The sequence below is a fragment of the Macaca fascicularis genome, chromosome 3 (genome assembly GCF_037993035.2).
Source record: "Macaca fascicularis isolate 582-1 chromosome 3, T2T-MFA8v1.1".
Taxonomy (NCBI): Eukaryota; Metazoa; Chordata; class Mammalia; order Primates; family Cercopithecidae; genus Macaca; species Macaca fascicularis.
Genome location: NC_088377.1, coordinates 45,805,086 through 46,088,750, shown reverse-complemented (window position 1 = coordinate 46,088,750; position 283,665 = coordinate 45,805,086). Strand labels below are relative to the sequence as shown.

General features: G+C 49.1%; 6 protein-coding genes, 1 long non-coding RNA gene and 1 pseudogene across 30 annotated transcripts; 3 read left to right on the top strand and 5 right to left on the bottom strand.

The window, feature by feature from the left end:
* Positions 1-41,392: 41,392 nt before the first annotated feature.
* On the bottom strand, positions 41,393-43,170 carry FAM220A (family with sequence similarity 220 member A). The gene has a single exon (XM_074034432.1). It carries the CDS (start codon positions 43,132-43,134, stop codon positions 42,355-42,357), a length of 780 nt encoding a protein of 259 aa, XP_073890533.1. The 5' UTR covers positions 43,135-43,170; the 3' UTR covers positions 41,393-42,354.
* Positions 41,393-61,486, bottom strand: SMIM10L3 (small integral membrane protein 10 like 3). 3 transcript variants are annotated; one of them, XM_045387902.3, is made up of 3 exons: positions 61,091-61,486; positions 44,845-44,977; positions 41,393-43,215 (listed from the first exon to the last, which is right to left on the bottom strand). In XM_045387902.3, exons 1-2 carry the CDS (start codon positions 61,274-61,276, stop codon positions 44,876-44,878), a joined length of 288 nt encoding a protein of 95 aa, XP_045243837.1. In that variant the 5' UTR covers positions 61,277-61,486; the 3' UTR covers positions 41,393-43,215; positions 44,845-44,875. The 3 variants fall into 3 exon arrangements, 2 of the variants coding, with proteins under 2 accessions (XP_045243837.1, XP_045243838.1); XR_012432211.1 differs by lacking the exon at positions 44,845-44,977 and having other exon boundaries at positions 60,498-61,486; XM_045387903.2 differs by lacking the exon at positions 44,845-44,977.
* A 19,324-nt stretch (positions 61,487-80,810) lies between these two features.
* On the top strand, positions 80,811-82,514 carry LOC102124290 (small ribosomal subunit protein uS2-like; annotated as a pseudogene).
* Positions 82,515-93,603: 11,089 nt separating this feature from the next.
* Positions 93,604-124,738, top strand: RAC1 (Rac family small GTPase 1). Of its 2 annotated transcripts, XM_065541656.2 has the most exons (7): positions 93,604-93,845; positions 106,370-106,441; positions 112,620-112,737; positions 119,731-119,787; positions 121,204-121,266; positions 122,666-122,825; positions 123,116-124,738. In XM_065541656.2, exons 1-7 carry the CDS (start codon positions 93,811-93,813, stop codon positions 123,244-123,246), a joined length of 636 nt encoding a protein of 211 aa, XP_065397728.1. In that variant the 5' UTR covers positions 93,604-93,810; the 3' UTR covers positions 123,247-124,738. The 2 variants fall into 2 exon arrangements, with proteins under 2 accessions (XP_065397728.1, XP_045243836.1); XM_045387901.3 differs by lacking the exon at positions 119,731-119,787.
* Positions 124,739-124,948: 210 nt separating this feature from the next.
* On the top strand, positions 124,949-137,645 carry LOC141409825 (uncharacterized). Its single transcript, XR_012432207.1, has 3 exons — positions 124,949-125,069; positions 126,382-126,482; positions 137,519-137,645. It is a non-coding gene; the product is annotated as an uncharacterized lncRNA (long non-coding RNA).
* Positions 129,939-172,050, bottom strand: DAGLB (diacylglycerol lipase beta). Of its 4 annotated transcripts, none has more exons than XM_045387883.3 (15): positions 171,853-172,050; positions 170,392-170,543; positions 159,474-159,645; positions 157,865-158,123; positions 155,945-156,067; positions 153,542-153,669; positions 148,446-148,572; positions 147,208-147,291; positions 143,281-143,358; positions 138,754-138,834; positions 138,541-138,668; positions 133,739-133,807; positions 133,584-133,656; positions 130,889-131,136; positions 129,939-130,799 (listed from the first exon to the last, which is right to left on the bottom strand). In XM_045387883.3, exons 1-15 carry the CDS (start codon positions 171,945-171,947, stop codon positions 130,601-130,603), a joined length of 2,016 nt encoding a protein of 671 aa, XP_045243818.2. In that variant the 5' UTR covers positions 171,948-172,050; the 3' UTR covers positions 129,939-130,600. The 4 variants fall into 4 exon arrangements, with proteins under 4 accessions (XP_045243818.2, XP_073890513.1, XP_045243819.2 ...); XM_074034412.1 differs by having other exon boundaries at positions 157,897-158,123; XM_045387884.3 differs by lacking the exons at positions 153,542-153,669; positions 157,865-158,123.
* A 12,943-nt stretch (positions 172,051-184,993) lies between these two features.
* Positions 184,994-210,812, bottom strand: KDELR2 (KDEL endoplasmic reticulum protein retention receptor 2). 2 transcript variants are annotated; one of them, XM_045387900.3, is made up of 5 exons: positions 210,621-210,812; positions 200,478-200,578; positions 194,057-194,215; positions 190,799-191,051; positions 184,994-187,083 (listed from the first exon to the last, which is right to left on the bottom strand). In XM_045387900.3, the coding sequence occupies exons 1-5, from the start codon at positions 210,709-210,711 to the stop codon at positions 187,049-187,051; spliced, it is 639 nt and encodes a 212-aa protein (XP_045243835.1). In that variant the 5' UTR covers positions 210,712-210,812; the 3' UTR covers positions 184,994-187,048. The 2 variants fall into 2 exon arrangements, with proteins under 2 accessions (XP_045243835.1, XP_005549136.3); XM_005549079.5 differs by lacking the exon at positions 190,799-191,051.
* An 11,440-nt stretch (positions 210,813-222,252) lies between these two features.
* GRID2IP (Grid2 interacting protein) lies at positions 222,253-265,542 on the bottom strand. Of its 17 annotated transcripts, none has more exons than XM_065541650.2 (21): positions 265,492-265,542; positions 254,635-254,883; positions 254,337-254,422; positions 248,977-249,046; positions 248,518-248,612; positions 247,670-247,856; positions 239,539-239,693; positions 236,087-236,218; positions 235,766-235,863; positions 235,438-235,555; positions 233,814-234,169; positions 232,839-233,255; positions 230,666-230,753; positions 229,627-229,716; positions 228,311-228,507; positions 227,830-227,985; positions 227,609-227,695; positions 226,816-226,945; positions 226,611-226,729; positions 222,903-223,067; positions 222,253-222,660 (listed from the first exon to the last, which is right to left on the bottom strand). In XM_065541650.2, the coding sequence occupies exons 1-21, from the start codon at positions 265,503-265,505 to the stop codon at positions 222,589-222,591; spliced, it is 3,081 nt and encodes a 1,026-aa protein (XP_065397722.1). In that variant the 5' UTR covers positions 265,506-265,542; the 3' UTR covers positions 222,253-222,588. The 17 variants fall into 17 exon arrangements, with proteins under 17 accessions (XP_065397722.1, XP_073890506.1, XP_073890504.1 ...); XM_074034405.1 differs by having other exon boundaries at positions 236,087-236,215; XM_074034403.1 differs by having other exon boundaries at positions 247,670-247,853.
* Between the last annotated feature and the right edge of the window lie 18,123 nt (positions 265,543-283,665).

Genomic DNA, 283,665 nt, shown 5'->3' with positions numbered 1-283,665 from the left:
TCACTTGAGTCCAGGAGTTCAAGACTAGCCTGGGCAACATGGAAAGACTCCATCTCTGCAATAATAATATTTTTTTTTTTTTTTTTGAGACAGAGTCTCGCTCTGTCGCCAAGGCTGAAGTGCAGTGGCTGGATCTCGGCTCACTGCAAGCTCCACCTCCCGGGTTCCGGCCATTCTCCTGCCTCAGCCTCCCGAGTAGCTGGGACTACAGGCGCCCGCCACCTCGCCCAGCTAGTTTTTTTTTTGTATTTTTTAGTAGAGACGGGGTTTCACCGTGTTAGCCAGGATGGTCTCGATCTCCTGACCTCGTGATCCGCCTGTCTCGGCCTCCCAAAGTGCTGGGATTACAGGCTTGAGCCACCGCGCCCGGCCAATAATAATATTTTTAAAAACCTAACCTGATATGGTGGCACATGCCAGTAGTCCTAGCTATTTTGGAGGTCAAGGTGAGAGGATCACTTGAGGCCAGGAGTTGGAAGCTGCAGTGAGCTATGATCTATGATCACACCACTGCACTCTAGCCTGGGCAACAGAGTGAGACCCTGTCTCAAAAAAAAAAAAAAAAAAAGCTGGGAGCTGGGCATAGTGGCTCACACCTATAATCCCAGCACTTTGGGAGGCTGAGTTGGGCAGATCACTTGAGGCCAGGAGTTCAAGACCAGCCTGGTCAACATGGTGAAACCCCATCTCTACTAAAAATACAAAAATTAGCCAGGTGTAGTGGCGGGTGCCTATCATCTCAGCTACTTGGGAGGCTGAGGCAGGAGAATTGCTTGAACTTGGGAGGCAGAGGTTGCAATGAGTCAAGATCACAGTACCGCACTCCAGTGGGTGACTGAGCAAGACTCTGTCTCGAAAATAAATAAATAAATAAACAAACAAACAAATAAAAAGGTTCTATGGAGAGGACATGATTAGTAGCTTGATTTGATTTCAATTGCTGGAGGATGTTCCCATCCCACCACATAGGTCTGAGTTTCTGTGGATTCTAAGGCTCATGTTACTTCCTCACATTGTACTCTGTGCACCTCAGCAAGAATTATTCATTTAGGGGTGAAATTTAATAACACATACATTTATTCCAGACATTGCATTTGCCTATCCCCGAGTATCAAAACAAAGTGTCTCCTAGAAAACCCAAGACAAGGAGTGAAGATGAGGCTGTGACTCTCAGGTCAAGAAACACCACGAAAGACTGAAGACGTGGAAAGATGATGAAGTGTGATATCAACCCTCCTCTGATGTTAACCACCAAACCACCAGCCCCCTGAATGTGGCGGGCATCATAGTGCACAGGACCAAGTTGGTAAATGTTGCTTGCAGCCAGGTGCAGTGGCTCACGCCTATAATCCCAGCACTTTGGGAGACTGAGGCAGGTGAATCACCTGAAGTCAGGAGTTCAAGACCAGCCTCGCTAAGAGGGTGAAACCCCATCTCTACTAAAAATACAAAAATTAGCCAGGTGTGGTGGTGCACACCTATAGTCCTAGTTATTCAGGAGGCTGAAGCAGGAGGATTGCTTGAGCCCAGAAGCCGGAGGCTATAGTGAGCTATGATGGCCCCACTGCACTCCAGCCTGGGCGACAGGGCAAGACCCTGTCTCAATAGTAAACAAACAAAATAGGCCGGGAACAGTAGTTCATGCCTATAATCCCTGTATTTTGGGAGGCCAAGGCAGGTGGGTCACTTGAGGTCAGGATTTCCAGACCAGCCTGGCCAACATGGTGAAACCCCGTCTCTACTAACAATACAAAAATTAGCAGGAGTGGTGGTGTGCACCAGTAATCCCAGCTACTCAGGAGGCCGAGGCAGGAGAATCGCACGAACTCAGGAGGCAGAGGTTGCAGTGAGCCGAGCTCACACCACTGCACTCCAGCCTGGGCAACACAGCAAGACTCCATCTCAAAAAAAGAAACAGAAAATGTTGCTTGTGACTTTTCCTCTGCCAGAAACACACCTTCCTGCTTTCTTTCCCTGGTCAACTCAACATGTCCCCTCCTCTGGGGAGCCCTCTCTGAACCACTATGTTTTTTTTTTTTTTTTTGAGATGGAGTCTCACTCTGTTACCCAGGCTGGAGTGCAGTGGCACGATCTTGGCTCACTGCAGGCTCCCCCTCCCGGGTTCATGCCATTCTCCTGCCTCAGCCTCCCCAGTAGCTGGGACTACAGGCGCCCGCCACCACGTCTGGCTAATTTTTTGTATTTTTAGTAGAGACAGGGTTTCACCATGTTAGCCAGGATGGTCTCGATCTCCTGACCTCGTGATCTGCCCGCCTTAGCCTCCCAAAGTGTTGGCACTACGGGCGTGACTAAAGGCATAGATTTCTGTTCCAAAGAAAGGGGAGAGGCCGGGCGCGGTGGCTCAAGCCTGTAATCCCAGCACTTTGGGAGGCCGAGACGGGCGGATCACGAGGTCAGGAGATCGAGACCATCCTGGCTAACACAGTGAAACCCCGTCTCTACTAAAAAATACAAAAAACTAGCCGGGCGAGGTGGCGGGCGCCTGTAGTCCCAGCTACTCGGGAGGCTGAGGCAGGAGAATGGCGCAAACCCGGGAGGCGGAGCTTGCAGTGAGCTGAGATCCAGCCACTGCACTCCAGCCTGGGCGACAGAGCCAGACTCCGTCTCAAAAAAAAAAAAAAAAAAAAAAAAGAAAGGGGAGAAGGGTTACGTTCAACCTACATTTCCTCCAAAGTCCCTCCCAGCTCATACAATTGTGTGAAATGTCAAGTTAAAAGAATTAAAGGAGGCAGACGTGGTGGCTTACACCTGAATCCCAGCACTTCGCAAGGCTGAGGTGGGAGAATCACTTAATCTCAGCAGTTTGAGACCAGCCCGGGCAACATAGTGAAACCCTGCCTCTACTAAAAATAAAAATTAAAAAAATCAGCCATGTGTGGTGGTGGGCACCTGTAGTCCCAGTTACTTGGGAGGCTGAGGTGAGAGGATGTCTTGATCCCAGGATGTTGAGGCTGAAGTGAGCTATGATTGTGCCACTACACTCCAGCCTGGGTAACAGAGAGAGACCCTGTCTCAGAAAAAAAAAAAAAAATTTAAGGGCCATTATCAGATCCCAAAAGCTGGCCCTCAGTCAACATTCCATCATGTGAATTGCAGAGGGAAACAGCAGTGGAGGTTATCAAAACTGATTATGAACAAACCACGTGACAGAGAATCAGAGAAGATCCACCCATCTTCAAGTTATGGTTCCTGGCTGGGCACTGTGGTTCACGCCTGAAATCCCAGCATGTTGCAGGAGCTGTTGCAGGAGCTGAGGCAGGAGGATTGCTTGAGCCCAGGAGTTCAAGACCACCCTGGGCAACATACTGATATTCTCACCTCTATCTCTAAAAAATACAAAAATTAGCTGGGCATGGTGGTGCGTGCCTGTAGTCCCAGCTACTTTGGAGGCTGAGGTAAGAGAATCACTTGAGTTCAGGAGTTCAAAACTACAGTTTGATCACACCACCGCACCCCAGCTTTTGTTTTTAAGAGTGAGATTCTCTTTTTTTTTTTTTTAACTTTATTAAAGTTCTGGGGTACATGTGCAGGACGTGGCAGGTTTGTTACACAGGTAAACATGCTCTATCTCTTAAAAAAAAAAAAAAAAAGGCTGGGCATGGTGGCTCACGCCTGTAATCCCACCACTTTAGGAAGCCAACACGAGCAGATCACCTGAGGTCAGGAGTTCAAGACCAGCCTCACCAACATGAAGAAATCCGTCTCTATTAAAAATACAAAATTAGCTGGACGTGGTGGTGCACGTTTGTAATCCCAGCTACTCAGGAGGCTGAGGCAGGGGAATCACTTGAACCCGGGAGGTGGAGGTTGCAATGAGCTGAGATCGTGCCATTGCACTCCAGCCTGAGAGACAGAGTGAAACTCCGTCTCAAAAAAATAAAATAAATTTTTAAAAACTGGGCCCGATGAGTCACTCCTGTAATCCCAGCACTTGGGAGGTCAAGGTGGGAGGATCACTTGAGCCCAGGAGTTCGAGACCAGCGTGGGTAACATCGTGAGACCCTGTCTCTACAAAAAAAAAATCTTTAATTAGCTGAACGTGGCTAAGCTAATTTTTCTTTTCTTTTTTTTTTTTTTTTTGAGACGGAGTCTCGCTCTGTCGCCCAGACTGGAGTGCAGTGGCGCGATCTCGGCTCACTGCAAGCTCCGCCTCCCGGGTTCACGCCATTCTCCTGCCTCAGCCTCCCGAGTAGCTGGGACTACAGGCGCCCGCCACCACGCCCGGCTAATTTCTTTTTGTATTTTTAGTAGAGACGGGGTGCTTTTTGTATTTTTAGTAGAGACGGGGTTTCACCGTGTTAGCCAGGATGGTCTCGATCTCCTGACCTCGTATCCGCCCGCCTCGGCCTCCCAAAGTGCTGGGATTACAGGCTTGAGCCACCGCGCCCGGCCTTTTTTTTTTTTTTTTTTTTTTTTTTTTTTTTTTTAAGATGGAGTCTGGCTCTGTCGCCCAGGCTGGAGTGCAGTGGCGCAATCTCAGCTCACTGCAAGCTCCGCCTCCCGGGTTCACGCCATTCTCCTACTTCAGCCTCCCGAGTAGCTGGGACTACAGGCGCCTGCCACCACGCCTGGCTAAGTTTTTGTATTTTTAGCAGAGACAGGGTTTCACTGTGTTAGCCAGGATGGTCTCGATTTCCTGACTTCGTGATCCGCCCACCTCGGCCTCCGAAAGTGCTGGGATTACAGGCATGAGCCACCGCGCTTGGCCTGCTAAGCTAATTTTTAAAAAATTAAGATCACAGCTCACTGTGGCAACTCCTGGCCTCACGTGATCCCCTCACCTCGACCTCCCCAATTGGTAGGACTACAGGCATGTGCCGCCATATCAGACTAGTTTTTTTTTTTTTTTTTTAATTATTAAATGGTATGCACCTGTAGTCCCAGCTACTCGGGAGGCTGAGGCAGGAGAATGGCGTGAACCCGGGAGGCGGAGCTTGCAGTGAGCCGAGATCGCGCCACTGCACTCCAGCCTGGGCGACAGAGCGAAGACTCCGTCTCAAAAAAAAAAAAAAAAAAAAAAAAAAAGAGGGAGAGAGAGAGAGATATGATCCGTATGAGAGGATGTGGAGACCTCATATGTTGATGAAGAGATTGTAAAATGGGGCAGTTGCTATGGAACACGGTCTGGCAGTTCCTCAAAAAGTTAAACATAGATTTACCATATGACCCAGCAATTCCACTCCTAGGTACGTACCCAAAAGAACTGAGATCAGGTGCTCAGATGAACACACATACACGCAAGTTTAAAGCAGCATTATTCACAATAGTCAAAAGGTGGAAACTTCGCAAATGCCCATATATGGACAAATAGATAAACAAATTGCAGTATACGAACCATAGAATATTTCTCAGCCATAGAAAGGAAAGAAGTACTGACACGTGCAACCAGACACATAAAGCTTGAAAACATTCTGCTGAGTGAAAGAAGCCAGAGGCAGAAAGCCACACATTATACAATTCCACTTACATAAAATATCTATAATAGGGCCAGGTGCGGTGGCTCGTGCCTGTAATCCCAGCACTTTGGGAAGCCGAGGCGGGCAGATCACTTGAGGTCAGAGATTTGAGACCAGCCTAAACAACATAGTGAAACCCTGTCTCTACTAAAAATACAGAAATTAGCCGGGCATGGTGGCGCGTGCCTATAATCCCACCTACTCCGGAGGCTGAGGCAGGAGAATTGCTTGAACCCGAGAGGGGGAGGTTGCAATGAGCCGAGATTGCACCACTGTACTCCAGCCTGGGCAACAGAGTGAGACTCTATCTCAAAAGATAAAATAAAATAAAATAAAATAGGCTGGGCATGGTGGCTCACGCCTGTAATCCCAGCACTTTGGGAGGCCGAGGCAGGTAGATCATCTGAGATCAGGAGTTCGAGACCAGCCTGGCCAACATGGTGAAAACCCGTCTCTACTAAAAATACAAAAAAATTAGCCAGGTGTGGTGGTGGGTACCTGTAATCTCTGCTATTTGGGAGGCTGAGGCAGGAGAATTGTTTGAACCTGGGAAGTGGAGGTTGCAGTGAGCCAAGATCATGCCATTGTACTCCAGCCTGGGTGACAGAGTGAGACTCTGTCTAAAATAAAATAAAATAAAATCTATAATAGATGACTCCATAGAGATAGGAAGCACTCTGGTGGTAGCCAGGGGCTAGAGGGAGGAAGAATGAAGAGTAACTGTTTAATGGGTACAAGATCTCCTTTAGAGGTAATGAAAATGTTTTGGAACTAGATAGAGGTGATGGTTGCACAACACTGTGAATGCACTAAATTGCCACTGAATTGCTCACTTTAGAATGGTTTATTTTATTTTTGAGACAGGGTCTTACTCTGTCACACAGGCTAGAGTGCAGTGGTGTGATCACAGCTCACTGCAGCCTCGACTTCCTGGGCTCAGGCAATCCTCCTGCCTCAGCCTCAGCCTCCTAAGTAGCTGAGACCACAAACACATGCCACCATGCCCAGCTAATTTTTTTTACTATTTGTAGAGAAGGGGTCTCACTATGTTGCCCAGGCTGGTCTTGAACTTCTAAGTTCAAGAGATCCTCTCATCTCAGCCTTCCAAAGATTACAGGTATGAGCTACTGTAGATTACAGTATGTGAGATTACAGGTATGAGCTACTGTACCCAGCCCAAACCAGCCAATTTTATGTGAATTTTCACTTCAATTTAAAATGTGTATATGGTCCCCAATCTAAGTGCTCTCAGAATGAAGAGAAGGTTACTCTAACTCATCTGCTGTGTGACCTAAGATAAGATGGTTGACCTCTCTGGACCTCGGCCTTTTGGTTTATTAATGAAGACAATAATATCTGCCATACAGAGTTGTTATTAGGATTATAGATCATTTACATTATGTGTGTGGCACATATGTTAGCTATTATGAAAACAGCTAATATTAGCTAAGTAGCTAATAACATATATTAGCCATGCTGGGCATGGTGACTCAGGCCTGTAATCCCAGCATTTTAGGAGGCCAAGGTGGGAGGATCACTTGAGCCCAGGAGTTCAAGATCAGCCTAGGTAACATAGTGAGACCCTGTCTCTCCAAAAAAAAAAAAAAAATAGCCCAGCATGGTGGTGCATGCCTGTGGTCCCAGCTACATGGGAGACTCAGGAGGGAGGAAATTGCTTGAGCCTGGGTGGTTGAGGCTGCAGTGAGCTGTGATTGCAACACGCTTGGGCGACAGAGCAGTGAGACCCTGTCTCAAAAAAAAAAGAAGAGAGCTGTCTCTATATGGTGACTTCTCAAAGACACACAGATAGGAACATTTTAGTACTGCAATACCGAGCCAGTGTCCATGATGCCATTTTCAAATCAACACAATCAGTGGTCCAGGTGGTAGGAATATACTTCTCCCTCCTTGAGAATCCATGTAAAAGGAAAAGGAGCAAATGTTTTTACTTGTATTTGGCTTACGCTACTATCAAAAATGGAATCTGGCTAGGGTCCATGGCTCACGCCTGTAATCCCAACACTTTGGGAGGCCAAGACGGGAGGATCGCATGAGGCTAAGAGTTCGAGACCAACATGGGCAACATAGGGAGACCCCTTGTCTACAAAAAGAAAAATTGGCCGGGCGCAGTGGCTCAAGCCTGTAATCCCAGCACTTTGGGAGGCCAAGACGGGCGGATCACGAGGTCAGGAGATGGAGACCATCCTGGCTAACATGGTGAAACCCCATCTCTACTCAAAAAATACAAAAAACTAGCCGGGCAAGGTGGCGGGTGCCTGTAGTCCCAGCTACTCGGGAGGCTGAGGCAGGAGAATGGTGTAAACCCGGGGGGTGGAGCTTGCAGTGAGCTGAGATCCGGCCACTGCACTCCAGCCTGGGCGACAGAGCCAGACTCCGTCTAAAAAAAAAAAAGAAAAATTATGCCCGGCCAATTATAATCCCAGCTACTCGAGAGGCTAAGGCAGGAGAATCACCTGGGGGACAGGGGACAGAGGTTGCAGTGAGTCGAGATTTCGCCATTGCACTCCAGCCTGTACGAAAGATCGAAACTCCATCTCAAAAAAAAAAAAATGAAAGAAAGGAAAAGAAAAAGAAAAATTAGTTAGGCGTGGTAGCACACTCCTGTAGTCCCAGCTACTCGGGAGGCTAAGGCATGAGGATTGCTTGAGCCCAGGAGTTTGACACTAGCCTGGGAAACAAAGGGAAATTTAATCTCTATAAAATATATAAAAACTACCCAGGCATGGTCGGGCACAGTGGCTCACGCCTGTAATCCCAGCACTTTGGGAGCCAAGGCGGGCAGATCACAAGGTCAGGAGATGGGGACCATCCTGGCTAATGCGGTGAAACCCCGTCTCTACTAAAAATACAAAAAAATTAGCCGGGTGTGGTGGCGGGCGCCTGTAGTCCCAGCTACTCCAGAGGCTGAGGCAGGAGAATGGGGTGAACCCGGGAGGTGGAGCTTGCACCCAGGCATGGTGGCATATGCCAGCGGTCTCAGCTACTGGGAAGGCTGAGATGAGAGGATCACTTGAGTCTGGGAGGTCAAGGCTGAAGTGAGCTATGATTACATAACTGCACTCCAGCCTGGGCGACAGAGAATGACCCTGTCATAAAAAAAAAAAAAAAAAAAAAGCCGGGCGTGGTGGCTCACGCCTGTAATCCCAGCACTTTGGAAGGCTGAGACGGGTGAATCGCCTGAGGCCGGGAGTTTGCGACCAGCCTGACCAACATGGCGAAACCCCGTCTCTACTGAAAACACAAAATTAGCAGGGCATGGTGGTGCATTCCTGTCATCCCAGCTATTTGGGAGGCTGAGGAAAAACAACAACAACAAAACAAAAGAAAAAAAGCAGGATAAAAGAATGTATATAGGGGCCAGGTGCTATGGCTCACGCGTGTAAGACCAATACCGTGGGAGGCCAATGCAGGAGGATAGCTTGAGCCCAGGAGTTCAAGACCAGCCTGGGCAACAAAGTGAGACCCTGTCTCTACAAAAAATTTTAAGTTAGCCAGGCATGGTGGTGCACACCTGTGGTCCCAGCTACATAAGAAGCTGAGGCAAGAGGATCCCTTGAGCCCAGGAGATTGAGGGTGCAGTGAGCCATGATCGTGCCACCACACTCCAGCCTGGGTGACAGAGTGAGACCCGGTCTCAGAAAATAATAATAATAATAATAATAATACAAGATAATAATAAAAAGAAAAGGATTAAATGTACAATATTCCCAACAAAACCGACCGAAATAATAACATTGGTTACCGTTTGGTAAAATGACTTTAATTTTCCTGCCTCTATTTTCCTGAACTTTATATATATATTGCTATGTGGACATACATTATAGTAGTCAAAAAAATAAACTTTAGTTTTTAATTGCAGCCTAGTTGAACAAAGGAAGAATTGAAGTTTCCACTGTAGCCTTTCGCCATAGCTGAAGCATGCATATTGAAAACTAAAACACAATGCTTTTAAATATAGCAACCTCCTTTAGCGATCTTTTCAGAGATGAGAAATTGTTCTCTGAAACAATTTTTAAAAAACAGCATTTACAGTCTGGGCAACATGGCAAAACCCCATCTCTACTAAAAATACAAATATTAGCCAGGCATGGCGGCACATGCCCGTAGTCCCAGCTATTCAGGAGGCTGAGGCAGGAGAATGGCTTGAACCCAGGAGGCAGAGGTTGCAGTGAGCCAAGATCGCGCCACTGCACTCCAACCTGGGCAACGGAGTGAGCTCCCGTCTCAAAAAAAAAAAAAAAAAAAAGGAAAACCCGCATTTAAGAAAATATTTAAAATAAAGCTCATGCATGTTTATAGCATCCTGATTTGTCATCGTGTTTTGTTTTAGCCTGCTCTTACTCTCTTTAATTCCACCTCGAATCTGGAAGACAAAGACAGGGTGTAGCTAAAATTTCGCCTTTGTTAATAATTTAGTTTACGAATGTTATAAATACAACTGGTTTGTAAGGGAGAAAGCAGACGCTTGGCAAAAACTGAACGTCTCTTAAGATGGGCTTAATTAAAACAAAATACTCTAAATAAAAGACCTCATCAGCACACATGAAAATTTTAGAAGCTGAATATGACAAAGTAGGTTTAAAGACATTAAGAATATTTAAAGCAAACATTCTTCTGTTTAAAGAGTTCCAAAATATGTCCGGGAGTACACAAAACATCAAGATCACAGAACAAAGACTCTGTGCTTGAAATTGTTAAATGCACCTTAAAAAGAACAAGAAATATGACTGTAATCTGGGTGAGATTAGACAAAACCAGGAAGGTGATAAAATAACAGAAGGAAGTACCTTTCAACATAAGAATTTTCAGCTTTATTCAAGAGAACTTAGCTCTAAAAAAAAAATAAAAAATAAATAAAAGTGACAGTGGCAAGGAGCCACATTGGAGGCAAAACTTAATGGTTAAAAGACAATTTAAGAAGTTATTTCCAGCCAGGCGCAGTGACTCACGCCAGTAATCCCAGAACTTTGGGAGGCCAAGGCAGGCGGATCACCTGAGGTCAGGAGTTCGAAACCAGCCTGGCCAACCTGGAGAAACCCCGTCTCTACTAAAAATACAAAAATTAGGCTGGCATGGTGGCTCACGCCTGTAATCCCAACACTTTGGGAGGCCGAGGAGGGTGGATCACAAGGTCAGGAGATCGAGACCATCCTGGCTAACACAGCGAAAGCCCGTCTCTACTAAAAATACAAAAAATTAGCCGGGCGCGGTGGCGGGGGCCTGTAGTCCCAGCTATTCAGGAGGCTGAGGCAGGAGAATCGCTTGAACCTGGGAGGTGGAGGTTGCAGTGAGCGGAGATCATGCCACTGCACTCCAGCCTGGGCAACAGAGCAAGACTCCATCCCCAAAAAAAATAATAATAATAGCGAGGCGCGGTGGCTCAAGCCTGTAATCCCAGCACTTTGGGAGGCCGAGACGGGCGGATCACGAGGTCAGGAGATCGAGACCATCCTGGCTAACACGGTGAAACCCCGTCTCTACTAAAAAAATACAAAAAACTAGCTGGGCGAGGTGGCGGGTGCCTGTAGTCCCAGCTACTCGGGAGGCTGAGGCAGGAGAATGGCGTGAACCCGGGAGGCGGAGCTTGCAGTGAGCTGAGATCCGGCCACTGCACTCCAGCCTGGGGGACAGAGCGAGACTCCGTCTCAAAAAAATATATATATATAATAATAATAATAATAATAATTAAATAAAGTTTTAAAAAATAAATAAAAATGTAATGCTTGCTTTTTGGCAAATACATTTTAAAGGTTGTTGCTCTTCAGAGGCTGTTTTTAACTGACCATTTGGAATATGAAACTCCAAGAGGAGCCTCTATAAATCGCATCTATTTCAGAAATTCAAATGGGAGAACTTGTTCTTTGTTACTTACATGATATGTGGCTAAGATCACTTTGCAAAATGTAGTAAAACTTCATATTAAACTGAACAAATAAAGAAAGCCTTTTCTAAGTGGGAAACTGGAAATAAATTCTTTTTTTTTTTTTTTTTTTGAGACAGAATCTGGTTCTATTGCCCAGGCTGGAGTACAGTGGTGCGATCTCGGCTCACTGCAAACTCTACCTCCCAGGTTCAAGCAATTCTCCTGCCTCAGCCTCCCGAGTAACTGGGATTACAGGCGCCCGCCACCATGCCTGGCTAATTTTTTTGTTTTTGTTTTTGTTTTTTTTTTGAGATGGAGTCTTGCTCTGTGGCCTAGGCTAGAGTGCAATGGCGCTATCTCTGCTCACCGCAAGCTTTGCCTCCCAGGTTCACGCCATTCTCCTGCCTCAGCCTCCCGAGTAGCTGGGATTACAGGCACGTGCCACCCAGATAATTTTTGTATTTTTAGTAGAAACGGGGTTTCACCATATTGCCCAGGCTGGTCTTGAACTCCTGACCTCAGATGATCCACCCATCTTGGTGTCCCAAAGTGCTGGGATTACAGGCGTGAGCCATGGTGCCCCGCCACATTTTTATTTTTTTTTTAGAGACAGGGTCTCACTCTGTCACCCAGGCTGGAGTGCAGTGGCACGATCACGGCTCACTGCATCCTCGACCTCCTGGGCTCAAACAATCCTCTCATCTCAGCCTCTTGAGTAGCTGGGGCTACAGGCACATGCCACCTTGCCTGGCTATTCCTTTTTTTTTTTTTTTTTTTGAGACAGAGTCTCACTCTGTTGCCCAGGCTGGAGTGCAGTGGTTCAATCTCAGCTCACTGAAACCTCTGGCTCCCAGGCTCAAGTGATTCTCCTACCTCAGCCTCCTAAGTAGCTGGAATTACAGGTGCCTTCCACCATGCCCGGCTAATTTTTGTATTTTTAGTAGAGCCAAGGTTTTGCCATGTTGGCCAGGCTGGTCTCAAACTGACTTCAGGTGATCCACCCACCTCGGCCTCCCAAAGTGCTGGGATTACACGTGTGAGCCACAGCAGCTGGTCTTTTTTTTTTGAGATGGAGTTTTGTTCTTGTTGCCCAGGCTGGAGTGCAATGGCAAGATCTCGGTTCACAGCAACCTCTGCCTCCCGGGTTCAAGAGATTCTCCTGCCTCAGCCTCTCAAGTAGCCAAGATTACAGGCATGCACCACTACACCCAGTTGATTTTGTATTTTTACTAGAAACGGGGTTTCTCCATCTTGGTCAGGCTGGTCTTGAACTCCCGACTTCAGGTGATCCACCCACCTCAGTCTTTCAAAGTGCTGGGATTACAGGTGTGAGTCACCATGCCTGGCCTATTTTTTTTTTTTTTTTTAAGTAGAGACAAGGTCTCGCTATGCTGTCCAGCCTGGTCTTGAACTTCAACCTCAAGTGATCCTCCTATCTCAGCCTCCCAAAATTCTGGGATTACAGGCGTGAACTAACAAACCTGGCTGCCAAATTTTTAAGAAGCAAATGTTGCAATTAAATATATCATTTTTAATCTTTATATCTGGAATTCTCAGTGCCTGAAAGAGTTCATGTATGATTTTTCCTAGATGGGTAGACTCCAAATATTTATGTTTCCCAAGTAAACATCTTACTTTTCTGCTTCCAAATACATCAAACACTCTTGAGTATTATCAAATTCTTTACCCTTTTTTTCCAGGGAGGATCTGGGGGGTGTGCTGGGATAAAATGAGGTAAAATATTTCATTACAATGACTTCCATTTCCCTAAATGTTGGTTTTTATTTTGTTTTGTTTTGTTTTGTTAGACAGAGTCTTGCTCTTGTCCCCCAGGCTGGAGTGCAATGGCGCGATCTCGGCTCACTGCAACCTCTGTCTTCTGGGTTCAAGCGATTCTCCTGCCTCAGCCTCCTGAGTAGTAGGGATTACAGGCACATGCCACCACACAAGGGATTACAGGCAAATGCCACCACACAAGGGATTACAGGCACATGCCAAAATTACAGGCTAATTTTGTTTGTTTGTTTGTTTGTTTTGGAGACAGCGTCTCTCTGTGTCACCCAGGCTGGAGTGCAATGGCGCAATCTGGGCTCACTGCAAGCTCCGACTCCTGGGTTCACACCATTCTCCTGCCTCAGCCTCCTGAGTAGCTGAGACTATAGGCATCTGCCACCACGCCTGGCTAATTTTTTGTATTTTTAGTAGAGACAGGGTTTCACCATGTTAGTCAGGATGGTCTGGATCTCCTGACCTCATGATCTGCCCACCTCGACCTCCCAAAGTGCTGGGATTACAGGTGTGAGGCACCGCACCCAGCCACACAGCTAATTTTCGTATTTTTAGTAGAGACGGGGTTTTGCCCTGTTGGCGAGGCTGGTCTCAAACTCCTGACCTCAAATGAGACCTGATGGTTTAATAAAGGGGCATTCCCCTGCACATACCCTCTTGGCCTACTGCCATGTAAGATGTGCCTTTGCTCCTCCTTCGCCTTCCACCGTGATTGTGAGACTTCCCCGGGCATGTGAAATTGTGAGTCCATTAAACCTCTTTTTCTTTATAAATTACCCAGTCTTGGGTATATCTTTATTAACAGTGTAAGAATGAACTACAGGCATATTCACAAGAACCAAAAGGTGGAACCAACCCAAGTACCCATCACGGATGAATGAATTAACAAAATGTGGTCCATCCATACAATGGAATATTATTCAACCTTAACAGGGCAGAAATTCTGACACCTGCTGCAACACGGACAAGCCTGGAAGACAAAGGACAAATACTAGATGCCACTGATGTGAGTCACCTCATATATGCTTTATATGATTCCACTTATATGAGGTCACTAGAGTAGTCAAATTCACAGACACGGAAAGTAGAATGGTAGATGCCAGGCTCTGGGGGAGGGGGAATGGGGAATGAGGGTTTAATGAGGTCAGAGTTACTGTTTTGCGAGGTGAAAAAATGTTCTCGGCCGGGCGTGGTCGCTCACGCCTGTAATCCCAGCACTTTGGGAGGCCGAGATGGGCGGATCACAAGGTCAGGAGATCGAGACCATCCTGGCTAACACGGTGAAACCCCGTCTCTACTAAAAAATACAAAAAAAGAAAACTAGCAGGGTGAGGTGGCTGGCGCCTGTAGTTCCAGCTACTCGGGAGTCTGAGACAGGAGAATGGCGTGAACCCGGGAGAAGGAGCTTGCAGTGAGCTGAGATTGGGCCACTGCACTCCAGCCTGGGCGACAGAGCGAGACTCCGTCTCAAAAAAAAAAAAAAAATGTTCTCGACAGTAGTGATGGTTGCACCATGTGAATGTATGTAATGAAACTGAACTGGTTCCTTAAAAAATGGTTACAATGGGAAATTTTACATGATGTATATGATAAAAATTGTTTAAAGACAATAAAGGCTGAGATCTTTTACCACAGCTCTTATCATATTAAAAAAAAATTTTTTTTAATGATAATCTGAGCAAGATTACCATTTTAGCCCGGGCAGTCAGAATCCTTTTCATACTTTTATTCACACTCAATTAAAAAGAGGGTTTTAAAACCTGCTTTTTTTTTTTTTTTTTTTTTTTTGAGACAGAGTCTCACTCTGTTGCCAAGGCTAGAGTGCAGTGGTGCGATCTCGGTTCACTGCAAGCTCCGCCTCCCGGGTTCATGCCATTCTCCTGCCTCAGCCTCCTGGGTAGCTGGGATTACAGGCGCCCGCCACCACGCCCGGCTAATTTTTTGTATTTTTAGTAGAGATGGGGTTTCACTGCGTTAGCTAGGATAGTCTCCATCTCCTGACCTCATGATCCGCCCACTCGGCCTCCTAAAGTGCTGGGATTACAGGCGTGAGCCACCGCGCCCGGCCAAAACCTGCTCTTTAGAGATGGAATTGTGTTCTAAATCATTGTGCCATTGTGAATAATATTTAAGCAAAGAGGATTATGTAATTCATATGCTTCTGCTATCCAGAATGAAGGAAGAATATTCTAGATATTCAAAAGCAATGCCTTCCATGGCTGAAATATTTATCCCAACTTTTTTATTGTAAATATGTGTAAATTGGGAAATCATACTACTGTGCTAATTCGACAAATATACTAACCTTAAATAACTTTTTTTTTTTTTTTTTTTTAAAGAAGGTGACTAGGAGCAAAGATACAAAGGCAGGGAGGCAGCTAGTTGGGAGGCTGGGATGCGAGGATCACCTGAGCCTGGGAAGGCTGAGGCTGCAGTGAGCTGTGTGATCACACCACTGCACTCCAGCCTGGGCACAGAGCAACACCTTGTCTTAAAAAAAAAAAAAAAAAAAAAAAAAAAGGCAGGGAGGAAGTGGGCCATGTGGGCTTCTGGGGAAAAATAGCCCAAAAAGGTGCTGCAGGGCAAAGCTTTCAGCAGGCAGCGCTCCACTGGGCTTCCAGAAAGGTCCAGAGGCTAGTGTGGCCGGAGTCAGAAGGGAGGCAGGAGAGGTCAGAGAACAGGGCATGGAGGAGGCAGGGGCCAGGGGCCATTGTTAGGACTTTGATTTTCAATCTGAGTCAGAAGGGCAGCCATGAGCTTTTGTGCAGAACATCAGATCAGTTTCAAGAAAGTAGCAGAGACAGACTTCTGTTCCCAGGATTTAAGGTAGCTTGAAACCTGAAGTTGTTCTTCCCTGCTGTTTAATTTACACCAGCAACAGGAGACTCCTAGAATTAAACTAGGGGTTAGGAAGTTACAGGCCATTAAGAAAACTTTATGTGGGGCAGGGCATGGTGGCTCATATCTGTAATCTCAGCATTTTGGGAGGCCAAGGCAGGTGGATCACTTGAGCTCAGGAGTTCAAGACCAACCTGGGGAACAGAGTGAGATTTCATCTCAAAAAAAAACAAAAGAAAAAGAAAGAAAGAAAGAATGAAAGAAAGAAAGAAAGAAAGAAAGAGAACTTTATGAAAACGTAGTAAGTCATTAGTCCACATTACTAATTTCTCAGTTAAAAGCATGAGCTCTGTTAAACTTGGAAGTTGTCTTGGCTGCTGCTGCTTTTTTTTTTTTTTTTTTTTTTTGTCTTTTTCGTTTCTTCCTTTTTTTGGAGAATGGGGTCTTGCAATATTGCCCAGGCAGGTCTCGAACTCCAACTCTTGAGCTTAAGCTATCCTCCTGCCTCTGCCTCCCTGAGAACTGGGATTACAGGCGTGAGCCACCGCCCCCGGCCTTTTTTTTTTTTTTTTTTTAAATAGGGATGGGATCTTGCTATGTTGCCAGGGCTAGTCTCAAACTCCTGGGCTCAAGCGATCCTCCTGCCTCAGCCTCCCAAAATGCTGGGATTACAGGTTAGAGCCTCTGAGAACCCATACAATAGAATATTAATCAGCCTTTAAAAGGAAGGAAATTCTGGGACCTGCTAAAACATGGATGAAGCGGGAGGACATTATGCTAAGTGAAATGTGTGAACTTGAAAGAGCCAATCCTTCAAGACGGATCCCAAGTGGTTACTTGGGCCAAAATTCAAATAGAGGCAAATGTACATGTACCTACTATAAGTCAGGCACATACTCTGAGTTCCCTGAAAACCCACACCTCTGTCTAACTTTGAGACTTTCGGAACTCATCTGAACCAACCAATCAGAGCTCACCTGTCTCAACCAATCAGGGCTCATCTGCATCAACAAATCGGTACCCAGCTGCATCAACCAATCAGAGATGAGCAAGTTTGAATCCTTCATTTGCATAATGGACCTGATTGAGAATGTCTGTGGGAACTTTTGCTATAAAAGTTGAGCCTTGGCCGGGCGCGGTGGCTCAAGCCTGTAATCCCAGCACTTTGGGAGGCCGAGACGGGCGGATCACGAGGTCAGGAGATCGAGACCATCCTGGCTAACACAGAGAAACCCCGTCTCTACTAAAAAATACAAAAACATAGCCGGGCGAGGTGGCGGGCGCCTGTAGTCCCAGCTACTCGGGAGGCTGAGGCAGGAGAATGGCGTAAACCCGGGAGGCGGAGCTTGCGGTGAGCTGATATCCGGCCACTGCACTCCAGCCTGGGCGACAGCGCGAGACTCCATCTCAAAAAAAAAAAAAAAAAAAAAAAGTTGAGCCTTGGCCAGTTACAGTGGCTCAGTCCCTAATCCCCCACTTGGGAAGGCTGAAGCAGGAGGATCATTTGAGCCCGGGAGTTCAAGGCTGCAGTGAGCTAACTGTCACTGAACTCCACCCTGGGCGACAGAGTGAGACTCCGTCTCAAAAAAAAAAAAAAAAAAAAACAAACCACAAACAACTGAGCCCTCCTTTTGTTCTCTGGATGACACCTTTGTTTTACACCAAGGCTACATTGCCCCAGTTTGCAAACTGTTCAATGGAATAAAGTCTCTTTTCTCCAAATTCCTTTTGAGGAAATTTTTGTTCACATTTGCCTGTCACAGAAAAGACAAATACTGTGTGATTCCATTTGTATGAGGTCCCTGGAGTAGTCAAATTCATAGAAATAGAAAGTAGAATGGTGGTTACCAGGAGTCAAGAAGAGAAAGAATGGTGAATTGTTTTTGGTTTTGTTTTTTGAGATGGAGTCTCACTCTGTCGCCCAGGCTGGAGTGCAGTGGTGTGATCTCAGCTCACTGCACCCTCTGCCTCCTGGGTTCAACTGGTTTCTCCTGCCTCAGCCTCCCCAGTAGCTAGGATTACAGGTGCATGCCACCACGCCTGGTGATTTTTTTTTTTGTATTTTAGGTAGAGACGGGGTTTCACCATGTTGGACAGGCTGGTCTGGAACTCCTGATCTCAGGTGATCTGCCCACCTCAGCCTCCCAAAGTGCTGGGAATGCAGGAGTGAGCCACCACGCCCGGCCTGAATTGTTCAATGGATACAGAGTTCCGTTTTGCAAGATGAATAAATTCTGGAGATTGGTTGCACCACAATGTGAATATACTTAACTCCACTGAACTGTACACATAAAAATGTTTTAAGACAATAAATTTCATGCTATGTATTTTTCCTTACAATTAAAAGAAAATATATGGGAGCTGATGTACATTTCCTCAGGACTTAGAAAACATATTTTCATCAACATTTTTAAAACCTTTCTTCCATTTTAACATCCATATATTTTATGATGTTCTTTGGAATTTTATTGAATTATTTTCAATGTATCTTTCAATTTGTTATGTCAAAAATAAAGTTCCGGCCAGCCATGGGGTGGCTCATGCCTGTAATCCAGCACTTTGGGAGGCCAAGGCAGGTGGATCACCTGAGATCAAGAGTTGAAGACCAGCCTGATTACCATGGTGAAACCTCGTCTCTACTAAAAATACAAAAAATTAGCCAGGCATAGTGGGAGGCACCTGTAATCCCACCTACTCAGGAGGCTGAGGCAGGAGAATTGCTTGAACCCGGGAGGTGGAGGTTGCAGTGAGCTGAGATCACGCCATAGAACTCCGCCTGGGTGACAGAGCTAGACTCTCCCTCAAAAATAAACAAATAAATAAATAAATAAAATAATTAAAGTTCTATCGTGTGATCTGATGAATTTATTTTATTTTATTTTATTTGAGACAAAGTCTCTCTCTGTTGCCCAGGATGGAGTGCAGGGGTGCAATCTCGACTCATTGCAACCTCTGCCTCCCAGGTTCAAGCGATTCTACTGCCTCAGCCACCCGAGTAACTGTGGCTACAGGCGTGTGCACCACGCCCAGCCAATTTTTTGTATTTTTAGTAGAGACAGAGTTTCACCATGTTGGCCAGGCTGATCTTGAACCCCTGACCTCAAGTGATCCTCCTGCCTCGGTCTCCCAAAGTGCTGAGATTACAGGCGTGAGCCACTGGGCCTGGCCCAATCTGATAAATTTATTAGATAATTCAAGACATCTGTGTATGCCACTGTTTCACAAAGTGCAGTCCATAAACTACACCTGGGGTGCGTGAATAGGCACTGGGGACCCTAGGAGAATCTGCATCTTTGCAGATTGGGGAATTACACTTGGCCATCTGTACTTCTGTTAAGTTTTCCCAGTGATTTTTATGACCAGCCGAGTTTGAGAGCTACTGATACAGTTTATACAACTGAAGTTAGGGAACGCTCCAAATAAAACAAACATTTTGCATGGTTTGGAATAAAACACTAGGGAGACGACAAAAGTGACAATGACCTTATGTAATTTTCTGTTGTTAAAAGAGCATGAAGTCTTCCAAATATCAAATACAAAAATGAATCCTACGAGGATAATGGTCCCCAAGGGGTGATAATTTACAAACGCTAGATCTAGGAACTTCAGCGAACTTAATTTGTATTCGTTTGATTTCATGCTTAACAACCGCTCTGGCACATAAAGAAGAAAATGTTGTAAGTTGTCAGGGCATTTCAGTTATTACATCTGCCATTATTCCATCAGTTCCAAGGGCCAATTGGGCCCATTAGTCTGCCAGAAACATCCCATGTCCATGCACAGAGGAATGGATAAACATTATGGTATGTCCATACAATGGAATATCACTCAGCCATGAAAAGGAGTGAAGCACTGATTCATGCTACAACACTGATGAGCTTCAAACACGTTATGCTAAGTGAAAGAAGCCAGACACAAAAGGGTCACATGTTGTATGATTTTATTTATATGCAATATTCAAAATAAGAAAAGCCATAGAAGCTAGGTGGAGTGGCGCACACCTGTAGTCCCAGCACTTTGAGAGGCCGAAGCAGGAGGATCTCTTGAGCCTAGGAGGTTGAGGCTGCAGTGAGCTGTGATTGCACCACTTCAGTCCAGCCTGAGGAGCAGTGAGACCTCATCTCAAAAGAAAATAAAAGAAATCCAGGGGCCGGGCGCGGTGGCTCAAGCCTGTAATCCCAGCACTTTGGGAGGCCGAGACGGGCGGATCACGAGGTCAGGAGATCGAGACCATCCTGGCTGACACGGTGAAACCCCGTCTCTACTAAAAAATACAAAAAACTAGCCGGGCGAGGTGGCGGGCGCCTGTAATCCCAGCTACTCGGGAGGCTGAGGCAGGAGAATGGCGTGAACCCAGGAGGCGGAGCTTGCAGTGAGCTGAGATCCGGCCACTGCACTCCAGCCTGGGCGGCAGAGCTAGACTCCGTCTCAAAAAAAAAAAAAAAAAAAAAGAAATCCATATTCCCTAGCAAGCAGACTCAGAAAAAAATAAAAATGAAATAAAAAGGAAAGAAATCCATAGAAAAATAATATAGATTGGTGGTTGCCAGTTAGGGGGTGGGTGAAATGGGGAGCAATTGCTTAATGGGTACAAGTTTCCTTTTGGGGTGATGTTTTGGAACTAGAGAGAGGTAGTTTTGCAAAAAGTAAATGCCACTGGAATTGTTTACTTTAAAATGGTAAATCTGTCCAGATGTGGTGGCTCATGCCTGCAATCCCAACACTTTGGGAGACTGAGGTTGAAAGATTGCTTGAGCTCAGGAGTTCAAGTCCAGACTGGGCAACAGAGCAAGACCCTGTCTCTACAAAAAAAATAATAGTAATTACCTGGGCATAATGGCATGAAACTGTAGTCCCAGGTACCTGGGAGGCTGAGGCAGGAGGATTGCTTGAGCGCCATTCAAGTTACAGTGAGCTATGATCGCACCACTGCACTCCAGTCTGGGTGACAAAGCAAGACCCTGTCTCAAAACAAAACAACAACAAAAAAAACAGGCCGGGCGCAGTGGCTCACGTCTGCAATCCCAGCATTTTGGGAGACTGAGGCAGGAGGATCACTTGAACCCAGGAGGTGAAGGTTTCAGTGAGCCCAGGCCTCGCCATTTCACTCTAGCCTAGGCAACAGGAGTAAAACCCTGTCTAAAAAAAAAAAAAAAAAAAAGGCATACAAGCATGTGAGATTAGCAACCATGAGGCTGAAAATTAGCTTTGTTTTGTTGCTTTGAGTTTTTGTTTTGGTTTTTTGTTTTTCTGGGACGGAGTCTCGCTCTGTCGCCCAGGCTGGAGTGCAGTGGTGCCATCTTGGCTCACTGCAAGCTCTGCCTCCCGGGCTCACACCCATTCTCCTGCCTCAGCCTCCTGTGGGGTTTTTTTTTTTTTTTGAAGAGATGAGGGGCAGTTGTCTCTGTATGTTGCCCAGGTTGGTCTCGAACTCCTGACTTCAAGCAATCCTCCTGTCTTGGTCTCCCAAAGTGCTGGGTTCCAGGTCTGTGCCACAGTGCCCAGCAAAAATCAGTTTTTAATGTTAATTTTTACCAGACTGCTAGCTAGAAAAAAAAGTACTGGCCGGGCGCGGTGGCTCAAGCCTGTAATCCCAGCACTTTGGGAGGCCGAGACGGGCGGATCACGAGGTCAGGAGATCAAGACCATCCTGGCTAATATGGTGAAACCCCGTCTCTACTAAAAAATACAAAAAACTAGCCGGGCGAGGTGGTGGGCGCCTGTAGTCCCAGCTACTCGGGAGGCTAAGGCAGGAGAATGGCGTAAACCCGGGAGGCGGAGCTTGCGGTGAGCTGAGATCCGGCCACTGCACTCCAGCCTGGGCGACAAAGCGAGACTCCGTCTCAAAAAAAAAAAAAAAAAAAAAAAAAAAAAAGAAAAAAAAGTACTAACCATGGTGCTGAGGGCCCCAGATCACCATAAATGGGCCTACAGAAGATCACTGCATTTATTTTATTTATTTATTTTTTTTTTTTTTTTTTTTTTTTTTTTTTTTTTTTTTTTTTTTTGAGACGGAGTCTCGCTCTGTCGCCCAGGCTGGAGTGCAGTGGCCGGATCTCGGCTCACTGCAAGCTTTTGGGAAGGGCGGATCACGAGGTCAGGAGATCGAGACCATCCTGGCTAACACGGTGAAACCCCGTCTCTACTAAAAAATACAAAAAACTAGCCGGGCGAGGTGGCGGGCCGTGATCCGGCCTCCCAAAGTGCTGGGATTACAGGCTTGAGCCACCGCGCCCAGCCTATTTTTTTTTTTTTTTTGAGACAGAGTCTCGCTCTGTCGCCGAGGCTAGAGTGCAGTGGAGCAATCTCGGCTCACTGCAAGCTCCACCTCCTGGGTCACGCCATTCTCCTGCCTCAGCCTCCCGAGTAGCTGGGACTACAGGTGCCTGCCACCATGCCGGGCTAATTTTTTTTTGTATTTTTAGTAGAGACGGGGTTTCACCGTGTTTGCCAGGATGTTCTCGATCTCCTGACCTCGTGATCCGCCACCTCGGCCTCCCAAAGTGCTGGGATTACAGGTGTGAGCCACCGCGTCCAGCCAGTTCTCCTGCCTCGGTCTCCTGGATAGCTGAGATTACAGGTACATGCTACCACACCTCGACTAAATTTTGTATTTTTAGTAGAGACAGGGTTTTGCCATGTTGGCCAGGCTGGTCTTGAACTCCCGACCTCAAGTGATCCTCTCACCTCAGCCTCCCAAAGTGCTAAGATTATAGGCGTGAGCCACCGCACCCGGCCAGATCACTGCATTTATGTGGATGGTAACTTTTAGGCCTGCTATGAGACCTGACAACTACTTAAAATGCCACTTGAGTTCCTTTATTTATTTTTAAAATGTATTTATTTATTTATTTATATTTTTGTATTTGTTTTTGAGGCAGGGCTTCACCCTGCCACGCAGGCTGGAGTGCAGTGGTGTGATCACGGCTCACTGCAGCCTTGACCTCAAACCATGGCTCACTGCAGCCTTGACCTTCTGGGCTCAAGCCATCCTCCTGCCCCAGCCTGCCAAAGTGCTGGGATCACAGGTGTGAGCCATGGTGCCAGGCCAACGTTATTTTATAAAGAAGGCCACTGAGGGTCAGAAAGGTTAAGTCCCTTTCCAGGGTCATAAGCAGGAAGTGGTGGGGGTGGGCTTCAAACCCTGGGCTAAGTCTAAATGATTCCCAAGACCTCCTACTGAAGCATCACATTGGCTAATCAGGTGTATGTGTATAAACAGCTTTCACTGCGGTAAAATACATATAACACAATATTTACCATCCTAATCCCCTTTTCTTTTCTGTCTTTTTTTTTTTTTTTGAGATGGAGTTTCACTCTGCCACCCAGGCTGGAGTGCAGTGGTGCAATCTCGGCTCACTGGAACCTCTGCCTCCAGGGTTCAAGCGATTCTCCCACCTTAGCCTCTCTAGTAGATGGGATTACAGGCACGCGTCAACACGCCCAGCTAATTTTCTGTATGCTTAGTACAGACGGGGTTTCACCATGTTCTCCAGGCTGGTCTCGAACTTCTGGCCTCAAGTGATCCGCCCACCTAGGCCTCCCAAAGTGCTGGGATTACAGGCGTGAGATCCTGCACCGGGCCCGTCTTAACCCTTTTTAAGTGCACAGTTCAGTGGCATTAAGCACATTGACGTTGTTGTGCAATCATCACCACCATCAATCTCCAGGACTTTTTCATCTTCCCAAACAGAAACTGTGTCCCCGCTAAACACACTCCCCTCTCCCCATCTCCTAGCCCCTGGCAGCCATCATTCTACTTACTGTCTGTCCAGAGTTGTCTCTTCTAGGAACCTCCTATAAGTGGAATCAAACAATATTTGTCCTTTTATGCCTGGCTTATTTCATTGTGCATGTTTTGAAGGGTGGGTTTATTTTCTAAGTAAAAAAGCAGCTTCGGGCCGGGCGCGGTGGCTCAAGCCTGTAATCCCAGCACTTTAGGAGGCCGAGACGGGCGGATCACGAGGTCAGGAGATCGAGACCATCCTGGTTAACACAGTGAAACCCCTTCTCTACTAAAAAATACAAAAAAATAGCCGGGCGAGGTGGCGGGCGCCTGTTCGGGAGGCTGAGGCAGGAGAATGGCGGAAACCCGGGAGGCGGAGCTTGCAGTGAGCTGAGATCCGACCACTGCACTCCAGCCCGGGCGGCAGAGCAAGACTCCGTCTCAAAAAAAAAAAAAAAAGCAGCTTCATGCACTTCCCAAAAGGAAATACTCTGTTTACTTTGAAGACAAATCCTAACTCTGGACCCATGGCCGCTGGGGTTGAGGGAGGTTGACACTGCCCCCCTGAAACAGTGGGGAGAGCCCTGCGGCCAGATTATTCCCAAAGACACAGAACTGAATCAAACCCACTAAGCGACCAGCAGATGTACAGAGCTGACTCAAAACAGAGGACTATTGCTTTTTTTTTTTCCTTTTTTCTCCTTTTTTCTTTTTTTTTTTTTTTTTTGAGATGGAGTCTCGGTCTGTCGCCAGACTGGAGTGCAGTGGCGCAATCTCAGCTCACTGCAACCTCCGCCTCCCGGGTTCAAGCGATTCTCCTGCCTCAGACTCCTGAGTAGCTGGGATTACAGGCGCCTGCCACCACGCTCAGCTAATTAATGTATTTTTAGTAGAGATGGCGTTTCACCATGTTGGCCAGGCTGGTCTCAAACTCCTGACCTAGTGATTTGTCTGCCTCGGCCTCCCAAAGTGCTGGGATTACAGGCGTGAGCCACTGCACCTGGCCATCTATTTCTTTTTTTTTTTTTTTTTTTTTTTTGAGACGGAGTCTTGCTCTGTCACCCAGGCTGGAGTGCAGTGGCGCCATCTTGGTTCACTGCAAGCTCCGCCTCCTGGGTTCATGCCATTCTCCGGCCTCAGCCTCCCCAGTAGCTGGGACTACAGGCGCCCGCCACCACGCCAGGCTAATTTTTTTTTTATATTGTTAGTAGATGGGGTTTCACCATGTTAGCCAGGATGGTCTCAATCTCATGACCTCGTGATCCGCCCATCTTGGCCTCCCAAAGTGCAGGGATTACAGGCGTGAGCCACTGCGCCCAGCCCCGGCCGACTGTTTCCTAATTTAATTTAAATTTTGGGCAACACAGTTTTGGGTCAGATATATGCTATTTGTCATCAATGAATATAAGTTTTCCAGTTAACAAAGACAAATCTTGGTTCCAGTAAGGAATTCACTATTCATAGACATCCATAGCAGTCTTCTCTTTTTCTTCCTTTCTTCTCTCACCCTAAGAGGTTCCCTGAACAGCAACGTATCTCCTGTATTTAACAGATTTGAGCTATTTAACAAGTGGCTATTTTTGCTAATCTTTTGGATTAGTCTTTATGACTGCCAGAGAAACACCGCCTTAAAAAGGAAATGTTTCTGCCTTAGAACTTCTACTGAGTTGAAAATAGTCATGATCGGTTAAAAAAATAATAATGCTGCGTAAGTACCCAAACGATTTGTCTCAAAACTGTTCCAGAGGACTAAAAATAACATATAACAAAACTGAGGCAAGGCCCAGTATAAGAAGCCAGACCCAGCCGGGTGCAGTGGCTCACACCTGTAATCCCCGGAATTTGGGAGGCTGAGGCAGGAGGGTCTCTTGAGCTCAGGAGTTCAAGACCAGCCTGGGCAACATCGTGAAACCCTGTCTCTACAAAAAGCACAAAAAATTAGCCAGGTGTGGTGCCATGCGCCTGTAATCCCAGCTACTCAAGAGGCTGAGGTAGGAGAACTGCTTGAGCCTGGGAGGCAGAAGTTGCAGTGGGCCAAAATCGACCCTGCCTCAAAAAATAAATAAATAAAATAAAACAAAATAAGCCAGAGCCAACAGATTCTCAGCTCTTGGCTTAGTTTGCTCTGGAGCCAGGATCAAAGCTGATGCAGAGACTTATTCCTATCGTTGCCAAAGTGCAACAGAGCTTTTTATAGCCTTGGGTAGCAAAGTGCTAAGATACATGATGTCAATGTCAGGAAGTCTCGCCCAGGTAGTGTTTTCAGCTGGAGGAGGGGGACAATTCTTTTTTTTTTTTTTTTTTTTGAGATGCAGTCTTGCTCTGTTGCCAGGCTGGAGTGCAGTGGCACCATCTTGGCTCACTGTAACCTCTGCCTCCTGGGTTCACGCCATTCTCCTGCCTCAGCCTCCTGAATAGCTGGGATTATAGGCACGCGCCACCACACCCGGCTAATTTTTGTATTTTTAGTAGAGACGGGGTTTCACCGTGTTGGCCAGGATGGTCTTGATCTCTCAACCTCATGATCTGCCCACCTCGGCCTCCCAGAGTGCTGGGATTACTGGCGTGATCCACTGCACCCAGCCCTCAATACACCCACTTAAGAGCAAACCCAATTAATGTGGATTTTCCCCGTTTGTCATCTTAAGTAACCGGGGCTGTGCCTACACTCGAATTTATAATAAAACTAGGCGTGCTGGTGCATGCCTGTGGTCCCAAGTACTCGGGAGACTGAGGCAGGAAGATCCCTTGAGCCTGGGAGGTCAAGCCTTCAGTGAGCTGTGATTGCACCACTGCACTCCAGCCTGGGTGACAGATGGAGACCCTGTCTAAAAAATAAATAATATTTTATTTATTTTTAATAAATAAAAAATATTTTGTATGTTTAATAAATAAAATGTTTATGTATTAATACATAATATTTTAGATATTAAAATACTGCTTTATTTATTATAAAATATAATGAATTTTATTTTATTATAAAATATAATAAATTTTATTTTATATAATATATAAAATATAATAAATTTTATTTCATATAATATATAAAATATAATAAATTTTATTTTATATAATATATAAAATATAATAATTTACTTTATTTGTTATAAAATAAATAAATAATATTTTGGTTATTTTTTAGAGACAGGGTCTCATCTGTCACCCAGGCTGGAGTGCAGTGGTGCGATTTTGGCTCACTGCAACCTCCGACTCCCTGGTTCAAGCAATTCTCCTGCCTCAGCCTCCCTAGTAGCTGGGACTACAGGCACTGCCACCACGTCTGGCTAATTTTTTGTATTTTTAGTGGAGACGGGGTTTCACCCTGTTAGCCAGGATGGTCTCCATCTCCTGACCTCATGATCCGCCCACCTCGGCCTCCCAAATTGCTGGGATTACAGGCATGAGCCACCGTGCCCTGCCACATCCGGCTAATTTTTATATTTTCCGTGGAGACGGGGTCTCGCCATGTTGGAGGGCATCATTATTAATATTCAAGCATGCTTTGTTTATAAAGCAGAAACACCCAAGAGCGTCCAAATCCAGCCACTCTAACCTCTTTCACTGCATAGTGTGGAAGAGCATGCTGTGATTCCAAATGGAAGAAAATCACCTTAAAATGAAGGCGTTGAAGTTCTGTTGTGAAGTAGGACGAGGAAGGAGTACCCTTTCCAGCTCATCTCCAGGGGACCTCACAGGCCTGGCAGGAAAACAGCCATTTCCTGCCCATGACTGTAAGATGCATTATGTCACTTGGGGAATAAGTTCCAAATCCTATTTTTGGGAAAAGAGGTAACGTTGGAGGCAATAAGGGGGAGGCCAAGTCCAGCCTGGAGCTGGAAGGAGCCCAGAGACTCCTCAGGAAGCCTGCCGTTCCAGGGAGACAGACGCTTGCAAGACCTGCCTCCATTCCTCGAGCGGTTCCGCTCTCCAGTTTTGAGGCCCCCAGTGGCTCTAGAGGGAGAGGGGGCGGTACAGGATGTTCTCATGAATCACCCCTTGTTCGATGAACTGTCCCGTTATCAGAGCCAAGGTTAGGCTTTAAACCTGAGTATGTATTTCCTCTGGAGCGTGCTAAAGGGTAAGTACACTCTCCTGCAAGTCACACGCTCAGGCTACAGTGTAACAGAAATTGAAGTTTGTCTTTGTTTTCTTTTGTTTTTTGAGACAGGACTCACTCTGTCACCCAAGCTGAAGTGTAGTGGCACGAACGCGGCTCATTATACAGCATGAACTTCGCCGGTTCATGCAGTCCTCCCACCTCAGCTTCCCAAAGTGCTGGGATTACAGGCATGAACCACCGTGCCCAGGCAAAAGTGAAGTTTTTCTTATCTTTCCTTTTTTTCTTTTTTTGAAACAGTTTCCCTCTTGTTGCCCAGGCTGGAGTGCAATGGAGCAATCTCGGCTCATTGCAACCTCCACCTCCCGGGTTCAAGCGATTCTCCTGCCTCAGCCTCCCGAGCAGCTGGGATTACAGGCGCCCACCACCATGCTGGGCTAATTTTTGTATTTTTAGTAGAGACAGAGTTTCACCATGTTCGCAAGGGTGATTTCGAACTCCTGACCTCAGGTGATCCGCCTGCTTCGGCCTCCCAAAGTGTTGGGATGACAGGCGTGAGCCACTGCACCTGACTGAAAAGGAAGTTTTTCAAAAAGTTCGAGACAATGAGACACTGAAACCAATTGCTATTGCACAATAAAGTACTTAAAATGCAAAAGATGGCCGGGCACGGTGGCTCAAGCCTGTAATCCCAGCACTTTGGGAGGCCAAGATGGGCAGATCACAAGGTCAGGAGATCGAGACCATCCTGGCTAACACGGTGAAACCCCGTCTCTACTAAAAAATACAAAAAACTGGCCGGGCGCGGTGGCTCAAGCCTGTGATCCCAGCACTTTGGGAGGCCGAGACGGGCGAATCACGAGGTCAGGAGATCGAGACCATCCTGGCTAACCCGGTGAAACCCCGTCTCTACTGAAAAATACAAAAAACTAGCCGGGCGTGGTGGCGGCGCCTGTAGTCCCAGCTACTCGGGAGGCTGAGGCAGGAGAATGGCGTAAACCCGGGAGGCGGAGCTTGCAGTGAGCTGAGATCCGGCCACTGCACTCCAGCCTGGATGACAGAGCCAGACTCCGTCTCAAAAAAAAAAAAAAAAATGGGGAGAGGGTGGAAGGGAAATGAGGGCTGAAAAATTACCTATTGGGTACGACGTTCATTATTTGGGTGACGAGTGTACTAGAATTGCAAACTTCATCATTATGTAATATATCTAGGTAACAATCCTACACGTGTAACCCCCAGCACATCTAAAATAATAGTAAGTGCGGGCGTAGCGGATCACGCCTATAATCTCAGCACTTTGGGAGGCCGAGGCAGGCAGATCACTTGAGGCCAGGAGTTTGACACCAGCCTGGCCAACATGGCAAAACCCCATCTCTACTAAAAAACACAAAAAATTAGCTAGACGTGGTGGCGGGTGCCATAATCCCAGCTACTCGGGAGGCTGAGGCGGGAGAATCGCCTGAACCCGGGAGGTGGAGGTTGCAGTGAGCCAAGATCGCACCACTGCACGCCAGCCTGGGCGACAGAGCAAGACTCCGTCTCAAAAAATAAATAAATTAATTAATTAATAATAATAAAAGACAGTGGGGCTGGGTGCGGAGGCTCACGCCTGTAATCCCAGTACTTTGGGAGGCCAAGGCAGGTGGATCACGAGGTCAGGAGATCGAGACCATCCTGCCCAACATGGTGAAACCCCGTCTCTACTGAAAATACAAAAATTAGCCGGGTGTGGTGGTGCACATCTGTAGTCCTAGCTACTCGGGAGGCTGAGGCAGGAGAATCACTTGAACCCAGGAGGCGGAGGTTGCAGTGAGTAGAGATCACACCACTGCACTCCAGCCTAGGTGACAAGAGCAAAAACTCCGTCTCAAAATAATAATAATAATAATAATAATAATAAAACACAGTAAGCTGAGTGTGATGGTTCATGCCTGTAATCCCAGCACTTTGGGAAGCCAAGGTGAGAGGATCACTTGAGGCCACCCAAGAGGTTGAAACCAGCCTGGGCGACATGGTGAGACACTCCCGTCTCTACCAAAAAAATTAAAAACTAGCCAGGCATAGTGGCACATACCTGTAGTTCCAGCTACTCAGGAGGCTGAGGCAGGAGGATCACTTGAGCTCAGGGGTTTGAGGCTGCAATAAGCAATGTTGGTGCCACTGCACTCCGACCTGGGTGACGGAGTGAGATCCTGTTTCAAAAACAAGCAAGCAACTCCGGCTCTGCCATTTCTGAGCTGTGACCTCACCTCCATGTCTTCAGCAGGAAAATGAAAACGACTGCTTTTCAGGACTGTTCCGAAGATGAGATAATATTACACCCAGCAGCTTCACCACCTGTTCGCACCTAGAGGTGGGAGCTCAATGAATAGCTGCTATTAGCTGTTAAGATCATCAGTTGCCTGATTGCAGATGAAATATTCTTAGGAATTATGCCACTATTGTCAGTTTCTCCCTTAATAAAATATATTAGAATAGTGAATATGGGAAAGAACTATGTGCATAAAGATAGGAGCTTTTACAACAAAAAATATGATTTTATAATAAACTTATACCTGGCCAGTGGATCACGCCTGTAATCCCAGCTCTTTGAGAGGCCGACACCAGAGGATTCCTTGAGGTCAGGAGTTCAAGACCAGTCTATCCAACATGGTGAAACCCCATCTCTACTGAAAATACAAAAATTAGCCGGGCGCAGTGGTTCACGCCTGTTATTCCAGCACTTTGGGAGGCTGAGGTGGGCAGATCACGAGGTCAAGAGATTGAGACCATCCTGGCCAACATGGCAAAACCCTGTCTGTACTAAAAATACAAAAAATTAGCTGGGTGTGGTGGCAGGTGCCTGTAATCCCAGCCACTTGGGAGGCTGAGACAGGAGAAACGCATGAACCCAGGGGGCAGAGGTTGCGGTGAGCCAAGATCACTCCACTGCACTCCAGCCTGGGTGACAGAGCGAGACTCCGTCTCAAAAAAATTAAATAAATAAAAGAAAAGAAAGAGCAATCATTCATTGATGTTATAGAATAATACAATAGCAGCTCTCAATCTTTTAGTAGATTCCTACATTTTAAGGACATTTCACTACAAGCCACAAAAGAAATTTAAAGTTGTGATTTCTATAGTAAAAACATTGACTTTTTTTTTTCTTAAGATAGGGTCTCGCTCTGCCTTGCAGGTTGGAGTGCAGTGGCATGATCATGGCTCATTGCAGCCTTAGCCTCCCAGGTTCAAGCAATTCTCTCACTTTGGCCTCCCAAGGTGCTGGGATTACCGGCGTGAGCCACCACGCTCAGCCATAATTGACTTGTTCTGTGTGACAGATTTCCCCATAAGGTTCTTTAAGAAGAGGCTTTCATGCAAAGGAATGGGCTGAGGAGGAACCCGCTGAGGAACCCGCTGTGCAGTGGCAGGATCTCAGCTCACTGCAAGCTCTACCTCCCAGGTTTACGCCATTCTCCTGCCTCAGCCTCCCGAGTAGCTGGGACTACAGGCGCCCACCACCTCACCCGGCTAGTTTTTTTTGTATTTTGTAGTAGAGAGAGGGTTTCACCATGTTAGCCAGGATGGTCTCGATCTCCTGACCTTGTGATCCGCCCATCTCGGCCTCCCAAAGTGCTGGGATTACAGGCTTGAGCCACCGCACCTGGCCTACTCTTTTAAATTTGTATCTTATTTTATGTCATTTTTTTTTTCTGGTAGACATGGGGTCTCACTGTGTTGCCCAGGCTGATCTGGAACACCTGGCCTCAAGTAGTCCTCCCACCATGTCCTCCCAAAGTGTTGGGGTTACAGGCGTGAGCCACCACACCTGGCCCTAAAATTACTGTTTGTGTTGATGCAGTGTGAAAATGTGGTTTCTTACTGAAAGCCATGCACCAAAATAAAAAATAAACAAAAAAACACATTTTACTTTTCTGTCACGTTTATCTTCTTACTTTAAGCACCACCTATGGGTATTTATTTATTTATTTATTTTGAGACGGAGTCTTGCTCTGTTACCCAGGCTGGAGTACGGTAGCGTGATCTCGGCTCACTGCACGCCCTGCCTCCCGGGTTCACACCATTCTCCTGCCTCAGCCTCCTGAGTAGCTGGGACTACAGGTGCCCGCCACCACGCCTGGCTAATTTTTTTGTATTTTTAGAAAAGACGGAGTTTCACTGTGTTAGCCAGGATGGTCTTGATCTCCTGACCTCATGATCCGCCGGGCTCGGCCTCTCAAAGTGCTGGGATTATAGGCTTGAGCCACCGCATCCAGCCAGCTCCACCTGTGGGTATTGAAATAAAGAACTGCAGCTGGGCCAGGTGCAGTGGCTCACGCCTGAAATCCCAGCACTTTGGGAGGCCGAGTCAGGCGGATCACTTGAGGTCAGGAGTTCGAGACCAGCCTAGCCAACATGGTGAAACCCCCCCCCCCATCTCTACTAAAAATACAAAAATTAGCTGGGCGTGGTGGTGGGCACTTGTAATCGCAGCTACTCGGGAGGCTGAGGTAGGAGAATTTTGCTTGAACCTGGCAGGCGGAGGTTGCAGTGAGCCGAGATCGTGCCATTGCACTCCAGCCTGGGCAACAAGAGCGAAACTCCATCTCAAAATAAATTAAATGAACAAAGAAAAAGAGCTGCAGCTGCGTCGGGCACAGTGGCTCACACCTGTAATCCCAGCACTTTGGGATGCCAAGGTGGAAGGATTGCTTGAGCCTATTAGTTGGGGACCACTCTGGACAACATAGTGAGAACTTATCTCTACAAAAAATTTTAAATTTAAAAAAGGAAGTAATTACGATCTTGTTGTAAGGTTTGATACATTACACACACTTGCATTAACAACCCATACTGAACTAAGTGTGATGTTTTTATGTAAATTTTTGCTTAAGAATTCGGATGAACAAAATAACCATAAAAACATCCCGAACAGCACACTCCCTGGGTGAACACATGGCTCCCTCTTGTGGTCAACGCAAACCTCACGGGCACAGCCCAGGGGCTTTCTTCCCAACCTCACCCACTCCCCCAAATTATTATGCAGCTACATAAATTACCATGAGATTCACGAAACACCGTCTATCCCACAGCAGCGCTCCACGCAGTGCGGCTTGCTTCAGCCTTTCACCTTCAGAGGGCGGTGAGAATTTCCCATTGTAGCTTAAAATGTGCCCAGAATAAAGGCCACTTAAACTGATTATTTGGCATCTTCCAATGACACATGACCTCATCTGCCAACTTAAACGCAATATATATATAATATAATATAATATCTAATATATTTTATATATAATATTATATATGCCTGTATCGCTTCAAAAATAAGCATTATTAGGCTGGGTGAGGTGGCTCACACCTGTAATCCCAGCACTTTGAGAGGCCAAGGCGGGGAATCACTTGACATCAGGAGTTCAAGACCGACCTGGTCAACATGGTGAAACCCCATCTCTACTAAAAATACAAAAAAATGAGCCAGGCGTGGTGGCGCATGCCTATCATCCCAGCTACTCGGGAGGCTAAGGCAGGAGAATCGCTTGAACCCAGGAGGCAGAGGTTGCAGTGAGCTGAGATCATGCCACTGCATTCCAGCCTGGGCGACAAGAGTGAAACTCTATCTCATAAATAAATAAATAAGTTAATAATAATTAAAAGAGATGGGGGGTCTCCCTATGTTGCTCTGGCTGGTCTCGAACTCCTGGCCTCAAGCAATCCTCCCGCCTCAGCCTCCCAAAATGCTGGGACTACAGGCATAAGCCGCCCTCCCCAGCCAGGAGAAGTTGATTTTAATGGAAATTCCAAATTTTTAAACATTTTTAAATTCACGTATTTGCCAAACCTTGCTTTTACACCGTGGTGTAGGAAATGTGAACATTTATTTAACAATGAACCTGCCTGCCGGGCGCCTGTAGTCCCAGCTACTCGGGAGGCTGAGGCAGGAGAATGGCGTGAACCCGGGAGGCGGAGCTTGCAGTGAGCTGAGATCCGGCCACTGCACTCCAGCCTGGGCGACAGAGCGAGACTCCGTCTCAAATAAATAAATAAATAAATAAATAAATAAATAAATAAAACAATGAACCTGCCTGCAACTTAACCTACTCCTCCCACTTTCCCAAAGGCACCACAACACAAAGCCAAAAAGCACTGTTCTCCTACAACCACATTCTCAATTTCTAGATGAATTAAACATGGAACAAAGCACCTGCATTTAAAATCAACCAAACTCCCCTATTTTCTCAGCTCACCCTCACATAATGGGTTTTCCTGAACAAGTATGAGTCATTATCAAGTCTTGGAAGGTGGGAGTGTGAAAAGAAATAGTGCTTTCTGGGCCGGGCGCGGTGGCTCACGCCTGTAATCCCAGCACTTTGGGAGGCCGAGACGGGCGGATCACGAGGTCAGGAGATCGAGACCATCCTGGCTAACACGGTGAAACCCCGTCTCTACTAAAAAATACAAAAAAACTAGCCGGGCGAGGTGGCGGGCGCCTGTAGTCCCAGCTACTCCGGAGGCTGAGCCAGGAGAATGGCGTGAACCCGGGAGGCGGAGCTTGCAGTGAGCTGAGATCCGGCCACTGCACTCCAGCCTGGGTGACAGAGCGAGACTCCGTCTCAAAAAAAAAAAAAAAAAAGAATAGTGGCTCACACCTGTAATCCCAGCACTTTGGGAGGCTGAGGCAGGCAGATTGCTTGAGCTCAGGAGTTGGAGACCAGCCTGGGCAACACAGTGAAACCCCATTCCTACGAAAAATTAAAAAGTTACTGGGGTGTGGTGGTGCATATCTGTAGTCCCAGCTACTCAGGAGGCTGAAGTAGGAGGATCACTTGAACTCAGGAGCTATGAGTGCACCACTGCACTCCAACCTGGGCAATGGAGCAAGACCTTTTCTGAAAAACAGAAACAGGGCCAGGTGCAGTGGCTTGTGCCTGTAATCCCAGCACTTTGGGAGGCTGAGGCCGGCAGATCACGAGGTCAGGAGTTCAAGACCAGCCTGACCAACACAGTGAAATCCCGTCTCTACTAAAAATACAAAAATTAGCCGGGCATGGTGGCTAGCACCTGTAATCCGAGCTACTCAGGAGGCTGAGGCAGGAGAATCGCTTGAACCTGGGAGGCGGAGTTTGCAGTGAGCCAAGATCGTGCCACCGCACTCCAGCCTGGGTGACAGAGCAAGACTCCCTGTAAAAAAATAAAAAAATAAAAAAATAAAAAAAAAAAAAAAAAACACAGAAAACCCAAGAAACCGTGCTTTTCCTACATGGACTCGTAAGTCTGTACCTATGTTCTGGGTATGATATCCCCCTTAGGTGTCCTACAAAGACCTAGATGTTTCCAGGCATCTGAGACCTCCACTGAAAAGAGGCAGCTATGCAATTTACCAGGAGCATAGATATCTTTCTCCAAGTCACTGAAAATAAGCCGCAGTGGAGTGCTGGTAAATCGAAGTATAAGATAAGATAAGCCAGCCGGGCACAATGGTTCAGATCTGTAATCCCAGCACTTTGGGAAGCTAAGGTGGGTGGACCACCTGAGATCAGGAGTTCAAGACCAGCCTGGCCAACATGGTGAAACCCTGTCTCTACTAAAAATACAAAAATTAGCCAGGCATGGTGGCGGGCATCTGTAGTCCCAGCTACTCAGGAGGCTGAAGCAGGAAAATCGCTTGAACCCAGGATGCAGAGGTTGCGGTGAGCTGGGATCACGCCACTACACTCCAGCCTGGGCGACAGATCGAGACTCTGTCTCAAAAAACAAACGAACAAAAAAAACAGAGCCTACTTAGTAATCTTCAAATTACTGATTTTTTTTTTTTTTCTTAGAGCAGAATCAGAACTCTTTATGGGGTTTTTGGGGGTGTTTTTGAGATAGGGTCTCTCCTTGCCACCCAGACAGGAGTGCAGTGGTGTAATCACAGTTCAATGCAGCCTCAATCTCCCAGGCCCAAGTGATCCTCCCTCAATCTCCTGAGTAGCCAGAACTACAGATGCACACCACCACACCCAGCTAATTTTTTGTGTTTTTGTAGAGATGGTCTTGCTAGGTTGCCCAGGCTGGCCTAGAACTCCTGAGCTCAAGTAATCCACCTGCCTCTGTCTCCCAAAGTGCTGGGATTCCAGGTGTGAGTCAGTTATGCACTGCCCAGAATCAGAACTCTTAGGAGGCAAACAAGGAAAAAGAAAACAGGTTAAGTTCACTGCCTTAAAAAAAAAACTAAAAGCAAGCCAGGCGCAGTGGCACTCATGCCTGTAATCTCAGCACTTTAGGAGGCTGAGGCAGCAGCAACCTGGGCAAAAAAATACTATATATATATACACATTCGGGTGAGGTGGCTCATGCCTCTAATCCCAGCACTTTGGGAGACCAAGACAGGCAGATCACTTGAGGTCAGGAATTCCAGACCAGATTGGTCAACATGGCAAAACCCCGTCTCTACTAAAAATACAAAAATTGGCCGGGCGCGGTGGCTCAAGCCTGTAATCCCAGCACTTTGGGAGGCCGAGACGGGCGGATCACGAGGTCAGGAGATCGAGACCATCCTGGCTAACATGGTGAAACCCCGTCTCTACTAAAAAATACAAAAAACTAGCCGGGCGAGGTGGCAGGCGCCTGTAGTCCCAGCTACTGGGGAGGCTGAGGCAGGAGAATGGCGTAAACCCGGGAGGCGGAGCTTGCAGTGAGCCGAGATCGCGCCACTGCACTCCAGCCTGGGTGACAGAGCCAGACTCCGTCTCAAAAAATAAATAAATAAAATAAAATAAAATACAAAAATTAACTGGGCATGGTGGGGCATCTATAATCCCAGCTACTCAGGAGGCTGAGGCATGAGAATTGCATGAACCCGAGAGGCAGAGGTTGCAGTGAGCTGAGATCGTGACACTGCACTCCAGTCTGGGTGATAGAGCGAGACCCTGTCTAAAATAAAATAAAACAAAACAAAATGCAATAAAATAAGAAAGCATCACACTCAAGGACTTCTCAGACACAACAGTCCACCTGGAACATGCCCTCCGAACTCAACCAAAACACTTTGTTAAAAGTCTTGATATACCTCGATAAAGCAAGACTACTGATTGCAGGAAAAAAAAAAAAAAAATTATCCTATGAAGTTTACCATTCCTAAGCAAGCACCTTTGAAAATCTTTTCCAAATGTTTCTCATACAGACTACAGCACTCAATGACTGGTTTGTAGGGCTTAAAGGGCAAATGAAAGTAGTCAGATTTTTTTTTTTTTTTTTTTTTTTTTTTTTGAGACAGGGTCTTGCTCTTTTGCCCAGGCTAGAGTGCAATGGCGCGATCTCGGCTCACTGCAACCTCCGCCTCGCAAGTTCAAGCGATTCTCCTGCCTCAGCCTCCTGAGTAACGGGGATTACAGTCATGCGCCACCATGCCCAGCTAATTTTTGTATTTTTTAGTAGAGATAGGGTTTCACCATGTTGGTCAGGCTGGTCTCAAATCCCTGACCTCAGGTGATCCACCCGCCTTGGCCTCCCAAAGTGCTGGGATTACAGGCGTGAGCCACCGTGCCTGGTCCCCAGAGTTTCACTTTTGTTGCCCAGGCTGGGGTACAATGGCCCAATCTCAGCTCACTGCAACCTCCGCCTCCTCAGTTCAAGCAATTCTCATGCCTCAGCCTCCCGAGTGGCTGGGATTACAGGTGTGCACCACCACACCTGGCTAATTTTGCATTTTTAGTAGAGACGGGGTATCACTGGTCTCAAACTCCTGACTTCAGGTGATCCACCCACCTCGGCCTCCCAAAGTCCTGGGATTACAGGCATGCACCACTGCGCCCAGCCGTCAGATGTTTTTTAAATTTATCTGATTAATGAAGGTTTTTAAATTTTTATTATTTTTTAGTTTCCTGAGACTGAGTCTCTGTCACCAGGCTGGAGTGCAGTGGTGTGATCATAGCTCACTGCAGCCTCAAGCTCCTGGGCTCAAGAGATCCTCCTGCCTCAGCTGTCTGTGTAGCTGGGACGATTGACATGTGCCACCATGCCCAGCTAATTTTTAAATTTTTTGTAGAAGTGGGGTTCTCGCTATGTTGTCCAGGCTGGTCTCCAACTCCTGGACTCAAGCAGTCCTCCTCTCCCAAAGTCCTGGGATTACAGGCATGAGCCACCAAGCCCAGCCATCAAGTTTTGATAAACATAAAATGTTTGGAGAAAAGAGAGAGAACATTCTGGAAACAAAGGAGAGCCAAGTAGGAGCAGCCATTAAACTCATTTAATAAGAATCAAATCTTACTTAGGCTTCTCATTTTTGAATTTGTATGTTGAATATATTATCCATTGAACAGGGTGTGTTTCAAAACTTCTACCTCTCACTGGCAGTTTCCATCTCTGACTTCATACATACTGTTCAGGTAAATGTATTACAATTTTTTTCAGCCAGGCTCGGTGGCTCATACCTGTAATCCCAGCATTTTGGGAGGCCGAGGCGGGCAGATCACAAGGTCACGAGATCGAGACCATCCTGGCTAACATGGTGAAACCCCATCTCTACTAAAAATACAAAAATTAGCTGGGAGTGGCGGCATACACCTGTAATCCCAGCTACTTGGGAGGCTGAGGCAAGATAATTGCTTGAACCCAAAAGGCAGAGACTGCAGTGAGCCGAGATCATACCATGTGTGCACTCCAGCCTGGGCAACAGAGCAAGATTCTGTCTCAAAAAAAAAAAAGAAAGAAAGAAACAAAGAAAAAGAAAAATGCATGTAAAGTGCAGGATTTTTTTGTTTCGTTTTTGAGACAGAGTTTCACTCTTCTTGCCCAGGCTGGAGAGCAATGGCGTGATCTCGGCTCACTGCAACTTCTGCCTCCTGGGTTCAAGTGATTCTCTTGCCTCAGCCTCCCCAAGTAGCTGGAATTACAGGCGCCCACCATCACGCCCTGGCTAATTTTTGTATTTTTATTAGACACATGGTTTCGCCATGTTGGTCAGGCTGGTCTCGAACTCCCAACCTCAGGTGATCCACCCACCTCAACCTCCTAAAGTGCTGGGACTACAGGTGTGAGCCACCATCCCCAGCATGCACACCGTATTTTAACATCACAATATGAAAGCATGTCAGCCTGGATGTGGTGGTTCATGCCTGTAATCTTAGCACTTTGGGGGCTGAGGCAGGAGGATTGCTTGAGGCCAGGAGTCAAGACCAGCCTAAGCAACATAGTGAGACTTTGTCTCTCAAAAAAAAAAAAAAAAAAAACTAAAAAATTTATTAATATATCACTGGATGCTTAATAAGGAATTCTGTACTTTTTGCAATTGGCTGAACATATGTATACTTGCAACCTACAAAACAAAGGAAATAAAACAGTTGGTGGGTCATGGAAAGTTCAATCCCGAAGTAAACTTCGTTTTTTAAAAAAAGGAAGGCCGGGCGAGGTGGCTTATGCCTGTAATCCCAGCACTTTGGGAGGTCAAGGTGGGCAGACCACCTGAGGTAGAGCGTTCGAGACCAGCCTGGCCAACATGGAGAAACCCCGTCTCTACTAAAAATACAAAATTAGCCAGGCATGGTGGTGCATGCCTGTAATCCCAGCTGATTGGGAGGCTGAGGCAGGAGAATTGCTTGAACCTGGGAGGCAGAGGTTGCAGTAAGTCGAGATCGCATCATTGCACTGCAGCCTGGGAAACAAGAGCAAAACTCAGTCTCAAAAAAAGAAAAGAAAAGAAAAGGCTAGGGACAGTGGCTCATGCCTGTAATCCCAGCCCTTTGGGAGGCTGATGCGGGTGGATCACGAGGTCAGGAGATCAAGACCATTCTGGCTAACACAGTGAAACCCCATCTCTACTAAAGATACCAAAAAAAAAAAAAAAAAAAAAAAAATTAGCCGGGCGTGGTGGCGGGCGCCTGTAGTCCCAGCTACTCGGGAGGCTGAGGCAGGAGAATGGCGTGAACCCGGGAGGCGGACCTTGCAGTGAGCCGAGATTGCGCCACTGCACTCCAGCCTGGGCAACAGAGCGAGACTCCGTCTCAAAAACAAGGGAAGTAAAAGGAGGACTTGACAAGAAAACATTCTCTATTTTACAACACTTAAAAGTGTCCTCATCTCACTTTGCAATCGATCACAGTGACACTAAAAGGGCATGGCTGTTCAGCAGGGTTTTAAATGCCCCACCAAGGCAGTGCCACTTAGATTAGAAGGAGATGGTTTGTCTCGTAAGGACTTTTTCTTTGGGACTCTGAGCACCAACCGAAAGGTTCACAAGGCACGACTTCATTGTTTCCTGGGAGCAGAGTGACAGTTGAGTTCCGGTCTAGCTTTATATTTTGTTTTTCAAGCTCTGCTTCTAATCTTGTGCATTGGCAACCTACCTTGATGTTTAAAAAAAAATATATTAGGGGGTTGAATGCAGTGGCTCACACCTGTAATCCCAGCACTCTGGGAGGCCTAGGCAGGTGGATCACCTGAGGTCAGGAGTTCGAGATCAGCCAGACCAACATGGTGAAACCCCATCTCTACTGAAAATACAAAAATTAGTTGGGCATGGCGGCAGGCACCTGTAATCCCAGCTACTCGGGAGGCTGAGGCAGGAGAATCACTCGAACCCGGGAGGCGGAGGTTGCAGTGAGCTGAGATCATGCCATTCCACTCCAGCCTGGGCAACTAGAGTGAAACTCCGTCTCAAAGAAAAAAAAAAAGGTGGCGCACAGTGGCTCATGCCTGTAATCCCCGCACTTTGGGAGGCCGTGGTGGGCAGATCACGAAGTCAGGAGACTGAGACCATCCTGGCTGACACGGTGAAACCACGTCTCTACTAAAAAATACAAAAAATTAGCCAGCATGGTGGGGAGCGTCTGTAGTCCCAGCTACTTGGGAGGCTGAGGCAGGGGAATGGCATGAACCCGGGGGGGGGGGGGGGGGGGGGGGCGGAGCTTGCAGTGAGCCAAGATCACGCCCACTGCACACCTGGGCGACAGAGCAAGAATCCGTCTCAAAAAAAAAAAAGTCCACAGTGGCATGCAACTGTAGTCCTAGCGACTTAGGTGGCTGAGATGGAGGATCACTGGAGCCCAGGAGTTCAAGGTTATAGTAAGCTATGATCACACCACTGCACTCCAGCCTGGGTGCCAGAGCAAGACCCTGTCTCAAATAATAAAAACTATCAGGACGACAACGGCATTAATAAAAACACAAGAAGAGCTCTCGGCCTTAGCGCCATTTTTCTGGAAACCTCTGCGCCATGAGAGCCAAGTGGAGGAAGAAGCGAATGCGCAGGCTGAAGCGCAAAAGAAGAAAGATGAGGCAGAGGTCCAAGTAAACCGCTAGCTTGTTGCATCGTGGAGGCCACAGGAGCAGAAACATGGAATGCCAGGCGCTGGGGATGCTGGTACAAGTTGTGGGACTGCATGCTACTGTCTAGAGCTTGTCTCAATGGATCTAGAACTTCATCGCCCTCTGATCGCCGATCACTTCTGAGACCCACCTTGCTCATAAACAAAACTGCCCATGTTGGTCCCTCTGCCCTGGACTTGTGACATTCTGGACTATTTCTGTGTTTATTTGTGGCCGAGTGTAACAACCCTAAAATAAATCACCTCTTCCGCTCTTTTAGCTGAAGAAAAAAAATAAATAAATAAAAATAAAAATAAAAATAAAAAATAAAAACACAAGAAGAACCAAGACCACACATATAAAATAAGACATATTTATTAAGCTAAAGAACAAATTTTATTTTTCATTTTCCCCAAACACTAAAATAGCACATGGCATAGTAATTCAGCACACAACATAAACTGGTATATGCAATCAATAATCCCGAAAATGGTTAAGTCTCACTTTGGGAGTCTTTAAAAACTTACGCCCTTAAATGACCTTTATTAAAGTCATCAACAGACAATAAAAGGAGTCAACTGGAAAATTTTTAGGTTACAAGATACTGCAATTCCTAGAATCTGGGAAACTTTTAATGAGGGAAATAACTCGATTTGCCTCTCTGTAACTGTGTTACTTTTTTCCCGAGCTCATTCTTGTTTAAGGTAACACTGCCAGGGTTCCGAGTTTGAGAAGGGATCTTCTAAAGGTAAACTTAATATTGCAACTTTCACCACGGGGCCTCTGTCTACATTGCATTTCAAGTGGAAGGAAAGGGGTGTGAGAAGTGAGATCGAATGTTGCTGCAGACCAAAATCATTCTACAAAATGTAGAAATGATAACAGCTTACCACAAATTCAACAAGATTTAACGCCAAGTACAGCGGTGTAAACTTTACGAGTGTCCATTTCCATTGGGTGATCGACAAGCCGAAGGGACACACAGGATTTGGGACAGTAGCCCTTTAGAATGGGTGTTGAAGACAGAACTTCATGGTAAATCCGTATGTTCTAATCTGATACTTTTACAGGCTATGATCATCTCCTGAAATGTTTCCCAACTCTTTATAAGTCTTTTAAAGCACAATTTAACACATGCTAAAAAATGTCCTTCCGCATCAACCGGCTTTGAATTTAAACTCAATTTATTTTAAGTCTGCCGGGTCGTACAAACTACAGCAGGAACCTAAGGGCTGCACAGTTTGCATCCAGACTTACTGCGAAAGAAATCATTCTAAGACAACTCTTAAAATTAATCTATTTGTATTGTTCTGCTTGTACCTTAACTATGGCATAATGAATTTGCTAATTCAAAAGGTTGCAGAGCCAGTAACCCCAGTGTTATCTGCAGACCATCCGAGGTGTTTTTAAGCATTTTCTTGAATTCCATCGTTTGCTTTGAAAACATGGGCTTTAAACGGTCAAGGAAAACTCGTTTTGTCTCATCATTCAGGAGCACTTCAGGACACGCGTGCAGTGTTGCAGACAGGACGGAGTGCAGGCAAGAGGGTTCCAACTCAGAGCCCAGACCCTTGGGAAGAGCATTTGGTGGGTCATCCTGAAAACTTCCCATTTCCGGCAGTTTTTGATGGCATAGCAGTCGTGACACCCGAGGCTCTCCTTTGGGGCACTGTCCTCTGTGGCCGTCGGTGGCCCTGGCCCCTCCTCCAAGCCAGTCCCGCTCCAGAGCTTCAACACCACTGCAGGCCACCTGAGCAAAACACTCTGTTGGAGCAGGGAGCAAACCCACGGCTGTGCTCCGAGTGGCTGCTGAGGCTGGATTTCTTCTTACTGATTCTTTCACGTATGGAAGCACAGGGCCACCACCGTGAAGCCAGAGGCCAGCCCCGCTCGGATCCTTTCTCATTTCCAGTGATAATGCCTCACTCTGTGAATTTCCATCAACCACAGGCTTATTCATCCAGGAGGGTGCATCTGCAGGCCAAAGGCCCTCCATCGGCATTCTTTTCTTAAGGCTGTATGACAGTTTGTTCGAGTCACCTCCTCTGGCCTGCTGCACTTGTGCCAGGCAGGTGCCGAGGGACCCCCTTCTGTCCCTCATGCTTCGTGTTCTTGGATGCGGTGGGCCTGAGGTCACGCCTTCATCACTCTGGGAGGGCCTTCAATGGATCTCAATATGAACCTAGGAAAGGGAATCAAATATAAGTTCTAAAATGAAGACATATGGGTCTTTTTTTTTTTTTTTTTTTGAGACGGAGTCTCGCTCTGTCACCCAGGCTGGAGTGCAGTGGCGCGATCTCGGCTCACTGCAACTACCACCTTCCAGGTTCAAGCGATTCTCTCGCCTCAGCCTCCCAAGTAGCTGCGATTATAGGTGCTTGCCACCACGCCCGGCTGATTTTTGTATTTTTAGTAGAGACGGGGTTTCGCCATGTTGGTCAGGCTGGTCTCTAACTCCTGACCTCAGGTGATCCGCCTGCCTCGGCCTCCCAAAGTGCTGGGATTACAGGCATGAGCCACCGCGCCCGGCCGACATATGGGTCTTAAGAGCATCTACACCCACCAAATATTTCCTAACAAACACTAAGATCTTTAGGACAGTCTCCATAGGGTTTCACCATATTGGTAAAGCTGGTTTTGAACTCCTGACCTCAAGTGATCCACCCGCCTCAGCATCCCAAAGTGCTGGGATTATAGGTGTGAGCCACCACGCCCGGCCATATTTATGGTTTTTGTTTTTTTTTTGAGACAGAGTCTTGCTCTGTCGCCCACGCTGGGTGACAGGCGCGTGCCACCACGCCCGCTAGTTTTTTGTATTTTTAGTAGAGATGAGGTTTCACCAAGTTCGCTGGGATGGTCTTGATCTCCTGACCTCATGATCCACCCGCCTCGGCCTCCCAAAGTACTGAGATGACAGGAGTGAGCCACCACGCCCGGGCTGGTAGAGAACATTTTGTGGGCTTAGTTCCCCACCCTCAAATTAGCAAATAATAGAGTTTTTCTTTTTTTTTTTTTTTTTTTGAGACCGTGTTTCGCTCTTGTTGCCTAGGCTGGAGTGCAACGGCACGATCTCGGCTCACTGCAACCTCCACCTCTCGGGTTCGGGTGATTCTCCTGCCTTAGCTTTTCGAGTAGCTGGGATTACAGGTGACTGCTACCACACCCAGGTAATTTGGTTTTTGTATTTTTAGTAGAGATGACATTTCACCATGTTGGCCAAGTGAAATTAGCCGGGTATGGTGGTAGGCGTCTGTAATCCCAGCTACTCAGGAGGCTGAGGTGGGAAAATCGCTTGAACCCAGGAGGTGGAAGTTGCAGTGAGCTGAGATCATGCCACTGCACTCCAGCCTGGGCAAGATAACGAGACTCCATCTCAGGAAAAAAAAAATTGCAAAAAGGCTTTGAAATGAACAAAAAAATTCGATGATTGGGCATGCTACCCAGTGCATCCTTCGGGTTATGTAATTTTATCGGGACCAGCACCTTCATTGTCTCTGAGTTGCTTTACAACTCTGTCATTTGCCAAAAACCTTAAGAGTAAGGCAAACAAGTTCCTGTCCAAAGAAAACAATCTGATTAGTTTCATTAGACTAATGAGTCTCATGGAATGTACTGATCACTGCCCTATGGATACTGGCCAGCTTTATATCTATCTGTAAATTCACTTTTGAGTGTTCCCTGAATTTTCCTTTAAACTGGTTATAACATCATATTAGTTTCCTTATTAAGTGACAAATTAAATCTAATTTTGACACATGATGTGTTCACTTAAAAATCACCCCCACCCTCAGCCAGGCGTGGTGGCTCACACCTGTAAATTCAGCAGCTATAGTCCCAGATTCTCAGGAGGCTGATGTGGGAGGATCGCTTAAGCCTGGGAGGCAGAGGTTGCAGTGAGCTGAGATCGAGTCACTGCCCTCTGACCTGGGCGATGGAGTCAGACCCTGTCTCAAAAAAAAAAAAAAAATTAAAATTAAAAAGCAGCAATACTGAAAGGATCAGCTACAGCTGAAAGTGGCTGATGGGGATGGAGAAATGCAGGTAGGAAACTGCTGTTTCTCTAATCTTATGGAACTAGGAGACTCTTGATGCTACATGGATGTATAATTGCATTAAGATTTGTTGTAAATTTTGGCCAGGCACAGTGGCTCATGCCTGTAATCCCAGCACTTTGGGAGGCCTGACCTCCTGAATCATGAGGTCAGGAGTTCGAGACGAGCCTGGTCAACATGGTGAAACCCTGTCTCTACTAAAAATACAAAACTTAGCCAGGCGTGGTAGCAGATGCCTGTAATCCCATCTACTAAGGAGGCTGAAGCAAGAGAATTGCGTGAACTCGGGAGGCAGAGGTTGCAGTGAGCCGAGATCCCACCACTGCACTCCAGCCTGGCAACAGAACAAGACTCCATCTCAAATAAAAAATAAATAAATAAAAAACACTGGGGAGAAAATGAAGGATGCAATTATTATTGGAGGCTGAAGGAGAAAGCAGGGAGAGTTTAGAGAAAGAGGCCCTGGGCCATGTCACAGGGAGCCGGTGATGGGAGCTAGCCGGGAAGCTTCAGCAAGGACAGGATGGTTGGATTTGCATTTCAGATGAATTATTCTGGCTGCACTGTGATGGACAGACTGGAGATGGTTCAGAATAAACACACCAGTTAGGAGGCTATTCCATACAGCAGGAAAAAGAAAGAAAGAAGGCTGTGATCATAAGGAGGGACAGACTGAAGTTTCATATTGTTGTTGTTTTTGAGACAAGGTCTCACTCTGCCACCCAGGCTGGAGGACAATGGCATGATCACAACTCACTGCAGCCTTGAACTTCTGGGCTCAAGCAATCCTCCTAACTCAGCCTCCTGTGTCGCTGGTACTACAGGCAGACACCACACCTGGCAAATTTTTTTTAATCAGAGCAGGAACGGAAGTTTATCACAAAGCTCTAGAGCGAGAAAGGAAAGTGCAATTCGAAGAGATCCAAGTGGGTGAATTGAACAGGTTTCTGGGTTTTTTTTGGTAGAGAGAGGGTCTCCCTGTGTTGCCCAGAGTGGTCTCGAACTCCTGGCCTCTTAAGTGATCCTCCCGCGTCAGCCTCCCAAGTAGTTGGGATTACAGGTGTGTATCACCGTGCCTTGCTAAAGTATTTTTAAAAAGTTGTTGACTGGCTGGGTGCAGTGGCTCAGGCCTGTAATCCCAGCACTTTGGGAGGCCGAGATGGGTGGATCACCTGAGGTCAGGAGTTCAAGACCAGCCTGAACAACATGGTAAAACCCCATCTCTACTAAAAATACAAAAATTAGCTGGGTGTGGTGGCACATGCCTGTAGTCCCTGCTACTTGGGAGGGTGAGGCAGGAGAACAGCTTGAGCCCCACAGGCAGAGGTTGCAGTGACCTGAGATCACGCCATTGCACTCCAGCCTAGGCAACAGAGCGAGACTCTGTCTCAAACAAATAAATAAATAAAAATTTAAAAATAAGAATAAAGTTGGTGACTGATTCAATGCAGAAGGAGGCGAGAAGACTCACAGGCTTCTGACTTTCAATTCTGGGTGATGAAAGTGTCATTAACTGGAAATGGGAGCAGCAGCAGGTCCAGAGGAAAGTTAAGTGCAGACTGGGACATACAGAGTTTGACTGTGCAACTTTGGTAAGCAGTTGGAGTCATAAAAGTCTTAGCTCAAGATGGGTGTCAGAGCTGGGGACCTAGATCCAGAAGTCGCCAGCTTCTGAGAGGTAGATAAAATGATGGCCCTGGTAGAACATGTCAAGGGACAAAGACAGAAAGTGCTACAGAAGGCCAGGAACACCAAGACAGACACACCAGGTGGGGCGGGCTCACCACAGACACCAAGGAGAAAGACCCCAAGCATATCAGGAAAATTCAGTGTCCCAGAAGAAGCCAGCTGAGTTGAATGTCTCAAACAAAAGAGAGTGGTCAGATCTGCTTCTTGCACAAAATAATTAGCTATAGAAACTCTGAAAAACTTTACACAATCTTCTAGTCCAGAGTTGTTAAAATGGGGTAACGCCACCAACAACTTCTTCTTTTTTTTTTTTTTAAGAGATGGAGTGTTGCTCTGTCACCCAGACTGGAGTGCGGTGGCAGGATCACAGCTTACTGCAACCTCCGCCTCCCAGGTTCAACAATTCTCCTGCCTCAGCCTCCCGAGTAGCTGGGACTACAGGTGCACACTGCCACACCTGGCTAATTTTTTGTATTTTGGTAGAGATGGGGTTCCACTAGTTGCCCAGGCTGGTCTCAAACTCCTAAGCTCAGGCAATCCACCTGCCTCGGCCTCCCAAAGTGCTAGGATTACAGGCGTGAGCCACCGCGCCCGGCCTGGTTGGTTAGTTAGTTAGTTATTTTGAAACAGAGTTTCACTTTGTTGCCCAGGCTGGAGTGCAATGGCACAATCTCGACTCCCCGCAACCTCCACCTTCTGGGTTCAATTGATTCTCCTGCTTCAGCGTCCTGCGTAGCTGGGATTACAGGCATGCGCCACCACAGCTGGCTAATTTTGTATTTTTAGTAGAAACGGGGTTTCTCCATGTTGATCAGCCTGGTCTCAAACTCCTGACCTCAGGTGATCCGCCCACCTTGGCCTCCCAAAGTGGTGGGATTACAGGCGTGAGCCACTGTGCCCAGCCAGGGTTTTTATTTATTGAGACGGAGTCTCACTCTGTCACCCAGGCTGGACCGTAGTGGTGCAATCTCAGCTCACTGCAACCTCCGCCTCCTGAGTTCAAGCGATTCTCCTGCGTCAGCCTCCCAAGTTGTTGGGATTACAGGCACTCACACCACCGTGTGCAACTAATTTATTTATTTATTTATTTTTTTTGAGATGGAGTCTCACTCTTGTTGCCCAGGCTGGAGTGCAATGGTGCAATCTAGGTTCACTGCATCCTCTGCCTCCTGGGTTCAAGCGATTCTCCTGCCTCAACCTCCTGAGTAGCTGGGATTACAAGCACCCACCAACATGCCTGGCTAATTTTAATTTTTGTATTTTTAGTAGAGATGGGGTTTTGCCATGTTGGCCAGGCTGGTCTTGACTTCCTGACCTCAGGTGATCTGCCTGCCTCAGCCTCTCAAAGTGTTGGGACTACAGGTATGAGCCACAGCACCCAGCCTAGCCATTGTTAATATGGGAGAAAATATTAGAACGTCTTGGTCTATTTCATTCTTCTTTCTTCTCCCTTTTAACATTTTCTATGTTTTATAATATGTGCCATATTCTGAGCGAGCAAAATATATACTTTATGAATACTTATATATATCTTGTGGAACATGCTCAAAAATTTTTACTGATAGAATTGTGACCATTATTCTATATAATTCATTAAAATATATTTGAACCAGGCCGGGTGCAGTGGCTCACACCTGTAATCCCAAAACTTTGGGAGGCACAGACAGAAGGATGGCTTGAGCCCAGGGGTTTGAGACCAGCCTGGGCAACACAGCAAGACCCTGTCTCTACAAAAAAAATTTAAAAGAGTGGCTGGGAGCAGTGGCTCACACCTGTAATCCCAGCATTTTGGGAGGCCAAGACGGGTGGATCACTTGAGGACAGGAGTTTGACATCAGCCTGGCCAACACAGTGAAACCCCGTCTCTACTAAAAATACAAAAATTAACGGGCATGGTGGTGTGTGCCTGCGGTCCCAGCTACTCGGGAGGGTGAGGTAGGAGAATCATTTGAACCCAGGAGGTGGAGGTTACAGTGAGCCAAGATAGCACCACTGCACTCCAGCCTGGGCGACAGAGCAATATTCTGTCTCAAAAAAAAAAAAAAAAAATTAAAAGTATTAGCTGGGTGTGGTGGTGCACACCTGTAGTCCCCGTCACTTGAGAGGCTGAGGTGGGGAAGGACTGCTTGAGCCTGGGAGCTCAAGGCTGCAGTAAGCTGTGATCATACCACTATACTCCAGCCTACGCAATAGAGCAAGACTGAGACTCGAAAAAGAAAAGAAAAAGCTGTATATATATGAGCCATATAAAAGACTACAGGCCAGGCACGGTGGCTCACACCTGTAATCCCAATACTTTCGGAGGCCAAGGCGGGCAGATCTCTTGAGGTCAGGAGTTTGAGACCAGCCTGGCCAACACAGTGAAACCCCATCTCTACTAAAAATACAAAAATTAGCTGGGTATGGTTTCATGTGCCTATAATCCCAGCTATTAGTCAGTCAGGAGGCTGAGACATGAGAATCACTTGAACCCAGGAAGCAGAGGCTGCCGTGAGCCAAGATGGCACCATTGCCTGAGAGACAGAGCAAGACTTCGTCTCAAAAAAAAGAAAGAAAGATGCTGCAGTGCAATGGCACAATCATGGCTCACTGCAGCCTCAACTTCCTCAAGCTTGGGACCCATCACCTCACCTTAGCCTCCCAAGTAGCTGGAACCACAAGTGTGTGCCACCACACCCAGCTAATTTTTTGTATTTTTTGTAGAGACAATGTTTTGCCATGTCCCAGGCTGGTCTTGAACTCCTGGGCTCAAGCGATCCACCCACCTCAGCCTCCCAAAGTGCTGGAATTACAGGCGTGAGCCACCATCCCTGGCCGTATTCTTTCAAATCTTACATTTATTTTGCTGGTGAAAATGTGCTAAGAATGAACATTATCCTGGGGGGAGGGGGGAGGGATTGCATTGGGAGTTATACCTGATGTAAATGACGAGTTGATGGGTGCAGCACACCAACATGGCACAAGTATACATATGTAACAAACCTGCACGTTATGCACATGTACCCTACAACTTAAAGTATAATAATAATATATAAATTTAAAAAAAAAGAACATTATCCTTAAATGGAAGAATTCCTAAATATATTTCAATATATATTGAAATAGGTATTTTAATTCTTTGTTTTTGAGATGGAGTCTCACTCGGTCTCGCCCAGGCTGAAATGCAGTGGCGCAATCTCGGCTCACTGCAGCCTCTGCTCCGCGCGCTCAAGCGACTCTCCTGTTTCAGCCTCCCAAGTAGCTGAGACTACAGGTGTATGCCACCATGGCCCTGCTGGTTTAAGCTGTGTCTTCTCCCCTTTGGGACTAGCCTTGCCAGCCCATTAATTTTGTATTTTGAGTAGAGATGGGGTTTCACCATGTTGGCCAAGCCAGTCTCTAACTCCTGACCTCAGATGATCCGCCCGCCTCAGCCTCCCAAAGTTCTGGGATTACAGGTGGGAGCCAATGCACCCAACCAGTATTTTAATTCTCAAGAAAACAGGTCATAGAATATGGGACAGCACTCAGAAAAATTAGTTTCTAACCATTTTTAGTAAGTCCTTGTACAAGGATTTAGCATTATTCAGAAAGGTGAAACATTTGTAGAATTGTGTTAAAGTACTTTAAATAAGGTATCATTTTTATTTTTTTCATTTTCCTTAGCAAACTAACGCAGTATAAGGTACCGTTAATAATCACTTATTTTATAACTCAGAAACATGAAAAAAATCATTCATTTAATAAGGTAATCATGTATTCAATCATGATAGAATAAACTGTGCCCTGAAGTTCTTCTAGTACTTTAGTATTCAGTAATAAACTAATTCTCTTATCAAAAAGATTTCAATGGGTTATTTGTTTGTTTATTTATTTTGAGACAGAGTCTTGCCCTGTCACCCAGGCTGGAGTGCAGTGGCGCAATCTTGGCTCACTGCAACCTCCACCTCCCGGGTTCAAGCAATTTTCCTGCCTCACCCTCCCAAGTAGCTGGGACTACAGGCGCCAGCTGCCACGCCCAGCTAATTTTTGCATTTTTAGTAGAGATAGGGTTTCGTTTGGCCAGGCTGCTCTCGAACTCCTGACCTCAGGTGATCCACCTGCCTCGGCCTCCCAAAGTGCTGCGATTACAGGCGTGAACCACCATGCCCAGTCACAAAAAGACTTCAATAAGTTATCAAAAACATTTTGGCTCAGAGTCCTCAACTAACCTCTTCTGATATTAGACTGTTAAACATATTTCCTGTATTCTGAGGGTCACAAATAACTTCTAAATAATTTCTAGGCATATTTAAGTCATTTATGAGATTTTTCATAGTTTATGCTCAGTATGCTAGAGATATATTGTACCAGATAAAGTATGCCTAAGTGTATACAAAATCAGCTCTTTTTGGCCTTCTCATGCCATGTTAATTCTACAAAATTTAAAAAACAGTGTAAATGATGTTATTACCAACAAAGGTAGCTACCAAAGCGGAGACCACCAGAATGAGGGAAGGAGTCTTATTTTGAACTTCAAGAAAGCACGGTTCAGGATGAATAAAGTGCAGCCCTGGGTTTCAGAGGGTAAATCCTGCAGCCTACACCTCCCTCTGCCTCCCACCGAAGATGACAAAGGCTGAACATGAAGCCCGGGAGGTCACAGGGGCGCCATGCCAGGGGAAACGAGGCTGCCCAGGTATACCCGATCCTCATCACAACAGGAGCGGTCACCTTCCTCGCAGATCCCTGCCCATCTGGGCAGCTGACCTGCCGGACTACAATGGCCTGACCCACTTAGCTGCTGCCCTCGTGGGTGCCTGTACCCTCACCTTCCCTCACCCGAGCTATTCCCGGCCTCCAGGGCATGACGGTGCTGTTGCTTTGTAAACTAAAAATATCTTGGCCCCAATGTTTCTGAAAGAGGGCTGGCAAGGCTAGTCCCAAAGGGGAGAAGACACAGCTAAAACCAGCAGGGAAACGGTGGGCCTTGAGGGGCTCCTGCACGCAAGGAGAGCTCACACATGCTCCCAGATGGGCCGGTTCCACACCCCTCAGGTATGAACACTAGCATACCTTAACTCACTGTGCTCATGGCCCAAATGATCAGACTGGAGGCAGCAGAAACAAATCCCCAAATTTCCACACAGCCCAGAGGAGGAGAAACAGGAATGACCGCATAGCTTCTAAATTAAGCTGAATCATGATCACAAGGAACACACTAACATCACTGAGTTCCTGCTACTCGCCACTTGGCACGTCTGAATCACACCTGATGGCCAGGTGCAGTGGCTCACACCTGTAATCCCAGCACTTTGAGAGGCCAAGGTAGGTGGATCACCGGAGGTCAGGTGTTCAAGACCAGTCTGGCCAACATGGTGAAACCCTGTCTCTACTAAAAATACAAACATTACCCAGGCATGGTGGTAGCCACCTGTAATCCCAGCTGCTCAGGAGGCTAAGGTAGGAGAATCACTTGAACCCAGGAAGTGGAGGCTGCAGTGAGCTGAGATCATACCATTGCATTCCAGCCTGGGCAACAAGAACAAGACTCCATCTCAAAAAAAAAAAAAATTACAAGTGCTGAAAACCTCTGATTCAAGATTCTAAAGATTTTTGGCTGGCTGTAGTGGCTCATGCCTGTAATCCCAGTACTTTGGGAGGCCAAGGCGGGTGGATCACGAGGTCAGGAGATCGAGACCATCCTGGCTAACACAGCGAAACCCCGTCTCTACTAAAAATACAAAAAATTAGCTGGGCATGGTGGTGGGCGCCTATAGTCCCAGCTACTGGGGGAGGCCGAGGCAGGTGAATGGCGGGAACCCAGGAAGCGGAGCTTGCAGTGAGCCAAGATAGCACCACTGCACTCCAGCCTGGGCGACAGAGCGAGACTCCGTCTCTAAAAAAAAAAAAAAAAAAAAAAAAATTTCCTGCCACACATTCAATGAGCAATCCTTCATTAAGCCCCTACCCTAAGCCAGGTGCTGTTCTAGGTGCTGGTATTAGGTTGGTATACCAAGCAGACCGTGTCTTCTTAAAGCTTTATTTTCTTTCCTTTCTTTTTTTTATTCTTTCTTACTTTCTCCTTCTCTCTCTCTTTCTGTCTTATAGAAACAAGTGTCTGGCCAGGAGCAGTGGTTCACGCCTGTAATCCCAACACTTTGGGAGGCTGAGGCAGGCGAATCACGAGGTCAGGAGTTCGAGACCAGCCTGGCCAATATGGTGAAACCCTGTCTCTACTAAAAATACAAAAATTAGCTGGGTGTGGTGGTGGGTGCCTGTAGACCCAGCTACTTGGGAGGCTGAGGCAGGAGAATTGCTTGAACCTGGGGGGCAGAGGTCGCAGTGAGCGAAGATCCTGCCACTGCATTCCAGCCTGGGTGACAGAGCGAGGCTCCATCTCAAAAAAAAAAAAAAAAAAAAAGAAAAAGAAAAAAGAAACAGCATCTCAAAGTGTTGTCCAGGCTGGTGTCAAACTCCTGGGCTCAAGTGATCCTCCCACCTTGGCTTCCCAAATTGTTAGGATTACAGGGATGAACCACTGCACCCAGCCTTAAAGCTTGCTTTCTAGTGAACCAACATAAAAAGACAAAAAATGCCACAGGCACACAGTGTTTCATTGCAGTACTGTTTGCAGAAATATCAGTCTGCATCCCACCCATCACATACCAGGATAAACTCCAAATTACATCATATTTGAAAGTTAAAAAATGACATAAGAGTATCAGGATAAAATACAGATGAATTCGTTTTATCATTAGAGTTAGGAAGACCTTTCTACCGCTGACAAAAACCAAATGTCAGAAAAGATTGTTAAACTTTGGCTACATAAAAACGAACTTCAGGCCGGGCACGGTGGCTTATGCCTGTAATCCCAGCACTTTGGAGGCCAAGGCAGGTGGATCACTTGAGCCCAGGAGTTCGAGACCAGCCCGGCTAACATGACAAAACTCCGTCACTACTAAAAATACAAAATTTAGCTGGACATGGTGGCGGGCACCTGTAATCCCAGCTACTCGGGAGGCTGAGGCAGGAGAATCGCTTGAACCTGGAAGGCGGAGATTTCAGCGAGCCAAGATCGCGCCATTGCACTCCAGCCTGGGCGAAAGAATGAGACTCTGTCTCAAAAAAAAGTGATCTTTTTGAAATGGTTAAAGAGGAGTTACATATGATCCAGCAATTCTGCTCTAAGTATACATGCAAGAGAAATAAAAACCGATGTCCACACAAAGCTTACATGCAAATGTTCGTAGTAGCATTATTCACATTAGCCAAAAAGTGAAAGCAACCAAAAAGTCCAACATAAAAAGACATAAAAGACAAAAACAAAAGACTAAGGAGGGCCAGGTATGATGGCTCACACTTGTAATCTCAGCACTTTGGGAGGCTGAGGCAGGAGGATTAGTTGAGGCTAGGAGTTCGAGACCAGCCTAGACGACATAGTGAGACCCCGTCTAGACAAAAAATGAAAAAACCAACCAGGCATGGTGGCGCATGCGTGTAGCCCCAGCTACTCAGAGGCTGAAGTGGGAGGATTGTTTGAGTCTGGGAGCTGGAGGCTGTAGTAAGCTATGATCGCACCACTGCACTCCAGCCTGGACGACAGAGGAAGACGCTTCCTCAAAAAAAAAAAAAAAAGAAAGAAAGAAAGAAAGAAAAAGAAAAAAAAAAAAAAATTGGCCAGGTGCAGTGGCTCATGCCTGTAATCCTAGCACTTTGGGAGGCTGAGGTGGGTGGATCACCTGAGGTCAGGAGTTCGAGACCAGCCTGACCAACGTGGTGAAACCCCATCTCTACCAAATATACAAAAATTAGCTGGGCATGGTGGCAGGCACCTGTAATCCCAGCTACTCACGAGGCTGAGGCAAGAGAATCACTTGAACCTCGGAGGCGGAGGTCACAGTGATCTGAAATCTTTTTTTTTTTTTGAGATGGAGTCTTGCTCTGTTGCCTGGGCTGGAGTGCAGTGGCCGGATCTCAGCTCACTGCAAGCTCCGCCTCCCAGGTTTACGCCATTCTCCTGCCTCAGCCTCCCGAGTAGCTGGGACTACAGGCGCCCGCCACCTCACCCAGCTAGTTTTTTTGTATTTTTTAGTAGAGACAGGGTTTCACCGTGTTAGCCAGGATGGCCTCCATCTCCTGACCTCGTGATCCACCCGTCTCGGCCTCCCAAAGTGCTGGGATTACAGGCTTGAGCCACCGCGCCCGGCCAATCTGAAATGATATTGCACTCCAGCCTGGGCGACAAGAGTGAAACTCCATCCCAAAAAATAATAATAATTATTATTATATACATATATATATGATCTAGGACTAAGAAACACTTGATTCTTCCCACAGGCCACATAACTAAAAAGTTGTTGGCATGACTCGTTAAAGTATAGCAGATTCACAGTACCATTTTTCATCTTGCTTTTACTAAATTTAGTATTTGGTATTGATTGTTTAACTGCCTTGTATTTCAGATTCTGTATAAATAAGAAGGATGCTAACAACTCCAGGAGACTAAGGCTTGCTTGCAAATAGTATTTTAAAATCATCACCATTCTCAGTATATAACTGTCTGCATCATTTTCTCATTTAATCATCTTTCATCCTAATGAGGTATTAACCTCCTTAAAAAGCCCCACTGCCCTACAAACTAGAGATCTGGGGGGGAGAGGACCCCTAAATACATTTGGAAAATGGAGTTCTTTATGCCTCATTACTCGTGAAACAGATTCCAACATTCCTGCAATGAAGACAATGGGTATGGCTTTTTCTTGAGACGGAGTCTCGCTCTGTCACCCAGCCTGGAGTGCAGTGGCCGGATCTCAGCTCACTGCAAGCTCCGCCTCCTGGGTTTACGCCATTCTCCTGCCTCAGCCTCCCAAGTAGCTGGGACTACAGGCGCTCGCCACCTTGCCCAGCTAGTTTTTTGTATTTTTTAGTAGAGACGGGGTTTCACCGGGTTAGCCAGGATGGTCTTGATCTCCTGACCTTGTGATCCGCCCATCTTGGCCTCCCAAAGTGCTGGGATTACAGGCTTGAGCCACCGTGCCAGGCCTGGCTTTTTCTTTTTGGTCTCACTCTGTCACCCATGCTGGAGAGCAGTGGTGCGATCAGAGCTCCCTGCAGCCTTGAATTCCCAGGAATAGGCAATCCTCCCACCTCAGGCTCCCGAGTAGCTGGGACTACAGGTGTGCACCACTACATCCAGCTAATTTTTAATGTTTCGTAGTGATGGCGTCTCACTATGTTGCCCAGGCTTCTCAAGCTCCTGGCCTCAAGTGAGAGTAAAGCATGTTCCGAAGGAAAAAAAAAAAAAAAGAAGAAGGCGGCGTGGGGCTATCCCCTTTATTCCTTCAGAGTCTATTTCCTGTTGCACTTCCTTTTACCAGAAAGCCACAAAAATTAAACCTTCAAATCCGGTAAGTTAGTGGTTTTTCACAAATGAACAAAAACTCTAAAACTGGCAGGGGAGTTGAAAATAGCAGAGGTAAATATCACGGTCCCGAAGAAAGACACCCCACTCCCCACCCCCAGGATGTGAAGTGGCTGCTCGCTGCACTTGGTCTAGCCCAAGCCTACAATCTTCACGCTTTTTTCTTTTAGAGACAAGGTCTTGCTCTGTTGCCCAGCCTAGAGTACAGTGGCACAATTATAGCTCACTGCCTCCTCGACCTTCTGGCCTCAAGTGATCCACCTCAGCCTCCTGAGTAGCTGGGACTATAGGCACGCACCACCACACCGACCTAATTTTTGTATTTTTTTTTTTTTGTAGAGATGATGTTTCGTCATGTTGCCCAGGCTGGTCTCAAACTCCTCAGTTCAAGCAATCCTCCCACCTCGGACTCCCAAAGTGCTGGGATTACAGGGGTGAGTCACGGCACCTGGCCCACAGAATTCTTTTTTCAATCTTATTATTATTATTATTTTTTTTTTTTTTGGAGATGGAGTCTTGCTGTGTTGCCTAGGCTAGAGTGCAGTGGCACAAACTTGGCTCACTGTAACTTCCACCTCCCAGGGTTCAAGTAATTCTCCTGCCTCAGCCTCCCAAGTAGCTGGGATTACAGGCACACGTCACCATGCCCGGCTAATTTTTGTATTTTTAGTAGAGATGGGGTTTCACCATGCTGGCCAGGCTGGTCTCAAACTCCTGACCTCAGGTGATCCGCCTGCCTCAGCCTCCCAAAGTGCTGGGACCTACAGGCGTACATCCCACCGCGCCCGGCCAGAGTTCAGCTTTCTTTTAGACATGACATGATCAGATTTATGGGAGGGTGTGTGTTTTTGTTGTCGTTTAATTTTAGAGACAGAGTCTCACTCTGTTGCCCAGGCTGGTGTGCGGTGGCATGATCGAGGCTCACTGCATCTTCGGCCTCCTTGTCTCAAGCGATCCTCCCACCTCTGCCTCCCGAGTAGCTGGGATTACAGGCACGCACCACCACACCTGGCTAATTTGTTTTTGTACAGACTGGGGTCTTGCTGTGTTGCCCAGGCTGGTCTGGAACTCCTGGGCTCAAGCGATCCTCCCACCTCAGTCTCCCAAAGTGCTGGGATTATAGGCATGAGCCACCACACCCAGCCCTCAGTCTGATTTACGTTTTTTAGAAGTTGCCTCTGCTTGGTGGAGATGGCAGATACTTCAATAGTCCCGGCGAATGGATACAGTAGGGTAGACTAGAGAGGTGGTTATAAATAGAGAAGTGGATATATAAAAAAGGCAGATTTCTCAATGGTAAAAAGCAATTTTCACCAAAACAGCATCATGTAGTAGGTTTTCTCTTACAGTAGTTTTTGCGATTTTTACAAATGACTGCAAATTATGTTACTCTAGACAATAGGTTTCAAAAAGGGGAGTACAGGGGCCAAATACAGCCTGCAGACACTTTTTGTTTTGCCCTCGAAGTTTCTTTTTTTTAAATCTGTTTTTTGGGCTGGGCGCGGTGCCTCACGCCTGTAATCTCAGCACTTTGGGAGGTCAAGGTGGGCGGATCACGAGGTCAGGAGATCGAGATCATCCTGGCTGACACAGTAAAACCCTGTCTTTACTAAAAAATACAAAAAAGTAGCCGGGCGTGGTGGTGGGTGCCTGTAGTTCCAGCTACTCAGGAGGCTGAGGCAAGAGAATGGCATGAATCCAGGAGATGGAGCTTGAAGTGAGCTGAGATCACGCCACTGTACTCCAGCCTAGGTGACAGACCAAGACTCCGCCTCAAAAAAAAAAAAAAAATTCTGTTTTTTTGTTTGCTTGTTTTTTTGTTTGTTTGTTTGTTTGTTTTTTTGAGACGGAGTCTTGCTGTGTTTCCCAGGCTGGAGTGCAGTGCCACGGTCTTGGCTCACTAGAACCTCCACCTCCTGGGTTCAAGTGATTCTCCTGCCTCAGCCTCCCATGTAGCTGGGAATACAGGCGTGCACCATCACACTCACCTAATTTTTGGATTTTTAGTAGAGATGGGGTTTTACCATGTTGTCCAGGCTGGTCTTCAATTCCTGACCTCAAGTGATCCACCTGCCTCAGCCTCCCAATATACTGGGATTACAGGCATGAGCCACCGTGCCCAGCCAAAGTTTCTTTTTCAAAAATCTGAATTGGCAATCTAAAAATCTTGATTTCTGATTTCTCTTGGTGCTGACTAGATCCGGCAAACACTAGGCCCCTATTTCCAAAGGTGGTAACCGGGGAGGGCACAGGCCTTCTGGTTTACCAGTCCCCTGACCTGATCCAGCAGCACCCTTCATTCAATTCAAGCCACTTGCTGGAGGTTCTGACCCCTCTCGTCAGGTACCATTTCAGGATGCCACAAGCCCTTGCTCACACGAAAGTACCTCAATTTGGACCTCAAAATAAAGAGGCCAGTTCATCTCAACTCATTTATTTATTTATTTGAGACAGCATCTCACTGTCGCCCAGGCTGGAGGGCAGTGACACAATCTCGGCTCACTGTAACCTCTGCCTCCCAAACTCAAGCGATCCTCCCACCTCAGTCTCCCAAGTAGCTGGGACTATAGGCTCACGCCGCCATTGCCCCGCCACCACGCCCAGCTAATTTTTTTGTATTTTAGTAGAGACAGGGTTTTACCATGTAGCCCAGGGTGGTCTCAAACTCCTGAGCTCAAGCGACCCACACACCTTGACCTCCCAAAGTGTTGGGATTACAGGAGTGAGCCGCTGCGCCCGGCCACTTTCACTCAATTTTGATCAACAGCCAGTGTTAGGTTTCATGTTAACTACCATCACCTGTCAAGCACCAGCCACTTGAAGACCCGCTACCTGGACGATCGTACTTGGATATGGCCAAACCAACGTTAGGAAGGGAAGGCACCTGCAGTGTCTCACAACTGGGTGGTACTACCGCTCAGACTGGTTCATTGTGCACGCCAGGGAGCAACCCAAGTACCGTCCAACTGTGACCTCCCCAAAAAGTCCCTCCTTCATCACAGAGGTATGCAAATGGAATGCAAGAGGGGTGCAGTACTTGGCCACCTTTCTTTGAGAAAGAATTCTCGAGGTGACAACTTTTCCTTCCACTAGAAAAAGTCATCTGAGGCCGGGCTCACTGGGTCCTGACTGTAATCCTAGTGCTTTGGGAGGGCAAGGCAGGAGGATCGCTTGAGACCAGAAGTTTGAGACCAGTCTTGGCAACATAGAGAGACCGTGTCTCTACCAAAAAAGGAAAGAAAAAAGAAAGAAAAAGGCAACTGAAATTCAAGGGATGTAGAAATATCAGTCTCTTGGCTGGGCGCAGTGGCTCACGCCTGTAAGCCCAGCACTTTGGGAGGTCAAGGCAGGCAGATCACTTGAGGTCAGGAGTTTGAGACCAGCCTGGCCAACATGGTGAAAACCCAACTCTACTTAAAAACACAAAAATTAGCCCAGCGTGGTGGCGGGCACCTGTAGTCCTAGCTACTCAGGAGGCTGAGAAGAATCACTTGAACTCTGGAGGCAGAGGCTGCAGTTAGCCGAGATGGCGCCACCGCACTCCAGCCTGGGCAAGAGAGTAAGACTCTGTCTCAGAAATTAAAAAAAAAAAAAAAAAAAGGAAATATCAACTTTTTATAGCACAGGCGGTCTCCAGGGTGCTGCAGTGTGAGCCTACTCTAGGATCAGCTGAATGGTTCCAGGCCTCTGAAAAGTTTTGTGCTTCCACCTCTCCCACTTTATTTTCCCTAGTCTTCACCCTTACACCTCAGTTCTACCTCTGGCCAAAATAAGTAAGGTACATTTATCAAAACACTGTTAACTTGCAATCCATTTTTAGCCTCAAAGATAACATAAAACGTCTTTGCAAGCCAGATGTGGTGGCTCATGCCTATAATCCCAGCACTAGGAGGCCAAGATGGGATGATCTCTTGAGGCCAGTAGTTCGAGACCAGCCTGGACAACACAGCGACACCCCCTTTTTTTCTTTTTTTTTTTTTTTGAGACGGAGTCTCGCTCTGTCGCCCAGGCTGGAGTGCAGTGGCCGGATCTCAGCTTACTGCAAGCTCCGCCTCCCGGGTTTACGCCATTCTCCTGCCTCAGCCTCCCGAGTAGCTGGGACTACAGGCGCCCGCCACCTCGCCCGGCTAGTTTTTTGTATTTTTAGTAGAGACGGGGTTTCACCATGTTAGCCAGGATGGTCTCGATCTCCTGACCTTGTGATCCGCCCGTCTCGGCCTCCCAAAGTGCTGGGATTACAGGCTTGAGCCACCGCGCCCGGCCTACACCCCCTTTTTTTCTTGAGACGGAGTTTCCCTCTTGCTGCCCAGGCTGGAGCGCAATGGAGCGATCTGGACTCACCGCAACGTCCGCCTCCCGGGTTCCAGCGATTCTCCCGCCTCAGCCTCCCGAGTAGCAGGGATTACAGGCATGTGCCACCACGCCCGGCTAATTTTGTATTTTCAGTAGAGACGGGGTTTCTCCGTGTTGGTCAGGCTGGTCTCCATCTCCCGACCTAAGGTGATTCGCCCGCCCCAGCCTCCCAAAGTGCTGGGATTACAGGCGTGAGCCACCGCGCCCGGCCGAGACCCCCGTCTTTACGATTAAAAAAAAAGGGGTGGGGGTGCAAAGTTTCGGAACCAGAAAATTCACCCAAAATTTAGTAAAGGTCCTCTTCAACACCCTTCCAGCCCATGCAATCTCGGACCCCACCTCCCGAGCTGCGGGACGTTCCCCAAGGCAAGTCGCTTAACCTGACCCCCAGTGCCGCGTTTGCAGAACGGGGATAAGGACCACCTTAGTGGGTCTCCCCAAAGTGGGGTCGCACGGGAAAATGCACGGTGCTTGGCATACACTCAGCTTCCAGGCAGTGGCAGCTGCCGTGGCGTTTGCATCCCGCTGGCGAGGCGGGCTCTTGGGGAGGGCCGGGGGCCGGGCGGGCACGGCTCACCCACCTGCAGGCGGACGTTGAGCATCATGGAAGCCACGATGTAGAGGTAGGGGAAGTTGATGCGCAGCCGCCACGCCAGGTCGAAGAAGATGAGCAGCGTGCGAGTCAGCCCCTTGCAGAAGACCCCATAGGAGCGGGCGGCGGCCGAGCGCGAGAGCCGGACAGCCAGGCCCGACAGAGCCGCCGCCATATAGAGACCGGCGCTCCCACAGCCCGCCCGCCCGCCCTCTCCGCGCCGCGTCGCCCCGGCCGCTGGCCCTCGCCTGGCGCGTTCACGGAGCGAGGGAGGCGGCGGCTAGACCGGCGGGCGGGCGGGCCGCGGAGGAGCGGAGTCCGCACGTCACGCTCGGAGAAGCGCCTCCGCGAGCCGCCGCCTGCTCCCAGGCCGGCCGCGCAGCCTGACGTCACAAAGCCAGCCGCGCGCCTGCGCGGCCCATAGGCCCCGCCCCTGGGCACGCCCCCGCCACCTTGTTGCAGGTAAGACGCGCATGCGCGGGAGAGGAGGCGTGGGGTCGAGGCTGATGCGCTGTCTCCGTTCGCCCCCTACTGGTGAGTTTGAAAATGAAGACAAAGAGAGGCGATGGACGGTAGCAATGGTTGCAGACAACGTGAATGTATTTAATGCCGCTAAACTATATACATTTAAAAATGGTTGCAGTACTAAATCTTTTTTTCTTTTTATTTGAGATGGAGTTCCGCTCTTGTTGCCCAGGCTGGAGTGCAATGGCGCGATCTCGGCTCACCGCAACCTCCACCTTCCGGGTGCAAGTGATTCCCCAGGCTCAGCCTCCCGAGTAGCTGGGATTACAGGCGCGCACCACCATGCCTGGCTAATTTTTGTATTTTTAGTAGAGACGGGATTTCACCATATTGGCCAGCCTGGTCTCGAACTCCTGACCTCAAGTGATCTATCCGCCTTGGCCTCCCAAAGTGCTGGGATTATAGGCATGAGGCACCGTGCCTGGCCTACAGTGCTAAATCTCATGTTATGTAGCTCTTAACAGAATTAAAAATGCTGCTGAGGAGCATTTTTTTTTTTTTAAGACTCAGTTTTGCTCTTATTGCCCAGGATGGAGTGCAGTGGCGCCATCTTGGCTCACTGCAACCTCTGCCTCCTGGATTTAAGCAATTCTCCTGCCTCAGCCTCCCGAGTAGCTGGGATTACAGGTGCACATCACCACGCCTGGCTAATTTTTGTATTTTTAGTAGACAGGGGGTTTCACCATGTTGGCCAGGCTGGTCTCAAACTCCTGACTTCAGGTCATCTGCCCGCCTCGGCCTCCCAAAGTACTGGGATTAGCATTTTTTAAATAAATCAAATAAAATAGGCCGGTTTCGGTGCCCGACACCTGTAATCCCAGCATTTGGAAGGCCAAGGCGGGTCCATCCTTTGATCCCAGAAGTTCAAGACCAGCCTGGGCAACATAGCAAAATCCTGTTTCTACAAAAAGTGAAAAAAACTAGCCGGGCATGGTGGTGCACACCTGTGGTCCCAGCTACTTGGGAGGCTGAGGTGGGAGGATCGCTTGAGCCCAGGAGTTCGAGGATGCAGTGTGGTATGATCACACCACTGCACTCCAGTCTGGAAAACAGAGTGAGACCCTGTCTCAAAACAAAACAAAAACAAAAATCACAAACCTTTAGTTTCCCTTATTTTAGCAGCATTATATTTTGCCACATTTATCGTTGACATTAAAAAGCTCACTTTATTTTTTTGAAAGCTATTTTTTCCTTTCAGTGCACATTGCATGCTATCCTTGAGCACTGCAGCGCACACGCTTCAGAATTATTGTTTTTCAAGCTATCCTCTTGATAAAAAGTAGAATGAAAATGTCTTTATGCAGTATTTAGGCAAATAATTTAAACATTTTAAAGAGTAGAGTCTTCGATGGAACATTTGCCAGAAAACACAGAATCAATCTGGTAACGTGTAAATAGGCTTGAAGATCAGCTAAATTTATTCTTAGGCTTGTAGAGATTTTCACTGGGGGAAATTTGTTAGTCCTGTGTATTTGAACTATGTAGAAAGACCAGATGAGCTGAGGTAATATGTGATTATATATATAGAGAGAGATAGGTATATGTATACGTATAGACACACACACACACCCAGAGTCATACACACATGCATATATTATCCTCTCTGGTTACTCATTTTTTTGTCTCTAAATGCCATTGTGGCATTTTAAAAATTTTTTTCAAGATGAGGGGTCTTGCTATGTTGCCCACTCTGGAGTGCAGGGGCATGATCACAGCTCACCGCACCCTGAACCTCCCTGGCTCAAGCCGTTCTCCTGCCATAGCCTTCTGAATAGCTGGGACTACAGATATGCGCCACCATACTTGGCTAATTTTTTTTATTTTTTTTATTTTTTATTTTTTTGGCAGAGGACAAATTTCACTCTTGTTGCCCAGGCTGGAGTGCAATGGTACGATCTTGGGTTACCATAACCTCCACCTACTGCGTTCAAGCAATTCTCCTGCCTCAGCCTGCTGAGTAGCTGGGATTACAGGCATGTGCCACCATGCCCGACTAATTTTTTTTTTTTTTTTGACGCGGAGTCTTGCTCTGTGCCCCAGGCTAGAGTGCAGTGGCGCGATCTTGGCTCACTGCAAGCTCCGCTCCCCCGGGTTCACGCCGTTCTCCTGCCTCAGCCTCCCGAGTAGCTGGGACTACAGGAGCCCGCCACCTCGCCCGGCTAATTTTCTTGTATTTTTAGTAGAGACGGGGTTTCACCGTGTTAGCCAGGATGGTCTCGATCTCTTGACCTCATGATCCGCCCGTCTCGGCCTCCCAAAGTGCTGGGATTACAGGCTTGAGCCACCGCGCCCGGCCTGCCCGACTAATTTTGTATTTTTAGTAGAGACGGTGTTTCTCCATGTTGGTCAGGCTGGTCTTGAACTCCCAACCTCAGGTGATCCACCCGCCTCAGCCTCCCAACGTGCTGGGTTTACAGACGTGAGCCAACCGTGCCTGGCACATACTCGGCTAATTTATTTTTATTTTTATGTTATTTACTTATTATTATTATTATTGGTAGAGATAGGCTCTCACTATGTTGCCCAGACTGGTCTGGAACCCCTGGCCTCAAGCCATCCTTCTACCTAGGCAGAGAGTTATTTTAACAGGCCATTTGGTTGCCGTAAACAATGGCAAGGAAAATTACCATAAAGCTAAACTGGGCAAGGTAAGAGGACTGTTGTAATGAGATGTAGTGAGAGGTCAAAGAGACACCCGGGAAAGCTAACAATATTTGAGGTATATCCAGGTTAATTGTTCCAAACTAGAGTGCCGGCTGGGAAATTAGCCTAGGTTCCTGAACTAGCATTCAGCTGAGCCCAGGGTCATTGAGCCTCTTTGGGAATACATTTTCCTCATTATGGTTTGAGAAACAAACACAGACAGAACTAATTATAAATCAGTGTAAGCCAAACACAGTGGCTCATGCCTGTAATCCCAACACTTTGAAAGACCGAGGCCTTCCATAATTATTATTATTAAAAATAATTTTTTTTTTTTGAGACAGACTCTCGCTCTGTCACCCAGGCTGGAGTGCAGTGGCATGACCTTGGCTCACTGCAACGTCCATCTCCTGGGTTCAAGTGATTCAGCCACCTGAGTAGCTGGGATTACAGCTGACTATAATTACAGTCAAGAGGCTGAGGCAGGAGAATCATTTGAACCTAGGAGGCAGAGACTGGAGTGAGCCAAGATCGCGCCATTGCACTCCAGAGAACTGTGTCTCAGGTGAGAGAAACAGTCAAGTTTTTTCTTTCTTTATTTCTTTCTTTCTTTTGAGATAGAGTCTCGCTCTGTCACCCATGCTGGAGTGCAATGGCGCTATCTCGGCTCACTGCAACCTCTGCCTCCTCGGTTCAAGCAATTCTGCCTCAGCCTCTTGAGTAGCTGAGATTACAGGCAAGCACCACCACACCCCGCTAATTTTTGTATTTTTAGTAGAGACAGGGTTTCACCATGGGTTAGCCAGGCTGGTCTCGAACTCCTGACCTCAAGTGATCTGCCTGCCTCAGCCTCCCAAAGTTCTGGGGTTATAGGCATTAGCCACTGAGCCCAGCCAAGTCTTTTTTCTTTTCAGCATGATCTGGTGAGGAAAGCACAGAGAAGCCAGGTTTCACATTTAGCAAGTTCTTGGTGCCCTGTGACCTGGTTCTGTAAAATGAGGATAAGGACACCCATCCTACAGGGTATTTATGAGAAGTAAATGAGATCAGGTATACACGGCATTTAGCACAGTCCCAGGCAGATAGAGGACACCCAGAAAGTGGTGGTAGCTATTTTCTTTCCTTTTTCTTGTTTTTTGTTTGTTTGTTTTTTTGTTTTGTTTTGTTTTTTGAGACGGAGTCTCGCTCCGTCACCCAGGCTGGAGTGCAGTGGCACGATCTCGGCTCACTGCAAGCTCCGCCTTCTGGGTTCACGCCATTCTCCTGCCTCAGCCTCCCCAGTAGCTGGGACTACAGGCGTCCGCCACCATGCTCGGCTGATTTTTTTGTATTTTTAGTAGAGACAGGGTTTCACCGTGTTAGCCAGGATGGTCTCGATCTCCTGACCTCGGGATCCACCCGCCTCAGCCTCCCAAAGTGTTGGGATTACAGGCGTGAGCCACCGCGCCCGGCCTTCTTCTTCTTCTTCTTTTTTTTTTTTTTTTGTGCCAAGAGTGTGGTTCTGTTGCCCAGGCTGGAGTGCTGTGGTGAGATCTAGGCTCAGTACAACCTCTGCCTCCCAGGTTCAAGCGATTCCCCTGCCTTAGCCTCCTGAGTAGCTGGGATTACAGGCGCCCACTACCACGCCCAGCTAATTTTTGTATTTTTAGTAGAGTTGGGGTTTCACCATGTTGGCCATGCTGGTATCAAACTCCTGACCTGACCTCAAGTGATCTGCCCACCTCAGCCTCCCAAAGTGCTGGGATTACAGAAGTGAGCCTCCATGCCGAGCCTCTCCTGCCTCATTTCTTTTTGAGACAGGATCTGGCTCTGTTGCCTAGGCTGGAGTGCAGTGGCATGGTCTCAGCTCACTGTAGCCTGAACCTCTTAGGCTCAAGCGATCCTCCCAGCACAGTCTCCCAAGTAGCTGAGAGTATAGATGCACACTACTGCACCCAGCTGACTTGTTTGTTTGTTTTTGTTTTTGTAGAGACGGGGCCTTGCTAGGTTGCCTAGGCTGGTCTCGAACTTCTGGGCTCAAGTGATCCTCCTGCCTTGACCTCCCAAAGTGCTGGGATTACAGGTGCGAGCCACCACGCCTGGCCTAAATGGTAGCTATTTTCATGGTTAGATCCCTTGCATCCTTAGAAGAATGCAAGTTTACGGTGGCTCAAGCCTGTAATCCCAGCACTTTGGGAGGCCGAGACGGGCGGATCACGAGGTCAGGAGATCGAGACCATCCTGGCTAACACAGTGAAACCCCGTCTCTACTAAAAAATACAAAAAATTAGCCGGGCGAGGTGGCAGGCGCCTGTAGTCCCAGCTACTTGGGAGGCTGAGGCAGGAGAATGGCGTGAACCCGGGGGGGCGGAGCTTGCAGTGAGCCAAGATCGCGCCACTGCACTCCAGCCTGGGGCACAGAGCAAGACTCTGTCTCAAAAAAAAAAAAAAAAAAAAAAAAGAAGAATGCAAGTTTAGGCTAGGCATGGTGGTGGTGGCTGAGATTGCGTCATTGCACTCCAGCCTGGGCAACAAGAGTGAAACTCCATCAAAAAAGAGAGAAAAGAGGCCGGGCGCGGTGGCTCAAGCCTGTAATCCCAGCACTTTGGGAGGCCGAGACGGGCGGATCACGAGATCAGGAGATCGAGACCATCCTGGCTAATACGGTGAAACCCCGTCTCTACTAAAAAAATACAAAAAACTAGCCGGGCGAGGTGGCAGGCGCCTGTAGTCCCAGCTACTCGGGAGGCTGAGGCAGGAGAATGGCCGGAACCCGGGAGGCGGAGCTTGCAGTGAGCTGAGATCCGGCCACTGCACTCCAGCCTGGGCGACAGAGGAGACTCCGTCTCAAAAAAAAAAAAAAAAAAGAGAGAAAAGAAAAAAAGAAAGGGAGGAAGGAGGGAGGGAGGGAAGAAAGGAAAGGGAAGGGAAGGGAAGAAAAGGAAGGAAAGGAAGGAAAGGAAAGAAAGGAGGGAGGGAGGGAGCCAGGTATGGTGGTTCACACTTGTAATCTCAGCACTTTGAGAGGCCAAGGCAGTAGGATCACTTGAGCCTGGTGGTTTGAGACCACCCTGGACAATATAGTGAAATACCATCTCTACAAAAAAATACAAAAATTAGCCAGATGTGGTGGCACACGCCTGTAGTCCCAGCTGTTTGGGAAGCTGACGTGGGAGGATTGCTTGAGCCCAGGAGGTGGAGGTTGTAATGAGCCAAGATCATGCCACTGCACTCCAGCCTGGGTGACAGAGTGAGACCCCCACCTCAAAAAAAAAAAAAAAAAAGAAATTGAAGGATATTCACATGCATATATAGATGTACACAAACACATATACATATATAAATGTTATATACTATACATATATGCAAATATACACAAGCACATACGTGTTTTTATTTGAAATGAAAGGTAATGAAAGGTAAATGAAAGGGTACACCATAAATTTATTTTAAAGTGGTTTGGCCGGCGCGGTGGCTTATGCCTATAATCCCAGCACTTTGGGAGGATGAGGCGGGTAGATCACTTGGGGTCAGGAGATGGAGACCAGCCTGGCCAACATGGCAAAATCCTGTCTCAACTAAAATTACAAAAATTAGGCAGGCATAGTGGTACGCGTCTGTAATCCCAGCTACTTGGGAGGCTGAGGCACGAGAATTGCTTGAACCCGGGAGATGGAGGTTGCAGTGAGTTGAGATCATGCCACTGCACTCCAGCCTAGGTGACAGAGCAAGACTGTCTCAAAAAAAAAAAAAAAAGTATACTTCCCAGCATATATCTTGGTTTTTAGAATTTGACTTTGGAACCATGTAAATATTTTCCACAGTTGTAAAACAAAACTAAATTTCTAAAAAATACATAAAAACTGAAAGCAAAATAAAACAAATAAAATCTGTATATCTAGTTAGTGATATAACCACACAAAAAGAGGAACTATTTGAAGAAACATTAAAACTGTAATTTTTTTTTTTTTTCAGACAGAGTTTCGCTCTTGTTGCCCAGGCTATAGTGCAATGGCCTGATTTCAGTTCACTGCAACTTCCTTTTCCTGGGTTCAAGCGATTCTCCTGTCACAGCCTCCCAAGTAGCTGGGATTACAGGCCCATGCCACCATGCCCGGCTAATTTTTATATTTTTACTAGAGACGGGGTTTCATCATATTGGTCAGGCTGGTCTCAAACTTCTGACCTCAGGTGATCCGCCCTCCTGGGCCTCCCAAAGTGCTGGGATTACAGGCGAGAGCCACCACGCCCAGCTAATTTGTTTTTTTTTTTGAGATGGAGTCTCACTCTGTCACCTAGGCTGGAGTGCAGTGGCGCCATCTTGGCTCACTGTAACCTCCACCTCCCAGGTTCAAGTGATTCTCCTGCCTCAGCCTCCCGAGTAGCTGGGATTGCAGGCACTTGCCACCACGCCCAGCTAATTTTGTATTTTTGGTAGAGATGTGGTTTCACCATGTTGGCCAGACTGATCTCGAACTCCTGACCTCAGGTAATCCACCCACCTCAAGTAATGCCACCTCCCAAAGTGCTGGCATTACAGGCGTGAGCCACTGTGCCCGGCCCTGTTTATTTATTTATTTTTTAATTTTTCCTTGAGACAGGGTCTCACTCTGTGGCCTAGGCTGGAGTACCGTGGCATTATCATAGCTCACTACAGCCTGGACCTCCCAGGTTCAAGCAGTCCTTCCACCTCAGCCTCCTGAATGGCTGGGACCACATCACAGGTGCATGCTACCACACCTGGCTAATTGTGGTTTTTTAATTTTAATTTTTATTTATTTATTTTTGAGACGGGGTCTTGCTCTGTTTTCCAGGCTGGAGTGCAGTAGCGTGATCTCGGCTCACTACAACCTTGGCAAGCAATTCGCCTGCCTCAGCCTTCAGAGTAGCTGGGATTACAGGCGTGAACCACCCCGCCCGGCTAATTTTTGTATTATTAGTAGAGACAGGGTTTCACCATGTTGGCCAGGCTGATGTTGAACTCCTGACCTCAGGTGATCCACCTGCCTCAGCCTCCCAAAGTGCTGGGATTACAGGCATAAGCCACTGTGCCGGGCCTCAGGTAACTTTTTATTTTATTTTTTGTAGAGATGGGGTCTCACCATGTTGCACAGGCTGGTCTCAATCTCCTGACCTCAAGCAATTCTCCTGCCTTGATGTTAAGATTACAGGCATGAGCTGCCACACCCCAACTCTCCTCTTCTTGTGAAAATCAGCCTTGGATTTAGGGCTCTCCCTACTCCAGAGTGACCTCATCATAGTCAGTTACCTCTGCAGACTCTATTTCCAAATAAGGCCACATTCTGAGGTACTGGGTGAATATGAATTTTTCGAGAACACTATTCAACCCAATGCAGTACTCAATTACACAAAACAAAAACAATCTCATGGGAAACCTTTGGAAAATGCTTGGAGAGACACGCATTTTTGTAAACTAGTAAATAAAAGGAAAGGATGAAGCAATTATATTCTGTTCTACCTGTATGAACTGGGAGCTGGACTTCAAGGTAAGTGAGTAGTTAACAAGAATATATTTTTCTGGCTGGACGTGGTGGCTCATGCCTGTAATCCCAGCACTTTGGGAGGCCAAGGCGGATGGATTGCAAGGTCAGGAAATCAAGAACATCCTGGCTAACAAGGTGAAACCCTGTTTCTACTAAAAAAAAAAAAAATTAGCCGCCAGGTGCGGTGGCTCACGCCTGTAATCCTAGCACTTTGGGAGGCCAAGATGGGCGGATCACGAGATCAGGAGATCGAGACCATCCTGGCTAACACGGTGAAACCCTGTCTCTACTAAAAATACAAAAAAATTAGCCAGGTGTGGTGGCGGGCGTCTGTAGTCCCAGCTATTCCAGAGGCTGAGGCAGAATGGCGTGAACCCGGGAGGCAGAGCTTGCAGTGAGCCGAGATCGCGACTCTGCACTCCAGCCTGGGAGACAGAGCGAGACTCCATCTCAAAAAAAAAAAAAAGAATACATTTTTCTTTTTTTTTTTTTTTTTTTTTTTTTGAGACGGAGTCTCGCTCTGTCGCCCAGGCTGGAGTGTAGTGGCCAGATCTCAGCTCACTGCAAGCTCCGCCTCCCGGGTTTACGCCATTCTCCCGCCTCAGCCTCCCGAGTAGCTGGGACTACAGGCGCCCGCCACCTCGCCCGGCTAAGTTTTTGTATTTTTTAGTAGAGACGGGGTTTCACCGTGTCAGCCAGGATGAAGAATACATTTTTCTTTCTCCTTCCTTCCTTCCCTCCCTCCCTTCCTTCCTTTCTCACTCCCTCCCTCCCTCCCTCTTTCTTTTTTTGAGAAAGAGTAGTGCTCTTTCACCCAGGCTGAAGTGCAGTGACAATCACAGCTCACTGCAACCTCCACTTTCTGGGCTCAAGCGATCCTCTCCTCTCAGCCTCCCAAGTAGTTGGGACCACAGATGCACACCACCACGCCTGGTTAATGTTTAAAATTTTTTGGTAGACATAGGGTCTTGCTATGTTGCTGAACTCCTGGGCTCAAGTAATCCTCCCACCTCGGCCTTTCAAAATACTAGGACTGACTGGGTACGGTGGTTCCCAGTAATCCCAGCACTTTGGGAGGCCGAGGTGGGCAGATCACGAGGTCAGCAGTTCGAGACCAGCCTGGCCAACATGGTGGAACCCCGTCTCTACTAAAAATACAAAAATTAGCCGGGCGTGGTGGCAGGTGCCTGTAATCCCAGCTAGTCCGGAGGCTAAGGCAAGAGAATGGCGTGAACCCGGGAGGCGGAGCTTGCAGTGAGCCGAGATGGCGCCACTGCACTCCAGCCTGGGCAACAGAGTGAGACTCTGTCTCAAAAAAAACAAAAACAAAAAAAAAAAAAAAAGGAAGAGGAACAGTGGAAGGGAACCCATGAATTGAAAAAGACTTGAGATGTAATTTGAAAAAGAGAGAAAGGCTTGAGAAATGTATCTGCCAAGTCCATCATATGGACTTTATTTCAAAAAAGTTAACTGTAGACTGGGTGTGGTGGCTCACACCTATAATCCCAGCACTTTGGGAGGCTGAAGTGGGAGGATCAACTTACCCCAGGAGTTTGAGATCAGCCTAGACTACGTGGCAAAACCCCGTCTTTACCAAAAAGAAAAAAAAATTAGGCTGGACTTGATTTAGGAGACCAAGGTAGGTGGATCACCTGAGGTCAGGAGTTTGAGACAAGCCTGGCCAACATGGTGAAACCCCGTCTCTACTAAAAATACAAAAATTAGCTGGGCATGGTGGGGGGCACCTGTAATCCTATCTACTCAGGAGGCTGAGGCAGGAGAATCACTTGAACCTGGGAGGCAGAGGTTGCAGTGAGCTGAGATCGTGCCTTTGCATTCCAGCCTGGGTGACAGAGCAAGATCCTGTCTCAAAACAAAACAAAAGAAACTCAACTGTGAATAAAAACAGAGAGGGGAATTGGCAAAAATTGGAATTTGATGATTTTACAGAATTTTTTTTTTTTTTTTTTTTTTTGAAACGAAGTCTCGCTCTGTCGCCAGGCTGGAGGGCAGTGGCACGATTTTGGCTCACTGCAACCTCTGCCTCCTGGGTTCAAGCAGTTCTCCTGCCTCAGCCTCCTGAGTAGCTGGGATCACAGGCACATGCCACCATGTCCAGCTAATTTTTGTATTTTTAATAGAAACGGGGTTTCACCATTTGTCCAGGATGGTCTCAATCTCCTGACCTCGTGATCTGCCCGCCTCAGCCTCCCAGAGTGCTGGGATTACAGGCATGAGCCACCGTGCTTGGCCTGGAATTTTTTTTTTTTTTTTTTTGATGCAATAATGGAATTACAGTTAAGTTTGTAAAAAGAGCTTCTCTTTTAGAAATACATACTGAAGTCGGGCGCAGTAGCTCACGCCTGTAATCCCAGCACTTTAGGAGGCCAAGGCTGGCAAATCATGAGGTCAGGAGATCGAGACCATCCTGGCCAACATGGTGAAACCCTGTCTCTACTAAAAATACAAAAATTAGCTGGATGTGGTGGCACGTGCCTGCAGTCCCAGTACTCGGGAGGCTGAGGCAGGAGAATCGCTTGAACCTGGGAGGCGGAGGTTGCAGTGAGCGGAGATAGCACCACTGCACTCCAGCCTGGCGACAAAGCAAGACTCCATCTCAAAAAAGAAATACATATTGAAATATTTGCCGGGCGCGGTGGCTCAAGCCTGTAATCCCAGCACTTTGGGAGGCCGAGACGGGCGGATCACGAGGTCAGGAGATCGAGACCATCCTGGCTAACACGGTGAAACCCCGTCTCTACTAAAAAATACAAAAAACTAGCCGGGCGAGGCAGCGGGCGCCTGTAGTCCCAGCTACTCGGGAGGCTGAGGCAGGAGAATGGCGTGAACCCGGGAGGCGGAGCTTGCAGTGAGCTGAGATCCGGCCACTGCACTCCAGCCTGGGCAACAGAGCGAGACTCTGTCTCAAAAAAAAAAAAAAAAAAAAATTTACAGATTTTCTGTATGATATATGGAACTTACTTCCAAATAATGACAATGTAAGAGAGTGGGTATAGATGACCCAAGATTACCCATAAACTGGTAGTTGTTAAATCAGATGACATACACATGGAGATTCACTACTATTCTGTCCATTTTTGTATATATTTGAAAACAGAGTCTCACCCGGTCACCCAGGCTGGAGTGCAGTCACGCGATCTCGGCTCACTGCAAACTCCACCTCCTGGGTTCACGCCATTCTCCTGCCTCAGCCTCCCGAGTAGCTGGGACTACAGGCGCCCACCACCACTCCTGGCTAATGTTTTTGTATTTTTAGTAGAGACAAGGTTTCACCATGTTAGCCAGGATGGTCTCGATCTCCTAACCTCGTGATCCGCCTGCCTCGGCCTCCCAAAGTGCTGGGTTACAGGCGTGAGCCACCATGCCTGGCCTGGGTCATACTATTATTTTAAAATGTTTCTAAACTGGGTGCAGTCACTCACACCTGTAGTCCCAGTACTTTGGGAGGCTGAGGTGGAAGGGGTACTTGAGAACAGGAGTTTGAGACCAGCCTGGGCAACATGACAAGACCCCATCTGTAATAAAAATTATGAAAATTAAAAATAAATGTAGGAAGATTTTCTGTCTCTTTTCTCATTATCATATACAGGGTGAGCAGGTGCTGATTAAACTTCTATTTGGGGCCAGGAGTGATGGCTCAAGACTGTAATTCCAGCACTTTGGGAGGTCGGGGTGGGTGGATTACCTGCAGTCAGGAGCTCAAGACAAGCCTGGCCAACATGGTAAAACCTACTAAAAATACAAAAAATTAGCTGGGTGTGGTGGCACATGCCTGTAATCCCAACTACTCAGTAGGCTGAGACAGGAGACTTGCTTGAACCCGGGAGGCAGAGGTTGCAGTGAGCAGAGATTGAGCCACTGCACTCCAGCCTGGGTGACAGAGCAAGACTCTGTATTAAAAAAAAAAAAAAAAAAAAAGACTTCTGTTTAGTCCACAGATTGCAAAATATTGAGGTGAGATTGAAGAAAGAGGGATGTTTCCTAGAGGTCCTGGACTTGGAGCTATTACAGTCCCTGTGTGTGACTCTAGTTGTCTCTTTTGAGGAGCAGGTGTGTTATTGGTTTTGTGTGACATTAGAATGATTAAATTATGGTGGGGTAGGAGCATTTAAAAATATTAAATTGGCAGATATATGCATGTGAGTCGTGAGATCCACCAGATGTACATGGTGGATATGGCAGGACCTGACCATTGTCTTCTAAGACCCACTCTTCTCTTCTTTAGTGGTAGTAGAATTTTTAGCAGAGCCTCTGTTTCCCAGCCTGCACTACAGCTTGGAACGGTCATGTGACTATGTCTGGCCAATGGGATGTAAGAAGAAGTACAATGGCTTCCTAGAATCATCCGGAAGAAACACTTAGCACTCTCTCTTTGTCCCCCCTTTTTTTTTTTGAGATGGAGTCTCGCTCTGTCGCCAGGCTGAAGTGTGGTGGTAGGATCTTGGCTGACTGCAGTCTCCGTCTCCTAGGTTCAAGCGATTCCCCTGCCTCAGCCTCCCAAGTAGCTGGGACTACAGGCATGCACCACTACACCTGGCTAATTTCTTACATTTTTAGTATAGATGGGGTTTCACCATGTTGGCCAAGATGGTCTCCATCTCCTGACCTTGTGATCCTCCCGCCTCGGCCTCCCAAAGTGCTGGGATTATAAGCGTGAGCCACCGTGCCCAGCCTCTTTGTCCTCTTCTATCTCTGTTTCTCCATCCTGTGCTTGGGACTTAGAAGTACTGACTAGAGGGCCGGGCGCGGTGGCTCAAGCCTGTAATCCCAGCACTTTGGGAGGCCGAGACGGGCGGATCACGAGGTCAGGAGATCGAGACCATCCTGGTTAACACGGTGAAACCCCGTCTCTACTAAAAAATACAAAAAACTAGCCGGCCGAGGTGGCGGACGCCTGTAGTCCCAGCTACTCGGGAGGCGGAGGCAGGAGAATGGCGTGAACCCGGGAGGCGGAGCTTGCAGTGAGCTGAGATCCGGCCACTGCACTCCAGCCTGGGTGACAGCGCGAGACTCCGTCTCAAAAAAAAAAAAAAAAAAAAAAGAAGTACTGACTAGAGCTCCATCTTGGCCCGTGAGGAAGGGGTTGGGGCACCAGGCTTCATGGAGAAGAGCTATGTACCAGCCTGGATTACTTACCTCTAGATTTTTACCTGTGAGAAAAAAACAAACTTTAATTTTGTTTAAACTATTACCACTGTAGGTCTCTGTCAAGTGCACTGAACCTAGTACTCACAAATACAGTGGTTATCTCTTGTTTCTGCCTGTACAGCCACAGCTTCCCATTCTCTTGAGGGGACTTCCTCTACCGTATTCCATATGGTTTTGGTGGACAGTGAGTCACTAGGTCCTTCTCTTTTCCCCAGCAGGTGGGGAGGTGACCAAATACAACCAACCAAGACTCCTCTTGAGTCATCAGGAATGAAAACCTGGGTGGACTGGCACAGGGACCCCTAGGCAGATTATTATTATTATTACTATTATTATTATATTATTTTGAGATGGAGTTTCACTCTTGTTGCCCAGGCTGGAGTACAATGGCATGATCTTGGCTCACTGCAACCTTCACCTCCCGGGTTCAAGCGATTCTTCTGCCTCAGCCTCCTGAATAGCTGGGATTACAGGAGACTACCACCACGCCCAGCTGATTTTTTATATTTTTAGTAGAGACAGTGTTTCACCATATTGGTCAGGCTGATCTTGAACTCCTAACCTCAGGTGATCCACCCGCCTCAGCCTCCCAAAGTGCTGGGATTACAAGCATGAGCCACTGTACCTGGCCAGATTATTAACAGATTGTTATTAACAAAAGCTGTATTTCTCCTGAAATATTCATTATGTATTGTATTAACAAGTACAGGAATACAGAAGAAATACAGCTTTCAGCTTTGCCTACACCTAAAAGATGGTCCTGAGGAAGGTGATGTCAATGCACCCAAAATAAAATCCTTGAGGGTCCCCAAGTGACCCTGAATATTCTCTCTTTTCTGAGTTCTGGTTACTCAACCTTTCCTTTGTTTTTTCTTTGATTCTGTGAGCTACCTAGTATTCTTCTTCTTCTTTTTTTTTTTTTTTTTTTTGAGACGGAGTTTTGCTCTGTTGCCCAGGCTGGGGTGCAGTGGCATGATCTTGGCTTATTGCAACTTCTGCCTCCTGAGTTCAAGCAATTCTCCTGCCTCAGCCTCCTGAGTAGCTAGGATTATAGGCATGCACCACCACACCCAGCTAATTTTTAATTTTTAGTAGAGATGAGTTTTCACCATGTTGGCCAGGCTGGCCTTGAACTCCTGACCTCAAGTGATCCACCCACCTAGGCCTCCAAAAGTGTTGGGATTACAAGCGTGAGCCACTGCACCTGGCCTAAGAGCACAAACTTGATGAACTCTGCATTGCTTGCTGTCTGATGGCACAGGCGCAGGCCCTGCTGGCCCAGCTGGACCTGTGGAGTTATCCTCATCTTACACAAGAGGATCCAGGAAATAGTGGGCGGGGCTAAGAAGACAGGACTCTCATGTTATTTAGTTTCAGTGGTAACCAAGAGGAGAACTAAAACAGTGAGATATACCACAACGGGGGGACCGCTGGTATCAGTGAGCTAAATTCTCATGTATCACAGCCGAAAGACAAGAGATAATGCGTACAATTGATCAAACAATCAGCTGAAAAGACAGGGTGAGGAAAAAGAAGAAGAAAAGAAACAATTGATCAGGCAATAAGAATATAAGCAAGGTTTTTTTTTCTGCTTTTTTTTTTTTTTTTTTTTTTTTTGAGATGGAGTCTCCCTGTGTCTCCCAGGCTGGAGTGCAGTGGCGTGATCTCGGCTCACTGCAAGCTCCGCCTCCCAGGTTCACGCCATTCTCCTGCCTCAGCCTCCCAAGTAGCTGGGACTACAGGCGCCCGCCACCACGCCTGGCTAGTTTTTTGTATTTTTAGTAGAGACGGGGTTTCACCATGTTAGCCAGGATAGTCTTGATCTCCTGACCTCGTGATCCACCCGCCTCGGCCTCCTAAAGTGCTGGGATTACAGGCTTGAGCCACCGCGCCTGGCCTCTTTTTTTTTTTTTTTGAGACAGGATCTCACTCTGTCCCCCAGGCTGGAGTGCAGTAGTGCAATCATAGCTCACTGCAGCCTCAACGTCCTGGGCTCGAGTGATCCTCCCTCCTCAGTCTCCCAAGTAGCTGGGACTACAGGCGCATGCCGCTACAGATGGCTAATTTTTAAATTTAGGGTATTTAAATGAGGTCCTGCTATGTTGCCCAGGCTGGTCTTCAACTTCTGACCTCAACTGATCCTCCAGAGTTGGCCTCCAAAAGTACTGGGATTACAGGCGTGAGCCACTGTGTTGGGCTGTTGGAAAATGTTTTATTTATTACCAAATCATTGGTAAATCTCTGTGGCTCACACCTGTAGTGCCAACACGTTGGGAGGCCAACACTGGAGGATCAATGAGGCCAGGAATTTGAGTACAGCCTGGGCAATATAGTGAGACCCTGTATCTACAAAAAATAAAAATATTGGCCGGGCACGGTGGCTCACACCTGTAATCCCAGCACTTTGGGAGGTCGAGACAGGTGGATCACTTGAGGTCAGGAGTTCAAGACCGGCCTGGCTAACATGGTGAAACCCCGTTTCTACTAAAAATACAAAACATGATCTGGGCATGGTGGTGCGTGCCTGTAATCCCCGCTACTCGTGAGGCTGAGGCATGAGAATTGCTTGAACCTGGAAGGCAGAGGTTGCAGTGAGCTGAGATAACGCCATTCCACTCCAGCTTGGGCAACAAAAGTGAAACTCCACCTAAAAAAATAAATAGGCCGGGTGCAGTGGCTCACACCTGTAATCCCAGCACTTGGGGAGGCCGAGGTGGGTGGATCATGAGAGTCAGGAGATCGAGACTATCCTGGCTAACACAGTGAAACCTCGTCTCTACTAAAAATACAAAAAATTAGCTAGGCGTGGTGGCAGGTGCCTGTAGTCCCAGCTACTCAGGAGGCTGAGGCAGAAGAATGGCGTGAACCCAGGAGGCGGAGCTTGCAGTGAGCCGAGATTGTGCCACTGCACTCCAGCCTGGGCTACAGAGCGAGGCTCTGTTTCAAAAAAAATAAATAAATAAAATTTAAAAATAAATAAATAAATAAATAAATAGGCCAGGCGCAGTGGCTGACGCCTGTAATCCCAGCAATTTGGGAGGCCAAGGCAGGTGGGTCACGAGGTCAGGAGATCAAGACCATCCTGGCTAACACGGTGAAACCCCATCTCTACTAAAAATACAAAAAATTAGCCAGGTGTGGTGGCAGGCACCTGTAGTCCCAGCTACTCCGGAGGCCGAGGCGGAGCTTGCAGTGAGCTGAGATTGCGCCACTGCACTCCAACCTGGATAACAGAACAAGACTCCATCTCAAAAAAATAAACAAATAAATTTAAATAAATAAATAAATAAAATAGAAATAGAAATAAAACTATTAGCCAGACATAGTGGTGCACGCTTGTCGTTCTAGCTACTTGGGAGGCTGAGGTGGGAGAATCGATTGAGCCCAGGGGTTCAAGGCTGCAGTGAGCTATGATTGCACCACTGCACTCCAGCATGGGTTACAGAGGAAGACCCTGTCTCAAAAAAAAAAAAAAAAACTCCACAGTTTTTTTTGAGGTCTTTAGTATGAGTTCTTCTGTGCTAGCTGAGGTTTTAAAAATGTGCACTGTGTTAAACAATTATTTAAAGTAAATGGTTTAAAGTCATTTAAACCAAATGACTTTAATTATAAAAGAAAACAAATAACAGGCTGGGTGAGTGGCTCACGCCTGTAATCCCAGCACTTTGGGAGGCAGAGACTGGTGGATCAGTTGAGGTTGGGAGTTCAAGACCAGCCTGGGCAACACGATGAAACCCTGTCTCTACTGAAAATACAAAAATTAGCCAGGCATGGTGACGGGCGCCTGTAACCCCAGCTACTCAGGAGGCTGAGACGCGAGAATCCCTTGAACCTGGGAGGCAGAGGTTGCAGGGAGCCAAGATTGGGTCATTGCACTCTAGCCTGGGTGACAAGAGTGAAGCTCCATCTCAAAAAAAAAAAAAAAAAAAAAAAAAAATTACCAGGCATAGTGGCTTACTCCTGTAATCCCAGCACTTTGGGAGGATGAGGTGGGCGGATCACCTGATGTCAAAATGCCTGTAATCTCAGTTACTTGGGAGGCTGAGGCAGGAGAATCACTTGAACCCAGGAGGCAGAGGTTGCCACGACTCCGCCATTGCACTCCAGCCTGGGCAACAAGAGTGAAACTCCATCTCAAAAACAAAACAAAACAAACAAAAAATAAAGTTTTATTTTGATGTCTAAAGTATGAGCTCTTCTGTACTAGCTGATGTTTTAACAATGTGCACATTGTTAAACAATCATTTAAAGTAAATGATTTAAAGTCATTTAAGTTAAATGACTTTAATTAAAAAAAAAATCAGGCCAGGCACAGTGGCTCACACCTGTAATCTCAGCACTTTAGGAGGCCGAGGCAGGTGGATCACGAGGTCAAGAGATCAAGACCCTCCTGGCCAACATGGTGAAACCCCATCTCTACTAAAAATACAAAAATTAGCTGGGCATGGTGGCGTGTGCCTGTAATCCCAGCTACTTGGGAGGCTGAGGCAGGAGAATTGCTTGAACCCGGGGGTAGAGGTTGTAGTGAGCCGAGATCACACCACTGCATTCCAGCCTGGTGACACAGTGAGACTCCATCTCAAAAAAAAATGTACTGTCTTGTTCCTCCACATCTTTATGGCACTTAGTGGACCTGTGGACTGGTAGAATGGAGAACACAAAGTTCATTCTCCTCCTTGTACAGGTGAGTAATGAGAAAAAAAAGGCTTAATGACTTAGCAACATCACAGAGCCCATTGGTGACTAAGCTGGGGCCAGGTTGGCAGCAGAAGTCGGCAGTTCCCGGGCTTCTATCCCAGTGTGCCTTCCACTATACCACGCTTCCAATGCAAAATGTCAGCAAGGTTTACATAATTAAGAGAAAACAGTCCTTTTCTTTGGGTCATCAGACACTTGTATTCGAAGGGATCCAGAACCTTCCTTGGGGTTTTTATTCTTCTCATTAAGATGGCAAATTAGGGTGGGCACAGTGGCTCACACCTGTAATCCCAGTACTTTTTGAAAGGCCAAGGCCAGAGGATCACTTGAGTCCAAGAGTTCGAGACCAGCCTGGGCAACATAGCAAGGCCCCGTCTCTACAAAAAAGTTAGCTGGGTGTGACGGCACATGCCTGTGTTCCCAGCTACACAGGAGGCTGAGGCAGGAGGATCTGTTGAGCCCAGGAGGTTGAGGCTACAGTGAGCTATGATTGTTCCACCACTGCAATCCAGCCTGGGTGACAGAGTGAGACTCAAAAAAAAAAAAAAGCAGAAGATAAAAAGAAAGATGATAAATTATATTAACATACTACAAGAATTAGCCAGGGGTGGTGGCGTGCACCTGTAGTCGCAGCTATTTGGGACTCCACCGCTTGAGCCTGGGAGGTTAACTGCAGTGATCCAAGATCTTGCCACTGCATTCCAGCCTGGGTGATAGAGTGAGACCTTGTCTCTAAATAAATAAATAAGAGAAGGAACTATAAACAAATATTGAACCTTAATTGGCTGGGCACAGTGGTTCACGCCTGTAATCTCAGCACTTTGGGAGGCCGAGGCGGGCAGATCACGAGGTCAGGAGATCGAGACCATCCTGGCTAACATGGTAAAACCCTGTCTCTACCAAAAATACAAAAAATTAGTCAGGCGTGGTGGCGGGCGCCTGCAGTCCCAGTTACTCGGCAGGCTGAGGCAGGAGAATGAACCCAGGAGGCGGAGCTTGAGGGAGCCAAGATCGCACCACTGCACTCCAGCCTGGGCGACAGAGCGAGACACCGTCTAAAAAAAATAAAAAATAAAATAAAAATTGAATGTTAATTAATAATATGCATTCTGGCCTTTCCGTGCTACCCACAGAGAGGTCTCTCTGGTGTTGTTCTGGATTATCATCGTAACTTAAAGAGAAACTTTCACAATGTCCAGAGCCCTTGATGTCCTGCAAATTAAGGAGGAGGATGTCCTTACGTTCCTTGCAGCGGGAACCCACTTAGGTAGCACCAATCTTGACTTCCACATGGAACAGTACATCTATAAAAGGAAAAGTGATGGCATCTACATCCTAAATCTGAAGAGGACCTGGGAGAAGCTTCTGCTGGCAGCTTGTGCCATTGTTGCCATTGAAAACCTTACTGATGTCAGCGTCACATCCTCCAGGAATACTGGCCAGAGGGCCGTGCTGACGTTTGCTGCTGCCGCTGGAGCCATTCCAATCTCTGGCCACTTCACTTCTGGAACCTTCACTATCCATATCCAGGAAGCCTTTCAGGAGCCACAGCTTCTTGTGGTTACTGACCCCAGGGTTGACCAACACCCTCTCACAGAGGCATCTTATGTTGACCTACCTACCTTGCTCTGTGTCACACAGATTGTCCTCTGCACTATGTGGACATTGCCGTCCCAAGCAACAACAAAGGAGCTCACTCAGTGGGTTTGAAGTGGTGGATGCCGGCCCAGGAAGTTCCGCTCATCTGTGGCACCATTTCCCGTGAACACCCGCGGGAGGTCATGCCTGATCTCTACTTCTTTTCTTTTTTTCTCCAGATAGAGTCTCACCCTGTCACCCTGGCTGGAGTGCGATGGCGCGATCTCAGCTCACTGCAACCTCCGCCTCCTGGGTTCAAGCGATTCTCCTGCCTCAGCCTCCCGAGTAGCTGGGACTACAGGCACCTGCCACCACACCCGGCTAATTTTTTGTATTTTTAGTGGAGACGGGGTTTCACTGTGTTAGCCAGGATGGTCTCGATCTCCTGACTTCGTGATCCACCCGCCTCGGCCTCCCAAAGTGCTGGGATTACAGGCGCGAGCCACTGTGCCCAGCCGGTGATCTCTATTTCTATAGAGATCCTGAAGATGTTGAAAAAGAACAGGTTGGGCCAGGAGCAGTGGCTCACGCCTGTAATCTCAGCACTTTTGGAGACCGAGGTAGGTGGATCACGAGGTCAGGAGTTCGAGATCAACCTGGCCAACATGGTGAAACTCCATCTCTATTAAAAATACAAAATAAAATTAGCCAGGTATGGTGGTGCGTGTCTGTACTCCCAGCTACACGGGAGGCTGAGGCAGGAGGATCTCTTGAACCCAGGAGGCGGAGCTTGCAGTGAGCTGAGATCCGGCCACTGCACTCCAGCCTGGGCGACAGAGCGAGACTCTATCTCAAAAAAATTAAAAAATAAAAATAAAATAAAAAGCTGTCTGCTGCTGAAAAGGCTGTGACCAAAGAGGAATTTCAGGGTGAATGGACTGCTCCAGCTCCTAAATTCACTGCTACTCAGCCTGAGGTTGCAACTGGTCTGATGGTGTGCAGGTGCCCTCTGTGCCTATCCAGCAGTTCCCTACTGAAGACTGGAGCAGTCAGACTGCCACGGAAGACTGGTTTGCAGCTCCCACTGCTCAGGCCACTGAATGGGTAGCAGCAACCACTGAATGGCCTTAAGGTGTTCTTGCATGGGCTCTTAAGCAACGTGGAAATAAGGTTGACGTAAAATAAACATCAGTTTCTAAAAAAAAAAAAAAAATGCAGTCTGAAGTGTTGAAGGGTAAAATGCACTGATTTCTGTAACTTCTTTAGTTTTTTGGGTTTTTTTTGGTTTGGTTTGGTTTCGTTTTGAGACGGAGTCTCGCTCTGTCGCCCAGACTGGAGGGCTGTGGCGCGATCTTGGTTCACTACAAGCTCCACCTCCCGGGTTCACACCATTCTCCTGCCTCAGCCTCCTGAGTAGCTGGGACTACAAGCGCCCATCACCGCCCCCGGCTAAGTTTTTGTATTTTCAGTAGAGACGGGGTTTCTCCGTGGTCTTTCCTGACCTCGTGATCCACCCGCCTCGGCCTCCCAAAGTGCTGGGATTACAGGCGTGAGTCACCGCGCCCAGCTCTGTAACTTCTTTTGAATTGAATTTAAAAATGAGGTGAATTAGGCCGGGCGTGGTGGCTAACGCCTGTAATCCCAGCACTTTGGGAGGCCGAGGCGGGCGGATCACAAGGTCAGGAGATTGGGACCATCCTGGCTAACACAGTGAAACCCCGTCTCCATTAAAAATACAAAAAATTAGCCGGGCGCGGTGGCCGGCGCCTGTAGTCCCAGCTACTCAGGAGGCTGAGGCAGGAGAATGGCGTGAACCCGGGGGGCGGAGCTTGCACCTCAGCGACAGGGCGAGACTCCGTCTCAAAAAAAAAAAAAAAAAATGAGGTGAATTGTTGAATGGATAAACGTATAGATACGTGGTAAAGCAAGTGTAATAAAATGTTCATTGCAGAATTTAGGTTGACATACGGCTGTTCACTGTATATTTCTTTTAACTTTTCTGTGTATTTGAAAATTTGTAGGCTGGGTACAGTGACTCACGCTTGTAAACCCAGCACTTTGAAAGGGTGAGGCGGGTGGATCACTTGAGATCAGAAGTTCGAGACCAGCCTGGCCGGCATGGTGAAACCCCGTTGCTACTAAAAATACAAAAATTAGCCAGGCATTGTGACTTGTACCTGTAATCCCAGCTACCCAAGAGACTGAGGCTTGAACCCAGGAGGCAGAGGTTGCAGTGAGCTGAGATCGCACCACTGCACTCCAGCCTGGGCGACAGAGCGAAACTCCATCTCTAAAAAAAAAAAAAGAAAAGAAAGAAAAGGCCGGGCGCGGTGCCTCACACCTGTAATTCCAGCACTTTGGGAGGACAAGGCGTGTGGATCATGAGGTCAGGAGATGGAGACCATCCTGGCTAACATGGCGAAACCCCAGTTACTCAGAAGGCTGAGGCAGGAGAATTGCTTGACCCCAGGAGGCGGAGGTTGCAGTGAGTGGTGATCACTCCACTGCACTTCAGCCTGAGCAACAAGGAGACTCCATCTCAAAAAAAAAAAAAAAACAAAAATTGTATAATAAAATGCTAGGGCCGAGCGTGGTGGCTCACGTCTGTATTCCCAGCAATTTGGGAGGCTAGGGTGGGCAGATCACCTGAGGTCAGGAGTTTGAGACCAGCCTGGCAAATGTGGCGTAAACCCAGTCTCTACTAAAAACACAAAAATTGGCCAGGTACGGTGGCTCACGCCTGTAATCCCAGCACTTTAGGAGGCTCAGGCAGGCGGATCATGAGGTCAGGAGTTCAAGACCAGCCTGGCCAACACGTTGAAACCCCATCTCTACTAAAATTACAAAAATTAGCTGGATGTGGTGGCAGGTGCCTGCAATCCCAGTTACTTGGGAGGCTGAGGCAGGAGAATCGTATGAGCCCAGGAGGCAGAGGTTCCACTGAGCAGAGATCACACCACCATACTCCAGTCTGGGTGACAGAGCAAGATTCTGTCTCACAACAGAAACAAAATCAAAAGAAAGGAGAGGTATAGGCACCAAGAATACACTTCTCGTCGTTATCACCTCCACGCATTGTCATCACAGGGCAGCTGGTTAACAAAAGTGGTTTGTCTTGTAACTATTCCTGGCTGTTCACACTAGTGGAAATTGACCCAGTTATAGACCCTGTGCGGGTTTATGGCCACACAGACTCCCTGCTCTGATACGGCTGCTCATACAATGATCTGCATGACCTGGGAGGCCCCTTCTCTCTTCGGCTTTGTGGTATCTCCCATTTCTGCCTCTTGTAGCTTCTTTCTTTTGGTTTATTTCCTTCTACTGAAGCAACATATGTTCCAGCAGCTTTCTGGGATGTGGTGTGTGGGAGGTAAAACTTTTTTGAGAACTTGCCTGAAAATGTTCTTATTTTATCCGCCTACTTGATCAATAGTTTGACTATGAGCAGAATTCTTGTGTGAAAACTTTTTTCCTTTAGAATTTTTCTGAAGGCATTGCTCCACCCTTGTAACTGCTGGGAAACCCCAAACCATTCTATTTCCTGTTTCCTTAAACCATGTGTTTTCTCTTTGGAAGCTTATAGGATCTTATCTGTTGCCATTGTTCTCAAGTTTCCCAATGATGTACTCTAGGTTGCGACTGTTTCAGTCACTGGGTTGGACTTTACATCTGTAAACTGCTGTCATTCAGGTCTGGGAAATTTCCTTTCTTTTTTTTTTTTTTTTTTTTTTTTTTTTTTTTTTTGAGACGGAGTCTCGCTCTGTCGCCCAGGCTGGAGTGCAGTGGCGCGATCTCGGCTCACTGCAAGCTCCGCCTCCCGGGTTCACGCCATTCTCCTGCCTCAGCCTCCCGAGTAGCTGGGACTACAGGCGCCCACAACCGCGCCCGGCTAATTTTTTGTATTTTTAGTAGAGACGGGGTTTCACTCTGGTCTCGATCTCCTGACCTTGTGATCCGCCCGCCTCGGCCTCCCAAAGTGCTGGGATTACAGGCGTGAGCCACCGCGCCCGGCCTTTTTTTTTTTTTTTTGAGACGGAGTCTGGCTCTGTCGCCCAGGCTGGAGTGCAGTGGCTGGATCTCAGCTCACTGCAAGCTCCGCCTCCCGGGTTTGCGCCATTCTCCTGCCTCAGCCTCCCGAGTAGCTGGGACTACAGGCGCCCGCCACCTCGCCCGGCTATTTTTTTGTATTTTTTAGTAGAGACGGGGTTTCACTGTGTTAGCCAGGATGGTCTCGATCTCCTGACCTCGTGATCCGCCCATCTCGGCCTCCCAAAGTGCTGGGATTACAGGCTTGAGCCACCTCGCCCGGCCTCCTTTCATTATTTTCTTTTTTTTTTTTTTTTGAGACGGAGTCTCACTCTGTCGCCCAGGCTGGAGTGCAGTGGCCGGATCTCAGCTCACTGCAAGCTCCACCTCCCGTGTTTATGCCATTCTCCTGCCTCAGCCTCCCAAGTAGCTGGGACTACAGGCGCCTGCTACCTCGCCCAGCTAGTTTTTTGTCTTTTTTAGTAGAGACGGGGTGGGGTTACACTGTGTTAGCCAGGATGGTCTCGATCTCCTGACCTCGTGATCCACCCGTCTCAGCCTCCCAAAGTGCTGGGATTACAGGCTTGAGCCACCGCACCCGGCCGCCTTTCAATATTTTCGTGATTGTTTTCCTCCTTTGCTTGTTCTTTGTTCTTTCTTTTTCTGTTATAGGGTGCATTTTTTGTTTGTTTGTTTTTGTTTTTTTTTGAGACTGAGTCTCACCTATCGCCCAGGTTAGAGTGCAGTGGCTCTCTTTAGGCTCACGGCAACCTCTGCCTCCCAGGTTCAAGTGATTCTCGTCGTGCCTCAGCCTCCCGAATAGATGGGATTAAAGGCGCACACCACCATGCCCAGCTAATTATTATGATTATTATTATTTGAGATGGAGTCTCACTCTTATTGCCCCGGCTGGAGTACAATGGCGCGATCTCAGCTTACTGCAAGCTCTGCCTCCCGGGTTCAAGCAATTCTCCTGCCTCAGCCTCCAGAGTAGCTGGGATTACAGGCGTGTGCCACCATGCCCAGCTAATTTTTGTATTTTTAGTAGAGACGGGGTTTCACCATGTTGGCCAGGCTGGCCTCGAACACCTGACCTCAGGTGATCCACCCACCTCGGCCTCCCAAAGTATTGGGATTAAAGTGTGAGCCACCACACCCGGCCTATAGGATGGGTGTTATTAAGCCGGTTGGATCTCCTGGTTTTCTTTTCTTTTCTTTTTTTTTTTTGAGACAGAGTTTTACTCTTGTTGCCCAGGCTGGAATGCAATGGCACGATCTCGGCTCACCGCAACCTCTGCTTCCCAGGTTCAAGGAATTCTCCTGCCTCAGCCTTCTGAGTAGCTGGGATTACAGGCACGCGTGACCACGCCCCGCTAATTTTTGTATTTTTAGTAGAAACTGGATTTTGCCATGTCAGTCAGGCTGGCCTCAAACTCCTGACCTTGTGCTCAGCCTGTCTTGGCCTCCCAAAGTGCTAGGATTATAGGCGTGAGCCACCGCACCCAGCCTAATTTTGTATTTTTAGTAGAGACAGGATTTCTCCATGTTGGTCAGGCTGGTCTGGAACTCCTGACCTCAGGTGATCCTCCAACCTCAGCCTCCCAAACTGCTGGGATTACAGGCATGAGGCACCACGCCTGGCCAGATCTCCTGGTTTTTTAGTGTTCCCACTGTTTCCTTTTTTGTTTTTGAGACAGGATCTTGCTCTGTCACCCAGGCTAGAGTGTACAGTTCACTACTGCTTCGAACTTCTTTTTTTTTTTTTTTTTTTTTTTGAGACGGAGTCTCGCTCTGTCGCCCAGGCTTGAGTGCAGTGGCGCAGTCTCCACTCACTGCAAGCTCTCCCTCCCGGGTTCACGCCATTCTCCTGGCTCAGCCTCCCGTGTAGCTGGGACTACAGGTGTCCGCCACCACGCCCGGCTTATTTTTTATATTTTTAGTAGAGACAGGGTTTCACAGTGTTAGCCAGGATGGTCTCGATCTCCTGACCTCGTGATCTGCCCGTCTCGGCCTCCCAAAGTGCTGGGATTACAGGCGTGAGCCACCGCTGCCTAGAACTTCTGAGCTCAAGTGATCCTCCCACCTCAGCCTCCCGGGTACCTGGGAATGTGGGCGGGTGCCACCACACTCAGCTAATTTTTGTTTCTTTTTTGTAGAGGGGGGTCTCACCATGTTGCCCAAGTTGGTCTCAAACTCCAGGGCTCAAGCAATTCTTCACCTTAGCCTCCCAAAGTGCTGGGATTATGGGCGTGAGCCACCATGCCCACCCACCCAGTCCCAGCTTTTCAATTGAGTATTTTTAATTTCTGCTAAATTGCTTTTAATTTCCACAAGTTAAAAAAACACGAAAAACTTTCTATTGCTTCCTTTTTAGGTAGAACCCCTTCTTATTCATGAATGAATAATATTATCTTATTTCTAGCCTTAAAAATAACCATTTACTGGCCAGGCACGCCTGTAATCTCAGCACTTTGGGAGGCTGAAGCGGGCGAATCAGGAGGTCTGCGGTTCGAGACTAGCTTGGCCAATATGGTGAAACCCTGTCTCTACTGAAAAATACAAAGATTAGCCAGGTATGGTGGTGCGTGTCTGTAGTCCCAGCTACTCAGGAGGCTGAGCCAGGAGAATCACTTGAACCTGGGAGGTGGTGGTTGCAGTGAGCCGAGATCATGCCACCCCACTCCAGCCTGGGTGACAGAGTGAGACTGTGTCTCAAAAAAAAAAAAAAAAAAAAAAAAAAATATATATATATATATATATATGGGTCTAAATATATATAGATCTATCTCTACCTAAAAATATATATAAATACATATTTACATATAAATATAATATAGGCTGAGTGCAGATAATCCCAGCACTTTGGGAGGCCAAGGCCAGTGGATCGCCTAAGGTTTGGAGTACAAGACTAGCCTGGCCAACTTGGTGAAAACCTCTCTCTACTAAAAATATAAAAATTAGCCAGGCATGGTGGCAGGTACCTGTAATCCCAGCTACTCAGGAGGCTGAGGCAGGAGAATAGCTTGATCCCGGGAGGTGGAAGTTGCAGCATGCCGAGAACACACCACTGCACTCCATCCTGGGTGACAGAGTGAGACTCCAGCTCAAAATACATATTATATAACATATTTATAAATATATAGTAATATATATTTATAAAGTAATATATATTTTAATATATAGTAATATATTTATTTATAAATAATATATATTTATATAAATAAAAAATGTATATTTTTTCCAGAGATGGGGTCTTGCTATGTTGTCCAGGCTGGTTTCAAATGCCTGGACTCAAACAATCCTCCTACCTCAGTCTCCCAAACTGCTGAGATTACAGATGTGAGCCATGGCGCCTGGCCCCATGTTGACATCTGTTTGTTTTTTACCTCCTGCCCTGGACAGATTCCACTCTCCACCCTCTTCCCTCCTCCCCAGAGGAAAACCGTCAGCATGGAACCATGAAGGAAGGGATTGGGGAGGCTCAAGATTCAGCCTACTAAATCTCTGTTTTTATGTTTTGTATTCCAGGCCCTATGCCTGGTCCTAAGGCCAAATACCCTGTGTTTCACTCTCTCTAGAGTGGAATCACGTCTTTTGTAGGTGAAGGGTAGGGTGGCCCCCTTGCCGAGTGCATAACAGGCGGCCATGCAGGTCTCCTGCTGCTTTTCAGCTTTCATCAGTCTTCCTTATCCTACTCTCCCCTTACTCCTAGTTCCCTAAGGCCAGGGTGCCATCAATCCCAGCTCTTAAATGACTCTTTCATGTAGATCTGTTTTTTTTTTTTTTGAGACGGAGTTTCGCTCTTGTCGCCCAGGCTGTAGTGCAATGGTGCGATCTCAGCTCACTGCAACCTCCGCCTCCTGGGTTCAAGCGATTCTCCTGCCTCAGCCTCCCAAGTAGCTGGGATTACAGGCGCCTGCCACCACACCCAGCTAATTCTTGTATTTTTAGTAGAGATGGGGTTTCACCATGTTGACCACGCTGGTCTCAAACTCCTGACTTCAGGTGATCCACCCTCCTTGGCCTCCCAAAGTGCTGGGATAACAGGCACGAGCCACTGGGCCCAGCCTAGGTCTAGTGTTGACCTGCCCTTCCCACTGCCAGTACACTACAGGTGGCTAAGTCAGTTACAACCATTCTGTCCACACATTCCTTCTTTCTTAATCCCTCTGTTCTAGGTTTCTGCCTTTTATTCCAGAAGTCCCCTTTCTGGAGGTCTACTGGGATGTTGGGTAGAAGTAAAATGAGACACCTACAATCCAATCTGTAATCTTAACCTGGAAATGAATACTATATGTTAATTACCCATTGTGTGTCTGCCCCACTAGAATGTAGGCTTTAGAATGCAGAATAGCAGGGATGTTTTTCGTTCTTTTCACATTCTAACATCTAAGCAGCCAGGGGAGTGGAATGAATGAATGGCCTTGAATGGAGGACCTAGGCAGGGTGTACAATTGCATCCATAATAGGCGCTCAAAAAATAAATATATAAAACATTTAGAAACACATATGGTTGCCGCAGGTGATGGCTCACGCTTGTAATCCCAACACTTTGGGAGGCCCGAGGTTGGCAGATCACTTGAGGTCAGGGGTTCGAGACCAGCCTGGCCAACATGGTGAAACCCCATCTCTACTAAAAACACAAAAGTTACCTGGGTGTGGTGGTGCACACCTGTAATCCCAGCTACTTGGGAGTTGTAGTGAGCTGAGATCGTGCCACTCTACTCCAGCTTGGGCGACACAGTGAGCCTCCATCTCAAAAACATAAAATAAAATAAGAAGAAAAGAAATACACATGGTCTAATAGAGTATCATTTGCATTTATTATTATTATTTTTTTGAGATGGAGTTTTGCTCTTGTCGCCCAGGCTGGATGACACCATCTTGGCTCACTGCAACCTCCACCTCCCCGGTTCTAGCAATTCTCCTGCCCCAGCCTCCTGAGTAGCTGAGATTACAGGCGCCCACCATCACGCCCAGCTAAATTTTGTATTTTTAGTAGAGACGGAGTTTCACTATGTTGACCAGGCTGGTCTTGAACTCCTGACCCCAGGTGATCCACCCGCCTCGGCCTCTCAAAGTGCTGGGATTACAGGTGTGAGCCACTGCGCCGGCCACATTTATTAATTTTAATTTAAGCTGCACATAATGGCTCACGCCTATAATCTCAGCAGTTTGGGAGGCTGAGGCTGGCACATCACTTGAGTCCAGGAGTTGAAGACCAGCCTGGGCAACATAGCAAAAAATATACAAAATTACATACAAAAATTATCCTTGTGTGGTGAGGTGCACCTGTGGTCCCAGCTACTCGGGAGGATCACTGAGCCCAGGAGACAGAGGCTGTAGTGAGCTGTGATTATACCACTACTCTCCAACCTGGGTGTCGAAGGCAGACCCTGTCTCAAAAAAACCCACAATTTTTTAAAAATTAACTTTTTGGATCATTTGTTGCTATGGGGAATATTCCAAGCAGATACTGAAGCCTAAAGTTGGACAACTGTTCTCACTCAGTTTTAAATTAACTGGTTTTCTTTTTTTTTTTTTTTTGAGACGGAGTCTTGCTCTGTCACCCAGGCTGGAGTGCAGTGGCCGGATCTCAGCTCACTGCAAGCTCCGCCTCCCGGGTTTACGCCGTTCTCCTGCCTCAGCCTCCCGAGTAGCTGGGACTACAGGCGCCCGCCACCTTGCCCGGCTAGTTTTTTTGTATTTTTTTAGTAGAGACGGGGTTTCACCGTGTTAGCCGGGATCGTCTCTCGATCTCCTGGCCTCGTGATCCGCCCGTCTCGGCCTCCCAAAGTGCTGGGATTACAGGCTTGAGCCACCGCTCCCGGCCAATTAACTGGTTTTCATATGTGGGTTGTACATTAATTTAATTAATTTTTTTGAGACAAGGTCTCCCTGTCACCCAGGCTGGAATGCAGTAGCTCGATCATAACTCACTGCAGCCTCAACCTTCTGGGCTCAGGAGATCCTCCTGCTTTGGCCTCCCAAGTAGCTGGGACAACAGGGGCATGCTACCACACCTGGCTAATTTTTTTTAGAGATGGGGGTCTTGCTATGTTGCCCAACCTGGTCTTGAATTCCCGGCTTCAAGCAATCCTCCCACCTCAGCCTTCCAAGGTGCTGTGATTACAGGAATGAACCACTGCATCTGGCATATTTATTTTATTTTTGGAGATGGAGTCTTGCTCTGTTGCCCAGGCTGGAGTGTGGAGTGCAGTGGCACGAAAAAAAAAAAAAAAGAGTTCCAACAGCAGACTGGGCAGCATGGGGAAACTCCACTTCTACCAAAAATAGAAAAATCAGCCAGGTGTGGTGGCACCTGCCTGTAGTCCCAGCAACTTGGGAGGCCGAGGTGGGAGCTTGCTAGAGCCCAGGAGTTTGGGACCAGACTGGGCGACATAGTGAGATCCTGCCTCTATTTTATAAAATCAAACAAAAAAAAGTTACACCGACTATATATGACTTCTTAATTTTGCTTACAAAACGTTCATTATGCATATCAAAAGATAACTAAGAGGAAATATACCAAAATATTTGCACTTTCACCGTCTAATGGCCATTATCTCCAGAACTTGGTACAAAGTACGAGGCATAGCACTAAATAAATTAAAAACAAGTAACAGAAAATGCATATGCGACCCAGGAGAACATGGAACACTTTTTTTGTTTTTTTGTTTTTTTTGAGAAGAAGTCTTGCTGGTCGCCCAGGCTGGAGTTCAGTGGTGAGATTTCGGCTCAATGCCACCTCCACCTCCCGGGTTCAAGCGATTCTCATGCCTCACCCTCCCGAGTAGCTGGGATTACAGGCATCCGCTGCCATGCACGGCTAATTTTTTTGTGTTTTTAGTAGAAACGGGGATTCACCACATTGGCCAGGCTGATCTCGAACTCCTGACCTCACGTGGATCCGCCCAGCTTTGCCTCAAAAAGTGCTGGGATTACAGGTGTGAGCCACCACGCCCGGCCGGCAACACATTTTTTTGACTGAATGGACATGGTTATTGCTGAATAAAGGTATGGTGTATGATTTTATTCTTCCTTATAGTTTTAGATTCTGAATTTCCTAAAAGGACCTAATGTCATTGCACATAGTTATTACATGAAGATAACGAAACGGGGGGTGGAAAGCAGTGCCCTCCGATGGCCCCGAGCAGGAGTTAGTGACAGGGAGCGTGGCTCCTGCAACCACAGTCCCTCTTTTTTTTTTTTAAGACGGACTCTCACTCTGTTTCCCAGGCTGGAGTGCAGTGGTACGATCTCGGCTCACTGCAACCTCTGCCTTCTGGGTTCAAGCGGTTCTCCTGTTTCAGCCTCCCAAGTAGTTGGGATTAAAGGTGCCTGCCACCACATCCGGTTAATTTTTGTATTTTTTATTTATTTATTTTTTGAGACGGAGTCTCGGTCGGTATCCCAGGCTGGAGTGTAGTGGCGCCATATCAGCTTGCTGCAACCTCCACCTCCTGGGTCCCGGTTCAAGCAATTCTCCTGCCTCAGCCTCCCGAGAAGCTGGGATTACAGGCACACGCCACCATGCCCAGCTACTTTTTTTATTTGTTATTTTTAGTAGAGATGGGGTTTCACCATGTTGGCCAGGCTGGTCTTGAACTCCTGACCTCGTGATCCACCTGTTTCAGTTTCCCAAAGTGCTGGGATTACAGGCGTGAGCCACCATTTTGTATTTTTTTTAGTAGAGATGGGGTTTCACCACGTTGATGAGACTGGTCTCGAACTCCTGAACTTGTGATCCACCCGCCTCGGCCTCCCAACCAAAGTGCTGAGATTACAGGCGAGAGGTGAGCCACGGCGCCCAGCCACCACAGGTTCCTTTTTTTTGAGACGGAGTCTGGCTCTGACTCCAGGCTAGAGTGTAGTGGCGCCCTCTCAGCTCACTGCAACCACCGCCTCCCAGGTTCAAGCAATTCTCCTGCCTCAGCTTCCTGAGTAGCTGGGACTACAGGTGCGCGCCTCCACGCCCGGCTAATTTTTGTATTTTTAGTACAGACGGGGTTTCACCATGTTGGCCAGGATGGTCTCAATCTCTTGACCTTGTGATCCTCCCTCCTCGGCCTCCCAAAGTGCTGGGATTACAGGCGTGAGCCACCGCGCCCGACTGACAGGTTCCTCTTAAAGCCTAAACCGTGAACCCCAGGGAAAGGACCTGCAGGTCCGGCCACGCCCAGGCCTCCTTAGCGCGCCAAGATGGCGGCCGCCGCGCCCCGCGGTCGGAGCCGAGCGGTCCCGAGCGCTTCCGAGCATTCCCGAAGTCCAGAGAAACTCCGGGAGCGGCGCGGGCGGGAGCGGCCCCGCCCGGAACCTGGGAGCGGCGACGCCGGCGCGGGGGAGGGGAGGCCGGATGTGAGTGGAGCGGCCATTTCCTGTTTCTCTGCAGTTTTCCTGAGCTTTGGGTGGTGGCCGCTGCCGGGCTTGAGCTTCCAGTCCGCGGAGGGCGAGGCGGCGTGGACAGCGGCCCCGGCACCCAGCGCCCCGCCGCCCTCAAGCCGCGCGCTCGTCCGCCGCGCCCCGAGCCCGCCGCTTCCTATCTCAGCGCCCTGCCGCCGCCGCCGCGGCCCAGCGAGCGGCCCAGATGCAGGCCATCAAGTGTGTGGTGGTGGGAGACGGGTGAGTGCGCGGCCGGGGCCGGACTGGGGACGGCGGGGTCGGGCGCGGGCGGGGGTCTGGCCCGGACTGAGACCCAGGCAGGCAGGCCGCTCGCTGCGGGCTCGCGTAGGCGGTGGGCCTGGGCCTGTATCGCGGGGCGGGGGCCGCGGGCTGGCGCCCCCACTGGACCCTGACTTCCCGGGCGGCGCGTGCCAGGTTCCGGCTCTGGATGGAGGAGGGCCTTGCCGCTCGCCGGCCGGAGGGAAAAGTGAACTCCACCCTCCGGCTTTCTTCCCGGACGCCGCCCGCCGCCCTCCTCGGGAGCGCTCGTAGAGGAAGCGCTCTTGGAGATTTTGACCATTTTTCCAAAAAGGGACTCTTTCTTGTTTTTTGCATGAACCTCTCAATTCGCCTTGAGAGCTGTGTTGGGAACGCGGCGGTCAAGTCGATATTTGATGCATGCTTGATTGTGCGGGCCTCTTTGGTGCCCCCAAACTTTTCTTTAGAAAAACATATTTTTTTTCATAGACCGGTTCTCGCTGTGTTGCACAGGCCGGTCTCGAACTCCTGGGTTCAGGCGATCCTCCCATCCCAGCCTCCCAGAAATGCTGGGATTACAGGCGTGTGCCACCACGCCTGGCTAATCTTTAAAACTTTTTGTAGAAATGGGGGTTGGGGGTCTCGCTGTGTTGTCCAGGCTGGTCTCGAATTGCTGCGCTCAAGTGATCCTCCTGCCTCTCAGCCTCCAAAAGTGCTGGGGTGACACCGCGCCCGGCTTCTAAACTTATTTTCGAGCAGGATTTTTCAACTTACACTTCTGCCACTGTTAGGATTCTTAAAATTGTTGTTTTCGCGTATTCCGTGGAGAAAGTTTTTAAGATGCTGGCTGGGAGGAGCCGGCTGTAAGGGGCACTGTTTTTTCTTTTCTTTCTTTCTTTCTTTTTTTTTTTTTTTTTTTTTTAACGTGGTGTGGTCATTGATAAACTGTTCTTTGCTTAACGCGTTAGGTATGGGATGTAGCAGAACTGGCCCCCTGTGACTCCAGGCATTGCTTTTCATGACTGTCTGTGGTGGTTACAGGCCCTGGAGGAAGACAAGACTTGTCTTATGCAGTTTTTTTCTCCCATAGAAACAAGAATCTCAGTGTAACCCAAGCAAAATCGCGCGTCTCAGCGTTGCTTGTATAGGTTAGTGTTAGCAAGGAAGAATTACTACCAGTTTAATAAAACTCAGTGCAACTGGTACATGTTCCAGTAAAGTCCAAGGCAAGCTCTGGCATCACGGTTAACTGGTTGATATTCTTCAAACTTGTCATTAGGACAGATTTTGGTTCTTGCAATTCAGATGCAAGAAGGATAATTAGACAACTGATTTTTGTAAGATGCCCATCTGTCATATTTGTCTTGGAAATGTGAAATAATATTAATGCCTCATAATTCTGTTTATATAATAACTAAAAATTCTAACTTTCACTTATTTAAGAGTATGTAGGCTATCCAAGGGTTTTTTTTTTTTTTTTTTTTTTTGAGACGGAATCTCATTCTATTGCCCAGGCTGGAGTGCAGTGGCACAATTGCGGCTCACTGCAACCTCCGCCTCCCAGGTTCAAGCGATCCTCCTGCCTCAGCCTCCCTAGTAGTTGGGATTATAGGCATGCGCCACCGTGCCAGGCTAATTTTTGTATTTTTTAGTAGAAACGGGGTTTCACCATGTTGGCCAGGCTGGTCTCGAACTCCTGACCTCAGGTGATCCACCCGCCTGGGCCTCCCAGAGTGTTGGGATTACAGGTGTGAGCCACCGCGCCCAGCCCAATTTTTTTTTTCTTTCTTTCTTTTTTTTTTTTTTTTGAGACAGGGTCTCACTCTGTTGCCCAGCCTGGAGTGCAATGGCGCTCTCTCTGTTCCTGCAACCTCTGCCTCCCGGGTTCAAGCAATTCTCATGCCTCAGCCTCCCAAGTACCTGGGATTACAGGCACACATCACCACACCCAGCTAATTTTATTTATTTATTTTTTATTTTTTTGGTAGAGATAGAGTTTCGCCATGTTGGCCAGGATGGTCTCAAACTCCTGACCTCAAGTGATCCCCCCGCCTCGGCCTGTTTTTTTTTTTTATAAGTCATATTGCTGATAATTATTTGAAAAATGCTGAAACTAAAACATAAGCATAGCAGATACGTTTATTTAATACTAACCGATTAAGGACCTCTGCCGTTTGAATTGGCTGTTTTATCTAGTCAGATAACTTGTCGAATGCCTATCCTGGAATCTGGACCCTCCCTTCAAATACCCACTCCACCGCTTACATGGGGTAACCCTAAGCACATCCCCCACCTCCCAGGAGAGGTGGTTCAGTGGGAGGTCAACAAGAGTAAACAAGATGTTGGTTAACTACTTTGCAGGTGCCCCTTGCTGAGTGCTTAGTAAGTGCCTGGTACTGTTACTGCGGTTTCTACTACAGAGGCTCTGTGAGGGAGTATTAGGTTTAAAAACCTGTGGCCTTGAGTTTTCAGTCTGTGTTTTTTTTTTTAATTAGTTATGAGCATTTGATCAAGCACAGTTTTGTTTTGTTTTTTTTGAGACAGAGTCTCGCTCTGTCGCCAGTTCTGGAGTGCAGTGGCGCAATCTTGGCTCACTGCAAGCTCCGCCTCCCGGGTTCACGCTGTTCTCCTGCCTCAGCCTCCCGAGTAGCTGGGACTACAGGCGCTCGCCACCACGCCCGGCTAATTTTTTTGTATTTTTAGTAGAGACGGGGTGTCACCGTGTTAACCAGGATGGTCTTGATCTCCTGACCTTGTGATCTGCCCGCCTCGGCCTCCAAAGTGCTGGGATTACAGGCTTGAGCCACCGTGCCTGGCCAAAGATGTATCTCTAATAGTTTCTGTTTTTGCTTTTTTTTTTTTTTTTTTTTTGAGACAGGGTCTCACTGTTGCCCAGGCTGGAGTGCAATGGCAGAATCTCAGTTCACCACAACCTCCACCTCCTGGGTTTCAAGCGACCCTCCCACCTCAGCCTCCCGAGTAGTTGGGACTACAGGCACATGTGTCTACACCTAGTTAATTACAGGCGTGGTGGGACACGCCTGTAATCCCAGCTACTCAGGAGGTTGAGGCAGGAGAATCGCTTGAATCTGGGAGGTCGAGGTTGCAGTGAGCCAAGATTGTACCACTGCACTCCAGCCTGTGTGACAGAGGGAGGATCACAAGGTCAGGAGATCGAGACCACAGTGAAACCCCGTCTCTACTAAAAATACAAAAAATTAGCCGGGCGCGGTGGCGGGCGCCTGTAGTCCTAGCTACTCAGGAGGCTGAGGCAGGAGAATGGCGTGAACCCAGGAGGCGGAGCTTACAGTGAGCCGAGATCGCGCCACTGCACTCCAGCCTGGGCAACAGCGTGAGACTCCGTCTCAAAAAAAAATAAAAATAAAAATAAAAAAATAAAGGGGATACACCATCGTCAATTCCTGCTTTGACCCTTTGCCTGGACCATGGCAGTGTCCTTTCAGGCTGTACCTCCATCCTGCCCTCCTGTGCCTCTGCTTACACTGGGCTCCAAAGGAAACTACTGCTCCTTGTCTCATCCCTAGGGGTGTTTCTGTCTTCTCATTGCTAGTCTTTGGATGCCTTGCCATCTTGTTTGCTCCTTAACTCTGCCTACAGCTTTGTGAATAATTCCTTCATGAAAATCTCTATTCGAATCTTCTGGGATGAATTTTTTTCTTCTGGGACCCTGACTGATAGAGACTGGTAATACACCCATATGAAAATATGTTAGCCGGGCGCGGTGGCTCACGCCTGTAATCCCAGCACTTGGGGAGGCCAAGGCAGGAGGATCACCTGAGGTCAGGAGTTTGAGACCAGCCTGGCCAACATGGTGAAACCCTGTTTCTACTGAAAGTACAAAAATTAGCTGGGCATGGTGGCGGGTGCCTGTAGTGCCAGCTACTCTGGGGGCTGAGGCAGGAGAGTGGCGTGAACCTGGGAGGCGGAGCTTGCAGTGAGCCGAGATCGCACCACTGCACTCCAGCCTGGGTGACAGGGCAAGACTCCTTCTCAAACAAAAAGAAAAAAATTCTAGATTTCCTGAATAGCAATTTAATTGAGATTGGCCATGAAATATGACATAGGGTTAATACTTTTTTTTTTTTTTTTTTTGAGACGGAGTCTGGCTCTGTCGCCCCGGCTGGAGTGCAGTGGCCGGATCTCAGCTCACTGCAAGCTCCGCCTCCCGGGTTCATGCCATTCTCCTGCCTCAGCCTCCCGAGTAGCTGGGACTACAGGCGTCCGCCACCTCGCCCGGCTAGTTTTTTGTATTTTTAGTAGAGACGGGGTTTCACCGTGTTAGCCAGGATGGTCTGGATCTCCTGACCTCGTGATCCGCCCGTCTCGGCCTCCCAAAGTGCTGGGATTACAGGCTTGAGCCACCGCGCCCGGCCAATACCTTTTTATTCTAAGATAGTTGTTTCTGAGCATGGGCTCTATGATACTGTTTTTCCTCCACCTTACTGCTGCCCCACCCTGTAACTTTCACTTAGTGGACCTTTGCCCCAAGATTTCTCTCAACTTTTCTTAGGTAAGACAGTATCACCTGGGCACGATGGCTCACGCCTGTAATCCCAGTACTTTGGGAGGCCAAGGCGGGCAGATTGCCTGAAGTCAGGAATTCAAGACCAGTCTGGCCAACATGGTGAAACCCTGTCTCTACTAAAAATACAAAAAAATTAGCCAGAGATGGTGGTGGGTGCCTGTAATCCCAGCTACTCAGGAGGTTGAGGCAGGGGAATTGTTTGAACCAAGGGAGGTGGAAGTTGCAGTGAGCCGAGATCACGCCACTGCACTCCAGCCTGGGTAACAGAGCGAGACTCGTCTCAAAAAAAAGACAGCATTTTACATTCAGGTATTTATAAACAACAGTTTTATTTTTTATTTGTTTATATTTTATCTTGGCTCACTGCAGCCTCCGCCTCCTGGGTTCAAGTGGTTCTACTGCCTCAGACTCCCGAGTAGCTGGGATTACAGGCGTGCTCCACCACACTGGCTAATTTTGTATTTTTAGTAGGAACGGGGTTTCTCCATGTTAGCCAGGCTGGTCTCAAACTCCTGACCTCAGGTTATCCACCCGCCTTGGCCTCCCAAAATACTGGGATTACAGGCGTGAGCCACTATGCCTGGCAATTTTTTGTATTTTTAATAGAGACGGGGTTTTACCATGTTCACCAGGTTGGTTTCAAACTCCTGACCTTAGGTGATCTGCCTGTCTTGGCCTCCCAAAGTGCTGGGATTACGGGTGTGAGCCATCATCCCTGGTCTAAACAATTGCTTTATCTTTATTTTTATTTTTATTTTTTAAATTGCTTATTATTATGTTTTGAGACGGAATCTCCCTTTGTCACCGAGGCTGGAGTGCAGTGGCGCGATATGGGCTCACAGCAACCTCTGCCTCCTGGGTTGAAGTGATTCTCTTGCCTCAGCCTCCTGAGTAGCTGGGATTACAGGCACCCACCAATGAGCCCGGCTAATTTTTGTATTTTTAGTAGCGATGGGGTTTCACCATCTTGGCCAGGCTGGTCTCAAACTCCTGACCTCAGGTGATCCACCCGCCTCAGCCTTCCAAAGTGCTGGGATTACAGGCATGAGCCACCACGCCCAGTCTGATTTTGAAAAAGAATAGGGGTTGTGTGCAGTTAGATATAAATTCTTATTTTTGAACTCTTGTGTGTTCAGCTGGCTTGTATCAGCCACACCAGGGTTAGACTTGATTCTAGAAAGGTGGTCTAAAGTAAAGCCTGCTTCAGACTTCAGCTCAGTTGTACATGGTGTCTTCAGCCTGAATGAGAAACTTTATGCAGTATCTTAATTTTTGAAGTCTCTAGTGGTGATAATGGCTAGCTTTCTTTCTTTTTTTTTGTTTTGTAGAGACAGAGTCTTGCTCTGTCTCCAGGCTGGAGTACAGTGGCACAATATCAGCTCCCTGCAACCTCTACCTCCCAGGTTCAAGCAATTCTCCTGCCTCAGCCTCCCACCACGCCCAGCTAATTTCTTTTGTATTTTAGTGGAGATGGGATTTCACCGTGCTGCCCAGGCTGGTCTTGAACCCCTAAGGTCAGGCAGTCCACCCACCTCACCCTCCCAAAGTGCTAGGATTGTAGGTGTGAGCCACCGCACCTGGCCTGTGGCTAGTTTTCTTTACATTGATTGTGAAGTCAGCTATTAGTGGTAGAACATCATAATTTTAGATTAGGTTTTGTGTTTATTTAGCGCTGAACTACTCTAGTGGTATATTTTTCCGGACAGATTTTATCTGCATAATTAATGCAATTATATATACGGTCTACCGTTACATAATCCCCATACCTTATTTCTCAGTGTAAATTGAAGACCTTTATGCAAGATCTTTAATTTATTCAATAAGTATGAATATATATTTGACAGTTACTAAATTCTGCCTTGTCCTTAAGATCTACATACTTTTTTTTGTTTGTTTTTTGAGTCAGAGTCTTGCTCTGTTGCCCAGGCTGGAGTGCAGTGGTGTGATCTCGGCTCACTGCAACCTCCACCCCCCGGCCTCAAGCAATACTTCTGCCTCAGCCTCCTGAGTAGCTGGGTTTACAGGCGCCTGCCACCACACTCAACTAATTTTTTGTGTTAATAGAGATGCGGTTTCACTATGTTGGTCAGTCTGGTCTTGTACTCCTGCCTGAAGTGATCCACCTGCTTTGGCCTCCCAAAGTGCTGGAATTACAGGCAAGAGCCACCGCGCCTGGCCAAGATCGCTTTTTTTTTTTTTTTTTTTTTTTTTGAGACGGAGTCTCACGCTGTTGCCCAGGCTGGAGTGCAGTGGCGCGATCTCGGCTCACTGCAAGCTCCGCCTCCTGGGTTCACGCCATTCTCCTGCCTCAGCCTCCTGAGTAGCTAGGACTACAGGCGCCCGCCACCGCGCCCGGCTAATTTTTTGTATTTTTAGTAGAGACAGGGTTTCACTGTGGTCTCGATCTCCTGACCTTGTGATCCGCCCGCCTCGGCCTCCCAAAGTGCTGGGATTACAGGCTTGAGCCACCGCGCCCGGCCAAGATCGCTTTTAAGACAGCAGTATATGCTGTGTATTTTGGTTTGCAATTGTAATTGTCATTGGAAGAGTTTGGCTTTTCTGTCCTAAGATCAACGTGTCTTTAAAAAAAGGCAGTGCAGAAAGTTGTTATTTTTGAGCTTCCTGGATCTTTTTTTTTTTTTTTTTTTACATGAGGAAATTCCTAGTGTTTCCAGATTTATTGATTGTGTGTGCTTTTAAGTTTTGGTTTATAGATTTCAGGAAGTAACACTCCCCTCAAAAAGTAAGTAAAAAGTTCTGTTGGCTGGGCGTGGTGGCTCACAGCTGTAACCCCAGCACTTTGGAAGGCCAGGTGGGTGGATCTCCTGAGGTCAGGAATTCGAGACCAGTCTGGCCAACATGGCAAAACCCCATCTCTACTTAAAAAAAAAAAAAAGCTGGATGTGGTGGCACTTACCTGTACTCCCAGCTACTTGGGAGGCTGAGGCAGGAGAATTGTTTGAACCCAGCAGGCGGAGGTTGTGGTGAGCCAGGATTGCACCACTGGGCTCCAGCCTGGGAGACAGAGCCAAGACTCTGTCTTTTAAAAAAAAAAAAGTTATCTTAATGGAGAAATGAAGAGCATAATAGGAACATAAGTTATTTGCTTTCATTGTGGTTATTTCTACAGGATAGGGCAGGGGAAGCACAGATAGGTTAAGAAAAATTGTAGCATCATGAACTAGGGGGAAATCCAATGTAGAAATGGCATGAACTTTCTTCCAGCCCACTCATGTTGTTTCCTAGAGTGATGACATCGCTCAATGATTGAAAAGAGGTTGAACTGAGCAGTTAATTATATAAAGTTAGAAATTCCAAAGCAAGTAGTAACTTCCAGAAATTCTCCAGCAGCATGAGTCAAGACTTATGGCCAAATATGGCTTCCATTCTTCATGAAGGAAAGGCCATGGAAAGGCTGTCACATTGCCCAGTGCAGATGTTGACTTGGTTTGTGGAAGCGCAGCGTGGACAAGGAAGGAATAAATACGCTAATAGGAATGGAATAACCTTTTTCTTTTACCCATTTTAAGAAATTAAGTAAAAGTTTTCATCAAAAGACTTAAAGAGGAGTTGATTTTATTTTTTAAGATTGCACTTAGTTTAAAGGTAAGGTTACACTTTAAAGTAAGAATTCTATAATCATGTTTTTATAAGACATAGATTTGTAACAAATAGTGACTGGTAATAAAATTTCAGTCAATATCAGGTTATGCCAGTGTCTTGAATTTCTTGACAGTTGAGCCTTTCTCAGCTAAAGATGTCATTTGGTAAAGGAAGTTTTAGAGGATGTTAGACACAGCTGGTTGCATTTATAGTAGTAGCTTTGTTCCTCATATGCATAGAAGAGACATAGGACAGGATCGTAAAAGAAGTGATATGACGTTTTTTTTTTTTTTTTTTTTTTTTTTTTTTTTTTTTTTTTTGAGACGGAGTCTCACGCTGTTGCCCAGGCTGGAGTGCAGTGGCGCGATCTCGGCTCACTGCAAGCTCCGCCTCCCGGGTTCCCGCCATTCTCCTGCCTCAGCCTCCTGAGTAGCTGGGACTACAGGCGCCCGCCACCGCGCCCGGCTAATTTTTTGTATTTTTAGTAGAGACGGGGTTTCACTGTGGTCTCGATCTCCTGACCTTGTGATCCGCCCGCCTCGGCCTCCCAAAGTGCTGGGATTACAGGCTTGAGCCACCGCGCCCGGCCGATATGACGTTTTATCATAACAGTCAAAACCTTGAAGCAGCTTATTCTTGACACTGAGTGGCAACTGTTGTTAAGGTTTTTACACAACCTTTATCTTTCTTTTTTTGAAACGGAGTTTCACTCTTGTTGCCCAGGTTGGAGTGCAATGGTGCAATCTTGGCTCACTGCAACTTCTGCCTCCTGGTTTGAGGCGACTCTCCTGCCTCAGCCTCCCGAGTAGCTGGGATTACAGGCATGCACCCCCAGCTAATTTTGTAGTTTCTCCATGTTGGTCAGGCTGGTCTCGAACTCCTGACCTCAGGTCACCTGCCCGCCTTGGCCTCCCAAAGTGCTGGGATTACAGGCGTGAGCCACCGTGCCCAGCCAACCTTTATCATTTTTAAAAAGGTCCCTTAGAGCCTTAGGCTCCACTTTCTTCCTCAGGTGCCACATCTAAACCATGGCTAAGCGATGCTTGTTCTGCCTCCGAGTTCAAGCAGTCCATGAAACAGCCCACTTGTCTTCACTGTCCAGTCGCCATTCTTGGTCCAGGCCACCCTGGGTGGCCCCTGAGCTGTAGCAGCAGCTTCCATGTGTGCCTGCCTTGAGTGAGTCCCTGGCATTCTCAGGCCTCCTGCCACACTGCAGCTGGAGGCTTCTTCTAAAATCCAGTGCTTTCTTGGCAACTTAAAACCTGTGGCTTTCCAAGTAGGATCTTGTCCCCACGTCCTTAACAAGAAGAGGTAACATATTTCCCTATACCACTGCTTACTTCTTTTTTTTATTCTTGAGATGAGGTCTTGCTTTGTCACCTAGGCTGGGATGGAATGGTGTGATCACAGCTCACTGCCACCTCTAATTCCTGGGCTGAAGGGATCCTCTTCCTTCAGTCTCCTGAGTAGCTGGGACTACAGGCACGTGCCACCACGCCCCGCTTATTTTTGAATTTTTTTATGGAAACAGGGTCTCCCTGTGTTGCCCAGACTGGTCTTGAACTCCTGGGCTCAGCGATCCTCCCACCTCATGCTCCTGTGCTGAGATTACAGCCTCCTGTGCTGGGATTACAGGCCTAAGCCACCACACCAGGCTTTTATTTTTTAATATAAAAAATTTTATTTTTTTGAGACAGGGTCTCACTTTGTCCCTCAGGCTGAATGCAGTGGTGCAATCTTGGTTCCCTGCAGCCTTGACCTCCCTCCTGGGTTCAAGTGATCCTCCTGCCTCAGCCCCTCAAATAGCTGAGACTACCGGTGCACACTGCCACACCCACCTAATTTTTGTATTTTTAGTGGAGACCGGGTTTCTCTCCATGTTGGCCAGGCTGGTCTTGAACTCCAGGGATCAAGCAATCCGTCCGCCTCAGCCTCCCAAAGTGCTAGGATTATAGGCATGAGCCAACATGCCTGGCCTAAAAATATTTTTTTCAGCTCTAGAAATGTTAGCTCTTTTGCTGTACATTTCCAGAGCTGCTTTAATAATAACAGTTATCACACCCATAATTTCATGTGATGATTGCATTTCTATTTTATTTTTTTGAGATGGAATCTCGCTCTGTCTCCCAGGCTGGAGTGCAGTGGCGTGATCTCGGCTCACCGCAAGCTCTGCCTCCTGGGTTCACGCCATTCTCCTACCTCCGCCTCCCAGGTAGCTGGGATTACAGGCGCCTGCCACCATGCCCAGCTAATTTTTTGTATATTTTGGGTTTCACTGTGTTAGCCAGGATGGTCTCGATGGTCTCGATCTCTTGACTGTGTGATCCGCCTGCCTCGGCCTCCCAAGGTGCTAGGATTACATGCATGAGCCACCGCGCCCGGCCATATTCCTTATTTTTAAATTTCATGACTGCACTTACTCCATGAGGTCTTGTTCATTAATATATCTTTAGCACCTCGTGTGCTTCTGGTGTATGTAGCACACGGTTGGTATAAATTGAAATTGAATTAATGCTCACAGTAGTTTGGGGATGGAGCTGGTAGTTTTGCATTAATTTTGCAGGTAAAAAAACAGACATGAGGAAGTTGAAACTTGCCAAGAAAATTACAGCCAGTACGTGCTAGAATTGGCCCTGGGTCTCAAATCTAGGCTTTTGACTCCAAAGCTTAGGCTCCTGCTCATACAGGTTTATTTTCACATTCTAAGCTTTTAACAAAATGTATGTCCAATGAGTCATTTCTGTTTAGAAAGCCTTTAGGAGTTGGAAGCTACTTCCTGGTGATGTAATGTTTGACTCTCTGAAGTCTTTGGAATGGTGAGTTCCAACTTTTGTTAAGCCCTCAATAATGTCATGAGTGAATGAGAATTGGCAAGACTGGCTGGGCCTGTAATCTGCCTTGAGTGTGAGGGAAAATGGAAAAGCGCTTAACTTTATGGTGAATTCTCATTTATAGTAGTTGAGATTGAACGACAAAAATCTTACAAATTATGACACTGATGTATCGTGACCTTGGTAAACTGACAGCACAGCAGACAGAAGGGCTCATTAAGGAGAGCACTTGGCTAACTGAACCCTCAGGATGCTAGAGACTTGAGCTTTCATATAAACCCTTAAGCTTGTCCTGTCAATGGTGTAAAAATTGGAGACCTTTATGTTTTGCTAATGTTGTGGTGGTCTTAGTTATTAGGTGATAGCTTCTTGAAAAATATTCCAGGTGGTTGGGAGACTTTCAGCCACCACTCTGACTTCTGCCTGGTGGCACACTGGTAATACTAGGATTAGTCTCTACCCATTACGAATTGTGCAGGTGGTGCTCCTTTCTCTGAAGTATTTCTACACACTTCTTTGTTTGGAAAGTTTAACTCCCATCCTCTCTGAGCTATTGATTAATATGTCTGGGATGTATTGTGATAGCCCCTGCTTGTAGACTTACGAGGCTGTGTGAGGACTGGGGCGGGGGGAGGTGGCAGTTGAATACAGCTGAATTAATGTGATGGCAGTTATGGGTGGTGGTTTATTGACTAAGCACGTTCTCTCAAGAGAACAGTCATTGCCGATTGCCAGAGGGGAGGCTCTAGGGATGTGGTGGGATTTTTGAGCTGTGCCACTTAAGGCAGCAAAATAAGTTACTTAGAGAAGTACAGGTGGCCAAAGAAAGCTGTGCTTGTGTATTAGTATTAAAATACCTTTAGGCTGGGTTTGGTGGCTCACGCCTGTAATCCTAGCGCTTTGGGAGGTCCACGTGGGCGGATCACTTGAAGTCAGGAGTTTGAGACCAGCCTGGCCAACATGGCGAAAATCCATCTCTACTAGAAATAAAAAAAAATTAGCCGGGCGTGGTGGTGGGCACCTGTAATCCCAGCTATACTTGGGAGGCAGAGGCTGCAGTGAGCCAAGATGGTGCCACTGCACTCCAGCCTGGGCGACAGCATGAGACTCAGTCTCAAAAAAAAAAAAAAAGTCTTCGGGATCAAACTTAAGATTCTTGGATGAAAGACTCTACAGATGTTCACAGAAGAGACGTGAAGTTTTAAAATCTTGTTTCTCTTGAATCTTGTACATCGGTAACAACTGTTTCTTTACTATTAATGCTAACACCAGGTACCTAAACAGAATGTGATGGTTCCTGACTCTACCTTTCTGAGAAATTCTAGTTTGTTTACTTTAAATTTCAGGGTACAAATGTGTATGTGGTGATAAAGGGTTATAGAAAACATTGAAAACATTTTCTTTAATGCTAAGCGTGTGATGTATATGCCTTGATTGTTTTTTTCTCTAGAGATTATTTGACAGAATAATGAAAGCTAAGATTACATTCATGTTGACTAAGCAACCTTTTTTCTCTTTCTCTTTAGAGCTGTAGGTAAAACTTGCCTACTGATCAGTTACACAACCAATGCATTTCCTGGAGAATACATCCCTACTGTGTAAGTATCTTGAATTAAATTGGGAACTAACTTGTGTGTGTTACGGTTTTCACATTCCTTTGACCATTTGTTTTGCTGTAGAGCCATCTTTAATCCTCATATGAACAGATACTAAGTTTTTCTTAAACATTCACTGAAATCTATAAGGTATTTTAGGCTTTTAAAAAATAGGGTGGGATGTGGTGATCCCACCACTTTGGGAGGCTGAGGCGGGTGGGTCAGCTGAGGGTCAGGAGTTTGAGACCAGCATGGCCAACGTGATGAAACCCCGTCTCTACTAAAAGTACAAAAAATTAGCTGGGTGTGGTGGCGGGTGCCTGTAATCCCATCTACTTGGGAGGCTGAGGCAGGAGAATCACTCAAACCCTGGAGGCAGAGGTTGCAGTGAGCTGGGATCATGCCACTGTACTCCAGCCTGGGCAGCAAGAGTGAAACTCCATCTCAAAAAAAAAAAAAAAAAAAACCCACAAACAAAACAAAAACTTAGGGTAATATAAACTGTTCTGGTGTGATGGAACAAACACAACTTTGCTAATTGATTTTTAAACATCCAGAAGACAAAGTCTAACTTGAAGTATAGAGACTGGATGATGTTAAAGAAAACCAGAGTTGGACACAAGGACTCTGACCAAAACTCTGATCAGAGACAGTCCTTGTCAGTACAAGAGTTTCAGATACATTGGCTTTCTGGGAACTGGAATGGGAAGGATTCCATTATGATTTAATTGGCCTTTTCTGATAAGTCATCAGTTGGTTACATGTCAACATTGAGGTATAGGGCTTTGGAATTGAAACTTGGGTGTGTGTGTTGAGGGGGTATAGGAGGGTGGAATTGGCTGTTGAATTGCTTACTCCCTGTGGGCAGCAGAATTGGGTGGAGACAGGAAAGTGCTGCTCTGGTGATGGGTTACCCAGGAGCCCATGTAGCTGAGCCTCATAATGCACCATACTGCATTTGCTGTGAGTTCTCCCCGTGTAAGCTGGGTAGGTGTTGCCTCCTCACCTTCTCAGGCACAACACACACCCAGGTGCTCCCTGAAGTGTCATACCCATGTTTTTTGTTGTTGCTGTTTTCCTTTTTTTTTTTTTTTTTTTTGGAGTTAGTGTCTCTCTGTCGCCCAGGCTGGAATGTGCAGTGATGCGATCTGAGCTCACTGCAATGCTGCAATGTCTGCCTCCTGGGTTCAAGCGATTCCCTGCCTCAGCCTCCCAAGTAGCTGGGATTACAGGTGCACACCACCTTGCCCGGCTAATTTTTGTTTCTTTAGTAGTGACAGGTTTCACTATGTTGGCCAGGTTGGTCTCAAACTCCTGACCTCAGGTGATCTGCCCGCCTCGGCCTTCCAAAGTGCTGGGATTACAAACGTGAGCCACCGCACCTGGCGCCCATTGTTTAGTGTAAGTGGAATCATGCTGTCCCTGTTGTCCTAAATTTATGAGGGAGATTTTCCTTATCTACATGTGTAGATAAAGGTTAAATCATTAATGATTCATGATTTTGAAGTACTGTAACTGATTTAACCCACTGGTCGCTTGGACTCTTGGTGTTACAAACATTTTTGTGTTCAGTGTTGTCCCTCATGTCTTTGTGTACACTCGGATAGATTATTAGAAATGAAATCGTGCCAGATCAAAAGACAATGGATGTTTTAAATTTTGGTAGATACAGCCAGGTGTGATTGCTCACACCTGTAATCCCAGCACTTTGGGAGGCCAAGACAGAAGGATCACTTGAGTTCAGGAGTTCGAGACCAGCCTGGCCAACATGGTAAAACCCTCATCTCTACTAAAAATGTAATAATTAGCCGGGCGTGGTCGTGCACTCCTGTAGTCCCAGCTACTCGGGAGGCTGAGGCATGAGAATTGCTTGAACCCGGGAAGCGAAGGTTGCAGTGAGCCGAGATTGCACCACTGCACTTCAGCCTGAGCAACAGTGAGACTCTGTCTCCAGAAAAAAAAACATTTTAAAAAAAAATTATTTTTTGGTAGATACTACCAAATTGCTGTCTACAAAGCTGTCACTTTGCTGGCCTTAACTAAAGTGGCCTCTTAGTACACGCTGCCGTTACGTGGGTTGAAGTTATCTAACCATTTGCATTTCTAATCACAGATGTGGTTAAAATCTTTGAATTTTTTTTTTTTTTGAGACGGAGTCTTGCTCAGTCGCCCAGGCTGGAGTGCCACTGATGGCGCGATCTCAGCTCACTGCAAGCTCCACCTCCCAGGTTCACGCCATTCTCCTGCCTCAGCCTCTCGAGTAGCTGGGACTACAGGTGCCCGCCACCTAGCCTGGCTAGTTTTTTTTTTTTGTATTTGTAGTTGAGACGGGGTTTCACCGTGTTAGCCAGGATGGTCTTGATCTCCTGATCTCGTGATCCGCCCGTCTCAGCCTCCCAAAGTGCTGGGATTACAGGCGTGAGCGACTGCGCCTGGCTGAATTTTTTTTTTTTTTTTTTTAATTAAGTAATTTTGCTCACGCCTGTAATCCCAGCACTTGGGGAGGCTGAGCTGGGTGGATCACTGAGGTAAGGGGTTTGAGACCAACTTGGCCAACATGGTGAAACTCCGTCTCTACTAAAAATACAAAAGTTAGCTGGGCATGGTGGCACATGACTCTACTCCCAGCTACTCTGAAGGCTGAGGCAGGAGGATTGCTTGAACGTGGGAGGCGGAGGTTGCAGTGAGCCGAGATTGTGCTACTGCACTCCAGCCTGGGCAATAGAGCAAGACCCTGTCTCCAAAAAAAAAAAAAACAAAAAACATGTGTTTTTATAGAGCTACGTCTTGCTCTATTGCCCAGGCTGGTCCTGAACACTTGGTCTCAAGTGATTCTCCACCTTGGCCTCCCAAAGTGTTGGTATTACAGGCGTGAGCCACCACACCTGGCTCTTTTGAATGTTTACTGTACATTTTTAGTCTCCTGTGAATTGTTTGTTTAAATCTTATTTTTCTACTGAAAATTTTTTTTTTTTTTTTTTTTTTTTTTTTTTGAGACGGAGTCTCACTCTGTCGCCCCAGCTGGAGTGCAGTGGCGCGATCTCGGCTCACTGCAAGCTCCGCCTCCCAGGTTCACGCCATTCTTCTGCCTCAGCCTCCCGAGTAGCTGGGACTACAGGCGCCCGCCACCACGCCCAGCTAGTTTTTTGTATTTTTTATTTTTATTTTTATTTATTTATTTTTTTTTGAGACTGAGTCTGGCTCTGTCGCCCAGGCTGGAGTGCAGTGGCCGGATCTCAGCTCACTGCAAGCTCCACCTCCCGGGTTTACACCATTCTCCTGCCTCAGCCTCCAGAGTAGCTGGGACCACAGGCACCCGCCACCTCGCCCGGCTAGTTTTTTGTATTTTTTAGTAGAGACGGGGTTTCACCGTGTTAGCCAGGATGGTCTCGATCTCCTGACCTTGTGATCCGCCCGTCTCAGCCTCCCAAAGTGCTGGGATTACAGGCTTGAGCCACCGCGCCCGGCTGTTTTTTGTAGTTTTTAGTAGAGACGGGGTTTCACTGTGTTAGCCAGGATGGTCTCGATCTCCTGACCTCATGATCCGTCCGTCTCGGCCTCCCAAAGTGCTGAGATTACAGGCTTGAGCCACCGCGCCCGACCGAAATTTTTTCTTACTGATGGAACATTTCCTTCTTTCCCTCCCCACTCCCTCTGTCCCTCCTTCCCTCCTTCCTTCTCCTTTCTTTTCCCTTTTCTTTTCTTTTCTTTTTTTTTTTTTGAGATGGGATCTTGCAGTATTGCCCAGGCTGGACTTGAACTGCTGGTCCTTCCACCTCAGCCGATTGAGTAGCTAGACTATAGTCATGCTCCACTGCACGTGGCCTGATGGAACGTTTCGTAAATAATCCTTCTCAGTCTGTCATTTGTCTTTGATCTTCATTGTGGTGTCTTCTGCCGTATAGAAATTTAGCATTTAATGTAAATAATACCACATCACTTGGGCGTGGTGGCCCATGCCTTTAATCCCAGCACTTTGGGAGGCTGAAGCAGGTGGATCACGAGGTCAGATTGAGACCAGCCTGATCGACATGGTGAAACCCCATCTCTACTAAAATACAACAATTACCTGGGCGTGGTGGTGCACACCTGTAATCCCAGCTCCTCAGGAGGCTGAGGCAGGAGAATCGCTTGATCCCGGGAGGCGGAGGTTGCAGTGAGCCAAGATCGCGCCACTGCACTCCAGCCTGGGTGACAGAGTGAGATTCTGTCTCAAAAAAAAAATAAAATAATAGTAATAATACCACCTCTCCCTCAGAATTGTATGTTGTATCTTAGAAAGGCCTTTCCTACTTAAATAATGCAAAAGTATGCTCTAGTATTTTTTCTAGGTTTTTTGTGGCTAAAATTTTTATCTTTAATCCATTTAGAATTTATTTTTGGTATAGAACGAGGCAAGGACCTGATTCTTTTTCCCTTATAGGGGAAAGAAAGTCACAATACCATTTATCCTATAATCTTTTTTTTTTTTTTTTTTTTTTTTGAGATGGAGTCTCGCTCTGTCACCCAGGCTGGAGTGCAGTGGCCGGATCTCAGCTCACTGCAAGCTCCGCCTCCCGGGTTCACGCCATTCTCCTGCCTCAGCCTCCCGAGTAGCTGGGAGTACAGGTGCCTGCCACCTCACCCGGCTAAGTTTTTGTATTTTTAGTAGAGACGGGGTTTCACCATGTTAGCCAGGATGGTCTGGATCTCCTGACCTCGTGATCCGCCCGCCTCGGCCTCCCAAAGTGCTGGGATTACAGGCTTGAGCCACCACGCCCGGCCTATCCTATAATCTTTTTCTTATGGAAGCATAATTACCATGTCTGTCACTATCACCTTTTCTTTCTTTCTTCTTCCTTTTTTTTTTTTTTTTTTTTTGAGACAAAGTTTTGCTCTTGTTGCCCAGGTTGGAGAGCGATGATGTGATCTTGGCCCACTGCAACCTCTGCCTCCCGGGTTCAAGTGATTCTCTTGCCTCAGCCTCCCAAGTAGCTGGGATTACAAGCACCCGCCACCACGCCCCGGCTAATTTTTGCAGTTTTAGTAGAGACAGGGTTTTCTTCATGTTGGCCAGGCTGGTCTCAAACTCCTGACCTCAGGTGATCCACCCACCTCGGCCTTCCAAAGTGTTAGGATTACAGGCGTGAGCCACCGTGCCCAGCCTCTGCTTTTTATTGTATTTTTCCTTTTCTTTTTTGCCTTCCTGTCCAGAGGAAACACTATTCTTTTCTAAAGCTTGGTTTCTGCTGACCAGTAGCAGTTTTTAACTTGGGTCCGATTTCCTTCTGTCAGCCTGTAGGCTTTGCTGGGTTACCTCTCCTGACTAATTTGTGTAGCAACTTCATGTGAATTTGTTTTTTTTTTTTTTTTTTTTTTTTTTGGGAGACGGAGTCTCGCTGTGTCGCCCAGGCTGGAGTGCAATGGTGTGATCTTGGCTCACTGCAAGCTCCGCCTCCCGGGTTCACGCCATTCTCCTGCCTCAGCCTCCCGAGTAGCTGGGACTACAGGTGTCCGCCGCCACGCCCGGCTAATTTTTTGTATTTTTAGTAGAGACGGGGTTTCACCGTGTTAGCCAGGATGGTCTGGATCTCCTGACCTCGTGATCCGCCCGCCTCGGCCTCCCAAAGTGCTGGGATTACAGGCAAGAGCCACCGTGCCCGGCCAACTTCACATGAATTTAAATATTTGTGTCATCAGGTACACTCACTTTGAAAATGTTATTGGGAGGCTTGTTAAGGCAAGTGTCTTTTGTGTTACTGTTCTACACTCAGGCCTTCTGGAAACCCTGCAGAGGGTAGCTCTAGTGGCCAGCTCTCTTGTTGAAAATGAGTGACATAAGTACATGAAAAACCCAACAAGGAGGATTTGAAAGCGGGGCTAATTTTACACTTACTTCTTCCTGGGATAAAAGTCTTAAACTTTGTTTAAAGTGAAGTGTATGTATTTCTGACAGTGATTTGTTTCACTTAAATAGCTTGTTGTTTGTTTCTTTCATTTTTCTTTCTCAAGTTTTGGGTTGGGTTTGTTTCCCGTGAGTTTTGCCCCTGCCTCCTTCCTCCTCGTGCCTGCAGAGACATTGCTGGTGTGGCATCCTCCAGGCCCGTCCCCACCCTTTTTCTTGGCACACCTTCTCTAGGATGGCCAGGACAGTGACTTAGGTTCCACATCTGTGACTAACCATTTTCATTCCGTTCTACAGCTTTGACAATTACTCTGCCAATGTTATGGTAGATGGAAAACCGGTGAATCTGGGCTTATGGGATACAGCTGGACAAGAAGATTATGACAGATTACGCCCCCTATCCTATCCGCAAACAGTAAGGATTGCAGCTGATTTTTAATGTGTCTTTTTTAGAGTATATAATTCTCGAGCGTTTAATTAGTGCATGTTACCTGTGGACTTGCTTATATTGCCATCATTTGGATATTGAGTAAATAGCAGACGGGGCGGAATTAGTTCCGTATAAACATCCCCCTAGATGGCAGGGGTTTTGTGTTTTGAGCGTTAACAGCTGTTCCATTGTTGGGCATTTTACAGTCTTCCATTTAGCTTCAGAATAACCGTATGAAAGGTGCTTTTTGTTTTGTTTTGTTTTTGCAAATCAGTTTTTAACACCAATTGGTTTGAAGACAAGTTTGCTGTGTGACAGTTTTGTACCGCAGAATCAAATTAAGCAGTTAAGATTCGGGTTTCTTTAAACCAAGTTAGTAACTAATCTTACAGGTTTAATGCATTTTTTCCCACAAAATACATAATTTGTATGGCTATAGAACCTAAATCTATTCAATGTAGATTGAGGTTTTGGTTTTGTAAAATGTATCCACTGTGTCCAATCAGAAAAAAAAGTTTAGTTTTTTTTTCTGTATCAGACAAAAGTGATTTATTTATCAAAGCTAATTAGAGCAGTAGCTGGTGAAAATGGGTACTTAGAAGACATTGTTGTGGTTAAAAGTTACTTTTCTTTAAGCAGTTGTTTTACTTGTGTATCTTTTGCTGATCTTGTTACATGTTTGTTCTTCATTTTTAAAAGTGTCTTTGGAAGCAAAACTTAAATATGCTTGAGATTCCTTGGGTGGATATCCTGTGTGCATGTCCTATCCTAGCTCTGTGACCTCAGGCAGGCCTCTTCCTCTCTCCAGTCTTTGCCTGTGTCCTCGTAGGGTGAGATGAGTACATGTCACGCACCCCTAGCAGTCCTGGGCACACAGCACACACTGCGGGCCAGCCGCTGTCAGAATTCTCCTGCTCCTGAGTGTGCGGGTGGGTCAGCCTAGAGAGCGCTGCTCTCCACGTTGTGCCCAAACGAGTGGCAGTTGTGTGGGTGCTCGGCAAACCTGGATTGGCCGGAGGGATTGGGGTTTGGGGTTGAATTGAGGTGAGGAAGACTTCCTAGAGAAAGGCTGGCTTTGAGCCCCGATTGATGATGAGGCAGCCTGTGGTTTTAGGGGGTATTATGGATGAAATAACTTAGTAGTTAAATCTACTGTATTAACAATCAGTCTATAATCCCCAGACAATTCAAATTCTTCTCAGTACCTTAGGAAACTATACCCAGTGGATGTTTACTGATTCAGATTGTAAATGGATTTAAAAACATACTGACTGGTAGAGTAGGAGTCTCCAGCCCACTGGACACATGTGGAAGGGTGTGGTGTCATTCTGAGAAATGAGAGCCACCCTGCTGTGACTCAGGGGGTACCGGGCAGGGCGCGGCCTTTCTCTAAGGGACGCCTCACAGTAAGTCAAGGGTGACTTGGCAGGAGTCCCACTTTGTGTTCTGAGGAACAACAGATGAGGAAGGAGAACTCTCCTCAGCTTGAACAAAGCTGTAGAGTGTGAGGCCTGGTATGAAAGCAGGTGTCCTCATAGGGCTAGCACTTAAACTTCATGTCTCCTCTGTGTGAGACCATGGACTGCTTTCCTAGAAAATATTTGAAGAGCAAGAAGGGAGTGAGACATGGTTCTTGCCCTCAGGCAGTTCACGGAAAAGTACCATAAATCATGTAATACACCCTGTACCAGCAAGGGGGTGAACGGGGCGCTTAAGGAGCAAGAGGAACGAGCACCCACCCAGCAGTGGAAGGCTTCCTGCCCGGACTCCTTCAGAGATAAGGAAATTATCTTGACAACTCAGGGCAGGCCACAAATGCTCAGACACCAGTGTCTGGAAGGCCTCATCCCTTTGGGCCACACGGTGCTAAGAAGAACAGGATCTGGGAGCAACATGCTGGCACCTGGGTCTCTTGTGGATACAGGTGAAACCTCTAAATTTTGTACTAAATGGAATGTGGTCCCTGGTTGCTGGCTCTGTGATCTGCAGACCTGTTTATGTAGCTCATCCAAGACTGCTTAGACACACTCCTGAAGGACCAGTTGGAAGATTTCTTACCTAGGGCGTCCTAAAAGAGATATTACATTTCCTGTGGTCATTTCACGTTGGCATCCTTCTCTGTTGGGTAGCTCTGTCTGGCTAAGTCTGTTCAGACTATTCGTTTCTTCGTTCTCCAAAAGATGGTGAGGAGGTAGTCGCCATTCTCAGTTGAAATTGCCCTCAGGTTTTTATTTTCTCGAAATAATCGTTAAATTATTTTCTCTTGAAAGTCTTTCCTAAGTTCTGCATACTCATCTTCAGTTGGCATGCACAGAACCAAGTCTTGTCAGAGTGATGCTCAGGTTCAGCATCTTCCCTTGTGTAGATCCCCTGTATTTATTTGCCTGCTTGCACCAGGATTGCTGGTGTGAGCGGGAGCCTAAGTAACCTGTCAGTGTCACAACGAGTCCTGAGCCCTGTGCGTGTCCTGAGACTCAGGCTGTGTGGCGGGTTCGCTGAGATGCTGAGCCTCCATGTTGGGGTCAGCCAGGACCCCAGTGCGTCATGCCAATTGTTTCATTTTCTTGCTATGCTAAAAGTTTGTCTTTTTGAGACGGAGTTTCGCTCTTGTTGCCCAGGCTGGAGTGCAGTGGTGTGATCTTGGCTCACTGCAACCTCCGCTTCCCAGGTTCAGGCGACTTTCCCACCCTAGTCCCCCACATAGCTGAGACTACAGGCATGCACTACCATGTCTGGCTAATTTTGTTTTTTATTTTTATTTATTTATTTTTTTTGAGATGGAGTCTCACTCTCTCGCCCAGGCTGGAGTGCAGTGCTGCGATCTTGGCTCACTGCAAGCTCCACCTCCCGGGTTCGCGCCAGTCTCCTGTGTCAGCCAGCCTTCCGAGTAGCTGGGACTACAGGCGCCCACCACCACGCCTGGCTAATTTTTTATATTTTTGTAGAGACTGGGTTTCACTGTATTAGCCAGGATGGTCTTGATCTCCTGACCTCGTGATCCGCCCGCCTTGGCCTCCCAAAGTGCTGGGATTACAGGCGTGAGCCACTGAGCCTGGCCAGTGCTAAAGGTTTTAAAGTGGTGGGCTAGACTCCTGTGATGGTAGATAAAAAGAAAAACTGCGGTGTTTGGCTTGGCAGTTTTGAGTTTCAAAAGGCCTCAGCTTTTGTGAGGTTGGCTGTTACAAGTGCAGCCAGAGAGCACCGGGCACACACCTGTAGTTAAACAGAACTGGGTTTGTTACTCTTCGCCGCGAGGGAGACACGCACCTGGGTGCTGTGGGAATTCGGCCCTCACTCATACTGGCTGGGAGCGGGGGATATTTGGTGATTTTTGTGGTTTGTATGATGATCTTGGATTTGTCACTACTTAGAAATGATTATGAGTTTTTTTTTTAAAGTTTACTTACTTTTGGTCCTATTTCAGCACGGTCACACAGGTGACTTTGTCTGATGTCGGTGTTCTGCGAGATTATTGTATTCAATAGTGGCAACCTCCACCATGGCGAAGCTGCGAGCGCCAGGCTGGTTCTCAGATGTCAGGGACTGCCTGACCCTTTTATAGGATTACAGGCGTGAGCCACTGTGCCTGGCCAGAATGTCTGTTTTGTTGTTGTTGTTGTTGTTTTGTTTTTTGAGACGGAGTCTTGTTCTGCCACCCAGACTGGAGTGCAGTGGCGCAATCTCAGCTTACTGCAAGCTCCGCCTCCCGGGTTCATGCCATTCTCCTGCCTCAGCCTCCGGAGCAGCTGGGACTACAGGCGCCCACCACCACGCCTGGCTAGTTTTTTGTATTTTTAGTAGAGACACGGGGTTTCTAACTGGGATGGTCTCGATCTCCTGACCCTCGTGATCTGCCTGCCTTGGCCTCCCAAAGTGCTGGAATTACAGGCGTGAGCCACTGCACCTGACCAGAATGCCTGTGTTTTTTAAAACTCCAAACCTGAAAGTAAAATCCAGGTGTATAGCATTTGGAAGAAAATAAAATGAAGTAGAAACAACGCTGCTTTTTTGTAGTGAGATCTCAGCTGTCCAGATGCCCGCCCTTGTCTTACTCCATGGAAAGTGGACCCATCTCTTGTGGTTAGTTCCACCAGTGGGCAGGAGGCTGCGGGAGGAGCAGCCCTGGCTGCACCTCTCACCACCGAGGAGGAAGTGGTGTGTGATGCAGGAGTGACAAAGGCATTGAAGACACCATGTGTGTAACAGGCATGCGCGAGTCTGGGTGAGTCAGAAAGGGGAAAGCAGTGCTCAGGTTGACTGGAAACATGGGCCGGTGACTGGAGACAGCCTGAGGCTCCAGAACACAAAAGTGACCTGTGAGGAAGGAAGTTGAGAGACTCTGGAGAGACACTGGTGGTGCCCTCTGAGGTTCTCTGAGTGTTATGAGGACAGGGAAGAAATAGAGCCTCCCAGCCAGGGTCAGCCAGCACAGCCTCTGTGTGTGAGGCGTCAGGACAGCGACGGCCGGGAGGAGCGGATGCTAGGAAGTGAGTACCAGAAGCACTAGACAGGGTTTCGGGAAGCTATATTTAGCTGGGGACGAAGAAGGAACAAGGAAGGAACAGGCAGATGGCATCGCACGAACGCAGGGTGGAAAGTGGAACTGCTTGCTCCTGTTGTGCATGTCTCTTCTCCATCAAAAAAGAGGCTCTTAAAAATCGAAAGGGTGCCACAGATACGATCAGAGGCTCTTTTGAAGCTGCATTTTTGTAACTGGTTCTCGATGATCCTCTCCCATGCTAAAGATTTGGTACCATATCAAGTCCTTGGGAGGACAGATCTTCAAAAATAGCCCATAGATGAAACCCAGATAGCTGTGGAAACTAATATGCTCTTTGAACGGTAAATCCAGAAAAGCTTGAGTGGCCTGGCGCGATGGCTCACGCCTGTAATCCCAGCACTTTGGGAGGCTGAGGTGGGCGGATCATGAGGTCAGGAGATCGAGACCATCGTGGCTAACACAGTGAAACCCCGTCTCTACTAAAAATACAGAAAAACCAGCCGGGCGCGGTGGCTCATGCCTGTTAATCCCAGCACTTTGGGAGGCCGAGGTGGGCGGATCACAAGGTCAGGAGATCGAGACCATCCTGGCTAACATGGTGAAACCCGTTTCTACTAAAAATACAAAAAATTAGCCAGGCGCGGTGGCGGGCGCCTGTAGTCCCAGCTACCAGGGAGGCTGAGGCAGGATAATGGTGTGAACCTGGGAGGCGGAGCTTGCAGTGAGCCGAGATTGTGCCACTGCACTCCAGCCTGGGTGACACAGTGAGACTCCGTCTCAAAAAGTCTCAAAAAAAAGAAAAGCATGAGTGAGATGAAATTAAAAGTTTTCTCATTTGCCCCCCGCCTTTTTTTTTTGAGACAGTCTCACTCTGTCACCCAGACTGGAGTGCAGTGGCGCAACCTCTGCCTCCCGAGTAGCTGGGATTACAGGTGTCCACCACCACCCCCGCCAATTTTGTATTTTTAGTAGACACGGGGTTTCACCATCTTGACAAGGCTGGTCTTGAACTCCTGACCTCGTGATCCACCTGCCTTGGCTTCCCAAAGTGTTGGGATTACAGGCGTGAGCCCTTTTTTTTTTTTTTTTTTTTTTTTTTTTTTGAGACGGAGTCTTGCTCTGTCGCCCAGGCTGGAGTGCAGTGGCCGGATCTCAGCTCACTGCAAGCTCCGCCTCCCGGGTTCACGCCATTCTCCTGCCTCAGCCTCCCTAGTAGCTGGGACTACAGGCGCCCGCCACCTCGCCCGGCTAGTGTTTTGTATTTTTTTTTAGTAGAGACGGGGTTTCACCAGGTTAGCCAGGATGGTCTTGATCTCCTGACCTTGCGATCCGCCCATCTCGGCCTCCCAAAGTGCTGGGATTACAGGCTTGAGCCACCGCGCCCGGCCCCTTTTCTTAAAATAGTTTCAGGGTTCTATGTTGGAAGAGCGAGTTTGTCAGTTTTTATTGGAATAAAGAAATGAATTGACAGCATTGTGATAAACACTGGAAGTGTTCACTTCTCAAATTTGTCCATGTCTGGACGTGGTGGCTCACGCCTATAATCCCAGCACTTTGGGAAGCCAAGGTGGGTAGGAGTTCGAGACTAGCCTGGCCAACATGGTGAAACATGGTCTCTACTGAAAATACAAAAAATTAGCTGGGCATGGTGGTGGGCGCCTGTAGTTCCAACTACTTGGGAGACCGAGGCAGGAAAATCGCTTGAATCCAGGAGGCAGAGATTACAGTGAGCTGAGATCGTGCCACTGCACTCCAGCCTGGGCAACAGAGCAAGACTCCATCTCAAAAAAAAAAAAAAAAAAAAGCTTGTGCTTAAGGGGTGGCTTGCCCCAGACCTGCAAAGCGGCCCAGAATTGGGGTCCTTGGTGTCAGCAAAAGTGTTGATTTTGATAATGCAAGTCTGTACATTCAAACCAGGCTCCCAGAACTAGGTGGAAGATAGGAACATTTCTGCATAGGAGACTTGGAATGTTCTGGTAGCATTAAAACTGTCAGCCCTGAGGCCTGGCTATGTTCTGGGAGAGCCCTTTGTCTGGTAGGCATCATTTACCGATGGGTACCTTTCTTGTGTGCTGTGGCTTCAGCTAGGCTGTGTCTGAGAACTCAGATGGAGCACTGGAAAGTGCCGGTGGCTCCCGCCTGCCTTCGCGGTAAGGGACGGTGCAGAACATCTCCGGCTGTGCGGGCTGTTGTAGATTCTGGTGGGTGCTGCCGTGGGAGGAGGAGCACGTTGTTGCCCCCATCAGGATCTGCCTGACCTCTGTGCACCATTGTTGAACTTCTTACGCCCGCTTTTGACCAGGTAGTGTGGAGTGTTTCAGTGGCATTTGTCATCGAAGATGTTAGATTATTATATGCTTTTGGATCCCTCTGGAGGGTTAAGACAAAATTCTAATAAAGAATCGATAAGAGGTTATGTTGATTTTTATTTTCCTCAGTCTGTACTAAACTCAAACCAAGTTCTCATGCATTACTAGGTTGGAGAAACGTACGGTAAGGATATAACCTCCCGGGGCAAAGACAAGCCGATTGCCGTATGTAAAACTTTCAGTCCACTTCAGTTTCAAGCTTTCTCTGTTCTCTCATTTCACTTCGTTTTCTTAGGATTTTTTTTTATTAAGCCTCAAGCTCCTTGAGTGTTTTATATTTAATTCACTCAAGGTTGGGGTTTTGCTTGATGAAATAAACTTGATTAGAGTGTGATAGTTTACCCACCGGCTTGAATTAAAGCAGTTTGTGAACTGCCATCTTCCCCTCCCGAGTGAAAGGAGGGGGGAGAGTGAGAGGGCCCCTCTCCTGGCTGGTTGGAGATGCAGATACGGAGACTCCTCTTGGAATCCCACCTGGCTGTGAGCCGAGCCGGAGCAGGACTAACCTTGTTGCCGGGGCCTTCTTTCTCCGCTTCGGTGTCCCGTGTGGTGGGGCTGTCTGGGCGCGGCTGTGCGGTGCTGCTGAGCTAACCCCACCGTGCTGGAGATGGTGTGCTGGGTGCCGCGGTGACTCTTGGACGAGCTTGTGCATGCGCCAGCGTTCTTCAAACGCCAGTGATAAAAAGCTGTTGTGTGGGATGTTTCTTTCCCTTTCAGGTACAAGGCATCAGCTGGAGGGTTGAAAGTGTAGCTTGGGAATTGTGTGCATTTCATAAAGTAGCATAATTGCCTTTTTCTAGGAGAATATTTTAGAAATGTAGCATTTTAGAAGTTCTCGGGCATTTTTAAATACAGGTAAATATTTGAATTTGGTTTGACACAAAATACAGAATGGAGGAAGCATGCAGATGTCTGGCGTGTTCCCCGAAGCACCCTCCACTGTGTCCTCCGCACCGACCCTTCGCGCCTCTGCTTCAGCCACAGCTGCCCCGGGAGCGAGTTCTCCTGAGGCCCTGGCTGTGCTGACTCGAGGGCAGCGTGAGGGTGGTCGTCAGCTGTGAAGGTGCCACTTACACACTAAGTCCTCCTTCCTTGCGGAGGGAAGGGCTCAAGTAGCAAATATTGGAGCCCCCACTTGGTGCTGGGAGCTGTGACAGGCAGCTCCTGAAGAAGCAGTTTAATTGGAACCAGTGACCATCTAAAAATGTTTGTACTCTAAACCAGATTTTACAGAAATATTGGAATCATACCTTCATACTTGATTTTTTGTTTAGATAGATAGGCGGAAAGGAAGCCTCCTGGGGGGTCTGGTCTGATCCTCCTGATCCTTGAAGAGCTTCTGGCATCATTCTGCCTTCACGCTCCCCATTTTCATAAGTAACTGGTGGCTTGACATGCTGGGTTTGGTTTGGGAGCCCTCTGACAAACTGAAAGGGTGGATCAGGAAGCATCTGACCAAGCCACTGGTACCTAGTAGACACGCTCTGCGTCCGACAAGTCCTTCCCAGCAACATCCAGAAAGCAAAGTGCAGGCTTTGTTCCAAGGTCGTCTAAATGTTTCCCTGTGTTTCCTTTTTGTAGGATGTGTTCTTAATTTGCTTTTCCCTTGTGAGTCCTGCATCATTTGAAAATGTCCGTGCAAAGGTAGGTGGGGATTTAAAGTATGTGAGTTATAGAATGACACTCTCAGAAATAAATACTTTATAAAGTATAATAATAATAAATAAATTTTAAAAAAAAGAAATAAATACTTTAAAATATCACTTAGCCTAGGAATTTTCAGTTATTTAAATTGGTTTTAGGAATTTGCTACTTAAGTACATGATTGGGTTTTTTATTCTTTTGAGACAGGGGTCTCACCCTGTTGTCCAGGCTGGAGTGTGGTGGTGACATCGGAGCTCACTGTAGCCTTGAGCTCCTGGGCTCAAACAGTTCTCCTGCAGTTCTCCTGCCTCCGTTCCTGTGTTGCTGGGACAGTAAATGTGCGCCGCTGTGCCTGGCTAATCTTTAAAAATTTTTTGTAGCGCTGGTTTTGTACACCCTGGCTGGTCTCAAACTCCTGGGCTGAAGTGATCCTTCCACTTCAGCCTCCCAAAGTGCTGGGATTATGGGTGTGAGCCACTGCGCCTGAGCCATCAGCAGTTTATTTTTATTTATTTATTTTTGAGATGGAGTCTTGCACTGTCACCCAGGCTGGAGTGCAGTGGCACGATCTTGGCTCACTGCAACCTCCACCTCCCGGTTCAAGCGATTCTCCTGTCTCAGCCTCCTGAGTAGCTGGGATTACAGGCGCCCACCACCACACCTGGCTAATTTTTGTACTTTTAGTAGAGACGGGGTTTCACCATGTTTCCCAGACTGGTCTCAAACCGCTGGCCTCAAGTGACCCACCCACCTCAAACTCCCAAAGTGCTGGGATTTCAGATGTGAGCCACTGTGCCTGGCCTAATATGTGGATTTTTAAAGCTTCAGGTTCTGGTTCAGAAGTTTCCTGGACCTCATTAAAATAATGAGGCACTCAGAATTGGTCTAATAAAACTAACCACCATTTCTTTCTACTCCAGTCTCTTTCACAAACTTCTTAGTGAAAATGACGAGACAGGCCCTTCAGTAGGGACATTTTCAGTGGGGATAATGGCGGCAGACCTGAGACCTTGGGCTAGGTAGTTTATTCTCGTTTCTGAACAGATGATGAATTTTCTCAGATGACCCTAAGAACTTGTTTTACCAAAAACAAAGTGGTTTATTTGCTTTGGGAGGAACTCTCTTCCCTTCCGCCTCTTCCCTTGCGGTTGTAGAGCCCATTCTCTCTGGTCGTGGTTCTGTCCGGCCATGATCCGGAGTCCTAGCTTGCTCATGGAAAACCTGAGATGTTTCTTATGGCTCAAGGCTCAGATTGAAGGTGGGAACCACATGAAGGCTCGGTGGGGAGGCTGTGCCTGAGGTTAGGTGTCTGGCACAAGTGCCGCCGGCTGGGTGTGATTTAGGTGAAAGGCGTCTGTAAAGGAGCACATCACAACCTCTGTTCCTTCTTCACATCTAGTGGTATCCTGAGGTGCGGCACCACTGTCCCAACACTCCCATCATCCTAGTGGGAACTAAACTTGATCTTAGGGATGATAAAGACACGATCGAGAAACTGAAGGAGAAGAAGCTGACTCCCATCACCTATCCACAGGGTCTAGCCATGGCTAAGGAGATTGGTATGGAATCCTGCGTTTTTCCTCTGCCTTGTACCTCTTTTATTGTAGTGACAGAGACTGGAGTCCAGTCTGGGAAAGGAGGGTGTGTGTCTCCCACTCAGGGCCTGGTTGTACTCTTGGGGAACCAGCTGGCATCGCCTTCTGGGTCTTAATGTCAGCGTTGGAAGGTGGACGCAGGGCTGGGAGCCGGCAGAAAGTGCCCAGGCCCCCGGAGCTGCCTCCCGCCGGTGTTGTGATCAGAAGAGAGTGGGCTCAAGTGTACACTGCTGTGTGGTCGTGTTTTCCTGTAGGTGCTGTGAAATACCTGGAGTGCTCGGCGCTCACACAGCGAGGCCTCAAGACAGTGTTTGACGAAGCGATCCGAGCAGTCCTCTGCCCACCTCCCGTGAAGAAGAGGAAGAGAAAATGCCTGCTGTTGTAAACGTCTGAGCCCCTCGTTCTTGGTCCTGTCCCTTGGAACCTTTGTACGCTTTGCTCAAAAAAAAAAAAAAAAACGGTGGAGCCTTCGCACTCAATGCCAACTTTTTGTTACAGATTGATTTTTCCATAAAACCATTTTGAACCAATCAGTAATTTGAAGGTTTTTGTTTGTTCTAAATGTAAGAGTTCAGACTCACATTCTATTAAAATTTAGCCCTAAAATGACAAACCTTCTTAAAGCCTTATTTTTCAAAAGCCCACCCTATTCTTGCTCAGATTCAAAGTTGCCAAAATACCTTCTGAACTATACTGCATTGTTGTGCTAAGAACACCAAGCACTAAACTGTGTAAGGACCTTCGTCTTTGAGAAGACTGTAGCCTCTGCAGTTAGGAGATGCAGACACTTGCTCAGTAGTTCTCAGATGTGTAAAGCAGAACAGCCTCCCGAATGGTGCGTTGCCATTGAACTCACCAGTGATTTAGCGGCCCATGTTCACGACATAACATTGTACTGTAATGGAGTGAGTGTAACAGCTCAGCTCTTTGGATCAGTCTTTTTGATTTCATAGTGAGTTTTCTGACCAGCTCTTGCGGAGATTTTGAACAGAACTCGTGTTTCCTCTAATGAAGAATTCTGTTTAGCTGTGGGTGTGCCGGGTGGGGTGTGTGTGATCAAAGGACAAAGACAGTATTTTGACAAAATACGAAGTGGAGATTTACACTACATTGTACAAGGAACAAAAGTGTCACGGGTAAAAACTCTAAAAGGTTAATTTCTGTCAAATGCAGTAGATGATGAAAGAAAGGTTGGTATTATCAGGAAATGTGTTCTTAAGCTTTTCCTTTCTCTTACACCTGCCATCCCTCCCCAAATTGGGCATTTAATTCATCTTTAAACTGGTCGTTCCCTTAGTCGCTAACTTAGTAAGTGCTTTTCTTATAGGACCCCTTCTTACTGAGCAATATGCCTCCTTGTATTATAAAATCTTTCTGATAATGCATTAGAAGGTTTTTTTGTAGATGAGTAAAAGTGCTTTCCATGTTACTTTATTCAAAGCTAATAAGTGCTTTCCTTAGTTTTCTAGTAACTAGGTGTAAAAATCATGTGTTGCAGCTTTATAGTTTTTAAAATATTTTAGATAATTCTTAAACTATGAACCTTCTTAACATCACTGTCTTGCCAGATTACTGACACTGTCACTTGACCAATACTGACCCTCTTTACCTCGCCCACGCAGACACACGCCTCCTGTAGTCGCTTTGCCTAATGATGTTCCTTTGGGTCTGTGAGGTTCTGTAAACTGTGCTAGTGCTGACAATGTTCTGTACAACTTAACTCACCGGCAAGAATACAACGCGGAACCTTTCAGCCACGACAACAGGATTTTTTAAATTGACAGTTGCAGAATTGTGGAGTGTTTTTACATTGATCTTTTGCTAATGCAGTTAGCATTATGTTTTGCATGTATGACTTAATAAATCCTTGAATCATACAACTGGTAATACTGGTGTTTTTGAGACTTGATGAACAAGTTCCTGGTGTGCGTTTGTTTGCCTCGCTTTCAAGTCCCGGGTTGTTGGAGACAGTCATTTTCAATGCATGTCTCCACACAGGAGGGACAGAGGGAGTGCCACCTCCAGGGGAGAACTGGGTGAGCCCAAACAATACGGCAGGAGTGGAGGTGACGTTCACGTTCGGACCTGTCGAACAGCGGCGAAGCTCTGGTGGAGAAACGTGCGTCGGGGGCTGTGCGCATCCTGGCCCAGAGCTTGGGGCTGAAGATGCAGACGTTGGGACCCTAGACTGGCCATGGAAGAGTAGAGGTTGGTGAACCCCACACACCCTTAAGGTCCTTTCCAGAGGCTGGCTGGGTGGCTTACGCCTGTAAGCCCAGCGCTTTGGGATGTTGAGGCAGGAGGAGTGCTTGAGCCCAGGAATTCTAGACCAGCCTGGACGAGAGAGAGAGCTCTCCACCAAAAAAAAAAAAAACACACACACAAGAGCCTGAACTTGTACTATATAAAGGTTCATGTTAGAATTCGTTTTCTTAAAATTCCTTTTTATTGCTTTGAAGATTTTTTTGTTTTGTTTTGTTTTGTGTTTTTGAGATGGAGCTTCGCTCTTGTTGCCCAGGCTAGAGTGCAGTGGTGCGATCTCGGCTCACTGCAACTTCTGCCTCTCAGGTTCAAGCGATTCTCCTGCCTCAGCCTCCTGAGTAGCTGGGATTACAGGCATGTGCCACCACACCCAGCTAATTTTTTGTATTTTTTTTAGAAGAGACGGGGTTTCACTGTGGCCAGGCTTGTCCACTTTGGCCTCCCAGAGTACTGGGATTACAGGCCTGAGGCACCACCCCCAGCCGAGTTTTTTTTTTTTTTTTTTAAACAGATTAAATAATGCAGTTTTTGTTTTTTGAGACAGGGTCTGGCTCTGTCTCACAGACTGGAGTGCAGTGGCGTGATCTTGGCCTGCTGCAACCTATGCCTCCTGCGCTCAAGCCATCCTCCCACTTCAGCCTCTGGAGTAGCTGGGACCACAGGTGCGCGCCACCACACCCAGCTAATTTTTTTGTATTTTTTGTAGGGTTTTGCCATGTTGGCCAGGCTGGTCTTGAACTCCTGAACTCAAGCAATCCGCCAGCCTGGACCTCCCAAAGTGGTGGGACTCCAGGTATGAGCTACCATACCTGGCAATAATGCAGTTTTTAAAAGTTTTAGTGGTTTTTTAAAAAAAACAGTCTTCCCCCTTCGTACCCTCTCCAAAAGGAATACTTGGTTTGCTTACCTGATTTTTGGTATTTTACCTGCCGTGTCTACATTAGGCTTTTTGTGCCAGTGAAACTTCTGAGTTCAACCATTCTCATCGACATTCCCACCATGGAAGATGTGAGGCTTGCTTTCCCGGTTGCAACCCTCTCCACCCAAAACCTTTCTCATCCCCTCAGTATGATGGTTTTGGTGGACTCAGTTTAGTGCCTGCACAGTCACTACTACATAAACTACTCACCGGCCATGCCATGTAGCAACAAAACTGCGTTTCCTGCACAACTTCTGGTTTTCTTTGGGATAATTAGTACTTTGCTTACTTTCCTATGTACTGAATTCAATTGTGAACTACTTTTTTTTTTTGAGGCAGGGTCTTGCTCTGTCACCCAGGTTGGAGTGCAGTGGTGCCATCACAGCTCCTGGGCTCAAGTGATCCTCCTGCCCTAGCCTCCTGAGTAGCTGGGACCACAGGTGTGTGCAACCATGCCCAGCTAATTTTTAAAATTTTTAGTAGATTGGGGTTTCCCTATGTTACCTAGGCTGGTCCTGAACTCCTGGCCTGAAGCCACCATTCCACCTCAGCCTCCCAAAGTGCTGGGATTACAGGTATGAGCCACTGTGCCCAGCCTCAGCTGTGAACTTTTCATCTGTTGCCTAAACTTCTCAAGATGTTCAGATGTGTTGTTATTTTGCCAATATCTATTTTCCTGAAGTCATCTGACCTGCACCTCTCTTAGGTGCTGGTCTTCATTTCCTGCACCTAGATTCTCTTTTTTTGATTTACTTCATCCTGAATGGTTTCTCCAAGAGCTCCTTGAGTGTGTGCTGGAAGTACACACAGTCATGCATCATGTAATGACATTGTAGTCAACAGTGTATTGCATATATGATAGTGTGTGAGACTACCTTATTTTTACTGTAACTTTTCTGTGTACAGATACGCAAATACCACTGTTAAAACTGCCAACTGCATTCAGTATAGTAACGGGCTGTGCAGGCGAGTAGCCTGCGAGCAGTGAACAGGCCCCACCTTCGACCTAGGTCTGTAGTAGGCTGATGTTAACAATGAAATCACCCATGTGTTTCTCAGAATGTTTACCTGTTGTTAAGTAAGGCATCACTCTTATTTTTGAGCCCCTGCATCTTGACAACTGTTTTACAGTACCTCTGGCTGGGCCTAAAATTCTAGGTTGGTGTTAACATCCCTTTTAAGTTATATTGAGACAGGGTCTTACTTTGTTACCCAGGCTGGAGTGCAGGAGCATCATCTCAGCTTACTGTGGCCTCGATGACCTGGGCTCAAGCAGGCCTCCTCAGCGTCCCAAGTAGCAGGGACTATAGGTGTGCACCACCATGGCCAGCTAATTTTGTTTTGTAGAGATGGGATCTGACTATGTTGCTCAGGTTGGAGATTTTTTCTTTTGAGACAGGCTCTTGCTATGTTGACCAGGCTTAGACTTAAACTCCTGGGCTCAAGTGATCCTCCCACTGCAGGCTCTCAAGTAGCTGGGACTACAGGCTTTGGCCCACTGCACCCAGCCTCCCTTTAGTTAAAAAAGTTTATTCTTGGCCGGGCGCGGTGGCTCAAGCCTGTAATCCCAGCACTTTGGGAGGCCGAAACGGGCGGATCACAAGGTTAGGAGATCGAGACCATCCTGGCTAACACGGTGAAACCCCTTCTCTACTAAAAAATACAAAAAAAAAAAAAAACTAGCCTGGTGAGGTGGCGGGCGCTTGTAGTCCCAGCTACTTGGGAGGCTGAGGCAGGAGAATGGCATAAACCCGGGAGGCGGAGCTTGCAGTGAGCTGAGATCCGGCCACTGCACTCCAGCCTGGGCGACAGAGCGAGACTCCGTCTCAAAAAAAAAAAAAAAAAATTTATTCTTGGCTGGGCGCAGTGGCTCACGCCTGTAATCCCAGCACTTTGGGAGGCCAAGGTGGGCAGATCATTTGAGGTCAGGGGTTCGAGAGCAGCCTGGCCAACATGGTGAGACCCTGTCTCTACTAAAAATACAAAAATCAGCCAGGTGTGGTGGTACATGCCTGTAATCCCAGCTACTTGGGAGCCTGAGGTAGAAGAATTGCTTGAACCTGGGAGACAAAGTTGCAGTGAGCCGAGATTGTGCCACCGCACTCCAGCCTGGGTGACAAAGTGAGACTCCATCTCAATTTTTTTTTTTTCCCCCTGTAGAGACAGGGTCTTGCTGTGTTGCCGACACTTGTCTTGAGCTCAAGGAATCCTCCCACTTTGGCCTCCCAAAATGGAATGATTACAGGCCTGAGCCACTGTGCCTGGGCCCTTCAGACTTTTGAAGGCAGTTCTTCCATGATCGTTCTTAGCCATTTCTGTTGGGATGTATTTTTTCTTAGATCTTGTGAGATTGTCCTTTTCTCTTCCACATTCTAGGGTTTATTTTATCCACCGTGCTGTGCACTTGGTGGCCTCTTTCTATCTTGGAAATTCATGACTTTCAAACTCAGATGTCAGACCTGGAGTGGCCTCGTAACCTTTTTCTTTTCCCGGTTTATCATCATCTTTGAGGTTTTGATTTTGTCTCTGATGCTTTTCTTCAGGAGCTCTTTTCTGCTCTCTCCACTGTGAGCCTCCAGGGTCAGTTCTGAGTCACAGCGCTTTCTCTGAGTCCCAAGCCATGGCATGGGTCATCAGGAGCTTCTGCCCACATCATCTGTTTCTTTTGGTCTCTTGTTCTAGTGTCAGGAGTCCTTGGCTTATGCTTAAAGGCTGAAGTTGGAAACAGTTCCCTAGGAGGTCACACCATGTAGCAAGTCCATCTTGTACCTTTCTGACACTAGGTGAGTGCAGGAATTGGGTTTAGAAACAAGCTTGTAGCAGTTGGACGCTGCTATAGCTTTTCTTTTTTTTTTTGAGACAGTCTTGCTCTGTCACCCAAGCTGGAATGCAGTGGCACAATCTCGGCTCACTGCAGCCTCCGCCTCCTGGGGTCAAGCAATTCTCCTGCCTCACCTCCTGAGTAGCTGGGATTACAGGTACCTGCCACCAGGCCTGGCTATTTATTTACTTATTTTTTAGAGGTGGAGTCTTGCTCTGTTGCCCAGGCTGGAGTGCAGTGCCATGATCTCAGCTTACTGCAACCTCCGCCTCCCAGGTTTAAGTGATTCTCCTGCCTCAGTCTCCTGAATAGCTGGGGCTATAGGCGCACACCACCACTCCTGGCTAATTTTTGTATTTGTAGCAGAGAGAGGGTTTCACCATGTTGACCAGGCTGGTCTCGAACTCCTGACCTCAGGTGATCCGCCCACTGTGTCCTCCCCACAGTGCTGGGATTACAGGCGTGCGCCACTGTGCCTGGCCTGAAGTTTTGAAAGGACCCTTTGCAGGCTTTACAAAGCTCTAGGGTGGCATGGCTGTGACAGCACAGGCCCCACGGAGGTGTCTTCTGAGGTCAGATTTCCTGGGAGAATCTTCTTCAAGACTTGGGGAGTCAGGAGGGCAGAGTCTCCTTCCCTGAACTGTGCTTGTGTCCAGTTCCCGCCTTCCACCTCAGAGCAAACGACGGGCCAGGTTTCTTCCCGCTTTCGAGCAAACCTGCTCCTTAGCTGGTCTTGTCTGCCTCAACCCCACTTCACAGCTGCCCAGGGTCTTGTAAGCTGGGGTCCGTACATGTCTTTCCTTCCTGCCTAAGCTTCTGTACTGCGTGTCATCTGACTGTTGGAGTGTCTTCTCCCATCCTGTGGGTCTGTGCTTTTTGGAGAAATCTCCCTCCTGTCATTCTGTTGGGCTTCCAGTGGGAGGGGTGAAGTCAGTGCTCGTGCAGTCTTCCATCTGAAGCCAGAACCCTGAGGTTTAAAAAGCACCTGGAAACATCATTGCTCTACAACCACCCAGTGTATTAGCACTACCTGGAAATCCCCAGTAAGAGAGCACGCGACTGTACACACAGGCACTACCGTGACGCGTGCTTTATTGTTTTAACTCCTGAATCCACTGGCCGACCCCAGAGCCAGAAGAGTAGCAAGAATTCAATCAGCAACTCTGGATGCGGACACAATGAAACAACGGCGTGGCCAGGGGCTCCACTCACTTCCCCAACTGGGTTTCATTTTCCTCCCCAGCCAGAGCCTAGGGCTGCCCTTGGAGAAAACCCCAGGCCGCACCCTCACAACAGTTCCATTTGCACAGCCAGGAAGCCCAGTTTGAAAAACAAACCACGCCTGTAAACTGAGTTGGATGAAAAGGGCTGGCTTGAGGGTGGGAGCCTACGGATCTGTTCACGGTCTTCCGGGCGGGCCCTGGATTCCAGCACGTCTGGAGCAGTCCTTAGACAGCCAAGGGATCCATCCGTGGGCCCGGGCTTCCCGAGGCTGTCTCCGCAGTCGCTGGGTCTCAGGAGTCCCATCACCTGAGCGTGCTCGCTGCTTCTGCTACAATGGCCACAATGACTTCCCATAAACCGTTCTGTCATTGAGACCATGGAACTCTGTTCCCATCTGATTCCCGTTGACGGACGTCCGCTGTTTTGGCATCATGGGAATTCCTCGGATGGTAGGTCAGTTTAAGGACAAAAGCGTGAGTCCATCATTCCTGGGACAGTTTCCCGTAGCCCTGGTCAGGCCACGTCCACCCCAGAGACCCCTTGTGCCGGACAGGAGACGCAGGCCGCCCTGTCGGAGACCAGGCTGTCCAAGGCCCGCATCAGGATGTCTGGCATGTGGTCTGTGAGCATCTTCGGACCTATGAGTATTTTGCTGAATTCCGCTTCGTGTGACCACTTGGCGCTATACTGAGCAGCAGAGCAGCAGCCAAACCTGAAGCAGAAAAGGAGGGACATCAGCCGCCAAGCGGCCCCAGGGCTGACCCCCGCGCTCCTCCTGCCTGCCCACCACGCCGCACTCACCGCCCCGAGGCGCCCTCCTCCTGCAGGTGGATGATCCTGCCGGGAGGGTAGAGCGGCGGGTACTTGGGAGAAGAGTCCAGTGGGGAGTCGCTGGAGAAGCTGTAGGCCGGAGACCAGCGCGTCAGTAGGCTCTGCTCCCCCAGAAGAGGCTGTGTCAGGACTTCCTGGTCGCCCCCGTCCAGCTCCGTGGGAAAGTTGGGGTTCCCTCCGAACAGTTCATACCACAAACCGTGCAGCAAGATCTTGTACTGAGGGCGAGACCCAAGCAGTAGAATGCTGTCACTCACCCTCTGTCACCCGAGACCTCCCGAAACACCAAGGCGGACCAGACACATGGATCTGCCCATTGAGCCAGAAACCGCGCTTGGAAGACTCCACCAAAGACGCATGGCAAGCTGTGCTGGGTGGCAGCCGCCTCGGCTCAGGACCGGCGTCGGCGCCCAGTCACAGACCATGAGTGTAGGCTCTCTCCTGGGCAGTAAAACCATCACACGCGGAGTTATATTTAAAAACCAAGCCATACAGCCTGTGAGGGCCATTTCCCTTAATTATTTTCAGGCAATTCTGCAAATCAGTTTTACCCTTCTCTGAAAGGCATTAGATACTAATTTCTATGGGCTGGAGTGCAATGGCGCAATCTTGGCACCACAATCTCTGCCTCCCGGGTTCAAGCGATTCTCCTACCTCAGCCTCCTGAGTAGCTGGCATTACAGGCTCCTGCCACCATGCCCGGCTAATTTTTTGTATTTTTAGTAGAGACGGGGTTTCTCCATTTTGGTCAGGCTGGTCTGGAACTCCCGACCTCAGGTGATCTGCCCGCCTCGGCCTCCCAAAGTGCTGGGATTATAGGCGTGAGCCACCGGGCCCGGCCTAGATACTAATTTCTAAAAAAAATTTTAGGATGGGCACAGCAGTGGCTCACACCTGTAATCCCAGCACTTTGGGAGGCAAGGCAAGTGGATTGCTTCAGCCCAGAAGTTTGAGACCAGCCTGGGCAACATGGTGAGACCCTGTCTCTACAAAAAATACAAAAATTAGCCAGGTGTGGTGGCGAGTAGTCCCAACTACTCAGGAGGCTGAGGTGGGAGGATCACTTGAACTTGGGAGGCTGCAGTGAGCCAAGATGGCGCCGCTGCACTCCAGCCTGGGTGAGAGAGCGAGACCCTGTCTCAAAAAAGAAAAAACTGGGGGAGGTAATTGATAAGGAGAAAAATTTGTGTTTCTTCTTTCTGAACACACCATAAGAAAGGAACAAAACCGTAAGAAAGGTCAGAAAACAAAGGGGTTAAACAAATAAAAATCATCTCTACCCACACTAAACAAAACCACACGTGGCATATGTCTTTTCAAATTTTTGTCAAAATTCATATATCTCTATCTCCTTGTCCCCACCCTCTGCCATAAGTCTTCTCTCTTAATAATTTTTAATTTTTTTTTTTTTTTTACTTTTTTACTTTTCAATGGATATCCATCTCTATCGGCAGACCTAAGTTTCTTTTCTTTTCTTTTTTTTTTTTTTGGAGAGAGAGCCTCATTGTATCCCACAGGCTGGAGTGCAGTGGTGCAATCTCGGCTCATGCAACCTCTGCCTCCCAGGTTCAAGCGACTCTTCTGCCTCAGCCTCCCAAGTAGCTGGGATTACAGGCACCCACCACCACCCATAGCTCATTTTTGTATTTTTAGTAGAGATATGGTTTTGCCATGTCGGCCAGGCTAGTCTCAAACTCCTGACTCAGGATCCGCCCGCCTTAACCTGTGCTGAGATTACAGGTGTGAGCCACTGCACCTGGCCAGCAGACATAAATTTCTACCACTATGTTAAAAAACCCCTGACATGGACACATATCACCATTTTAATAACTGCATGATATCCACAGTATAGATAAATGTGCCTGTGCCTCTTAAGCTCTATTTGGCAGCCTCGCTTCCTAAGCTTTCAGACAAAAAGCCAAAAGGCATTAACATACTGTTAGTCACAAGACAGGACTAAGAAGTTTGTTAGAAAGCAAAATCAAATGGATAGTTCCTCCAGAGTATTTTCTTTTTCTTTTTTTTTCTAGAATAGAGACAGGGTCTTGTTGTGTTGCCCAGGTTGGCCTCAAGGGATTCTCCTGCCTCGGCCTCCTGAGGTGCTGGGATTCCAGGCATGCGCCAGTGGGCCCAGCCCAGATCCTATTTCCTCCCTGTGACATTTCCCGCACTTGCCGTAGCCATTTGCTTTCTTTTTTTTTTTTTTTGAGACAGAGTCTCACCCTGTTGCCCAGAGGAGTGCAGTGGTGCGATCTGGGCTCACTGCAAGCTCCGCCTCCTGGGTTCACGCCATTCTCCTGCCTCAACCTCCCAGTAGCTGGGATTACAGGCGCTCGCCATCACGCCCAGCTAAGTTTTTGTATTTTTAGTAGAGACGGGGTTTCACCGTGTTAGCCAGGATGGTCTCCATCTCCTGACCTCGTGATCTACCCGTCTCGGCCTCCCAAAGTGCTGGGATTACAGGTGTGAGCCACCGCGCCCGGCCCATTTGCTTTCTTAAATATCACAGAGTCCTAGACCAGAATCTGACCAGAGGGTGGAAGGAGAGCTTCTAGAAACAGCATAGAGTGTCCTGCACTGAGGGTGCAGTTCTTCCCGGCTCTCCACAGGATCTTAGGGACAGGCCCTGTGTCCTGTAGACCCTCTCAACAAGGCACCCGCTTACCTTGGGTTTATTGCAGTGCGCAACCACCCGCAAGATTCTTCTCTTCAGATCTTCCAAGTTGGTCACACTGAGCCTGTTTAGCAAAGAGGCACACTGAGGCTGGGACCCAGCACTCCCTACCCCCCAGCCCCGGGCGCAGCACCAGGCAGGCTTACCTGGGAATCACATCCTTCCCCAGGACGAGCGACACGATGAAGCTCTGAGAATATTCATGCAGAGCTTTGCTGAAATTCCAAACAGGGAGAGGACGTTAGCTTTACGACGACACTGCCCACAAGGGCTTCCACGAAAGAAATCAGTGACACTGAGGGGTTAGTTTCCCAGACCTCAGCTCTGTTCTCTCTTCTCTAAAGGGAGGGGAGGGGAAACTTCAGTTACGGCGACTGACTGGCCAGATCCTACTAAAGCTACAATATACGTCCGACAGAGATGCCCCACGGCTAAAACTGCAAACGGGATACCAAGGTGGACCAGGCACATGGATCTGTCCTTTGACCCAGAAACCACACTTGGAAGACTGCATCAAAGATGCACTGGCAAAAATGAAGGGCAGAGGCAACAGGCGATTGACTGCGGCAGAACCTGCACCGGCAGAGGCTGGGGGCCTCCAGATACCCATCCCCAGAGCTGCCTTCAGCTCACAATGAGTCACACAATAGTGCGTCCCGCACAGCTGGGAGAAGAAGGAGGCTGTGTGTGCCGCTGCGGGGTCATCTCAGGACATGTGGTGAAAGTGAACAGCCACCACCAGAGGCAGAAGAGCAGGGAGAAAGTGCAGCCTTTCACCAACAGGAGAGGAACACAGACACGCTTCCTTCCAGCCATGGACATAACGGAAACGCCAGTCAAAATCACCACACACTTCAACCTCTGGGGTGACAGGACTTTTTTTTTTTTTTTTTTTTTTGAGGAGCCTTGCTCTCTGTCCGCCTTTCCCCCAGGCTGGAATCAGTGGTGCGATCTCGGCTCACTGCAACCTCCGCCTCCCGGGTTCATGCTGTTCTCTTGTCTCAGCCTCCCAAGTAGCTGGGACTACAGGCGCCCGCCAACACGCCCAGTTAAGTTTTTGTATTTTTAGTAGAGACGAGGTTTCACCACGTTAGCCAAGATGGTCTCGATCTCCTGACCTTGTGATCCGCCTGCCTTGGCCTCCCAAAGTGCTGGGATTACAGGTGTAAGCCACTGCACCTGGCCAGAAAGGACATTTTTGAGGGAACAAGGATGGAAATGAGATTTCTCTGAATGCACCCTGCTTTGTTGAGTTGTCTTTGGAACCTGTTAATGTTTTATTTTACATCATTAGAAAACAAAATGACACAAAATAACAAGAAGCAATCCCTAAAATAACAAGCTAAATGAAACAAATGAACCTAATAGTGTATTAACCAAACAGAAGAATTATTTCAAGTGACTTAAAAAACCACAGTAACCTGGCTGTACATCTCTACCAGGAATACATCTTTGCAAGAAAGCAAACTGGGCACGGTGGCTCAAGCCTATAATCCCAGCACTTTGGGAGGCCGAGACGGGCGGATCACGAGGTCAGGAGATCGAGACCATCCTGGCTAACACGGTGAAACCCCGTCTCTACTAAAAAAATACAAAAAACTAGAGGCGAGGCAGCGGGCGCCTGTAGTCCCAGCTACTCGGGAGGCTAAGGCAGGAGAATGGCGAGAACCCAGGAGGCGGAGCTTGCTGTGAGCTGAGATCCGGCCACTGCACTCCAGCCTGGGTGACACAGCGAGACTCCGCCTCAAAAAAAAAAATTAAAAAAAAAAAAAAAAGAAAGCAAACTGCACAGACATGGCAAAGCCCCATCATCCTACTGTTAGATGTCATGCTGGTATTACTATTTGGAAAGGGCGATCTGTGTATCTCCACATATACATATATTGTGAGGGACATGTAATAAATGGGTTACTGTTGACAGAAACCAAATTTTTCAGATAAGAAGAAAAAAAGACACAGAGTTTCAGTGAAAACAACGTACAACCATTTGGTACAGGTAAAAACCCTGATCTTAATTTTTTTTTTTTTTTTTGAGACAGAATCTTGCTCTGTAACCCCGGCTGGAGTACAGTGGTGCGATCTCGGCTCACTGCAACCTCTTTGTCCTGGGTTCAGGCAATCCTACTGCCTCAGCCTCCCGAATAGCTGGGACCACAGGCACGTGTCACCACATCCAGCCCATTTTTGTAAGGAACGGGGTCTTTCTATGTTGCCCAGGCTAGTCTCGATCTCCTGGGCTCAGGTGATCCTCCTGCCTCAGCCTCCCAAAGTGATGGGATTACAGGTGTGAGCCACCATGCCCAGCCTCCTGATCTTGAAGTATCACTACACACTATGATTACATTTTCTCTTTGGTGTAACAAAAGCCTTTCCTACCTCTTTCCAATGAAAAGCCCTGGGAATTATGACCAGCTCTGTGGTAATGAGAACCACCAGTGCCCAGATTTCAGTTCAGAAATACCATTTCCCACTAAAAGGAACCAATATTCCTTGGAGAAATGGTTGCTTCCAGATATGGACAACGGTGAAAAAAAAAAATTGCTCATTTCAAGCCCAAAACTTGAGAATACTTTGTTGTACCAGAAAGCAAGAAAATGAGGCCAGGCACAGTGGCTCAATACCTTTAATCCCAGCACTTTGTAGCTGAGGCAGGAGAATCACTTGAGCCCAGGAGTTCAAGGCCAGCCTGGGCAACATAGCAAGACCCTGTTCCTTACAAAAATTAGCTGGACGTGGTGGTGTACGCCTGTGGTCCCAGCTACTTGGGAGGCTGAGGCCCGAAGATCACCTAAGCAAGGAGGCAGAGGCTACAGTGAGCCATGACTGTGCCACTGCACTCCAGCCTGGGAGACAGAGCAAGATCCTGTGTCAATAAAAAAAAAAAGACAGCAAGAAAACAGACGACTGAAGTTTAAGTTTTAAAAAAATTAATGTCTGCCTCTGTAGACTGCTAGGTAACAATTCATTACTCTGAACACTGCTATATCGAGGGGAAGATTTAAGCATTTATATATTCTCCCATTTTTTCCTGTGTGAACTATACGTCAAAGAAACCAAATACGCAAAGAAAAGCTCTTTTTGTTCTTTACGTACTTACTTTTTAATCATTCCAAAGGGCTGGGATTACAGGCATGAGCCACCATGCCTGGCCCTTTATTTCATTTCAATGAAATAAAGTGGTATAATATTCCTTTATAATCACGGCAAAAGGTTACACAGAACGGTCAGTATGCTGAATCAGCAAAAAAATGTACTTTTCAGCTGGGCGTGGTGGCTCACACCTGTAATCCCACCACTTTGGGAGGCCAAGGTGGGCGGATCACGAGGTCAGGAGATCGAGACCATCCTGGCTAACACAGTGAAACCCCGTCTCTACTAAAAAATATAAAAAATTAGCCGGGCATGGTGGTGGGCGCCTGTAGTCCCAGCTACTCAGGCGGAGGCTGAGGCAGGAGAATGACGTGAACCTGGGAGGCGGAGGTTGCAGTGAGCCGAGATCGCACCACTGCACTCCAGCCTGGGCGACAGAGCAGGACTCCATCTCAAAAAATAAAAATAAAAGGCCGGGCGCGATGGCTCAAGCCTGTAATTCCAGCACTTTGGGAGGCTGAGACGGGCGGATCACGAGGTCAGGAGATCGAGACCATCCTGGCTAACATGGTGAAACCCCGTCTCTACTAAAAAAATACAAAAAACTAGCCGGGTGAGGTGGCGGGTGCCTGTAGTCCCACCTACTCGGGAGGCTGAGGCAGAAGAATGGCGTAAACCTGGGAGGCGGAGCTTGCGGTGAGCTGAGATCTGGCCACTGCACTCCAGCCTGGAGACTCCGTCTCAAAAAAATAAATAAATAAAATAAAATAGAGTACTTTTCAAACTCATAAAAATGTCTTTAAACATGTCCACAGTGCATGTGTCACTGCCCACAGCATATGCCCCCCGAGAAGGACCGCTCAGCACACTGGGCTCTGGACGACCCACCAGGCGCATGGATGTCAGCAGCCACCCTTTGCCAGGGCTGTGAGAATGGGGGAGGCTGTGCATGCTTATGGGGAGGGAGGGTAGGAGAAGTCCCTACAACCTTCTGCTCAGTTTTGCTGTCAACCTAAAACTGCTCTAAAAAATAAAGTCTGTTTGAAAAAAGACTCTCAGAATGAAATCCTTTAGGAAATTAAAGGTATGGTCAGACAGGTCTAAGAAAGGCTACACAGACCTTCTTATGTGAAACAGTGCTTCAAAACAAACAGCTGGGTGCGGTGGCTTATGCCTGTAATCCCTGCACTTTGGGAGGCCGAGGCACGCGGATCACTTGAGGTCAGGAGTTGGAGACCAGCCTGGCCAACATGGCGAAACCCTGCCACTACTGAAAATACAGAAATTAGCCGGGTGTCGTGGCACGCAAGTGTAATCCCAGCTACTCAGAAGGCTGAGGCAGGAGACTCACTTGAACTCGGGAGGTGGAGCTTGCAGTGAGCCAGGCTCGTGCCACTGACTCCAGCCTGGGAGACAGCGAGACTCCGTCTCAAAAAACAAAACAAAACAAAAACCACAAATCTCTCTTGTGGATGAAAAATTGTGATTAGGTGATGAATAAAAGAGGAGTCTTGGCTGGGTGCAGTGGCTCACACTTGTAATCCCAGCACTTTGGGAGGCCAAGGCGGTGGAACACGAGGTCAGGGGTTAGAGACCAGCCTGACCAACATGGTGAAACCCCATCTCTACTAAAAATACAGAAATTAGCCAGCATGGTGGCATGCACCCGTAGTCCCAGCTACTCGAGAGGCTGAGGCAGAAGAACGGCTTGAACCTGGGAGGTGGATCATGCCACTGAGAGCGTGACTCCTTCTCGGCGGGGCGGGGGGGGGGGGGGGGAAGAAAAAAAAAAAAAAGATGAGTCTTGACCACATGACACTAAGTAGCAAGCTATTAGAGCAGGAAAACAAAGGCTCACCTCCACAGCCCCCGAGGCGGGGAGAAGGCGTAGCACCTGACCTGCGGGTAGGCGGCGCGGAGCATGGTGGCCAGCAGGGCGGCCGCCCCACCCCCGAGGCTGTGGCCCACGATGACCAGCCGGTACTCCTAGAGGACAGACAGCAGAATGAGGCGAAGGGTAAAAACAACAGCTCCAGAGAGGAGAAGGAAAGAAAGTTAACTAAGATCTCACAGGAGCAATGCTGAAGGCTTGGCTCAAAATCCCGTCGTTGATGAGTCGTCGGTAAACGTATCTGGCAGCTTGAGAAATACCCTAAAAACACAAAGAAGGTAGTTAATCCTCAGACAAGGCAGGCCCAGGGGAGACTCGAGATGGGATGACGCTGTGCACTGACGTGTGAGTCTCTCCCGGGATCTGAGATCATGGGCTCAGCAGCCACATCCATGGTGCATGGCTATGCTCCTGGCCCCTTGCACAGAGCCTGACATGAAGCACGGTGCTTCACGCCTGTAATCCCAGCACTTTGGAAGGCCAAGGCAGGAGGATCACTTGAGCCCAGAAGTTCAAGACCAGCTTGGGCAACACAGTCTCTACTAAAATAAAAATACAAGACCAGCCTGGATCCTGTTTCTACTCAAAAAATAAAAATAAAAATAAAAAATAACCGGGCTTGGTGGCGAGCACCTATAGTCCAGCTCCTCAGGAGGCTGAGGTGGGAGGATCGCTTGAGCACAGAAAATGCAGGCTGCTGTGAGTCATGACTGCATCACTGGGCAGCACGGTAAGACCCTGTCCCACCCTAAAAAAACCCAAAAACAACCAAACATCTTTCCACAGATACATTTCTGTGGCTTTGTCTGTAGCTACACCGTTTAGTGCTGTGTGAACATACCACAATTCACTTCAGCCAAGTTCCTATGGCTGGTCAGATTTACACGTTTTAAATGACATTTAAACATAAAGTTCTAAAGCTGGGCCAAGTGGCTCACACCTGCAATCCTAGCTATTTGGGAGGCTGAGGCAGGAGGATAACTTGAGCCCATGAGGTTGAGACCAGCCTGGGCAATGTAGCAAGACCCCATTTCTCTAAAACAACAAAATTCATAAAGTTCTGAATCAAAGAAGCTGATAAGCATCCACTGTTCCTGCAAAGGTAAAACTAAGTGAGTTTTGGGGTGGTTAGGTTTGGCTTTAACTTCAAAAAATAAATAAAATTTTATTTATTTATGAATGAATGAATGAATGAATGAATAAATGACAGAGTCTCGCTCTGTCGGCCAGGCTGGAGTGCAGTGGTGTGATCTCGGCTCCCTGCATCCTCTGCCTCTCAGGTTCAAGCGATGCTCCTGCCTAGCCTCCTGGGTAATTGGGATTACAGGTGCATGCCACCACGTCCAGCTAATTTTTGTATTTTTAGTAGAGACGGGGTTTCACCATATTGGCCAGGCTAGTCTCAAACTCCTGACCTCATGATCTGCCCGCCTCAGCCTCCCAAAGTAGTGGGAATACAGGCATGAGCCACTGTGTCCAGTAAAAATTTAAAATTTTCTGACATATACATCTGTCCTCTGAAACAGGCTTCTTGAAAATTAAGCAGTTGGCTGGATGTGGTGGCTCATGCCTGTAATCCCAACACTTTGGGAGGCTGAGGCAGGAGGATCACTTGAGCCCAGGAGTTCAAGGTTACAGCAAACTATGCCCCACTGCACTCCAGCTTGGGTGGCACAGTGAGACTGTTTCTGAAAAAAAATCATCATGGCCGGGCGCGGTGGCTCAAGCCTGTAATCCCAGCACTTTGGGAGGCCGAGACGGGTGGATCACAAGGTCAGGAGATCAAGACCATCCTGGCTAACCCGGTGAAACCCCGTCTCTACTAAAACATACAAAAAAAAAACTAGCCGGGCGAGGTGGCGGGCGCCTGTAGTCCCAGCTACTCGGGAGGCTGAGGCAGGAGAATGGCGTGAACCCGGGAGGCGGAGCTTGCAGTGAGCTGGGATCTGGCCACTGCACTCCAGCCTGGGTGACAGAGCGAGACCTCGTCTCAAAAAAAAAAAAAAAAAAAAAAAAAAAAAAAAAAAACATCATAAAAATAATAAAAGAAAAAAATAAAGCCATTCCCTACATGCAGTTAAGCCCTCAAAAGATTTTTAAAAAAGAAAAGCAGTGCCAGGGAAACGGCCCCGTCAATGAGAAATATCTTCAAAATGCTTTCTCACCGTGCTCCTGTGCTGGGCCCGGAGAAAAGCGGGCCTGGCCCCGTCCCATGAAGCTTCTATTCTAACAGGATGGGGTGAAGGAAATCCCACAGAAGATGGGAGACTGTTTTTCATCATCTCTAATGCAACTACAAGTTTCTTTTTTTTTTGAGACGGAGTCTCGCTCTGTCGCCCAGGCTGGAGTGCAGTGGCGCCATCTCGGCTCACTGCAAGCTCTGCCTCCCGCATTCAGGCTATTCTCCCAGACAGTAGATGGGATTACAGGCGCCCACCATCTCGCCCGGCTAATTTTTTGTATTTTTAGTAGAGACGGGGTTTCACCGTGTTAGCCAGGATGGTCTCCATCTCCTGACCTCATGATCCACCCGTCTCGGCCTCCCAAAGTGCTGGGATTACAGGCGTGAGCCACCGCACCCGGCCCTGACCGCACTTCTTAACAAATCCCCAGATGCCCTTTCTCTCTCTTGTGACAGGGGGATGCAGTCAACTCCAGGCGACACTCACTGGGCACCTACTGTGTGGCTGGCGCCGGGCAGGCAGAGCCCAGCAGGATGTGGAGTAAGCCGCTGCCGGCGAGCCTCCCCGGCACACTTCCAACAACAAAACGCCAAGGCCCTTTCGGCCGCGCAGATTTGGAGTCTGATTACTGTGGACAGCGTCAGAGCCAAACTCAGTGCGACTTGGCACTAATGAAGCCAAGAGCACAGGACAGGCCCCGAGCGGCAGCCTTCCCGACCCAAGGGACAAACTGTCACTAAAATACGAACACAGCACGCGGGGGCCTCAGCTGCCAGCCAGGCCGGGGGTCCTCAGCTTGTGGTCACGTAAAGCCTTTGCCTGAGCAGATCCACCCAGGCCAAGCCCCTTGGCCCCTGATGGGTTTCTGGGGCATCTCTGTACTAAGGCTTCCAGTTCCTCCTTTCCTCACACACACCCAGGAACAGTCAAACTGGAGTCTTTTGTGAACTGGCATACAAAAAAGACAGCAAAGGGCTGGGCGCGGTGGCTCACGCCTGCAATCCCAGAACTTTGGGAGGCTGAGGCAAGAGGACTGCTTGAGCCAGGAGTTCAAGACCAGCCTGGGCAACATAGTGAGACCCCCATCTCTACAAAATACAAAGTAAAAAATTAGCCAGGCATGGTGGCACACGCCTGTAATCCCAGCTACTTGGGAGGCTGAGGTGGGAAGATCACTTGAGCCTGGGAGATGGAGGCTGCAGTGAGCTATGATTACACCATTGCACTCTAGCCTGGGTGACATAGCAAGACCCTGTCTCAAAAACAAAAACAGTCCGGGCGTGGTGGCTCAAGCCTGTAATCTCAGCAATTTGGGAGGCTGAGACGGGCAGATCATGAGGTCAAGAGATCGAGACCATCCTGGCCAACATGGTGAAACCTCGTCTCTACTAAAAATACAAAAATCAGCTGGGTGTGCTGGCGGGCACCTGTAGTCCCAGCTGCTGGGGAGGCTGAAGCAGGAGAATGGCTTGAACCCGGGAGGCGGAGGTTGTAGTGAGCCGAGATGGCGCCACTGTATTCCAGCCTGACCAACAGAGCAAGACCATCTCAAAGAAAGAAAGAAAGAAATAGGCCAGTGACAAAAGGACAAATCCTGTACGATTCCAATTCTGTGAGGTTCCCAGAAGAGACGACTTGTAGAGACAAAGTAGAACAGAGGTTCCCAGAGGCCGTGGAAGGGAGGAAGGGGAAGTCAGTGGTGATGGGTTCAGAGCTTGTGCTTGGGGTGCTGGGACTGGACATGGGCACACGGCACTGTGAACGCGCTGAATGCCCAGAACTGCGCACTAACTACCAACGAACAGTGACACTGACCAATGTGTTTCAGGAACATCTCACCACAGTTACAGAAAACCCCCAAAACTAGAAACCCCGCCCCTCTTCTCTGGGCGGGGGGTTTTCAATCCTTCAGGAGGAGCTGAGGCAGCCTCACACGCATAGCACAGTGAGAGTGAAACTGTGAACTTGGCACCGTGACATCTGCCATCTGCACAGAGAATGTGTGAGTGACCTGGCAGTGCCAGCAGGGTGGCCTGCCTCCTGAGGGCCTGGTGCTCGCTCTCTGCTGCTCTGAGTCGTGGTGAAGCTTTTCTTCACCATAAGAATGTTCTACTTGAGATAATTCAGAGGAGGCTGGGTGTGGTGGCTCATGCCCGTAATCCCAACACTCTGGGAGGCTGAGGCAGGAGGACAACTTGAGCCCAGTAGTTCAAGACCAGCCTGGGCAACACAGGGAGACTGCCTCTCAGCAAACACACAAAGAGACAAGGAAAAGCCACAGAGCTGGGCTCAAACGCCCAACCTGGTACTTATTCCAGTAGCCATGCGACTTCAGGCAAGGTGCTCGCTCTCTCTGAACAGGCTTCTCTCTCTTAGAACAAACAAAATCCTACAACCTCCCAGGGCGGCTGTGAGAATCAGCGCAGGAGGAACGGGCAGCGCTGTCTGTGCAGTTCCTGGCCGAGGTGCCCATCTGCTGTGTGGTCAGCATTCACGGGAAAGACGCACGAGCCTGCGCTCATACCTTGTGTGCCAGGCGGTCCTGCACCTCACACTCCACGTCCAGCACCTCGCTCTCCGCTGACAGGTCCGTAAGGACGTCCTGTAAAAAGGGCGTTGCAGAAGCAGCCATCAGCCTGGGATGGGCAGGGTGGGAGAATGACAGGTGGTTCCTGCTCCTGACACTTCTATGGAGGATGGCGGGGATGGTACCGTCTCCTGGTTCAGTGCCCGACTCAGGAGGGAAACCCAGCGGTGGCTCCTGAGGGCCCCGACGGCGCGACCAGCTCTGGGCTGGGCGTGAAGAGTGGAGGGGATCATGGAGCATGCCTAAGACACACCCTGTGCCTTCCCCATCACACACATATATTCTAAGGACTCCGCGGCACAGAGCCTGTACCAGGGTTTTGTTTTTTTTTGTTTTTTGTTTTTTTTTTTTTGAGACGGAGTCTCGCTCTGTCGCCCAGGCTGGAGTGCAGTGGCGCGATCTCGGCTCACTGCAAGCTCCGCCTCCCGGGTTCACGCCATTCTCCTGCCTCAGCCTCCCGAGTAGCTGGGACTACAGGCGCCCACAACCGCGCCCGGCTAATGTTTTGTACTTTTAGTAGAGATGGGGTTTCACCGTGGTCTCGATCTCCTGACCTTGTGATCCGCCCACCTCGGCCTCCCAAAGTGCTGGGATTACAGGCGTGAGCCACCGCGCCCGGCTGTACCAGGGTTTTGAACAAAGCCTGGTTCCTGTCCTCAGGAGCCCCGTGACAGCTGAAACCGTGGAGAGGGGGAGGCCCAGACTAGTGCTGCAGCAAGGGCCAGGCGGTGCCGAGTCAGAGGACAGGGCACAGCCTAGGGGCAGGGGCGTGCCACCTCCCTGGAGGAGGTGATGACAGAGCCAGACCCGAAGGAAGAGGCTGTTGTGAAAGCAGAGAGGACAGGCGCGTCCTCCCCACAGGGGCAGCGGGACCACTGGCTGGGGCCCTGGACGCGGCTCCACACCAGCCCTATTTGAAAAGGTCCACAGGTGAGTGCTGTGCGGCTGGGCTGGAGGCCCCGGCACCGGTGTCCAGGCTGCAGAGCAGGCAGGGGGAAGGCTGCTGGGTAAAGCACCCAGAGCTGTGATAAGAAACACAAACTTGCCAGGCACGGTGGCTCACGCCTGTAATCCCAGCACTTTGGGAGGCCGAGGCGGGCGGATCATCTGAGGTCAGGAGTTCAAGACCAGCCTGACCGACATGGAGAAACCCCATCTCTACTAAAAATACAAAATTAGCCTGGCGTGGTGGCGCAGGCCTGTAATTCCAGCTACTCAGCAGGTTGAGGCAGGAGAATCGCTTGAACCCGGGAGGCGGACGTTGCAATGAGCCGAGATCGCACCACTGCACTCCAGCCTGGGTGACAGAGTAAAACTCTGTCTGGAAAAAAAAAAAAAAAGAAAGAAACAGAAACTTGATATTAAAGGCAGTGGGCCCTGTCAGAGAAAAGCACGAAATCATGTCCTCTGCAGCAACCGAGGCAGCTGCGGGCCATCATCCTTGGCGAATTAACACAGACACAGAAAAGCAAACACTGCGTGGTTTGATGTGACAGTGGAAGCTCAACACTGGGTTTTCATGGACACAAAGAGGGGAAAATAGACACCGGGGCCACTAGAGGAGGGCGGGGGAAGGGCTGAAAACCTAAGCACTGGGTACTGTGCTCAGTACCTGGGAGACAGGATCAACGGCACCCCAAACCTCAGCATCACCTGGTATACCCAGCTACAAACCTGCACGTGTACCCTCTGAATCTAAAGTACAAGTTGGAATTAAAAAAAGGAAATTTAAAGACACATCAATAAAGGCAATAGGAAGCCACTGGAGGTTTCTGAGCAGGACGGTAAGATCCGACCCGTGTTCTAGAGTGAGTCCTCGGTGGACAGGACAATGGACAGAAGCTGAGGTGAGTAGATGGCTACAGCCCAGGAGGTTGAGACCAGCCTGGGAAACATAGTGAGATCTTGTCTCTATGAAAATAGAAAAAATAGCCGGGTGTAGTGGCACATGCCTGTAGTCCCAGCTACTTGAGAGGCTGAGGCAGGAGGATCACTCAAACCCAAGAGGTGGAGGCTGCAGTGAGCTGACTGTACCATCGTACTCCACCCTGGGCAACAGAGCAAGACCCTGTCCCAGAAGCAAACAATCAAACAGACTGTGGAGAAGAGAGACTAGACAGGGACGGAGATGGGAAGCTAGAGGACTGGGGCCAGAAGTGGGGCCACGGCGCTGGAAATGGAGAGAGGGTCACACAGGTGGGGTAGGAACCTCACACGCAGCAGACAGGGCGCACAGAAGCCACAGACGACGCCACTGCTTCTTTAGTTTCGAGATGGAGTCTTGCCCTGTTGGCCAGGCTGGAGTGCAGTGGTGCGATCTCAGCTCACTGCAACCTCCACCTCCCGGGTTCAAGCGATTCTCCTGCCTCAGCCTCCCAAACAGCTGGGATTACAGGCACTGGCACCGTACCCAGCTAATTTTTTTTTTTTTGAGACTGAGTCTTGCTCTGTCTCCAGCCTGGAGGGCAGTGGTGCGATCTCGGCTCACTGCAAGCTCCACCTCCCGGGTTCAAGTGATTCTCCTGCCTCAGCCTCCTGAGTAGCTGGGATTACAGGCGCCTGCCACCACGCCCGGCTAATTTTTTTTTTTTTTTTTTTTTTTTTTTTGAGACGGAGTCTCGCTCTGTCGCCCAGGCTGGAGTGCAGTGGCCTGATCTCAGCTCACTGCAAGCTCCGCCTCCCGGGTTCACGCCATTCTCCTGCCTCAGCCTCCCGAGTAGCTGGGACCACAGGCGCCCGCCAGCTCGCCCAGCTAGTTTTTTGTATTTTTTAGTAGAGACGGGGTTTCACTGTGTTAGCCAGGATGGTCTCGATCTCCTGACCTTGTGATCCACCCGTCTCGGCCTCCCAAAGTGCTGGGATTACAGGCTTGAGCCACCGCGCCCGGCCCTAATTTTTTGTATTTTCAGTAGGGACAGGGTTTCACCATGTTGGCCAGGATGGTCTCAATCTCTTGACCTCCTGATCCACCCACCTCGGCCTCCCAAAGTGCTGGGATTACAGGTGCCACTGCTTCTTAAATGGGCAATGGGGGGACGCTGGCAGAGCTGACATGAACAGAGCACCCTCCGGGAGGAGCAGCCCTGTGAGGAGTGTGGCTTCTCTGGTGCCTCCCGGGAGAGCCAGATGGCTCCTGAAGATGCAGGTTTGGGGTCCTGGCCCTGGACCTGGGAGGCTGCCGCAGAGCCAGTCGGGAGCAGAAGAGGGCCGAGCGCACAGGCTCTGGAGTCTCAACACATTTTCTGGGTCAGCAGAGAAGAACGGGAAGTGAGACTGAGGAGTGGCCAGGAGGAAACCGGAATTGAGAGAAGAAAGCTTCGACAAGGAAAGCGTTGCCTGGCATCTCCAAGGGGCACAGGAGGATGGGCTGAGGAAGACAGAAGAGGGGCCACGGGCTGGGGATGGATGTAGGCAGTCCTGGCTGCACCTGGAGAATGGCAGGCCACGAGGGGTATGAGGACTCAAACCCGGAGCTCACAGCGGGGCTGGTGGCCAGAGGCGTGACTCTCTGCCGCCATCCGGCTCTGGTGCAGGAATTCCACAGGAGGCTCCCAGGTGTGGGGCCTGGCTGGGCACAGGGAAGATAGGCAAGAGGGGGCCAAGCAGGTGCCCTCTTGGAGCTCCCGTGGCGGGGGGCCAACCTGCCAGCTGCTCTGCCGCTGACAATTCTAAATGAAGACGAAACAGCTTCATCCCTTTTTGCAAAGGGAGTATTTCCCAACCCTGGGCTCACATCCTCATTTTCTGTCCTCAGCGTTTTCCCGCGTCTCATGCGGTTACTGACGGTTTTCCCCAGCCGAGCGTCTGTGTGCTCCCGCCCCTACACCCCACTCCCAGGGCTGGAAAGTCAAGTTCCAACATTACCTGCAGAGACATGGTCCCCCTCACGGCGACGACAACAGACTCTTTCCTGTGATCCAGAGCCACTATAAACGGCAGCTCGTAAACCTGCAGGAGCAAGAAACAAGCATGGAGCCTCAGCAGTGAACAAGTGCACCCGCAAGCGAAGTCAGAGCCCTGTAGTGTCTGCGGTGACGGCCCAATTCCTGTGGCACAGAGGAGGGGACGCCGCCTCTCTCCACTCATGCTCACTACACAGTGGGACCCGCTCTGGCCAGGACTGGCCTTCATAAACCATGCCGCTCGACAGGAAAAAGGATCTTCGTTTTCTTAGCCTCCCTCTGACCTCCCCAGAGACTGGGATTTAACTGACCCAGGGTGCAGCCTGGACTTCAGCAGTTTTAAAAACTCCTAGAGGTTCTTTTGGACAGCAAAGTGTGAGAGCCGCCCATCTGCACCAGCAGGCCCCCCGCGGCTGTGCGTGTGAGAATCACCTGGAGAGACACCGAGCCACACTGGGCACACAGCACTGCAGCCACACACAGCTGGCTTTTTCTCGAGACACAGTCTCGCTCTGTCACCGAGGCTGGAGTGCAAATGCATAATCTCGGCTCACTGCAACCTCCGCCTCCTGGATTCAAGTGATTCTCCTGACTCAGCCTCTCGACCAGTGGGGACTACAGGCGCCCGCCACCACGTCCAGCTAATTTTTGTATTTTTAGTAGAGATGGGGCTTCACCATATTGGCCAGGCTGGTCTTGAACTCCTGACCTTGTGATCCGCCTACCTTGGCCTCTCGAAGTGCTGGGATTACAAGTGTGAGCTGCTGTGCCCAGCCCACCGCTGGCTTTTGCAGCTTCTCCCCAGGTGACGGTGACCCCCCCAGAGTGCCAGACCCGCTGCGCTACACTGCTGATGGAACTCAGGACCCAAGACAGCGATACAAACCCCGGAAGCCATGCAGGATTAATACTGAGGGACTTCACTGCTCCTTGACAGAAGGGCGAGATAAGAAACGCAGCATGCTATCTCTGATGAGGACGCCTCTATCTTACGTGAAACCTGGGTTCTGAACCTGCACCAAGGCATCTGTGTGGCTTCCCCAGGGTCTGTGGCTGGCCCCTCTGAAACCGTAGACAGGACTCAGGAGTGTGTGTGTGTGTCTATGAATTATGGGAAGAATAATTCAAAACTTCCATCAGAATCTCTAAGGGCTCCAGGACCCAAAAGAAGTAAAGAGCCGCCGCCTACAGTGTCCATACCTTGTCATGGAAGCTGACGTGGATGAAGTCCCTGTACTGCAGCCCTGTCGTGTGCAGGATGGAGCCGAAGTGACAGTTGAGCTGATCGCCTCCGACCAAGTCATAGTCTGTGGTTCTGCTTCTGCAACTAAAAAAAGGAGGCCAAAGACGTTACTGTGCCAAGCAGAGCCACTCAGCAAGGAATGTCCGTCCTCACTGCCACATTTTCCCAGAGACGCGAGGACCAGAGCGGACAATTTTCAGGACTTAGCCTGGCCGACATGGAATGGCTTTTTAAAACTTATTTTATTGATTGGTTGAAATGGAACCTCACTCTGTCACCCAGGCTGGAGTATACTGGTACAATCTCGGGTCACTGCAACCCCTGCCTCCCGGGGTCAAGCGATTCTCTTGCCTCAGCCTCCTGAGTAGCTGGGATTACAGGCACGTGCCACCACGCCCGGCTAGATTTTGTATTTTTAGTAGAGCGGTGTTTCGCCATGTTGGCCAGGCTGGTTTTAAACTCAGGTGATCTGCCCGTCTTGGCCTCCCAAAGTGCTGGGGTTACAAATGTGAGCCACTGCACTGGGCCTTGAATGGCTTATTAAAGATAATACTTCTTGGCCGGGCGTGGTGGCTCAAGCCTGTAATCCCAGCACTTTGGGAGGCCGAGGCAGGTGGATCACAAGGTCAGGAGATCGAGACCATCCTGGCTAACACGGTGAAACCCTGTCTCTACTAAAAATACAAAAAAAAAAAATTAGCTGGGCGTGGTGGCGGGCACCTGTAGTCCCAGCTACTTGGGAGGCTGAGGCAGGAGAACGGTGTGAACCTGGAAGGTGGAGCTTGCAGTGAGCTGAGATCACACCACTGCACTGCAGCCTGGGCAACAGAGCAAGGCTCAAAAAAAAAAAAGATAATACTTCTCTGTATACACATGTCTTAGGTAGAGCTCTGACTTCTGGCATCATGTTAATGATTTCCATATTCAAAAAATTAATCAACAAGGATGGGCAAGTCCCTAAAACTGAATGCCAACAGAAGTAGGTAAACCAAACCTGTCCAAATGAACAACACAGTCAACTCTGGAGAAAACAAATAAGAAATCATAGAAGTAACTTTTGAGTACTGTACTCCATGTTTAAAAACAAAAAGAGGCTGGGTGAGGTGGCTCATGCCTGTAATCCCGGCACTTTGGGAGGTCGAGGCAGGTGGATCACCTGAAGTCAGGAGTTCGAGACCAGTCTGGCCAACATGGTGAAACCCCATCTCTACTAAAAATACAAAACTTAGCTAGGGGGGTGGCGGGCGCCTGCAGTCCCAGCTACTCGGATGCTGAGGCAGGAGACTCACTTGCACCCAGGAGGCGGAGGTTGCAGTGAGCTGAGATTGTGCCACTGAACTCCAGCCTGGGCAACAGAGCGAGACTCTGTCTCAAAAAATGCAATTAAATTAAATTAAATTAAAAACAAAAAGAACTACAAACAAATTGCAAACTCTACTTAGCAGATGCCCTTTTTGTAATGGAACTGGGTATAGGAATTCTGAAACTATTTTGTTAGTAATGGGGGACTGAGTGTGCGTAACTCACGCTGATGTTGCTGCGGGCCAGGCTTCTCTTTGCAGAAATGATGTGGAGAAGCAAAGAGAAACCCTGGGACTTTGGATTAGATTTAAAAGATATCAGGGCCAGGTGACTGATGCCCGTGAAGCCAGCGCTTTGGGAGGCTGAGGCGGAAGGATCGCTCAAGTGTTGGAGACCAGCCTGGGCAACAAAGCAAAACTGTCTCTAAAATAAATTTATTAATTTAAAACATTTAAAAAAATTATCCCGGTCTGGCAGCGCATGCCTGTAGTCCCAGCTACTTGGAAGGCTGAGGTGAGAGAATCCTGTCTCTTAAAAGACAAACAATGAAAAGGTATTAGTATAATCTCATAATCTTTAAAATAAATACATAGGCCAGGTGTGGTGGCTTACACCTGTAATCCCAGGACTTTGGGAGACCGAGGCAGGAGGATAACTTGAGCCCAGGAGGTTGAGGGTACGGTGCTACAGTAAGCCATGATGATACCACTATACTCTAGCCTGGGCAACGGTCCCAAGAAAGGAAGTGCTCAAAACAAGACAGGGTCATATGAAAAGAACATAGGAGCCAGTCTGCAGGACAAAATCTGGGACATTCTGAGCATCAAATAAACACTGTACTTACTATAAAATGAACAGTAATAATTACAACCCACTGAACTTAAGAATCTATAAATCCATATTGACAATAAAATGTAGGGATAAAAAGCTCTTTTTTATAGGAAATGACAATTAATGTAGAAGAAATGATGAATTTAGAAAAATCACAATTTTGGCCAGGTGCAGTGGCTCACGCCTGTAATCCAACCGCTTTGGGAGGCCGAGGCGGGTGGATCACCTGAGGTCAGGAGTTCGACCAGCCTGGCCAACATAGCAAAAACCCATCTCTACTAAAAATACAAAAACTTAACCGAGTATGGTGGCGCGAGCCTGTAATCCCAGCCACTCGGAGAGGCTGATGCAGGAGAATCACTTGAACCTAGGAGACGGAGATTGCAGTGAGTCAGGATCACAAGACTCCGTCTCAAAAAAAAAAAAAAGAAAGAAAAATCACAATTTTGCCACCATCCTAGTGATAAGTGATTCAGACAAGAATCAACGGATGCTGTACTGCCAGATGAGAATTCAGAGAGGGACAGGACATTTATTTACTTGTTTTTCATTTTGTTTTGGTTTTTGTTTTTTTCTTTTTGAGACAGTCTTGCTCTGTTGCTCAGGCTGGAGTGCAATGGCTGTGATAGCCACTCACTGCAACCTCCAACTCCCTGGTTCAAGCGATTCTCCTGCCTCAGCCTCCCAAGTAGCTGTGATTACAGGTGTGCGCCACCACACCCAGCTAATTTCTGTATTTTTAGTAGAGAAGGGGAGTCATCATGTTGGTCAGGATGGTTTTGAACTCTTGACCTCAGGTGATCCGCCCGCCTTGGCCTCCCAAAGTGGTGGGATTACAGGCATGAGCCACTGCACCTGGTGAGATATAGACATATACATTTATTTTATTTATTTATTTATTTATTTTTTTGAGGCGGAGTCTCACTGTCTCCCAGGCTGGAGTGCAGTGGTGTGATCTCGGCTCACTGCAAGCTCCACCTCCTGGGTTCACGCCACTCTCCTGCCTCAGCCTCCCAAGTAGCTGGGACTATGGGCGCCCGCCACGATGCCCAGCTAATTTTTTGTATTTTTAGTAGAGATGGGGTTTCACCACGTTAGCCAGGATGGTCTCGATCTCCTGACGTCGTGATCCACCCGCCTCGGCCTCCCAAAGTGTTGGGATTACGGGTGTGAGCCACTGCGCCCAGCCTATTTAATTTATTTTTTAAGACAGGGTCTCCCTCTGTCACCTAGGCCGGAGTGCAGTGGCGCAATCCCGGCTCACTGCAACCTCAGCCTCCTGGGCTCAGGTGTTTCTCCTGCCTCAGCCTCCCAAGTACCTGGGACTACAGGTACACACCGTTACACCCAGCTAATTTTTATATTTTTAGTGAGATGGAGTTATGACAGGTTGCCCAGGCTGGTCTCAAACTCCTGAGCTCAAGTGATCCACCTGCCTCAGCCTCCCAAAAAGCTGGGATTACAGGTTTGAGCCACCATGCCTGGCCCAGGACAAGATATTTAAATTATTTCAAGGCTGGCAGTCACCACCTCAGCCAAGCAATCAATGTTAATATCACCAGAAACAGGACAACCCGGCATCGTGTATCCCCCGATATGATATACTAGGAAGGATGTTTGTCATGGACCATTCCCGCCAAAAATGCAAAATGTAAATCTAATCACAGGCAAACCATCACACAAACGCAAATTGAGGGTCCTTCTACAAAATATCTGCACTGTCCTCTTCAAAATGTCAATATCGGCCGGGCGCGGTGGCTCACGCCTGTAATCCCAGCACTTTGGGAGGCCGAGACGGGCGGATCACGAGGTCAGGAGATCGAGACCATCCTGGGTAACACAGTGAAACCCCGTCTCTACTAAAAATACAAAAAATTAGCCGGGCGCGGTTGTGGGCGCCTGTAGTCCCAGCTACTCGGGAGGCTGAGGCAGGAGAATGGCGTGAACCCGGGAGGCGGAGCTTGCAGTGAGCTGAGATCTGGCCACTGCACTCCAGCCTGGGTGACAGAGCGAGACTCCGTCTCAAAAAAAAAAAAAAAAAAAAAAAAAAAAAGTCAATATCATGAAACGAAAGAATGGCTGAGAAACTTATAACTTGAAGGAGACCAAAGAGACATGGAAACTAGATGCAATGCATCATCCTGGATTGGAAAAAAAATTGCTAAAAAGGATATTACTGAGGTTGGGCACAGTGGCTCACACCTTGTCATCCCAGAACTCCGGGAGGCTGAGGCAGGCAGATCACTTGAGGTCAGGAGTTCGAGACCAGCCTAGTCAACATGGGGAAACCCCATCTCTACTAAACATACAAAAATTACCTGAAGCCGGCCCTGGTGGCTGACGCCTGTAATCCCAGCACTTTGGGAGGCTAAGGCAGGCCAATCACGAGGTCAGGAGTTCCAGACCAGCCTGGCCAACATGGTGAAACCCCGTCTCTACTAAAAATAGAAAATTAGCCGGGCCTGGTAGTGGGCGCCTGTAATCTCAGATACTCAGGAGGCTGAGCCAGGAGTACCACTTGAGCCTGGGAGGCGGAGGTTGCAGTGAGCTGAGATCGTGCCACTGCACTCCAGCCTGGGCAGCAAGAGTGAAACTCTGTCTCAAAAAGGGAAAAATAAAATAAAACGGTTCAGGGAAAAAAAAAATACGCGTGTGTGTGTGTGTGTGTGTGTGTGTATATAGATACATATAGGATGTTTGTCATGGACAACATGTGATGGATATATATATAGAGAGAAAGAGAGAGAAAGAGAGTGATACAGCACATGTGACCAGATGAGTCACAGCTGGTGACTCTAGGTAAAGGATTCATGGGAGTTCTTTGCACTGTTCTTGCAAGTTTTTGAAATATCTCAAAATAGAAAGCTTTTTTTTTTTTAAGGGAAATATGGCTATGGAGGCTGAGACTGTGCCAACCCACCAGTCACCACCAATCCTGCACAGCCCCGTGAGGGGGTTTCTGTAGATGTAGAGAGGCCACCCGTAGGCCGCTGCTGCAAACTGCATGTAATGATGGCAGTTTTCTAATTCTGCATCCAGATCAGCTTCCTGCAAGAGAAGGACAGAAACTACTGTTTATTAAGGGAACTCCCGACACAGTGGATCGACACACTGAGACCTGAAACCTGAACTCTAACTCCCGACTCTTCTTGCTCCTTCACTGAACAGAACCCTCACATGCCCACAGGCAAAACTGCTCCTTCAATACGGACTGACATGGACTCCTCATTTTTTTTTTTTTTTTTTTGGTGACAGAGTCTCGCTCTGTCGCCCAGGCTGGAGCACAGTGGCACAATCTCAGCTCACTGCAACCTCCACCTCCCAGGTTCAAGCAATCCCCCTGCCTCAGCCTCCCGATTCGTTGGGATTACAGGCGCCCGCCACCACGCCCGGCTAATTTTTGTATTTTTAGTAGAGATGGGGTTTCACCATGTTGGCCAGGCTGGTCTCGAACTCCTGACCTCAGGTGATCAACCCACCTCGGCCTCCCAAAGTGCTGGGATGACAGGCGTGAGCCACCACACCCGGCCTGACTCCTCATTTTATAGGAACACAGCAAGCACGGGGGAAGTTAACAGTAAAAAACACTCCAGTGACTGTCCTGGTGTCTTTGCTGAAATGAGCCGAGACTTCCTATCTAGATGCCTGAAACTAGTACATTTCCATGCCGCTGCCACACACAAGCTGCCCAGAACTGAGCGGCTTAACCTGGAGCAGCGAAAATGTATACCGTCTATGTGCAATTTTCTCTCTAAAAAACGTAATGACCTGTAGCAGGAAAACTACGACCAAGCAAAGCTGAACTGTTTCTGCCCCCAGCCCCAGAGAAGAAAGCAAACACACCCAGGGAGAATTGCAGTCCCCATCCTAGGAGGAATTGTTCTCATGCATAGAATTGAACAGCAAATTTCCTCAAACACAAGCTTTCAAAGATATGATGGATGTGGCCGGGTGCAGTGGCTCACGCCTGTAATCCCAGCACTTTGGGGGACTGAGGCTGGCAAATCACTTGAGGCCAAGAGTTCGAGATCAGCCTGGCCAACACGGTGAAACCCTGTCTCTACTAACAATACAAACATGAGCTGGGCGTGGTGGCGCACACCTGTAGTCCCAGCTACTATGGAGGTTAAGGCAGGAGAACTGCCTCAAGTCAGGAGGTGGAGGTTGCAGTGAGCTGAGATTGTGCCACTGCACTCCAGCCTGGGCGACAGAGTGAGACTCCATCTCAAAAAATAAAGTAAAATAAAATAAAAAGATAAGATGGATGATAAAGTGGGCAGGAATGGGTTCCCACTACCTGAACGCCAGGTGATACAAAGATGCCTCACCTGACAGGTGATACCATACAACCAGTGGAAGCCGCCAGTCAGATTCCAACCCAACTGCTAATGAAACTGCTGTAGAGTCCTAGCTTAGTACCTGGGTGAAAATACAATCTCTACAACAAACCTTCGTGACATGAGTTTACCTGTATAACAACCCTGTTTACATACCCCTGAACCTAAAAGAAAAGTTAAAAAAATGATTTTTAAAAAATGTTTTAAAAACAGGCCCGGTGTGGTGGCTCACACCTGTAATCCCAGCACTTTGGGAAGCCGAGGCAGGCAGATTCCCTAAGGTCATGAGTTTGAGATCAGCCTGGTCAACATGGCAAAACCCCGTCTCTACTAAAAATGCAAAAAATTAGCTGGGTGTGGTGGCACATGCCTGTAATCCCAGCTACTCGGGAGGCTGAGGCAGGAGAATCACTTGAACCTAGGAGGTGGAGGTTGCAGTGAGCCAATTGTGCCACTGCACTCCAGCCTGAGCAACAAGAGCGAAACTCCGTCTCAAAAAAAAAAAAAGAAAAAGAAAAAAGGGGAGGGGAGGCCAGGCACAGTGGCTCATGCCTGTAATCCCAGCACTTTGGGAGGCTGACGTGGGCAGATCACGAGGTCAGGAGATCAAGACCATCCTGGCTAACACGGTGAAACCCCATCTCTACTAAAAATACAAAAAAATTAGCCAGGTGTGGTGGCAGGCACCTGTAGTCCCAGCTACTTGGGAGGCTGAGGCAGGAGAATGGTGTGAACCGGGAGGCAGGACTTGCAGTGAGCCAAGATCGTGTCACTGCGCTCCAGCCTGGGCGACAGAGCGAGACTCCGTCTTAAAAAAAAAAAAAAATGGCGGGGGCGGTGGTAGGGGAGGGTAGGGGAAGGGGTAGGGAGGAGAAAGGGGAAAGAAGGAAGGCAGGAGGAAATTGCTATAGGTTAGCTGTAAGATTCTGAAGACCCACCAAAAGGTGTAAGTGTCAGAACTGGACACTCCATGAAGCCGGGCTCACCTGGGAGCTCCCTGGGGCATGGCTGACCACCTGGGCAGGCTCCTGGTTGTTCCTGATATTGTCCTGTTGCTGATGAAGCAGGGCGAGGCCCGCCGCAATGTCACTGGGCACCAGATCTGTGTCCTGGGTGGAAAACCACAATGGCCTGTCATAAAACCCAGCAGGCAACGACCCCGGGTCCTCTGAAATCCGGTCTTCTAGAGTTCACCGGCATACACGCACACACAGAGACATTTCTAGACACGGAGATGTGTTAAAAAGCCTGCTCCTGGCAGGGGTGCTCCTCTATGTGACCTGAATACGTTTGCACATCCTGCCCTCAGACAAGTCCACTGGAGAATATAAAAATGCTATTCACCTGTCTTAAAATTTCACTTCAAGTGACTCAACTATTTTTAATCTACTTCAAATATTTTGTAAAGTGGAGAAATCAATGGATAAATTGTCCGTTTTTGTAGCAATGCACCATTTTAGCCCACGTTTATACTTTCATTTCTCAAGATGCTGGAAAGGTTTTGTTGAAACGCAGTGGATGGTAGAGATTTAGGAGACTTAACTCATACTCACAGGGTATGGCAAGCCTCAAAAAGGGCCCTAAGCTAGGAAAGCAACAGACAATGAGTCTTCTTGGGCCTGACATATCCTTTTTCTCCAAGAAATGGAGGAGTCAGGAATTCTCAATCACCTCCAGGTACTTGCAACCTGTAAGAAAGGATAATATACTAGCCGGGTGTAGTGGCTCATGCCTGTAATCCCAACACTTTGGGAGGCCGAGGTGGGCAGACCACCTGAGGTCAGAAGTTCAAGACCAGCCTGGCCAACATGGTGATATCCCGTCTCTACTATAAATACAAAAATTAGCTGGGCGTGGTGGCGGGTGCCTGCCATCCCAGCTATTGTACTACTCCAGCTGCTCAGGAGCCTGAGGCAGGAGAATCTCTTGAACCCGGGAGGTGGCAGTTGCAGTGAGCCAAGATTGCGTGACTGTACTCCAGCCTGGGCGACAAAGAGAGACTTTGTCTCAAAAAAAAAAAAAGAAGGGACAATATACTGGCCACTCGGCCACTGAGCCATCAGTTCTGCCTGTGATGTAGATTACGACATCCTCTAGAAATAACCAGCTTCTCTTCTTCCCTCTTCCGAATATCTTAAGACTAAGGTGAAGCACTCCTTTAACTTATTTAGGGCACACGCTTCCTTCTTCCCTCTCTGGAGGCTGCTGCTGTGGCCTGGTGTCAGGCTCCAGGACCAGCCCTGAATGGTGCCAAGTCAGACAGCACAGAGGTGGGAAGAGAGGCTGGCAGGTGTGCAGGATGAGCAGAGAACTCTTCCTCCCTTACCTCGTCTCAGTACGGAATGTAACAGCAGAGAACGTCACATAAAAAAATTACACACTGCATGCGAAAAAAAAAAACAAGCATTTTCAAACCGCAGAAGAAATCGCTCTAGAATGACGCTTCCTTCTGTGCTGCAATCATCTATTCAAACTGACTTCCAGAAGGAGGATCATCAACATTTCCGTGATGATATAAAGTGGGAAGAAGCCACTATCTGATTCCAACCTTGGTTCATGCCACTGCCTGTGCTTGGTATCTGCTCAGTACCAGCTGCAAATTATTCGCAGTGTCCAGCGTCCGTTATGTGGTTCCTTACAGGATCATCCAGCATCCTGACAGGGTAGTGAGTGGGTGTCAGTACGAAGACATGCCCCGCTGGGGTTCAGGGTCTGAGAAGGCGTGGCTCTTGCAGTGAACTGCTCCCTGGAGGGTTCATCACAGACAAGAGTGTCTCCCGCCACCCCCCACACACCAAAAGACATCAAGTTCTCAAACGCTGTTTTATGGGAACAGAGGGACCAGCTCCATCAGAAGCATTTACTGAAACAGAAGAAAGAGACCAAACCAGATCCCCTCAGCTTACTGAAAAGTAGGTTGAGAAAAGCTCTGCCGTACTCGAAAAAGCAACCCGAGTATGGTCGTCTTTCCCAATGCAACAGCACAAGAGCTTGATTCTGGTTTCCCACACGCTTGTCGCTGCTGTCTTGAGGCCATTAAGTAACTGGCTTGAATCATGACTATCCAGGTGGCTGGGGCCGGCAGAGGAATATGGAGCCATTTTCCCTCCCAGAGGGTCAAAGACAATGATAATGGAAACCACCGTGGCAGCAATGATGATCCAACTGCAAGACAGAGAGAGGAAAAGGCTCGGTGACTGCAGGCCCCAGCCCAGACGCAGGTGTCCGGGGTCCCTCCGCCGGGTTCAGTTTCTGAGTCTCTAACACGGACAGTCCTATTACCGAGAAAGATGCAGCTCTCCTGGAACCTGCCTGAGGCAAGCAACTTTCTTCTAGAAAGTTCCTTATGAGGCTGGGCGTGGTGGCTCACGCCTGTAATCCCAGCACTTTGGGAAGCCGAGGCGGGCAGATCACAAGGTCAGGAAATCAAGACTATCCTGGCCAACATGGTGAAACCCCATCTCTACTAAAAACACAAAAATTAGCTGGACGTGGTGGTGGGTGCCTGTAATCCCAGCTACTCAGGAGGCTGAGGCAGGAGAATTGCTTGAACCAGAGAGTCAGAGATTGCAGTGAGCCGAGATGGCGCCACTACACGCCAGCCTGGCGATGGAGCAAGACTCCGTTTCAAAGGAAAAAGAAAAGAAAGTTCCTTATGAATCAATGACTAACCCAGGCCCTGCGCTAACAGTAAAGGCCACAGAAGGAACAGGGAGGTGTCCACTGGGCAGAGTTGCAGCCTGGGCCCAGAAGCAGCGGGCACTTGTTCTCTGTATGGCCCTGGGACCATGACGTACGCCCTTCCCCTTCAGTGCCTCAGGGCTCTTCTCATGAAAGCAAAAGAACTTCCTTATCACAGGGTACTCTCATAGGCCTTTCATCTGTATGTTTAAATATTTCCACACTGCAAGACGCTGGACTCAGGAGCACACGGCACCGGGAAGATGCCCCTCCCGAAGGGGCTCTGCTGCCCCCTGGCGGTGTGACTCGGGAAACGCAGCAACAGCCCAGGTCTGATTCCTTATTTAGAACAGAAGGTGTTAAGGGGGCGGAACTGCATCATCTCTAAGATTTTTCGCCTAGAAAACACGACAACCTTATCATTCTAGAATATTATTCCCTGTCCCACTTCTGGACACCGTATCTCTTTCCATACCTTTAGTTTGTTTTTGCCCTGGTTTTGGTATTGGGTTTTCTTCTGAATGCTTATAAGAGAAGGGTTAGGAATAAAAGACTTAAAGAAAAAAAAAAGAGAGAGAGAGAAAGAGAAGGGAATGTAGAAAAGAGAGAACCAGTAAGGAAAGAAATCTACATCAATACATGCATAACGAAAGATGAGTTGTATTTCATGGGTAAACAGTGTCTCTAAATTTTCATGAGTTACGCAGAAACTAACTCCAATTTCTAACTATTTCAGGAAGTCCGAGGGACGCCGGGCTCTCTGTCACGTTAGAAGGGTTTGTTCACCTATGTGTCAAATCCACTGAAACTCAAAGAGAAGAAGGGAGACTTTACCTGACCACGACGGTTGCGATGATGCCGTTCACAACTGTCCTGTCGCACTGAACACCGTCTGCCACCCAGGCGGCCCCCAGAGAGGCCCAGACCATCTCTGGAAAAAAGAGCGCCAGGCGGATGTAAAGCAGCTTAGACATAGACTTCCGAGGTCCGGGGTTACAAATCGTTCCTGAAATACAAAAAACGTTCTGACTGCTTGGTTGCTTCTTCAGAGATGAAGAGCTTCCTTTTTGCAAAAACACAGTTTTTGCAGAGCATACATTTGTACTGTGCACACACCCGCCTCCTGACTTTTTCTACTTGTAACTGGTAATCAGCACCTAAGTCAGAGAGCAAGTGAGAAAGTAAGGATAGGAAACGTGACAAAAGTCTTGGGCTCCTTTTTAAGATTTACCAGGCATTCAGAACACTGCTGGGTTCTAACTGGGGTGATGATATAATCATGGCCCAAACTGGTATACTTCTGAGAGCAAAAAAGAGGACTATTAATAATGATGCTGGGGCCGGGCGTGGTGGCTCACACCTGTACTCCCAGCACTTTGGGAGGAGGCTAAGGCAGGTGGATCACCTGAGGTCGGGAACTCGAGACCAGCCTGGCCAACATGGTGAAACCTCAACTCTACTAAAAATAAAATTAGCGAGGCGTGGTGGCAGGTGCCTGTAATCCCAGCTACTTTCGAGGGAGGCTGAGGAAGGAAAATCACTTGAACGCGGGAGGCGGAAGTTGCAGTGAGCTGAGATTGTGCCACTGCACTCTATCTAGCCTGGGTGACAGAGCAAGACTCTGTCTCAAAAAACAAAAATAAATTTTAAGAAATAATTATTATTATGCTGGGACAACAGGCACAAAACAGAACTGTCCCAGGCAAACAGGGATAGATGGTCATCCAAGTTCTAACAGCCAGGAAAATAAGCTCCACATCCCTTTGAGACCTATATTGTTCTAGACACCATCCTAAAACACTTTATGTGCATACTTCTTTAATCCCCACAGTTACTGGGTTAGTCATTATCTCATTTTACCTACGAGGAAACTTAAGCTCAGAGAGCGTAATAGCGCCTTTTTTGTTTTTTGGAGACAGGGTCTCACTCTCTTGCCCAGGCTGGAGTGTGGTGGCACAATCATGGCTCACTGCAGCCTCAACCTCTCAGGCTCAAGTGATCCACCCACCTCAGCCTCTCGGGTAGCTGGGACTACAGGTGCACACCACCACACTGAATTAGGCCTAATGGTCCCATAGACAGTTGTTTTTTTGTGGGGGTTTTTTGGTTAATTTTTGTTTCTGTTTTTTCAGATGGAGTCTTGCTCTGTCGCCCAGGCTGGAGTGCAGTTGTGCGATCTCAGCTTACCACAACCTCCACCTCCCAGGTTCAAGCAATTCTCCTGCCTCAGCCTCCCTAGTAGCTGCGATTAGAGGCATTATACCTGGCTAATTTTTGTATTTTTAGTAGAGACTGGGTTTCACCATGTTGGCCAGGCTGGTCTTGAACTCCTGACCTCAAGTGATCTGCCCGCCTTGGCCTCGCAAGGTCCTGGGATTACAGGCATGAGCCATAGCACCCTGCCAGGAAATAGCTTTCACATTCCAAAAATTATCTTCTGTTAGAATAACTTAAATAGTCACATCTTAAAATATTAGGCACTAACACACAAAAAAGGATGAGTTCATGTCCTTTGCAGGGACATGGACGAAGCTGGAAACCATCATTCTGAGCAAACTATTGCAAGGACAGAAAACCAAACACCGCATGCTCTTACTCATAGGTGAGAATTGAACAATAAGAAGACATGGGCACAGGGTAGGGAACATCACACACCGGGGCCTGCCAGGGGGTGGAAGGAGGGGGAGGGATAGCATTAGGAGATATACCTAATATAAATGACGAGTTAACGGGTGCAGCACACCAACATGGCACATGTATACACACGTAACAAACCTGCACGTTGTGCACATGTACCACAGAACTTAAAAGTATAATAATAATCATAAAAATGCAAAAATAAATAAATATTAGGCACTAACAGCCTCATTTTTGGCACAAAGATGAAATTTTATAAGCTAAATAATTGTAACACTAACCTCTCTGAGGGGGAATGGGTGCAGGTATGTTTAAAAAAAAGAAAAAACATAGTTTATATTTGAAGCTTGTTATAACAATAGCCAAACACCCCAGAGAAACAGGAAATAGTATCTGCATACACACTGCTTCCTGGAGGGCTGGGATTCTAAAAACAGACACATCATAATGTCAGCAGCACCTGGACCTGAAACTCCAACTGTGATGGCAACTGTTGATACCGCATTAATGAAATACGCAGACAAGGAATCAAGAGATGGAGTTGCTATGATTAAGGTCCCAGAAAATAAGATACTGATCCCAGCACATTGGATGGCTGAGGCGGGAGGACTGCTTGAGCCGAGGAGTCCTCCCGCCCAAAGAGACCACCCTGGGCAGCACAGAGAAACCTCATCTCTGATTATTTTTTTAAAAAGACGGTGATGATAATGATGATGATGATGATGATGATACTGAGAAAATCTCCTTTACACAGTTTTGCCTGCCTAGAAAAAAATTCTGGCCGGATGTGGTGGCTCACGTGTATAATCCTAGCACTTTGGGAGGCCAAGGTGGACGGACTGCCTGAGCTCAGGAGTTCGAGACCAGCCCGGCTAACATGGTGAAACCTCATCTCTACTAAAATATAAAAAATTAGCCGGGCATGGTGGTGCGCTCAGGTAGTCCCAGCTACTTAGGAGGCTGAGGCAAGAGAATCACTTGAACCCAGGATGCGGAGGTTGCAGTGAGCCAAGATCATGACACTGCACTCCAGCCTGGGTGACAGAATGCGACTCTAACTCAAAAAGAAAAAAGAAAAAATTTCCCTTTTATTTTTCCTTAAGATAAACAGATGGTTGCTGCAGCAGGCTTCTTAAGGTCGCTGGTCCCATAACCAACGAGCACAGCTGCATTCCTAAATGTAATGTCCTCACCACCATCTTGGTTAAGTAACCCTATCATCCATCGTCAGGCACGGCCACTTACGGAAAAGCAATGAAAGGAAGGCCTAGGTCCCAGAATCGGTACACTCAACTTCTAGAGCCACTGCTGCAACCTTCTCTGACCCAGCTTAGCAATGAGCTCTTGGGATACACACACAGAGGAGGTGCAAAGAGGCATCCCACAATCAAAGCTACACATGGTACAAGGCAGACCTTGTATGTCAAAAGTGTTCTTCTGTCAAAACATGGTAGTCATAAGGGTGGACCACCCCTAATCAAACCTCCCACAAGGTGCAACAGTAGGATTTCATGTGGGAGGTTTCCAAATAAAAAATTGAAACTAGGCCGGGTGCGGTGGCTCATGCCATCCCAGCACTTTGGGAGGGCGAGGCGGGTGGATCACCTGAGGTCAGGAGTTCGAGACCAGCCTGGCCAACATGGCAAAACCCCATCTGTACTAAAAATACAAAAATTAGCCGGGTGTGGTGGTACATGCCTGTAATCCCAGCTCCTTGGGAGGCTGAGGCAGGAGAATCACTTGAACCTGGAAGGCGGAGGTTGTAGGGAGCCGAGATGGCGCCATTGCACTCCAGCCTGGGCAACAGAAGCAAAACTCTGTCTCAAAAAAAAAAAAAAACAGTTTTCCCCAATGAAGCTACAGAACAGAAGAAGAGGATCCGTCTTCTGGATGGAGAGGACTGAATTCCACCTGCTCCAAATGTTCCCCCCACAACGTGTGATGTTCCTTTTAGAGACGAGTATCAGCCAAAAGCTAAAGCAGCATTCTTTCAGCTCAGATGACAGACTATTGGGACTTGATTTATGAAACCAAAGGGACAACAGAAGTTAGCTATGTCGGCCAGGCACAGTGGCTCATGCCTGTAATCCCAACACTTTGGAAGGCCATGGTGGGAAGTTCGAGACCAGCTGGTCAACATGGTTTCTACAAAAAATACAAAATTAGACAGGCATGGTGGTGTGTGCCTGTAATCCCAGTTAATCGGGAGGCTGAGGAAGGAGAACTGCTTGAACCTGAGAGGCAGAGGTTGCAGTGAGCCGAGATCCCACCACTGCACTCTCGCCTGGGCAACACAGTGAGATTCCGTCTCTAAATAAATAAAAATAAATAAAAATCATTTATATTTCCTTTACTGTTCATGTTCTTTGCCCATTTTTCTACTGACCATTGGTTTTTTCTTTTTCTTTCTTTTTTTTGAACAGGGGAAGGAGTTTCGCTCTTGTCACCCAGGCTGGAGTGCAATGGTGCTATCTCGGCTCACTGCAACCTTTGCCTCCTGGGTTCAAGCGATGCTCCTACCTCAGTCTCCCGAGTAGCTGGACTACAGGCACCCGCCACCACGCCCAGCTGATTTTTGTATTTTTAGTAGAGACAGGGTTTCGCCATGTTGGCCAGGCTGGTCTTGAACTCCTGACCTCAAGTGATCCACCAGCCTCAGCCTCCCAAAGTGCTCCGATTACGAGTGTGAGCCACCGTGCCCAGCCAATTTTTTTTTTTTTTTAATTATAGAAGCCCTTATTACTAAGGGGACTGCCTCTTTGTCTCATGTGTTACAAATATTTTTTCCTCATTTGTCTTTTAACCTTTCCTTTTGGTATTCATCCGCAAAATACCTATACAGTTAGTAGGTATATTCTGTTCAATAATTTTTTTTTTTTTTTGGAGACAGAGTCTTGCTCTGTTGCCCAGGCTGGAGTGCAGTGGCACCATCTTGGCTCACTGCAACCTCCACCTCCCAGGTTCAGGCGATCCTCCTGCCTCAGCCTCCCAAGTAGCTGGGATTACAGGCGTCTGCCACCACGCCCAGCTAATTTTTTATATTTTTAGTAGAGATGAGGTTTCACCATGTTGGCAAGGCTGGTCTCGAACTCCAGACCTCGTGATCCCCCTGCCTCGGCTTCCCAAAGTGCTGGGATTACAGGTGTGAGCCAACGCTCCCGGCCTTCAATACATATTTTTAATAAGGTATATGATATTATATGTAACAAACTGACAATTAAACAAACATTTTTTTTTTTTTTTTTTGAGACAGAGTCTTCTCTGTCGGCCAGGCTGGAGTGCAATGGCGCGATCTTGGCTCACTGCAACCTCAGCCTCCCGGGTTCAAGTGATTCTCCTGCCTCAGCCTACCGAGCAGCTGGGATTACAGGTGCGTGCCACCCTGCCTGGCTACTTTTTTGTATTTTTACTAGAGGTGGGGTTTCACCGTGTTAGCCAGGATGGTCTCAATCTCCTGACCTTGTGACCCACCCACCTCAGCCTCCCAAAGTGCTGGGATTACAGGTGTGAGCCACGGCACCTGGCCTTCAATACAATTTTTTTTTTTTTGAGACGCAGTCTCGCTCTGTCGCCCAGGCTGGAGTACAGTGGTGCGATCTCGGCTCACTGCAAGCTCCGCCTCCCGGGTTCACGCCATTCTCCTGCCTCTGCCTCCCCAGCAGCTGGGACTACAGGCACCCGCCACCACGCTCGGCTAATTTTTTAAATATATATTTTTAATAAGGCATATGTTGTTATGTGTAACAAACTGACAAACAAATATGTTTTTGTAAAATACTGTTTTCAGTTTGGTTGGGATATCTCTAGCCACAAGTTACAGAAAATTCAACTCAAACTGGCTGAAAAGCAGGAAGGGCCACACTGACTCGAGGGACTGAGGGCAGAAGCAGGACGGCGTCAGGGCTGCCCTGACCGAGACCCGGCTCCACCTCCCTGTGCTTCTCCCAGCTCTCCCCTGTTCTATATGTCAGCTCACCTTGGGCTGTGAGTGGAGATGCAGCTTCAGCCAGAAGGACAGCGATGATAAATGGCTTTTGGATCCTTCCTAGAGGGGCAAGGAAGCATTTCCCCAGAACCTTCCACCAAACTCTCCCTGACTGTCACTGGGCCAAACTGGGTCATGTGTCTGTTCCTGAACCGATCACCGCTATGTGAGCCGGGCCTAGGGTCTGCTTCTCTGACGCATACTTGGTATGTGGGGATAAGGGGCAAAACAAAATGAGGTTCTGTTTGGAGGAGGCTGTGGGACAGACAACCCACGACAGCCCGACAACCCACAGATGATTTCTGGGCTCTGACCACAAGTACATGATGATGCAGGCATTGTACAAGTGTCCAGGAGGAGGGGACTGAGTGAATATGAGCATCCCTCACAGGGATGTAAAGGCACCCCAACACCAAAAATATCTCAAGACAAACAAACGCGTAAGGAAAAAAAAAAAAGTACTCTGAGTGCTTCCAATCTGATCCTGCTATGACAGCCACAAACTCAGTGGCTAACCAGAATGTGAGATGAACAAAAAACGGCAAATAAGTTAGATAATGCTGTATCTGAAATGACATCAGTCTCAATACTTCACCTTCAATAAGAAGCTTCCCAGTGCTGAAGCCACACTGTACACATGGTTTCTTTCTTTCCTTAAGCATCTGGCACCAATGACAGCCTACACTTGGGGGCCAACACAAATGTGGAGCCTCCATCAGTCCAGTCTCCTTGCATGGATGTTTCTAGAGGCATACTAAAATACACAGAGCTAGCCGGGTGCGGTGGCTCACACCTGTAATCCCAGCACTTTGAGAGGACGAGGTGGGCGGATCCCCTGAGGTTAGGAGTTCAAGACCAGCCTGGCCAACATGGTGAAACTTTGCCTCTACTAAAAATACAAAAAAATGGCCGGGCGCGGTGGCTCAAGCCTGTAATCCCAGCACTTTGGGAGGCCGAGACGGGCGGATCACGAGGTCAAGAGATCGAGACCATCCTGGCTAACACGGTGAAACCCCGTCTCTACTAAAAAATACAAAAAACTAGCCGGGCGAGGTGGCGGGCGCCTGTAGTCCCAGCTACTCAGGAGGCTGAGGCAGGAGAATGGCGTAAACCCGGGAGGCGGAGCTTGCAGTGAGCCGAGATCGCGCCACTGCACTCCAGCCTGGGTGACAGAGCCAGACTCCGTCTCAAAAAACAAAAAACAAAAAAAACAAAAACATTAGCTAGGTGTGGTGGCATGTGCCTGTAATCTCAGCTACTTGGGAGGCTGAGGCAGAATTGTTTGAACCTGGGAGGCAGAGGTTGCAGTGAGCTGAGATTATGCCATTGCAGTCAAGCCATGGGCAACAAGGGCGAAACTCTGTCTCATAAGAAAAAAATAAAATAAAATACACAGAGCTCCGTTTTTTTTTTTTTTTTGAGACTGAGTCTCGCTCTATTGCCCAGGCTGGAGTACAGTGGCGTGACCTCGGCTCACTGCAAGCTCTGCCTCCCAGGTTCACGCCATTCTCCTGCCTCAGCCTCCCGAGTAGCCGGGACTACAGGCACCCGCCACCTCACCCAGCTAATTTTTTGCATTTTTAGTAGAGACGGGGTTTCACCGTGTTAGCCAGGATGGTCTCGATCTCCTGACCTCGTGATCCACCTGCCTCGGCCTCCCAAAGTGCTGGGATTACAGGCGTGAGCCACCGCGCCCGGCACAGAGCTCCATTTTCTTTTTTTTTTTTTTTTTTTGAGACGGAGTCTCGCTCTGTCGCCCAGGCTGGAGTGCAGTGGCCAGATCTCAGCTCACTGCAAGCTCCAACTCCCGGGTTCACGCCATTCTCCTCTCTCAGCCTCCCGAGTAGCTGGGACTACAGGCGCCCGCCACCACGCCCGGCTAATATTTTGTATTTTTTAGTAGAGACGGGGTTTCACCGTGTTAGCCAGGATGGTCTTGATCTCCTGACCTCGTGATCCACCCATCTCAGCCTCCCAAAGTGCTGGAATTACAGGCTTGAGCCACCGCGCCTGGCCAGAGCTCCATTTTCTATGTTATTGTGGTAAGCAGGCACATGCCACTCTTGCTTTTCATCCCAAACCCTAAGGTCTTTTTCTCATGAAAGATGTTACTGCTGACATTTCTACCCTCTACATTTCTCCTATGAGCTAACACCTTTTACATTTCAGTCCTTTATTCCAAACCATCAAGATCTTGATGCCATCACTCACTGTATCACCAGCGCCTCCCAGTGTACCTCCACCTCCAGCGTACATCTGATATGCATACCTCGTCCATCTCAATTCAAGCAGTGACAAAAGACTAAAACATGGCAGATGGTGGCATGCCACACAGCCCTGCCTCTGACCGATGAATCGTTTCTATGAATGCATTCCTTCATTAGTCACCACAGTGCTCACATCACCCTGTGAAGCAGAGGAATCCAACAGGGAAGGTTTCCAACACTTCTGGAGACATTCTCAGATAAATGGTTATCTACAGAAAACCGTAACACATATAAAAATATATGAAGAGGCCGGGCGCGGTGGCTCAAACCTGTAATCCCAGCACTTTGGGAGGCCGAGACGGGCGGATCACAAGGTCAGGAGATCGAGACTATCCTGGCTAATACGGTGAAACCCCGTCTCTACTAAAAAAATACAAAAAAACTAGCCGGGCGAGGTGGCGAGCGCCTGTAGTCCCAGCTACTCGGGAGGCTGAGGCAGGAGAATGGCGGAAACCCGGGAGGCGGAGCTTGCAGTGAGCTGCGATCTGGCCGCTGCACTCCAGCCTGGGTGACAGAGCGAGACTCTGTCTCAAAAAAAAAAAAAAAAAAAAAAAAAAAATATATATATATATATATATATGAAGAATAGCTGATCAGATGTGGTGGTTCACCCCTGTAATCCTAGCATTTTGGGAGGCCAAGATGAGAGGATTACCAGAGCCCAGGAGTTCGAGATCAGTCTGAGCTATACAGCAAGACCCTGTCTCTACAAAAAATAAAAATAAAAAAAATTAGCCAGGTATGGTGGCACGTGCCTGTAGTTTCAGCTACTTGGGGGTTGAGATGAGAGGATTGCTTGAGCCCAGGTATTTGAGGCTGCAGTGAGCTATGACTGTGCCACTGCACTCTAGCCTGGGCAATAGAGCAAGACACTGTCTCTAACAACAAAATAGTTGTAACCCTCACAATGTAAAAATAAAAGGGGCCAGTCATGGTGACTCATTTGTAATCCCAGCACTTTGGGAGGCCAAGGCAGGTGGATCACTTGAGGTCAGGAGATCGAGACAAGCCTGACCAACATGGTAAAACCCCATCTCTACTCAAAATACAAAAATTAGCCAGGTGTGATAGCAGGCGCCTGTAATCCTAGCTACATGGGAGGCTGAGGCACGAGAATCATTTGAACCCAGGAGACGGAGGCTGGAGTGAGCAGAGTGTGCCACTGCACTCCAGCCTGTGCAACAGAGGGAGACTCTATTTCAAAAAAATAAAAATAAAAAATAAAAGGATAAATAGCCTAGTCTAAAATTGGGCAATAGATCTGAACAGACTTTTCCACAAAAATGATATGCGAATGGGCAATAAGCAAATGAAAGGATGTTCAACATCATCAGTCATCAAAGAAATGTTCAAAGCCGTGAGATAAAAAACAAATGGCCTGTAGCCCCCGCTACTCAGGAGGCTCAGGCAGGAGAATCACTTGAACCCGGGAGGGGGAGGTTGCAGTGAGCCGAGATCACACCATGGCACTCCAGCCTGGGCGACAGAGTGTGACTCCGTCTCAAAAAACAAAACAAAACAAAATCATGAGCTACCACTTCACATTCACTAGGATGGCTATAATTAACAAGTCATATAATAACAGTGTTGAGCAATTAGAACCCTTATACACTGCTGGTGGGAATGTAACATGGTACAGCTGCTCGGAAAAGTCTGGCAGTTCCTCAAAAGGTTTCACAGAGCATTACCACATGATCCAGCAATTCCACTCCTAGGTACATACTCAAGAGAAATGAAAACATGTCTGTATAAACACTTGTATGCAAATGTTCATAGCTGCATTATTCATAATAGGTGAAAAATGGAAACAATCCAAATGCCTACCAACTAGCAAATGGATAAAATGTGGTCCATTCATTCGATGCTCTATTAGTCAGCCATAAAAATGAAGTACTGATACATGCTAAAATAGGGATGAACCTTGAAGACATTATGCTAAGTTTAAGAAACCAGACCAAAAAGCCACACAGTGAATGAATTCCACTTATATGATGTCCACAACAGGCAAATGTACACAGACAGAAAGCAAATTAGTGAATGCTTAGGGCTGGAAGAGTTTGGGGAAAATGAGGAGTAACTGCCAATAGGTACGGGATCTCTTTCTTTCTTTTTTTATTTTATTTTTTATTTATTTTTTTTTTTGAGACGGAGTCTCGCTCTGTCGCCCGGGCTGGAGTGCAGTGGCCGGATCTCAGCTCACTGCAAGCTCCGCCTCCCGGGTTTACGCCATTCTCCTGCCTCAGCCTCCCGAATAGCTGGGACTACAGGCGCCCGCCACCTCGCCCGGCTAGTTTTTTGTATTTTTTTTTTTAGTAGAGACGGGGTTTCACCGTGTTAGCCAGGATGGTCTCGATCTCCTGACCTCGTGATCCGCCCGCCTCGGCCTCCCAGAGTGCTGGGATTACAGGCTTGAGCCACCGCGCCCGGCCTCTTTCTTTTTTTAATTTTTTTTTGAGACAGAGTCTCACTCTGTCACCCAGGCTGGAGTACGGTGGCACGATCTCAGTTCCCTAGCAGCTAGGATTACAAGCATGCGCCAACATAATTTTCTCTATTTTTAGTAGAGATGAGGTTTCACTGTGTTGGCCACGCTCCTGGCCTCAAGTGATTCACCCACCTCAGCCTCCCAAAGTGCTGGGATTACAGGTGTGAGCCACCGTGTCCCGCCTGGTACAGGATTTCTTTTAGGAATGAAGAAAATGTTATAAACTTGATTGTGGTGATGGCTGCACAACTCTGTGATTATATTAAAAACTGCTGAACTGGAAAGTTTACATAAGTGAGTTGTATGGTATGTGAATTATATCTCAATAAAGCTATTAACATAAAAAATAGGTATCAAACAGAAAAGGCTACTTTTTACCTCTCATGCTGACACACATGATGGCTGACACAGTACATATGACAACTGCCAGGAGAATCATGAGGACGATCAAGTAACTGCTGAGCAGGGCTCCGCCAGCACAGTCCAGCTTCCCTCTGTGCATGAGATACAACGTCAGAATGCCAATCCACCTGGCAAAAAGAAAAAAAAGGGAAGGGTCAGAAATGAAATCCAAGCAGCTGCTGTGTAAAACATGATACAAAGAAATAAAAGGAGTTAATATTTTCCAAAACAAGGCAAGGTTCACTTTGGAATATAATTTTCTTTTTTCTTTTTGTAGAGACAGGGTCTTGCTATGTTGCCCAGACTGGTCTTGAACTCCTGGTTTCAAGTGATCTTCCTGCCTTGGCCTCCCAAAGTGCTGGGACTACAGGCATGAGGCACTGCACCTGTCCTGGAATATAATTGCCAACAATAAAAGATCTAGGCCCAGCACAGTGGCTCATGTCTGTAATCCCAGCACTTTGGGAGGCCAAGGAAGGAGGATCACTAGAGCAAAGGAGTTGGAGACCAGCCTGGGCAACACAGGGAGATCCCATCCCTACAAAAAATAGAAAAAGTTAGCTGGGTGTGGTGGCACCAGTCTGTGGTCCCAGCTACTTGGGAGGCTGAAGTGGGAAGATCGCTTGAGACCAGGAGGTTGAGTCTGCAGTGAGTGGTGATCGTACCACTGCACTACCGTCTGGATAGTAGAGTGAGACCCCGTCTCAAAAACATAAAAAGAAAAGGGGTCTCACTATGTTGCGCAAGTTGGTCTCCAACTCCTGCCCTCAAGCAATCCTCCCATCTCAGCTTCTCAGTGTGCCAACAGGCGTGAGCCACGGCCCCCGGCCAAGAATCTACTTTTTCATAACAATGATTCATGCCCTGCACAGATCCTCTGGGAACAGACTTCAGGTACCAAAGCCACTTCCCACTGATTCCACACTTTGAAAGACAACAGCGTTGTATATTGAGCCTGTCTGCTTCTCACGAAAGGCAGCCACAACCGGCTCTGTATTTTTTCCTATCCTTCATGTTGTAGATTCAAGTGCTCCGTACAAAGGGAAGAAAGGGCACAAGTGGCTGCTCCCGCCTCGAGAAAGAAGACCTCGAGGCCAAGGCTTTTGCCGGCGGTGACACCCTCGAGGCTCCCCAGGGCCAGGTCTCGACGCTGCACACAGAGGGGTGCTCGTGTCCTGACGCGTGGACTTCCAGGCCCCCTGTGTGACCCCGGGTCCAGCCCACACACTCTGGGGGCTTCGGTTTGTCATCCGTCAAATGGACACAGCACCACTGCCCACCTCTTCGGGCGGTGGTGAGAACTCGATAAGAGGATGCGTGGCCAGCGCTGGGACCGCGACAGTGCTTGGGAAGCCACTTCTGTCACCGTCTCAGGGACAGCTCGCCCCCCGCTCCCTCCCCGGTGCGCTCCACCGCCCCCATAGCCGTCGTCCTTACCATAGCACTCGCACGACCAGCTCGAAGAAACCTGGGAAGACCAAGTCGTCGCTGGCGATGGCCCAGCGCCGGCCGAAGAGTACCATCCCCGGCATGGCAAAGGTCCTGTCGCCCGCACTCAGACAGACCCCGCGCGCAGAGAAGAGCCCCCCGGACGCCGCCACCAAATCGTCGGCGCTCAAGCGCAGACGCAGCGAGGGCGGGGCCCTGCGCATGCCCACTTTGAGGCCGAGACCGGCGCACGCGCACTGAGCCCCACGCCGCCGCTTCCCCCCCCCCCCCGAAGCTTTCTGCGCCTGCGCAGAAATGCTAATCCGGAGGCCCGTGACTGAGTCGATTGCAGGTCTTCCCGTCGGTGAAATCCGTTCTGGTATTTCCTTTTTCTTTCTCGTGAAAAGTGCAGTAATATCCGTTCTGGTCATATTTCCTTTTCCTTTTGGTAATTTTTTTGCTGGTTTTTTGTTTTTTTAATTTTTTTGAGACCGAGTCTCGCTTCGTTTCCCGGGCTGGAGTACAGTGGGTGTGATGGCTCACTGCATCCTCCGCCTCCCGGGCTCACGCGATTCACCTGCCTCAGGCTTCCGCGTAACTACGATTACAGCAGGGCGCCACCTCGGTTAATTTTTGGATCTTTAGTAGAGACGAAGTTTCACCATGTTGGCCAGGCTGGTCTCGAACCCCAGACCTCAAGTGATCCGCCCGCCTCGCCCTCCCAGAGTACTAGAATTACAGGCGTGAGCCACCGCGCCCGGCCCTGTTTGTTTGTTTGTTTGTTTGTTTAAGACAGCGTATGGCTCTGTCATTCAGGCTGGAGTGCAGTGGCGCAATCATGACTCACTGCAGCCTTGAACTCCTGAATGCCACCTTGAGTTCTCGGACTCCAGCGACAGCGACTCTTCTACCTCAACCTTCTGAGTAGCTGAGACCAAAGGCACATACCACACGCCTGGCTAACTATTTTTTAAAATTTTCCTGTTTTGTAGAGATGGGAGTCTCACTCTGTTGCCCAGGCTGGTCTCAAACTCCCCGTCTCAAACCGTCCTCCCACCTCAGCCTCCCAAAGTGCTGGTATTACAGGCATGAGCCACCACACCCGACCAAAATTTTCATTTTATAAGGAGGGACTCCTCAGGCCGGGAGGAATTAGCTAGCCCAGAGACCCACGCTGTCTATGGCAGGTGTGGGACTCATACACCGGTCTGTGAGACTTGCAAGCATGGGACAACATTGCTTCCATCTGTGCCCCTTGCTGTGAGGAGCCCCGCGTTAGGAACCCCTCCAGTTCAGGGTCTGAAACCACCCTGCAGCTGGCGGGGTGGGGTCTGAGTGCTTCTCAGTTACCCCACCGTCCCACCCTGGTCTGAGCCACCTTCATCTCCTGCCTGGGCTCATCACCCCACTGTGCTTTCTCATTCTGCTGTGCCCTCTTCAGCAGCCAGGGTGGCTTGGTGAGCCTTCGGATAAAGCCTGCCCCCTGCCCGGGACTTTGCAAGGCTGCACTTTGTACATAAATATACACTCCAGGCCAGGCACAGTGGCTCACGGCTGTAATCCCAACACTCTGGGAGGTTAAGGCGGGCAGATCACGAGGTCAGGAGACCAAGACCATCTTAGCCAACATGGTGAAACCCCGTCTCTACTAAAATTAAAAAAAAATTAGCCGGGTATGGTGGTGCACACCTGTAGTCCCAGCTACTTGGGAGGCTGAGGCAGGGGAATCGCTTGAACCTGGAAGGTGGAGGTTGCAGTGAGCCAAGATCACGCCCTGCACTCCAGCCTGGCAACAGAGCAAGACTCCGTCTCAAAAAAAAAATTACACTCCAGCCCCTGGCAAAGGCCTTTCCCTGGTAGTCACACATGAAAACTTTCTAAGGGCTCATTTATCTGTCTCCCCAGTTACTACTCTGCCTCCATCACCCACCCCACTGCCTGCCACCTTTTCCCCCTCTGAAAAGACATCAGGGTCATTCTTGCTCCAGAGGTTCTACATTCTGTGTTTCCTCTGCCAGGAATAGTCCTCCTGCAGGTATTTCTGTTACCAGATGGAAAGTCTTGGCTGTGAGTTGGTCAGGTGCTTGGCGCGTTGAACCCAGAATTGCAACACAAGGGGCGGGGCGCGGTGACTCACGCCTGTAATCTCAGCACTTTGGGAGGCCGAGGCGGTTGGATCACCTGAGCTCAGGGGTTCAAGACCAGCCTGGCCAACATGGCGAAACCCTGTCTCTACTGAAAATACAAAAATTAGGCCAGGCGCAGCGGCTCACGCCTGTAATCCCAGCACTTTGGGAGGCCAAGGCAGGAGGATCACCTGAAGTCAGGAGTTAAAGACCAGTCTGGCCAACATGGCGAAACCCTGTCTCTCCTAAAGATTAGCTGGATGTGGTAGCACATGCCTGTAATCCCAGCTACTCAGGAGTCTGAGGCTGGAGAATCGCTCCATCCCGGGAGATGGAGGTTGCAGTGACCCAAGATCACACCACTGCACTCCAGCCTGGGCAACAAGAGCAAAACTTCATCTCAACAATAATGAATAAATAAAAATTGCAACAAAAAACCCACAAAGCAACAACAAAAAAAATAAAACGAACCAACAAAAGACAAACAAATGGAGTAAAAAGCACAGATTGATTGACGCGAGGCTTAAGAGACCACACAGCTCAAGAGACCCCTCAATCAGGGTGTTTATTAAGCAGAAAGAATGCGGTTAACACCCATGGCTGAAGTGGAAACTTCGGTCTTGGTATCACAGAAGTGCAGATGTGGCCTCTATGCTGCCTAATCTTGCCTGGAACTGGCTGCACCTGCTCATCTTTTGCTTATGCCTTAACCCTTGTTAACCATTGATTACCCTCATTCCTGATTCTCCTTCCTCATTTTCTTTTCTTTTTTTTTTTTTTTTTAGATGGAGTCTTACTCTGTCGACCAGGCTGGAGTGCAATGGCGCAATCTCAGTTCTACTGCAACCTCAGCCTCCCGAGTTCAAGCGATTCTCCTGCCTCAGCCTTCTGAGTAGCTGGGATTATAGGCATATGCCACCACGCACAGCTAATTTTTGTATTTTTAGTAGAGACAGGGTTTTGCCATGTTAAGCCATGGCTGGTCTCAAACTCCTGACTTCAAGTGATCCACCCACCTCGGCCTCCTAAAGTACTGGCATTACAGGTGTGAGCCACCATGCCCAGCCTCTCCTGCCTCTTTTTTTTTTTTTTTTTTTTTTTTTGAGGTGGAATCTTGCTCTGCTGCCGAGTTGGAGTGCAGGGTGCGATCTCAGCTCACTGCAACCTCTGCCTCCTGGGTTCAAGCGATTCCTCCTGTCTCAGCCTCCCGAGTAACTGGGATTACAGGTGTGGGCTACCACGCCCCACTAATTTTTATATTTTTAGTAGAGACGGGGTTTCACCGTGTTGGCCAAGATGGTTTCGATCTCTTGACCTCGTGATCTACCTGCCTCGGGCTCCCAAAGTACTGGGATTACAGGCAAGAGCCACTATGCCCAGCCTAATTTTTGTATTTTTAGTAGAGACGAGATTTCGCCATGTTGCCCAGACTGGTCTTGAACCCCTGACCTCAAGTGATCCGCTCGCCTCGGCCTCCCAAGGTGCTGGGATTACAGGTGTGAGCCATCGTGCCCGCTCCTGCCTCATTTCTATCTCTCTTACTTCATTCAGGCCTCAGCTCAGGTGTCACTGCTTCAAAGAGGCCTTCCCTGACCACCTTAGCTAAAACAGCAAAACTGTCAGTCTCTATTCCTTATGCTGCTTTAGTTTCCTTCATTGCACATAATGAGCCCCTGACATTACATCATGTTTATTATCTCTTACCTCCTCCCTTAAAGTGTAAGTTTCGTGATCACAGGCACCTTGTCCATCTTATTCACTCCTATGAATGGAATAGAGCACATTTTAGGCATTCTTAAATTCTCAATGAATGAATAACTGATTATGTGTAAAGAGTAAGTGGGGCTGGGCTTGGTGGCTCACACCTGTAATCCCAGCACTTTGGGAGGCCGAAGCAGGCGGATCACTTGAGGTTGGGAGTTCGAGAACAACCTGGCCAACATGGTGAAACCCCGTCTCTACTGAAAATAAAAAAACTAGCTGGGTGTGGTGGCACGTGCCTGTAATCCCAGCTGCTCGGGAGGCTGAGGCGGGATAATCACTTGAATCTGGGAGGCAGAGGTTGCAGTGAGCTGAGATCACGTCACTGCACTCCAGCCTGGACGACAGAGTAAGACTGGCCGAAAAACAAAGAGTAAGTAGAAGGAATGAGAGGCAGGGTGGGGCTGGAGTGGAGTGGCAGGGCTTGGAAAGGAGAAGACGGAAGTCAAAGAACAGTACTGGGAAATGAATGTTAACATTGCAACATCTGGCCGGGCGCGGTGGCTCAAGCCTGTAATCCCAGCACTTTGGGAGGCCGAGACGGGCGGATCACGAGGTCAGGAGATCAAGACCATCCTGGCTAACACAGTGAAACCCCGTCTCTACTAAAAAATACAAAAAACTAGCCGGGCGAGGTAGCGGGCGCCTGTAGTCCCAGCTACACGGGAGGCTGAGGCAGGAGAATGGCGTAAACCCGAGAGGCAGAGCTTGCAGTGAGCCAAGATCCAGCCACTGCACTCCAGCCTGGGCGACAGAGCGAGACTCCATCTCAAAAAAAAAAACAACAACAACAAAAAAAAAAAACATTGCAACATCAGCCAGGCGGCAAGCTGGCTTGAGGCTGAGACCAGCCTGGGCAACATAGTGAGATCCTGTCTCTTAAAACAAAAATTAAAAACATTGCAAGATCTGTACCAAAAGTTTCAGAATAAATAAAACTTGTAATAATAATAAAATACAAGCTTGCAAGGTCTGTGAGCAAATGTATTTTTAGACAAGAGCATTTCACTGGGCTGATGAAAATTCTGGGCATTGGCCAGGCGCGGTGGCTCATGCCTGTAATCCCAGAACTTTGGTAGCCCGAGGTGGACAGATCACTTGAGGTCAGGAGTTTGAAACCAGCCTAGCCAACATGGTGAAACCCTATCTCTACTAAAATACAAAAATTAGCTGGGCATGGTGGCACAGGCACCTGCAGTCCCAGCTACTCAGGGGGCTGAGTCAGGAGAATCGCTTGAGCCTGGGAGGTGGAGGTTGCAGTGAGCAGAAATGGGGCCACTGCACTCCAGCCTGGGAGAGAGCACAAGACTCTCAAAAAAAAAAAAAAAAAAAAAAAAAAGAAACATTCTGTGACAGCCTATATGGAATTTACACTGAAGAGCATTATATGTCATTATCATTATTTGTGTAATAAATTATCTGCTACACTTCAGTGCCGTACAGTATTATCACAACAGGTCTGGGGTACGCACATTCTAAAGAAAGGATTGGCAGCTGGGCATGGTGGCTCACACCTGTAATCCCAGCACTTTGGGAGGCTGAGACAGGCAGATCACGAGGTCAGGAGATCGAGACCATCCTGGCTAACACGGTGAAACCCCGTCTCTACTAAAAATACAAAAAAAAAATTAGCCGGGTGTGGTGGCGGGCGCCTGTGGTGGCGGGCGCCTGTGGTCCCAGCTACACGGGAGGCTAAGGTAGGAGAATGGCTTGAACCTGGGAGGTGGAGCTTGCAGTGAGCTGAGATCTGGCCACTGCACTCCAGCCTGGGAGACACAGCGAGACTCCGTCTCAAAAAAAAAAAAAAAGAAAGGATTGGCTCTTGACCTGCTCCTAGGACATAACTTGCAAGCCCTAGGAATATTCTACTTGATAGGTGTGTATTTGTGTATCTCGGGCCTTGGGCAACATCAAGTAGTTTATGCTAACAGTGGGTTGGTGGTGACAGCCTTGTGCCATGTTGTATTAGGTTAACCTGTGGGTGGGCAGCTGGAGACTGAGGAGGTAAGGTGAGTCACACGGATGCTCCATGCCTACATGACTGAGCCTAATAAAATCCCTGGGACACCCAGGCTCAGGGAAGCTTCCCTAGTTGGACATACTTTATGCATGTTGTCGCACATTGTTGCTGGGCAAATTAAGGATATACATATGACTCCACTGTGAAAGGAAGCTTGTCACTGGCGTCTCCTGGACGCTGCCCTGTGCACCTTTTCCTTTACTGATTTGAATCCATATCCATTCACTAAAATAAACTACAACCGTAAGTATGGCAGCCTTTCTGAGTTTGAGGGCTCCCAGCAAATCACAGAACTTGGCCGAGCATGGTGGCTCACGCCTGTGATCCTAGCACTTTGGGAGGTCGAGGCAGGCAGATCACTTGAGGTCAGGAGTTTGAGACCAGCCTGACCAACATGTTGATACTAAAAATATAAAAATTAGCCAGGCGTGGTGGTGTGTACCTGTAATCCCAGCTACTTGGGAGGCTGAGGCAGGAGAATCCCTTGAACTTGGGAGGCAGAGGTTACAGTAAGCCGAGATTGCGCCATGGCACTCCAGCCTGGGCGACAGAGGGAGACTCCATCTCAAAAAAAAAAAAGATCACGGCCGGGCGCAATGGCTCAGGCCTGTAATCCCAGCACTTTGGGAAGCTGAGACGGGCGGATCACGAGATCAGGAGATTGAGACCATCCTGGCTAATACGGTGAAACCCCGTCTTTACTAAAATTAGAAAAAATTAGTCGGGTGTGGTGGCGGGCGCCTGTAGTCCCAGCTACTCAGGAGGCTGAGGCAGGTGGATTGCTTGACCCTGGGAGGCAGAGGTTGCAGTGAGCTGAGATCGCGCCCTGCACCCCCGCCTGGCAACAGAGCAAGACTCTGACTCAAAAAAAAAAAAAAAGTATGTATATATGTGCATATATTAGTTTTTTTTTTTTTTTTACAGGTTAGTTATTAAATACCACCACAGCACGCACTGCTGTATACTCTAAAAGCTTGGCTGTTGCTGGTGAGTTTTAAGCCTTTAGTTATAAAAGTAGTCCGGGCCGGGCATGGTGGCTCACACCTGTAATCTCAGCATTTTGGGAGGCTGAGGTGGGAGGATCACTTGAGCCCAGGAGTTGGAGACCAGCCTGGGTAACATAGTAAGACCTCCATCTCTCCAAAATTTTAAGAATTGGCCAGGCGTTTTGGCATGGGCCTATAGTCCTGTGTTCTCAGAAGGCTGTGGTGGGAGGATTGCTTGAGCCCAGGAGTTAAAGACTGCAGTGAGCTATGATGGCACCACTGCCCCCTAGCCTGGGCAACAGAGAGAGACCCTCTCTCCAAAAAAGAAAAAAGAAAAGAAAAAAAGTGATGATAATCTGCTATGTGCAGACTTACTTTGGATGTGCTTCAAATTGACAAACCATTAAAAAGATGTTTTGGGGTTTTTTTGTTTTTGTTTTTGCTGGACATCATTGATCAGAGATAAAAAGATGTTTTTGAGACAGGAAAATTTGAACATAGACTGTTCGATGATATTTAAGAATTACTAACTTTGTTGGTGTGATAAAAAGTCTTTATCAATTAGGACTACATATGGTAGTATCTCTGGATGAAATATGCCATCTAAGAGTTTCTAGTACTTAAAACTGGGCCAGGCACTTGATTACAGGCACAAAACTCTTGCCTGTAATCCCAGTACTTTGGGAGGCTGAGGCAGGCGGATCATTTGAGGTCAGGAGACCAGCCTGGCCAACATGGGGAAACCCCATCTCTACTAAAAATACAGAAAACCTAGCCAGGCATGGTGGTGGGCACCTGTAATCCCAGCTACTTGGAAGGCTGAGGCATGAGAATCACTTGAATTCAGCAGGCAGAGGTTGCAGTGAGCCGAGATCGCACACTGCCCTCCAGCCTAGGTGACAGAGCAAGACTCCGTCTGAAATAAATAAATAAATAAATAAATAAATAAATAAATAAAATAAACTGTTTAAAACTTAAGGGTGAAGTAAAACAATTTCTATAATTTTACGTATGCATGAAAACAAAGTTTATTTTCAAATGATGCTTGTTCAACTTTGCCTACTCTCTCTGTAATTATATACACACAAACATATCATGATATGTATGTGTGGCATGCAAATATATAACCAAAACTCTGACCCACCATTAATTCAGAAGTTAGTAGGTTGTGCCTATGATCATGTGTGTGTGTGTGTGTATATATATATATATATATATATATATATATATTTTTTTTTTTTTTTTTTTGAGACAGAGTCTCGCTCTGTTCCCCAGGCTGGAATGCAGTGGCAGATCTCGGCTCACTGAAACCTCTGCCTCCCAGGTTCAAGTGATTCTCTTGCCTCAGCCTCCCTGAGTAGCTGGGACTACAGGTGTGTGTCACCATGCCCGGCTTATTTTTTGTATTTTTAGTAGAGATGGGTTTTCACTATGTTGGCCGGGGTAGTCTCGAACTCTAGACTTTATAATCTACCTGCCTTCGCCCCCCAAAGTGCTGGGATTACAGGTGTAAACCACTGCTACTGGCCTTTTTTTTTTTTTTTTTTTTTAGACAGGGTCTTAGTTTGTCATCTACACTGGAATACAGTGGCCCAATCTTGGCTCACTGCAGCCTCGACCTCCCAAGGTTCAAGTGATCCTCCTGCCTCAGTCTCCTAAGTAGCTGGGACTACAGGTGCACGCACGACACCTGGCTAATTTTTGTATTTTTTGTAGAGATGGGGTTTTGCCACGTTGCCCAGGCTGGTCTCAAATTCCTGAGCGTGAGCAATTCACCCACCTCACCCTCCCAAAGTGCCAGGATTACAGGTGTGAGCTACCATGCCTGCCAAATCCTTTTTTGTTTTTTGTTTTTTTGGTTTTTTTGTTTTTTTTGAGATGGAGTCTCACTCTGTCACCCAGGTTGGAGTGCAGTGGTGCAATCACGGCTCATTGCAACCTCTGCCTTCCAGTTCAAACGATTCTCCGACATCAGCCTCCCGAGTAGCTGGGATTACAGGCGTGCACCACCACGTCCAGCTAATTTTTTTTTTTTTTTTTTTAGTAGAGACGGAGTTTCATCATGTTTGACAGGCTGGTCTCAAACTCCTGATCTCTGGTGATCTGCCTGCTTCGGCCTCCCAAAGTGCTGGGATTACAGGCATGAGCCACCGTGCCCAGCCTCATGCCTGCCAAATTCTTAAAAGTAATAGTTCTTTTAAAAACAGGATTTGTATAGCTTAGCAATAAGATAATGTTTCTACATAAACTTTTGTTAGTATAAGTAAAGGTATTGTGAACTTAATGTTACAAACAATAACAAAAATCTACAAAACAATTTAATTTCAAAGAGATACCTTTTGGGAAACTGGTATTATACAAATTTTATTTTATTTTATTTTTGAGACAGGGTTTTGTTCTGTCCCACAGGCTAGAGTGCAGTGGTGTGATCTTGGCTCACTGCAGCCTCCACCTCCCAGGCTCAAGCAATCCTCCCACCTCAGCCACCTGAGTAACTGGGACTACAGGCACCCGCCACCACGTCTGGCTAATTTTTTTGCATTTTTAGTAGAGACTGGGTTTCACCATGTTGCCCAGGCTAGTCTTGAACTCCTGGCCTCAAGCCCCCCAAAGTGCTAGGATTACAGGCATGAGCCACAATTTTTTGTTTCTTTTTTTTCCTTTCTCTTTCTCTCTTTTCTCTTCTTTTCTCTTCTCTTTTCTTCTCTTTTTTTTTTTCCAGAGGCTCCCTCTGTACCCCAGGCTGGAGTACAGTGGTGCAATCTCCACTCACTGCAACCTCCGGCTCCTGGGTTCAAGCAATTCTCGTGCCTCAGCCTCCTAAGTAGCTGGGATTACAAACACACACCACCACGCCTGGCTAATTTTTGTATTTTTAGTAGAGACGAGGTTTCACCATGTCCAGTTTCAGGCTGGTCTGGAACTCCTGGCCTCAAGTGATCCACTCTCTTCAGCCTCTCAAAGTGTAGGGATTACAGGTGTGACCCACTGCGCCCAGCCCACAAATTTTCTTTTTTTTTTGAGACAGAGTCTCGCTCTGTCGCCCAGGCTGGCGTGCTGTGGCCCGATCTCAGCTCACTGCAAGCTCCGCCTCCCGGGTTCCCGCCATTCTCCTGCCTCAGCCTCCCGGGTAGCTGGGACTACAGGCGCCCGCCACCTCGCCCGGCTAGATTTTGTATTTTTTTTAGTAGAAACGGGGTTTCACCGTGTTCGCCAGGATGGTCTCGATCTTCTGACCTCGTGATCCGCCCGTCTCGGCCTCCCAAAGTGCTGGGATTACAGGCTTGAGCCACCGCGCCCGGCCCACAAATTTTCTTTTCTTTTTTTTTTTTTTTTTTTGAGACGAAGTCTTGCTCTGTCGCCCAGGCTGGAGTGCAGTGGCCGGATCTCAGCTCACTGGAAGCTCCGCCTCCCGGGTTTACGCCATTCTCCTGCCTCAGCCTCCCGAGTAGCTGGGACTACAGGCCCCCGCCACCTCGCCCGGCTAGTTTTTTGTATTTTTTTTTAGTAGAAACGGGGTTTCACCGTGTTAGCCAGGATGGTCTCGATCTCCTGACCTCGTGATCCGCCCGTCTCGGCCTCCCAAAGTGCTGGGATTACAGGCTTGAGCCACCGCACCCGGCCCACAAATTTTCTTAAGAAGTAAAATTTCAGCTGGGCGTGGTGGTTGACACCTGTAATCCCAGCATTTTGGGAGGCCGAGGCAGGCAGATCACGAGGTCAGGAGATCGAGACCATCCTGGCTAACGCAGTAAAACTCTGCCTCTACTAAAAATACAAAAAATTAGCCGGGCATGGTGGTACGCGCCTGTAATCCCAGCTACTTGGGAGGCTGAGGCAGGAGAATCACTTGAACCCGGGAGGCGGAGGTTGCAGTGAGCCGAGATCCCACCATTGCACTCCAGCCTGGGTGACAGAGCAAGACTTCCTGTAAAAAAAAAAAAAAAAAAAAAAAAAAAAAAGATCCTTAACAAACTGTTATTTCCCAGGTGAACTATCCAGATCAAAGCACAGGTCTTGCAAAAGTGACTCATAATGACTTTTTTGAAATGATAGAAATATTTCAGATACAGAGAAGATGCCTGACACCTAAGGGCCCACTGTGTAGATTTAACACAGAATAACATCCTGCCATATTTATTTATCCCATTATGAATTTTGGGGAAAAATAAAATACCTTAATATTCTTCTTTACATTTCAGAATTTGCAAATTACAGAGTATTTTTCTTGACAGTTTTTTTTTTTAATAATTTTTTTTTTTTTTTTTGAGACTGAGTCTCGGCTCTGTCACCCAGGCTGGAGTGCAGTGGTGGGATCTCAGCTCACTGCAACCTCCGCCTCCTGGGTTCAAGTGCTTCTCCTGCCTCAGCCTCCCAAGTAGCTGGGATTACTGGTGTGCACCACCACGCCTGGCTAATTTTGGTATTTTTAGTAGAGACGAGGTTTTACCATGTTGGCCAGGCTGGTCTTGAGCTCCTGACCTCAGGTGATCCACCCACCTCGGCCTCCCAAAGTGTTGGGATTACAGACGTCAGCCACCACGCCTGGTGACTCTCACCTTTTAAGTGCCCAAGGTGAAACTAGGACAGTCTTTTATTTCAGTATTGTAAAAAAGTACCCTTGTCATTGCTTAAAAGGATATGTACTGTGTTATGCTGCAAATGGCTTTTAAAGTGCAGGGACAAAAGGAATTATTTCAAAACTAGAGAAACACCCACAGCACTTCCAGCAGATTCCAGGCTACAGATTCCAGTTAACCCAGATAGTTGTGACCAAGGCTGGGTGGTACTGGGCAGTGCTCTGGTTTTTGGAAATTCCACATCTGGCCACTAGAGGACAGAGGCACACAGAAAAAACCCACGCAGATCCAATCAAGCAAGCCTCAGATGGGTGGCTGCTTTAGGAAGGTACCTAGGAATCAATTTCTGCCTTTTTTTTGCGATGGGGTCTCACTGTTGCCCAGGCTGGGGTGCAGTGGTGCGATCTCAGCAGCTCCATCCTCTGCCTCCCAGATTCAAGTGATTCTTGTGCCTCAGCCTCCTGAGTAGCTGAGATTACAGGTGTGTGCCACTACACCTGGCTTATTTTTTTATTTTTAGAAGTGGGGGTTTTACCATGTTGGCCAGGCTGGTCTCAAACTCCTGACCTCAGGAGATCTGCCCACCTCAGCCTCCCAAAGTGCTGGGATATGAGCCACTGCGTCTAACAAGGTTATGAACCTTCTGGCAAAACTGACCTATACCAAATGAGTCAGAGGGACTCCTGCCAGAACCAGTTTCCAACCAGCTTTTGAAGTGGCTGTCTCAAACTAAGCAGAAAGTCAGGAGGGGCAAATATGATTATTGTATGTGTACCAAGCTCTGGCCGTGAGCTTTGCCAGCAATAGCATCCCCGGCTGTTTACCTATGTAACTGGAAGCAATGAGGCTCACGTGAAGTCCAGGGCCAGGGAGTACAAGTGAGGGAGCCAAGCCGCAACACATGCTAGGGCCCAAAGCATGTGCTTTTCTTACTTAGTGTTCTCATAAACCACTATGATCTCCATTAAAACCACTTCTCCACCTGCTCTTCTCTTAGCCAGAGCGTGAGGAAGCAGGGAAACTTGTTCGAAGTTTCTTTGTGATTGAACTGGACAGGGGAAAAGATTGGTCTCTGTTAAGGAGCCAATGGCCAGAAGCCTTTCTTCTTTTATTATTTAAAAATTTTCGTTTTTACTTTTTTTTTTTTTTTGACGGAGTCTTGCTCTGTCGCCCAGGCTGGAGTGCAGTGGCGCGATCTCAGCTCACTGCAAGTTCCCCCTCCCGGGTTCATGCCATTCTCCTGCCTCAGCCTCCCAAGCAGCTGGGACTACAGGGACCCGCCACACCCAGCTAATTTTTTGGGGAGGGATTGTTAGTAGAGACAGGGTTTCACTGTGTTAGCCAGGATGGTCTTGATCTCTTGACCTCGTGATCCGCCCACCTCAGCCTCCCAAAGTGCTGGGATTACAGACGTGAGCCACCGTACCTGGCCTTTTACTAGTTTTTTAAATGAGATTTGGTATTGCTATGTTGTCCAGCTGGTCTGAAACTCCTGTCCTCAAGTGATCCTTCTGCCTTAGCCTCCCAAAGTGCTGTGATAATAGGCATGAGCCACCAGGCCTGGCTGGAAAGCAGCTTTTCCTATCATATCAGTTATGGGGCAAATCTCTGAACTTTGCTTTATTTCTCATGATGCTTACATTGAAAAACACACAAATAAACACCTCAATAAAAATATTAATTACCTGGTAACCTTTATTTGGGAAGTGAAAGTAACTGTGAAACAGTGCTTCATAAGGCATGGCATACAAGGCCTTGGTTTCCAACGCCGGCAAGGATGAGGCCCAGTCCCACACTCGCTCGCAGGCACCCTTGCTAAGATGTCCTCCTGGGTGACCAAAACGGTGGTAACAACATAGCCAAAGTTACTTTTACTTGGGTAGGATGACTGCAGAAGGCATCACTATGCAGAGCTTCCAGACCTTTCCATGCGTCATGCTCTCCAGAGGATGCGCCAGGTGTGTTGGATTTGCATGCACAAAGACAGGTGTGCGCCCCACCCACCCCGGGCTGGGCAGCAAGATGTCTGCTCACCTACTGCACTAGACTTCCCAGCCTCCTTCCACACTCAGAATCCTTAAGGAGGATGAAAAGAGACCACAGAAACTAAAGCAAGACTAGGATGCTGCAAGGAAAGATGCTCTGATACACAAAAGCCAAAACATGAGGCAAGGAGGGAAAAGTAAAATGAGGCACACAGACAGGAAGTTAAACTATGCAGTTACACTGCTGATTTAGAAAGATGTTAAGACACACACTAGATACAAATGAAACCCATCCTGCTTCCTTCCTCCAGAAGACATTGTAATGCAGAAAGCAAAAATACTACATCCTTCTTGTCGTCAGCACTGTTAGTATTCAACACTTTAATATTTATGGTGTATCACATAAAAAACAAAGTCATATACTTTTGCATTAATAAAAAAATAGCAAATCCATATAATGGCAAAATCAGGAAAAAAAATTCTAGTATTTCCACAAAATACATGTCTTACAGATGATTATGTGGACTTTAAATGTTTGCAGCCCTACAGAGCTTTTGTTGCCAATTGAAAAAAAAAAAATCATCCCAACATAGGATGTTCAAAAAGCCTAATTCATAAAAAAGACAATTTATTCTGTGTTTAATATAGTGTTTTTTAGGATGGTAACGTAAGTCATGCAAGAGCTCTGGAAAACAAAACAAGAAACTATGATGTCAGCTGTGGGTTAAATAAAAAGAAAAAAACCAACCACACAAAAAAGAATATAAGGAATGGTTAGTGGTGCTGCCAATTAAAAAAAAAAATTGTAAATCATCTTACCACCCAAAAGTGATATGGAAAACTGTTTGAATCTGAGCATGGACATGGTTGTAGTCATCTTTTGGAATTATAAATGAAAGTGACAGGTAACTACTTGTGTTCCATTCCTCAGAGGAGTAGATTCCTATATCCAAATGATCATGAATGCCCCTCCCATCCCGCACTCAGATGGAAAGCAGCCAGAACTCCTGCCGCTGGATTCTTCAGCACCCTTGGGACAGTCTCCAACTGACACTTCGCAGCAGAGGAAGAGGGCAGGCACCTTTGGTGACTCTTCAGTGAGACTCCATCAACATTCAGAATCTTAAAATGTTGGTAATGAAAACCATGGACCTCCAAGTCATCCTTACCAACCTCAAATGTAGTGTTGTGACATCCAACGAAGGACTTCCACGTCACATGGGAATAAATTTGAACAGATACATCCAATTGAACATAGTGTCTCAGATTTCAAACAAATACAGCTCATCTTTTGCCAAAAAATAAATATAGTGGAATGCAAGTTTGAGGGATGGAAGAATATATAATCTACCAACTGTCAAGGAGTACAATTTCATTGCAGACACAAAGACTCAACAGTTTCAAAGAATTTTTTAAAATTAAAAAAAAAGTTTGCACTTATTCCTCACAAAATCTTCACTTTTGAAACTATCCCAATTGAAGCTACACACTGAATTTATTAATACAGCATTAAGTTTCTTTGTGTAAAAAAATCTTTGTACACAGTAATAAAAAAAGATAAGGCAAGATGCATTAAACAGAAACCTTCTGGCTCTTTTCCTCTGCGTTCTTACAGAGCCACTGATGACTATCTGCAACAAAAGAGTTAAGTTTCTGATTTTCCGTATCAAGCATCTTATGCCTTTGCTGTGGTAAGAATTCTGTCCGAGCACCCTGAAGGACAGATGCTGGTGATGATCTTTGGCACTTATGCTGGCAAACTGAGCTTCTTTCCCTTGAGTACTAGAATTTCAAAGAGAAGAAAGGAAAACAAAAGGTTACTGATATTGACAAACTTAGCTTCCTTCTTCCCATTCCTAGAAGTCTCCCACACACAAGATTCTACATAGTAAGGTATAGGAAATAAGCAATTGTATTTTAAAAATACAAATTTAATCGAAAGTGCCACTAAATTCATAGTGGCTTTTTGTTACTATGACTTTCACCCTAATCAATATATAGTAAAATATAGCTTATGTAGGGAGGCCTGTGAAATTCTGGGTACTAAAACATAAAGGCCGGGTGCAGTGGCTCATGCCTGTAATCCCAGCACTTTGGCAGGCCAGGGTGGGAGGATCCCTTGAAGCTAGGAGTTCAAGACCAGCCTGGGCAAAAAAAGTGAGAGTGACCCCATCTCTATAAAAAGATTTTTTAAAATGAAAGAGGTGTGGTGGCATGCATCTGTAGTCCCAGCTACTCAGGAGGATGAGCAGGGAGGATCACTTAAGCCCAGGAGTTTGGGACTGCAGTGAGGAAGGATCACACCACTGCATTCTTGCAGCCTGAGTAACAGCATGAGACCCTGTCTCTTTAAAAAAAAAAAAAAAAAAAATTGTTGGCCGGGCACGGTGGCTCAAGCCTGTAATCCCAGCACTTTGGGAGGCCGAGACGGGCGGATCACGAGGTCAGGAGATCGAGACCATCCTGGCGAACACGGTGAAACCCCGTCTCTACTAAAAAATACAAAAAACTAGCCGGGCAAGGCGGCGGGCGCCTGTAGTCCTAGCTACTCGGGAGGCTGAGGCAGGAGAATGGCATAAACCCGGGGGGCAGAGCTTGCAGTGAGCTGAGATCCGGCCACTGCACTCTAGCCCGGGCGACAGAGGTCTCAAAAACAAAACAAAACAAAACAAAACAAACAAACAAAAAAACCACAAAAGATGGCTAGGTGAGGGAGCTCACACCTATAATCCCAGCACTTTGGGAGGCAGAGGTGGGCGGATCTCCTGAGGTCAGGAGTTCAAGACCAGCCTGGCCAAAATGGCGAAACACCATCTCTACCAAAAATACAAAAATTAGGCTGGGCACAACCATCTCTACCAAAAATACAAAAATTAGGCTGGGCACAATGGCTCATGCCTGTCATCCCAGCACTTGGGGAGGCTGAGGCGGGCGGATCACCTGAGGGTGGGAGTTTGAGACCAGCCTGACCAACATAGAGAAATTCCATCTCTACTAAAAATACAAAAATTAGCTGGGTGTGGTGGCGGGCGCCTGTAATCCCAGCTACTCAGGAGGCTGAGGCAGGAGAATCCCTTGAACATGGGAGGTGGAGGCTGCAGTGAGCCCAGATTGCACCACGGCATTCCAGCCTGGGCAACAAGAGCAAAACTCTGTCTCAAAAAAAAAAAAAAAAAGGGCTAGGCGCGGTGTCTCACGCCTGTAATCCCAGTACTCTGGGAGACCGAAGTGTGGTGGTGCATGCCTGCAGTCCCAGCTACTAGGGTGGCCAAGGCAAGAGAATCACTTGAACCTGCAAGGTGGAGGTTGCAGTGAGTCGAGATCGTGCCACTGCACTCCAGCCTGGGTGACAGAGCGAGACTCCATCTCAAACCAAAACAAAACTAGCCAGGTGTGGTGGTGTGTGACTGTAATCTCAGCTACTCGGGAGGCTGAGGCAGGAGAATCGCTTGAACTTGGGAGGCAGAGGTTGCAGTGAGCCGAGAGCAAGCCACTGCATTCTAGCCTGGGCGAGAGAGAAAGACTCGCTCTGGAGGAAAAAAAAAAAAAAAGGAAAGATATAAGCTATATAAGATATATATGCTCTTTTTTTTTGAGACAGAGTTTTGCTCTTGCTCCCCAGGCTGGAGTGCAATGGCGTGATATCAGCTCACTGCAACCTCCGCCTCCCTGGTTCAAGAGATTTTCCTGCCTCAGCCTCCCGAGTAGCTGAGATTACAGGCATGTGCCACCACACCCAGTTAATTTTGTATTTTTAGTAGAGTTGGGGTTTCGCCATGTTGGTCAGGCTGGTCTCAAACTTCTGACCTCAGGTGATCCACCCGCCTCGGCCTCCCAAAGTGCTGAGATTACAGGCATGAGCCATCGCACCCGACCTATATATGCTTTTTACCTAGCAATTCCACCATTAGGAATTTTATTGTATAGTTGGATTTTTAGCCTGGGATCTGTGGTTGGGTTTCAGAGGTTCCTGAATCCCCCAAAACTATATGCATGCATTTGGGTGCATATGCATAAATATGTTTTTTTTTTTTTGAGACAGTCTTGCTCTGTCACTCAGGCTGGAGTGCAGTAGCGCGATCTCGGCTCACTGCAAGCTCTGCCTCCCGCGTTCACACCATTCTCCTGCCTCAGCTTCCCGAGTAACTGGGACTACAGGTGCCTGCCACCACGCTTGGTTAATTTTTTTTGTATTTTTAGTAGAGACAGGATTTCATGTGTTAGCCAGGATGATCTCGATCTCCTAACCTCGTGATCCGCCCACCTTGGCTTCCCAAAGTGCTGGGATTACAGGCGTGAGCCGCCGCACCCGGCATAAATATGCTTTTTTTTTCTGAACAAGTATGATAGCTTTCATCAAATTTTTGTAAAGTTCACATGTCCTATATTCATACAAATGCAAAAAACAAGGATGCTGATATAATGACTGGATTTTAACAGCAAACCAGTAACAGCCTGACCAGCCATGAACAGGGGGCTGGGTAAATAAATTATGGTACATGCACATAATGAAACACTCTGTGGCTACTGAAAATTTTGTAGATTTCTAGTGACATGAAAAATGTGAGTGGGATAAAAGCAGTGTATAGAACAGCATGTACAGTTTAAGTCATGTGTCTGTGTATGCACAGAGAGGTATCTGGTGTTATGTTTACTGAAACACCAGATGAATTTTTTAGTGAAAATGTGTCATTTTAGGAAAAGTGATTGCAAAAGAAAAAGGATTCTTATATTTAAAAAGACAACATCGGCTGGGCGCGGTGGCTCAAGCCTGTAATCCCAGCACTTTGGGAGGCCGAGACGGGCGGATCACGAGGTCAGGAGATCGAGACCATCCTGGCTAACACGGTGAAACACCGTCTCTACTAAAAAATACAAAAAACTAGCTGGGCGGCCGGGCGCGGTGGCTCACGCCTGTAATCCCAGCACTTTGGGAGGCCGAGGCGGGCGGATCACAAGGTCAGGAGATCGAGACCACGGTGAAACCCCGTCTCTACTAAAAATACAAAAAAATTAGCCGGGCGCGGTTGTGGGCGCCTGTAGTCCCAGCTACTCGGGAGGCTGAGGCAGGAGAATGGCGTGAACCTGGGAGGCGGAGCTTGCAGTGAGCCGAGATCGCGCCACTGCACTCCAGCCTGGGTGACAGAGCGAGACTCCGTCTCAAAAAAAAAAAAAACTAGCCGGGCGAGGTGGCGGGCGTCTGTAGTCCCAGCTACTCGGGAGGCTGAGGCAGGAGAATGGCGTAAACCCGGGAGGCGGAGCTTGCAGTGAGCTGAGATCCGGCCAATGCACTCCAACCTGGGCGACAGTGAGACTCTGTCTCAAAAAAAAAAAAAAAAAAACAACAACATCCTGATCCAGAATGTTACTGGTCAATCACAAAAGTGTTTCTCTGGAGCCAGTTTATGAGAGAGTGCCCGGTTAGAAAAGTGCCGGGCAAGGGCGCTCCTAAAAGAACATGTGACTCTAGAAACAACGCAGGCCACATCCAACATACCTTTTGTAATGTACAAGTAGAAGAAGTCACAGTATAGGATGGTCTGGACTACGCCGGCCACCACAGCAATGAGGTCAAAGAAGCCCTCAAAGTAAAAGCGCCAGATCCAGTTGACAAGATACAAAGCACGATAGAGGCCAAGGAAGAACAAGTAGTGCGTGGTGATGGTCTCGGCCTCCCCAGTCTTGCTGATCATAAAGAGCTGTGGAAGGATAGCCACGGACTCCAGGTAGATGGAGAAGGTCCAGAGGATCTAGAAGAGAAATGGCAAGCTTCCATCAGGACCCACTGCCCACCAGAAGCTCAAAGGAAACGCTCTTGCTTGCTTTACCACAAAGCAGCTTAAGATGAGTGGGGAGTGGGGCATGTTGGCCCAAAACAGAACAACAACTTGGCAACTGCATAACCCAGTGGTCCCCAACCTTCTTGGCGCCAGTGATTGGTTTCATAGAAGACAATTTTTCCACAGACCAGCAGGATGGATGGATGGTTTCGGGATGATTCAAGCACATTGCAATCATTGTGCACTTTATTTCTATTATTACTATAATATACAATGAAATAATTATATAGCTCATCATAATGCAGAATCAGTGGGAGCCTGAGCTTGTTTTCCTGCAACTAGATGGTCCCATCTGGGGGTGATGGGAGACAGTGACAGATCATCAGGCATTAGATTTTCGTAAGGAGCACGCAACCTAGATCCCCCACATGTGCAGTTCACAATAGACCTTGTACTCCTATGAGAACTGAATGCCTCGTGCTCCTATGAGAACTGAATGCCACCACTTATCTGACAGGAGGTGGAGCTTGGGCAGTAATGTGAGTGATGGGGAGCAGCTATAAATACAATGAAGCTTCACTTGCTCACCCACCGCTCATCTCCTCCTGGGCAGCCTGGTTCCTCACAGGCTATGAACCGGTACCAGTCAGTGGCCCAGGGGTTGAGGACTCCTGGCATAAATCACAGAAACTTAAGCAACCTTTAAGAGGCAGGGCACTGCCAGTGTGACAAGCTGGGTAACCTGGACATCTCTACCACTTTGAATTTTCATCACCCTGTCTCTCCAGGTTTATTTTTCCCGCCTCAATTTTCTATGAATCTACATACAGACATTTCTCCTGGACAAGCTTGTCCTGCTCCAGATCTGGGATACCAAATGAACCCTGCTTTCCGCCAGGGTTGACAATACTGATAATTGATAAGTTCCTTCTACTTCCTTGCTGCTGTTTTTCCTCGCTGACTGATCTTGCCAGACTACTGAAATATTTTTACTATTTTTCTTATTCCTTAAGCTTTCTGGTGTGGTTAAATCAAAGGGGTAGAAGTCAGAATTGTAATTATGGAAATTCTCTGCCCAACATATGACTTTATTCATGATGATAACAGAAGGACTTTCAGAGGGTCCTTGAGTGTTTTAAAAGTCCAGGCATGGTCGGGCGTGGTGGCTCACGCCTGTAATCCCAGCACTTTGGGAGGCCTAGACAGGTGGATCACCTGAGATCAGGAGTTCAAGACCAGCCTGGAAAACATGGTGAAACCTGGTCTCTACTAAAAATACAAAAATTAGCCGGGCATGATGGCGGGTACCTGTAATCCCAGCTACGCGGGAGGCTGAGGCAGGAGAATTGCTTGAACCCAGGAGGCAGAGGCTGCAGTGAGCTGAGATCATGCCACTGCACTCCAGCCTGGGTGACAGAGCGAGACTCCGTCTCAAAAAAAAAAAAAAGTCCAGGCACTCCCAGCATCCATCAGACACTCAGAGTAGCACAGTGACTTGATCGGTCCCAGGATGTGGAGCAGCACCATTTGCCTGTTCAGTAAGGAAAGAAGAGGTAAAAGAAGAGGTACTCGGGAGCAGATCAGTGCACTGCACAGTGCTAGGGGCACCACAAACCACCTTTCCTAAAGGCAAGAGGTGCAGAGTGCTGCTACGCAGGGTAATAGACACAACATCAGTGCACATCTGTACATGAAAAGGAAACAAAATGTGGGCTACAGGAGGGAGACTGTGTTCTTCCAACACTGGTACGGGCAGGGCTGTGTTTGGTACCACACAAGTCAAGATAATGAAATACAGTTTCTATTTCAAATGAATCAGACCGTAAGCTGTCAGCAGACACCCAAATATGTGGGTGCTTAATTCTCATCTATGATTTTTTACACCAGTCATGAACATTGCACTAGAGTTTGCCAAACCAGAAAATAAAAACAAAAAACCCCATGAAAACCTACATGATCTGCAAACATGCAAACAGGTCCATTCACCTAGATGACCAGAAATGACCACTAAATAACTTTTTTTCTTTAGATGGAGCCTCACTCTGTCGCCAAGGCTGGAGTGCAGTGGCTCAATCTTGGCTCACTGCAACTTCCGCCTCCCAGGTTTAAGTGATTCTCCTTCCTCAGCCTCCTAAGTAGCTGGGATTACAGGCGCACAACACCACACCCAGCTAATTTTTGTATTTCTCTTTTTTTTTTTTTTGTGATGGAGTCTCACTCTGTCACCCAGGCTGGAGTACACTGGTGTGATCTCAGCTCACTGCAACCTCCACCTCCTGGGTTCATGCCATTGTCCTGCCTCAGCCTCCCAAGTAGCTGGGACTACAGGCGCCTGCCACCACACCCGGCTAATTTTTTTGTATTTTTAGTAGAGACAGGGTTTCACTGTGTTAGCCAGGATGGTCTCAATCCCCTGACTTTGTGACCCGCCCGCCTCGGCCTCCCAAAGTGCTGGGATTACAGGCGTAAGCCACCGCGCATGGCTGATTTTTGTATTTCTAATAGAGACAGGGTTTCACTATGTTGGCCAGGCTGAATGCCCTGAACCTCTGACCTCAAGTGATCTGCCCACCTCGGCCTCCCAAAATGCTGGGATTATAGGCATGAGCCACCAGGCACAGCCCTAAATAACCTCTTTTTTATTTTCCCCCAAGACAAGAGTCTTGCTCTGTGACCCAGGCTGGAGTATAATGGCGTGATCTCGGCTCACTGCAACCTCCACCTCTTGGGTTCAAGCGATTCTCCTGCCTCAGTCTTCTGAGTAACTGAGATTACAGGCATGTGCACACCACACCCAGCTAATTTTCTGTATTTTCAGTGGAGACGGTGTTGCACCACGTTGGCCAGGCTGGTCTCGAACACCTGACCTCATGACCCACCCAAAGTGGAGGCCGAACTCTGCCTCGGCCTCCCAAAGTGCTGGGATTACAGGCATGAGCTACCACGCCTGGCCCTAAATAACCTTTTAAACTAACCTCAAGAGGAGAGAAATCATGATTGACTAAAAAGGAGAGGCCTCCCACAGGGACCACCAGAAACTCCACTCGGAAAGTATCGTGATTTCCATCGTAGGTTGCCTTAAATTTCAGGTAGATCAGGTACACTGTGGCATAGGAGCAGGCAAGGTAGATAACCTACAAGCAAAAGAAAAAAATACCAGGTGTCAATACCTTGCCACTGTTCCAGCTCCCCCAGCTTTTTTTTTTTTTTTTTTTTTTACCCATGTATTTGGAAAGGCAAGATTTTCTTCCTTAGCCTGTTTTTGGAATTTTAAAACTTATATATAGTAAAATTCTCTTTTTTGGAGGTGTTCAGTTCTGAGGCATAACCACCACCAAAATTAGGACACAGAACAGTTCCATCACCCCCAAAATTCTGCTATGCTGCCCCTTTGCAGTCAAGCTCCCCCAGGCTTCCTTCACCTCCTGCAATGCAATCACACTTCTTCGCCCGTGGTTTTGCCTTTTCTACAATGCCACATAAATGGAGTCATATAGTATGTTGCCTTCTGAGTCCAACTTCAGTTAGCCTAATGCATTTGAGAGTCAACCAAACTTATTGTGTATACAGCAGGTCTGCCAATAACATCCTTTCGTTGTAACATTGATGAGAAAAGAAACTGGTTCCCGGCTGGGGCCACTGTCCACATGGCGTTCGCACGCTCTCCCCGGGTCCATGTGGGTCTTCTCCAGATACTATGGTTTCCTCTTACATCTCAAAGATGTGCTTGTTAGGTGAACTGGCATGTGAACTATCCTAGTGTGAGTGTGGGTGTGGGAGAGCACGCCCTGTGATGGAATGGCATCCTGTGCAGTGGGGGAAAGTTCCCTTCTTGAACCTGAGCTGCTGGGATAGGCTCTGGCCACCTGGGACCCTGAACTGAAGTGGGTTGGAAAATGAATACAAATTATGGTAAAATGGCTGGGCGCGGTGGCTCACGCCTGTAATCCCAGCACTTTGGGAGGCCGAGACGGGCGGATCACGAGGTCAGGAGATCGAGACCATCCTGGCTAGCACAGTGAAACCCCGTCTCTACTAAAAAATACAAAAAAATTAGCCGGGCGAGGTGGCGGGCGCCTGTAGTCCCAGCTACTCGGGAGGCTGAGGCAGGAGAATGGCGTGAACCTGGGAGGCGGAGCTTGCAGTGAGCTGAGATCCGGCCACTGTACTCCAGCCTGGGCGACAGAGGGAGACTCCGTCTCAAAAAAAAAATAAATAAAAAATAAAAAAATAAAAAAATAAAATTATGGTAAAATAAAAATTCATAAAGTAATATACAATAATTATACAACCGTACAATAAACAATGTAGTACAAAAGCACTCAGTGAGCCTGCTATAATTGTTATTGTTTTTTAACTTTATGGTAGTAGGAGGTACTCCTTATAATTTTTGCTTTGCAAACATATACTTTTTTTTTTTTGAGATGGAGTCTCACTCTGTCGCCTAGGCTGGAGTGCAGTGGTGCGATCTGGGCTCACTGCAAGCTCCGCCTCCTGGGTTCACGCCCTTCTCCTGCCTCAGCTTCCTGAATAGCTGGGACTACAAGCGCCCGCCACCACACCCGGCTAAGTTTTAAGTATTTTTTTAGTAGAGAGAGGTTTCACCGTGTTAGCCAGGATGGTCTTGATCTCCTGACCTCGTGATCCGCCCACCTCAGCCTCCCAGAGTGCTGGGATTACAGGCGTGAGCCACAGCACCCAGCCTGCAAACATATACTTCTTGATTTAACCCACCACCACTATGACCCACCATCACGCACTGATTCACTAAAAATTGGATAAATAATTATGTTGCTTTTATTAATCTTTCTTAAATATATAGCTCACACTGGCTGGGCACAGTGGCTCACGCCTGTAATCCCAGCACTCTGGGAGGCCGAGGTGGGCGAATCACGAGGTCAGGAGATCCAGACCATCCTGGCTAACACGGTGAAACCCCGTCTCTATTAAAAAAATACAAAAGGCCGGGCGCGGTGGCTCAAGCCTGTAATCCCAGCACTTTGGGAGGCCGAGACGGGTGGATCACGAGGTCAGGAGATCGAGACCATCCTGGCTAACACGGTGAAACCCCGTCTCTACTAAAAAATACAAAAAACTAGCCGGGCGAGGTGGCGGGCGCCTGTAGTCCCAGCTACTCGGGAGGCTAAGGCAGGAGAATGGCGTCAACCCGGGAGGTGGAGCTTCCAGTGAGCTGAGATCCGGCCACTGCACTCCAGCCTGGGCAACAGAGCGAGACTCCGCCTCAAAAAAAAAAAAAAAAAAAAAAAATACAAAAAATTAACTGGGCTTGATGGCGGGTGCCTGTAGTCCCAGCTACTCGGAGGCTGAGGCAAAAGAATGGTGTGAATGTGGGAGGCGGAGCTTGCAGTGAGCTGAGATCACGCCACTGCACTCCAGCCTGGACAACAGAGTGAGACTCTGTCTCAAAAAAAAAAAAAAAAATTGATAGCTCACATTTGTTTTGGGCCTTTTTTTTTGAGACAGACTCTCACTCTGTCGCCCAGGCTGGAGTGCAGTTGTGCGATCTCGGCTTACTACAACCTCCACCTCCCGGGTTCAAGCGATTCTTGTGCCTCAGCCTCCCAAGTAGCTGGGAACACAAGCGCCCGCCACCAAGCCCAGTTAATTTTTATATTTTTAGTAGAGACGGGGTTTCACCATGTTGGTCAGGCTGGTCTTGAACTCCAGACCTCAGGTGATCCGCCCACCTCGGCCTCCCAAAGTGCTGGGATTACAGGCATGAGCCACTGCACCAGCCTGTTTTGGGTCTTTATTTAAAAGTCTGGTGGTGTTTTGGGGACCAGAAATATGCTGTAGGAACTTAACTCTTACTCATGTCAATTAGCCTACGGTAAAACTGGCTTCAGTGTATGTTGTTTCACTTCAAGAACCTACCAATGACATTAAGTGAGGGCCTAGTATTAATAATTTGTTCCTTTTATAGCTGTGTCCATTGGTGGTCCATTGTATGGATGCACCAGTTTATTTATTCACTCACCAGTTGAAGGACAGGTGGTTTCTGATTTGGGAGGACAGTGGATAAAGCTGCTGTGAACATTTGCGTACAAGTGTTGGTGTGAATGTAAGTTTTCACTTCTCTTGGGTATGTACTTAGGGGTCGGATTGCTGGGTCATATGTTAAGTGTAACTTTTTTTTTTGAGACGGAGCCTTGCTCTGTCGCCAGGCTGGAGTGCAGTGGTGCAATCTCGGCTCACTGCAACCTCCACTTCCCGGGTTCAAGCAATTCTCCTGCCTCAGCCTCCCCAGTAGCTGAGATTACAGGCGCACACCGCCACACCCAGCTAATTTTTAGTAGAAGCGGGATTTCATCATGTTGGCCAGGATGGTCTTGATTTCCTGACCTCGTGATCCACCCACCTCGGCCTCCCAAAGTGCTGGGATTACAGGCGTGAGCCACCATGACCAGCCATAAGTTTAACTTTATAAGAAACTGGTGTACAAGTACAGTAGCTCACGCCTGTAATCCCAGCACTTTGGGAGGCCAAGGTGAGTGGATAATTTGAGGTCAGGAGTTCAAAACCAGCCTGGCCAGCATGGTGAAACCCCGTCTCTACGAAAAATACAAAAATTTTTTTAAAAAGGCCAAATAACATGTATTTCTCTGACCCCAAAGAAAAGTCTGATATTCTAAAATTACATCAACTCTCAGACTGCAGAAATTAGGCTCAAGGATCAAATAGCAGGTTTAGTCCAGGAACAGAAACACCTGAGAGCTAGCTGTCCTGCCTAGCACTACTTCTCCCCAGGAAAGACAATGTGAGAACATCTAGGCAGATGACTTAATAGGAAATTGACAGCAGTCATGAAGCCCTTATATGCTTTTAAAAAACTACGAAGACACTAAATTGACCCTGACACTTCATATTTGCAAATAAACAGTCAACATGGTATTAAAATTGTTGTTCATACCCATATACCAAAGAACTACCCCCAAAAGGAATCAAGGAACATTAATACACTATTACAGGAGTTCTCTCCACACAAAAATATATGTGCACATATGTGAATAAATACAAAACAAAATCTACATGCATAAACAAAACACATACCATCTACATGTGCACTGAACCCCCTCAGCACATCCAGCCAAGGCTCACAGCAGACAGGCCTCTCACCAGGACCTAGCCTGCGGCCAGCTCAACGTTAATAAAAACTTAATGGACGTTATTTCCACTAAGGCCTTAGCAGCAGCTGGAGAAGAACAGCTGCTTCTCTCCTCTCACCAGCACATAAAAGTTAAAGTAAAAAGACACGAGCACCTCAGGTCTCAGGCCAGACTTTCAGGACATTGTGCTTAGAAACTACAACCAAGCAAGCATGGATTCCTCGGAAACCTGGGCATCCTGAGTGGGAGGGAGGATTCTTGTTCACACATCTCAAGTTTTAACTTGCCTAGACAAGTGGGGACCTAACCTTTTTTTTTTTTTTGAGACGGAGTCTCACTTTGTCACCCAGGCTGGAGTGCAGTGGCGCAATCTCGGCTCACTGCAAGCTCTACCTCCCGGGTTCACGCCATTCTCCTGCCTCAGCCTGCCGAGTAGCTGGGACTACAGGGACCTGCCACCACGCCCAGCTAATTTTTTGTATTTTTAGGAGAGACGGGGTTTCACCATTTACAGGATGGTCTAGATCTCCTGACCTCGTGATCCACCCGCCTCGGCCTCCCAAAGTATTGGGATTACAGGCGTGAGCCACCGCGCCCAGCTCCTAACCATTTTTAAGTAAGCTCACTTCCTGAATACTAGGTTCCCATCACTTGGTAATGAAGAATCCATTATAAGTGACTCAAATTTGCTTTTTAGTAAAGACCAGACTCACATATTGCTTTGTCTTCTTTCAACAGTGCTTATGAAAATGCTCCTGAACACAAAATGTTGGGGGGAGGTTGTTTAGATGCCATACCAAATAGGATTCAGTTTAAATATTACTTTCTTGGGTGTGCTAATAACCAAATGTCCTAGAATAGTGCCTGGTGCACAGGTGCTCAGTATTTGTAGAATGAAGGAAAGAAAGAAAGAAATCAGACTCCTATTACATATCTCGAGAGCCCCTGTTTTGTTTTGTTTTGTTTTTCAGACAGGGTCCTGCTCTGTCACCCAGGCTGCCAGGCTGGAGTACAGTGGTGTGATTATGGCTCACTGCAACTTCAACCGCCAGGGTTCAAGCGATCGTACCACTTCACCCTCCCGAGTAGTTGGGACTACAGGAGTATGCCACCATGCCTGGCTAATTTTTGCATATATATATATATGTGTGTGTATATATATATACACACACACACATATATATTTAGAGACAGGGTCTCACTATGTTGCTCAGGCTGGTCTCGGATTCCTTGGCTCAAGCAATCCACCCACCTTGGCCTCCCAAAGTGCTGGGATTACAGGCATGAGCTACTGTGCCTAGCCTGTTTCATTTTTTTTATACCCATAGGTTCGCAGTCTCTTATACTTTTCCTTTGTAGCACCCACCATAAATTGCAGTCATTTGTACTGCCATGATCTGTGTACTCTCCCACACCAGAATAGAAACTTCTGCTTATTTTCTGCCACATCCTCAGTTCCCAGCTCTATAGGTGTTCACAAGCATGAATTCAACACTGTGCGAAAGAACTGAAGCTCACGTGGTCTACAACTTCCCCCAGTATGGGGTGTGCGCCACCAGTGGTACACAAAGTGTTAGGTGGTATGCAAACATTTTGAATTTTAATAGTTATACATTTGTTTTAATGTGAATTCAAAAAAATACAAGAAAGACAACAAAGGTGTTATAGATACTAATGCTTCGGACAAGTTGAAAGGTTTAAAAAATATGTTACTAAGTAAATGATGGCATACAGATCATTTAAGCATGGCAAATGTAATAAAAATGACACATACACAACAGTTTAAGAAAAACTGACTCAGTGGAAAAGAAAAAAGGTAGAAACCTATACACAGTTCCTCACACAGCAGCAAAATGAGACACTGCAACTAGGAGTCCTGCTTTCATTCCTTGTTATGTACCAACTTGCTGGATTTCTCTGGGGACTCTGTAATTTCCCACGGCTTGAAAATATAATGGTTACCCCTCTTCCTTATAGAGCTATCGAGAGCTTTAGATTTATCATACTTAAGGAACCTAAAATAAAAAAAGCTCTAACTTCAAAGTATTTTAATTAACTACTGTTTGAAACCAAAAATGTATGCTTACTGATAACTCGTTTATTCCCAGTTATATGTACAAGGTGGTGTGAAAGTTTTAAAGTCAAGAACAGCATATTAAGACATTATTTTTGGAGCATTTTAATTAAAAATATACAGCTGACATAAATTAAGTTTCCATAGACCTGTGCACTGTAGATGAAATACACTCCAGTGGATGGCATACCATACCTTCATAGATGTGTTATACAATGAAATAAATGAAGTAAAAAGATCCAGGTAACGAGTTGTGAAGACCAGTGCAAACAGAAGCTGGCTTTTCCCAGAAATACCTGGAGAAACAGAAGGGAAGTATTAGAAAGGCCTGCAGAGCTTTAGGATTCCTGTGGATCACACTGTACATGGAGTGCAGACAGGGAAGGAGGGGTGTGTGGGGTCAAAGGCCCAGGTCTGGGGAGGGCTCTGAATGAACAAGAGCAGTTGTAGTTTTTCTATCCCTTAACGTTCCCAAACATGCCCCTTTTGGGAGGCTCTAACAGGTTTTTCTGTCTCACTATAAAGGGCGACCACAGGAAAGGGGCTTCATTATGCCAGAATGTGTATCATTCAAAGGAATCTTATATTTCTCAAACATATCTCCTCAGGCAGGAACAAATTTCTCAATAATTCTGCTGTCACTTAGTGTTATAACTTGTCTCTTACATTCAGATTTTTCTTTTCTTTCTTTTCCGCCGAGACAGGGTCTCCCTCTGCTGCCCAGGGTGGAGTGCAGAGGCACGATCATAGCTCACTGCAGTCCTGACCTCCTGGGCTTAAGCAATCTTCCCACCTCTGACTCCAGAGTAGCTGGGACTAGAGGTGTGAGCTACCACACTCAGCTAATTTTTAAACACATTTTTTGTAGAGATGGAGTTTCACCATGTTACCCACACTGGTCTTGAACTCCTGGGCCCAAGCAATCCTTCCAGCTTCCCAAAGTGTTGGCATTACAGGTATGAGCCATCTCGCCCGGGCCTTTCTTTGCATCATAAAACAATATCTCCATGGTGAGAAATCTTTTGAGAATGGAGATGGAGTCTACTGTGATTAAGGGGGATGAGAAGTCGAGTGAGAAGCACTGACTCAGGTAAGAGTTGGGCAGGAACTCCCGCTGGAATAATGGCATCACCTTTCCATGGTGACTTCTTTGCTAAGAGCGGCAATTACTTGGATATGTTAAGATTTTTAAAGCTTCCGTCTCAGTTGGGCATAGTGGCTCATGCCTGTAATCTCCACATTTTGGGAGGCTAAGGCGGGAGGATCGCTTGAACCCAGGAGTTTGAGACTAGACTCTCTCTCTACAAAAAATAAAAAAGTGACAGCCAGGCAAGGTGGTACACACCTGTGGTCCCAGCTACATGGGAGGTTGGGGTGGGAGGATTGCGTGACTCTAGAAGGTTGGGGCTGCAGGGAGCTGTGGTCACATCCCTGACCCTGTTTCAAAAAACAAATTAATTAAAATAAAATAAACAGAAATTCCACTGTATTTGTATAAAAATGTTCCTGAGTGCTAGGACAACATGAAGGTGGTAACCCACAACTACAGCCGGTCTTCAAAAGCAGCTGTCTTTTTTAAAGCCTTGAAACTGTGTTTCCACCTCCAACCACCAACCCACCTCCAGAGCACTGCATGGCACAGCCACACTCAGCCAGGAAGGCTGGACATTTATGTGGTGTGCACACAGCTTTTCTGACATTTATATTTGACCAAATATTTACTTGACAAAGGACATGAACTATGGGTTTCAGATGCTGGAGACTGAGCGAATGCATTAAAGAAACTGAAGACTAACTAAATGTCAGAACCCACCTACCCTCATCTATAATGCAAACTTCACACTATTACACATTTTATTAAGTATGAATTTAACAGAAATGTTAAATGAACTTTCACCCAAATCATTCACAACACTCCTCTGGAACGTGGAAAAGCACATTATTTTTCTTTTCTTTTTTTGAGACTGGGTCTCACTCTGTTGCCCAGGCTGGAGTGCAGTGGCACAAGTACAGCCCACTGCACCTCTGACCTCCCTGGGCTGAGGTGATCCTCCCACCTTAGCCTCCTGAGTAGCTGGTACTACAGGTGGGTGCGCCACCACGCCTGGCTAATTTTTGTATTACACGTTGTTTTTCAATATTTTAGGAACAATCATTTTGCAGCTTGCTGAAACTGAAAGCCTGAATGTAAGAATGTTACTTTCTCAGATGAATAACTGTAGTCCCAGCCTATTCACATACACACCTAAATAGAAATGGAAGAAAATGTTGATGCCACCCTTCCAGATCCATCAATAGAAACCAACTTCAAGGGCCAAAGGAGGAGACACAGACAGTAAATCTGCTCTGCTTAGTCTTTTCCCCAGTAACGGATAACTTATTTTTTCCTACAGAGATCAATGTTCCAAAGGGGAAATAACAAGGCTGCTGCTATCCAAGAAAACTGGAGGTTTCGGAGGGGGAAGAAGAAAGAACAGGGAGCAGTCAGACCATACCTGGTGTTTGTTGAAGCCTTGAGAAATCAATTTCTAGCTTACTTCCTATATGGTTCTTTCCAATATTTTAAATATAGGCATACAGGATACAGATAGATGAATTTTGTGGGAAAGGGTTTTACTCTAACAGAACTTTGGAAGTCAGGTAGATTTGAAATTGTGTCCTCATTCCCAGAATTCCTATACTGAAAACCAGGGTCCATCATACTGTCTTTACCAGCCCCCCATGGGGACCCAGCTCACATCCCACCTCCTCCGGGAGGTCATCTCTGAAGATACCCTCCCTTGGGACTGTTGATTCATTCAGCAAGCACATAAGGGGAACTACTTCATGCCAGCTGCTGCCCTAGCTCCAATTACAGTACTTATAAAAATACACTGTGATGATGTGGTTCCTGCCTCTCCTCTCCCCCAAAACCCCACTCAATACCAAGATCTTTAAAGGCCGGGGTCATGCCTTATTCCATCTTGTATTCCCTGCATGGGACACTGGGCCCTGACACACAGCAGGACTCAGAAAATATTTGCTGAATGAATAAATGGACAAAAGAAAATGGAATTCATTTTATCTTCATGTCATGGGGGCATGTCATTTCGTGGTATTTTGGGAGAACACTTGTGAAGAATGTGCAGGTCATACTGTGTCTCTGTGACTGTAAATAGGGCTCTGCCCTAATTTACTACTAGCTGGAGGGCGAGAGAGCCCCGAGTGCACACAGGGCAGTGGGTGGTTTGCAGTCTGTCCATGGAGTAGCATCCACGCAGGACCGCCTTGCTGGAAATCTGCAGATGCTAATGTGGTCCCACACCATTCTCCCTAGCCCGGGATCCTAATTAGGAAGTAGGAGCTTCTTCCTTTAACACAACAAAACTATCCTATCTTCATAGGAAAACAGGAATCCTAGCTGAAGACAGAAGTGGGTGGGGCAAGAATCTCCTGGAGAGTTTGGGGGTAGAATACCTGCTATTAAACCAGAGCAGCTCTCCTAGTCAGTTTCTCTCCACTTTGAGATCAAAACATGCTAAGGTTACCAGGTAATAAGCTCTCCCAGAATACTCAATAAATGCTTCTGAAACTGACATCCCCATACCAAATATACCAAACATCCATATTAAGGAGTACAACTTGTTAAATGGAAATCAATCATTAAACTTAACATCATTCTTGTCTTATCCTACTGGGCTAGGTTAAATGTCTTTTGTTTTCTGTTTTGTTTTGGAGATAGGGTCTCTCTCTGTGGTGGTCCAGGCTGGAGTACACTGGTGCAATCATAGCTCACTGCAGCCTTGACCTACTAAGCTCAAGCAATCCTCCCAATGAGGTATTACACATTACAAAATAGCTAGAAGAGAGGTTTTCAAATGAAGAAATGATAAACGCATGAGGTGATGGAAATAACTACTCAGATTAGACTATATAACATACACATGTATTAAAACATCAACTTGTACCCCATAAATAGATCCAATCATAATGTATCAATTAAAATTTTTTAATCCATAACAAAAATAATGCAAATTAAAACACATAAACCAAAAATAAGACATGAACATTTTAAAATTTGATACTGTCAAATTTCTTCTTAGAAAGGCCATGTCAATTTACCTATCTACTAACACCAAATCAAAAGACCCTTTCTTCACATCTTTGCCAACATTTCCCTACCCAGTGGTATGCACTGCTGTTCTTTTTTCTTTATTTGCCCGCCTCCCCCTTTTTTTTTGAGACAGAACCTCACTCTGTTGCCCAACCTGGGGTATGATGGCATGATCACAGCTTGCTGCGGCCTGGGGCTTAAGTGACTCTCCCACCTTAGCCTCCTGAGCACCTAAGACACAGGCACACGCCACCACGCCCACCTAATGTTTCCTTTTTTTTGTAGAGACAGGGTTTCACACTGTTGTCCAGGCTGGTCTCAAGCTCCTGGCCTCAAGTGATCCTTTAGCTTTGACCTCCCAAAGCACTGCCACCACACCTGGCCCGCACTGCTACTTTAATATTCAAATTCCTAACTCCTAGTGAGACTGGGCATCCTTTCATGCTTCATTGGTCTTTTGTGATTCTTCAGTGAATTGCCAACTTTGCCCATTTTTCCGCTGGGTTTTTATTTGCAGGAGTACTTTATTACAGATATTAACCTTTTGTCACGTAGGTATATTACAAATTATTTCACTCAGTTTATTGTCTTTAGCTTTGATAATATTCTGAATTAAGAAATCAATTTGGAGAGATGTCATCTTTCTTCCTCACCAGCCTGCCTGGGTGCTCTCCAGGACTGCAGTATGAACATACATACAGGTCATCTTCTATGTCCATCAGCAAAGTTTAGTATTTATTTATTTATTTATTTATTTATTTATTTTTTGAGACGGAGTCTTGCTCTGTCGCCCAGGCTGGAGTGCAGTGGCCGGATCTCAGCTCACTGCAAGCTCTGCCTCCCGGGTTTACGCCATTCTCCTGCCTCGGCCTCCCGAGTAGCTGGGACTACAGGCGCCCGCCACCTCGCCCGGCTAGTTTTTTTTTGTATTTTTTAGTAGAGACGGGGTTTCACCGTGTTCGCCAGGATGGTCTCGATCTCCTGACCTCGTGATCCGCCCGCCTCGGCCTCCCAAAGTGCTGGGATTACAGGCTTGAGCCACCGCGCCCGGCCCTAGTATTTATTTTTTATTTTTATTTTTATGAGACAGTTTCGCTCTTGTCACCCAGGCTGGAGCACAGTGGCGCAACCTCGGCTCACTGCAACCTCGGCTCACTGCAACCTCTGCCTTCTGGGTTCAAGCGATTCTCCTGCCTCAGCCTCCCAAGTGGTTGGGACTACAGGCGCGAGCCACCACGCCCAAGTAACTTTTTTGTAATTTTAGTAGAGATGGGTTTCACCATATTGGCCAAGCTGGTCCTGAACTCCTGACAGGTGACACACCCACCTCGGCCTCCCAAAGCGCTGGGATTACAGGCGTGAGCCATCGCGCCTGGCCATCTTTTGTACATTTTCATATCATTTCAACTATATTACAGCTTTCTTGAGAATAGAAACTTTTTTTTTTTTTTTTTTTTTTGTTTTTGAGACGGTCTCACTCTGTCACCCAAGCTGAACTGCAATGGTGTGATCACGGCTCACTGCAACCTCGACTTCCTGGGCTCCAGTGATCCTCCCCACTCAGCCTCTGAGTAGCTGGGACCACAGCGCACCACCACGGCTGGCTTATTTTTGTATTTTTGGTAGAGACAGGGTTTTGCCATGCTGCCCAAGCTGGTTTTGAACTTCTGTGCTCAAGTGATCCACCCACTTTGGCCTCCTAAAGTGCTGGAATTACAGGCATGAGCCACTAAGTCCGGCCGAGAACAAAAACTTTTTTGTTTTGTTTTTTTTGTTTGTTTGTTTTTTGAGACGGAGTCTCGCTCTGTCACCCAGGTTGGAGTGCAGTGGCACGATCTTGGCTCACTGCAAGCTCCACCTCCCGGGTTCACACCATTCTCCTGCCTCAGCCTCCCGAGTAGCTGGGACTACAGGCGCCCACCACCACGCCCAGCTATTTTTTTGTATTTTTAGTAGAGACGGGTTTCACCATGTTAGCCAGGATGGTCTCAATCTCCTGACCTCGTGATCCACCCGCCTTGGCCTCCCAAAGTGCTGGGATTACAGGCGTGAGCCACCGTGCCTGGCCGAGAACAAAAACTTTTAATAGCTGCAAGCTGCTGTTCTGAATTGTGTGCCAGTGCCTTGTACATGGTGGGTGGTTAATAAATGTTTGAGAGTAATGATTACTCAGAGACTGGCGCTCAAAGGAGCAGAGGCGACAACAGCTACAGAGGGAGCTGCACAGGTGATGCAAAAGCTTCTTGGAGTACTCCCCATCTTACCCACTATATTACTCCAAAAATATCAACTGTCCCATATGTGAAATGTATGGACACCATAAGCTTCAGTATGGTGTTTGGTAGGATGAAAAGTTTACAACCTACATAACAGCTAACAACAACCTAAGCGACAGGGGTAGGAGGGAAGGAGAGAGACTTATGGGGGAAGGCCCAGGGTCGTGGATCTCAGCAAGACTCCTTTAGCTACAGTAGATACACACTACTGATCACTAGCTACAGTAGATACACACTACTAATAGATACAGCACTACAGTAGATACGGCACTAATAACCATTGGCCTACAGGAAAATTTGAATAGGAAGCCCTTCATCTAAAACCACCGCTTGTTCTTCCAAGGTTATGTAGGTCAGTGTTTAGGACAAAAATAAAGTGACAACTTGAGCATACTATGGATCGAGCTGCAATAATTCAGAATAGGAGAAACTCACACTCCATTTTGGCACTCTTCTGTAAAGACAATAGCAGATACAGCCACAAGAGAATGCAGACTCAAACATGATCAACTCACCGCCCCCACTTTAAAATGGTCCTTAAAGGCAGCTGTTCTGGAATCTGACTACGAGTAACACAGAATCTCCAGCTTCTGCACGAGTCAGCTTCATCCCTGACCCTTATGGGGTAAAAAGCACCATGGTTCTGAGACTAAAACAGAAGTTTCAAAATCGGTGCTAAAATCCTAAAAATGAACCTCAGTATCAGTATTTTCAAAATGAGAAACACAATCTGGATGCACGTGTCTTCTATTCCAGTCATCTGAGAAACTCCTATCAAATTCTTATTCTTTCAAAAGACTCTAAACAACTTTTATAATTTAGTATGGAAAAACAAAGCAGCTTGTCAAAGTTAGCATATAATTCTGAATAAATGATCTGGGTGATTTACTTAAAATCAGGAAAACATACAAACCAGGACAGAAATCATCCTAAGTCTGAGAACAAGAACAGTTTAATAATGTCCCTGGAATACTTGGCAAACACACACACAAAGTTAACTGATCTATTTCTCTTCCTTCGTTAGCATTTTAGCTGAAGTATTTCATATTTTCCTGATATGCTCCTGAATCTCTCAAATGAAAACAGTGAATAGTAAAAAATGAACGGCCTGGTGCGGTGGCTCACGCCTGTAATGCCAGCACTTTGTGAGGGTGAAGTGGGCGGATCATGAGGTCAGGAGACCGACACCAGCCTGGCCAACATGGTGAAACCCCGTCCCTACTAAAAATACAAAAATTAGCCGAGCGTGGTGGCAGGCAGCTGTAGTCCCAGCTACTCGGGAGGCTGAGGCAAGAGAATCGCTTGAACCCGGGAGGCTGAGGCAAGAGAATTGTTTAAACCCGGGAGGCCGAGGTTGAAGTGAGCCAAGATCACACCCTTCACTCCAGCCTGGGGCACATCAGCGAGACTTACTCTCCAAAAAAAAAAAAAAAAACCAAAGAAATCATTATTCTGGAGTTGCATTGAATTCTCCCAAATATCTTAGTTTGGATAAAGTTTAAGAGACAGCACACTTCAAGGCTTAATGATTTGCCAGAGGAGGGGATTCTGAAAAACATATGGAAAAAAATAAAGAGACTCACACAAAGATTTTGGAGCAAAACTAAAGATTAAAAGTAACATCGCCAGGCACTGTGGCTCACACCTGTACCCAGCCGCTCAGGAGGCTGAGGAGGGAGGATTACTTGTGCCCAGGAGTTTGAGGCTGTAGTAAGCCGTGACACAGCCACTGCACTCCAGTCTGGGGGACAGAGTGAGACACCGGTCCTACTCTTTAAAAAAAAAAACAAAAAAAAAGGTAACATCATCTGCGTGTGACAAAAAAGGATCTAAACATCGTGGTTTGGTATCAAATGTTTATTTAGGTTCCCTTAGACATTCATCTATCCAATCCTTTGAGTTACTTACTAATTGTGCTTTAATCCTGGCTATATCACTAAATTTATTTGACTCCCTAAGACTCATATCCCCCCTCCACAGAATGGGAACAATAGCACCTACCTCCTAAGGTTATTTATTTATTTTTTTTGAGACGGAGTTTCACTCTTGTTGCCCAGGCTGGAGTACAATGGCGCGGTCTCGGTTCACAGCAACCTTTGCCTCCCAGGTTCAAGCAATTCTCCTGCCTCAGCCTCCCAAGTAGCTGGGATTACAGGCATGCACCACCACGGCTAGCTAATTTTGTATTTTTAGTAGAGACGGGGTTTCTCCATGCTGAGGCTGGTCTCGAATTCCTGACCTCAGGTGATCCACACACCTCGGCCTCCCAAAGTGACGAGTTTATGGGCATGAGCCACCGCACCCGGCCCTCCTAAGGTTATTTTAATGACTACCTGGGATAAGCCATATAAAGCACTCGGCTGACTACTTGATATACAGCAAGTGCCTCAACATCACTTATCCACATTGCTGCAATGATATGTTGTCATTGGAAACCATACAATGGAGCCTCTCAGAACTATGTATCAACTGAGAGATCACCTCCAAGTCAAACACACTGGCACACGGACTTTGTAACACCCATTTTAACTGCTCAAAGGTCTTCTGGGCTTTGCTTACTTCCTGGATCTCAGTTATGATCCAAGGAGATAGGGGAGGCCTGCAGATAGCAGAATCAGAGAAGTGAGTGGGACTTTACATGCCAACACTTTTAGAAATAAATCAGGTAAATAGAGTCTCTGCCACCCAGATCCTTCAGGATCATCTTTTACTGCCTCTGAAAAAATTTAGTTCTTGAATTCAACAAAAATTATTTCGCTGAGCATCAAAAATAAGTTTAAGGAATTTTTAAGAAAGTTAAAGCCTGGGCAACATGGTGAAACCTTGTGTCTACGAAAAATAGCCAGAAAAAAAAAGTTAGGCGTGGTGGTGCATGCATGGAGTCCCAGCTATTCAGGAGGCTGAGGCAGGAGGATTACCTGAGCCAGGGGAGGTAGAGGCTGCAGTGAGCAGTGATCGCACACTGCACTCCAGCCTGGGTGACAGAGCAAGATCCTGCCTCCAAAAAAAAAAAAAAAGAATAAGTTAAAAACTCTCAAGTATTATACCTTTAACGAAATGTAAAAGTTCAAAACTATTATCTGGGAAAGACTCTTTTCACTGCCTCCTAGCAGTGCCTGCATGACATCTGTACTCCTGAACAGGGCAGCAGCCAACTCACTGGTGACGTGGAGTAAGAAACTGCAGGAACCCATAGGAGGCCTCGGCGGCCCCCGGGCGCTACAGTTTTAAGAGAACCCATTATTAGATGGAGGCACTTAAGAGTTTGACAAACCAGATCGTTTCCCAAAGCAGCATTAATTACGCCAAGAAAATCGCTGAGACCTCCCCGCAAGCCCCTCCGCAACGGGTGTGATCCTGGACCCAAGGGCTTGGGTGATGCCCACACAACTCTAAGGACAGGCCTGACCCGACCCCACTACACCACACCTAGAACCTGGGCCTTGCACGGGCAGGGTGGGGAGCCGGGTGACCTCTCCCTGCGCCCGCCCCGCCTCCTGAGCTGGCTGGGCTGCCACGTCAGGCCCAGCCGGCCGCGGTCCTGCCCATCCTCCTCCCGCCTGTCCCATTGATTCGCGGGTTCCCTGCAACCCCGGGACCCCCACGCGGGATCTCAGCCGGAGAAGGGACCCTATTCAAGCCCAGGGAGGGGCCACGCCTGCCGGATCCCCCGCCTCACGCCAACTTTTCAGACAGAGCAGGGCCCCGCACAGCCAGGTGCGCCCCGACGGCTCAAGTTCGCGCGGCGATCGAGTGCAGAGCGGGGCCCGGCGCTGCGACACCGGCCCGGCGCTCACCCCGAGGGCCCGCAGGCCGCTGCCCCCCGGGTCCGGGCACCCGTTAGGCCGGCCGAGGGGGTGTGTCGGGCCGGCGCAGGTCCCTGGCCCGTGGGGTGGCCGAGGTCTGCGGGTCCTCGGCGAGACCCGGCCCCCGCGCCCGAGCCTCTCGGGGCCTTCCCCCGCCGCTCACCGGCGCAGGAGCGCGTCTTCCAGATCTTCAGCAGCAGGATGACGATGGCCGCCAGGTGGGACAGGTCCCCAGTCAGCCGGAAGATGTTCATGGCGGCGGCGGCGGCGGCGGCGGCGGTCGGTGCAGCACGGCGGCCCCGGGGCTGGGCGGCTTAGGCAGCGGCGGCCCCTGAGAGGAAGCGGCGAAGATGGCGAGAGCTGCCGCGACGTGGCCAGGGACGTGGCCGAACTGCCGGCGCGCGCGCGCGGGGCAGCCTGGGAGAGTTGGGCCAGGCCCCGCCGCTGCCCCGCCCCTTAAAGGGGGCGCGCCCCAGCTCAGGCTCTGCAGGGCAGCTCGTAGGGACTCCCTTGCAAGAAGACCCCGGACTGTCGGCCAACTTTTCCCTACCGGGTTTCCGGCTTCTCCTGGGGTCCAGCAGTTTCCTTTACTTTTTGGAAATAACACCACTCCCTGGGGATCTTTTTTTTCCCTCCCACATATCAAAAGAGCTTTACAAGCCTACTGTATGAAAAGGTGTCAGAGAAGGCCGGGTGCGGTGGCTCATGCCTGGAATCCCAGCACTTTGAGAGGCCGAAGCCGGAGGATCCTTTGAGCCCAGGAGTTCGAGACCAACCTGGGCAACCTAATGAGACTTCCCCCCACGTCTCTACAAAAATGTTTTAAAAAATTAGCCAGGCCTGATGGTGCGTGCCTGTAGCACCAGCTATTTGAAAGGCTGAGGCAGGAGGATTGCTTGAGCCCAGGAGATCGAGGCTGCAGTGAACCATGATTGTACCACTGCAATTCAGCCTGGACGACAGAGTGGGACCCTGTTTCAAACAAAACAAAACAAAAAAAAGGTACAAGAGGAAAAAAATTGATTTCTGATTGCCTCACTCAAGATAAGGTCAACATTGAAGGTGGGGGTGGAAGATGCAGTTTATGTAGGGGTCTGAAGATTTTACCATTCTAGGGACTGTCTTTAAGAAAGAGAATGCAAAATCAGATAGAAAAGTGAACATTTGACCGGGCGCGGTGGCTCATCCCTGTAATCCCAACACTTTAGGAGGCCGAGGTGAGCGGATCACGAGGTCAAGAGATCGAGAGCATCCTGGCCAACATGAGGAAACTAAAAGTACAAAAATTAGGCCGGGCGCGATGGCTCACGCCTGTAATCCTAGCACTTTGGGAGGCCGAGGTGGGGGGATCACGAGGTCAGGAGATTGAGACCATCCTGGCTAACACGGTGAAACTCTGTCTCTACTAAAAATACAAAAAATTAGCCCAGCGTGGTGGCGGGCGCCTGTAGTCCCAGCTACTGGGGCGGCGGAGGCAGGAGAATGGCGTGAACCTGGGAGGCGAAGGTTGCAGTGACCTGGGACTGTGCCACTGCACTCCAGTCTGGGCGGACAGAGCCAGACTCCGTCTCAAAAAAAAAAAAAAAAAAAAATTAGCTGGGCGTGGTGGCATGCGCCTGTAATCCCAGCTACTCAGGAGGCTGAGGCAGGGAGAATCTCTAGAACCCAGGTGGCGAAGGTTGCAGTGAGCCGAGATTATGCTGTTGCACTCCAGCCTGGCAACAGAGCAAGACTCCATCTCAAAAAAAAAAAAAAAAAAAAGAAAAGAAAAAAAAGAAAAGTAAACATTTCTATGGGATGAGGACGTCACAAGAAATTGCAAACAAAACAAAGCCGACAAACAGGATCTGCTACATAATTTGTGGGACCGAGGGCAGAAGGAAAATGCACAGTTCCCGGTTCAAAAAGCAGGGCAGGGGCGAGGACCTGGTGCCGTGGCTCATGCCTGTAGTCCCAACACTTTGGGAGGCGGAGGAGGGAGGATCGCTTAAGCTCAGGAGTTCAAAACCAGGTTGGGCAATGTGGCAAGACCCTGTCTCTACTAAAAATACAACAACGAAATAGCCAGGCACGGTGGTGCGCACCTGTGGTCCCAGCTACTCAGGAGGCTGAGGTGGGAGGATCGCTTGAGCCCAGGGGCCAAAAGCTGCATTGAGCGGAGATTCCGCCACTGCACTCCAGCCTAGCCAACAGAGTGAGACCCTGTCTCAATAAAAAAAAAAAAAAAAAAAAAAAAAAAAAAAAAATGGCAGGCCGGCTGCCGTGGCTCAGGACTGTAATCCCAGCACTTTCACGAGGCCAAGGCCCTCGGATCATGAGGTTGAGAGATCCAGACCATCCTGGCCAACATGGTGAAGCCCCATCTCTACTAAAAATACAAAAATTAGCTGGGCGTGGTGGCGCACGCCTATAATCCCAGCTACTCAGGAGACTGAGGCAGGAGAATTGCTTGAACCCGGAGTCAGTGGTTGCAGTGAGCCAAGATCGCGCCACTGCACTCCAACCGGGCGACAGAGCGATACTCGGTCTCAAAAAAATAAATAAGTAAATAAAAGCAATGCGGAAAACTGTTGTTAAAATTCTAAAAGATAAAGCTTTTTCCTTTTGCAGTCTCTTTTGCAACTTGCGCTGTTTCTTGTTTGCTGTTTAACATCATTCTAAGTAAAGAATAGAAAAATTTAATAATGATCGTGAACTTTCCCATTTGTCTTTATTTTATTTAGAGATGGAGTCTTGCTGTGTTGCCCAGGCTGGAGTGCAGTGGCAAGATCATGGCTCACTGCAGCCCTGAACTTCTAGCCTCAAGTGATCCTCCTGCCTTGGGCTCCCAAAGTGCTGGGATTACAGGTGCACACCACTGTGCCTGGCTTTTTCTTACATTTTTGTCACTGTACACTCCTTGATTGCCTCTTCATATTTCCTATAGCAAGAATAGAAAAACTGTCTTTTCTCTAGCATGGTTGATTGAAAAATAATTTTTTTGATAGTGCGAAAACATTTCTTTTATCTTCTCTACTTGTTTTGGTTATACCCTGGAAATTTTTAGGGCCACTGTCACATTTGGGAAACTCTCACATTTCTTTCACAGAAGAGCTGCAAGATTTCAGGGTACTTGTAGTTTTCTTGTGCAGGGACTAATGTGTGATAATTTTTGGATTTGTAATACTAGTTAACCGGATTATTGGCACTCCTTATATGTAATAGTTCAGTGCTTTTGGATATGACACTTCAATTGAGAGGCAGCTGAATTCTCCTTCCCTTCAATATGGGATGGACTTAGTGACTCTTATTTTTTTGAGAGAGGGTCTTGGTCCATCACCCAGGCTACAGTACAGTGGCTTGATTATAGCTCACTGCAGCCTCAGCCTCTTGGGCTCAAGTGATCCTCCCACTTCAGCCTCCTGAGAAGCCAGGACAATAGGCATGTGCTGTCCAGTTGGCCAACTACGCATGGCCGGTGACTCACTTCTTTTTTATTTTTTTGAGATGGAGTCTCACTCTGTCACCCAGGCTGGAGTGCAGTGGCATAATCTTGGCTCACTGCAACTTCCGCCTCCCAGGTTCAAGTGATTCTCCTGCCTCAACCTCCCGAGTAGCTGGGATTACAGGCGTGTGCCACCACAGCCAATTTTTTTAAATTTTTGGTAGAGATGGGGTTTCACCATGTTGGCCGGGCTGGTCTCAAACTCCTGGCCTCGTGATCTGCCCACCTCAGCCTCCCAAAGTGCTGGGATTACAGGCATGAGCCACTGCACCTGGCTGACTCACTTCTAATGAAAAGAATATGATAGAGATGCCAACTTGTCACTTCTGAGACTAGGTCTAAAAGGTGTTGCAGCTTCCTCCCGTTTCTGTCAAACCACTCCCTCTGGGGGAAGCTAACTGTCTGGTCATGAGGACACCAAAGCAGCCATCTGGAAAAATCCACGTGGTAAGAAACAGTCTTCTTATTAGCAGCCAGAAGGAGGCCTTCTGCCAATAGCCAAATGACTAAACCATCCTGGAAGAAGACTCCAGCCCCAGTCAAGCCTTCAGATGAATGCAACCTTGGCTGATGTCTTCACTGTAACTGTTGGGGAAAAATAATGAAAATAATATCTCCTGCTAACCCAGTAAAACTTCTGCTCCAAATATAGAAAATAATGAAATAGTTTTAGGGCTGGGTGCAGTGGCTCAAGCCTGTAATCCCAGCACTTTGGGAGGCCGAGACGGGTGGATCACGAGGTCAGGAGATTGAGACCATCCTGGCTAACACGGTGAAACCCCGTCTCTACAAAAAAAAATACAAAAAACTAGCCAGGCGACGTGGCGGGCGCCTGTAGTCCCAGCTACTCGGGAGGCTGAGGCAGGAGAATGGCTTAAACCCGGGAGGCGGAGCTTGCAGTGAGCTGAGATCTGGCCACTGCACTCCAGCCTGGGCGACAGAGCCAGACTCCATCTTAAAAAAAAAAAAAAAGAATGAAATAGTTTTATTAATGAATCAGCATCAGACTACACTGTGATGAGCATCACAGGCAGTCCATCAAAGTGATTTCAAAGACAAAACACCAGGCCGGGCGCGGTGGCTCATGCCTATAATCCCAACACTTTGGGAGGCCGAGGTGGGTGGATCACTTGAGGTCAGGAGTTCAAGACCAGTCTTGCCAACGTGGTGAAACCTAAGTCTCCACTGAAAATACAAAAATTAACTGGGCATGGTGGCGCACACCTGTAATCCCAGCTACTCAGGAGACTGAGGCAGGAGAGTCATTTGAACCCAGGAGGCAGAGGTTGCAGTAAGTCAGGATCACACCACTGCACTCCAGTCTGGGCAACAGAGTGAGACTGTCTAAAAAACAAAAAAAATACAGAACACCCTTTTATATAGGAAGGTAGATACAGTCCATTACATACCAATTAATAGTCTTTACCCAAAAGAAAAAAGAAAACTTCTCATATATTTTTTTGTCTTGTTTTTATTTCTTATTTTATTTTCACTTTTGCTGGGATTACAGGCACACACCACCACACCCAGCTAATTTGTGTGTGTGTGTGTGTGTGTGTGTTTTCAGTAGAGACGGGGTTTCACCATGTTGGTCAGGCTAGTCTTGAACGCCTGACCTCAAATGATCCGTCCATTTTGGCCTCCCAAAGTGCTGGGATTATAGGCGTGAGCCACCGCGCCCAGCCCAAATTTCTTTTTTAAAAATAATTTTACTTAATGTATTGAGCCATCAGTGGTTAGTTCTCATCCACATTGCCTGTCTATAGATTTGTGAAAGTGGTAACAGGTACGTAGGTAACAAAAGCATAGAGCTTGTTTGGTGAATCTTTGTCCTTATTACGTTTTCTGGGCAACCTCACACAGATGTGGTGTAGGACATTCCTTATACCTTTGGCCCAGAGAGCTTTGTTGAGCCTCACATCAATGTGCACCTTTGGAGTTCCCATCTCCTTCATGGCGAATTTCTGGATCTCTCTGTGTGCCCGAGGGGCACTTCTTGAAGCCCACTCCACCGATGCGCTGGTGTATTCTGGGGTCACCGCCTCACTAATGGCAGAATGACCCTTCTTCTCGCCACCCTTCTTTGCAGCAGCCATTCTGCCAAGCCCCAGTTGGAAAAAGTGGAATCAAACTTCAACATGAAGTTTGGAGGGTACAAACATCCAAACCATAGCACCCAGTAAAACTATCTGTTAAGAACCTGGGTAGGCCGGGTGCAGTGGCTCATACCTGTAATCCCAGCACTTCGGGAGGCCGAGGCAGTGAGCCGAGATCACATCACTGCACTCCAGTCTGGGCGACAGAGTGAGACTCCGTCTCAAAAAAAAAAAAAAAAAAAAAAGTAAAGAAAAGGGGAAGGAGAGGGCAGCAGCTGCCGAGGTCTAGAACTGTCCAGCATGCTGTGTGGACAGCAGTGGGAAGAGGATATTTACAAGTGAAGGGGAAAGAGCTAGTTGAGAGTGATTTGTGGTCACTGACGGACTGAGAGCTTGGGAAGGCAGGTGCCCAGCACAGACAGGGAATTCACTCTGAATTGGAGGAGTGGGGAGGGAGGCCTGGATGCCCTGTGATGAGGACGGGAGCAGATGCATACAAGTTTGTAGAAGAGGCATGGGGTGGGAGAATCCTGTCTGATAAAACCTTTTTTTTCTTTTTCTTTTTTTCTTTTTTGAGATGGAATCTTGCTCTGTCGCCCAGGCTGGAGTGCAGCGCCGCGATCTCAGCTCACTGCAACCTCTGCCTCTAGGTTCAAGCAATTCTCTTGCCTCAGTCTCCTGAGTAGCTGGGATTTACAGTCCCCCGCCACCACGCCTGGCTAATTGTTTGTATTTTTAGTAGAGATGGGATTTCTTTGTGTTGGCCAGGCTGGTCTCAAACTCCTGACCTCAAGAGACCCACCCACCTTGGCCTCCCAAAGTGCTGGGATTATAGGCATGAGCCACGGTGCAGCCTGTGCCTGATAGAATCTTTTCCCTGTGAAGCATCGTCAACTCATACAGAAATCTTTGAGGCCTCCTTGAGACTGGGACTATTATATCTCTGGCACCTGCAAAGATGGTGTTCTGGACTGAATTGTACCGCTCTCCCCCCACCACCAAATTCATTATGTGGAAGTCCTAATGCACAGTATCTCAGAATGTGAGTGTATCTGGAGAAAGGTAATTAAGGGTAAATGAGGCCACACGGGAGGGGGCTTAATCCAATAGGACTGGCTTCCTTAATCAAAGAGGCAGAAGCCTGGACAATATAGCAAGACCCCGTATCTACAAAATTAAAAAAAAAAAATTAGTCGAGCATGGTGTTACATGCCTGTGGTTCCAGCTGCTCGGGAGGCTGAGGCGAGAGGATTGCTTGAATCCACAAGCAATCCTCCATACCTCTGCATCACTTGGTGTTTACTGCAATCATGCAGTGAGCCATGATTGTACCACTGCACTCCAGCCTGAGTGATAGAGCAAGATCCTGTCTTCATGGAAAAAAAAAAAAAAAAAGGCAGGGTGCGGTGGCTCACGCCTGTAATCTCAGCACTTTGGGAGGCTGAGGCAGGCGGATCACCTGAGGTCAGGAGTTTGAGACCAGCCTGGCCAACATAGTGAAACCCCATCTCTACTAAAAATACAAAAATTAGCCAGGCGTGGCAGCATGCACCTGTAATCTCAGTTACTCTGGAGGCTGAGGCAGGAGAATCACTTGAACCTGGGAGGGGGAGGTTGCAGTGAGCCGAGATCGTGACACCGCACTCCCGCCTGGGCGACAGAGCGAAACTCCATCTCAAAAAAAAAAAAAAAAGAAGAAGAAGAAAGAAGGAAGGAGGAGGATGGAGGAGGAGGGAGGGTGGCAGGGAGGAGGAGGAAGAGAGGGAGGAGGGAGGAGGATGGAGGAGGAGGGAGGGTGGCAGGGAGGAGGAGGAGGAGAGGGAGGAGGAGGAGAAGGAGGAAAAGGAGAAGAAAAAGGAGAAGGAGATGGAGACGGAGAAGGAGAAAGAAATGCCAGGGAGTGCTGGGGAGAAAAGACCAAGTGAAGACACAGGGAGAAAGCCTGTCTGCAAGCCAAGAACAGCCTTGGGGGAGACCCAACCTGCTGACACTTTGATCTTGGACTTTCAACCCCCAAAACTGTGGGAAAACACATTTCTTTTTCCGTTTAAGCTGCCCAGTCTATGGTATTTTATCATAGCAGCCCTAGCAAACGAATAGAGGGAACAGGAAGAGAGAAAAGAAGTAAGGGCTTTATGTTGAAACCCCCAGCATGTGTGGCTCTTAGAGTGCATATATATATATATATATATATATATATATATATATATATATATATCAGCTATTTTCACTCAGAGGATGGGGCTTTTGGATTTAGACAGAATTCGGTTTTAGATCCAGCAAGTCACATAACCTTCCTAAGTTTCAGAGTTTTACCTGCAAAAAGGAGATAATGAAATCTACCTTGGAGGGTTTTTTGTGAAAGTAAAATGAAATGAAATCCGTAAAAACACTGAGCACACTAACAAACAAACATTAACGGATATCACTCTCTGGAAAGGTGGTATATCATTAGGCTACGTTATTTTGTTAGTATTATTGGAGATAAATGCATTCCTGAGGCATAAGTGCCTGCATTCACACCTTGTCACCTGGTGAGGAACTAGGGGGTCCGGGTGGATGTGGTACAGATATTGAGTCGCATACAGGGCTTTGCACGGACTCTGGGGTAGAACCACCATAAAACATAACCCCAGGTAACCAAACTCAGAGAGGCTGCCTTCTAAGATGTTCGTACCCAGCAATACACCTGGCACGTAGTAGGCAATTAAAAAGCATTGGCCGGCCTGGCACGGTGGCTCATGTCTGTAATCCCAGCACTTTGGGAGGCTGAGGCAGGTGGATCACGAGGTCAGCAGTTTGAGACCAGCCTGACCAACATGTTGAAACTCCAGCTCTACTAAAAATACAAAAATTAGCCAGGCGTGGTGGCACGTGCCTGTAATCCCAGCTACTCCAGAGGCTGAGGCAGGAGAATCACTTGAACCTGAGGCAGAGGTTGCGGTAAGCCAAGATCGTGCCACTGTACTCCAGCCTGGGCAACAGAACAAGACCCTGTCTCAAAATAATAATACTAAATATATAAAATATAAAAAGCATTGGCCAATGTGTGTATGGAGGAAGAGCTCTCACTGACTACTGAACATCCATCAGCATCTGTTAATGGGTCTGTTAGTTAACCCTTTCAGGGTTGTAAGTAATAGCAACCATTCAAACCAGCCTAAGCCAGGGAATTTAAATACATTTAAAATTCTTTTAAACGGAGGAAGAATCTGTTGGCTTGAAGACCGACAGGTCCAGTGTGTGCTTCAGGTATGGCTAGATCCAGGGACAGTGGGATGTATATGGTGATCTTCTCCCCTCTTTTTCTCTTCTGTACTAGCTTTATATCCAGGCAGGTGACTTTCATGTGGTGGTGTTGGAAGCCCCTCCTGACTCCTACCTTCTATACACCCAGAAATTCCAGAGCAAAGTGAGTCTCTTTTTCAAACAGTGCCAGCTGGAGGCCTGGACTGACTCTGAGCCACACAGCCAGAGTCAAAGGATCATCCTTATCCAGTTACCCGAGCTCCAGGCCCTGGGAGTAGGGGAGAGAGAATTTCTGAAAGGAGAAACAAGAAGCTTTTCCCAGCAGAAGGGTGAGACTGGTTGCCAGGCAGGCACAGACCACACTGCCTACTGGACTAAGTATCTATTTCATTTATTTATGTATTACTATTATTACTATTATTTTTGAGACGGAGTCTCGCTTTGTCGCCCAGGCTGGAGTGCAGTGGCACGATTACTATTATTATTTTTTGAGACAGAGTCTCCCTCTGTCAACAGAGCTGGAGTTCAGTGGCACAATCTTGGCACATTGCAACCTCTGCCTCCCAAGTTCAAGTGATTCTTGTGCCTCAGCCTCCCAAGTAGCTGGGATTACAGGCACGTGCCACCACACTTGGCTAATTTTTGTATTTTCAGTAGAGACAAGGTTTCACCACATTGGCCAGGCTGGTCTCAAACTCCTGACCTCAAGTGATCCACCTACCTCGGCCTCCCAAAGTGCTGGGATTACAGGCATGAGCCACTGCGCCCGGCCTGGATTAAGTGTCTGGATAGAGGTCAGGTAATTCATGGATGACCAGGTAAGACAGACAGAAGCATGCCACCTGGTGAGTACATGGGGATGGGGAACGAGATCTGTGCTGGGTCCAGGCAGCACCAAGGCCATTGAGAATTTTAAGGAGGCTGGGATCTGCACCCCTGGCCAAGAGGGTATGTAGTAGATTAATTGCAAAAGTGGTCCTGATCCTCCATCTATCCCTGAATCCACACCCTGTGTGGAGTGGTTTTGCGACATCTCTCAGCAGAGCCTGTTTCCCTTCCCCTAGAATCAGCTGGCCTTGTCATTTGGATGGACAGCAGATTGTGGCAGAAGGCACAGTGTACCAGCTCTGAGCCTCAGCCTCAAGCCATCTTCTGTGCCTTTGCTTGTTCACGCTCTTTGACCCCCGGTTCCCTCATAAAAAGAATCCTGGCGATTTGGGTGCAAAATGAGAGACCCCACAGGGCTCTACCAGCTTTTCCAGCCAAACGCCCTAGACATAAGATATCCTGGCCTGATTCCCAAAGCTGCTTCACTGACTCATAGCTGACTAAGGATGCAGAGCCTAGCTCAGATCAGAACTGGGACCCAGAGACTTCAGAGTAGGAAGTGATTGCTGTTTGAAGCCAATGAGTTTTGGGACAGTTTGTTATGCACTATTGTTGTAGCAAACAGAAAACCAATACAAGGCATGTTAGGGAGGAAACCCAGCTGGTGCTTGGCCTGCCACACTGTGCAACCAAGAGGTTAGGACCCCTGGAATGGACACGTGTTTCTAACTTGCAGGAAAATGCCATGTGGGCTAACCAGGCCTGGAGATCACGCCTGTTGCAGTCTATAATTTCTACACTCATGTAAGGTGTTTTGTTTTGTTTTGTTTTGTTTTTTCAGATGGAGTCTCACTCTGTCGCTCAGGCTGGAGTGCAGTGGCAGGATCTTGGCTCAACCCCCGCCCCCTGGATTCAAGCAATTCTTCTGCCTCAGCCTCCCAAGTAACTGGGAATACAGGTGCGTGCCACCACGCCCGGCTAATTTTTGGTATTTTTAGCAGAGACGGGGCTTCACTATGTCGGCCAGGCTGGTCTTGAACTCCTGACCTCAGGTGATCCGCCTGCCTCGGCCTCCCAAAGTGGTGGAATTACGGGCATGAGCCACCGCGCCCAAACTGCAGAGGTTTTAACTGACCTCCTGACATGTTTCCCAGAGACACAGGCACTGGGAACTTTCGGAAACAATTCCGCTTGAGCTGCTAGGGAGAAATGTATCCCACTAGCCACAACCCCCTTGCAGTATATATTTTGGTTTTGACGTTTTTGTATGGTAGTTGTGTGCAAGGAACAAAAAAGCAAAGATGGCTTCCAAGAGGGGCCTAGGGGAGACTGGGAAGAATGGAACAGGTCACCAGTACTGCCCAGGTGCAATGCAAGCCATTTGATTGCAGTGGGAGAAAAAGAATCCAAGAGACAGGATTAAAGCCCATTTCAGACTTTTCCAAAAAAAAAAAAAAAAAAGAAAGGTGCAATGAGGGAAGCTGTCTGATGCAAGGATCTGCCAATCGGATAATTAAAAAAAGGTGAAACAGTTCACACACCCTCCCTCCCTGCCCACCACGCCACCTGCTCCTGCTCCTGGTACCCAGGTACCTCCTGCTGTATGCCTAGGCACATGGAAAATAACCATTTGGGTCCCAAACACATCCCAGATTGTGTCATCTGCCCCCAAACCTGCCCTGGTCTCGTGACTTGCTCCAGGGAACATCACCATCCGTCCAGGTGAGAAGTCTGGCAGTCGGCCACCAGATCCTGCTCACCTCCTGCCTCAACACCTCCCCATTCTGTATGCTCTACCTTGACTATGCCTATTCCACTCCCAGGCTCCCCACTTCCAACTGGGCCACTTCTACACAGGTTCGGGTTTGTCCACTGCATGAAACCTCAATTCTGCAGCCTGACATAGGAGGTCTTCCTCCTACAGTCCTTCCTTCCCTGCATCTCTCCCAGGCCTCTCTCTCCTGTGTCTCTGAAGCCAGCTTCCAAGGCCCAGGCTGGGCGTGCCCATCCCCAGGGCCCCTTTACGTTGCTTTCCGCCCTCTCCCGTCTCGCGCCCACCTGCAGGGTCATGCTCAAGGGTGTCGGCCTCCTCGCAGGGACCCGCTAGGAGCAGGATCAGAAAAAAGGTCCACATGTCCCAGGAATGTGGCCACTTTGTAATCCACTCTCTGGGTGTCCCTGACAGCCCAGGAGCGAGGCGGGAAGTGGGCCCAGGAAGCCAACGGAGCATGGTCCTCCAGGCGCAGGTACACTCAGCACCCGCTCCTAGGGCATCTGGCTCCAGGGCTGGGGGTAGGAACAAGGGTTGGCAGAGGAGGGCACGGCCACAGCTCGGCGGCTGAGGTAGCTGCAGGAGAGGCTGGCGGTGTGCTCGGAGCCTAGGGTGTAGTGGCCCTGGACCTCAGCAGTGTCTGGGCTGCCCTCTCGGCCTCCATCTCCCTGCTCAGGCCGCAGAGGATGCGGCGTGGCCACTGTCACCAGGCCAGGGGTGAAACCATCCCGGAGCTGCGCGGGCCCTCCCCGGCCTGCAGGTCACTCAGCGCTCGCTGGGGAGGGGGAACACAGAGGTAGGGGTGGTCAGTGGTCCCAGGAACCTGTGACGCCTTCCCTGTCTCTTCCCACACTAGACAGCCAGCACTGAGGCTGCAACCCGCCCCACCAGGGGATTAGAGGGATGTGTCTCTCACGGGGGCCCCTTTCCCAGCCCTGGCTTCATGGAGGATCCCTTCATTTGGCCTCTGGTCCCCACCTCTCCAAAAGGGCCCCTCAGGTCTCCACCGGGGCTCACCTCGAATTTGCTCATGAACTCTGCAAAGATGCCGAAGAAAGCCTCAGAGGTGGTGGCCTTGGAATCCTCCCCGAAGAAGGCCAGCGCCTTGCCCAGCTCCTCCATGGCCTCGCGCTGCAGCCCGTCCAGCGCCCGAAGCGCCGGCTGGGCCGTCTCCAGGAAGGACTGACAGGCCTCAGTTAAGGAAACAGCCAGTCCGCTGATGCCCCCAGGGTCTCGAGTGGTGGCCCCAGACAGACAGGTCCCCTAGCAGCCCTATTCCCGGTTGGCCTGAGTTCTTCCAAGGGCCAGGTCCTGTGTCCAACAGGGAACCGGGTTCTGTTAAGGGACTCCAGTCTCACTGGCCACTAAGCTCATCTGGGAACTGGCCACAGCCAGTGCGGCCTCAGGCCATTCACCCCTGTTCTCTCTGCAGGGCCAGGCCCTGGGTCTCTGATCAGAAGCTTCCACTGCCACCTTCTTCCCCAACCAGCCATTTATAGTAGGCCCCTCTGTCACTCTCTAGGCCTTACTTCTTTTTTTTTTTTTTGAGACAGGGTCTTATTCTGTTGCTCAGGCTGGAGTGCAGTGGTGTGATCACAGCTCACAGGTCATTCCAGCGTCTACCTCCCAGGCTCAAGTGATCCTCCCACCTTAGCCTCCCAAGTAGCTGGGACCAGAGGCTCACACCATCACACCCAGATAATTTTTTGATTTTTAAAATAGAGATAGGGTCTATATTGTCTAGGGTGGTCTCAACTCCTGGGCTCAAGTGATCCTCCCACCTTGGCCTCCCAAAGTGCTGGGATTACAGGTGTGTGCCACTGCACCAGGCCTTAGGCCTTACTCTGTTTTCTAGAGCATTTGTCATGATCTGAAATTGTTCATAAGTTCATTTCCTACCGCCTAAGTGAAAGCTCACTCCCTCCTTGCACCTCCAGGGCTTAGAATAGCATCTGATACATGCAAAAAGATTCGGTGGTTGAATTGCTATCATGTTTTCAGCACTTAAAACCGTGCCAAGCTTTGTTCCAAGCTTGTTGAATCATCATTTAACACCTCTATGAGGTAGATAATCTCTATTTCACATGCGAACAAATTAAAGCACAGAAGACTTTAGCAACTAGTCCAAGATCACACAGCAAGCACTGTGGTACCTGAGCCATGGTTGAACCCACCAGGGTCATATCAATTAATGACCACTGTGGTGGCGGTTCTCATGACCCCTCTTTTTCCTGATGAGAAAACTGGGCTCAGAGACGGTAAGTGACTTGCCCATAGTCCCACAGCAGGTAAGCAAATGAGTCAGGATTTGGGCCTATGCCTGTCTGATATGCCAGGTCAATTTCCTTTGCAGAGGCTGCCTTTAATTGATTAATTAATTAATTAATTAATTTTGAGACAGAGTCTTGCTCTGTTGCCCAGACTGGAGTGCAATGGCACGATCTTGGCTTTCTGCAACCTCCGCCTCCTGGGTCCAAGTGATTCTCCTGCCTCAGCCTTCTAAGTAGCTGGGATTACAGGCACATGGCACCACACCTGGCTAATTTTTGTATTTTTAGTAGAAACAGGGTTTCACCATGTTGGCCAGGCTGGTCTTGAACTCCTGACCTCAGGAGTTGCCCTCCTTGGCCTCCCAAAGTGTTGGGATTACAGATATGAGCCACCGTGCCTGGACTGCCTTCATTTTATTTTTGAGACAGGGTCTCACTCTGTCACCCGGCTAGAGTGCAGTGGTGTGATCATACCTCACTGCAACCTTGAACTCCTGGGCTCAAGTGATCCTCTAGCCCCAGCCTCCTGAGTAGCTGGGACTACAGGCTACATGCACCACCATGCCAGGCTCATTTTCAAATTCTTTTGTAGAGATGGGGTCCCGCTATGTTGCCCAGGCTGTTCTCAAACTCCTGGCCTCAAGTGATCTCTCAGCTTTGACCTCCCAAAGTGCTGGGATTACAGGCATGAGCCACTGTACCTGGCCCAGAGGCTACCCTTGAATGTGACCATCTGTCTTGTCTCTGGGGACCTCCAAGCCCAAGGAAGCAGGCCAATACCCCTAGACTGAGGGATGCTAGAGTGGACTAACCCTCACCTAAACAGCCTCAGTTTTCACATCTGCAAAACATCTGGGTGGGCTGGGCACGGTGGCTCATGGCTGTAATCCCAGCACTTTGGGAGGCCGAGGCGGGTGAATCACGATGTCAGGAGTTTGAGACCAGCCTGACCAACATAGTGAAACCCCGTGTCTACTAAAAAATTCAAAAAATTAGCCGGGTGTGGTGGTGGGCACCTGTAAACCCAGCTACTTGGGAGGCTGAGGCAGAGGAAGTGCTTTAACCTGGGAGGTGGAGGTTGCAGTGAGCCGAGATCGCGCCATTGCACTCCAGCCTGGGCGACAGTGCGAGACTCCGTCTCAAAACAAAACAAAAATCTGGGTGTGAAGTGGGTGAAAGGAGATGGTGAAAAGCACCTTGCCCAAGCTGTAGAGTTTGCTTAATGATTCTCTGCAGATCTTCTGCCTAAGAGGAAGGGGCAGGGGTGGATCTGACATCAAATTCCTACTCAGACACTCACCCGCACCAGGCCCCATGTGCTGCAGTCAGAGATATGTGACAGGCGCTTTCATCACCTACTGCCCTGGCCACAGGCACAGCCCCCAGACCTCTCCTCCTTACCTAGCTTCAGCCTTAGGGAAAACCCTGTGTTCCCTGCCAAGGGGTGTTGGAGCCAGAGATGGGGAGCAGGGAGAAGTGCCACATGCCCTTCTTGCCTGTCTTCCTATCTGGGCCTCTGTCACCCACTGGCCAGGCCCTGCTGGGGGGCTCAGTGGGAATGTCCCACCCTGACAGGCTGCTCCTTGTAATTTTGAGACTTAGCTCTGGGCTACAGTGCCCCAGAGGACAGATGGGACAGTGGCTTTGGGGCACTCAAAAGAGCCCTGGCTTCCGTTACGCACAGACTTGGCATTATAAATGCCTTGGGATTGTAAATGACCCAGGGCTAAGCGCAGTGGCTCAGGCCTGTAATCCCAGCACTCTGAGAGGCTGAGGCAGGTGGATCACCTGAGGTCAGGAGTTCAAGACCAACCTGGAAAACACAGTGAGCCCATGTCTCTACCAAAAATACAAAAATAAGCCAGATGTGGTGGTGGGTGCCTGTAATCCCAGCTACTTGGGAGGCTGAGGCAAGAGAATAGCTTGAACCTGGGAGGCGGAGGCTGCAGTGAGCCAAGATCGCCCAACTGCACTCTAGCCTGGGCAACAGAGCAAGGCTCTGTCTCAAAAAATAAATAAAATAAAATAAATACATACATACATACATAAATACATAAAATAAAATAAAATAAATTTATAATCCAGGATGGGACACGGTGTTATGGCTCATGCCTGTAATCCCAGCACTCTGGGAGGTTGAGGCAGGCAGATCACTTGACCCCAAGAGTTTGAGATCAGCCTGGGCAACATGGCAAAACCCTGTCTCTACTAAAAATACAAAAATTAGCCAGGCATAGCCTGGGTGACAGAGTGAGGCCCTGTCCCAATCAATCAATCAATCAATCAATAAACAGCCCAGCATGGAGCCTCTTCCAGGAACCCTGGGTGCACAGCAGCCTGTGCCCAGAATCTCTGCAGGAAGTCAAGGTCTCCAGTGGCCACTGGAGCCATAGCCAGCTCCACCCAACCATCCCACCATCCAGCCTGGTGCAGGAACAGGCTGCTTAGAGGATGCTGACATGACCACTGCAAACTTGTCCTCGCTGGAGGGGGAAATGCTCTCGCAGGCATCCTGTATCTCGCTGATAGTGCCATGGAGGTCGGCCAGGTCGCTGGTCAGAGCCCGTTGGTTCACTGTAGGGAAAAGGACAGAGGCCACATGGGGCCACTCTCCCAGCCCAGGACAGCATGCCTCTGCCTCATCCACCCACCCAGCATACCTTTGGCAGCCAGGGGCACGGTGGGCAGGTCCTGAGCAAAGCCCAGGAGTTCAGGGAAGTGCTGGCTCAGCGATTTGGCAAGGATGTGCAGGAAAGTGGACTTCCCATCTACTGTCTTGGTGGAGTTCAGCTGCAAGTGACCCCCAACATACATCCCCATCAAGGACCCCATCACATGGGGTCACATGGGCCCAGCTTCTCCTGGACTACTGTGGCATCAGTGATCAATTCTTGCCCCTCCCCCTTTTTTTTAAATAGCAGGGTCTTGCTCTATTGCCCAGACCAGAGTGCAGTGGCTCCATCATAGCTCACTACTGCCTCAAACCCCTAGGCTCAAGCAATCCTTCCACCTCAGTCTCCCAAGTAGCTTGGACTACAGGTATGTGTCATGCCTGGCCAATTATTTTTGTAGAACTGGGGTCTTGCTATGTTGTCCAGGCTAGTCTCCAACTCCTGGCCTCAAGTGATCCTCCCACCTTGGCCTCCAAAAGTGCTGGGATTACAGGCATGAGCCACCACATCCAGCTCAATCGCCAGCCTTTGACACTCTCTTTCCAACTCTTTCCCCTCACTCCATTTTTCCAAATCCTGGGAGTGTGTTCCCCTACACCACCACACCCCACCCTTTGCTGCAGTCACATCCTGGCTTCAATGTAGCCCTTTTCCTGCTAGGAGAAGAGCCCTCCTTGGTCACAATGTCCTCTCCTGCCCTCTGCCACAACTGAGCTAGGCTTGGCGTCAGCGCCTTGCTGCTAGAGCAAACCAGTTAATTGCTGCTGGCAGGCCCCCTCACCTCTGTCAGAAAGTTGATCTTGAAGCCAGTGGTCTTGTTGGTTTTGGGCTGTCCATCGTTGAGATAGTTGCCCATGGCCAACACAAACTGTGGACGAGAAGGTGGGCAGGTCCTGTCCTCCACCACCACCCACCCACCCTGCTCTCTGGATGGGCCTCCATGCTGGAAGCCCCAGGAGGCAGAGAAGCAGATAGGGTGCCAGGGAGGGTATGCCCCCTGACCTCCAGGATCTTGGCGAGCTTCCGACTGTTTTTGAGCTCCAGGGAGGCCTGGCGCAAGCATTCAAGGCTGCCACGGATCTCCTCTGTCTTCTCCTGAAGCGTGGCCTGGAAGTGGAGGCTGCGCAGGCGCGTCTTGTATTCGGGAACTGACAGCATCTGCCTCGAAGGCAGAGCCAGGATTCACCCATCCCCTTCCTGGGACCCTCTGCCCCACTGCAGGCTTTGGGGTGGGGGGTCTGCTAAATGCTTGGGCCCGATATTCCGGTAGGAAGAATAAGCACGACCCCTGGGGGAGCCCACCTCCCATGTACCTTGGACCCCTAATGGGACCTGGCCATTAAAGGTTAATGTTAAACTGGGACACAGAGGCCTGGGCGCAGTGGCGGCCCTCGAAGGGGCGCGGGACTCCAGCAGCACTGGCCACAGCGACAGCCCCTATGGAGCCGGCCGAGGCCTCGGGGCGGGACTGTGGTCGCGGCACCTGCAGGACGAACTGGTCCGGCTCGCTGAGGCGGCCGGGCGCCTCGCGGAAGGCCTGGTAGCGCTGCTCCTCGTCGGCGTCGGGCGCGAAGAGCAGCAGCTGCGCCAGATGCGCGGGCTCCAGGCGCCGGGGCTCCATGCTCATCAGCACCTGGCGCAGCTCCGCGGGGCTCAGCTTCAGGTGAGCCAGGAGGATGGCTGCGGGCGGGGCGGTGCGGTGAGTGGGCGGGGAGGGGGCGGGGCAGGATGGGATCCAAGACGGAGAGGGAGGGCAGAGGCGGAGAGAAGCGGGGACGGGGCGGGGCCTACGGGAGAGGGCGGGGCCTTGAGGCTGGAGGGACCAGAAACGCGGACAGGGACCAGAGGATGCGCTGAGGCGGGTACCGGGTGGGGAGAGGACGGCGCTTCAAGATTGGCCTGGGCTAAGGGGAGGAGCCTGGGAGGGGAAGAAAAAAGGAAAAGGGGCGGGGCCGATCGGTGAGCAGGGGCAAGGAGAGGTTGGGGCCCGGCAGGAAGAGGGCGGGGCTTCCAGGTTGGCCCAGGCTACAGGGGGGAATCTGAAGGGGCAGAGGACAAGGAAAGCGGGTAGACCTGCGAGGGAGAGCTGGGGCGGGGCCTGGGCTACTGGAGGAACTCTAGAGGGGTGGGGAACAATGAACAGGGCGGGGTCTACGAGGATAAACTGGGGCGGGACTCAGGTGGAAAGAGGGCGGGGCTTTGGGATTGGCCTGGGCTACTGTGAGGAGCCTGGAGGGGGCAGGAGCAAGGAAAAGGAGCGGCGCTGCTGGTTGAGATCGAGCTGGGGTAGAGGGCGGGGACCAGCAGGGAGAGGGCGGACCTTCCAGATGGGCTTCGGCTACAGGGAGGAGACAGAATGGAGAAGACAAGGAACAGGGGCGGGGCCTGCGAGGGGTGCCGTAGGGGGCGGGGCAGGGGCGGGCCCTGAAATAGAGACGGTCTTTCATAGACCGATTTAAGGGTGAAGACGGGGTTCTCGAGGCGCTAGATTAAGAAGCTGGGTGGAGCCTATGGGGGTCGGGCCAGGGACAAGGGCGGGGCCTGCGAAGGAGAGAGGGAATGAGGCTGGAGGCGGGGCCAGAACCGGGGAGTTGATTACACAGTGAGGGCGGGGCCGGCACCTGCGCCCAGGTGGGATCTGGCTGGCTATGGGGCCTGGGAGGGGGCCTTCACCGCGCTGAGCGACTGGAGTCCGGGTCCCCACCGCCTAATCTCTGTCATCCACCTGGGCAGGTCTGAGACCCAGAGAAAGGGCCGCCACCTGCCCCCTACACCCTCTGGGGTTCCCCGGACCCTCACAGGTGTTGTAGGCCTTCTTATGGGACAGGATCTCCACCACCTCCTTCTTCCGGAAGGGCTCCGGCCCCGGCACCGGTTCTGGAAAAGAAACTGACAGTTTACGAAGGGGGCTAGGCTGAGGCTGCCGTGGGAAGGCCCAGGAGTGGTGTGGCCACAGCCAACAGCCACGATTCCCCCTAAGGACGACCTCGACTTAATCAGCTACGCATGTCCATAGTCCCCTCATTCCTCAGGTCAGGGACCCTCAGGCCTCAGGTCCTGTGTGTAACCTCCCCCACCCCGTGCCCTGTGCATCCTCCATGCTGCAGGAGGCCAGGTCTTTCTGTTCCATCCTGGGACCGCCTGTTCCACCCAGCAACGACAGGGAGATACCCAGGAAAGGGTGAGGGCAAGGGAGCCTGGAAGATATATTTGTGGATGCCCCCTGTCTACGGTGTGACTGTGAACAAATTACCTCACCTCTCTGTGCTTCCTCATGAGGAAGTGGGTGGTGATCACAGTATGTACATCATAGAGTTGCCATGGGATTTAGAAATTAGAGTCCCTGGTATTTGATCACTGCACAATAAATGCCAGCTTTTTTTTTTTTTTTTTTTTGAGACAGGGTCTCACTGGGTCACCCAGGTTACCAGGTTGGAGTGCAGTGGTGTGATCACGGCTCACTGCAACCTCCACCTCCCAGGCTCAATTGATCCTCCCAACTCAGCCTCCCAAGTAGCTGGGAACCACAGGCATCCTCCACCATGCCTGGCTAATTTTTTGTATTTTTGGTAGAGACAGGGGTTTTCCCACGTTGCCGGCTGGTCTCGAACTCCTGAGCTCAGGCGATCCACCCATCTCAGCCTCCCAAAGTGCTGGGATGACAGGCATGAGCCACTGTGCCCGGCCTAAATGCCAGCTATTAAATAACTCACGGACGGAAGGCTTGAGGACACATCAGGTTAAATAGCAGTCAGTGCAGCCCTGGGAGATACTAAGCCTGGGGCTGTCACAGATGGTGTGGTATCTGGGGTTCCCCTAAGGCCATCAGGCCACTCACTAGCAGGTTTCTGGGTGCCGAAGTGGAGCTCCAGGTCAAGGTATTTCACCATGTCACTCAGCTTGTCGTAGTCGGAGTCTTCCCCGAGCTGCCAGGGAAGATGGGAAGTTCAGAGGAGGAAGAGCAGCAGCAGCTGGACTGGACTCCCACTTCCCACCCTCTGAGGGCCGCCCTGGGGACTTCCCGAGCAAAAGCACCCATCAGGTGCTGGGATCAAGCCCAGAGCCGGAGGAGACTGCAGAAAAAGCCAGATCATCCAAGTCACTGGGTGCTGAGCCAGCGCCTCTTTGGGTTAATCGAGACTCAAGACTTGGAACTCTACTCGTGCAGAAGCCAGCAAGGTGGGACTGAAGCAGGGGCATGAAGGAGCTGTGAAGAGGCTAGAGCCAAGTAAGGGGCTACCGGAGGTGGCTCAGGGGTCTGGCTCTGTCATTAGGTCTCCTTGGAGGGTGGTGAGTTCACCAGGGCTGCCCTGGGCAGAGTGAGCTGCTGCAGGGAGAACTGCAGCTGTGACAGCCTAAGGGCCAGACGCTGGACACGTGGCTGTGATGAATGGCATAGATGAGAGGTGACAGCCTGGGGCTGGGACAGGGAGTGAGGATGGGGTGCCTGCCAAAGGGAGACGACCCAAAGGGAGGGCAGGCAGGGGAATGAAGTCTTAGAACACAGCTGCAGGGCAGGGACACTGAGGATGGATTTGGGCTTGGCCAGATGTGTGACCTGTGTCCCTGTCTCCGCCTTTGGTAACCAAAGGAAGAACCATGCTGTGGAGCAAGACTTGGAGACTGGTTTAAGGTTGGCAGGAGTGAGGTCTCCAGGGGACTCAGGAGGTCCCTATTTGTGCCCTTGTCTGAGTTTTGTTTTGTTTTTTTTTTTTTGAGATAGGGTCTCACTCTGTACCCCAGGCTGAACTGCAGTGGTGCCATCTTGGCTTACTGCAACCTCCACCTCTGGGAATCAAGTGATCCTCCCTCTTCAGCCTCCCGAGTAGCTGGGACCACAGGCATGCACCACCATGTCCGGCTAATTTTTTGAATTCTTTGTAGAGACGAGATCTCACTATGTTGCCCAGGCTTGCCTTGAACTCCTGGGCTCAAGCAGTCCTCCCACCTCAGCCTCCCAAAGTGCTGGGATTACAGGCATGAACCACCAAGACTGGCCTCACTGAGCATCTTTATTAGCAACTTGGAAAGGGTCCCTGGAGATGTGGGCTGATGATATCTTGGCTGAGAAGGCAGGAGACAGAACTGGGACCCAGGAGATGGCAGTGGGGAAAAAATCACAAGCATGCTTCTGCCCAGTGTGACTATACGTGAGAGCGTGTTATGGATCCCAAGAAGATGCAGTTGAGGATGATGGTGAGCATGAGCGCTGGGTTGGGGCAGCCTCAGGAGCTGGAAGGAGTCCCTGCCATATTAAAAGGAGTATGATGTCTGGGTCAAAGGAAGTGAGAACCCTGTTCTCTCCTCTGAGCTGGAACCCCCATTGGGGGTTCCATCTGGGAATGTCTCTTTGACAGGGACATGGACACTGGAGTGGGGGCTGGAAACCACATTCTAAGAGAATGACCTGAAAAACAAAGAGGTGGGGTGAACCTTGTTCATCTTGCAGATTGTTTGGTCTGTGGATAAGATTGCTCTGCCTGATTTCAAGGGCCAGAAAGAAAACAGGGCATGGGAATCCTGGGGAGACAAGATTTCAGAGCAAGACAAAGGATGGTTAAAATTGTCCAGTGAGGAAAGGAAGACCTTGACAGGTAGTGAGTTCCCCATCACTGAAAGTGTTCAAGCATACCCTGGCAGTGTTGTGCAGGAGGAAATTCAAGCATCAAAGTGAAAGGGTGAAGGCTGGTGTGTAGGAGTTTGAACCAGCTGCTCTTTTAAGGGTTTAAGAGAACTCGTGTGGCCTCAAGAGCGATAGGTTTCAAGGATGGGTACGGGGGCATTTCCAGGTGTCCCCAGTGTGTGTCGTTGGCTTAGGGACATAGATTGGCTTCAATGCCTGCAATGGCCCCCAAGCATGGAGATGTCCTTGGGCTGGGCATCTACTCATCCTCTGCTTGGGGTAGGGAGTATGATGTTGGAAGATGCCTGGTAGATGGGTTTTCCTTCAGTGATGCTGCCCAAGCCATCCTCCCCCAGTACAGAGCACTGGTGGGTCCCAGGTCACCCACCTGACCCCAGATGGTGCCTTCTGAGTTCTCCACCTGTTCCCACCGCAAGCGCTTGACACTCATGTGGCTGGTCTCACTGCGCCGGTGGCCCAGGCCCCGGGACAGCATGGGGGGTGCACAGGGCACAGGTGGAGGCAGGGGCGGTGGGGGTGGTGGAGGGACTGGGTGGCTGAGTTGGGTGAGGGGCTTGGTCAGCGCCTGAGCAGGGCCCCGGGAACCATCAGAGCCGCGGGAGCTGGGCTTGGGGTCATGGAAAGGCAGGGGTGGTGGTGGAGGGGGGCTGAGTGGGGGTGGGGGGATGTGGTCAGAGATGGAGGAGTAGGTCAGGGAGCTGCCTTCTTCACTGCTGCTGACACAGTCGCTGGCGCTGCTCCGCTCATTGGTTACGAAGCTGCCCTGGTCATCATGGAAGCTCATCTGGTGGTGGGGAGAGAGGCAAGGGGAGGGTGAGGCTGGGCCCAGAGAGACTAGAGCAGGTGCAAAGTGAAGGATCATGGGATAGCCTGGGACAAGGATAGGGCCGTCTCACGGGTTAGCATCAGTCTGTGAGGGGGACAGCCTAGGATAAGGATAGGACTGTCTCATGGGTTAGCCTCAAGCTGTGAGGGGCATAGCATGGGCTAAGGATAGGACCCTCTCATGGGTTAGCCTCAGGGTGTGAGGGGGATAGCCTGGAATAAGGATAGGACCCTCTTACAGGTTAGCCTCAGGCTGTGGGTGGGATAGCCTGAGCTAAGGAATGGGCTAACCTGGGACAGTGAATACGGGCTAACCTCAGACAAGGAGCATGATAACCTCAAACAGGAGATAGGGTAACCTGGGGCAAGGAGTGGGATAGCTTGAGCCAGGGAGTGGGATAGCCTGGGGAAGATCCCAAGGGCAGCAGGCCCCTTTAGGAGCCCAGGAACACTATTGCTTTGCGGACCGCCACACCTTGCCTCACCCGCCTCCCTCCACACCTGCTTGCGTGCCCACCTCCTCGTAGTCATTCTCGGGGGTCAGGAAATCATCCACGATGGTGACCCGGGGGCCCAGCTGCTCGCTCAGCACGTCCAGGAAGCGGTCAGTATCACGGCTTCGCACAGGGTGGGAGAAGGTGAAGAGCTTCCTGCGGCTGGGCGGGCGGGCGGGGTCCGGGCTTGGGGGGCTGTCAGGGCAGATGGGCCCGGGGCCTGGCTGTGGGGAGGGCGCCCTGCTGCTGTCCAGGCTGGCGTAGGGGTGGGACTCAGAGCTGCTGGGGGAGGCCAGACCCCCTGAACACAGCGGGTGGTAGCAGGGGGAGGGCAAGAGTCGCTCGCTGGGCCACGAGACGCCGGACAGGGTCCTGGGCCCTGGAGGGGGGATGGAGTATGAGGATTCCTCTTCAGCCAGCACTGGGGTTCCAGGTGCAAGCTGGAGAGAGGGCCCCTTTCCCTCTCTGGGCACAGTGCAGGAAGACCCTGGGCGGCCCTGCCTTCCAAGCATGACCAAAGGCCAGACCCAGTGAGCAGGAGCATTGTTCAGCCTCAGGACAGGCTGGATGCCAGCTCACCTTGGAATGGTCACCAGGGGTCCCAGCTGGGAGCCACTGAACACCACTAACTCAAAGGGTGGAGGGGCTTCTCTAGGGCCCAGACCCAGAGTCACGGGGCATCTCGCATGCCCAGAAAGCCCTGAGATGACAGGAGGATCTCCCAGGGGTCCTGCCTTCTGAGCTGCAGAGCAACTGTCTTCCCAGCTGTGCCATTCACAGGACAACACGTGCACTCGATAGTTTATCCAATAACCCCTTGCTAACTCGGGGACTTCTTCAGAAACAGTCATCTGCCAACATCTGCCTTCTTTCTTTTTCTTTCTTTTTTTTTTTTTTTTTTTTTTTGAGACAGATTCTCGCTGTTGCCCAGGCTGGAGTGCAGTAGTGCAATCTCAGCTCACTGCAGCCTCTGCCTCTCGGGTTCAAGCAATTCTCCTGCCTCAGCCTCCTGAGTAGCTGGGACTATAGGCACGTGCCACCACACCCGGCTAATTTTTTTGTATTTTTTGTACAGACAGGGTTTCACCGTGTTAGCCAGGATGGTCTCAATCTCCTGACCTTGTGATCCACCCGCCTCAGCCTCCCAAAGTGTTGGGATTACAGGCGTGAGCCACAGCGTCCGGCCTCTTTTTCTTTTTTAAGATAGGGTCTTGCTCTGTTGCTTACAGGCTAGAGTGCAGGAGCTCGATCACAGCTCACTGCAGCCTTGAACTCCTGGGCTCAAGTGATCCTCCCAGCTCAGCCTCTTGAGGAGTTAGGACTACAGGCATACGCAACCATGCCCAGCTAATTTTTTTTTTTTTTTTTTTTTTTGTAGAGATGGGGTCTCACTATGTTGCCAGGGTGGTCTCAAACTCCTGGGCTCAACTGATCCTCCTGCCTTGGCCTCCCAAAGTGCTGGGATTACAGGCACAACCCACGGTACCCAGGCTACTGTCTTGATCCACAGCTGAGGTGAGGGTCACAGGGCCATGGGAGGGACTGGGACAACCCTGACCCTGATGGAGCAGAGAAGCAGCTCCAGGGCTGAGCCTGGGGTGGAGGGAAACACCTGGACAGTCAAGAGGACAGAGGCTGGAGCCCTACCTGCGGTGACTGCCGGGCTGGGGCCCGGAGGGGAAGCCCGGGATTTGGACACGGTCCCCATCTTCCCTTTGAAGCTGCTGTTCAGTCGAGACTCGAGCTCTGCATAGACGGCTGACATCTGGAGGGAGGCGGGGGTGAGTCCAGCCCACCCTACTTCTCCTCATGGCCCTAATGTGGCCTCAGAGGCCAGGCCTGGGTGGGCCGGGAGGCAGGGATCTGCCCCAGCCTGAAGCAGCCCCTTGGCCTGGGTCTCCTGGGCCCAGTTCTACGGACCGTCCATTCCCCGCCCCCTATTGACCCCACCTGGAGGGCAGTGAGAAGGTCTCACCATCTTGGGGTTGGGGGTCTCAGGGAGGGAAGTGCCATCGCCCGCTTGGCGCTCGCCTGGGATCAGGGGAAGAGGCATCTCAGGGCACTCGCCAGGACCTACCGAGGAACAATGTCATTACGGTAACGATGTCTGTACGGTAATGTATCTGAGCTCTAAGGCTCAGGCCCCGGCCCAGAACCAACAGGCCCCACAGACCCAGCAGGGCCAATCCTGAGCCCTGCTTAGCCCCATTCCCTGGGATTCCCCACCTCACCAAGCCCATTTTGCAGGTGGAAAAACTGAGCTCCTTTCATACCCTTCCCCCGACACCGGCCTTACCGCAGCTGAGGCCAGCCTCCAGGCCCTGGGACCGGAGGCTGCGGCGGCACATGGAGGAAGCCCGCATGGAGCTCCGCGGCTGGGGCTCGGGTGTGGGCTCCGGCTCCAGGTCCAGCTCAGGCTCCGGCTCTGCTGTGGGACATGCAGGGAATATGGGGCCCTCTTGTCCTCTCAGCCAGACAAGGGACCTCCAAAACAGAGAGGGGAGGGCAGATGTCATCTGCACCAATATGCGGACCCCAGGCTATGGGGTCTGCCCTGCTTGCCTCCAGAACAGCTCTTGAGGGGAAGCCCCGGGGCAAGAAACCAGGTGCCAGGAGTGGCACCAAAATGCAGCGAGCCTGAGCTCGGGGGCCTAGCAGAGATCTCATGACAACAGCTTCCAGAGTCTCAACTCCCTGTGCTTGCCCCAGGCCAAGTCACTGCTGCCCAGAGAGGATTATGGGCAAAATAGGTTTTTTTTTTTTTTGCTTTTTTTTTTTTTTAGACTTAGTTTTGCTTTTATTGCCCAGGCTGGAGTGCAGTGGCGCAATCTCAGCTCTCTGCAACCGCCACCTCCCAGGTTTAAGCGATTCTCCTGCCTCTGCCTCCCGAGTAGCTGGGATTACAGGCGTCCATCACCACGCATGGCTAATTTTTGTAATTTTAGTAGAGACAGGGTTTCACCATGTTGGCCAGGCTGGTCTCAAGCTCCTGACCTCAGGTGATGCACCCACCTCAGCCTCCCAAAGTGCTGGGATTACAGGCATGAGCCACTGCTCCCGGCCAAAATAGAAGTTTTTTGAGCTTAGGCAGATATGTAAGACATGTGCTGTCCAGCACGGAGCCCAAGCTTCTTGCTAAAACCCTAGCAAGTTGTGGGTCCCTGGGACTGCAGCTCATGGGCACAGCAACTCTGCAGCAACTCCTCCCCTCCTCCCCTCCCCTCCCCTTCCTTTTCAACTGAGTCTGGCTTCCTTCCCTCCCTCCCTCCCTTCCTTTCTACCTTCCTGTCTGGCTTTCTCCTCCAGGCTGGAGTGCATAATTTCAGCTCACTGCAACCTCCGCCTCTTGGGTTCAAATGATTCCCGAGCCTCAGCCTCCCAAGTAGCCAAGACTACAGGCATGCACCACCACACCTGGCTAATATTTTGTATTTTTTTTTCAGTAGAGATGGTGTTTCACCATGTTGGCCAGGCTGGTCTTGAACTCCTGATCTCAGGTGATCCACCCGCCTCAGCCTCCCAAAGTGCTGTGGGATTACAGATGTGAGCCACCACGCCTGCCATTTTTTTTTGTTTTTAGACAGGTCTCACTCTGTCCCCCAGGTTGGAGTGCGATCAGGGCTAAGTGCAGCCTTGAATTCCAGGCTCAAGAGACCCTCCTGCCTCCCCAGTAGCTGGGATTACAGGCGCATGCCACCATACCCAGCTAATTAAATTTTTTTTGTTTTAGAGAAGGGATCTTGCTATGTTGCCCAGGCTGGTCTCCAACTACTGAACTCAAGTGCTCCTCCCACCTCATCCTCCCAAGTAGCTGGGACTACAGGTGCACGCCACCACACCTGGCTAATTTTTGATTTTTTTTTTTTTTTTTTTTTTTTGAGATGGAGTCTCGCTATGTCACCCAGACTGGAGTGCAGTGGTGCGATCTCAGCTCACTATAACCTCCATCTCCCGGGTTCAAGTGATTCTCCTGCCTCAGCCTCTCAAGTAGCTGGGATTACAGGTGCGTGCCACCACGCTTGGCTTATTTTTGTATTTTTGGTAGAGACGAGGTTGCCCCAGTTGGCAAAGCTGGTCTCAAACTTCTGACCTCAAGTGATCCACCTGCCTCGGCCTCCCGAACTGCTAGGATTACAGACGTGAGCCACCATGCCCAACCACCCCTGGCTGATTTTTAAGTATTTTGTAGATATGGGGGTCTCGTTGTGTTGCCCAAGCTGGTCTTGAACTCCTGACCTCAAGCAATCCGCCCACCTCAGCCTCCCAAAGTGCTGGGATTACCAGCGTGAGCTACCGAGCCTGGCCTGCAGCGGGTTTCATAGCAGGGGCAGGGTGCCTAGACCAGGGTAGAACACAAGTTCCGCACACCTTCCATCCACATGGCCTGCATGCTGAGTGCAGGGGTTTGTGGGCATTCAAAGGGCACGCTGAACACACTGGTGGCAGCCACACGTGGCACCGCAGGCCTGTGTATGTGCAAGAAAGAGTACACTGGGAGCCACTGGCCAGGTGGGATGCGGTTGTGGGCTCACAATCCTGGTGATGGTGTTGGCATGTCTGTAAACGGCAACCACATGAATTTCTTTTTTTTTCTTTTCTTTCTTCTTCTTCTTCTTTTTTTTTTTTTTTTTTTTTTGAGGGCAGTAGCTCGATCATAGCTCACCGCAGCCTCGATCTCCTGGACTCAAGCCATCTTCCCACCTCAGCCTCCCAACTAGCCGGGACTACAGTTGTGCATTACACCTGGCTAAATTAAAACGTATTATTTGTTTATTTATTTTTTGGTAGAGACAGGCTCTTGCTATGTTGCCCAGGCTAATCTTGAACTCCTGAGCTCAAGTGATCCTCCCACCTCAGCCTTCTAAAACGCTGGGATTATAGGCGTGAGCCAGCGCGTCCAGCCTTACACAAGTTCCTTAATCTGTGCCACGCTTCTCAGAGTACCGAGCACAGCCGCTGAGATCACTTCCATTTTGTGGGTGCAAATACTGAAACCATAGGTGGTCAGGTGCAGTGTCTAAAGTCTCAGGTTATGCTGTGTACGCCGCATAAAGGTCACGCTGGGAAGGCACATCCGTGGGGCCACATGTGGGCCTAGCCCTGGTGTATTGTGGGTGTGTACGAGCATGGCTGTGGACACATCTATGTGGGAGGAGCCCAAATCGGCTGTAAGACCCCATAGGTGAGGCCACATGCAGTGGCTCACACCTGTAATCCCTGTGCTTTGGGATGCCAGGGCGGGAAGATTGCTTGAGCCCAGGAGGTTGAGGCTGCGGTGAGCCGTGATGGCACCATGACACTCCAGCCTGGGCAACAGAGCAAGACCCCATCTCCAAAAAAAAAAAAAAGGGCCGGGTGTGGTGGCTCACACCTATAATCCCAGCACTTTGGGAGGCCAAGGAGGGCGGATCATGAGGTCAGGAGATACAGATCATCTTGGTTAACACAGTGAAACCTCTTCTCTACTAAAAATACAAAAAATTATCTGGGTGTGGTAGCATGCGCCTTTAGTCCCAGATACTCAGGAGGCTCAGGCAGGAGAATCGCTTGAACCGGGGAGGTGGAGGCTGCAGCGAGTCGAGATCGCGCCATTGCACTCCAGCCTGGGGCACAGGAGCGAGACTCCGTCTCAAACAAACAACAACAAAAAAAAACTTCACAGGTGAGAACAGGTGTCTGGATGTTCACCTGGTGAGCTGGACAGTCAGCAGCTACAGGCAGGGAAGTGGCAGGGGAGAGGACGCTTACCTGTCATGGCCGTGTAGCCCAGGAAGCATGCGATTTTCTCCTGGCAGAGCTCCTGCTCCTCATAGGTCAGCAGCTGGTAGATGAACTGCCACAGGACCTGCTTGGCAGGGGTGTCCAGCACAGGGTAGACGTCAACGATGAGGGTGTCAATGTTCCTGGGGGAAGGTGCAGGAACGAGAGGCTCAGTACTCACGGGCTTACTATGATGCACTGAGTGGGGGTAGACAAGACGGGACTTCCAAGCCACAGTGTCTGCCCTCATGCTCTATCCCTGCCCTTGAAAGACAGAAGGGGGGGCTGGTCACGGTGGCTCACGCCTGTAATCCCAAAACTTTGAGAGGCCGAGGCAGGTGGATCATTTGAGGTCAGGAGTTCCAGACCAGCCCAGCCAACATGGTGAAACCCCGTCACTACTGAAAATATAAAAATTAGCCATGCGTGGTGGTGCACACCTGTAAGCCCAGTTACTCGGGAGGCTGAGGCAGGAGAATTGCTTAAGCCTGGGAAGTGGAGGTTGCAGTGAGCTGAGATCGTGTCACTGCACTCCAGCCTGCGAGACAGAGTGAGACTCTGACTCAAAAAAAAAAAAAAAAAAAAAAAAAAAAGAGAGAGAGAGAGAAGTGGGCAGGAAGGCAGGCTCCAGGGATAGGGTAGCCAGACTCCAATCTCAGCTCTGCCACTTACCAGCTAAGTGACCTTTCTCAAGTGACTTACCTTCTCTGTGACTCAGTTTCCTCATCTGTAAAATGGGGATAAAAATAGCATCTACCTCATAGAGCTGTTGTGAAGATTAAAACGTATAGAAGAGGCCAGGCATGGTGGCTCATGACTGTAATCCCAGCACTTTGGGAGGCTGAGGTGGCTGGATCACCTCAGATCGGGAGTTCGAGACCAGTCTGGCCAACTTAGTGAAACCCCCCTCTCTACTAAAAATACAAAAATTAGCTGGGCGTGGTGGCATGTACCTGTAGTCCCAGCTACTCAGGAGGCTGAGGTAGGAGAATCGCTTAAACTGGGAGGTGGAGGTTGCAGTGAGCTGAGATTGCGCCACCGCACTCCAGCCTGGGTGACAGAGCAAGACTCTGTCTCAAAAACACAAAAAACATATAGAGCAGGCCACGCACGGTGGCTCATGCCTATAATCCCAGCACTTTGGGAGGCTGAGGTGGGTGGATCATGAGCTCAGGAGTTCGAGACCAGCCTGGCCAATGTGGCGAAAACCCCTCTCTACTAACAATAAAAAAATTAGCCAGGCCGGGCGCGGTGGCTCACGCCTGTAATCCCAGCACTTTGGGAGGCCGAGGCGGGCGGATCACAAGGTCAGGAGATCGAGACCACGGTGAAACCCCGTCTCTACTAAAAATACAAAAAATTAGCCGGGCGCGGTTGTGGGCGCCTGTAGTCCCAGCTACTCGGGAGGCTGAGGCGGGAGAATGGCGTGAACCCGGGAGGCGGAGCTTGCAGTGAGCCGAGATCGCGCCACTGCACTCCAGCCTGGGCGACAGAGCGAGACTCCGTCTCAAAAAAAAAAAAAAAAAAAAAAAAAAAAAAAAAAAAAATTAGCCAGGCGTGGTGGCACATGCCTGTAGTCCCAGCCACTGGGGAGGCTGAGGCAGGAGAATCGCTTGAACCCGAGAGGCGGAGGTTGCAATGAGCTGAGATCATGCCATTGCACTCCAGCCTGGGCAACAGAGCAAGACCTCGTCTCAAAATAATAAATAAATAAATAAACAAATAAATAAAGAAATAAAGAAGTAGGAGAACATCTTTTGACCCAGAAGCAGGGAAGAATTTAAAATTTCAAAAGCCAGGCCGGGTGCAGTGGCTCACGCCTGTAATCCCAGCACTTTGGGAGGCCGAGGCAGGCAGATCACGAGGTCAGGAGATCGAGACCATCCTGGCGAACACGGTGAAACCCCGTCTCTACTAAAAATACAAAAAATTAGCCGGGCATGGTGGCGGGCGTCTGTAGTCCCAGCTACTCGGGAGGCTGAGGCAGGAGAATGGCGTAAACCCGGGAGGCGGAGCTTGCAGTGAGCCGAGATAGTGCCACTGCACTCCAGCCTGGGGGACAGAGCGAGGCTCCGTTTCAAAAAAAAAAAAAAAAAATTCAAAAGCCAAAACTGTGGGCAGCAAGTCACCCAGGTGCCAAGGCTAGAGACTGAGGGCACAAGCTCTTCCAGTATAATAAAGAAAATATATAGAATAAGAATAGTTATACTAGAAATAGATTATAGATATGATTATATGTGAATATTATTAATCATTAGTTTATAGCATTACTGTTTATTCCAATATTATAATAATCTTTGTTCTACAATTATAACCTAGGAAAAACCAGGCCATACAGAGATAGGAGCTGAAGGAACACGGTGAGAAGTGATCAAAAGACTAGTGTGGGCCGGGCGCGGTGGCTCAAGCCTGTAATCCCAGCACTTTGGGAGGCCGAGACGGGCGGATCACGAGGTCAGGAGATCAAGACCATCCTGGCTAACATGGTGAAACCCCGTCTCTACTAAAAAATACAAAAAACTAGCCGGGCGCGGTGGCGGGCGCCTGGAGTCCCAGCTGCTCGGGAGGCTGAGGCAGGAGAATGGCGTAAACCCGGGAGGTGGAGCTTTCAGTGAGCTGAGATCTGGCCACTGCACTCCAGCCTGGGCGACAGAGCGAGACTCCATCTCAAAAAAAAGAAAAAAAAAAAAGAAAGACTAGTGTGACCCCTTTGTTGCGCCTGGACAGGGCCACTAGAGGGCTCCTTGGTCTAGCGGTAACGCCAGTGCCTGGGAAGGCACCCGTTACTTAGCAGACCAGGAAAGGGAGTCTATATTTCCCGGGAGAGTTAGAGAAGACTCTGCTCCACCACTTCTTGTGGAAGGCCTGCCATCAGTCAGGCCCGCCCCCAGCCATCCAGAGGCCTAATAGTCTCCCTGTGATGCTGTGCTTCAGTGGTCACGCTCCTGGTCCGCTTTCATGTTCTGCCCTGTACACCCAGCTCCACCTCTAGATAGCAGTAGCAGAATTAGTGAAAGTACTAAAGTCTTTAAAATGCATAGAAGAGGCCAGGCGCGGTGGCTCAAGCCTGTAATCCCAGCACTTTGGGAGGCCGAGACGGGCGGATCACGAGGTCAGGAGATCGAGACCATCCTGGCTAACACGGTGAAACCCCGTCTCTACTAAAAAATACAAAAATCTAGCCGGGCGAGGTGGCGGGCGCCTGTAGTCCCAGCTACTCGGGAGGCTGAGGCAGGAGAATGGCGTAAACCTGGGAGGCGGAGCTTGCGGTGAGCTGAGATCCGGCCACTGCACTCCAGCCTGGGCGACAGAGCGAGACTCTGCCTCAAAAAAAAAAAAAAAAAAAAAAATGCATAGAAGAAATAATGACGGCCGGGCACGGTGGCTCAAGCCTGTAATCCCAGCACTTTGGGAGGCCAAGACGGGCGGATCACGAGGTCAGGAGATCGAGACCATCCTGGCTAACACGGTGAAACCTCGTCTCTACTAAAAAAAATACAAAAAACTAGCCGGGCGAGGTGGCGGGCGCCTGTAGTCCCAGCTACTCGGGAGGCTGAAGCAGGAGAATGACGTGAACCTGGGAGGCGGAGCTTGCAGTGAGCCCAGATCATGCCACTGCACTCCAGCCTGGGCAACAGAGCAAGACTCCGTCTCAAAAAAAAAAAAAGAAGAAATAATGACGTAAGTTGTCCCCTCTTTCTCTCCACCTCAGCTACCAAATAGGGAAGGGCCCCCTGTCTGGTGGACACGTGACTCATATGACCTTACCTATCATTGGAGATGGCTCTCACTCCATGCCCTGCCCCTTTGCCTTGTACACAATAAATAACAGCACGGCCAGGCATTCGGGACCACTACTGGTCTCTGCGTTTTGGTGGTAGTAGTCCCCCGGGCCCAGCTGTCTTTTCTTCTATCTCTTTGTCTTGTGTCTTTATTTCTACGATCTCTCGTCTCCACACACGAAGAGAAAAACACACAGGCCCTGTAGGGCTGGACCCTACACAAAACTATAGGACCAAAAATGTGGCGAGTTTGATTATGCAAAAGCAAGGTTATCTATTCAAGGAAGCCCAACATAGACACATTAATATTAGACACAACAGACCTAACAACAGAAGTAACAAATGGGAGAGAAATTTACAACATGCAAAATCAAGGAGAAATCAGTACCTAAAATATACAAAGGTGTCCAGCTGTCGTGGCTCACACCAGTCATCCCAGCACTTTGGGAGGTTAAGGCAGAGGAATCACCTGAGGTCAGGAGTCCGAGACCAGCCTGGCCAACATGGTGAAACCCCATGTCTACTAAAAGTACAAAAATTAGCCAGGCATGGTGGTGGGCGCCTGTAATCCCAGCTACTTGGGAGGCTGAGGCAGGAGAAACACTTGAACTGCGGAGGCAGAGGTTGCAGTGAGCTGAGATTGCACCACTGGACTCCAGCCTGGGCAACAGAGCAAGACTCTGCCTCAAAATAAATAAATAAATAAAACAAAATATACAAGGGGCTGGGGGCAGTGGCTCATGCCTGTAATTTCAGCACTTTAGGAGGCTAAAATGGGCAAATCACTTGAGCCCAGGAGTTCAAGACCCGTCTGGGCAACATGGCAAAACCCTGACTCTACTAAACAAAACAAAACAAACAAACAAACAAACAAAAATTAGCTGGGCATGGTAGGTGAGCGCCTGTAGTCCCAGCTACCTGGGGGGCAGAGGCACAAGGATCACTTTAGCCTGGGAGTTCGGGGCTGCAGTGAGCTGTGTTTGTACCACTGCACTCCAGCTTGGGTGACAGAGTGAGACCCTGTCTCAGAAAATAAACAAAATGAAATAAAATAAAATATACAAGAAACTTCATGCCAGTCAACAAGGACAAAAATCCAAGAAAACAAAAATGGACAAAGGGTATGAACAGGTAATTTACAGAGAAAATTCCAGAAAAAGTTCACAAGCATATTAAAAGATGCTTAAAATAATTAGTAATAGAAGGCCGGGTGTGGTGGCTCACACCCGTAATCCCAGCACTTTGAGAGGCCGAGGCGGGCAGATCACGAGGTCAGGAGATTGAGACCATCCTGGCTAACACGGTGTAACCCCATCTCTACTAAAAATACAAAAAATTAGCTGGGCGTGGTGGCAGGAGCCTGTAGTCCCAGCTACTCGGGTGGCTAAGGCAGGAGAATGGCGTGAACCCGGGAGGCGGAGCTTGCAGTGAGCCAAGATCACGCCACTGCACTCCAGCCTGGGTGACAGAGCGAGACTCTGTCTCAAAATAAATAAATAAATAAATAAATAAATAAATAAATAAATAAAATAGATAGTAATAGAAGAAAACCAAATAAAAACAGGATGTCACTTTTATGGCTAAGAAACTAACACAAATAGGCCAGGCACAGTGGTTCACGCCTGTAATCCCAGCACTTTGGGAGGCCAAAGCGGGCAGATCATGAGGTCAAGAGATCAAGACCACCCTGGCCAATATGGTGAAACCCCGTCTCTACTAAAAATACAAAAATTAGCTGGGCGTAGTGGAGAGTGCCTGTAGTCCCAGCTACTCGGGAGGCTGAGGCAGGAGAATTGCTTGAACCTGGGAGGTGGAGGTTGCAGTGAGCCAAGATCACATCACTGTACTCCAGCCAGATGACAGAGTGAGATTCCATCTCAAATAAAAAATAAAAATTAAAAAAAAGAAACTAGCAAAAATAAAAAGTTGGACACCACTGTGATCTAAAGGAATCTGGCTATAGTTATAATCATTGTATGAAATATACACAGAGTAATGTGGACAGAGCTAAACACATAGTAACTGGTGAATAAGTCAGACACAAAACATGATATAAAGCACAATGATTTTTTTTTTCTTTTTTGGAGACAAAGTCTCGTTCTGTCACCCAGGCTGGAGAGCAGTGGCGTGATCTTGGCTCACTGCAACCTCTGCCTCCTGGGTTCAAGTGATTCTCCTGCCTCAGCCTCCCAAGTAGCTGGGACTACAGGTGCCCACCACCACGCCCAGCTAATTTTTTGTATTTCAGTAAAGACGGAGTTTCACCATGTTGCCCAGGATGGTCTCAAACTCCTGAGCTCAGGCAATCTGCCCAACTCAGCCTCCCAAAGTGTTAGGATAACAGGTGTGACCCACCTCACTCGGCCTGTTTTTCTCTTTTTTCTTTTTTGAGACAAGGACTCACTCTGTCACCCAAGATGGAATGCAGTGGCACAATCACTGCTCACTACAGCCTTGAACCCCTGGGCTCAAGCGAACCTCCCGCCTCAGCCTCCCAAGTAACTGGAACTACAGGTGCACATCACCACGCCCAGCTAATTTTTTCTTTTTGTAGAGATGGCTTCTTGCTCTGTTGCCCAGGCTGGTTTTGAACTCCTGGGCTCAAGCGATCCTCCTGCCTCAGCCTCCCAAAGTGCTGGGATTATAGATGTCTGGCCTGGGTTTCTTTTTGATGTCATGAAGTTTTAAAATGGACCTTGGTGATGTTTGCACGTATTTGTGAATAAAGTAAAAACCACTGAATTGTATAATTAAATGGCAAATTGTATAGTATGTGAATTACATCTTAAGACTCTTCAGAGCCAGGTACAGTGGCTCATGCCTGTAACCCCAGCACGTTGGGAGGATCACTCGAGCCCAGGAGTTCGAGACCAGCCTGGGTAACATAGTGAGATCTCCCCATCTTTTTTAAAAAACAAAACAAAACCAGGCCGGGCACGGTGGCTCATGCCTGTAATCCCAGCACTTTGGCAGGCTAAAGCAGACGGATCACCTGAGGTCGGGAGTTCGAGACCAGCCTGGGCAACATGGAGAAACCCCGTTTCTACTAAAAATACAAAATTAGGGCCGGGCGCGGTGGCTCAAGCCTGTAATCCCAGCACTTTGGGAGGCCGAGACGGGTGGATCACGAGGTCAGGAGATCAAGACCATCCTGGCTAACACGGTGAAACCCCGTCTCTACTAAAAAAATACAAAAAAATTAGCCGGGCGAGGTGGGGGGCGCCTGTAGTCCCAGCTACTCGGGAGGCTGAGGCAGGAGAATGGCGGGAACCTGGGAGGCGGAGCTTGCAGTGAGCCGAGATTGCGCCACTGCACTCCAGCCCGGGCGACAGAGTGAGACTCCGTCTCAAACAAAACAAAACAAAACAAAAAAAAAACAAAATTAGCCAGGCATGGTGGCGCATGCCTGTAATCCCAGCTACATGGGAGGCTGAGGCAGGAGAATCACTTGAACCTGGGAGGTGGAGGTTGCGGTGAGCCGAGATTGCACCACTGCACTCCAGCCTGGGCAAAAAGAGCGAAAATCCATCTCAAAAAACAAACAAAAAAAACCCCCAAAAAACCCTTCAAACAAAACAAAAAGGTATGGACAAGTGACAGGCTTTGCAGAGACCATAATAATGACCCATGGACTGAGGAGTGTGATAAATGCAGCTGGCTGCAGCTGAGGTCCAAAAAGAAAGACAGCAACCCTACCCGGAAGGGCCTGGCCCATGACAAATGCCCACAGGTGGGGCTCTGGTGAAGGTCCCATCAAGAATGCTGCAGGTAAGGCCGGGCGCAGTGGCTCACGCCTGTAATCCCAGCACTTTGGGAGGCCGAGGCGGGCAGATCACGAGGTCAGGAGTTTGAGACCAGCCTGGACAACATGGTGAAACCCCATCTCTAGTAAAAACACAAAAAAATTAGCCAGGTGTGGTGGCGCATGCCTGTAATCCCAGCTACTCAGGAGGCTGAGGCAGGAGAATCGCTTGAACCCAGGAGGTGGAGGTTGCAGTGAGCCGAGATTATACCACTGCATTCCAGCTGGGTGATAGAGCGAGACTCCATCTCAAAAAATAAAAAAGAATGTTGCGGGTGGTCCCTGTCTGCCTCACTTCACAGAGAAGGCTGAGACTCACCCAAGGTCACGTGGCTAGGAGGTGTCAAGTCAGAGATTGTTCCAGGGCAGCTCAGTTGCCCACCACCCTGGGACCCCGATACCAGCTGCCACCTTCCTGAGCATCCCCCAGGAGAATGGGACTGAGGAGGCTCAGGCAGGGAGACTAGGATGTGAGTCTAGGTAGGACTTAGGGCCCACCCAGGGCAGGTCCCCACCGCGGCTTTGGTCCGGCCACCTGTGCTGGAAGAAGCTCTCGAGGGCCCGGCAGACCCCATAGCGCTCAGGAGGCGTGAGCAGGTGCTCCAGCTGCTGGCTGAAGGTCCTCCCTTGGACCCGGATGCTGGACGGCAGGATCTCCGCCACCCACTGCAAGGAGGTGAGCGCCGACGATGGGTTGGGCGAGTCCAGAGAATCCGAGTCTGCTGGGACCACAAGCGGGAGAGGCACGAGTGACCCAGAGTCCCCAGGCCAGGTGCAGTCTCCCCGGCTTTTGAGGTCAGTAGACCTCCTGAGCTGGGGTGTGGCTGTCCAGTGCCATGCATGGGAAGGCATGCCTGCTGTGCGACACTGGGGCCAAGGATAGAGGGAGTCAGTCCTGGGAAGGGTCCCTAAAACTATACGCTAGGGTTTTTTGTTTGTTTGTTTAGACAGTGTCTCGCTCTGTTGTCCAGGTGGGAGTACAGTGGCGCGATCTTGGCTCACTGCAACCTCCGCCTCCTGGGTTCAGGTGATTCTCTTGCCTCAGCCCCTCAAGTAGCTGGGACTACAGGCGCATGCCATCATGCCCAGCTAATTTTGTATTTTTAGTAGAGACAGAGTTGCGCCATGTTGCCCAGACTGGTCTCAAACTCCTGGCCTCAAGCTATCCTCCCACCTTGGCCTCCCAAAGTGCTGGGATTATAGGCATGAGCCACCGTGCCCAGCTTCACCGGGGTTCTACAGCACCACTTAGGGGGCAGCCCTGGGAAGGCAAGCTGAAGGTTTAGGGGAAGAGCTGAGTCCTCTGTACTGTGAATCTCACACATAGCAGCCCGGGTAGTGTCTCTGTGGGCCAAGGAAGCCAAGTGTCCATGGGGGTCTCACCACTGGCAAATGGGACGAGCCCTTCCTCCACCACCAGCGTAGGCATGGCACCACTGCCCTGCAGCATGGACACCACCTTGTCGTGGGAGCAGTTCCTGCCAAGCAGAGATGGCCCAGGAGGGCCTGACTGGGGTGAGCCCTCTCCACAGCCACCAGCCAGACCTCCCTGTCCTGCCCACAGACGCCACACAGCAAGACCACCTCTGTGTGACTCTGTGTCCCCAGCATGGAGCTGGAATATTTTCTGGTTGGAAGGATGAACTGAGGTCCTGGCTAGAGTTGGAGACTGGCGAGGAGGAGGGTTAGATTCAAGAGTTCCCACTGGAAAAGGGACAGACCTTGGGGACCAGCTGGTGAGAGGAGATTGTGACCATGGCCTGGGTGCCCCAAAAGGCAGGAGTCTTGCAGGGGGTGGGGGCAGTTCATCACCAACCTCTGGTGTCCCCAATAGCCTCTGACCTCATGTCCAGTCCATTGAGGAAGAGGATCCGGTCACCTGACTTGAGGGCAGCATTGTCAGCTGGGCTCCCTGGAAGCAAGAAGAGAGGGTGTGCCAGTCAGCGGCAGGTTACCACTTTGAGAGCAGAATGCTATCCTGTTCTCGGCCGGGCGCGGTGGCTCACGCCTGTAATCCCAGCACTTTGGGAGGCTGAGGTGGGTGGATCACGAGGTCAGGAGATCGAGACCATCCTGGCTAACACGGTGAAACCCTGTCTCTACTAAAATGCAAAAAATTAGCCGGGCATGGCGGCAGGCGCCTGTAGTCCCAGCTACTTGGGAGGCTGAGGCAGGAGAATGGCGTGAACCCTGGAGGCGGAGCTTGCAGTGAGCGGAGATCGCGCCACTGCACTCCAGCCTGGGCGACAGAGCGAGACTCCGTCTCAAAAAAAAAAAAAAAAAAAAAGAATGATATCCTGTTTTACAGGCGAGAAATGGAGACTCAGAGACCCATAACTGGCCGGGAATGGTGGCTCACACCTGTAATCCCAGCACTTTGGGAGGCCAAGGCAGGAGGATCACTTAAGGTCAGGAGTTCGAGACCAGCTTGGGCAACATAGTGAGACCCCCGTCTCTACCAAAAAAAAAAAAAAGGTAGAAAAGTACAGAGCCCCATAGGCATGGGTGGCAGAGGAGAGTCAAATCAGGTCAGCAGATCCCTGTAACAGACTCTGCACATCTCCGATCTCAGCTGCTCTAAGGATCTAAGGACCACGGGAGTGATCCCCTAGCGGGGGCACAGCATGAACCCCCAGTGCTGGAGAAGAGCGAGGTCTGGAGAGCAGGACTTAGGCAACACCAGTACTTCTCGAGTCGCTGCTCCACACACTGTTCTTCGCCCCGCATAGAAAGCTCCTGTCAGGGCCGGGCGCGGTGGCTCAAGCCTGTAATCCCAGCACTTTGGGAGGCCGAGATGGGCGGATCACGAGGTCAGGAGATCGAGACCATCCTGGCTAATAACACGGTGAAACCCCGTCTCTACTAAAAAAATACAAAAAACTAGCCGGGCGAGGTGGCGGGCGCCTGTAGTCCCAGCTACTCGAGAGGCTGAGGCAGGAGAATGGCATGAACCCGGGAGGCAGAGCTTGCAGTGAGCTGAGATCCGGCCACTGCACTCCAGCCTGGGCAACAGAGCGAGGCTCCGTCTCAAAAAAAAAAAAAAAAAAAGAAAGCTCTTGTCAGGGTCTGGGATTCCTCTTTGCTTCAGAATTATTTTCTGTACATATATACTTTTTTTTTTTTTTTTTGAGATGGAGTCTCGCTCTGTTGCCCAGGCTGGACTGCAGCGGCGCGATCTCCGCTCACTGCAAGCTCCGCCTCCTGGGGGTCAAGCCATTCTCCTGCTTCAGCCTCCCTGAGTAGCTGGGACTACAGGCGCCCGCCACCACGCCCGACTAATTTTTTGTATTTTTAGTAGAGATGAGGTTTCACTGTGTTAGCCAAGATGGTCTCGATCTCCTGACCTCGTGATCTGCCCACCTCGGCCTCCCAAAGTGCTGGGATTACAGGCGTGAGCCACCGCGTCCAGCCTTCTGTATATATTTTTAAAATTTTAGAGACAGGGTCTTGCTGCAGTGCAGAGGTGTGATCACAGAGCCACTGCAGCCTCAACCTCCTAGGCTCAAGCAATCTTCCCACCTCAGCCTCTGAGTAGCTGGGACCATTGGCACCCACCACCACTCCAGGCTAATTTTTTTTTTTTTTTTTTTTTTTTTTATGGAGTCTCGCTCTATCACCCAGGCTGGAGTGCAATGGCATGATCTCTCGGCTCACTGCAACCTCTGCCTCCTGGGTTCAAGCTATTCTCCCACCTCAGCCTCCTGAATAGGTGAGACTATAGCCACCACGCCTGGCTAATTTGTGTGTGTGTGTGTGTGTGTGTGTGTGTGTGTGTGTGTGTTTAGTAGAGACGAGGTTTCACCATATTGCCTAGGCTGGTCTCAAACTACTGAGCTCAAGTGATTCGCCACCTTGGCCTCCCAAAGTGCTGGGATTACAGGTATAAGCTACCGTGCCCGGCCACCTAATTTTTGTATATTTTGTAGAGACAAAGTTTTACCATGTTGCCCAGGCTCGTCTCAAACTCCTGCCCTCAAATGATCCTCCTGCCTCCGTCTCCCAAAGCGCTGGGATTACAAGTGTGAGCCACCACGCCGGCCTCTTTCTGCCTCTTTTATGAGTCATCATTCTAAATGTAATTTGGAAGGTAGGGAAAATATCAATGGCTAAATAAAATATACTCTCACATTGCAAGAAGTTCTCTCTGGGGGAAGTGGAAACTGTCCAGAGAAGAGGGGGAACAATTAGGGAAGACTTCCTGGGAGAGGCGAGATGGGAGAAGTCCTTTCCCTGGACTCAAGAGGAGGAGAGAGTGATGGTGGTGGCGAATCCAATCTGGCCTGCCTGGAATGGCGGGATAGCTAGAGAAGTTGTCGCAGGGGATCAAAGAGCACTGGGCCCAGGAGTCAGGAGATCCCAGTTTCTGGTCCTTAATTTACCAGAGCCTCTCCAGGCCTCAGTTTCTCCATCTGTAAAAGCATCCATCTAAACATCCATTTGGCTTCCTATGACAGGAAAGGCATGGGACCACTAGCTTGAAGGTTTGGTTGGGAAGAACAGCAGACCTGGATTTTTTTTTTTTTTTCTTTTCTTTTTTTGAGACAGGGTCTTGCTCTGTCACCCAGGCTGGAATGCAGTGGCACGATCACAGCTCACTGCAGCCTCGAACTTCTGGGCTGGGACTACAGGCATGTGCCTCACTATTGCCCAGACTGGTCTCAAACTCCTGGGCTCAAGTGATCTTCCTGCCTCGGCCTCCCAAAGTGCTGGGACTACAAGTGTGAGCCGCTGCACCTGGCCACACCTGGATTCTAACAAGGCCCTGGGCCAGGTATCTCTGGCTACCCATGTGGGAGAGACTGAGAGATGAGGATGGTGGTGGTGGCATGCTTGGAGCAGCTACATCCACAGAGGAGAGATGAATCACTTCTAGAGGAAATTCTCTAGAGAGTAGCTTTGGACCTTTTGCTTACAATACAGTGTCAACAACTTAGTGATACCCAAATCAGGGAAGAACCCGAACATGCCACTTATCAGGATTAAGTCTCAGAACAGCCCGAAGCCTGTGAGCATGATGCACTGACACTGAAGTGCTCTTCCAGGGCTGGGACTACAGACCTCAGTTTGCCCATCTGTCAAAGCTTCCATCTAAGCATCCATTTGGCTTCCTATGACAGGAAAGGCATGGGATCAGTCCCGGGCTGGGACTACAGGATCAGACAATGCTCAGCTCACAGATCCATACACTGGAGATATGCTGACACGCAGAGTGTGGAAAGAACACACTGGCATGGCCACCAATGGGGATGTGTAACCAGGAGCATTACACTTAGGTGCCAGGAGGGGACGGATGCAGGACCGAGCAGGTGACCCAGTTCTGAACAGATGGTTCAGGGAGAGAGAATTCAATTTAGCTCTAGGAGACACCTCTGCCCTACAAACACCTTCCACAATAAATATGAGCACACGCACCCCTGCCCCACTGGAGGGGCAGGAAGAAAGGGATTCTTGCACTGGGGACGTTCTGCCTTCTTCAAGATGCCATGGTTGGGCGTGGTGGCTCACACCTGTAATCCCAACATTTAGGAGGCTGAGGCAGGAGGATCCCTTGAGCCCAGGAGTTCGAGGCTGCAGTGGGCCATGATCATGCCACTGCACGCCAGCCTGGGTAACAGAGAAAGACCTCATCTCTTTTTTTTTGTTTTTTCTTTTTTGTTTTTTTTTGTTTTTTGAGATGGAGTCTCGCTCTGTCGCCCAGGCTGCAGTGCAGTGGCTCAATCTCCACTCACTGCAAGTTCCGCCTCCTGAGTTCACGTCATTCTCCTGCCTCAGCCTCCCTGAGTAGCTGGAACTACAGGTGCCCTCCACCACACCCGGCTAATATTTTTTTCTGTATTTTTGGTAGAGATGGGGTTTCCCCTTGTTAGCGAGGATGATCTTGATCTCCGACCTTGTGATCCGCCCTCCTTGGCCTTCCAAAATGCTGGGATTACAGGCATGAGCCACCATGCCTGGCCGACCTCATCTCTTTAAAATAAAATAAAATAGGCCGAGTGTGGTGGCTCAGGCCTGTAATTCCAAAACTTTAGGAGGCCAAGACGAGCGGATCACCTGAGGCCAGGAGTTCAAGATCAGCCTGGCCAACATGGCGAAGCCCCATCTCTACTAAAAATATCAAAAAATTAGCCGGGTGTGGTGGCAGGCACCTGTAATCCCAGCTACTCAGGAGGCTGAGGCAGGAGAATCGCTTGAACCTGGGAGGCAGAGGCTGCAGTGGGCTATCGTGCCATTGCACTCTAGCCTGGGCAACGAGAGCAAAACTCTGCTCAAAAATTTAAATTTAATTTAATTTAAGAAATAGGCCAGGTATGATGGCTCACGCCTATACTCCCAGCACTTTGGGAGGCCAAGGCGGGAGGATTACTTGAGTTTATGAGTTCAAGACCAACCTGGGCAATATGGCAAAACCCCATCTCTATCAGAAATACAAAAAATTAGCTAGGCATGGTGGCATGCACCTGTGGTCCCAGCTACTCTGGAGGCTGAGGTGGGAGGATCACTTGAGGCTGGGAGATGGAGGCTGCAGTGAGCCAAGATTGCACCACTGCACTCCAGCCTGGGTGACAGAGCGACACCCTATCTCATTAAAATAAAATAAGTAAAATAAAATAAAAAGATGCCATGATTCAGGAACAAGAAGGGGTAGGCGGGGTGGGAGGAGAGCAAAGTCCAGATTGCGGGGGGGGGGGGGGGGGGGGGTGGTGGTGGTTAGACAGCAGGTAGAGGCCCTGAGGCCCTTTTGGCTCTCTGAGTCTGGCCCACTAGGCAAGAACCCAGTTCAGCGTGGGGACTCCAAGCAGCTGGTGTTGCTGGGGGCACAGCCTGGGTACGCACCAGCTCAGTCCTGGCTGCCCTGAAGTCCTGGACAGTGTCCCCCAGCTCTCCCTGTGGCCACAGGAAAGGTCTGGATGCAGAACCTGGTTCTCTTGGCTGGGGGTAATGCTGAATTTAGAGGGGCAGGGGTGGGGTGCCCCAACTCAGGCAGAAGGCTCTGGCCTCAAGCATCTTAGGTAGGAGTGGAATTCAGATCTGCTGGCTCTGGGACACTCTGGGGACACCGTCCACACAAGGATGGTACCTGGCGGGGAGGGATTGCTGAGCAGGAGCCTGCATGGGGTACAATGACCCGGGAGAGCCACCACGGGGTCCTTCACCCCATCCTGGGCCTTAGGGACTCTTAGGGCAACCGGCCCACCCCTCACCAGGCAGGACAGACTCGATCCAGACAGGCCCGTGGCCGCGAAGTGTGAAGCCGAAGCTCTTGTTGCCTTTGTAGACTCGGACAGTCCTGGGGAGAAAAAGAAGGGGCGAGCAGCGTGATGGAGAGGGGGTCCTAGGGCGCAGAGGTTGGAGATGTCCCGTGTCCCTCTCCCCTTAACCTCTCCGGCCCGCTCTGCAACCCAGCTGACGAGCCCCGCCCCTGCGCCCTCTCCCCGGGTCTCGGTCCCGAGCCCACCCGCAGGGAAGCGCCAGCGGCCAGTGCCTGTGAACCCCGCGTACCTGCGCGCGCCCCCGGGGCCGGCGAGGCCGCCCACCAGCAAAGAGGCCCTGCGCTGGGGCGGCTCATCCGGGCGGCGCGGCGCGGCGCTGGCGCGCGTGGATACCAGGAGGCGCTCGGGCCGCTCCTCGCTGCGGCTCCGGCGCAGTCGTTGCGCGCCCTGGGCCCGGCGGGCGCGGCACAGCTTGCCCAGGAGGCCCTGTGACACCACTTCGTCGAAGCGCGCCCGGTGCTTCTTGGGGATGAAGATCCTGCCGGCAAGGACGGCGGAGTCGGGGCGCGTTCCCGGACCCTGGATCTCTGCAAACCGCGGTCCGAAGGCGCGTCCTCGCGGGGGCCGCCCTGGGCTCTCCCGCCTCTTCCCAGGAGCGGCGGAGGGTTGGGGGGATCAGCAGCCTGTGGCAACCCAGTCTCCCCTAGGTGCTCGGATTTGCGCCCCCAGCTAGGACGTGGCGTCCTGCTCGCTCCACCTCGGGAATGGCGCGTTCGGACCGTCCTTCATGACTCTGGCCACTGCAGGGCCTGAGCCCCTCCAAGCTAGTCCACGCACCCGTTCCTCCTCCTGCCTCTGTCCTCCTTCTCTGGCCTCTTCCCTGACTCCCTCTGCACCCACCAGGCCAAGCCCCAAGTCAGGGATCCCCACCACCCACTGTCTCCCACCTGGTCTCTAGGTGGCTCTGCGGGAGGAAACTGGAACCTATGAGCCGCTCACCACGCCTCCAGTCTTCCTGCTTGCTTCTCTGGCCAGTCCTATCTGCAGCTGCCCACTCAGATACCTGCCAGGAACCGCTTCTGCCGCCTTCAGTCCTATCTCTAAGCTCTTGCCCAGGCTCTTGCCCCAGCCTGGTCCACTCCTTTGCTTCCTTAGCTGAATGAGGCTCCATACTCAACACTGGCCTCCTTCCAACTTAATCCTACATGTATGCAGGGAGCCTCTGCTCTCTGTGCCAGCCAGGAACTGGGGTTCAAAGCTGAAGGGACTGTGGCTCCCACTCTCAAAGTAGTTACCTTGGAAGTAAGAGGCAGGGGGAAGGCCCCGGGGTCTCTGCTGTGGGGCTAGAAACTCCCTTTCTTTCTCTGTCTCTCTCTGTTTTTTTCTCTTTTGAGGCAGGGTCTTGCTCTGTCTCCCAGGCTATAGTACAGTGGCACAATCATAGCTCGATCATAGCTCACTGTAACCTGGAACTCCTGGTCTCAAGGGATCCTCCTGCCTCAGCCTCCCTTGTAGCTAGGACTACAGGCACATGCCACCAGGCTAATTTTTTTTTTTTTTTTTTTCAGAGTCTTGCTCTGTCACCCAGGCTGGAGTGCAATGGTGAGATCTCAGCTCACTGGAACCTCCACCTCCCTGGTTCAAGCAATTCTTCCACCTCAGTCTCCCGAGTAGCTGGGATTATGGGTGCACGCCACCATGCCCGGCTAATTTTTGTGTTTTCAGTAAAGATGGGGGTTTCACCATGTTGGCCAGGCTGGTCTTGAACTCCTGACCTCAGGTGATCTGCCTGCCTCGGCCTCCCAAAGTCCTGGGATTACAGACGTGAGCCACCATGCCTGGCATTTTTTTCTTTTTAATTTTTTTGTAGAGTTGAGGCTCTGTGTTGCCCAGGCTGGTCTCAAACTCCTGGGATCAAGTGATACTCCCACCTCCGCTTCTCAAAGTGCTGGGATTACAGGGCTGAGCTACAACACCCAGCCTTGGAAGCTTTCTGAGGGTTAGGCCTATAGTTCAATCCTGAGCCACAGTGACTGACCAGGGCTCAGCACACAGGAGAGACTCAGTCAACAGAAAGTCCACCAGCAGCCTAACCCCATCTCTGAGTAATGGCAGCAGTTAACATCCTGATGGACTCTGCGGTCTGTGGCAGAGGATTCTGAGGCACAGAGAGGACTCGTAGCTCTCCATGGTTACATAGCTGGCATCAGAGCCCAGACTTCAGCACTCAGCACTGTGGCAGGACCTCTAATGAGAGCCCCTGAAGGCCTGGTTGCCTGTGAGGCCTCCCTGGCTGCATCCCAAGGCTCCATTCCCTCTTCCTTGTACCAGGTGCCAGGGCCAAGGGCAAGATGAGGGGGAGAAGGGAGAAGGGATCAGTGGCCTTGCCGCTGAAATACAAACCCCTCTTCGGTGTCCAGCGGCCCTCACACTTCCCTCCACCTCTGTGGGTAGGAGTAATTAGGCCAGCCAGGCAAAAGAAGTTGTCTGGTGGGAGGAAGTGGGTGTGGATTCTCAGGGAGGAGGCTCTGTCCCTGCAGTGAGCTCTGCTCCAGGTCTGGATAGTCCGGGGGATAATCAGGAGCCAGGATGAATGTCCTGATCACTTCTGCCCGGTGCCCGTTCCCATCCACCTGCAATGTTTCCTGCAAATCCGGAAACTCAGCCTCACCCCCCAGATGGTCACTTAAGGTCTCCGGAACCTGACCCCTCCATCTGCCTGGCCTGGACATTCCCTAGTGCCTCCCAGACCTCAAGTCTCACGTCCAGGCAAAGGAGAAAAGAAACACACCTGAGACTGTCCATCACATTACGGCTCCAGCCACAGACTCTGAAAACATCACCCCATGCACCCGAATCCTGAGTCCAACCTGGGCAGGAGTCAAGAGGACATCACAGCTCTACCTTCCAGCAGCAACTAGAAAAGACCCCGTTGTCCGGGCGCGGTGGCTCAAGCCTGTAATCCTAGCACTTTGGGAGGCCGAGGCGGGCAGATTACCTGAGGTCAGGAGTTCGAGACCAGCCTGGCCAATGTCATGAAATCCCGTCTCTACTAAAAATACAAAACTTAGCCGGGCATGGTGGCGCACTCCTGTAATCCCAGCTACTCAGGAGGCTGAGGCACAAGAATTGCTTGAACCCGGGGGACAGAGGTTGCAGTGAGCCCAGATTGCACCACTGCACTCCAGCCTGGGCAACAGAGTGAGACTCCATCTCAAAAAAAAAAAGAAAAGGCCCTGTCCCCCAGGTGGGAACCTGGCTTTCACGAACTGCACAGATGGAAGAAGGCTGGGCGGCCCTTTCCTTACTTGGTGTTTTTGGGGCTGAGACAGAGGCCAAGGCTGCCTGGTGAGCCAGACATCCAACCTGGCTCCTGCTGGTCCTCCATGCAGCTCAGTCTGGCCCAGAGTCCCCAGCCCTGGGTCTGCCCTAAATCAACTGACCCAGCAGAACCAGGAGCAGGGGGGCCACAGCGAATATTGCCACCAGTCACTATCCCTCTGACTGGCAGTCCAGCAATCACTGTCTCTGCTATGCCAACAGGCCTCTCTCAGGCCACAGGACTCTTCCTGGGGGTCACACAATGACCTTGCACCCCAGGTCAGTTCTGTTCTCTCTGCCAGAGTCAGGTCTAAATCCAACTCCAAGTTCCTACTCCGCCCCCTTGTAGGGTCCTCTCTCTCCATTTCCTGTCCCCTTCCCACCCAGCTTTCTCTCTCTCTTTTTTTTTTTTTTTTTGAGATGGAGTCTCGGAGTCTCACTCTGTTGCCCAGGCTGGAGTGCAGTGGTGTGATCTCCGCTCACTGCAAGCTCCACCTCCCAGATTCACGCCATTCTCCTGCCTCAGCCTCCCAAGTAGCTGGGACTACAGGCGCGTGCCTCCATACCCGGCTAATTTTTTGTATTTTTAGAAAAGACGGGGTTTCACTGTTTTAGCCAGGATGGTCTCGATCTCCTGACCTCGTGATCCACCCGCCTCAGCCTCCCAAAGTGCTGGGATTACAGGCGTGAGCCACTGCGCCTGGCCTTTTCGTTGTTGTTGTTTGAGAGACACTCTCTGTCACCCAGGATGGAGTACAGTGGTACAATCTTGGCTCACTGCAACCTCCGCCTCCCAGGTTCAAGCGATTCTTCTGTCTCAGCCTCTTGAGTATCTGGGGCTACAGGCATGCACCACCACACCCGGCTGTTTTTTGTATTTTTAGTAGAGAAGGGGTTTCACCATGTTGGTCAGGCTGGTCTCGAACTCCTGACCTCAAAAGATCCGCCCCCCCCACCCTCGGCCTCCCAAAGTGCTGGGATTACAGGCGTGAGCCACCGCGCCTGGCCGTCTCACCCAGCTTTCTCTATCTCACCTTTGATTATTAGCCAGCGAAATGGTGGCAAGGGGACAAGGGTGCCCTGGTTCCCTATAGGGAGCACGGCAGTGGGGAGGTCGTGCCCCCCAAACTCAGGATGAGATGATCCCGATTTTCACAAGAGCACCCAACCTCAGTCTCGGCCCTCTGTCCTGTCCCCTCGACCAGCCCAGTTGTAGGAAGGAAAGTGGGCTTTCAATCCCAGCCTTTTGTCCCAACACCGACTCTTTAGGGCCGCGCACGGGTTCAGAGCGCCCAACGCTTAGACCTCGCCGCCCCTGTACCCACCCAGTTTATTTCCAAACTCCCTGGGCCTCGGGCTCCGCCCAGGCTCGGAGGGTGCCCACCCAGGGCAGGGAAGCCCCTCCACACTCCAGCCCCACCCCCTTTCAAACCAGCCCGAAGCGGATCCGTGGCGCACTGGGCGCACGGTTCCCGGAGGCGCCGGACGCGATGGGGGAATCTACCGAAAGTGCCGAGAGAAGCCCTGGTCCTTCCCCATCTGGAGCCGGGGATCGCGGCGCGGCAGGTGCCGAAGGGCAGGCGGTAGCCGAGCCCGGGAGTGGAGCGAGCGCGCCGCGACTCCACGCACCTCTGCCCGGCGAGCGCTCACGGCCCCTCCCGAGCGGTCCCGGCCCGCAGCCCCGCCCCGCCCCCTCTTGGTGGCCCCGCCCCCTCCCGGTGGCGCCGCCTCTCCCCTGCTGGGACCCTTTGGTCGTTCTGGGGTGCAGCGGAAACTGGGGGCGGTTTGAAGCCGCCACGCTCACTCCCCTTGGCTCTCTCCATTATTCCCTCCGCAGGATCCTCGCCTGCGTCCTCTCCAGCCACTGCGCCCCGAAACCCCCACAGTGGCGAGTCCCTGCAGTTTAGAGGAAGCCCCGACGGCATTTGGTAGAGCATGCTGTGTTTTCCGGAGGGAATGGCCTTTGCGCTGGACTCCAGGGCTCAGCAGGAGTCGCCCAGCTAGAAGAAGCCCTCTCTATCTTCTCCGGGGTCGGGGAGGGACCCACCTCAGCCTCCGGAGTAGCTAGGACTACAGGCATGTACCACCATGTCTGGCTAATTCTCGGCTGTGGCCGAGAAGAGGCTGGATAGGGAGACTTTGAACGCGGTGGTCAGCAGCTGAGACCCCACTCTGGGAACAGGAGGGAGCCGTGGGCGGGTTTCAGGGTTCAAGGAGAGGTGGAAGGAATCCAAATGTTTTGGCACACCAGGAGAGGGGTGATGCTGGGAGGTGACCCAGAGCGGGGTGTTGGGGTGGGACAAGAAGCTGGATTCCAAAACACAGAGGAGGTGGAGTGTCTGAGGCCCGAGGAGTGCGAGTGAGGACAGGGCGCCCAGGCTGTGACAATCCCCAGGTGAGTGGGGAGGGAGCGAGTAGAGGGCCTCCCTGAGCTGCGCATCCTGCCCTGCCAAGAGAGAAGAGGGGAGGAACGTTAAAGGAGAGGAGAGGAAGGCGACAGGAAAGGAGGTCTGGACTCTTCCCTGGGGGCTCTGGGCCTGCCATCCCCTGAACGGCAGCAGGAGGGGACCCCAGCATGCCTGCTTGTGTTGTCATGTCTCAAGGAGTCCCCACTGCCACTGGAGAGGCGCAGAATCAGGCCTGATGAACAAATGATAGAGTTGGGGTAACCAGTTCAAGGCACATCCTGGGGAGGGGCTCTTCAGGGGCACCCCCAACCAGGAACATCAGCATGAGGCCCTCACCAAAGACAGGCTGGAACAGCAGAGGCGGGATGCCCCGGGCCTTTCCCTCTGTCTCAGAGGGACAGCTCCCATGGGGCAGCCCGTGGGTACCTGTGGGTCCGATCATCGGTCTTTAGTACTGCCCCCACACTTTTCTCCAACCCACCACAGCCCCCTATTCTTGGCCCCAGCAGGACCAACACCTTGAAGTAACCTCCCGTGGCTGTACTTCTTCCTGGAAGCAGCCAGAAACAAGAGCCAGTGCCCACTCATGCCGTGCCCTTTCCAAGCCCTGTCCTCAGCTCTGTGAGGGAGAGAAGCAGCTGACAAGCCTCCAAGCCAGCACAGCTCCCTGACGTCTGTGGGGCTCCAGCCATCCCATTATGATTGGAGCCATTCCTGGTTGTATTGTGCCGGCTGCAGTGGCCCAGCATCCAGAACCAGGCATGGCCAAAGGCTCTGAAAACCGTCCACCGTGCTGTGGGAACAGGAGATGCAACCCGGGAGCAGATGCCCAGGGTCGAATCCAGGCACACTACCTCAGGGCCAGGTCTCCGTGGGCACCGTGGGGCCAGCTGCTCATGGCTGTGGCCAGGTGACCCAGGGCAGCATGAGGTGGTCACCCAGTCACCAAGTGATCACCAGGGGACAGGCAACAGCCGGACTTCCCTGAAGTGTCTACTCCAGCAGAAGGCACTGCCTAAGATTCCTCCAGAGCTGTACTTCTCAACCAGTCGTGATTTTGTCCACCCAGGGGGTATTTGGCAGTCACTTGGCATTTTGTTTGTTACAAAATGACAACTGACAGGGGGTTGTGCTACTGGCTTCTAGAGGGTAGAGGCCTGGGATGCTGGTAAACATCCTATAATGTGCAGGACAGCCCCTGACAACAGAGAAATATCAGCTCCCAAATGTCAGCAGTGCCCTACTTGAGACACCTGCTGTTGGGGAAAAAAGAGCTTCCCTAAGAGAAGCCAATACTAATTGAGCACATATTTTATGCCTGGTGCTTCCATCTACACATCTTATAGAATTCCCCCAATATCTCTCTTATTTATTTATTTATTTATGTATTTATTTTTTTGAGACGGAGTATCGCTTTGTCGCCCAGGCTGGAGTGCAGTGGCCGGATCTCAGCTCACTGCAAGCTCCGCCTCCCGGGTTTACGCCATTCTCCTGACTCAGCCTCCTGGGACTACAGGCGCCCGCCACCTTGCCCGGCAATTTTTTTTATTTTTTTTTAATTTTTCAGTAGAGACGGGGTTTCACTGGGTTAGCCAGGATGGTCTCGATCTCCTGACCTCGTGATCTGCCCGTCTCGGCCTCCCAAAGGGCTGGGATTACAGGCTTGAGCCACCGCGCCCGGCCTTTCTTATTTATTTTTAGAGACAGAGTCTTGCTCTGTCACCCAGGCTGGAGTGCAGTGGCATGATCATGAATCACTGCAGCCTCAAATTCCTGGGCTCAAGTGATCCTCCCACCTCAGCCTCCCAAGTAGTTAGGACTACAGGCATGTACCACCATGCCTGGCTAATTTTTAAATTTTTTTTTGTAGAGATAGGGTCTCGCTCTGTTGCCCAGCCTGGTCTTCAACTGCTGGCCTTAAGCAATCCTTCCGCTTCAGCCTCCAAAATTGCGGGGATTACAGGCAGGCACCACTGCTCCCAGCTCATTTTTAAACTTTTTTTTTTTTAAGAGATGGGGTCTTGCTATGTTGTCTAGACTGGCCTTAAGCTCCTGGGCTCCGGTGATCCTCCTACCTCAGCCTCCCAAAATGCTGGGATCACAGGTGTGAACCACCAAACCCAGCTAAATTTTTTATTTGTATTTTTTGTAGAGATAGGGTTTCACTATGCTGCCCAGACTGGTCTTGAACTCTGGCCTTAAGCAACCCTCCTGCCTCAGCCTCCCAAAATGCTGGGCTTACAGGCATGAACCACTGCGCCCAGCCCCAGTAACTCTATATTATGGTGTTTGTGACACTTGGCAGTGAAGCAGAAGAGGGTGACGGGGTGCAGATGGTCCCTCACATGCCACCCTTAGATTTTCAACTCACCTCTTTCCTGCTTTCAGTTGGCTGAGTTCATTTACATGGTTTCCTACCAAGAACCCTGCTGGGAACACCCAGAAACTACCAACCCCATTTTACAGACAAACTGTGGATGTCAGTGAACCTGCTTGAGGTTGCACTGCCAGTGAGTGAACCTGTATTCAAGCCGGGTCTGTCCGGATTCCGAATCCCAGCTTCTACCATGACCTGCCCCCGACCTGACACCCCTGTTCCCCCCACCCCACCACCCATATTTCCTGAAACACTAGTGGACTGCAAAGCTGACTCTGCTTTCCTGTTCCCTCCTGGCCACGTCACGATTTCCAAACTGCCTGGCCTGTCCTAATTAGAAAGCCATTTTCTCACTTCATCAGATCGGGATCCCTTTGGGGACAGACCCAAATTAGCCTCCCAGTCGCAGGATTAACTGTTGTGGTGAAGGAAGAGGAAACCTCCTGCTTACATGGTGACCACAGACCCATCTCACCCTTTACAGCAGCAGTGCTGTCCAAGGGAATGTCTTGTGATGATGGACAAGGTCTACATCCGCCTGGTCCTGTACAGTAGCCGCTAGCCATATGTCACTGTCACTGTTGTGTGCTTGGAATGTGGCTAGTGAGACTGAGAAGCTGAACTTTATATTTTATCAAATATTAATTACATTTAACATGTTTTTTTTTTTTGGAACAGAGTCTGGCTCTATCACCCAGGCTGGAGGCTGGAGTGCAGTGGCTTGATCTCAGCTCACTGCAACCTCCACCTCCCGGGTTCAAACGATTCTCCTGCTTCAGCCTCCCAAGTAGCTGGGATTACAGGCAACTGCCATCATGCCCAGCAAATTTTTTTTTTTCTGTCGCCCAGGCTGGAGTGCAGTGGCCAGATCTCAGCTCACTGCAAGCTCCGCCTCCCGGGTTTAGGCCATTCTCCTGCCTCAGCCTCCCCAGTAGCTGGGACTACAGGCGCCCGCCACCTCGCCCGGATAGTTTTTTTTTGTATTTTTTAGCAGAGACGGGGTTTCACCATGTTAGCCAGGATGGTCTCGATCTCTTGAGCTTGTGATCTGCCCATCTCGGCCTCCCAAAGTGCTGGGATTACAGGCTTGAGACACTGCGCCCGGCCTTTTTTTTTTTTTTGAGACAGAGTTTCACTCCTGTTGCCCAGGCTGGAGTGCAATGGCGTGATCTTGGCTCACTGCAATCTCCGCCTCCCATGTTCAAGCAATTCTCCTGCCTCAGCCTCCCGAGTAGCTGGGATTACAGGCATGTGCCACCACACCCAGCTAATTTTGTATTTTCAGTAGAGATGGGATTTCTCCATGTTGGTCAGGCTGGTCTCAAACTCCCAACCTTAGGTGATCTGCCCGCCTCAGCCTCCCAAATTGCTGGGATTACAGGTGTGAGCCACCGCGCCGGGCCCTGCCCGGCTAATTGTTGTATTTTTAGTAGAGACGGGGTTTCACTATGTTGGCCAGGCTGGTCTCAAATTCCTGACCTCAGGTGATCCACCCGCCTCGGCCTCCTAAAGTGCTGGAATTACAGGCATAAGCCACCATGCCCAGCCACATTTAACTTTAAATAACCATATGTGGCTAGTGGCTAGTGTGCCAGATGGCCCAGCTTCATGGTGTCACTGGTCCCTTCTACTTCTCCCTAAGCCTTCCATGTTGGCCACTGGGATCACCCTTTAGTGAGGCCACACCTCTCTGATTTGGGTGGGTCCTGGCCTCCTTGCAGAGCTTTGACACACACACATGTGTATATTTTTTTGCCTACCACCCTTTGGCTATTCAACCTCTCACTTAAATCTTACCTCTTGGTGGGGCACAGTGGCTCACACCTGTAATCCCAGAACTTTGGGAGGCTGAGATGGGAGGATCTCTTGAGGCCAGGCCAGCCTGGGCAAGATAGTGAGACCCTGTCTCTATTTATAAATTCTTAAAAAAATTAAACCTTGTCTCTCCTCAGTGTGGGGTCCTAGGGCCCAAGTGGTGGCTCTCTGTGGTCCCCTCTACTCCCTGTTGGTTGGTTCACAGCTGGGGACTGTTGGATGCCACAGGCCAGGGTGGCACTGCCCTCTGCTCTGTGGCTAGCACCTGGCCTATCTGAACTCTCCTTGGGGACCGTCCTCCCACATCCACAGGAGGCACCACCAGACTCCACCAGTCACTAAGCCACAGCACCGCCACCTCCTGCTGCCTCCTCCAAGAAGCCTGCCCTGGTTGCTCTGTGCTGAGTTAGCCATCAACTGGCACCCAACCGTGGGAATCACAGCTGCGTCTGTGGCTCCTTCATGCCCCCTCTGACCTCTCTCCAGATAGGGCTGCCCAGAGATTGCTGCCACCCTAGAGGCCAGCACACTGTGGGGCCATGGGTGACAGGCCAGCCCTGGGGAGGGGGTTGTTGGGAAGTGGGGGTTTGAAGAGGTGGAGGGTGGCTGAAGCCCTACTGCCAGGGTAATATTCTCCTTGCAAAGCCCAGCTGGGCGCCGCCCCTTCCTCCAGCAGCCTCCCCACTTTTCCTGGCGCTTACAGCAGAGGCTGCCGTTTCAGGCTGCGGGGACCGGGCATCCCCAGGTGTCCAGGGCTCCCGCTGCCCGGGCTCTAAATCGAGCGCACCCAAGGGTGTTCCCCCTCCCGCGCCCTGCCCGACCTGCTGCCGCGGCTGCCGGCGGCTTGGGGACCAACAGCGGCTGGGAAAGGCGGGCTTGGGGATGTCCCGGGGGGCAGGCGGGCTGGCCCGGGAGAGGGGCAGGAACAGACGCCGGCAGCGCTCTGGGGAGAGGAGGAGAACCGAGAGGGCCTCCAGCCGAGCCCGGCTGCCAGCAGCCTGGAGACTAGCGAGCCAACTTCCTGGGGGACAGCTGGGCCGCCTGCGCCCCGCTGGCCCATCCCTGGTGGGGAGGGGCGGGACGGGGGGGCTGCCTGTCAATCAGCTCCCCAGGAAGCCCTCAGAGCCAGCGCATCATCTCCGCGGCAAATTCGGCTCTAGAAATAACTTTTTTCTTTTTTTCCCCTCTTATGATTCTCCTAGCAAGGGGCTCACCCCTTACTCACCCCAGGCAGCTCATGGTGGCCTCTTTCGGTGGTGGTCGCCTATGCTCCGCTGCAGAAGCGAGAGTGCGTCGGGGCTGGGGTGGGGTGGGGGGCGGGGAGGGTGGCCAGCCCAGTCCCTGACATTGGCCAGGCCCAGAGGGAGGGGCAGGCTGCGGGGTGAATGGCAGCAAGGGGAGGGGGCGGGCTGAGTCCGGGAAGGGGGAGGGGAGGGATGGGGGAGCAGTCGCAGGCCCGGGAGGCTGGGTGAGGAGGGAACCCCGGCGGGATCCAGGGAGGGAGAACAGCAGTCCAGCCTAGAGGGGGCTTGGTCCAAGCTGGGCAGGCAGCGAGGGCCTCCAAGGATGGAGGTGGAGTCAGGAGATTCCTGGGTCCCTCCAGGTGAGGACCCGCCAGGATTTTTTTTCTTCTGACAAATAAACTTAGAGCAGGCCAGGCGCAGTGGTTCAGGTCTGCAATCCCAGCACTTTTGGAGGCTGAGGCGGGCGGATCATTTGAGGTCAGGAGTTCGAGACTAGCTTGGCAAAGATGGTGAGACTCCATCTTTCTTTCTTTCTTTTTTTTTTGAGATGGAGTCTCACTCTGTCGACCGGGCTGGAGTGCAGTGGTGCAATCTCAGCTCGCTGCAACCTCTGCCTCCCAGGTTCGAGCGATTCCTCTGCCTCAGCCTCCCGAGTAGCTAGGATTACAGGCGCCTGCCACCACACCCTGCTAATTTTTTGTATTTTTAGTAGAGACGGGGTTTCACTATGTTGGCCAGGCTAGTCTCGAACTCTTGATCTCATGCTCTGCCCTCCTCAGACTCCCAAAGTGCTAGGATTACAGGCGTGAGCCACCATGCCCGGCGGAGACCCCGTCTTTACTAAAAATACAAAAATTAGCCAAGCGTGGTGGCGTGGTGGTGCCCAGCTACTTGGGAGGCTGAGGCAGGAGAATCGCTTGAACCCAGGAGGCAGACTTTGCAGTGAGCTGAGATAATGCCACTGCACACCAGCCTGGGTGACAGAGCGAGACTCCGATTCAAAAAAGCTTAGAGTAAAACAGAGCGGAAGAGCAGAAAGTGCACCGCTGACCCTGCCCCGGGTCCTGTGACTGCTCCCAATTTGCTGTGTGGCTGTCTCTGGGAAATGGGGTTAATAACAGCTCTTGGGTGACTCAGTGAAAGAGTGTTCCTCTAGGGTCTGCTGAGGTCCTTGGCACACATTCATCATCATCATCAAAAGGCATCAAAGGGCCGGGCACCTGACTCATGCCTGTAACGCCAGCACTTTGGGAGGCCGTGGTGGGAGATTGACTGAGCTCAGGAGTTTGAGGCCAGCCTGGACAACATGGTGAAACCTCATCTCTAAAAAAATACAAAAATTAACTTCAGGTGGTGCACACCTGAAGTCCCAACTACTCAGGAGGCTGTGGCAGGAGGATCACTTGAGCCCAGGAGTTGGAGGCTACAGTGAGCCAAGATCATGGCACTGCCCTTCTGCCTGGGCAACATAGCGAGATCCTGTCTCAAAACAAAACAAAACAAGAAGAGTAATCAGGCTGGGTACGGTGGCTCACGCCTGTAATCCACACACTTTGGGAGGCCGAGGTGGGTGGATCACTTGAGGTCAGGAGTTCAAGACCAGCCTGGCCAACATGGTGACACCCCATCTTTACTAAAAATACAAAAATTAGCTGGGTGTGGTGGCGCCTGTAATCTCAGCTACTCACGAGGTTGAGGCAGGAGAATTGCTTGAACCCAGGAGACGGAGGTTGCAGTGAGCCGAGATCACGCCACTGCATTCCAGCCTGGGCGACAGAGTGAGACTCTGTCTCAAAAGAAAGGAAGATGAAAGAGGGAAGGAGGGAAGGGAAGGGAAAGGGAAGGGAAAGGGAAGGGAAAGGGAAGGGAAAGGAAGGGAAAGAAAGGGAAAGAAAGAAAGCCAGGTGCGGTGGCTCACGCCTGTAATCCCAGCACTCTGGGAGGCCGAGGTGGATGGTCACGAGGTCAGGAGATCGAGACCATCCTGGCTAACACGGTGAAACTCCGTCTCTACTAAAAATACAAAAAAAATTAGCGGGGCGTGGTGGCAGGCGCCTGTGTCCCAGCTACTCGGGAGGCTGAGGCAGGAGAATCGTGTGAACCCGGGAGGCGGAGCTTGCAGTGAGCCGAGATCTCGCCACTGCACTCCAGACTGGACGACAGAGTGAGACTCTGTCTCAAAAAAAATAAAAAGAAGGAAACGAAGAAAGAAAGCAACAGAGAGAAGAAAGGAAAGAAAGGAAATCAAAGGGCCAAGAGCAGACACGGTTTGTAGAGTGGCTTTGGTGGGGGGTACTGGAGCCCCACATGGCACAGTCCTGGGCTTCCCTGCCCTCACATTGTGCCATTATGCTGTCTCAATAAATAATTGGAAGTGTCTGGTATCCTGTTGGAGAGTTTTACAATCTAGGTTTTAGGGTGGAGCAGGACAGACTGTGATCTTTTTTTTTTTTTTTTTTTTTTTTGAGACAGTGTCTTGCTCTGTCACCCAGGCTGGAGTGCAGAGGCGCAATCATAGCTCACTGCAGCCCCACCCTCCTGGATTCAAGAAATCCTCCAGCCTTAGCCTCCCAAGTAGCTGGGACTACAAGCATGTGCCACCACGCCCAGTTAATTTTTATTTCTTATAGACATGGGGTCTTTCTATGTTGGGCGGGCTGGTCTCCAACCCCTGGCCTCAAGCGGTTCTCCCAGCTCAGCCTCCCAAAGCACATGGATTACAGGCAGGAGTCACCATGCCTGGCCAAGATGGTGACTTTAGATCAGAAGGTGGATCCTTTCTGAGGTCTATCCCAGCCCTTCTCCCATCACTCAAGGTGGTACCCTGGCATCTGGCAGAGCCAACAGCTGCCTTCTCAGGGTCATTGGCCTACCCTTGTTTGGGGGTTGCAGGTATGTTGCCATGCAGTTCGAGAACAGGCTACCATCTACCATCTCCCACCTGGGCTGGAAGGGGTGCTTGGGTTGGCTGTGGGGGAATGACGGCCCTAATTGAGACCCACCCTGCCTGTCTATCCTGCCCCCTGCCTGCAGTACCTGAGGTTGTCCAGGAGTGGCCCGCAGGCCTCTCGGGGCAGCGCCAGGGTAAGAGCCCACACCAGGTCATCCACCCGCTGCTCAGCTGCAAACTGCTTCAGCGCGGCAAACACCTGCTCCTTGGCAGTCGGCTGGTCCTCCAAGATTTCATCCACCTGCAAGGAGGGGTCCTGTGAATGACCAAAAGGGATCCAGAGTGGAACCCTGGAGAACTGCTCTCCTCTTTCCTTTCCTCCCTCAGTTTACCTCCACGGGATGGCTGACATGGGCGTACCACCTGAGTGCTATGCCCACATCATGCCATTTCTTTTTTTTTCTTTTTTTGAGACAGAGTCTCACTCTGTCCAGGCTGGAGTGCAGTGGTGCGATCTTGGCTCACTGCAACCTCCGCCTCCTGGGTTCAAGTGATTCTCCTGCCTCAGCCTCCTGAGTAGCTGGGATTATAGGCATGCACCACCATGCCCAGCTAATTTTGTAATTTTAGTAGAGACAGGATTTCTCCATGTTGGTCATGCTGGTCTCAAACTCCCGACCTCAGGTGATACACCAGCCTTGGCCTCCCAAAGTGCTGGGATTACAGATGTGAGCCACCACAGCCAGCAATATCATGCCATTTCTAACCTCATATCCTCATATCTGCCCTGCGAAGTGGGTCTGGTCACATGGTTAGTATCTTCATTTTATTTATTTAATTTTTTATGTATATTTATTTATTTATTCATTCATTCATTTTTGTGACAGAGTCTCACCCTCTCACCCAGGCTGGGGTGCAATGGCTCAATCTCCGCTCACTGCAACCTCTGCCTCCCAAATCCAAGAGATTCTCCTGCCTTAGCCTCTAAAGTAGCTGGGATTACAGGTGCCTGCAACCACACCTGGCTAATTTTTTGTATTTAGTAGAGACGGAGTTTTACCATGTTGGCCAGGCTGGTCTCAAACTCCTGACCTCAGGTGACCTACCCACCTTGGACTCCCAAAGTGCTGGGATTACACGTGTCAACCACTGCACCCAGCCAATCTATTTTAGTTTAATTTTTTATAGGCATCATCTCACTCTGTTGTCTAGGCTGGAGTGCAGTGGTGTGATTATAACTTACTGCAGCTTCGACCTCCTGGGCTCAAGTGATCCTCCCTCCTTAGCCTCCCGAATAGCTGGGACCACAAGTGTGTGCCTACATGCTTGGCTACTTTGTTTTTTTATAATCCCTCATCTACTTAAAGAGACCTGGCTAATTTAAAAAAATTTTTTTTTCTGTAGAGATGGGGTCTTACTATATTGCCCAGGCTGATCTCAAATTCTGGGTTCAAGTGATCCTTCCACCATGGCCTCCCAAGGTGCTGGGATTACAGGCGTGAGCCACCTCTCTTGGCCAGCATCTTCATTTTCCATGTAAGGAAACTGAGGCTGGTAGAGGTGACGGCGTCATGGGACGAAAGTGAAAGGTCGGGATTCAAACCCAAGGAGAGCTGTTCTAATAAATATTGTAAAGATCAAAGGAATGAATATAAAAGCTTAAAACCATGCCAGGCACTCAGTAATTGCTAGTTACTATTATTATAATACTACACTCCCTTCCATACTGTGAGCTGAGAGATCTCACAGAGAACATTCTGGCTCCACAAAAAAAGTCCTGGCACATTAGCTTAGCCCTGAATTTTGACTCCCCCAGTTCTCTCTCCAAACTTTTATTTCTTTGTCTTTGTCCCAAACCAGTTGATACTAATCAAGGCATATCTGTGTGGCCATTGGAAATGAGTGTGCAAATGGACACACTGGAAATAAGCGTGCAAATGGGCACATTGGAAACAAGGGTGCAAGTGGTCATGTTGGAAACGAGCGTGCAAAGGGTCATGTTTCTGGAAGGCAGGTTGTTAAGTGTGTCCAAAGCCCATCCTTTTACCCAGTGATCACACATCTAGGAATTTATCTTAGATACATCCTGGCAAGACACATGCACGATAATGTATGAGTGAGTGGTTCACCTGTGTATTATTTCTAACACTGAGACGTTGGCAGCAATATAAACCTCTGACAGTAGGAGCTAAATAATTGCAGTACATCCATGTGGGAGATATTTGTAGTTTCTTGGCTATCCAGGCCAAAACCAAAGAGGAAAATCTCAGCCGGGCGTGGTGGTTCACAACTGTAATCCCAGCACTTTGGGAGGCGGGCAGATCACTTGAGGTGAGGTGTTCGAGACCAGCCTGGCCAACGTGGTGAAACCTCATCACTACTAAAAATACAAAAATTAGCCAGGCGTGGTGGTGGGTGCTTTTATTCATTCCAGCTACTCGGGAGGCTGAGGCAAGAGAATTGCTTGAACCCAGGAGTCGGAGGTTGCAGTAAGCCGAAATCTTGCCATTGCACTCCAGCCTGGGCAACAAGAGCAAAGACTCCGTCTCAAAAAAAAAAAAAAAGAAAGAAAGAAAATCCCAAAGTAGGTGGAAGGCAAGATCCTGGCAGGGCCAGGGGCAGTGGCTTACACCTGTAATCCCAGTGCTTAGGGAGACCGAGGCAGGAGGATTGTTTGAGGCCAGGAATTCAAGACCATCCTGGGCAACATAGCATGACTCCATTTCCTTTTTTTTTTTTTTTTTTTTTTTTTTTTTGAGACGGAGTCTCGCTCTGTCACCCAGGCTGGAGTGCGGTGGCCGGATCTCTGCTCACTGCAAGCTCCGCCTCCCGGATTTACGCCATTCTCCTGGCTCAGCCTCCCGAGTAGCTGGGACTACAGGCGCTCGCCACCTCGCCCGGCTAGTTTTTTGTACTTTTTAGTAGAGACGGGGTTTCACCGTGTTAGCCAGGATGGTCTCGATCTCCTGACCTCGTGATCCGCCCGTCTCGGCCTCCCAAAGTGCTGGGATTACAGGCTTGAGCCACCGTGCCCGGCTGCATGACTCCATTTCTACAAACATTTTTTTTTGTTTGTTTGTTTTAATTAGCCAGGCATGGTGGTGCACGCCTGTAGTCTCAGCTACTTGGGAGGCTGAAGTGAGAAGATCACTTGACCTCAGGAAGTTGAGGCTGCAGTGAGCCAAGATTGTGCCACTGCACTCTACAGTCTGGGCAACAGATCAAGACCCCATTTCAATAAATAAATACGAAAATAAAACCATGAAACAGGGAGTGATGGCTAAGGAGTGCAAATTTCTTGTTAGAGTGATCAAATTGTTTGAAAATGAATGGTAGTGATGGGTGTTACAATTCTGTGAACGTATTAAAAATTGTCGAATCGGCCGGGCGCGGTGGCTCAAGCCTGTAATCCCAGCACTTTGGGAGGCCGAGACGGGCGGATCATGAGGTCAGGAGATCGAGACCATCCTGGCTAACACGGTGAAACCCCATCTCTACTAAAAATACAAAAAACTAGCCGGGCGAAGTGGCGGGTGCCTGTAGTCCCAGCTACTCGGGAGGCTGAGGCAGGAGAATGCCGTGAACCCGAGAGGAGGAGCTTGCAGTGAGCTGAGATCCGGCCACTGCACTCCAGCCTGGGTGACAGAGCGAGACTCCGTCTCAAAAAAATAAATAAATAAATAAATAAAATAAAAATAAAAATCGTCGAATCGCCGGGCGTGGTGGCTCATGCCTGTAATCCCAGCACTTTGGGAGGCCGAGGCGGGCGGATCACAAGGTCAGGAGATCAAGACCATCCTGACTAACACGGGGAGACCCTGTCTCTACTAAAAATACAAAAAATTAGCCGGGCATGGTGGCGGGTGCCTGTAGTCCCAGTTACTCGGGAGGCTGAGGCAGGAGAATGGCGTAAACCCGGGAGGCGGAGCTTGCAGTGAGCTGAGATCCGGCCACTGCACTCCAGCCTGGGTGACAGAGCGAGACTCCGTCTCAAAAAAAAAAAAAAAAAAAAATCGTCAAATTGCCCACACGTCATACAATTTAGCCACTGAAAGCACATACTCCATGAGACCCCTCCCTTGTTGGCTGAAGGTCTGGTTGTCTCTGAGCACTGACAGCTGGAGCTGACCCTGAAGCAAGGCTGGGCGACTGAGTGAGTCCATGAGTCGTTCACGTCTCCCTCTCTTGAGGACTTGTGGGTGCAACTTCAGCCTGAACTGGGGCTGTCAGGCCCCGCCTTTCTCACCCTCATCCACCTACAAACTTCTCAACAGACTCTACAACCTTCCCTTCCATCTTCTGCTCTCAGAGGCTGAAGAGGCCCCCTTCCGGCTGGGTGCGGTGGGTCACAGCTGTCATCCCAGCACTTTGGGAGGCAGAGGTGGGCAGATCATCTGAGGTTAGGAGTTCGAGGCCAACCTGGCCAACATGGTGAAACCCCCATCTCTACTACAAATACAAAAATTAGCTGGGCGTGATGGCAAAAGCCTGTAATCCCAGTTACTCGGGAGGCTGAGGCAGGAGAATTGCTTGAGCCTGGGAGATGGAGGTTGCAGTGGGCCAAGATCGTGCTACTGCACTCCAGCCTGGGTGACAGAGCAAGACTCTGTGTAAAAAAAAAGAAAAAAAAAAAATCCTCTTTCCTAGTCGAGGCCAAACCACCAGGCCACAGACACCTCACCATTCCCAGTCTTCACCCTTTCTTCCTGCCACCTACTTGTCATTCAGCTTTCAGCTCAAAGATCATCTCATCAGGCCACCCTTTCCTGGCCACCCTGTCAGAGGGGGTTCCATCACTCTCACTTCACCCTGTTTATGCCTCCACTTTATTCATCATCATCTTTTATTTTTTCTTTTTTGGAGGCAGGGTCTTGCTCTGTTGCCCAGGCTGGAGTGCAGTGGTGTGATCATAGCTCCCTGTGGCCTTGAACTCCTGTGTTCAAGTGATCCTCCCATCTCCGCCTTCTGAGTAGCCAGGATCACAGGTGCACACCACAGTGCTTATTATTTTTTGAGACAAAGTCTCACTCTGTTGCTCACTTTGTTGCTCTGTGCAGTGTCGGGATCTCAGCTCACTGCAACCTCCACCTCCTGAGTTCAAGCAGTTCTCCTGACTCAGCCTCCCAGGTAGCTGGGATTACAGGCAAATGCCACCACATCTGGCTCATTTTTGTAATTTTTGTAGAGATGGGGTTTCACCATGTTGGCCAGGCTGGTCTTGAACTCCTGACCTCAGGTGATCCGCCCACCTCAGCCTCCCAAAGTGCTGGAATTACAGGTGTGAGCCATTGCGCCTGGCCTATCATGATCTTTAATAGCTTGTGTATTGATTAATCTACTTGCTTACTGTCTCTTCCCCTGCAGTAATGTTAGGTGTGAGAAGTCAGGCTCCTTGTCTGTGTTGCTCATGGCTGTTTCCCCTGTCCCGCACATCATAGGCCTATGATCAGTGACTGGTAAATGCATGGTATTCTTTTTCTTTCTTTCTTTCTTTTTCTTTTTTTTTGAGATGGAGTATCACTGTTGTTGCCCAGGCTGGAGCACAATGGCATGATCTCAGCTCACTGCAGCCTCCGCTTCCCAGGTTCAAGCGATGCTCCTGCCTCACCCTCCTGAGTAGCTTGGATTACAGGCACCCGCCACCACACCCAGCTAATGTTTTGTGTTTTTAGTAGAGACAGAGTTTCTCCATATTGGCCAGGCTGGTCTCGAACTCCCGACCTCAGGTGATCCACCGTCCTCAGCCTCCCAATGTGCTGGGTTTACAGGCGTGAGTCACTGCGACCGGCCTGCATGGTTTTCAGTATCTCTACTTCTCCATTCCCTGCAGCTTATATAAATGTTCAAGTCTCTCTCAAGCTATAAATAAATAAATAACAAGCTGGGCACAGCGGCTCATGCCTATAATCCCAGAGCTTTGGGAGGACAAGGTGAGAGGATCGCTTGAGGCCAGGAGTTGGAGACCAGCCTGGGCAACATAACCAGACCCTGTCTCTAAAAAATGAAAAAGTTAGCCAGATGTGGTGGTGCACACCTGTAGTCCCAGCTACTCGGGAGGCTGAGGTGGGAGGATCTCTTGGGTCCGGGAAATCAAAGCTACAGTGAGCCATGATCACACCACTGTGCTCCAGCCTGGGCGACAGAGCAAGACTTGTCTCTTTAAATAAATAAACAAACAAACAAATAAATAAGACAATCCTCCTTCGATCCTGAAAGCTGCTCATTCTCCTCCCTTTTCTAGTCCAGAGCCGTCTATACGTGCTGTTGCTGTACCACTGCCCTTTGCCACTGCAGTTCACTCTTGCACTTGTGGCTCTGCACGACCCTGCTCCGGCCAGAACCCCAGACGGTGACTCCCAGACCTCGATCTTCAGGCCAGAGCTCGTTGTTGAACTCCAGAACTGTATATCCACCTGCTTTCTAGATGATTCCAAAAGGGAGGAGAAGTAGCAAGAGGCTTCGAAGGTTTCCAGTCAGAGGCCGCGTTCTGTGCACGTCTGAATCCTAGCACAGACACACCATGAGTCTGTGGAACCGTCTGTCTCCCCCACCCAGGTGTGATGCCTGTCCAGCCCCAAGCACAGGGCCTGGCACGTATTAGGCACTCGGTGAATGTGGATGGGACTGAACCAAAAAGCAGCCTTGCATTGCACTTCCTGCAGGCCCCCAGCTCACTTCTGTTTCCCTCCCTGTGAGCGGGCCAGGCTGGCAGCACCAGCCACCCCCTCCCCATGCACGCGCCGTGCTGAGAAAGGTTGCCGGTTTGGAAATCAAAGTCAGCAGCAACCTCGATTCAAAGGAGAACATGGCTGGCTGCAGAGATGTTTTATGTAAGAAAGAGGAGAAAATAGTTCCTCCCTCCTGGGGCCTGTGCCACAGTATGGTTTCGGTGTCAGTTATTACCCAGATGTTCTCAGCCTACATCTAAGCATGAGGTATCATCACGGGACACTAATGGATTTTCTATTAAATATCAGCCACTTCAAGGAGGAAAAACTGGGGCAGGCAGAGAGCGCAGGCGACAACTGGAGGGCTGGTGATTGAAAACCAACCAGTCCGGCGCAGTGTCTCATGCCTGTAATCCCAGCACTTTGGAAGGCAGAGGCAGGCGGATCACTTGAGGTCAGGAGCTTGAGACCAGCTTGACCAACATGGTGAAACCCCATCTCTACTTGAACTCCTGACCTCAGGTGACCCATCTGCCTCGGCCTCCCAAAATGCTGGGATTATAGGTGTGAGCCACTGTGCCCAGCCAAGCCACCAAGCCTGGCCGGTCTCTACTTAAAAAAATACAAAATTAGCCGGGCGTGGTGGTGCAAGCCTGTAATCCCAGCTACTTGGGAGGCTGAGGCAGGAGAATTGCTTGAACCCAGGAGGTGGAGATTGCAGTGAGCCGAGATCACGCCATTGCACTCCAGCCTGGGCAACAAGAGTGAAACTCTGTCTCGAAAAAGAAAAAAATAGAAAACCAACTGGGCTCCACGGAGGCCCTTCATCTTCCCGAGGCAGTCATTTTTGGAGATTCACTCTCAGCTTTTGTGGGTGCCAAGCAAGCCCTAACCGAAATCCTCCACTCCCTTGTTCCTCCTTGCCTGAAAACACACTGCAAGTGGCCTGGGCAGCCTGTCAGATTCTACCCTCAGCGGGGTGCTGCCCAGCCCTGCTCTTAGGCAGGTCTTGTTTCGCATCCTGCCCTGTTTGGGGCTCTGAACGTGCCCCCTTCCAATGCTGCAGGGATTAGATGGGGTCTGGGATAGACCTTTGGTTCCATGGCAGGTGATCCGGGATTGTAGCAGGCATTACTTACACTCACCAATATTTCTAGGTCTTTCCTCTTTTCTGGACACACATTAGACTACATTTCCCAGCATCCTTAGGGAACAGCAGTGTGACCAGTTCTGACCAATGAGCACTGAGGACAGGTGCTGTCCTAACAGCAGATGCACAATTTTCCATGCTCTCTTCCTCTTCCATAGGGAACCCTGAAGCTTCACATCGAGATGGAGGAGTCTGAAATACTGAGACCTCATTTGGACATCAAGCCACCCTAGAAGGTCTCCTGACCCCCTAGTGGACTCTGTGGTTGAAAAGTAAACTTCTGTAGTGCAAAGGCACTGAGATGTTGATTTTGGATCAGGCATAGTGGCTCACACCTATAATTCCAGCACTTTGGGAGGTTGAGGCAGGAGAACTGCTTGAGGCCAGGAGTTTGAGACTAGCCTGGGCAACATAGCAAGACCTCATCTCTCCAATCTTTTTTTTTTTTAAATCAGCCAGGTGTGGTGGTGCATACCTGTGGTCCCAGCTACTAGAGAGGCTGAGGCAGGAGGATCACTTGAGCCCAGGAGTTGGAGGCTGTAGTGAGCTATGATTGCACCACTGCACTCCAACCTGGGCAACAGAGCTAGACCCTGTCTCAACAACAACAACAACAAAAAATATTGAGTTTGTTTGTTATAGCAGCAGAGCCTGTTGTGGGTACAGGAAGAAAGTCACAGCTTTGGAAGATCTGGACATTGGTGATGGAGGGAAGCTGGAGTTGAGTCCTGTGTGTATATGAGCGTGTGTACCTGGCCACAGAGGCTGGTCTGCTCAGGGTCAGAAAAGCCCATTCGGGGGATCAGGCTAGGATACATGATAGAGGAGACACTCCTGAGGGGGTTAATTTGGAAGGGGTTAGGACTGGACCAAGCTTGGGCACTGGAGGAGGCCAGAGTGGGTGAGGACCTGATGCCTGGGCAGTGGGCTTGGAGGCATTTCTGCAATAGTCAAACTCCAACAGAGTTTCCAGGCTCCCTGACCTCCCAAACCTGACGGCCAAGTGTTGCTGGGGCAGAACTGAGCAGATTCCCTTCTGCGGAGGAAAAGTCTGTGAGCTTGATAACACAACAGGGTGACTATAGTCAATAACTTAATTGTACATTTTAAAATAACTTAGGCCAGGCACAGTAGTTCATGCCTATAATTCCAGCACTTTTGGGAGGCCGAGGTAGGCAGATCTCCTGAGGTCAGGAGTTCGAGACCAGCCTGGACAACATACATAGTGAAACCGTGTCTCTACTGTAAATACAAAAATTAGCCAGGCATGGTGGTGGGCTCCTGTAATCCCAGCTCCTTGGGAGGTTGAGGCAGGAGAATTGCTTAAACCCGGGAGGCAGAGGTTGCAGTGAGCTGAGATTGCACCACTGTACTCCAGTCTGGGTAACAGAGTGAGACTCCATCTCCAAAAAAAATAAATACAAAGTTAAAGAGTGTAGATGGATTTCTTATAACTCAAAGGATAAATGCTTGAGGGGATGGGTACCCCATTGTCCATGACATGTTTATTTCACATTGCATGCCTGTATCAAAATATCTCAGATACCCCATAAATATATACATCTACTAGGTACCTACAAAAATTAAAAATGAAAATAATGTAAAAAAAGTCAGCCGGAGTGGTGGCTCACTTGTAATCCCAGCACTTTGGGAGGCCGCAGCAGGTGGATCACAAGGTCAGGAGTTGAAGACCAGCCTGGCCAATATGGTGAAACCCCATCTCTACTAAGAATACCAAAAAAAAAAAAAAAAAAAAAATTAGCTGGGCCTGGTTGCCCACACGTGTAATCCCAGCTACTCGGGAGGCTGAGGCAGGAGAATCACTTGAACTCGGGAGGTGGAGGTTGCAGTGAGCCGAGATTGCACCACTGCACTCCAGCCTGGGTGACAGAACGAGACTCTGTCTCAAAAAAGAAAAAAAAAAAAGTCTATGAGCTCAAGTGTCTCAGCCGCCAAGCAAATACTGAGTTTCCAGGCTTCACGTCCACAGGGGCCCGATGCCCAGGCAGGGGTAGGGACCAAGTGTTGTGGCTCCGGACTATTTCCTAGTCGCACACAGGCTCACTTTTGGTTCCATTCAAGTATTAGTGAAATAAAGGCCTTGGGATCCCATCTGAAAGCCCTGGAGGATAGGAGTGAAGGCGAGTGGTGTGGGAGGTTGCTGTACGGGGACCTTGTTGGTGGCCTGCGGTAGATGTGACCATACTAGTCAGCTTCTTCTTTTATAACCGTGTCACATCCCAGGTTTCTTGGAATTGCCTGGATCTGTCCAGCAAATGGCAGGTTCCTGCAAATCAGGGGTTGCTTGAAATTCAGGCCTGAGACCAACTCCATCCTCCCTCTTTCCATCCCAGCCCTGGGTCTCTGAATGGTGCCTCCATCTTGCCTTGTGGCCACTCCCCACTTCCTGCAGGTGACTCAGGTCTTGGGTTCTTCTTGTGGCTGGAGGTCTGATCCATTCCAAGCTCCTGATTCTTAATCTTCAGGGCCACTCTAATATTCCACCTGCAACCTATCACAGCCTGGTTTGTGCCAAAGTCAAGAGGAAATGCCTTTGGAAGTGAACCCAAACTAGGGCCTCCTGCAGCCAACAAGCCAGAGAGGCCGCTGTGCAAGGGCAGGCCTAATCCTGGTTTTGTGGGGGCTTAGAACAGGTGTGACTCTTTTACACTTTTTTTTTGGTTGGGGGGAACGGAGTCTCACTCTGTCACCCCGGCTGCAGTGCAGTAGCTTGATCTCAGCTCACTGCAACCTCCACCTCCCAAGCTCAATTAATCCTCCCACCTCAACCCCCTTGAGTAGCTGGGACTACAGGCGTGAGCCACCACACTTGACTGCTTTTATATATATATACACATATATATACACACACACATATATACACACACACACATATATACACACACACACATATATACACACATATATACACACACACATATATATACATATATATATATATATTTATTTTTTTTTTTTTTATAGAGATGGGATTTCACCACACTGCCCAGGCTGGTCTCAAACTCCTGAGCTCAAGTCATCAGCCCTCCTCGGCCTCCCAAAGTGCTGGGATTACAAGCGTGAGCCACCTCACCCCACTGGCTCTTTTACATTTGATCTTAGATGAAGGGCCAAGAAGCGATATCTGTGGCTCTTTTTATTTTATTTTTTCATTTTAGAGACGGGGTCTCACTCTGTCACCCAGGCTGGAATGCAGGGGTGCAATCATAGCTCACTGCAGCCTCAAACTCCCAGGCTCAAGTGATCTTCCTGCCTCAGCCTCCTGAGTAGCTGGGACTATAAGGCACGCACCACCATGCCCAGCTAGGTTTTGATTTTTTTTTGTAGAGATGGTGTCTCATTATGTTGCCCAGGCTGGCCTTGAACTCAGGGTCTCAAGTGATCCTCCCACCTTGGCCTCCTAAAATGCTAGGATTACACCTAGCACCTGGCCTGCAGTTAAGTTTTAATGGGGAGGATAGACAGGGAAAGGGGCACATGCACCCTTCTGGTGTCAATTATTCTATAGTTCACATTATATTTTTATCTATATCCTATTATTTTATATATTGATTACGAGGGTGGTTATTCAAGGGTGTATGCATATGGAAAATTTATTGAGCTGTACACTTAATGCACTTTACACCTATAGTACGTTAATAAAAAAAAAAACAAGTGAATAAAAATTGCAAAATTAGGCCGGGCGCAATGGCTCATGCCTGTAATCCCAGCACTTTGGGAGGCCGAGGCGGGCAGATCACTTGAGGTCAGGAGTTTGAGACCAGACTGACCAACATGGTGAAACAACAACAACAACAAAAAATTAGCTGGGTGTGGTGGCAAACGCCTGTAATCTCAGCTACTTGAAGAATGAAGCAGGAGAATCACTTGAACTCGGGAGGCAGAGGTTGTAGTGAGCCAAGATCTCTCCACTGCACTCCAGCCTGGGCGACAGAGTGAGACTCTTGTCTCAAAAAAAAAAAAAGCAGGCCGGGCGCGGTGGCTCAAGCCTGTAATCCCAGCACTTTGGGAGGCCGAGACGGGCGGATCATGAGGTCAGGAGATCGAGACCATCCTGGCTAATACGGTGAAACCCCGTCTCTACTAAAAAATACAAAAAACTAGCCGGGTGAAGTGGCGGGTGCCTGTAGTCCCAGCTACTCGGGAGGCTGAGGCAGGAGAATGGCGTGAACCCGAGAGGAGGAGCTTGCAGTGAGCTGAGATCCGGCCACTGCACTCCAGCCTGGGTGACAGAGCAAGACTCCGTCTCAAAAAAAAAAAAGAAAAGAAAAAAAAAAAAAAAGCAAAATTAGATGCAAGGTTTTGAAGTTGAGCACTCCCACATTTCTCTTAAATCTGACCCCTTAAGTTTCCTTACCTTTGGCCCTAGGGGAGCGGCGCCCGCCCACTCCCCGCCCACATTATGAGCCCCTCCCCCCAGCGTCCCTTTTCCCCGCTCCCACGTGCGTCTCGCTCCAGGTCTCTCCAGCTCCTCCTTTCCCCAGCGCCCTACCTTGCGGCTGAACTCCTGGGCCTTGCGCCTGCGCTCTCGGTACACCGCTTCCGGGCGCTTGCGGCCAGCCAAGCGAAGCAGCTCACGGCCCAGAGCTAGGCCGCGGCCGCACCGCGGGGCCCGCAAGACTGTGGTTGGGGCCGCGGGGCCGGATCCCGGGCCGGGGCCACCGTCGGGACCTGGGAGCACACCCAGGCTGGGCGGCACACGTGGGCAGCGCCGCGCCAGGCGCACGAGGCGCTCGCGGCTCAGACCACCCACCGCCAGCCCCTCCACCTCCAGGATCTGGTCCCCTGGCCGCAGTCCTCCGGCATGCGCGCTGCTTCCCTCGGCCACCTCCAGGACGAAGCAGGGGCCGGAGCCACCTAGCCGGAAGCCAAAGTCCTCCGGCCAGCCCTGGTTGGTGGCCGGCATGGCAGCGGTGGCCATGCACCTGCAACTGGAGACAGAACATGGATTTCCTTGCAGCCCTGTCCGTGGCTCCAAAGCCACTCAAAGGCCCAGGGCATGGGCCACTGAAGGCCTCTACTTATCCTGCCTCCTCCCTCTGACTCTGTCTTTGTCTCAATTCCCTTCCATCTGTCTGTTCTTTTTTTCTGAGATGGAGTTTCGCTCTTGTTGCCCAGGCTGGAGTGCAATGGCGTGATCTTGCTCACCACAACCTCTGCCTCCTGGGTTCAAGCATTTCTCCTGCCTCAGCCTCCCAAGTAGCTGGGATTACAGGCATGCACCACCATGCCTGGCTAATTTTGTATTTTTAGTAGAGATAGGGTCTTTCCATATTGGTCAGGCTAGTCTCGAACTCCTGACCTTAGGTGATCTGCCTGCCTTGGCCTCCCAAAGTGTTGGGATTACAGGCGTGAGCCACCATGCCAGGCTTGCCTAAATTTTGTATTTTTTGTAGAGACAGTGTTTCACCATGTTACCCAGGCTGGTCTTGAACTCCCGGCCTCCGGTGATTCGTCTGCCTTGGCCTCTCAAAATGCTAGGATTATAGACATGAGCCATCATGCCTGGCCTATTTTTTTTTTTTTAAACGAAAAACAAAATTGGGGAGGAGGTGTAAAAGAAAAGTGACCCTTCCTTAAAGTTTTCTTTTGAGTGCCTAGGAATTTTTTTTTTTTTTTTGAGATGGAGTCTCCCTCTGTCATGGAGGCTGGAGTGCAGTGGTGCACCGTCTCTGCTCACTGCAAGCTCCGCCTCCCGGGTTCACACCATTCTTCTGCCTCAGCCTCCTGATAGCTGGGACTACAGGCCCCTGTCACCATGCCCAGCTAATTTTTTGTATTTTTTTTTTAGTAGAGACGGGGTTTCACTGTGTTAGCCAGGATGGTCTCCATCTCCTGACCTCGTGATCCGCCCCTCTCGGCCTCCCAAAGTGCTGGGATTACAGGCGTGAGCCACCGCACCCGGCTTGGGGCCTTGGATTTTAACTAATGTGGCCACACCCTTTTCCATGGGCCCCGCCTGCTTCCACAGATCTGTTTTACTATCTTACAGAATATACTTGGCTTCCATGGGCCCTCCTCATTTCCTACACCTTAATCCCTCTTCCTACCCCTCTCCATCTACCAAAATTCCCTTTCAGTATCTGGCATGAATCACACACTTCCTGAAGCCCAGAATGTTGGAGCAGAATGGTCTCCCAGAGACCATTCATATCTCTGGGACTTTATTTTATTTTATTTTATTTTTGAGACGGAGTCTTGCTCTGTCGCCCAGGCTGGAGTGTAGTGGTGTGATCTCGGCTCACTGCAACCTCTGACTCCCGGGTTCAAACGATTCTCCTGCCTCAGCCTCTGGAGTAGCTGGGATTACAGGTGCCCACCACCACGCCCAGCTACTTTTTGTATTTTTAGTAGAGACAGGGTTTCACCAGATTGGCCAGGCTGGTCTCCAACTCCTGACCTCAGGTGATCCACCTGCCTCGGCCTCCCAAATTGCTGTGATTACAGGTGTGAGCCACAGCGCCCAGCCTCTGGGGCTTTATTTTATTTTGCTTTTTTTTTTAGAGGCAGAGTCTCACTCTGTCGCCCAGTCTGGAATGCAGAAACGTCATCATATCTCACTGCAGACTCGACCTTCCAAGCTGAAGTCATCCTCCTGCCTCAGCCTCCCGAGTGGCAGGTACCACAGGCGCATACCCCCATGCCCACCTAATTTTTTAAAAAAGTTTTATAGAAATAGGGTCTCACTCTGTTGCCCAGACAGGTCTCAAACTTCTGGGCTCAAGCGATCCTCCTTCTTCAGCTTCCCAAAGTGCTGGGATTACACGCGTGAGCCACTGCACCCAGCCTGCGGGAGAATTTAGAAACTTCCTCAGACCCAGCATGTGCTGTGTCTGCACCTTGAGACAGGAGAGGGCCGTAACTCAAGGTCACACAGCTGGGAAATGGCAGAGCCAGGTTGCCCTCAGGCCCCCATCCAAGGCTCTCTCCACAGAGGCTCCCCACACACCTCAGGCAAAGCTTCAAACCTCTGTCCAGACGTCTCCTGCCTGGCTTGAGAATGCCCTCCCTGGCTTCCCCTCACTCGTATTGTAGGAGGTGGAGTGGGTTGATGTCCTCTTTCCTATACCCTGGGATTTGGGGAAGAAACATTTATGTACTGGCCCTGGTGGCAGGGGTGGGCATTGACCAGGCTGGCCAATCACTGTATCTCAGCTGTTGTCCTCTGTGTCCCACAGAGGGCTTTTCAGAGCCCCTGCAGAGTTGATATGTTGATCCTGAGAGAGAACCGTCTTTCTGTGGGTCTGTTAGCTGTATGGACTTCGAAGGTTTGGGGCTGCTGGCAGCCATGTTGCCACCATGTGGCGGATCAGTTCTTACGACATCATCCGAACTCCTGGATCCAGCTGTGCCTGAAATGCACCCAACTTACATTTGACAAAAGGACTTCTCAGGAACACAGGCTCCTACATTCCTCTTTTTGGTG

What these genes read in the sequence shown, in the direction of transcription:
- FAM220A (XM_074034432.1), bottom strand. Translation starts at nt 43,134, where the DNA reads ATGAGGGACAGAAGGGGGTCCCTCGGCACCTGCCTGGCACAAGTGCAG.
- SMIM10L3 (XM_045387902.3), bottom strand. Translation starts at nt 61,276, where the DNA reads ATGGCGGCGGCTCTGTCGGGCCTGGCTGTCCGGCTCTCGCGCTCGGCC. An exon ending in TGCTCAACGTCCGCCTGCAG is followed by an intron (nt 44,978 to 61,090) that starts GTGGGTGAGCCG and finishes TTTTTGAGACAG; the next exon opens with GGTCTGACTCCATCGCCCAG.
- RAC1 (XM_065541656.2), top strand. Translation starts at nt 93,811, where the DNA reads ATGCAGGCCATCAAGTGTGTGGTGGTGGGAGACGG. An exon ending in TGTGTGGTGGTGGGAGACGG is followed by an intron (nt 93,846 to 106,369) that starts GTGAGTGCGCGG and finishes CTTTCTCTTTAG; the next exon opens with AGCTGTAGGTAAAACTTGCC. An exon ending in GCAAAGACAAGCCGATTGCC is followed by an intron (nt 119,788 to 121,203) that starts GTATGTAAAACT and finishes TCCTTTTTGTAG; the next exon opens with GATGTGTTCTTAATTTGCTT.
- DAGLB (XM_045387883.3), bottom strand. Translation starts at nt 171,947, where the DNA reads ATGCCGGGGATGGTACTCTTCGGCCGGCGCTGGGCCATCGCCAGCGAC. An exon ending in CTGGTCGTGCGAGTGCTATG is followed by an intron (nt 170,544 to 171,852) that starts GTAAGGACGACG and finishes TCTTTTTGCCAG; the next exon opens with GTGGATTGGCATTCTGACGT. An exon ending in ACGTCAGCTTCCATGACAAG is followed by an intron (nt 147,292 to 148,445) that starts GTATGGACACTG and finishes TTGCTCCTGCAG; the next exon opens with GTTTACGAGCTGCCGTTTAT.
- KDELR2 (XM_045387900.3), bottom strand. Translation starts at nt 210,711, where the DNA reads ATGAACATCTTCCGGCTGACTGGGGACCTGTCCCACCTGGCGGCCATC. An exon ending in GAAGACGCGCTCCTGCGCCG is followed by an intron (nt 200,579 to 210,620) that starts GTGAGCGGCGGG and finishes CTGTTTCTCCAG; the next exon opens with GTATTTCTGGGAAAAGCCAG. An exon ending in TGTATAACACATCTATGAAG is followed by an intron (nt 194,216 to 200,477) that starts GTATGGTATGCC and finishes TTTTGCTTGTAG; the next exon opens with GTTATCTACCTTGCCTGCTC.
- GRID2IP (XM_065541644.2), bottom strand. Translation starts at nt 259,205, where the DNA reads ATGGGGAAGGACCAGGGCTTCTCTCGGCACTTTCG. An exon ending in GGCTTCTCTCGGCACTTTCG is followed by an intron (nt 254,884 to 259,170) that starts GTAGATTCCCCC and finishes CCTTGCCGGCAG; the next exon opens with GATCTTCATCCCCAAGAAGC. An exon ending in CGTGCCCCTGGCTGCCAAAG is followed by an intron (nt 226,730 to 226,815) that starts GTATGCTGGGTG and finishes TTTTCCCTACAG; the next exon opens with TGAACCAACGGGCTCTGACC.